This window comes from Sitophilus oryzae, unplaced genomic scaffold (assembly GCF_002938485.1).
Source record: "Sitophilus oryzae breed Bouriz unplaced genomic scaffold, Soryzae_2.0 scaffold_1234_pilon_pilon, whole genome shotgun sequence".
NCBI classification, from domain to species: Eukaryota; Metazoa; Arthropoda; class Insecta; order Coleoptera; family Curculionidae; genus Sitophilus; species Sitophilus oryzae.
In genome coordinates, this window is record NW_022145876.1 from 214,034 (window position 1) to 453,742 (window position 239,709).

General features: G+C 32.6%; 2 protein-coding genes and 1 long non-coding RNA gene across 3 annotated transcripts; 2 read left to right on the forward strand and 1 right to left on the reverse strand.

Moving 5' to 3' along the window:
- Positions 1-18,138: 18,138 nt before the first annotated feature.
- On the reverse strand, positions 18,139-64,363 carry LOC115874169 (lysosomal alpha-mannosidase-like). The gene is given in 18 exon segments (XM_030889273.1): positions 18,139-18,430; positions 19,106-19,255; positions 21,546-21,667; positions 23,603-23,738; positions 28,009-28,282; positions 32,429-32,611; positions 33,429-33,583; positions 33,912-34,206; positions 35,144-35,343; positions 39,334-39,565; positions 39,622-39,758; positions 42,625-42,761; positions 54,150-54,355; positions 60,456-60,531; positions 60,534-60,640; positions 63,600-63,681; positions 63,740-63,842; positions 63,901-64,363. Coding segments are annotated over 18 exon segments (2,922 nt in total). The 5' UTR covers positions 64,012-64,363; the 3' UTR covers positions 18,139-18,214.
- Positions 64,189-72,789, forward strand: LOC115874173 (probable RNA-binding protein 19). Its single transcript, XM_030889277.1, has 13 exons — positions 64,189-64,606; positions 64,660-64,864; positions 64,916-65,064; positions 65,115-65,447; positions 65,500-65,668; positions 65,724-65,924; positions 65,981-66,172; positions 66,226-66,488; positions 68,811-68,946; positions 69,004-69,302; positions 71,951-72,153; positions 72,213-72,441; positions 72,497-72,789. The coding sequence occupies exons 1-13, from the start codon at positions 64,571-64,573 to the stop codon at positions 72,662-72,664; spliced, it is 2,583 nt and encodes an 860-aa protein (XP_030745137.1). The 5' UTR covers positions 64,189-64,570; the 3' UTR covers positions 72,665-72,789.
- Positions 72,790-84,093: 11,304 nt separating this feature from the next.
- LOC115874174 lies at positions 84,094-210,989 on the forward strand. Its single transcript, XR_004048784.1, has 3 exons — positions 84,094-84,506; positions 85,350-85,454; positions 210,857-210,989. It is a non-coding gene; the product is annotated as an uncharacterized LOC115874174 (long non-coding RNA).
- Positions 210,990-239,709: the final 28,720 nt, after the last annotated feature.

The following is a 239,709-nucleotide window of genomic DNA, read 5'->3' on the forward strand; positions in this document are numbered from 1 at the left end:
TACATTCTAACTTAACTAACATTTTTTTTTATAACTATTGCAGATTTAAAAATGTATCAAATGCGGAAATTATTTTTCTTTTAATGGTCGCCTTGATGGTACATACCCAATGGGTCTGCGCGAGGGCGCCTGTAAATTAACATTCTCTTCTTCGGAGTTTTCATAGTTACCTACATTTTCAGAGTTTTGGCTAATATTACGATTATAATGAGCAACATATCTATCACTATTTCTAGAAGATGGTTCCACAGACTGATTAACTCTAATGCATAAGTTTGGAATAATTCCGCAACAGGCTGTCTTGTTAGTACATTTTGTATACAATTTATAAATAATAAAAATAATAGCAAGAAGAGCTAAGATATAGGCAATTACAGATGCTGGAAATGTATAATTGTTTACAAGTTTCCTTTTTAGAATTTCATCACCTAACTTTTCAATATCTTCTAGCTTATGGCTCGCTACATTAAGTTCGGGGATGTGCTTTGTTAATTTCCTATAATGTTCGTTGAGAAATATTTCACTAATGTTTATTTTTTCTTCCTTTATCCTTTCGCAACAATTATCACTAATGTCGAATGGTGGAATAAAATCACTTGAAATATTGGACTGGACTGTATTTCCATGAGGGATTAGCATTGATGATGCGCTATAAGCTTTACATTGTTTACCTATAGTGACACTACCGCAATTTTTTAGTATTACATCTACGTGATTTTTTTTATTATTACATGATATCGTAAGAGTTTCTGGATGAGGAACTGCAAATAACCAAGTGTTACTGGTATTATTATAAATAAATTAACCCTAAAACAAAATATATATACTAATAATAAGCTAATTAAAATTTATTAATTCTAGTTTTATAATCTATATATACTGATTATGTTTAGTTTAATAATAATATTTTTAATCTATTTGCATGAATAGTTTGTTTATTTTTCCTTTTGAATTATAATTTACATCTGATTTTTTTTATAATGGTATATGGACCAATCCATAAGGCGGAAAGTTTTTTACTTCTGCCACGTCGAACTGATTCGTCGTAAAGTAACACTTTGTCACCAATTTCGAATATTCTGGTATAACTGTTTTTATCGTAATTATTTTTTGATATGTTTTTACATTTTAATAAGTTTTCTTTAGCTAATTGATTAGAATGTTGCATTTTTTGTTTAAGATTGTTTATGAAATCATCATAAGTATAATTGACTTTAGGTGGTTGTTTAACTGATGTTGGTAATGTAGGAATATGTCCGAATAAAAGTTCAAATGGAGAAAATTGTGTAGCAGTGTGAGGTGTAGTATTATATGTAAATGTTGCATAGGGAATCCAATTATCCCAGTCTGTTTGAGATGTCTTAATGAAGTGTCTTAAATATTCTTCTAGAACTTTATGAGAGCGTTCTAGTGCTCCGTTTGACTCTGGGTGATAACTTGTTGTTTGGATCTTTTTTATCTTTAAAAACTTGCAAGTACTTTTAAAAATATCACTTAAAAAATTTGACCCCTGATCTGTGACTAGCATGTCAGGTATTCCGTAAATGCATATAATATTCGTTACAAAATGATGCGCTACAGTTACAGCTTCTTGATTTCTCATAGGTATATTAATTATATATTTTGTTAAATCATCCTGAAAGGTTAATATGTATTTGTGACCATTTTCGGTTTCTGGTAGTGGTCCAACTATATCTAAAAAACATTTTTCGAACGGTTTTGATGCCGTGGTCGTAATTACCATAGGCATTTTTGTTTTTCGAGACTGTTTATTTTTTTGACAAAGTTCACATTTTTTTATAAACTCTTTTATGTCTTTTTTCATACCTTTCCATGTATATAATTGAGATAATTTTTTATATGTGCGGGATGACCCTTGATGACCTCCTAATGGACAATTGTGATTTTCATTTAATAATACAACTTTTTCAGCATCTGAGGGGTTGATAAGACTGTTGTTAAATATTGTAATTTCTGAATAGAGGTCTTTAAAAATATATCTTATCATAGGAAGAACGATTTCCCATTTGACTAATGAGTTGTAATGATATTTTATAAATGATAGTTCGGTTTTTTCGTTGGATATAATATTTCGTAAAGTTAGTAAGCAAGACCAAATATTTTCATAATTAATATCACTGAATGTATTTTCGTTGTCTGTTAATAGAAATATATTACAATTATTTTGTTGATACTGAAAAACTGACGGCATGTCTAAAGGATTTGTGTTATCGTAATGTTCTAAAAATGTATTAATTTGTTTATTTTTTTCTAGAATTTTAAAGTCGTTTTTGTTGAATAATTTTGGCAAAAATAAAACTATAGGTATAAGTTGTGGTGTTTCAAACAGATTTGTGTTTTTTTCTTTGACTTTGGAATTAATAATTATATGGCTTTCGAGATGTGTTTTAAAATTATCATAATTGGTAATAATAGAATTGACATTTGTTGTGCTAACTATTCTACTCAATGCATCAGCATTTGTATTAATCTTTCCAGCTTTATAAATTATTTCATAGTCATATTCTTCAAGTTTTATTCTAAAACGCGTCAAACGAGAACCAGGGTCTTTGATATTAAATATATAGAGTAGGGGTTTGTGATCTGTAACAATTTTAAATCTTGTGCCAAAAATATATGGACGGAAATGTTTTACTGCCCAGACGATTGCAGTTAGCTCTTTTTCTGAAGTTGAATAATTTTGTTCTGCTTTATTTAGAGTTCTACTAGCAAACGCTATTGGACGATCATGATTAACCTTACCCTGCGATAAAATTGCTCCTACTGCGAAATTACTCGCATCTGTTGTTATAATAAATTCTTTGGTAAAATCTGGGTATTGGAGAACAGGTGGAAAAGTTATACTATCTTTAAGAATTTGGAAAGAATTTTCGCATTTTATACCCCAATTAAAAACAGAATCTTTTTTTAATAATTCGGTTAAAGGTTTAGCAATTTTAGCGAAATTTTTGATAAATTTCCTATAATATCCTACAAGCCCTAAAAAAGATTTTATATCTTTAGGATTTTTAGGTTGCGGAAAGTTTGTTACACATTGAATTTTTGATGGATCTGGTTTAATGCCGTTTTCTGTAATAATGTGACCTAAGTATAAACATTCTTTTCGTAAAAACTGACACTTCGAAGGTTGAAGTTTTAAATTATGTTGTCTAAATCTTTGAAAAACTTCAATTAATCTATCGTTATGTTCATTTAAGTTGTTTGCATAAATTACTATATCATCTAAATAAATAAAGCATTTCATACCATTAAGACCGCTTAAAACTGTGTTCATGAGTCTTTGAAATGTGGCGGGAGCTCCTTTTAAACCGAAAGGCATTCTGTTATAAACGTAATGTCCTGTATTAGTGCTAAAAGCGGTTTTATTTTTATCTTTTTCGTCCATTTCTACCTGATGAAATCCACTAGTAAGATCTAAGGTAGTAAAATAATGAGATTTTCCTAACTGGTCTAAAATTTCTGCTATATTAGGTAGAGGATATGCGTTTCCAATGGTAATTTCATTTAACTTTCGAAAATCAACGCATACTCTAAATTTAGGTGATAATGGGTCGCTTTTCTTAGGAACAACTAGTAAAGGACTATTCCAAGGACTGTCCGAAGCGGAAATTACCCCGTCTTTTAACATTTGCTCAGTTTGTTCATTAATTATTTCTTTATGTTTGAAAGGCAATCTATAAGGTTTTACGTTAATAGGACCTTTATTACTTTCTGTCGGTATAGTGTGTTTTATTGTGTTGGTGCTTGTTAGTTTATCGCCTTCTAAGTAAAAAATATCGTTAAAATCTCTACAAATATCTAATACTGAATTAGTTTCTTCTTCATTTAATTGGTCTAGATTAATTTCTTTTCTTATTTTAGCAAAACGATCGATAATGTCATAATTATATGTTTCTATAAATTCGTACTCATTAAAAGAAATAGGTTCGACATTCACTCTAGGTGTATGGATAGTTTGAGCTTCATTAGAAATATTTAATATGCTAACTAAACATTTATAGTTCTGGACTTTTGTTAGGCTTGACCCTAGATATAAATGTTCGGATAATTGTTTTGAAACTACTATGCCTTCGGACGAAGATAAATTAGCTAGAGCAGGTACAATAATTTGACATCTCGCGGGAATTATTGTAGTTGCTTCTGACGGCAAAATTTTAAAAAAATTGTCTTCAAAATTAATGACTCCGTCTTCGTAATTTATTTTGGCTTTATACTTTTGCAAAAAATCGCGTCCTAATAGTCCATCACTTTTAATCGGTATACTATCTGGCACAATGTGAAAAGGATGAGTTATTGCTTTGTTATTGTTTAATTTAATTGGGATGTTACAAACACCTTTAGTAAATACAGGTTCTTTACTTATACCTTTTAATTCTATAATGCAAGTTTTATTTAATTTTAGATTATTTTGTAATAAGATACATTCTTTCAATAAAGATATATCTGCCCCTGTATCTAATAAAAGATGTAATTCTTTATCTTTTATATCTAAAGAAGGGATTTTAATTATCTCTAATTGTTGGTAACTATCGGAAAATAATACTGATTTATGCGGTATGTCAATTAAGTTTTGCTCAATTTTAATTTTATTTTTATGCTCAGGTAGTGTGTAATTCATAGAACAGCTATTATCTAATTTTAAGAAGCGCTTAATCGGCTGCTCGCGACCAAGGCTTCGCTCTCGTTTCCCGAAAAATTTTGAGATGTGCTCGGTTCTGAAAAATAATTATCTGCTGAATTGATTAACGACTGAGAATTTATAGTTTGAATTTGTTGTGGTGATCTATTATTTGAACTATTAAAATTGGTAGTACTGGATTCATTATTGTAATTAGAAAAATTTTGAGATTGTTGAGGTATCGAAACATTTTGCTGCCGTTGAGGAACTTGTGAGTTATTAAAATTTCTTGGATTCTGAGAATATCTATTATTGTAATTTGAACGAGGATTATTACTGTTATAATTGTTACCATAATTACGATTATAATTACGCACGTCGTTGTTCTGATTAAAATTTTGATTGTTGTAGTTTCGATTAGTGAAACGTCCTTGATTATATTGTACTGTATTTACGTCTTGTCTATTTGAAAAATTATTATTGCTATTAAAATTTTGCGGTGGGCGTGTCTGATTATTGCTAGGTACATTTCTATTATATGAGTTACTATTTTGTTCGTATTGCCTAAGCTGTCTACACTGTGATGTTAAATGATTATTTTTAAAACAAAATAAACAGGAATTATTAGAAGAATGATTATTTAATTGTCTATTTCCACGCTCTACAAAACCTATATTTTTAAAATGCGAGTTTTTAAACCTGTCATTATTCTCAAGTTCCATTTCAATTGCTAATGATAAAGCTTTATCTAAATATGTAGTATTTTCGGCAATAATACGCATTTGAATTTTTTCATCGTTGAGTCCTTTTCTAAAAGTATTGACTAAAATGGAGTTTAAATTTTCTATTAAAACAGTAGCTTCGTTATTTGCATAATTTAAGTGACACGTTTCTTTATATTTATTAAAGAGAATTTGTAATCTATCGCCATATTCTTTTACAGTTTCCTAAAATGTTGCTTTATATTATAAGTATTTGTGTTAGAAAATGCGATGGTGGTGTTTTTATCGGTAAAAAGTGCTTTCTAATAAGAAATCTTTTAGTTCTTCCCAATTTTGAAAACTGTTTATATTGTTTACCTCTTGTGCCTTCCCTTTTAATTTAGTACCAAAAATTAAATCTTTAGTAATTCTTTTGATCCACTTTGACAATTTTTAATATTGAATCACAATTTTTAAGAAAATTGGGTGAATTGCGTCACCCTGACCATCAAATGAATTTATTAAATTCAGAACATCAGTTGCGTCTTTACCTCCTGCCATTTATTATATTTTATTAATGATTTATTACTTTAGTTTAAATTATTATTTATTTTTATAGATGTATTTTTAGTTTGAAGAGAAAAAATATTTACGAATTTTAAGCAATATTTTTTTTTTTTTTTTTATTATTTGCAGCCCAGAATTATTATTGTCTTAACTTAAATCTAACTAACTAAAATCAGAAGAAAGTAGCGTCACAATACAGTAAACAAATGAAAGACTTACCCCGTCATCATCTGGTGAAAACAAAAGCTTCCCTGGAGACTTGCTGCTGCGTCTGGCGCTCCTTCAGTGTCCCCAATGTCTACGTCGTGTCGGGCTTCTTGCTGCTTGGGTGCACCTTCAAGAACTGCCCGTTGCCTCTATCTTCTTCCAAAAACTGGTAGGTTTTCTGCTGCGTCTATGGCGCACCTTCAGGAAAACCTTAGTGGTTTTACCGCTGCCACCAATGTCGTGATCCTGGATTGGACCGCAATCGTCACCAATCTTGTAGTCGCTGCCACCAAATATTTGTAGTTCTCCTATTTGACTCACGTATCACCACTTGTTGGAATGTTATTCTTTATTTTTTTTATAATTAAATTCTTACTAAGTTGTTATTAATTTTTATTTTAAACTTTTAATACAAAATATAAATTTAGCAGTATTACGTCTATGAAAAATTTTTATGAATGTCCCCGGTCCCTTCTGTGACATGCTTTTATGAGAATACTCTCCGAAAATCCACAGGCGTACCTACTATTTCTTAATAATATTTTCAGGTAGGTTTGCCAAAGGGACAAACATGACCCTGCTTAAGTAAATAGAAACCAGACATCGCGTCTGAGAAATGAAAACGAATTACAAGGAAAACTAAAAATGATGCAACTATTTATGACTATTTCTTCCAAATTTCATCTTAAGGTAATGGTTCTGTTTATTTGCATCACCCATCTTTCTGAGAAGAATAATAATGTTGATGGTATTTTTCGTACCTTAAATTCTTTAGGCATAGCCGTAGAATAAGAGGTAAAAATAATATTTTTATACAATTTGTCGAATATACATATACATATAACCATAGCCAATGTATATTTCACAACAATAGGTATGTATATAAAACTAGTAGCCTAAAATTATTTGCAGTTCGTCAATTCTAAAAAAGGTAAACACACCATTACAAATAACTCTAGGAAGAGGTATTTGTATTGTACAGTGGTAAAAACTTGTCTAAACAAGACCGAAAGGGGCAGATATAAAGATATAATAAAGCAATAAAATGAAAAAAGGACGGATAAACACCTTTGTTTATTTGTTGAGCAAAATCCTTTAGAATATCGTATATAATGATAGCCAAAATATGACGCAATTTAAAAAAAAAAATGTCACTTTCTGGATATAATAAAGTTTCAAATATATGCAACGTTTATATTCAAATTTGTTATGATCTACAATAGTTAGGTAATGTGAGACGAATTATAATTCAATTACCACGGCTACTACGTTCTTGTTTTAATAGATCAAAATTCAACAAATATAATTAGAAATTATTTTTAATTGTGAGGGCTTTCCTTGTGGGACGCCTATGTACGATTACGGCGGAAACAATACCTACCTCTGAAAGAAAAGACAAGATTAATTTGAGTTTATTTTCCACACATTTGACACTGTCCTACCATATTGAAAATTCGCAGATTCAAAAGTATGTTAAACAAAATCAAAAAACTACTGAAAAGTTCACTTCCGGACTTGGTTCCGACTTCAAACACACCGTAAGCTTTAAACGTAGTACGCTATAACGGACCAAGGGCCGTCGCGAGGGGTGGGACGGACAGCTCATTTCATTCTGGAAGAGTAGCAGCGACGTTGCCAATAGTTCTGAACGTTTCAGCACATTAAACGATAAACGTCTTTATGGTAACGCATACTCTCTCTGGTTAATAACATATTATTACGCATGCTTCTTTAAAAATCAACTATTAATTTTATTAAGAAATTGAAGATTTATTATTGATATCCGGTGAAGGTTTTAAAGTCACCCTTTCTGCAAATCAAACTAAGTAGGTAGGCGCAAATTTGAGATGTGGCAATGTCGCCTTCTCTATCGCAGTTGGTTTTTACAGTACGTAGTCAACCTCCAAATGTTTGATCGGGTTAAAATGCACAATGTGATATCTGTTCTTACTAATTCTATGGATTTAAGTCTTTATTCCGAAATAGAAAAAGATTTAAGTCATTAAAAAAGGCTTAAATCTTTTTTTAATGACTTAACTCATTTTACAAAAGACTTAAATCTTTTAAAAGATTTAAGTCTTTTATGAGGTTTTTGGTCTTTTTGGAAAAGATTAAGCGCTTTTTTTTCATATATTTTTATCGTAAATAAACGAGAAACCCTGTAAAACTCACAAAAATGGGACAACCTGTACAAAGTATCACAAAATTTAACTTTATTTAAGTTGTTGATGTTTTTATATCCTTGATGCGTTTATTTTTTATTATTTATTATAGTTGTTTATACAGGGCGAATCTTAAATAAGTGCAAATATTTTCAAGGCTGGTAGATCTCGATAAAAGAAACATATTTTCTCTTTGCCATTTTTCAGATAAGTGCAAAATAACCGAGTTCTTTAACTTTGAAAACTTAAAAAAAATGATTTTTTGGAAAAAAATTTGAGAGCCACCGGATTTTTTTCTGTATTTGCATCCCTTTTAGTGCCGTAACCACAGAGTAAAGCCGTAACTATGGTAATATCATAGATTAAGAAATTAGACTGTGGGAAAAAATTTTTGGGAAAAAAAAGTTTTCGAAAAATATACAGGGAAATTTAGAAGAAAATGCACGAATGCTCGTAATATACCACCCCTGAAAATATTTGCACTTATTGAAGACACACCGTGTATAAGGCATAGCTTCAGGAATAAAATTTACCACACAGAGAGAAATAAATTATTCTCGCGTATTAAATCAGTTTATTTAATTTTCTTAAAAATAATTTAATTCAAAACAGAAAATATGAATTCGAATAAGAAAAGCATATTTGCTATAAAATTAATTAATTTTTCTACTTAATTAATGCAACTAAAATATTTGGTAATATATTGTAACAACAATAAAATTATTGTTTATTCAACTAAAACTTTGCGTTTATAAAAACCCAAAAAATTAAACATTTTACCATAATTTTATTCCGCCAATTATATTACATTTTTTTCATAATAATGAAAAAAAATATTAATAATTATAATTTTATTGGAAGAATAAAATTAATTATAATTCTAGAAATTAAAGTTTACTTGTGGCAATTAAATCATGCCTTCTAAATTAAAATATTACTGGCATTCGTCTATTTCTTGGTAGTCTGTGAATTGTAGCCAGAACGAATTGGCCATTTAAGGGAAACAGGAGTACTTCCAAAATGGAATCAGAGCCGAAACGATGCGATGACGAATTTAGTACTTACAGGGAAGGTTAGAACTATTCATAATAAAGAAACTATCACACGTTATATATTCATGTTTTTTTAGATCAAATATCTGAAGTAGCTCTAGAATTCAAAGATTGCAGAAACTCACTTACCCATCGATTTCCGCACCGTTTTGAGGACGTTTCAAGCATTGGATCGAAACCAATAGTTTCAGACGTACTCAGTTGACCACTTCGACCTTTCAGACGGTATCCTGTATTTTAAACAGGCTGACCTATTTTTGAAGTATCATTTTTGGATATATCCTAGTAAGGCCCTTTTGTTATTGTTATTATTATTATATACTTTATTACCATTGTGATTTTCTTTCTAATACCAAACGCCTTAATTTTTCAGATTGAAAAAGATTTTGAGATAGAATATTCAGAAAAAAGTAAATTTTTTACGAAATTCTCTGCTCTGTTTGACACAGCATTAGACTGAAGAAAAATACTTGTGTCAACACGGACAATGAGGTCTTAGTTAACCTGTACAAAGGCGAATTATCACAAAGGTATATTAAATTTCAAAGCATATAAATATGCGCTAACCCAGATGAACATAATCTTTTCCAAATTTCAGATTCACGAACCCTTATTCAGACTTATCTATTATGTTTTCATATGTAATAAGTCATGAAGTTAAAAAGTGGAAACCCAGTGTTGCTGAATCAAGAGAATCGATTATAACTTCAAAGTCAAGGAAATTGCCCCTACACCTAGCATATTCCAACAAAATTTTTACAGAATTAAATCAATTCTGCATATAAAAAAATATTGTATTTAGGCAAATAAATAAATAATTTTAAGTTACAAAACTGGTATGCTTCTCGTAATTAAAGTTTACTGTTACGGATAAAATATATATATGTTTTAAAATCTTATTAAAATTAGAATAATATATACCTTTCTATTCTAAATTATAATTTATTTATCTACAATTAAATCAAGATATTCATGATATAATTCTGAAACAAATAAACTATTATTAAAGAGAATTATATCATGTTTTTTTTCTGTATTGTAAATATTACTTATAGCAAATATGATTTTCTTTTAACCAATTAAATTTACCAATTAAATAATTGAATTCCTTCAATTACATATTTAATTGCCCGATACGAATTAAATTATTTAATTATCAGAAATATCTCCCACTTATATAAATTAAATCTTTCTCTCTGTGCACACAGTCACAGTTTAAATATATAACTATTTTTGGTAAATACCCTTATTTATTAAAAAAATAAAAAAGGCATTTTGATCTTGTTTATGAAAATAAATTTTCAGAAAGTCCATGACAAGGCAAATAAAATAAAAATTATATACAGGGTGTAAAAAAAATTGAGTCATATTTTGTAACAGCTCCCAGTGAAAAATTAGTTGCGTAACTGGACCTACTCAAAATAGGGACTCAGTTTTCATCTTTTCGATAAGTTATAAGATACCACGGATACAAAATACAAAGATACAAAGGGAGCGAAAATGCAAAATTTTTAAGTTCGCCCTGTATTTTTAGAAACTAAGGGGGTTATAATAGGACAAATCTGTGTATAGCATCTAGCATCTTTAATTTCGTATAAAAGTGATGTGAAAACCGCTTCTTTTTATCTCTACACAAAAACGAGAAACCCCATAAAACACACAAAAATGGGACACCCTGTACATGTTAACTTTTACTAGTAGATAATATATAAAAAGAGAGTTCTGCAACAAAATGCTATGTTTTTTTTATAGAGGTCCAAGAACCGCATTTTTGTACACTTCCAGGTCACAGTCGTTTGGAACTTTCACAAGTAGATATGCAAAGAGAGTTCTGCCGCAAAATCGCTTGCTTTTTCTTATGGAGGCCCCAAAACTGTATTTTTGTACATCTCAAGGTCACGTGCCTTTGAAACTTACTTTGACTAGCAGATATGCAAAAGAGCTCTATGACAAAATCCTGTACTTTTTTCTTATGGAGGTCAGAAATCGTATTTTTGTATAGTACTTGAAGAGCACGCAGCTTTGGAACGGTTAAGGCTGCTTCTAAATCTGTAACGATTAATAACAGTAGAAATACTATATCCACAAAACTCTCGCGTAAAGTATATCAATTTGAGTTGTTTTGTCAGCTAATAGACCTATTTTAGCTGTTCCGTATTAAGTACGTGAAATAAAATTTCGATTTAGACAATATAATTTAAGTGAGTTTCAAAACTATGTCAGGCACGCAGCTTTGGATCTGCTGAGAACTCCTTCTAAATCTGTAACTATTTAAGAATAATTTATTATTATATTTAATAGCATACATATAATAGGTTCTGTTATAATAAAATTAGAAATAAAATTTTTCAATTTCATAACGATCTTTATATTAGTTATTAATGGGGACCCAAAATGAAGTGTATAAAACTTGGACATCAACGCTAGATCGTTGCCTAAACATGAAGAACTAATTTCAGATATTATACGCGACAACAATTTCTGATATTTTTCTGTATTTCCGAAACATATTTAAACAAAACCATTAAATCTGAGGCCTCCTAAATATAAAGAAGAAATTGAAAGGGTATGAAATTCACAGATCAGATCGCGATGGTTCACAAAGACGATCAGGTGGGGTAGCAATCATAGTGAAAAAGGTTATACAACATGAGGTGATAGCAACCCGTAGTGACGAATTCTCTGAGCAATTATGGTTGAAAATTTCGAACGATGAAGATAATTCGTCTATAATAATTGGGGTCGCTTATCGTACGCCAAGGTACAATACCAATGATGAGGTTCAATCATTTTTAAAATCCATTAATACAATTCTAGTAATAGACGAGTTAAAATATGCAAAGATATTGCTTACGGGTGATATAAATATCGATTATAGTATAAATAGAAATGAAACGAGATTCAAAATGTTAGATAGTTTACTCTCGTCAGAGCCATATAACATGAAACAAATAATTAATGAATCGACAAAAAACGATTCGAAAAATGGGAAAAAGGGGAATAATGCTATAATTGATCATATACATGTGAATTTTCCAACAGAACCACCTCGAGTTTTAGACGCAAAAGATGTTGCAGATCATAAACTGCTCTCCGTCGAATTTGCTTGGCCAAAATAAAATTATTTAATAAAGTTTTATTTTTGATTTTACTGAATATTTTTCCGCAGTTGAAACATTTCAATAAAATCAAAAATAGAAGAAATATTTCATACTCCTAGGGTTCTGTAACATCGACTTATTTTTTTGTGTCTAAAAATGATTTTACGTCAGATATCTCTTGGTATAATATCTGAAATTAGTTCTTCATGTTTAGGCAACGATGTAGCGTTGATGTGTGTCCAAGTTTTATACACTTCATTTTGGGTCCCTCTTATTAATATCTATAAAGATCGTTCCGAATTTGAAATTTTATTTCTAATTTTTGTTATAACAGAACCTACTATATGTATGATACTAAATATAAAAATAAATTATTCTAAATAGTTACAGATTTAGAAGTAAGTTCTAACTGTAGTACTGAGAAGTAGATATGCAAAGAGAGTTCTGCCGCAAAATCGCTTGCTTTTCCTTATGGAGGCCCCAAAACTGTATTTTTGTACATCTCAAGGTCACGTGCCTTTGAAACTTACTTTGACTAGCAGATATGCAAAAAGAGCTCTGATGCAAAATCCTGTACTTTTTCTTATGGAGGTCCAGAAATCGTATTTTTGTATAGTACTTGAAGGGCACGCAGCTTTGGAACGGTTAGAACTCACTTCTAAATCTGTAACGATTAATAACATTAGAAATACTATATCACAAAACTCTCGCGTAAAGTATATCAATTTGAGCTGTTTTGTCAGCTAATAGACCTATTTTAGCTGTTCTGTATTAAATTGCATTGAAATAAAATTTCGATTTAGACAATATAATTTAAGTAGGTTTTAAAACCTATGTCAAGAGCACGCAGCTTTGGATCTGCTAGAACTCACTTCTAAATCTGTAACTATTTAGAATAATTTATTATTATATTTAATAGCATACATATAATAGGTTCTGTTATAATAAAAATTAGAAATAAAATTTCAATTTCGTAACGATCTTTATATTAGTTATTAATAAGAGGGACCCAAAATGAAGTGTATAAAACTTGGACACATCAACGCTAGATCGTTGCCTAAACATGAAGAACTAATTTCAGATATTATACGCGACAACAATTTCGATATTTTCTGTATTTCCGAAACATATTTAAACAAAACCATTAAATCTGAAGACCTCCTAAATATAAAAAAGAAATTGAAAGGGTATGAAATTCACAGATCAGATCGCGATGGTTCAAAAAGACGATCAGGTGGGGTAGCAATCATAGTGAAAAAGGTTATACAACATGAGGTGATAGCAACCCGTAGTGACGAATTCTCTGAGCAATTATGGTTGAAAATTTGGAACGATGAAGATAATTCGTTTATAATAATTGGGGTCGCTTATCGTACGCCAAGGCACAATACCAATGATGAGGTTCAATCATTTTTAAAATCCATTAATACAATTCTAGTAATAAACAAGTTAAAATATGCAAAGATATTGCTTACGGGTGATATAAATATCGATTATAGTATAAATAGAAATGAAACGAGATTCAAAATGTTAGATAGTTTACTCTCGTCAGAGCCATATAAAATGAAACAAATAATTAATGAATCGACAAAAAACGATTCGAAAAATGGGAAAAGGGGGAATAATGCTATAATTGATCATATACATGTGAATTTTCCAACAGAACCACCTCGAGTTTTAGACGCAAAAGATGTTGCAGATCATAAACTGCTCTCCGTCGAATTTGCTTGGCCAAAATAAAATTATTTAATAAAGTTTTATTTTTGATTTTACTGAATATTTTTCCGCAGTTGAAACATTTCAATAAAATCAAAAATAGAAGAAATATTTCATACTCCTAGGGTTCTGTAACATCGACTTATTTTTTGTGTCTAAAAATGATTTTTACGTCAGATATCTCTTGGTATAATATCTGAAATTAGTTCTTCATGTTTAGGCAACGATGTAGCGTTGATGTGTGTCCAAGTTTTATACACTTCATTTTGGGTCCCTCTTATTAATATCTATAAAGATCGTTCCGAATTTGAAATTTTATTTCTAATTTTTGTTATAACAGAACCTACTATATGTATGATACTAAATATAAAAATAAATTATTCTAAATAGTTACAGATTTAGAAGTGAGTTGCTATACGTATGATCTAGAAGGTCTGATTTAGAAGTGAGTTGATCTACTATATGTATGACACTAAATATAAAAATAAATTATTCTAAATAGTTACAGATTTAGAAGTGAGTTCTAACCGGTCCAAAGCTGCGTTCTCTTCAAGTACTATACAAAAATACGATTTTTGCACCTCCAGAAGGAAAAGTAAAGGATTTTGCTTCAGAGCTCTTTTTGCATATCTTCTAGTCAAAGTAAGTTTCAAAGGCACGTGCCCTTGAGATGTACAAAAATACCGTTTTTGGGCCTCCATAACAGAAAGCAAGCGATTTTGCGGCAGAACTCTCTTTGCTTATCTACTTGTAAAAGCTCCAAACGACCTTGAAGTGTAGAAAAATGCGGTTCTTGGACCTTCATAAGAAAAAGCATGACATTTTGCGGAAAAACTCTCTTTGCAATCTACTAGTAAAAGTTAACATGTACAGGGTGTCACATTTTTATCGGTTAGCTGATAATAAACTGCTCTCCGTCGAAGTTGCTTGGCCAAAATAAAATTATTTAATAAAGTTTTATTTTTGATTTTACTGAATATTTTTCCGCAGATGAAACGTTTCAATAAAATCAAAAATAGAAAAAAATATTTCATACTCCTAGGGTTCTGTAACATCGACTTATTTTTCTGTGTCTAAAAATGATTTTATGTCAGAATCTCTTGGTTCTTCGAAATAGATGTACATGAAACGCCAATTATTATAAACGGACTATTACTGTCTTCTCCATTCTAAATTTACAACGAACGTACTATATGTATGATACTAAATATAAAAATAAATTATTCTAATTAGTTACAGATTTAGAAGTGAGTTGCTATACGTATGATCTAGAAGGTCTGATTTAGAAGTGAGTTGATCTACTATATGTATGACACTAAATATAAAAATAAATTATTCTAAATAGTTACAGATTTAGAAGTGAGTTCTAACCGGTCCAAAGCTGCGTTCTCTTTCAAAGTACTATACAAAAATACGATTTTTGCACCTCCAGAAGGAAAAGTAAAGGATTTTGCTTCAGAGCTCTTTTGCATATCTTCTAGTCAAAGTAAGTTTCAAAGGCACGTGCCCTTGAGATGTACAAAAATACCGTTTTTGGGCCTCCATAACAGAAAGCAAGCGATTTTTGCGGCAGAACTCTCTTTGCTTATCTACTTGTAAAAGCTCAAACGACCTTGAAGTGTAGAAAAATGCGGTTCTTGGACCTTCATAAGAAAAAGCATGACATTTTGCGGAAAAACTCTCTTTGCAATCTACTAGTAAAAGTTAACATGTACAGGGTGTCACATTTTTATCGGTTAGCTGATAATAAACTGCTCTCCGTCGAAGTTGCTTGGCCAAAATAAAATTATTTAATAAAGTTTTATTTTTGATTTTACTGAATATTTTCCCGCAGATGAAACGTTTCAATAAAATCAAAAATAGAAAAAAATATTTCATACTCCTAGGGTTCTGTAACATCGACTTATTTTTCTGTGTCTAAAAATGATTTTATGTCAGAATCTCTTGGTTCTTCGAAATAGATGTACATGAAACGCCAATTATTATAAACGGACTATTACTGTCTTTCTCCATTCTAAATTTACAACAGACGTAATTATATGTATGATACTAAATATAAAAATAAATTATTCTAAATAGTTACAGATTTAGAAGTGAGTTGCTATACGTATGATCTAGAAGGTCTGATTTAGAAGTGAGTTGATCTACTATATGTATGACACTAAATATAAAAATAAATTATTCTAAATAGTTACAGATTTAGAAGTGAGTTCTAACCGGTCCAAAGCTGCGTTCTCTTCAAGTACTATACAAAAATACGATTTTTGCACCTCCAGAAGGAAAAGTAAAGGATTTTGCTTCAGAGCTCTTTTTGCATATCTTCTAGTCAAAGTAAGTTTCAAAGGCACGTGCCCTTGAGATGTACAAAAATACCGTTTTTGGGCCTCCATAACAGAAAGCAAGCGATTTTGCGGCAGAACTCTCTTTGCTTATCTACTTGTAAAAGCTCCAAACGACCTTGAAATGTACAAAAATGCGTTTCTTGGACCTTCATAAGAAGCATGGTATTTTGCGGCAGAACTCTCTTTGCAATCTACTAGTAAAAGTTAACATGTACAGAGTGTCACATTTTTATCGGTTAGCTGATAAACTCCGTCGAATTTGATTGGCCAAAAGCTGAGTCTCCGAAACCTTATTAGAAGTATAACATATTTTTTTGTATTTAGAAAGATATTTTTTATTTTTAAGGAGAATGTGACACCTCTTTAGCTCATTTGAAATCTACCGAGGGCAATTCATAATAAAAAATGTTATATTATTTGATTCTAAAATTAAAATTTGTATATGCATTTTGATTTGTTGTTCGGCTTAGTAAAAAATATCATTTTTTACCTAGCTAAAAATGATTACTTACTCAGCCTAAAAATGATTACTTGGTATTTGTGATTGATGATGGGGTATCTAAAACTAGCGTTGCCAACTTTCAAAATAAAAACTAGAGGACGAGAGGGTAAAAAGAGGCACAGGTGAAACATTTTTTGAAACATCGCCCAAATGTGTAGAATTTATCAAAAAGTTATGTCAATGGTTTACGATTGATGGTCTTTCTTACTTTCTTAACAATATATTTATACTCAAAACTTGTTAAAATAAAACAAACCATTTTCAACAAAACTTTTGTTTCAAAACATCAGCCAACAATAAGTAAACATAAAATAGTTAAACATGTTTAGCGCTTGCACAAGTAGTTCTTACTCATACAACATAGTTCTTTTACATAAATATTTCTTCGACTTCTTTTCTGTACAAACGAGTGGGAGTAGCGGAAGACACAGATTAACATTTTTTTGAAGCATTGTGGCGATACACGAACATTTTTTAGATTTTGAGTTTGGTATGAAAAAAAGAGGACTTCTTCAATACGCGAGAGGAAAGAGGACAGTGAGATCAAAAAGAGGACTGTCCTCTGGAATAGGGGACGATTGGCAACCATATCTAAAACCACAGATAACACATAATTATGTGTTATCTGTGCTAAAACCTCAAAACTAGTTGCATTTTAACAGTTAAGAATATTTTTTTTTGTTTGCGAATTTAAGGACTTTTGTAGTTGCTTTATTTACAACGGATTTGGAATGAATTTACCATAGTTTCTTAGTTATCTTATTGATACAAGATACAATTCATCTTTACATTATTACTGGATTAAGTTAAGATTAAGTTGATCATTTTGGCGAGGTCAAACCGTGGACATTATTTAATTGGCCAATACTTTTGTGTCATTAATAGGTAATTCGAGAAAAAAAATATTTTTTTGGAGATAGATTTGTGCGACTGTAAACATTCTATCCTTTTTTTACCTTTTTTTAATCAGTGTTAATTTTTGACTAGTTTTATGTAATTTTTTTTAAATGACCTTCTAGAGATTGACCTCGCCAAAATTATCATCGATCTCCATTCCCCAGCCGTCTTTGACGCCGTTTTTTTTTCGATCATACGATATATGACGGTTGATATTTTCTTTTTTAATAATATTGGATAAAACAAATAATATTACTTCTTAAAGTTGTTTATTTCAATAAAAATAAAAAAGTATATTACATTTTCTTAATAATTAATTCTAATCGACCTAAACTTTTGCTTGAATACTAACTATAAAAGTGCGTATTTGCATTGGGTTCATAGTTACAATTAAGTTATCTAGGTCGTCATCACTAACAGGTTTTTGGCTTGTTTCTGGCTGATCGGTAGAGCTAAATTTCAGCCTGTCGTTTTCACTGAGTAGCTGATTGGCTCCTAGAGTCGTTTCTTCCAGAGATATAATGTCGAACGTTGTAAACAAATCCTGAAAAAATGAGTTTTTTAATGCTGAAACGGTAAGTCTTAAATAAGTGCAAATATTTTCAGGGTTGGTAGATCTCGATAAAAGAAACATATTTTCTCTTTACCGTTTCTCAAATAAGTTCAAAATAACCGAGTTATTCAAGTTTGAAAATTGAAAAAAATGATTTATTTTTAAAAAAATTTGAAAACCACCGAATTTTTTTTTATTTGCATCAATTTTAGTGCTGTAATCATGGTAGTATTAGAGATTATTAATTTATTTTAACAGAACGTCAACGGTTTCTTGTAGACGTATCTGTTTTAAAAAAGTAAAGTGTTCTCGAATAGTTGAATTTAAATATTTTAAATACTTTTTTTCTTATTCTTTGAATTCTTTGTATTTTTTTTGCTTCCAACGATGGAAAGAGATAAATTTTCCGAAACGTTAAGCATTTTTTTCTTTGTTAGGAAAATTTATATAACTGTAAACATAATTTCTCACAAGCAGTGTCCGTTTAGGTTTAACGCAGAAGTGTTTACAAAAAGTAACTATTTTATTTTGTAGATTTTCTTGCAGTGTAGTGGCGAAATATCCATAAAGGATTTTTTTGGAGAGATGAATCCGCCACATAGGTATAGACATTTTTATAGAGATTTAGAAATTATGCATTGGATATTTGAATAGATTAATACAAACCTTTAAACTGACTTCAATTGGTAGCGATAGAGTAGGGTCTTCGTTTTTTTCGAAAGTATGCTCTAATCTGAGTAAATAACTGGATTCTTTCCATGGTTCCAGGGTCATAATATGCACATTATCAGGCAATGAGTTTTGCAAACCTGAGAACTGAAACATAAATTCTTATTTAATCAGGTACTGATTATTTCATTTCACACAAACAAAAGATAAAGAGCGTCTAAAAGTTTAGTTATATTAAGTTATAAAGTGTGTTTTTTGTAAACACCATTGCGTTGAACCCAAACAGAAACCAGCTTGTCAGAGGCTTTGTGCTAGTGAAATAAAGGGCTCAACTTTCGTTTAGTTGTAATCAGTTATGTAAGAAACAGTTGCTTATTTAGTATTTGAAAGTCTTTTCGAAAATTAGGTCACAAAAACGTTTCTGCGGAAATGCACCATTTTCAGTTTTTCAACCTAAGAATTGCTGAAATCAGGGTTACTTTAGTTTAGCTGAATCAGTTATTTAAGAAATATTTGTTTATTTAGTATTTTTCGAAAAGCATTTTCAAAAATTATGCCACAACATTTTTTCTGGGAAAATGCATACTTTGTGAGTTTTTCAACTTGAGAATAGCTGAAATCAGGGCTACTTTCATTGAGCTGAAATCAGTTATGTAAAAAATATTTGTTTATTTAATATTTAGAAGCCTTTTTGAATAGTATGTCACAAATGTTTCTGCGGAAATGTATAATTTTCAATTTTTCAACTTACATGAAAACATGTTTCTGTTTTTCATTCCAAAAATTTTACTTAACATAAACACTCAAAAAACTTCCTGCGGAAGTGTACCATTTTCATTTATTGATGAAATATTATAAAATATAGCAATATTTGAATTTGATTTTTTTGGTTTGGCTGATGGAAGGAGATATTGCTCCTGAAACTTTAAGTATTTATTGTGGATTATTTTTTTTTACTTTTAAATAGCCACTGACAAGCTGGTTTCCGTTTGGAGTCAATGTAGAGGTGTTTACAAAAAAACAACTGTTTTATTTTGTAGATTTCTCTTCCAGGGGCAAAAAAAACTATTTAAAAAATAATATAACACAAAAATCAAGGTAAACGATATGGTGTATAGATATTCTTAGAAATTAATAACACGTCAAAGAACAGAGTTACACTTTAACAAAAAACTGTAAGTATTGGAACTCACACTGGGAATTTAACATTTTTGAGGATATAATATATCACAGTTACTTCGTTATTTTCGTTTTCAGAAGAAGTGCTCTCAGATGGGAATACCTATTAATGACAACCTTCCTCTGTATACTCTCCATTTCGGCGATGACCAGATAGTAATGGCTCAAGACAAAGAAGACCTAGAATACATGACCAGAAAACTGAGAGAAGAGTACGAGAAATGGGGACTGGAGCTAAACAAGAAGAAGACAAGATATACATATGTGTGTTAGTGGCGAGTTGAAGACGTATTAAATAACAATATAAAGATTGAAGCTTGCGAAAAATATATGTATTTAGGGGTAAAATCGCAAGCAAAGGGAGATGCGAAAAGGTAATCGAAGAACGGATTAGTAAAGGCAGAAGGGAGATAGGAGCGCTGAACTCGGTGCTTTGGTCTAGGGATATCTCGGATCACAGAAAAAACTGATTTATAACGCGATTCTGAAAAGCGTAATGTTATATGACTCTGAGGTATGGCAGTTAAGCGAAAAACGTAAAAAGAAGTTGTTGTCGACCGAAATGGACTTCTGGCGAAGATCAGCCCGAATCTCCCGTTTAAACAGAATCAGGAACAAAAGAATACGTGAAAAAATGAAGGTGGAGGGTAACATTGAACAAGATATACAAGAAAAACAACTGCAGTGGTACGGCCGTAGCTCCAGCGTTAGTGTGTCGATCTGCGGAGCGGAAGGTACTGGGTTCCATCCCCAGCCAGTACGGTCGCTTTATTTATTTAAATAAAAATATTTATTTATCTAAATAGAGCGACCAACGTGCCGCCACCTCAAGGAAAGCAACGGCAAACCACCTTGAGGATATTTGCTTTGTACAGCCTCTCAAATATGCCTTTCGGATTCGGTAATAAACTGTAGGTCCCGTGTACTTTTGTGAAACACTGATGACACACATTACAAGTACATGCGAGAGGTAGCCGACGCTCTATATAGAGTATGGCACTGTAAGAAGTGGTACGGCCATGTACAACGAATGGCTGATGATAGAATACCAAAGCAAGTGTTGCAGTGGACACCTACAGACAGACGTAAACGAGGCCGACCTAAACTCTCCTGGAATCAAGGAATCGACAGAGCCATGTCGGAAAGGAACCTACTACTAGGAGACTGGGACAATAGACGGAAGTGGCGCATGGAGACCGGAAGGCGACGAAGGACGCTGTAAAACCGGACATACATACATACTTCGTTATTTACTTACTTCCATGTTGTGTTCTTTTTGGTATTCTTCGAATGACTTCTCTTTAGGTATCGAAATAAATACCCAAGAATCTAGAAGCTTTTCATCGGCAATTTTGTGTTCCAAGGCTGCTATTGTTTCCTCTGAAAATTTTAAAATTTAAGTGATTTAAGTGAAACTTTAAAAACTCGAAGAGTATACAAATTTTAGAAATGTTTCAAGAGCGATTGGGACATTTTTAAGTCATGTAATTCTGGATTAATTAACATATAATAAAAAACTCAAAAAATCTGTACGTATGTGTCAACCTCAATATATGTCAACTGCTATACGAGCCCTAACAACTATATGTTGGGACAAGGTCATATTTTGGAATTATTGCCCTGGTTTTTCAAAATGACTGAAAAATATATGTTTAATTTTTTAAATATAAACATAGCCATATATTCTAAACAACTTAACAATATTTTTATGAATTTGTAAATCAATCCATATTTACAGTAGCGGATTTTGTTCATGAAAGGACAAATTTGCTGACAACTAAATGTTGGGACAAGTATTTTTAAATAATTAATATCATAGGCGGCATTGCTATAAACGTCACAAATGTCGCAAACTGTTTACTTCAGCATTGACAGCTTGTAAGTGACTCGATACTTTGAGTAGTGAGATTTACTATAAGAAATTTTAATTTTTTTAATTTTCAATTTTGTTAATTTAATCCAAAGTAATGGTCCATGGAAAAGCTACAAATCAAAAACTACGCGAAATTATCAATCGTCAATACAGTACGGGAAAAACAATTCGAAAAATTTCTGATGATTTTAGTATTCCAAAAACCACGGTCTTTAATATAATAAAAAAATACGGCGAATCTGCCAATGTAGACGTTAGAGGTAAAAGTTCGGGAAGGCCAAAAGTTGTATCTCAGAGAGATTTACGAAATTTAGTTAAAATTTGCAAGTCTGTGAGAAGAAGTACTCTTCGCGAAGTAACAATTAAATTGAATACTGTAACTGGTTTAAATATATCAAGAGAATGTTGCTGAAAATGTATCCGTAAATGCGGTCTAAGGTTTTACAAGGTAAACTTTATTTTGTGTGGATAATCAATTATCTGAAGATTATTGATACAAATTCTTATTTAGGCCAAAGAAAAACCGACAGAAAACAACAAACCGAAAAAAAAACAGAAATTCAAAAGAAAAATCGGTACAATTGGGCAAAATCTAAATTATCGTGGACACACAATGATTGGAATAAGGTCATATTTAGCGATGAGTCTAAATTTGATGTTTGCGTTGGAGATCATCGAAAACGAATAATACGAAATAAAGCAGAAGCTTTTCATAAAGATTGCTTAAAGATTGTTGTTAAATTTCCTAAGGGGATTATGGTTTGGGATTGCATGTCAGCAAGAGGTTTGGGCACAAAAAAAATTATAGATGGCACTGTTAACGCCCAAAAATATCAACATATACTTGAGACCTCAGTTTTGCCTAGTGCTCAAGAATTGTTTCCAAACGAAGACTATATTTTCCAACAAGATGGAGCATCGTGCCATTCAGCAAAATCAACTAAAAATTGGTGCGGTAATAATAATATAAAAGTTCTGCCCCATCCTGCAAGTAGTCCGGACCTCAATGTTATAGAAACTGTGTGGCATAAAATTATCAATATTTAAGAAACCACACTCAACGAACAATTTTTGATTTGCGGACAAAACTGCAGGAAATTTGGGATAATTTTTCTCCTCAAATGTGCCAATCTTTGGTAAATACAATGCCATTAGGAATTCAGGCAGTTGTTAAGGCGAAAGGTGATGTAACTCCGTATTAAACAAATTTCTTGTTGTGCTGTCCCAATATATAGTTATTATCAAAAGTGATTTGTTTGCAAAGTTATAAAAATATAGTAAAATTGTCTAGATAATATTGTAATGTTTGAATTTAGAATAATAAACAAAATAAATTGAGTCGTTTTAACAAATTACTAATTTTATTGCAAAAAAGATCTTGTCCCAACATATAGTTGTTAGGGCTCGTATATGCGGTTTTTAGACAGTTTGAAGATACTTACCTGATTCAGAAGTGCCAGTAATTTTACCAGCAACGACATAATGCGATCCTCTAACCACAATCGGTCTGCTGTAGGCCAACTCGATTAAGGCTTCACCTACACCCAGACGGTCATCAGCTAGAGTATTTCTATGTACCTAAAAATAATAATAAATAATGAAATGTGAAATAAGGCAATTCGGAATCACCCATTTGTCTTTAAACATTTTATAGTATAGAATTCTTGTAACTTTGCCATAGATAAGTTTTGTTATGGTAATTCCGTAACGTTTAATATTGATATTAAATAGATCTTATGCTTGAAAAGAAAACGCCATCAAATTGTCTTGGAATTCACGATCGCACCATATGCGTATATATGCTATTCACCATACAATTTTACAGACAATTTTTACAAATATTTTCAGAGCTGGTAGGTCTCGATAAAGGAAACGATTTTATATGTATATTCAGTAGGTCTGAGAATAGGTTTATTTTTATTTTTTTATGATGTGGCATTAAAAAATACATATAACACTAAATTTTCACCCTTCTACCATCAACCCCTATTTTTTAATAGCAATATTAGTAATTCAATAATTTTAATTTAACAACAAATTATTTTTAAAAATTGCTAGAAAACCTTAAATTAAAAACGTGGGTATTATTGGGTATATACAGGGTATAATGTTATTTACCCAAATTCAATATACCATTTATTGACCATTTGGGTATATACCGGGTGCAAAAACTTGAGTATTTACCGAAAAAAAAAATTAGCCAAAATTATTGCATATATCGTTTAAAAATATACGGAAAGGAATTTAAAGAATTTTTTTATACATAGCTTAGATAAATAATCTGTAATAAACATTTTTTTGTTAAAATGGATATTGTAAACAACGTAAGCCAAAATAAGCCGTAATAACCAAAGCGATGTTTCGCGAATATTAAAAAAATTCAGGGAGACAAACGAGGTTATAGACCGGCCTGGAAGAGGTGGAAAGAGAGTTACTACTGCTGTGCAACACCGTCAAATATCCCTAATTGCACCACACAATCCCCGGCTTTCCAGTACTGCTATCAAAAATGAGTTAGCTCGCCTTGAAGGAGTAAATGTTTCAAGAAAGACCATAGCAAAAAGACTCCATGACAGAGGATTACATTTAAGGAGACCTCTATGTGTTACGAAGCTTAATTTACAGCATAAAATTACGCGACTACAATGGGCTGAGGAGATGAGAGCAAATGGACCTAACTGGAATTTCGTCATGTTTAGTGATGAAACAAGAATAGGCCTAGTGTCAGACTTGCGACGAACTTTGATCTGGAGAGCATCTGGAAGACGAGCACGCTTGAATGCAGCTCAACCCCGTGTTCCGTTTCAAGGGGGAAGCATTATGATATGGGCAGGTATAATGCACGGAGCTCGAACTCCTCTTGTTTTTATTGATAGCGTAATGACAGGTGCCTCATATCGTTTTAGAGCCTATTGTGCGTCCATTTCGAGGGACAGTGGGGGATGAATTTGTTTACATGGAGGATAATGCTCCTCCCCATCACACTTTAGCGGTCCGAGAATGTTGTGAGGATAAGGTATAAGGGGAAAACTGTGGTGGCAACCGATGTCTCCAGATATGAATGTGATCAAGCATGCTTGGGACATGCTAAAACGCCATAGTGCCAAAAGGAATGATCCCCCCCTTAAATGAATTGAAAATTGCTGCGCGCGAAACATGGGAAGCCATTCCTCAACATCTTCTGGACAACTTAATTGCGAGCATGCCACGTTGGCGTCGTCTCGCAGCTTGCACTGAGGCTCAAGGAGGCAATACAGACTATAAGTTGCGAGAAATAATTAAAATTAACGAAACATGGGAAGCGATTCCTCAACATCTTCTGGACAACTTAATTGCGAGCATGCCACGTTGGCGTCGTCTCGCAGCTTGCACTGACCCATATAGCACGTCCAAATGAAATTACGTTTCTACAAGGGAGACACATGAGAAACAACATATGTTAAAGTGAACCTAAGTGTTCATCTAGTTCTAACATATACATATGAGATACACGCAGGTTTATATTGATAGAATTGTGTGATACAGTGTTTACTAGTTGTATACCGTATGCACTCAAGATTCTAAAGAGTTTTTTGTAACGTAACAAATAATTATTAAAAGGATGAAATCTGACGTCGGTATATGAGACATACAATGTATAAGTCATATGTATGTGTGATACTTCGTGTCATAGTTGTGCCTATAGTACACACCTTGTAAAAATGTGACGTATACACATAATATAAATATCTATATAGACACTTTGTAATAGTGTACTCTTGTGTCTACATTCTAGCATGAAATGAAGGTGTGCGCATGCGCGGATAGCCTCAGCGTAGATACACCGACCAAGTGTATCTTATGTGTCCTCTTTCCTTTCTCCTTTCTAGGAGTGGTATGTGTTAGTAGCCATTATTGTTTTATTATTCGGAAGCTCTATATAAATGTTCTGTCTGTGTGTGGTTTAAAAGAGATTTTAATGTAAGTACAAGTTTTTAATTACCTTGTTACACCTTCCTAAGAGTATTATTAATATTATAGCAGCGACTCTTCCCTTACTCGATACCCAATTTACCAAATTTTGACTCCAATGAATGAAACCTCGATATATTCTCATATAATGATAAAGAGGTTACCTGAGTTAGTTCTGCAATATATTTTTTTTTAATTTGAAAATAATAAAAATCTAAATGGATCAGAGAAAGAAAGATTTAAACACTTCAAAGAACTTCTTACACTGATATTCGGTAAGTTATTGATGGATCAATATACAGATATGTTTAATATTCAATAATCAGTTTCATATAAAATTTAAGGGTTAGATTGTTAATCTGGAAATAAGATACAACAAAGTCCAACGAGTGCTCGATGAATGAGTATGCTAATAATTATTAGCATACTCATTCATCTATGCTAATAATTATTAGCATACTCATTCATCGAGCACTCGTTGGACTTTGTTGTATCTTATTTCCAGATTAACAATCTAACCCTTAAATTTTATATGAAACTGATTATTGAATATTAAACATATCTGTATATTGATCCATCAATAACTTACCGAATATCAGTGTAAGAAGTTCTTTGAAGTGTTTAAATCTTTCTTTCTCTGATCCATTTAGATTTTTATTATTTTCAAATTAAAAAAAAATATATTGCATAGCAGTTGCAAAGCAGTTGCAAAGCAGTTGGTTATAACCAACTGCTTGGAGGGAAAAGAGGAGAAAAAAATGACTAAACGAGGTCCACCAAATCGTGGCGATATACCAGTGTTTACTATTTTAGTATGTTGTTATACTAGGTACTTATATTTTTAATACATTTTGATACAAATTCTGTTCTTTTACAGTGTTTTCTTACTTCTGGTTTCTGCAGTGTAAATAATTATTATTATTGTGTTATTTGCGCTATTGCGTTCCATGATATAAAGAAATATAAGAATTTTATTTTTTAACCACTTAATCCATTTTATGGAAGAAAAATGGTACATTTAATACAAAACAAAAATAGAACAATTTTAAGGTTACTTCTCTTGAACTTACGATCGAGATACTTTTGGAAAATACAAAGTTTTGCATTCCTAATTTTCGTTCTAAAATGATATAATTGGTATCATTGAATAAATATTTCTTAAAAAGAACGAAAAGTTAGGCATCAAAACTTGTATTATTTCCTAAATTCGTTCATAAGAAGTAGTTTTATCTAGCACAAGATGTATATACGAAGCAAAATACATACGTACACGCGGTAGTCACAACTGCAATGTGTAAACAGATTTTAAACGTAATACACAAGAACTGTGTATCCTACGGCACACTGTGTATCCCTTACTTTGTGTATACGTAAATGCTATACTGTGGCTACATTGTGAGGCGGACGTTTAACTTTTGTGCATACGAGTTGAACTACAATGTGTAAACGTAGCATATTTACATCGGGGGAATTGTGTCACCCTGTGTCTACATCTAATAATGTAAACACATCGTAAATGTGATTTGATGCGCTGTATGGGGAGGCTCAAGGAGGCAATACAGACTATAAGTTGCGAGAAATAATTAAAATTGTTTTCAATGTTTTCTGTTTAAAATGAAATTTGTTTTTATTGATTTTCACTAATTACATATATGAAATAAAATTATAATCCAAACCAAACAGCCTAGTTGCACTTAGATTTGTAATTTTATATTAGTTAGTCGTGTAGTAAGCCAATATGTGCAAAAATATAAAAAAAAATCATATTAGGTCCAAAATAAAATAAAAATATCATTATATGCAATAATTTTGGCTATGTGTGTATGTTTAAAGACTAAAATATAGTTTTCTGTTTTTATATACGTAGCCAATTTTTTTGAAGAGGCTCTATATTTACCATCAGTTCGATGTCTCCATCTTTCAAGCTTGATCCTCCTTCAGCCCTGTCAGTTAAAACCGTAAAACCAACATTTCTTTTCTCATCTCGAATAGATATTTTCGATGTTATGGGGTAATAGTTTGATGATTCTTTCTCCGTAACATTTATATTCCACGTGGGTCTAAAGTTGCGTATTCTCTTTAAGTATTCGCGTCCATTAGAGTCTGTATAAAAAGTTTTTTCAGATTCAAGGTCGGTCGAATATCTGGTGATGATTTCTTTTCCATGTATACTGTGAAAAAATAAATAAAACGAATTAGAGAAAAAGGTTTATATGAAGTTTCCGGTTTTCACGAAAGGTTTTCACGAAAACGTAGAGTTGCTGTACGATCACAAAATTTATATATTTTTTTTGTAATTTACTATTTTTTGTAAATTTACACTTTTTCTGTCATTTTTGTCCGAATTTAAAGGTTTACACAATTTTGCCAACAAAAAAAAGCCAGTGGCGCACATATTTTTTTTAGAATAATATTCCTGTGATAACCTATATGCTATACATATTATACCCACACATGCTATACCCATATAATATATATGTTTTTTGAAACACCCTGTATTGTTGAAAAAGAGAAAAACGATTGAGAAACCTGCCATTTCTGGATGTTTTTGTAAGTAGAAAACGGTGGATCCATTAGAAGTGTTACCACTAAGGTAGAAGTTAACAAAAAAGTGTAAATTTTATTGGATATAATTTGACAATGTTGCATGGCCGCGCTACGATTTGAGAGGTTTGAGATTTTCATTCAAATCTTTTTATAAAATATATGGGCATTGGTCAAGGACTGTATATATTCTAAAGTACTGTTCGATCGCGTCAAATAGTCGCCGTGGATGCTTACGTCACGCAGGGACCAGCGCTCCACAGTGCGGATGGTTATTCTAGCGGGATAAAATCTAAGAACGTAGCATATGGTCTAAAGCCGCGTCCAAGCTAGCCGAACAAAATGTTCGCGAACATATATAATTAAACAGATACTAAGTGAAAATTGTGAGATAGGTAGATTTATAAATAATAAAGCCAACAAGTACAGCTAGCCTAGGCCTATTAAGGAGCGCGGAGCGCCGAACGGCTAGCTTGTACGCCAGAGCGTGCGTCTGCCTATGCTAGAGCGCGCGCGTTCTTTTCCCGACGGGTGTCGGTAAATCAAAAGGAGCGAACGGCGTGCATTTTGGCGGACATTGTACCGGACACTTGGAAGTGTCTCATTTAATTTCGGGCATCCATCTGTGATTTTTATTTTTACCGAGTATTCGACAATGGGAGACGCAGTTATTGACTGGGATCGTGAAAAACATTTACAACTAATTTGTTTACGCAAAGAAAAGATTTTATAATTTTAATTTTATTGTGGGTTGAGTGTGAATAGCTATGTAGCTAGACTTCGTCCATATAATTTCATTTTTGTTAATAAAGACCTTTATGATTATTTTTATTAAAAACCGGAATTATTATGGGAGTCTGAAATTAAAAATTACTACTTAATAAAGTTTGACACCGGAAATGAAATTTTACCATTATCTATCTTTTTAGAAATAAATATACCGGGTGTTTCTGAAAAAGTGGTTCACTTCTATAACTTTTTTAATTTGTTAGATAAAAAACGAGATTTGGTATGTTAGTATAGGACATATAAATCAGGATTGATCGACGTTTTCATTTATTTTAACAACTTTTGATTTAAATGGTACCCTCCGTATTTTTTTACCGTATATGATGAAAATTACATTCTAAATAGAATGATATATTATATGTCAACTTTTGACATTTTCAATTTAAAAATGGCTATAAATAAACGTAATGACAATTTTACTCCATATACCAAGTATGTGGTACCAAATTATTCGTAAAAAATGCTTTTTCCAAATATGCTGAGCCAGCCTCGTACCATTTGAAAAAATTGAGTTATCATTAAAAATACGATTTGGGCATCTTTTAAGCGGCCATGAAAGGATATACGAAAAAAAATTACACGGTCAAATATATGTTTCGAAAGTTCGTTGATTACAAATTAATAGTGTTAACTCAGTCTTGGCACTCTATATTTAAATTTAAAATGCTATTTTTATTTAATTGGAATTGTCTAAAATTGACGTATGGTATGTCATTCTATTCAGAATGTCGAATCTATCAAATAAAGTAAAAAAGTACTTAGGATACAATCTAAAAATACAAAGTTGTAGTCATTTCCGGTGAAACAGGAAGCGACCGAAGGTAATTGAATACGTCAATCAATCCCGATTTATGCCTTATACTAACAAACCAAATTTCGTTGTATTATTTGAAAAAATAAAAAAATAAAAAAGGGAGCCCCTTTTGAGAAACACCTGGTAGAATCGACTGAAAATGAATACATGTCTTAAAAATACACTATAACGAATAATCTACCAAAAGACCCCTGTGACCCTCCGCCTGCTAAATATTGATTCTTCAACGACAAAAGTTTTTAAACTGTTTACCGGTTAATTTATTTAATAAAATGCTTGCACTCGGAATCCGGGCACTCGAAAAAACAGCGACTACCTAAACGCATCCTAGATCTAGAGAGCAAACTGGTTGTCGCATTCTTCCCCGCACCTCAGTCCTCGGGACCGATGCGATGGGCTGTGCCGTCGTTTACGACCTGCTGCTACGAGTATATAGTGTGAATTATATATGTTCGCGAACATTTTGTTCGAGTAGCTTGGACGCAGCTTAATATACAGAGTCCGGCAATAGTGCGTCGGGCATCTGTAGCTCCTAGAATACAAGACTTGGGAATTTTGTTCAAGTGCAGACCTAAACTATGAACTAGGATGTATTTCAGGAAAATATTTTAATTTCTATAGGGTGGCTCAAAAAAGTGTGAGTGGATCGGGACGATTTTTTTTATATGGAACAGCCTGTATATTATATATATATATATATATATATATATATATTATATATATATATATATATATATATATATATATATATATATATATATATATATATATATATATATATATATATATATATATATATATATATATATATATATATATATATATATATATATATATATATATATATATATTATTATATATATAAAAAAAACATTTTTTGTATTTAGAGTATTTCAAAACTTTTAATGGTTTCGCAGATACAAGCAGTATTATTTAATATAGCTCTCTCAACGGTAAAATACGAGAGAAAAATCATTGGGTGGCTTTGATAAAAATTTACTATGGAAAATGCCATATGAAATATAAAACCGCGAATATGTGAAAAACCGTTAAAAATTTTGAAATACTCTAAATACATAAAATGTACATTTTTGAATTCTCCATCTATTAAAAAAATAATATACAGGGTGTTCTATTTAAAAAAAGGAAGTAAAATTATTTTATATTTTTCAAGGTTTGGCGTAATATTTTAAACATCCTGTATGATATACGATTACCATATTTATAGCAAAGTAAGTACAGACCATCTAAAGTAAATATCTAATATACTTTTGATTTCAGGACAGTTCTTGTATTTTTAATAGTTTTTTTTAGGAAAGGCTAAATAATATATATTATTTATTTATTTATTAATATCTCTGAAACTATCGAAATATATTTACTAATATCTTAGGATTATGTAAAGTGATCTGAAAAGAAGCCAAAAATGCAATAATATACAGGGTGTTCCATTTAAAAAAAAATCATCCCGATCCACTCACACTTTTTTGAGCCACCCTATAGAAGTTAAAATATTTTCCTGTAATACACCCTAAAACATACTTTAGATCTGCACTTAAACAAAATTTCTAAAGTTTTTTATTCTAGAAGCTACAGACGCCCGACGCACTATTGCCGGACCCTGTATAGCAACCATATGGTTAAATTTATTTATTTATTAACAACTTAATTTATTAATAAATAAATAAATACAAGATAATAAAATTATATCATTCATTACACAACACACAAAAACCATGTACTGTGAACTATTGCCAAATAAATAAAATTATGGTATCTGGTGAAATACTTACAAAAAAACCCTTTAGCAGTTATTTTTTAATTACTTTGTAATCTTGTGACACCCTGTATATTTTATTTTATTTTATTTTTAAAATAAATAAGATAGATATTTTAATTTTAACTTTAACACTCGGTAATTGTAAATTCATATATAGTAAGTATCTACGACAATTGCTTAAACTTTTATTAAAACTAGTAATAATCATTTAGTTTTATTATAAATTATCAGAAAGTAAAAAAAGGTCATTGCCGTCCATATTTAATTGTAAATAAAAAATTTTTCTTCTTTTCGATAAAAGTAAAAAATAAACGATTTTGCCTGGGACAAAAATGTTTTTGACTAAAAGCTCTTTCTGTGTTTGTTCAGCCTTAGACAGTATCATCTTACCCTTTCATTTCCACTGGTCCAATAACCCAATCGAATTCCAAGTAATTTTCTTCTTCGTATATTCTGATTACTTGACTGACGCACTCGTTGAACCTCTGATGAACTTCGGTGGCTACTTTTCCTCTGTAGATTTCAAACGTTGCCGTATCCGACACTTTGTTGATTGTATAATTAACCTCAGGTCTAAAATCAGATATTTTATAGTAGTAAGGCATGCGTATATAATAAAACAATGAGAAAATGTTCTTTGTTTAAGGAGTTATATATTTTTGGTATTTACTATTTAATTAAGTGCTGCACAAAATACAAATATTTGGGTATGCAAATCACAACTGTTGGATACAGCAATTAAAGAACGAAACCAACTTGGAAGAAATGCTATCACGGTATTGAATGGGATACTGTGGGACAGAAGCATAAACAACAAGAACAAAACTCTAATATATAATACCATCATCAAGAGTATAACCACGTACGGCTGTGAAGTGTGGCCCATTAAGGAAACAACAAAACGAATGCTGGAAGCTACAGAGATGGATTTTTGGAGAAGATCAGCAGGCAAATCAAGATTCGAGCGAATAACTAATGAACGCATAAGAGAGATTATGGAAGTTAAACATACGATAGTGGACGACATAAAGAACAGTCAACTCATATGGTACGGGCATGTCCAAAGAATGGCAGAAATAAGAATCCCAAAGCAAATTATAAACTGGAAACCTGCAGGAAGAAGAAACCGGGTAGACCCAGAAGAAGTTGACAGGAAGGGATTGACACGTTTATGGAGGAAAGATCTCTCGGAGACGGTGCATGGAGAGACAGACAGGCATGGAGAGATGGCATCGGAAGACGTACAACGTTTTAAACCGATTAATATATATATGGTATTTACAAGAGACATTTTTTTAGAAAACTGATTGTTGAAAAAACCTAATATAAAAATAACGGAAAAACGATTTGACTCCAAAACATATTGATCATATTTTATGTTATCACGCACCTGAAAATATATGCTCCGGAAGGTCGTACATTGTAAGTGCTCAAAGTGTTAGTACCATTATAAAACCAGAAGGATTGGTTTAAATTTAACTTGACTCCGTTAATTTCGCAATTTTCTATCAGTCCTGTAGATGGGTCAATATCAAATCTAACACCCTAAAAATAAAACAAATATTATTATAAAACAATAAATTTATATCGAATACTTAATATTATTTCATATACAGGGTGAGTTTCCTACGATGATCTCTATGGGAAACTACTGGAGATAGAGAGTCGGTTAAATGGGAAAAGAATTGCAGTTTTGTGGGTCATAAATATGCGCCTTTGAGATTTTTGAAAAAGTTCATGGCTTACTAGATATTTCGAAAATAATAAATTTTGACTATTTTAAAAATTGTCCCAAATTCCATTATAATCTATTTTAGAAAAAAGTTTTGAGATAAAAGTTGTAGATAATCACATCCCTAATCCCTTCGCTTACTCCAAGGATACTGATCTTCATTCTCTCCATTTCTTGAATTAGATTTTGTAGTTTGCCAGCGGCAAACAAAGTTCTTACATTCCATGTTGCGATTTTGATTTCCCTATCAAGTTGGAACCGGGAGATTCTTCGCACCCCTTGACCATTAAAGGTCTGCCCGGGACTAGGGGCCATTTGTAATAGTTCTTCCATCATGATAGGATATGCTGGGAAAAATAATGCGGTGGTTTCCCTCTTGCCTTCCGCATCGCAGTTCCACAACCCGTACACTGCTCCAGTTTTGGCCTGTGGAAATCTAATAATGAGCCGGTCAAAAGTAATTCTTTGTACGCCTCATCTTGGTACTGAGGATCGCTGCTGCCCTTCCTCAGATGCTGTTAATCACCATATCTGGCTACCCTCACTTGGTTTAGCCTGTGGGTCAACACAGTTACCAGGGTGTGGCGCTTGGAGCCATCAAGTGAGAGTTGGGTGTCTCGTGAGGACCAGTTGAGCTAAACCTCCGCCCGTCTATGACGCTTGGATTGACCGTTTAGAACAAAAGGTACTACCTCTCCGACACATCCCTACACCTTAATTTTATTAGATAGAGAGTTAAAACATGAAAATTTTTGTAGTAAAAGTACTTCAAAATTTTTAATGGTTTCGCAGATACATGCAGTATATTCTTTCATATGACTCTTTCAAAATAAAACCGGGAATATCTGTGAAACCGTTAAAAATTTTGAAATACTGTAAGTACAAAAATTGTTAATTTTTTAATTCTCCATCTATTGAAAAAATGATATACAGGGTGTTCTGAAAAAAAAACATCCTAGAAATACATCCTAGTACATACTTTAGGTTTGCACTTAAACAAAATTCTCAAGTTTTGTATTTTAGGAGCTACAGATGCCCAACGCACTATTGCCACACCCTGTAAGTTAACTATTATTCATAAATTGAGTGTTTATAATATTATATTGTTCCCAAGTGTGAAAAATAACTTAACACAGGATGATGTAGTATAGGGTGACCCACTAAAATTTAATTTATACTAATATCTGTTTATTTTAAATAAAAAACTTAATTCCTAAGAAAGGAAACACCCCTTGAGTAATTTCGCAATTTGTTTATAGCCTGTATATGAAATAGGTTTTTTATTATTTGCTTGTAAATTGTGAAGACGTAGTTACTTCAGAACAATCTCTAGTTTACCGTAATAGACGTTTATAAAAATGCTACACTCTTACTGTATAGCTTTGTTGGTGATTTCACCACAATCTTCAAACGCATTGTACAAGATCCTGGAATAATCGTATGCGACATTTTCCTTCTCGGTACCAGTGACTGCGTCATGGTGTTGCATAACTCCCATAGCTTCTCTAAGACTGTCCAATTTCGGTTCTTCAACGCTGGATATATTTGCCAAAGCATATAACTGCTTACATATCTGTAAGTAAGATATAATACATATAATGTAAATAACGAAAGCAATCAGTGTAATGTTAATTCACGATCATAATCAATTAACCTATTATACAGTAAATTTATATATTTTAGCCACCTAACGATTTTTAATAATGATATGTCAAAAAGGGAAATGTTTTATGTTAATATAGAATACTCCAAATATTCAAACCAAATTCAAACAGTTAAAAACAGCAACAAGCCTTAAATACAAAAAATGTTCATTTTTAAATCTGCATCTAATTACAATAGACATTAGTGATGATGCTTTGGAATAGGATCTGTTATTTTCGAAACAGGTTTGTTTTGGAACTGGTTTGGAACAGGTTCATGTACTATCCTGTACCAGTTCCAGTTCCGACTGTTCCCGCTGTTTCAAAACATTGCGACACATATAAGCATAGAAGAATAAATATACCTAAAGGCGAGTGTAACTGGAACTTGGAACTGTTTTATTCGTGTGGAACAGTTTGGGGCTTGGAACAGTTTAGGACTTAGGTCGTATCTAGCTAGCTATTATCTGTTATTGGGATAGAGAAGAGAGACCGAAAAAGCAAGTGTGACGGTGTAGTATCCTGCTATTTAATATATTTAATTAAAATTCAACTGAATTTTTATTATAAATTTTAAATAGGAAGAGTTTTTTTAATGTAAACAGAATAGGTGAAGAATTTTTTCCGTAATAAAAAAAGTGCTAGCGATCTTGCCAAATGCAATAGTTTTTTTGAATAATACAGTATAGAACAGTTGGTTATTGTATTTTATAATAAATATAATAGATATAATTTCCAACAAACACTTCCAAGAATGCATTTTTAAGTATATAACAGAATTTATAAATCTATATTTATTCATATACAGGGTGAGTCTCAAATAAGTGCACATATTTTTTAGAGGTGGTATATTTCGATTCTCATGAGTTTATTCGCGAAAAAATGTTTTTGAAAAGTTTATATTTTTCGAAAATTTGTTAGGATGTTTTTTTTTAATTTTTAGTTAAAAAACATTATATTTGGTAATATAGCAACATGGATAGTAGATTAAATTTACGAAAAAAATAACGAAAACAAAGAAAACATCCAATATCTAGTTCTCATTATTTAAGAAAAAAATGTTTTTTTTTTTATATATACATTTAAACAGAAAAATAACTCGGCTATTTTGAATTTATTTGAAAAACGGTAAAGAGAAAATATTGTTTCTTTTATCGAGGTCTACCAGCCCTGAAAATATGTGCACTTATTTAAAACTCTACTGCTACTGAAACTGAAACAGGGAGAACCGAAACAGAATGATACCAGTACGGTATTAATTTACGTTTTGGAACAGTTTGGAACTGGAACAGGTTTCTTGGAACAGGTTGTACCTGTTATTAAAAAAACGCTGTTCCGGCCATGAGTAATAGACATTCGCCAAGTCGGTAGGCAATTGACAATGATATGGCCGAGGATCTCGGTTCGGATTTCGCGTAAACAAAGTAAATCCCCATCAGATTAGTATTAGTAGCAAAAAAGAGATGTCAACTTAAAAAATAAATACATTTCTAAAATACGGTAAAACGGCTGGCATATACAGGGTGAATCGAAAAACTACCTTGAATTTTTCTCAGTTATTTGAAATAAAATACTGCTTTTCATATCATAAACGAACACAATTTTTGCTTACTTGTAAGAAGTTGTTACCCATCCGCTCTAAATATATAGTAGATATAATTTCCAACCAAACACTTCCAAGAATGCATTTTTAAGTATATAACAGAATTTTATAAATCTATATTTATTCATATACAGGGTGAGTCTCAAATAAGTGCGCATATTTTTAGGGGTGGTATATTTCGATTCTCATGAGTTTATTCGCGAAAAAATGTTTTTGAAAAGTTTATATTTTTCGAAAATTTGTTAGGATGTTTTTTTTAATTATTAGTTAAAAACATTATATTTGGTATAGTCTGTGAAACGAATAACATTGAATTTGACAGTTCCCGCGGGCTTTTCTAGTGTTAATTTTATTAGGTTAGCAACTTGCGGCCATGCTGACGCAATGCCGTCTCTAATAGAACAGCATCGGTGCGAGATTTATGACGTCACGCCAGTTACATACTACAGATTAATATATTGTAGAATACATGGAAAACATAATTATTCCTCGTATTTTTGGTTTGTATTTTAAAAATGATATAGCTTACATGAAATATACATAATATACAGTTAATATAAATAAGTTAATATAAAAATATATATATACAGTTAATAAATAAAAACGCTGATTAAGTTTTCATTTGGTTTTTCATTATTTTTTTTTGGTTAAAAAAAAACGTTTCGGCTAACATTATAGCCTTAAACAGTACTGTGTCTATATGATTTTTTTTTTATTTTAAACCAACAAAAATAATGTAAAACCAAATGAAAACTTAATCAGCGTTTTTCCCGAACCTAAATCCCAAGAAAATCAAAAATTTTAGAATAATTTTACATATAAAATGACAGCGATCTTTATTTCATAGCCATCGCTGACGCCTTTTTTTCTATGATATTGTATTATTTGCAAATATATTTTTTCAAACATTGCTACTTGCAAAATATACATATAAATTTTGTGAATGCAAATAATAATAATTAGTAGATATTGAATGTTTTTTTGTTAAATTAAATCGATTTTCAAATCAAAATTTAAAATATATATTACATTTTACCCAATATCTTATGTACCTATTCATTATTTGTGTATTGTAAAACATTTGCTGCATTTGTATGGTTCATAGTTTATTTGCCAAAGTATTTATTACTATAAATAGGTATATAATATACTGTATTTATTAACTGTATGTTATGTATATTTCATGTAAACTATATCATTTTTAAAATACAAACCAAAAACACGAGGAATAATTATGTTTTCCATGTATTCTACAACACATTTATTAATCCGTAGTATCTAACTAGCGTGACGTCATAAATCTCGCTCCGAGGCTATTCTATTAGAGACGGCATTGGTCTGATATTTAGAAATGTCAGAAGCTGATGACATTTGACATTTGACAATTATGCCATTTCGTGTTGATTTTTGCAAGAAGAGGCAGAATTGTAACTTGTTTTATAATTTTCCTTTTCTATTTCACGAAAGTAAAAAGAGTTACCTATCTGATTCGTTCAGTCACTCAATTTAAAGAATATCGGTAACTTTATTGACAGAGTTATTTTATATTTGCCATGTTGGTAAAAAATAACGGTCAAAATTCAAAGTTATTTATTTTGTGGACTATAATATAGCAACATAGATAGTAGATTAAATTTACGAAAAAATAACAAAGAAAAAATCCAATATCTAGTTCTCATTATTTAAGAAATAATGTTTTTTTATATACATTTAAAAAGAAAAATAACTCGGCTATTTTGAATTTATTTGAAAAACGGTAAAGAGAAAATATTGTTTCTTTTATCGAGGTCTACCAGCCCTGAAAATATGTGCACTTATCTAAAACTCACCACGTGTAATATAGAGGATGCCGTAACGGCAACGCGTGCAAACGTAGCGCATCGGCAACAATTCGGAGAACACTCTACTGCTACTGAAACTGAAACAGGGAGAACCGAAACAGAATGATACCAGTACGGTATTAATTTACGTTTTGGAACAGTTTGGAACTGGAACATGTTTCTTGGAACAGGTTGTACCTGTTATTAAAAAAACGCTGTTCCGGCCATGAGTAATAGACATTCGCCAAGTCGGTAGGCAATTGACAATGATATGGCCGAGGATCTCGGTTCGGATTTCGCGTAAACAAAGTAAACCCCGTCCAGATTAGTATTAGCAGCAAAAAAGAGACGTCAACTTAAAAAATAAATACATTTCTAAAATACGGTAAAACGGCTGGCATATACAGGGTGAATCGAAAAACTACCTTGAATTTTTCTCAGTTATTTGAAATAAAATACTGCTTTTCATATCATAAACGAACACAATTTTTGCTTACTTGTAAGAAGTTGTTACCCATCCGCTCAAAGCGCTTTAAAGTCGGCCTTGAGGTGTAGTATCCAGTCCAGTATCCACTAATTTCAGAAGCATATGGAAAGAAGTCGTCTGTTTTGAGTTTTGAAGTTAAAACTCCTTGAGTTTCTTGGTGTACCGCGGCAGCATAGCATGAAGGAGTTGAGTACATTATATTATATTTCGTACCATTAATTTCTTCTTTGTTATTGATATACCTGTACAGAATAAAATTAGATTATATCTCTTTAAATATTACCGTGTAAATGTATACTTAATTAATTTGTCCATGCTGTTGTACCATATTTCTGCGTTTTGGTATGCAAAATCTCGCCCCATAGGAATGAGCACATTGCTCGACTGGAAGCTTTTCAGCATAGGTTTGATGTGTCTTTGTATGAACTCCCAGGACTTAAAAGAAATATTAAGATTAACAGAATTTTTTTTCTTAACTAAAATCATTAATCTAGTTTTCTTTTTTTTTTCATTATACATATTTCAAGAGAAAAAAATATAAACTTTCTGCAGTAGTGAATATCGTTAAAGTTCTTGATAATAGAGGTGGGTAAAGATTGAACGAGATGTTCATTTGAACGAGATTTAAAAATAAATCGTGAGATTCGATTCACCGTTTAGTATACGGTTCGTTCAATTGAATCGTAGCCAGAGCACAGATCCATAAAATTTGAACGAACGAGTCATAAAAAAGAGTCGTAAAAATTGAATCGGATCACAATGCGACTCGTTCGTTCCTACGGATCGTTCGTTCAAAGAATCGCGAGAACTGATTTACTGCCTATAATACGATTCGTTTAAGTGAATCATGTCCAGTACAGATCTATAAAATATGAACAATCGAGTCGTAAAAAAGAGTCGTAAGAATTGAATCGGATCAAAATGCAATTCGTTCGTTCCTACGACTCGTTCGTTCTACGAATCGTGAGAATTTATTCAGTACTTATAATACGGTGCGTTCAATTGAATCATGTCCAATTGAATCGGATCCATAAAATATGAACGAACAAGTCGTAAGAATTAAATCGGATCATAATGCGATTCTTCGTTCCTACGGATCGTTCGTTCATAGATCGTTGCTTACAATTCGGTTTGACCGTTCGTTCAGTTGAATCATGTCCAGCACGAATCCATAAAATATGAACGAACGAGTGGTAAAAAAGAGTCGCAAGAATTGAATCGGATCACAATGCGACTCTTTCTTTTCTATGGCCGTTCGTTCAAAGAATAGTGAAAATTGATTTACTGCGTACAATACGGTGCATTCAATTGAATCATGTCCAGCACGGATCCATAAAATATGAACGAACAAGTCGTAAAAAAGAGTCGTAGGAATTCGTTGCTACGGCTTGTTCGTTCTAAGAATCGTGAGAATTTATTCATTACTTACAATACGGTGCGTTCAATTGAATCGGTTTGGCTCGGATCCATAAATTATGAACGAACAAGTCGTAAAAAAGAGTCGTAGGAATTGAATCGGATCACAATGCGACTCGTTCGTTCCTACGGCTCGTACGTTCAAGGAATCGTGACAGTTGATTCTTTGCTTACAACACGGTTTGTTTAAAAAGTAATTTTGAGTTTTTGTACCCAAAAATTATAATATAGCAATGATATAAATATAGATAAGTAATTATGAAAAATGCATGTAGTAGCGCATCAATAGACTAGAACAAAAACCCTAACAAATATTATGAATATATAACGTAAACGATGTGAGAGTTATTTACAAAAAAATATCTATTTATACTCTGATGCGCAAAATGTGTTGTATAGTTTGTTCAAATGAACTAATCGTAAGAGTCGATTCAATATGAGAAAAGGAATCGCGTGATTCCAATCACTAAAAAGAATCGTAATACATATCACTACTTGATAGTGATATGGCACTGATAGTCAACTGTGTTATCCACTTCGTTTTTATTTTTCTCGACGTAATAACTCGCACATTGTCCAGCTTTATCTATTAGACGAAGAAGCTCAGACTCAATTTTATCATTTCTATGCTTATTGTGACGTTGTTTTTATTCCGATAGATATAAAATCTATAATATTAGTAACCATTTATAATGAATATCTAAAATTTCAGCCTTATCTTATCATAACAATGCGTTTTATATACATGGTGGTCCGGCCTGATAAAAATTAGTTAAAAAGTTCGTATAAATGTATGTCTAAAATGCTTAGTTTATGAGATATTAGAGTGTAGAAATTTTATTTTTATTTCAATTTTTCCCAAATAATTTCTGAATTAACTGATAATTGGATGAAAATTGGTGTCTGGAAGTTTTTTCAGATGAGAAATTTGATTTTGATGTCAATATGCCTCCTACTTGTAGATTGTAGAGGGCGCCACCTACAAATTTTTTAACCTGTTTGAAGAGTAATAACTTTTCGTCAAAACTTATATAAAACTACTGAGTAAAAATATATGCATTTGCGACGTTGTTTGCGTATAAAAGGTCTCTTGGTAAAAATCGCTAGGAGTAATGGTTCTCGAGATATTTGGAACCGAAATTATCAATACCTGTATATAGTCATTAACATAAATTAAACATGTTGAATAAATAGTTATTAGACTGAAATCATAAATTTGAAATGTTTTTGTGCCAAAAGTTCAAACAGAAACTGTTTTATCATCGTTTTTCGAAGAAAAATTTATATGATTAATTAAAAAAAGTTTTTTTTTTATTGTCCATAATGACATGTATTGACTATTTCCATTCAAAATGTCTTGAGAACGTTGCTCGTAGCGATTTTTACCAAGAAACAGTTTTTTACGTAAAAAATTACGGAAATTTATATTTCATAACATTTTATTATACATTTTTTTACTCATTAGTTTTATACACGTACGGACGAAAAGTTGTTTACGGAAACGGAAAAAAATCGAAATAAAAATGAAACTTCTACACCCTGTATCTCCGAAACTAAGCATTTTAGGACATATAATAATAGGAACTTTTTTACTTATTTTTATCTGCAGAATTTTCTACCGAAGTTTTCAGCATACAATTCGGACCACCCTGTATATTCCAATCAAAGTTTTTCTCCAAGTGTTACAGCTGCACCAAAATGCAGTCTTAATCCCTTCGAAGTTTGAATGCGCGGTATTTTAATAAAGGTCGTATTATCTTTGAGGATACAAACTAAAATATTTTTTATCAATTTCTTCGTTAATAAAGTCTAACTATAATATATTATCTCTATTAGATATTCCAAATAGTTAATCATGATTACCTGAACAATAAAAAATTCTTACCCTAGATTCGATATTGTATTCAGGACTGCTGATGTCGTCAACCAGAGGATAATCTCCACACAATAAGTCGAAACAAAAGCCAGTTGGAGCATCGTAGTGATTATACAATACGCTGGTAAAAATGTCAGTTGGACTGCCTAAAAATATTTGAGAACAGATAATGATAATGATATTTTATTACGCTAGCAAAATATTCAAGAATAAATCGAAATTGAGTTCACACTGTTTGAATAATGCGAAAATGAAAAAAAAACATTTTGATGCTACATTGTGCTGAGATATTTGGTCACAACATAGAATAAGTTTATGTTAAGATTCTTAAAACATATTGGATTTGATAAAAGTTTCTGCCTTTTAGTTACCAGCTAATATACATATGGTAGTCGAAAGAACTATGTTGTTTGATATACAAGAAAGCTTCAGTAAATGCAAAATTGACTCAGCCAATCGGTTAAATATTATTTTTATGTTCATACATTAAACGCTTTAGTACAGAGAACATATAATCTGTAAGTTATGTTATCTGTGGCTGTAGTTGTTTTATATCTTAGAAACCTATAACTCAGTATTCTTATTTTTATTTTTCGATAAGATAATAAATAAGATATAGAGATATGCATAATTTTACCAATATATTTTTTTTCGTCAATACAATATTGATAAAATTATATGTGTACAGTATGTATAGTGGACAACTTAAGAGTTCATTTCACTAGTCCGAAAAAGTAGCATAATAAGCGTTCGGCATTTAACGTTTTATGTAAAACTGGCTAGGTATTTTTACACAAAGGAAGAAGGAAATTAAAGATAAAGGATTATACTAAATCCGTTTTGTAACACATTTTTAGACAACTTCTTTATTTTTATGATTTTGTAGGTCAAACATCAACAAAATATTCCTTATGTTTGGACTAAATTTTCTCGAAAATAAAGACATAATTTTAAATTCCGTTACAAAATACGGAAATAGATTGAAGTTTTATGATTACAGTGATATATAATTTATATGGTTTTGTAACAAATTGCTCGCTATTTTATGGCAAATGATGAAGCTCTGCAAACCTTAATAAAGCCTTAATCAAAGCACGTGTGTTTGGAATTTTGGGTGTGGCTTAACACGACAGGATCGGGCTAAGCCTTAGGCAGATTTCTAAACACACCTTCGGCCACACACCAGCTTTACCCGACCCCTGAGAGCGACCCGAACAGTACAGCGTAATAGATTCTTAACAACGTCTCAATAATATTGTAAAAAACCTTGTGAAAATAATGGCTCAAAATCATAAAATATCGTAATTTTCGTAAAGTTCATCAAGTGTTCTTTGGAAAAACACTGAAATTACACACACACAATAATTATTAATTATTAAGTATCGCTAATTACAATAATTAGGAATCACCCTGATTCAATATAGTCATTTATTTTTAACTACGACTGTGTTTTTTTGGATCTTGCCTGGCGGGCAATACTTTTAGTTTTTTAAATAGTTTTGGTTTTAGTGTAATTTGCTTTCCTTCAGTAAAATACAAACGAACCCATGCACGACTGCTCTATTGATGAAAAGCTGCCGTACGTAAGGGACAATATAGCTTTTGAGATAATAATTTTTCTTAAGGGCTCGAACACACTGACGACCAGGTCACACCGGCCAGCTACCTCTAAAACCGGCTCATCCCCATAATTTTTTTTATATTTTCAAATAAAAAAACAAGATTTAGTATATAATATAGTAATATAGTAGTACATGACATAAATTAGGATTGATTGACGCATTCAATTGTTTTTGGTCACTTCCTGTTTCACCGGAAATGACTATAACTTTTAATTTTTAAACGGCACCCTTGGTATATTTCTACTTTATTCGATAGAAAATGGCACTCTGAATAGAATGACACATCATATGTCAACTTTTGACACTTTCGCATATGGTTTAATTGTAATTGTAACACGTGGTTCATAACGACAATTTGACTCGAAATACCAAGTGTGTGGTATCAATATATTCATAAAAAAATGCTTTTTCCAAATATGCTAACGAGTCACCCTTGTTCCATTTGAAAAAATTGACATATGTATGATTAAAAATATGATTTGTACATCTTTTAATCGGCCTAGACAAGACACGAAACCCATTAGACGATCAAAACTATTTTTCCAAGGCTCCTTGATTAAAACTTAGTGTTTTTAACAACACCATGGCACCCTGGATTGAAATTTATAATACGATTTGTTTTTAAGCGACAATGTCAAAAGTTGACATATGATATGTCATTCTATTCAGAATTCTATTATCATTTTCTATCGAATAAAGTAGAAATATACCGAGGGTGCCTTTAAAAATCAAAAGATGTAATCATTTCGGTGAAACAGAAAGAGACCAAAAACAATTGAATACGTCAATAAATCCTAATTTATGTCATATACCTACTAACATACAAATCTGTTTTTTTATCTGAAAAAATAAAAAAGTTATAGCGGTGAACCACTTTTGAGACGACCCGGTATATTAAAAAATATTGTTTCATAATGTAATATCATTTTAAAATTCTTGTATGTTATTTTAGATTCTGAAGATAATTTTAGAATAAACCGGAATATATTTTTAATAAAAACATTTATAATTATTGACAGGGTTATAATTATGATTTTGTTACAATGTAAGTAAGTAAATAATGCAATGTGAGAGAAAAAATTCAGATTTTACATTTTACTAAAATATTATCTAAATAAGCGCCTTTCTACAACAACGCCACTGACTCCCAATGGGTAAATTTAGAGTTGCCTACCGGTCAAAAGTCGTTTCAAGACTTAAATGGATTATTTAAGTCAAATTTCTTGCAAATTTAGCACTGGCGAACCATATTTTATAGTTCTTGAACAGAAAAAGTCAATAAAATAAACACTTAAGCATTACAAGCTAAGAAAATGCGTTAATACAGCCGGGGAGATAGCGGCAACAAAGCTTTACCGCACACGTGCGACACGTACTACAAGGTAATAAATGAATGAATAGGCTCCCTCGCCTCTAATCGGTGTTGTCATATTGTAAAGAACTTATTCTCTTTAAACAGTATCCGACTTATAATTTAGTAGTATAAGGACTATTTAATACATCTTTGGAATATTAAAACCTACTTTATTAAACTGTAGTATTAATATCTCAATATATGTGTCTAACAAGAAAAAAATATTGATAATATTAAAGACGTGACAACATAGGCTGGATGAGGAAGGCTCGGTCGACTGTACCCAGAAGTAAACATGTGTACAAAAAATATTGTCTGTCCGCGTTGAGATGTAAATAGTGTAGTCTATATTTTATTTTAAGTCTATGCAACCTCCTATGTTATCCACATTCTACATAGTTCTACATTTATAAATTCATAGATAAATTTCTACTCAAAATTTAGGAATGTTAAATTTAATCTTTTATCAGTGCTCATTATTAATAATTATTATAAAAAAAAACACATTAATTATTTTTAGTACTTACCCTTTCAATGAAAACTTAACAAAAACCACCGAAAATTAACTAAAACATTACGTTTATGATGTTTACGAAAATGATTCATCATATTATTCACAACCAGGTCACAAAAAAGAAATTCCTAAAATGTTTATCGTAATTTAGAATTCAATATATCGAAAACAGCTCAAGGAATAATCGATTAATATCTGTTTTGTATATTTCGACAGCCCAACCATCGCGCGTCGGCCAAGAGTGCCACGTGTGAACTGGTCCTTTGCAGTGTTGCCGCACCCTATTTTTATCGCGTACCACATTCTAAACTAAAAATGTACCACTTTGGTACAATTTTTTAAAGCACAACAAAATGCATCTGCAAATGACTTTAAGCGGTTTGGCCGTTGTGAATTTCTTCATAAATTCCTACATAAAAAAAACTTCATGGAGAAAGACACAAATCGAGACGAAAAACATGAAATAGAAATTCAGAAAACCCAATTTTAAGTATAGGTTGAAGAAATCTAAGTAATTCTAATACAACACACGATATTTGGAAAACTTAAATTTTATTAAAAAAACGCAAATATAGAAGCATGTTAGAAACAGCAAATTTTCAAGTTTTTTTCGGGTTATTTAATATAGGCAACCCTATAGACTTACAACGTTTATACGTCGTTAATTAATGCGGATTGTCTCCGAATGGTATCGGTAAGCGCGTTTAATGCAATTTCAACGACAATAATTATTAAATATCTATTCATTTTCGGTGCGCGTGGGAAATAATTATTGTACCAAGACATCCTGGATTTGAAAATGTAGTACCACTCTATCAAATAGAATTAAAAGTATCAAATTTGGTACAAATGTACCACTGCGGCAACACTGGTCTTTGAGCCGCGCCGTCGCGGCGGGCTTGCGTCAGCCGACCATGTTAAGCAACGTTGCCGTAGTTACAACAATTTCAAACTCAAGACATTCGAAGCAATCAAATTCGTATTAAATTTTAAAAATAAAACAGAGAAACATAAAAGGAAACAAACAAAACAAAAATGAATTGATTATTCGTCGGGCTGTTTTCGATATATTGAATTCTGAATTACGATAAACATTTTACAAATTTCTTTTTTGTGACCTTATCAATAATCAATTCATTTGTGTTTTGTTTGTTTCCTTTCATATTTTTCTGTTTTATTTTTAAAATTTAATAAGAATTTGATTGCTTCGAGTGTCTTGAATTTGAAATTGTTGAAACTACGGCAACCTCGCATGACGCGAGCTTGACAAGCCGGCGCAACAAAGGAGCAGTGAGCAGTTACCAACCAGTGATGCGCGGCTGTCTTGGCCGACGGTTGGGCTGTCGACGGACTTGTCGAAATACATCGAAAAAATAGCGAAAAAACAAAATACGTATTTAAAGTTGTTGAGTAAAACATGTATTTTCTTAGATTGAAAGTAGTTCGTAAAGTGGCGGTAAGAGACAATAATTCTCAACATTTAGAAAGGTATTCAAAGTAATGTGTAATGTGTGCTTTTCAAGGTGTTTTGTAAATCAGTGGTTCAAATTGTGATGAAGCCTATATGAAAATAATGTGCTAAGTTAAAAATGGGAACTGTTATTTTAGCAGTTTTTATAATAGAATGTACAAGTAAAGCAGTACAATGAAGTGTATTTTAGTTAAGTGTGTATCGAAAAAGAGAACTGTCGCAGTTACATCGATCTGTCATAAGTATCTTTTTTAATGTTGGGTAAGTTTTTTAATTTAACTTTTAAACATTTAACTTTTAATTTATTTTATGTAATAATATCACAATCTTAAAAATGTAATGCATCTCTGCAACTTTTTGACTTACTTTTAAACATATACTTTCTTGTCCATATGGCAACACCGTGCGTCGAATTAACTGAAATCCGGGCTTGATCCGGGTAATTGGATGTAGTTGGCAATATCTGCCGGCGGTTCTCAAAACGTTGCGATTATTTTTTTTAATTTTCAAAGTTAAATAACTCGGTTATTTTCAATTTATTTTAAAAATGGTAAAGAGAAAATATGTTTATTTTGACCAGATCTACCACCCCTTAAAATATTTGCACTCATTTCTGGGACACCCGTATATGGTAGTCGAAAGAACTATGTTGTTTGATATACAAGAAAGCCTCAATAAATGCAAAATTGACTCAGCCCATCGGTTAAATATTATTTTTATGTTCATACATTAAACGCTTTAGTACAGAGAACATATAATCTGTAAGTTATGTTATCTGTGGCTGTAGTTGTTTTATATCTTAGATACCTATAACTCAGTATTCTTATTTTTATTTTTCGATAAGATAATAAATAAGATATAAAGATATGCATAATTTTACCAATTTTTCGTCAATACAATATTGATAAAATTATATGTGTACAGTATGTATAGTGGACAACTTAAGAGTTCATTTCACTAGTCCGAAAAAGTAGCATAATAAGAGTTCGGCATTTAACGTTTTATGTAAAACTGGCTAGGTATTTTTACACAAAGGAAGAAGGAAATTAAATATAAAGGATTATACTAAATCCGTTTTGTAACACATTTTTAGACAACTTCCCTATTTTTAAGATTTTGTAGGTCAAACATCAACAAAATATTCCTTATGTTTGGACTAAATTTTCTCGAAAATAAAGACATGATTTTAAATTCCGTTACAAAATACGGAAATAAATTGAAGTTTTATGATTACAGTGATATATAATTTATATGGTTTTGTAACAAATTGCTCGCTATTTTATGGCAAATGATGAAGCTCTGCAAACCTTAATAAAGCCTTAATCAAAGCACGTGTGTTTGGAATTTTGGACGTGGCTTAACACGACAGGATCGGGCTAAGCCTTAGGCAGATTTCTAAAATATAATATATATTTCCTTCGGCCACACACCCGCTTTACCCGACCCCTGAGAGCGACCCGAACAGTACAGCGTAATAGACTCTTAACAACGTCTCAATAATATTGTTAAAACCTTGTGAAAATAATGGCTCAAAATCATAAAATATCCTATTTTTCGTAAAGTTGATCAAGTGTTCTTTGGTAAAACACTGAAATTACACACACACACACACACAATAATTATTAATTATTAAGTATCGCTAATTACAATAAATAGGAATCACACTCATTCAATATAGTCATTTATTTTTAACTACGACTGTTTTTTTTTGGATCTTGCCTGGCGCGCAATACTTTTAGTTTTTTAAATAGTTTTGGTTTTAGTGTAATTTGCTTTCCTTCAGTAAAATACAAACGAACCCATGCATGACTGCTCTATTGATGAAAAGCTGCCGTGCGTAAGGGACAATATAGCTTTTGAGATAATAATTTTTCTTAAGGGCTCGAACACACTGACGACCAGGTCACACCGGCCAGCTACCTCTAAAACCATTAAATCAAATGATATAGCAGACACTAACGTCCTGGCCGTCCGTTGATCGTTGCGACCAGAAGACTGCACGGAAATATTATTATTTTCTGCCGCTTGTTGCCGGTTTTCTTCCAAATTAATAATTTTTCAGATGAAATCCCTCAAATTCAAGGCACAATATTTTATTTTCTATAAGATACAGTGTTTTAGTGTAGTTTTTGCACACGTGCAGAAAATCCAAAGAAATAGTATACAGACTGGATCAAAGGTAAACTTAAATCTAATCCCTTTTTTTATCAAGGGTCGATTCTAGTAAAAACTCAAAACATTTTTATATGACATACCTACTCTATTTATGGTTGGTGTGATACCTGTTATTATACGTTTGAATTTCGATATTAAAAAATAATATTTAAGTTTTTCTACAACCACTTGTTTTTTTTATTAAATTAGTTTTTTTAGTTGTATTGTAGTCATGTACAAGGAGGACAACTGTATTTTAAATATTATATTTGATTTAACGTTTTTCAAACAGGGTTCATTAGACTATATTTCTACTAGGTAAATTATTTTGAAAAAAAAATTAAGAAAGTAACTTAAACATTCATAAAAATAGTGTAATTACGGTTGTAGATTCTTCGTTATATTGTAAACATTGAAATAACTGGAAGCTAAACTTTCTACCTGCTTATATTTAGAGCCAGTGTCTGAGGGTGCAGCCACACTATCCTAAAAACGGCGTATCGGCGTAACGGCGTAATGACCTTGAATAGATTTCCAGTAATTCTATTGGCTGAAACATTCATCTGTCAGAAATTTTATCTGTCAAATTCATCTGTCAAAAATTTCAGCCAATAGAATTACTGGAAATCGATTCAAGGTCGTTACGCCGTTACGCCGATACGCCGTTTTTAGGATAGTGTGGCTGCACCCTGACTATCTTTTTTTACGATGGCCCTAATATGTTTACTTCTGAAGTCGATAAGGGCGCCATATCAGTAGAAAAAAGAAACAGAATATCTCCCTTTTTGTCGGTCGCGCGTACACAATGCTTTTTGTTTGTTGTCTTCAACTTCGTTTTTTAGTTAACTCGGATATTTTAACATTTCTGAAACAATATTTTCTAATTGGTAAAACGTAAAAACTCTGTTAGAACTGGTCGTTCATCTGGCCGCAGCTAAAAACGCAATACATCCGGCCAGCCGACGGCCAGGTCGTTGCGACCTGGTCGTTAGTGAGTTCGAGCCCTAATAACTGAATCTGCTACACGTTCAATAACTTTCAAACGAGTCAGTTAAATGAAAAATCATATCAGATATTTTTTGAAGATCGTTCAATTTCCTAAAAGAATATGTATCGATGTTTACAACAATCTAGAAAGACATTATGTCAAAACTTGAATTATAGTGAGATTGTTGTGCATCTTAACAAAGGTATATTCAAGTATACTTATTACAGGTTCTTGTACAATATGAGAGATCTTTCCTAGGTAGGGTTTCCATAAAGGCTTTTGGAAATTCCGTGCAAATGAACTTAGAAATCCGGACAAAATCCGGACGTCCGTCGCAAAAATGAAACTATAAATTTATTTATGAACTTTTATAGGAGCCCTGGGATCAACAAAATATAAACCAAAAAAACATTCACTTTCCAGGAGTGCACCAAAAGCAAAAAATTTGAGCGCCAAATTATAGAAATAGGTACTTTCGAACTGACTGGAACGGTGAAACATAATCAACCGAGAGTAATAAAGGATAAAAATGGTACTTTAATCATTGATATTAAACAACACCTGCTTCGTTGGTCTGAATATATAAAAGACCTTTTTTACGATAATCGTCCGGACATGGTGCCCAGTTTCTCAGAAGCCACAGGTCCTACCACTTTGCGAGAAGAAGTATTACACGCAATTAAACAGATCAAGAGTGGTAAAGCGAATGGTCCTGATGAACTTTCAATCGAGCTTCTCAAACTTGTAGATGATGAAGCCATTGAAATTTGTTATATACACTACGGACATTATACCAAAGGATTGGTTAATGTCTAGTTTTGTACCGTTGCCCAAGAAACCCAATGCCAAAGAATGTTCCGACCATCGAACAATTGCCCTGATGCGTCACACACTGAAAGTGTTTTTGAGAATAATTTATAATAGAATTTTTGCTAAGGTAGACTCAGAAATCAGTGATAACCAAGTAGGGTTTAGAAGAGACATGGGTACGAGAGAGGCTCTGTTTAGCATAAATGTGTTAGCACAGGTGTATTGATATGAATCAGGACCTGTATGTCTGTTTTATAGATTTTGAGAAGGCTTTCGATAAAGTTCAACATCATAGACTAATTGAAATACTTAAAGGCATGAATATCGATAGCCGATATATCAGGATAATAGCAAATCTTTATTGGGGGCAAACAGCGAAGGTTATAGTGGACGACCAACTTTCTGATAAAGTAAAGATTCTGAACGGCGTTCGTCAAGGATGTATACTTTCTCCGCTATTGTTTAATATATATAGCGAATCAATTTTTCGGGAGGCCTTGACTAGTAGAAAGGAGGGCATCACTATTAATGGGCAGGTCTTAAATAATATGCGGTTCGCGGACGATACCGTCCTTATAGCAGACAACGTGGAGGGTCTGCAAACACTACTACAAAGACTAAACAACATGTGTAGAGTCTATGGCCTGAAAATGAACCCTAAGAAAACAAAATTTATGATCATCACTAAGAGAGAAGATGTCCAAGCCAATGTTTTAATAGATGATACACCTATGGAGAGAGTACAAAAATATAAATATCTAGGCAGTTGGTTGACCGAAAACTTAGATCAATCAGCAGAAATAAAAGCTCGAATAGAAATAGCTATAGCAGATTTTGTAAAACTCAAAAAATGTCTCTGCAGTGGAGACATCAACTTAAAGCTTAGATTAAGAATGCTAAAGGGTTACATATTTGCAACTCTACTCTATGGTTCAGAGGCTTGGACACTTAAAAAGGCTGAAATGGAGAAGCTTGAGGCATTCGAAAGATGGTGTTATCGGCGTATGCTGAGGATTGCATGGACTGACAAGGTTACAAATGTAGAACTGCGACGCAGAATTCAGAAGGATGAAGAGGTGATTAACACTCTTAAAAAAAAGAAAACTTGAGTACTTTGGACACTTAATGAGAGGACCTAAATATGCCCTACTGCAGAACATAATAGAAGGAAAGATAAAGGGCAGAAGGAGCCAAGGAAGAAGAAGAACATCTTGGCTCAAGAATTTGAGAGAATGGTTTGGAATGACTTCAAACCAGTTAATCAGAGCAGCCGTTAACAAAGTTAGAATTGCCATGATGATTTCCAACCTCCATTAGGAGATGGAACCCGAAGAAGAAGACTTTCGAACATGCGTTGGTTAAGTAGAGCTGTAGCATCGTAGAAACTAAAATATTCATCAAAGTAACTGAGAAATGAATTCAACTGTAACTGTAAAATATTTTGCAGTTTTGTTAAGTTAAATTGTTTTTGCGGTCAGGTATCCCGGACGCTTTTCCAAATCCCGGCCGGACAGTCCCGGACACTTTAAAAATCCGTACATGTCCGGGTAAATCCGGACGTATGGAAACCTAGGCTAACATTTGTCGTAACGTTCTACGATTTAAAACCAAATAATTAAATAATTTTTATCACTGTAAAGTAACATCTCTCAATATTTTTCGTATTATTTATTTCATGAAATATGTGTGATTTGAAGTGTTTAATGTTTTCTAAATTAAGTACGTACCTAGAATAAGTATTTATTAAAGCATATAACATACTCGATGTACCTGAATTATTTTTTAAATTTTTTATGAGTTTTTTTCCTCTCAATTCAAGCAACTTAAGTGTGAACCATTTTTATCAGTTTAAAAACAAAACACTTAAATAATTTTTTTATATTTTAAAATTCGAAATAAATATTTTTTCTGCGTATTCATTGTACTTAAATTTGATGATAATATTTGTCCATCTTTTTTTATTTCTTCTTTATCCAACGAGTACTAAAGTCAAGTTTATAACAAACCCAGCTGCTAAATGCGAATTGGGAATTTAAGTTTTAAACGTCATTTGATTCTCCAATAACAACTGTGAAATATTTGATTAATGTTGAATTCTATAATGCTTCATTCATAAACTCGCAATTAGTGGAATAAATTAATTTAATTACACTTTATACTTTCTAGTTTATGATCATTCACAACGTTTAAAAAGCACAATTAAAATTAATCGAATATCCTAGCAACAGTTTGCGTTAGTCAGCTGTATCCATAGAGAAAGCCAAATATTCAGCTTATAAAACAATCAACTTTGATTTCTAACAACAATTTCTCTTGACGGAAGATAATGAAAGGCCAAAATTACATTTCTCGCAAATTTTGAAGTATAATGAGTGGAAAAGTTTGATAATTTTTTCTACTAATTGAAAATTTCTACCACGAAATTTGACGTTCTGAATGCTTACATTGAAATTAAAGGAACAAACTTCTACGCTAATTAAAACCACTAATTTATTCCACTAATTGCGAAGTTCCGAATGAAGAAGCTTCATTCAGATCCTTCAAATCGCTAACAATTCCATTAAGTGCGAGGTTCTGAATGAAGCATAAAGCAGTTAAAATGTTTAAATATATTTATTTACCCAATGAATTGCTTCCTCTCCATACCATCTCCATGGATTTATTTGCCAGTCTTATTTTTTGGTCCTCGAAATCTATTCTACCCAGAATGACGCCATCATAGCCAAGTTGAGCGAAAATGGAAGCCATTTCGCTACTGTGACCGAAGGGATCAATTTGCCAGCCAATTTTTGGACGACCACATTCGCCAAAACAGTCATTCAATTTCCTATAATGATCAAATTTATTGCAATATATTAGGAATATTAAAATTTACTAGCTCTAGCTAATAGACATAATAACTACAGCGTGTCCAGCAAAAGAATATATCACGGAGACAGTTGATTTATGTCATTAATAATGACACATACCAACTGTTATTATGACTCATTATAATTTAACTGTCATCTGTCGAATATATTCTTTTAGTGGACATATTATACGTAGGTACCTAATAATATGGAATAAATTAAATGTAATATTCAATATTCACTCTACGAGAGTGTTGTTTGTTATTTAGATTCTCCTTATGATAAAACAAAAACAAAAAAATCCTTTTTCTGTACTTGTATACAAGGTCCGGCAATAGTGCGTCGCGTCGGGCATTTCTATAGCTTCTAGAATAAAAAAATTGAGAATTTTGTTTAAGTGCAAACCTAAAGTATGTACGAGGATGTATTTCAGGAAAATATTTTAACTTCTATAGGGTGACTCGGTGAAAAGTGTGAGTGGATCGGGATGACTTTTTTAATTGGAACACCCTGTATATTATTGCATTTTTGGCTTCACTTCAGATCACTTTACATAATCCTGAGATAAGTGAGTAAATATATTTCGATAATTTCAGAGTTATTATTAAATAAATAAAAAATATATATTTTTAACCTTCTTTAAAAAAATTATTACAAATACAAGAACCTGTCCTGAAATCAAAATATATTAGGTATTTACTTTAGTTGGTCTATACTTACTTTGATATTAATTACTTTGATCGTAATCGTAAATCATACAGGGTGTTCAAAATTCTACGCCAAGCTTTCTAAAATATAAAATATATTTTCTCTATTTTTTTGAATTGGACAAACTGTATATTATTTTTTTATTAGATGGAGAGTTAAAAAATAAACATTTTTTGTATTTCAAAGTTTTTAACGGTTTCGCAGATACACGCAGTATTATTTCATATGGCTCTTTCCACGGTAAAATACGAGAGAAAAATCATTAGGTGGTTTTGATAAAAATTTACTGTAGAAAATGCCATATAAAATATAAAACCGCTAATATTTGCGAAACCATTAAAATTTTTGTATATCTTAGGATTATGTAAAGTGATTTTGAAAGGAAGCCAAAAACACAATAACATACAGGATGTTCGATTAAAAAAATCATCCAGATCCACTCACGCATATTTTTGAGCGATCCTATAGAAATTAAAATATTTTTCTGAAATACATCCTCGTATATACTTTGGATTTGCACTTAAACAAAATGTTCAAGTTAGGTTAGGTTAGGTTATTATACCAGGAGCTGCAGACGCCCGACTCACTTTTGCCGGATCTTGTATAGATGTCTTTAATGTGTAATTTAAAAAAAATGTAATTAAGTAATTTTTCTATCGATAATATTATATTATTTATTATTTTTTAGACACTGAGATTAACTACTTTGTCTATATTTATAATAAAGACTAATAAGAGGTTTAGTTTTCAGCCAAGCACATCTGCACGCGATTTGTAGGTAGTACTTATAATATTTCCTGTATCTATATATCAAAACAGTTTTATATCTAACCAAATTAATGTTAAATGTATTATAATATGTAATAAATATGTGTAATAAATGTATAATATATTTAAATATCCTTAAAATGATTTTTTTTTAAATTGGTTATTCTTTATTCTACTATGTTTTACATAGAAAAATTAAATTGTTACTATCTCTGAAACTTGTTTATTTTTAATTCAGGTAATGATGTAAACTTAAAAAATATATTCAAAATTTAATATTTTACATATTTTTTTTAGTTGTTTCGCTTGTAATAAACTTGTTATTGATTTGTATAATTTTAACTTTCAAGTAGTATAAACTTGATGAGAACTTTGGGTTGATATATAAATCTTTCAAGAGATATATGTATGTATAATCTTAAGTACCATTTAAATCTATCTATAAATAGCAGTGAAAAGCTTAAATATGTATTATATTCTCTTGGAATTATAGAAAAGTTGATTTATTATTCGTTAAATATTTAGTAAACCATTTTTTTATATAAAAGTTTAATATTTATTTTATCTTAAAACAAAATATAAGATTATATTGTTTTAGCTGTAATAAATAATTTAATTTCAATGATTTTTTGTATTCAACCTTGCAAATATACATAGTTAAATGTAACTGTTAATATGAATATGTAAATGTACCTATAAAAATAGAATCATGAACTTTGAGACTCAATTTAACTATTACTCTGTGAAATGGAAAACTGATTACAGATTACAGACACACTGGAATTTTAAATCTCCTGAAAAGCATTGAAAAATAATTGCTATTTAAATATCTAATAAAAGTAATTTAGACTACAGAGAAGTGTGATTAAAAGTTGCAGTTGTTACTGTATAGATACACATAATATTTAAAATTGTACTTTTTAAAAATTAGTGATTTATGGTCTACAGTTTGTTCAAGGAGAGGATATGGAGAAGATTTAAAAATGACAGTTGTCTGACACTTTATTAATTCAAAATTTGATTATTTTTTAGCCGTAATTTTGGTTATTTATTGGGTAAAACTATAATATGTGCAAAATTTAGGAGGTAATTTCTTTTTTAAAAATATGGGAAATTTTATAAGGGCATTTTCAATTTTTCGATTTAGCGGCAAGGTTAATGAATCTCCAAACGTCATTTCGCTAAAGGTGCGTCCAGACCTGACGAGACGAGAGCGAGACGAGAGCGAGGCAAGAGCGAGACAAGAGCAAGACTAGAGAGGGACGAGAGCGAGACATCTTCTATCCATTTTTTGAGGCAAGCCTGCCACGAGACAAGCGAGTTGGATCATAGGGTGAGGAACCCAAACACATATTAAATTGTAATTAAATATAACAAACGATGGTCAAATAATAGCGCATACAGTAATAAATTTTTATATTTTTAACATGGTATTTGGTACGTCCTATTTTATTCATCGTCGGTTTTTTCCCTTTTGGTTGTTTTCCCCTTTAACCCTTCATTTGTTTCTAGACAAAACTTTTTTGTCTTTTACAAAATACGTTTTTAGAACAAAATGTTAAATTGAAAAGTTATAGGGAAGATTAAGAAACATTTTTAAAATTACTGTAGAGCATACAGGGTACTTCAAAAAAGTGTAGCGGATATAACATATATTTTTTAATGAGAATACCCTATTTTTTATTTTATAATTAGATTCTAAGTATGTACAGTTCGGTAACTTTTTTTGCATGTAATATTATACAGGGTGAGTTTCCTACGATGTTCTCTATGGGTTTCTCGGAAACTACTGGAGATAGAGAGTCGGTTAAATGGGGAAAGAATTGCAGTTTTATGGGGCCATAAATATGCGCCTTTCAGATTTTTGAAAAAGTTCATGGTTTACTAGATATTTCGAAAAAAAAAATTTCGACTATTTTAAAAATTGTCCGTAATTCCATTATAAGCTATTTTAAACAAAAAGTTTTCAGATAAAAGTTGTAGATAATCACATCCTTAACGAGACTGTGTCCTCCGTTTTTTTTTCTAAAGCCTGTCATTTTTGACATATGACACAAACATAGGTTTTTTTAAATGGAAACCATAGTTGGCCATGACTTCATAAAAAGCGCCATTTTTTAAGCTTTTTAGTGATGTAAGCTATAATATCTTTTCTTCGAAAAATTACTGAGTTATAGCCAATCATTTTTAAACAATTTCACTTAGTTAGCCATGAAACAAGTTCAATCGCCGTTGCTCTCAGAAATGTGAAGCTGTCACATCCAAACTTTGTAAAATTAAAATAAACAAAAATTGTAAATATGAATTTTTCAAATGAAGAAAAGCGTGTAGATACTCGCGTATCAATAGAGTGGTTCCAACATGACTTTCATTATGACACACCACCTCCCACCCCCCATAATGAAAAAATGTTAAAATTATTTATATCATAATTATACAAACGCAGGGATAGGAAGAGGTGGACTAATTGTATGGGCCTCCCAGATGACCTGACCTATCCATTTTAGATTTTTTTATGCGGTATAGTTAACAATAATGTTTACAAAAGAACTTATGAATTAAGAGAGGCCCTCGAAGTGGTGGTATGAGAAAAGTTTAATTAAATGGACCGGTCCTTCTGTGAGAATAGGTAGTAATTCAGTTTTAAAAAGATGCAACTCAAAATAATGGCGGATTTTTTGAACATTTTCTAAAATAACTTAAAGTGTATGTGTTATATTATTTTTTTAAGTTTTAGTTTGTGTAATGTAAATTGTAAAGAACCGTTTAGTAATATATTCTCACTTTTTATAAGTTATAAATTATAACAGAATAAGAATAAAATGCAATCTAAGTGAAATTAGTCAAGAAAGATAAAAATTGGCTATAACTAAATTTAACTTTTCTAACATGTCTTAAAAACCGTTCTCTAAAAAACGTAACATTCACCGGTCAACGTATCTTCGAAAATAAATGTATGGTCAAGAAAAGTTGAAGCAATAATCGTACACGCTTTTCTTCATTTGAAAAATTCATATTTACAATTTTTGTTTATTTTAATTTACAAAGTTTGGATGTGACAGCTTCACATTTATGAGAGCAAAGACGATTAAACTTGTTTCCATGGCTAACTAAGTGAAATTGTTTAAAATGATGAGAATTGGCTATAACTCAGTAATTTTTCGAAGAAAACATATATTATATCTTATATCGCTGAAAAGCTTAAAAATGGCGCTTTTTATGAAGTCATGACCAACTATGGTTTCCATTTAAAAAAAACATATGTTTTGTCATATGTCAAAAATGACAGGCTTTAGAAAAAAACGGAGGACACAGTCTCATTAATCTGATTAATCTAATTTTATCTGAAAACTTTTTGTCTAAAATAGCTTATAATGGAATTAGGGACAATTTTTAAAATAGCCGAAATTTGTTTTTTTCGAAATATCTAGTAAGCCATGAACTTTTTTAAAAATGAGAAAGGCGCATATTTATGACCCCACAAAACTGCAATTCTTTCCCCATTTAACCGACTCTCTGTCTCCAGTAGTTTCCGAGATACCCATAGAGAACATCGTAGGAAACTCACCCTGTATATCTAAAATTAATAGATTTTGTAATAATTCAATTTGTTTAAAGAAATGTTAGATTTCGATAGGTACGGTAAAATTACCGAATATTTAATTAAATAATATAATTAATCTTAGTAGATACTATCAGTGACGCAAAATTTGTAAATTCTATCAGAAAAAAATGATAATAGATACGGTGTACCATTTACCATTTAAAAAATTTGAGATTATTTAACTTTAAATAGTCGAAATTTATAAATCAGAGCTAATATCTCGCAGCCGAGCGAGCCTACCAAAAACGGACTGTGCCGCGAGAATTCTTTGATCGGCCGTCGCAAAACCGACAGTGGACGGATAGCAATGAGGCTCCGTAGCCGTGGGTTGTCTCGCGAGGCTCTTGCGAGACCCGTCCACACTTAGCGAATTTGGAATGTATCGCGCTCGTCTCGTCAGATCTGGACGCACCTTAAGAGATAGGAGGCAATGAAAAAGCAACGATCTAGCTAAAAAGGAGCGAACACTCCACTAACTGACCAGAACCGTTCTGCTTCCCAGATGGAAACCTACTTAAAGCAGAACTCAAGAACCTGGAAGACTCAATTCATAACCTGGAATGGAAATTCTTCAAAGGTCTAAGACACTCGAAGACTTACGACCGAGAAAAATCAAAGATTATCCTTGATTGAAGTAAGCACAATCTTCGGATTATCACGGAGTTTTTAACAAGACACTGTCTCCTCTGTGAACACTTCAGTAGATTGAAGCTAAGAAACAACGGCGTATGAAGATTCTGTATGGAAAATAAAGAAACAGCAGAACTCCTCATCACTGAGTGTACCGAACAACAACCATTCGTATCATAAACTTTGGTACGAATGATATCGGAGATGGAGAACTAACCCCTGTAAAACGTTTCAGATACTGGCTTTTGTCAAAGCCCTGAGACTGTATAATGAGTTATAGCTCAAGAAATGGGGACAACGGACAACAATAGATCTATAAGATCGCGGTACGTAACTTACCCCCTCCCATACAATCTACAATTATTTACCTTAGTCCCCATGTCATCTGATCCACTATAGATTGGTAATTGGTTACCGCCTCGTCGTTCATAGACCAACCACCCCTATGAATTCTATCTGTCCATTATTAACCAACTCCTTCAGTATATTTCTCTCTCGTTCTTCTTGTTCTTGCCACCATTTCCAGAAAAAGGCGGTTTCAACATAAATGAATCTAGAAATATTACTTGCTTAAATTTTGAAAAAACTTCAGTAATTTTTATACAGGATGTCCAGAAGTAAGTGCAAGTATTTTAAAGGGTGGTAGATCTCGATAAAAGAAACATATTTTCTCTTCATCGTTTTTCAAATAAGTCCAAAATAACGGAGTTATTTTACTTTGAAAATTTCAAAAAAAATGATATTTTGCTAAAATGTTGAGAACCACTGGATCTTTACTGGATTTTCTTTCTTGTAAATTTAATCTAATACCTATGTTGTCATATTATCAAGAAATTATGGTTTTTAACTAAAAACTAAAAAATTTCCAAAACATTTTTCAAAAAATCTCGAATTTTCAAAAGTTTTTTTTTCGCAAAAAAACCTCATAAGAGTTTTTCTGGGGTTGAACTATACTACCAGTTAAAATACTTGCACTAATTTCAGGAACACCCTGTATAGCAACTAACACATTAAAACTACTTATTTGATCTTTCACCTGCCTATTTAAAAAATTGATAAGTAAATATAGTATGATAATTATTTTTATTCAAACACACAATTCTTTTGTGTCGTTTATCGAATTTATAGTTGGTCTACTGAATAAACCTGTATGTCCCCGGATTGTCTTTTATAAGAGCTCGAACACACTGACGACCAGGTCGCACCGGCCAGGCCGCAGCTACCTCTAAAACCATTAAATCAAATGAAATAGCGCACTAACGTCCTGGCTGTCCGTTTGTCGTTGCGACCAGAAGACTGCACGGAAATATTATTATTTTCTGCTGCTTGTTGCCGGTTTTTCTTCCAAATTAATATTTTTTCAGATGAAATCCCTCAAATTCAACGCACAATATTTTATTTTCTATAAGATATAGTGTTTTAGTGTAGTTTTTGCACACGTGCAGAAAATCCAAAGAAATAGTATACAGACTGGATCAAAGGTAAACTTAAATCTAATCCCTTTTTTTTATCAAGGGTCGATTCTAGTAAAGACTCAAAACATTTTTATATGACATACCTACTCTATTTATGGTTGGTATGATACCTGTTATTATACCTTTGAGTTTCGATGTTAAAAAATAAAAAAATAATATTTAAAGTTTTTCTACAACCACTTGTTTTTTTATTAAATTAGTTTTTAGTTGTATTGTAGTCATGTACAAGAAGGACAACTGTATTTTAAATATTATATTTAATTTAACGTTTTTCAAACAGGGTTCATTAGACTATATTTCTACTAGGTACATTATTTTGAAAAAAAATTAAGAAAGTAACTTAAACATTCATAAAAATAGAAGTAATTACTGTTGTAGATTCTTCGTTATATTGTAAACATTGAAATAACTGGAAGCTAAACTTTCTACCTGCTTATATTTAGAGCTAGTGTCTGACGATCTTTTTTTACGATGGCCCTAATATGTTTACTTCCAAAGTCGCGCCATATCAGTAGAAAAAAGAAACAGAATATCTCCCTTTTTGCCGGTCGCGCGTACACAATGCTGTTTGTTTGTTGTGATTAGCAACTTCGCTTTTTAGTTAACTCAGATATTTTAACATTTCTGAAACAATATTTTCTAATTGGTATAATGTAAAAAATCGTTAGATTTGACAACTCTGTTGAAACTGGCCATTCATCTGGCCGCAGCTAAAAACGCAATACATCCGGCCAGCCGACGGCCAGGTCGTTGCGACCTGGTCGTCAGTGAGTTCGAGCCCTAAGAGGAAAAGCCTTTTTTAGTATTGGCATTTTGAGAAAAATGCTTTCTTCATAAAAATATTTTGCTTGTTCTAAAATGGTTATCACGTTTATACTTTTTTAGAAAAAAGTATAAAGAAAGTTAGAGAATTTTTTTTAGAAAAAATTAAGAAAAACATATGGTGAAATTTTTATTATTTAGAAACGCCTTTTAATTCTTAGGACTTCCCGGTGGAAAAAATTCCACCATATTTTCATGTTTTTATTAATTTTCTCTAAAACGGTCTGGAAATTTGGAAAAGTATAAACGGGATTAACCATTTTAAAACACGCAAAAATGTTTATGAAGAATGTCTTTTTCTCAAAATGTCAACAATAAAAAAGGTTTTCCTCTAGTAAAGACAATTCGGGAGCATACTGTATATAAATTACCGTATGATCGAAAAAATTGCGTTAAGTCACTTTAGAAATGGGGATCGATGACATCAAGTTAAACTGACAACACTTTCTTTTCGATAATTTGGTATATTATTTGTTTGTGATATATATATTTTAACAGAATTTTTTAGCAAAGCAATAAATTTTGTCTATTGCCTTTTTATATTGTATTTTACTTTTGAAAGAACAATTTAATATAATACCACAGATAACACATGTGTTATCTGATAATACCCTGAATATCTGCGAAACCTTAAAAATTTGAAAAAAATTACAGTGTTTTTAAATTCTACATCTAAAGAAATTGTTATTTTTGGAGTGTTCCATTTAAAAAGTCAACAAAATTAATTTTATATTTTAATAATTTTGGCATTAAATTTTTCACTCCCTGTACAATTTACGATTACCAAATTAATAATAAAGTAAGTACAGTCATTAGTGTAGTAAATATCTATTATGATATGGTTTTGGTTTCGGGTATTAATTTGTAATTTTTTTTCAGTGATAACCCATATGCACGTCCCTGGTGTGTACATATTATTATGTCGACACTTTTTTTAGCTTTAAAATATGTCGCTTTTATACCTAGTAATTTTTACCCCCAAAATTTCATTCGAAACGCTAAAAGGACTTGGTTGAACTTGGAAGAAAATTATAATAAATCGAAAAAATATTAAGATTTTAACACCCTGTAGCTACGAAAGAAATTAGAATCGGACATATGCTGATATGAAAAATAAATCTTATTTTTACGTGAGGAATATCTCCACGAGAGATGGCACATGTTTTATGAAACACCCTGTATATGTATAGTTATAATATTTAAAAAATATATTACTTTCTATCTGGCCTTTTCTGGACAGACTTCAGCACACTATCGTAAATAAACTGAACTCCTGCTGTGTAGACATCAGATTTAGCTGAAAAATAGCGTTTCTAATATTTACATTCAAAAATATTGTAGTCCTAATATCTTACTTCCGTAATAAAACTGGTCTACTGTTTTGACCCATCCTACGTCATCGTGACTATGAGGCACCAAATGAACATTCACATATCCCTCCTTAATTGGAACACATGACTGAATCCCAACAAAAATTGACTTAATTTTTTAAATTTATTTCTAAATCGTTACTTACACTGTAGCCGCATTTTTTCTCGTTTTTTACACTGTCACTATGATTTATTGGATTGCACTTCGCACAGTTAAATGTCAAAAATAAAGAAACAAAAGCAATCACCTTCCACATATTTCTAAAAATGTTATTAAACGAACTAATGTTTTGAGAAATACTGTTTTCTAAATCGAAGCAAAAGCGTTATTGATCGTCATACAATTAAGATTATATCGGCACTCTTAAATATAGTTAAACAGCTAATCTAGAGCACTTCTCTTGTCGATTTTTATTAAATACTTTTCCAATCGCACTGAACTAATATCATTTCAATTGGTTGTATCTTCAGTATTATTTGACTATAAGAGAAATAAAACATTTATGGTACGTTTTATTTCCTTCTGAATTCTGAGAGAACTGTGTAAAACACTTAATAACAAATTACAGTATCGCTGACCGTCTACTTACTAAAAATATTCAAATTTGCTTCAGTTTAAAAAAATAGAATTTTGCGCTCTTTCACACTGCTGCCCTCTGTATCGAAAATATTCAACTAAATTCAATGTCACACGCAGCGCTGCCATCAGAAGCGCAGGTCCACGCTAAACAGTTGGCAACACAGATCACACGTGCGCTTTCATCTGACAGTTCGACATAACCAAACTTTTTAAGTGCTACAGAAAAATATGTAAACATGTCTCGTTTAATAATTAAAAACTTACCAAAATCCGTGCGTATTATTATTAAAATCTATTTGTTTGTTTACTATAAACTCGGTTTTAGATATCTGAAGATAAGATTCGAGAATTGTTTACAGAATATGGAACAATCACAGATATTCAACTCAAATACACCCCGGAAGGTAAATTTCGAAAATTCGCATTTATTGGGTTTCAAAATGAGAATCAAGCTGCAGAGGCCATTGAACATCTTCATCATACTTTTATAGCAACTAGTAAAATATCTGTTGAGCAATGTGCTTTATTAGGTAAGGTAATTATCTTTTCAAGTTCAAAATTTCATGTATTCTCTGTTATAGGAGATTCGAATAAACCTAAAGCTTGGAGCAAATATGCCCCAGATAGTACAGCATACAAGAAGACTCATAAAGCAGAAATCAAAGATGAAGAGGTTAAAGAAAAAACAGTTAAGCCAAAAAAGGATATTGAAGCTGAGCTTTTAGAAAAAGTACGTTTAACATTTTTGTTATACAGTAGAATAAAAAATAATATTTTTAGTATAAAGATGATCCTATGTTTGAAGAGTTTTTACAAATTCATGGTGACCAGGACAAGTTGACTAAGCTAAAACAAAAACCATTAAAAGTGGACAGTGATGATTCAGGAGCACATTCAGATGTTGATCAATCTGATGAAAATGACAGAGGTTCAGATTTGGAAGAAGCGCCTAAAGAAAAATTAGCCGAAAAACCAATTTCTGATATGGAATACATGAAATCTTTAATGAAGGGTTCAAAGGTTGAAGATAGTTCAGACGAAACTGTGGAAAAGAAACCCAGGCAAAAAATGGAGAAAAAGATCAAGGAAAAAGTTACATTATTTACATTAAAGGTATGTTTAGTAAATATTTTATGCTGTCTCTATATATTTGTATTGTTTATAGTTGAAAGATCTACCCTACAAAATTAAGAAGAAAGATATCAGAGAATTTTTTAGACCAAATGTCCCGTTTAGTATAAGAATCCCTAGACAAATACACGGTATAGCGTTTGTAGGTTTCAAAACAGAGAAAGCATTTAAAAAGGCTTTATTAAAGGATAAAAGTTTTATCAGTAAGCTTAAATTCTTACTATCTTTGAATTTTGAGAATTAAAATTTACTTTGCAGAAGGTAAGCAAATACTAGTTACAAAGTATGAAGTTAAAAATTCAAATGATTTGAACATGGATCCTAAAAAGAGTAAATGGAAAAATCAAGAGGAGGCTTTGAAAAATGAGGAAGATATTGCTGAGTCTGGAAAGATTTTTATACGAAATTTGGCATATACAACAACTGAAAAGGAGATTGAAGATCTATTTTCTAAATACGGTATGTTTTGTATATTTTAAATGTTTACATTATTAGTATTGCTTTTTGTTATGTAGGCCCACTCACAGAAATTAATCTACCAGTTGACAATACAACAAGAAAAATGAAAGGTTTTGGAGTGGTAACTTTTATGATGCCTGAACATGCAGTAAAGGCATATTCAGAATTGGATGGTTCAATATTGCAAGGTAGAATGGTGCATTTACTTCCAGGCAAAGCTAAAGACAAAACCGATGATAATTTGGATGGTAAATACTGCAAAACCATATTGTTCCATCTAGTTATTATTTGTTTTCATTAGATGCATCGAATTTTAAAAAGAAAAAACAAGCCAAGCAGAAATCTCAAGCTGGCTCATCACATAATTGGAATTCATTGTTTTTGGGCCAGGATGCTGTTGCAGAGGTGATAGCTGATACTTACGGCACTTCAAAAGAAGCCATTGTAGGGCCTGATAGTAAAGGAAGTGCTGCAGTTAGATTAGCTCTTGGAGAAACACAGATCGTGGCACAAACCAGAAAGTATCTTGAACAGCAAGGAGTATTACTAGATGTGTTTAATTCAGTAAGTTTATTATATTTAAATCTTAATCTTAAGCGCAAACCAAATGTGGGTACTAGGATATATTTCAGGAAAATATTTAACTTCTACAGGGTGGCTCAAAAAGTGTGAGTGAATCAGAATGATTTTTTTAATGTAACACCTTGTATATTATTGCATTTTTGGCTTACTTTCTGATCACTTTACATAATCTTAACATAGATATAAACTAGATCTTACTTTACATATATATAAATACATAAAAAATATGTTTTTCAGCCTGTTTTAAAAAAAATAATAAAAATGTTCTGAAATCAAAACTGTACTACGTATGTATTTGCTATAGTTCGTTATATTTACTTTGCTATAAATATTGTAAACTTAAATCATACAGGGTGCTGTTCAGAATTTGACGCTAAACTTTCTAAAATATAAAATACATTTTCTTCGTTTTTTCTTATTAAAATGGAACACCATGTATATTATGTTTTTTGTTAGTTGGAGAAATTTTTTAACGGTTTCGCAAATGTTCTCGGTATTATATTGCATATGGCCTTTTCAACAGTATTTTTAGCAAAGCTACCTAGTGATTTTTGTCTGGTATTTTACTGTTGAAAGAGCCAAATGTAACATTACCGCGATTATCTGTAAAACTATTAAAAATTGTAAAATACTTTAAATATAAAAAAAATCATTCTCCATCTAACAAAAAATAATATACAAAAACAAAGAAACATAATTTTATATCTTAGAAAGTTTGAACATGGGATTTTGAACATTCTGTATGATTTAAGATTACAATATTTATAATAAAGTAAGTACAGACCAAGTATAATAAGTAACTAGTATAGTTTTGATTTCAGCATATCTACATCTTATATTTTTAATATTTTTTTTTTAAATAAAACTATATTTTTTTCATTGATTTATTTATATCTCCGAACACAAGTTCAGTAATATCTTAGGACTATGTAAAGTGATGAAGAAAAAAACCAATAATACAATAATATACAGGGTGTTCCATTTAAAAAAATTCCTGATCCACTCTTATATTTTTAATATTTTTTTTTAAAAAAGGAAACTATATTTTTTCATTTATTGATTTTTATATCTACAAACACAATTTTATTAATATACAAGGATAATATCACAGATTATACAGATTATAAACTTTGTTTCTTGTTTATTGTTTTTCGTGGTTCCAATTTTCAGAATCGGGCACTAGTTAGGTTACTAGTTTGCGCACATAGCACGCCCACTTATGGCCTCTAAAATTGTGCACAGCGCCTGACCGGCACAGTTATTAGAGAGATATCGGAAAACCGAATAGCGTCATGCATTATTTACGCTACGATATGCGCGAATCAATTTTTAACGGAACACCCGCTAATAACATTACCGCCTGACGTAATTTGCGGATCAATTACACCAAGCGCTATTTCTAAATAACGTTTAAAAATTGCTTAAATGGGCATGTGCGGGTATTTGACAACCGGGGCCGGCCGGCGAGATCTTTTATTTTAGGTTATGTTTGAATTGTTTTGAATTTACGCAATTACTTTAGTTTTATTAGGTAATTTGATATTTAAGTAGCTGGGATTAGTTTTAATTAAATAAATATGGCCCAAAATATGGATTCCACCTCTTCCAATTTTATTGTTTTTTTATTAAAGAATCTATAAAGAGGCTTAGGTTTACAGCAGATGGCGACTTAAGAAAGCCCTTCTAAGAGAATTTGTTGCTTGTTGCGCTAAACCCACTGGCAGACGTTGAACAATAAAGCACTGGAAATAAGCACTTTAGCCCTTTAGTTTTAAAATACCTAGTAAACAAAACAATTCCAAAGTTTTAAATTCAAAGTTAAGTTAAGTTTAAATAGCGGACGCGACGCGAATAGAATTCTTTCCGATCCGATAACATAAATGAAGAGAGTTAATACCACCTCACGTAAAGGAAATAACACCTGGCCTTATTAACGTCCACGCTATTCGGTTTAGCGATATCTCTCTATTACGCTGTTCATTGTTATTTTACGCGAGTTTATTTTTGCGCACAGGAAATTTTACTCGTTTGCACATCGTCATAAAAAACCATTTTCGTACAACGAATTACGGATAAGATTTTTATCTGTATACATATAGTATACCTAATCTGTGATAATATCTTAGGACTATGTAAAGTGATGTAAAAAAACAAAAATACAATAATATACAGGGTGTTCAATTAAAAAAAAAATCCTGATCCACTCACTTTAGTACGTATTTTGGGTATGCACTGACTAAAACAAAATTCAAGACCATGTACTTATGAACTTGTGTATCTATTATAGTATTGTGATAATTACAGGAACCCAAATCTAGATCAAAGACTTTAATTTTAGTAAAAAATTTACCGTCAAAAACTGAAGCAAGAGAAATAAGAGACATATTTCAGAAACATGGGGAAATTGATAGGGTCATTTTACCACCAAGTGGAATCACAGGTAATTTGTTCTTTTAATTTCCCTTCCAGCTTTTTGATAAACTTCTTTTTTTTATAGCAATAGTTGAATTTCTGGAACCGTCAGAGGCTAGAAAAGCTTACACAAGGTTGGCTTATTCTAAATTTAAAAACGTTCCATTATATTTAGAATGGGCACCTGAAAATACACTTTCAGCAAATAAATCTGGTACTGTTGAAAATGATGTACGTGCTACAAAGGATCATGAAGTAACAGAGTTAAAAGAAAATGAAGCAGTAATGGAAGAAACAGAAGAAGTTGATGAAGAGCCAGAGCCGGAAGCAACAATTTTTGTAAAGAATTTAAATTTTAAAACTACAGATGAGAATCTTAAAAAAGTATGTTTTCAAATTATCAGTTATTAGCTTTATATTAATAATCCAGTAATATTAAGATTTAAACCCGACAAAATTCAGAAAGTTTTGAAAATTGGTAGGTATTTTGGGGATAACATGAGGATTACTAAACCGAAAAGTTCCCACCCCTAAATAGTGTGCGTCATCCCCCAGGACATTGTTTTTACCCCCATTTTGAGTTTTTTAGACAATCTCGGCAACGGTGCAATTCTCGACAAAAATACCTATATAGAAAATTGTTCTTCGTAAAATTCTCTATCAAAAAGATAATTACACTTTTTTTCTAAAGTTAATAATAAAGTGGGCGCAAATATAAGGGTTGGTTATGACTAGCACTATCTGCAGTTCAATCTAATAATAAAAGTTTAAATGTTTAACGCTAACAAAAAGCAGTAACCACTAAATTATACTTAGAATTTTAATATACGTTCTTCTCTCACACTCCTCTACCCCTATAAAAAGGGTGATTTGTACTTATTTCCACATCACCTTAGAGGTAAAGTATTTGATGCGTTTTTTTTTAAATGGTATCCCCTGTAGGCCTAATTCACTAATTATCAAATGTTAACTAGTAATCTTCGTCATCTTCCACAGGTTCAACATTCAAGCATGACTGTCCATGGCAATGATAACACATTGTAGAGCAACGCAAGCCTGCTCTTCTGCAGCTACATCTGTATTCGCACCCTAATTTGCATAAACATGAAATAAGCTTTAAAACAGATGCGGGGGCTGGCTCTTTATTTGTCATTGTTGGGGTTAATATACCGCCAACTTTTTTCCACTCCCAGTCGGTAGGATCGAGCATAACTCCTCTCCATGTTTGAATTTGGTGAAAAACCCGATACGAGTGTTGCCGAGCTGCAGCAGAAGTTGGTAGTTTTGACAAAATGAGAATGTTGTTGGCTTTACCAACAAGTTTGTTGAAGTACATAAATCGGTATTTATCTAGACTGCTTTCTGCTGAGGTAGAGTTGTATAAAGCTAAAATAAATTGCTCTCCTGCGTTTGCAATTTCTTCATGAGTAGATTTCTCATTATTGAAAGTTTGTACAATATGTTGTAAATCACTTCTTTTAGCGAATACATTGATTGCATTAAACTTTCCTTTGGAAAAAAAGCCGAGGTTGTATCACAACCGCTAATAGCGTGTACAAATAATATAGTGTTTTTACAATTTTTTAAAACAGTTGCGGATTGTAAATCTTGAGAACTGTAAATCTTTTTGCAAGTATTACCCTGTTTTCCTTTTAAAAATTTGATATCTTTGTTAGAGGGAGAAAGTGCAATAAGAAGAACTAGCAGGTCAATATCTTGCCCTACTGTAACAGGTGTATCGCAATTATTAGATTTTTCTATAGCAGATTTGATTAATAATAATAAATCGGCGTCATCCGCAGCTACAAATACTTCTATACCTTCTTTCCTAAATTTGTTTACTAGTTCTGTGATTAAACGTTCTTTGTTAAACAAATTACTTAGGAAGTTCTGCTGAGTTTCAGAGACAACAGTATTCTCGTCAAACATAATTTGAGGATAGCTTCTTTGAAGTAGCCGCCTCTGACCTTCTAGGCTCTACTTGCTGTTTGCATTTTCCATACAACCATCGAACACCACAGTTACTCTATTTCCATAATGTTTTTTAATGTAACTAACGTAAGCGTTGTAAACAATGTTAAATGTCCCTTTTTTTGGCCATATTACGCGGCGAAGCAAATATCCTCCATCAATAACATACTCGCTGTTTTTAAAAATATGGTCTCGTTCTGGAACTTTATTGACAATCTGGTATAAAGCTGCTTTATTAGTTTTCCTCATTAGGCCTTTCGCATCAAAAAGAGCAAGAGGTACTGATTATTGAGCTAATTCGAAACTAAAGCACTTTTTTAACTCCAGGCTAGAATGAACGGTGCAAATAATTCTTTGAAATAGTAATGTTGAGTCAAGTTGAACATCATTGCCATTAATTTTCATTGTATTGCTCAAACTAGATATCGGCTTTACACGATTTGCACGACGCACTTTTAAACTTTTAAATAAAATCCCATCTTTAACATTTGATAATTAGTGGATTAGGCCTACATGGGATACCTTTTAAAAAAACGCATCAAATACTTTACCTCTAGGGTGATGTGGAAATAAGTACAACTCACCCTTTTTATAGGGGTAGAGGAGTGTGAGAGAAGAACGTATATTAAAATTCTAATTGTAATTTAGTGGTTACTGTTTTTTGTTAGCGTTAAACATTAAACTTTAAATTAGTTTGAACTGCAGATAGTGCTAGTCATAACCAACCCTTATATTTGCGCCCTATTTGCCACTTTATTATTAACTTTAGAAAAAAAAGTGTCATTATCTTTTTGATAGAGAATATTATGGAGAACAATAATTTTTTATATAGGTATTTTTGTCGAGAATTGCACCGTTGCCGAGATTATCTAAAAAACTCAAAATGGAGGTAAAAACGATGTCCTGGGGGATGACGCACACTATTTAGGGGTGGGAACTTTTCAGTTTATTAATACATATGGTGTCCTGATTATTTCCACCAATTTTGAAAACTTTATGAATTTTGTCGGATATATCGCAATTTGGGCCATAATATTACTGAACTATAAGTTTTTTTGTAGCATTTTGATGGTTGTGGTAAAATTAAATATGCCACGGTGGCGACAAAGAAAGATAAAAATAATCCTGGATCATTACTGTCAATGGGATATGGATTTGTACAATTCTACCTAAAGAAAAGTGCAGATAAAGCTTTAAAAACATTACAACAGAGTGTTTTAGATGGCAAATCATTAGAACTAAAAAGATCAGAAAGAACTTTACAGTAAGTAAATAGTGAAATTAGGTAATTTAAAATATCATTAAACGATGAATTTTCTTCAGAAACGAAGTGACAACAACAAAGAAGGTGTCGAAAAAGTCTACTAAACAAACAGGTTCGAAAATTCTAGTTAAAAATGTACCTTTCCAAGCAAACCGCAAAGAAATCTGGGAACTGTTTAGTACTTTTGGTGAGATAAAAGACTTGAGATTGCCAAAGAAAATGTCTGCTGGGGCCGATTCTCATAGAGGATTTGCTTTTGTCGATTATGTAATACCTACAAATGCAAAGGTACAATTTATTTAGAGAATATTATCGAGATATACTTTTAAATGATTGGTTTTAGGAAGCTTTTGAAGCGCTCAGTCAAAGTACTCATTTGTATGGGAGAAGATTAGTTCTAGAATGGGCTAAATCGGAGGAAGGTGTTGAAGAACTTAGGAAAAGGACCGCAGATCATTTCGGTTCAAATGAAGTTGTTAAGTCTAAAAAAAGTGTTTTTAATATTGATTAGTTTATTGAAGTTGTACATAAATGTGTTTTTATTATACTACCTTTAGTTTTTAATTATTAATCATTATTTAGATAAACTGGCAATTCTTTATATCAGTTAAGCAGCATTGAAAGGTAAAAAATCGACTATTTTTTTCACTTTGTACCCTGAAAGAAAGGTTGGTAGATTTTTCTCTCCAAGCATGAGCTCTAATTTTAATAGGAAGGTCCTCCGCCTTGAAGAAAAATTCATATCTCGGTATCTACTATTTGGAAAAAATATCTTTCATAAATTTGTAGAAAATTGAATTCTCTACAAAAAAGGTCTCTTACAATTTTTTTGTAAACCTCACGGTTCGTAAGTTATTAAAGGTTTTGAAGTTTGATTATTTCAACGCAGATTTCTATTTTATGAATTTTATAACTCGTTGACAAAAGATCATTATGATTCACTCTCTGGATTCACTCAATTGATTTGTAGGAAATTCACTGATCTACAAAAATGGTTTCTTATGATTCGTCGATTAAATTAACCGTTTAAAAGATATTAATCGTCAAACTTCAATGCGCAATAATTTTAACCGGTTTTGATTAATTATTTGAACAATTCCAATTTATTTTATGAGTTTCGGAATTTTTTTTTTAAAATTTAAGTTTCTGTCGTAAAAGTAACTACTATGGAAGTTCTCTGTGCGAAAATTTATTTGGAATTTATTATTCTTACAATATTGTTACGGATTTCGCGGGTCCACTAATTTAACCTCACGAAAAATACTTAATGAATGTATTAAATAACAATAAAAATATAAGTAAAAGGATGTATCACGACAGAAACTTAAATTTGTAAAAATTTCCCCAACTCATAAAATAAATTGGAACTGTTCGAATTATTAATCAAAAACTGTTAAAATTATTGTGCATTGAAGTTTAATAACGATGAATATCTTTTAAACGGTTAATTTAACCGACTAATCATAAGGAACCATTTTTGTAGAGCAGTGAATTTCTTACAAACCGTGATTTGCGCGTATCATAATGATTTTTTGTTAACGAGTTATAAAATTCATAAGGATAAGAAAACTGCCTTAAAATAATAAAACTTCAATCTTTAATAACTTTTGAACTGAGGTTTACAAAAAAATTGTAAGAGACCTTTTTTGTAGAGAATTTATTTTCCTACAAATATATGAGAGCTATTTTTTCCAAATATTAGATACCGAGATATGAATTTTTCTTTCTAGTAATAATAAGGAAAAAATAGAAAACTGAAAGGCAGAGGACCTTCCTATTAAAATTAAGAAGTCATCATAGTATCTACTATATAATATACTCTAATCTACACATAACATTTGCCTTGTTATAACATCTCTTTCTGTATATATAAATGTCTCAACGGAGCATTAAATAAAACCATATTTTATATCAAAATATTTAATGAACAACTTTGTACTTTGAGAAAGTACCAAACATATCAACAACTATAAAACCTAATTTGACTACTACGCATACACTTTATTTCTTTAGCAAAGATTCGTCCTGCATAGATAACTGGCCTAATTTTTTACCAATACGTTCGTGAATGTCTAAAAATTTCGCCACACATCTATCTATACACACGGCTTCACCTTTGGCTATTTCTGAATCACCGTAGATTGGAGGTATGCATTTCTTATGGCAGGCTGCTGTCATTCGATTATACATATCTGCCATCATTTCTATTTCTAATTCCTGGATAAGTTGGAGATTTTGCTGTTCTTTTTGAGACATATTTTACACAAAACTGATAGTTTACTTTAATAAAAATCTTAGATAGTACTTGACTTGTATCTTTTGGGGCTTTCGTATTCTCCTTCGTTGGCTGCTTTCATGCGTTGTCGAATTTTCATATTCTCATAGCGCTTTTTCTCAACACTAGTTTTCGATAGATAGAACAGAGATAGACCGCCAATTGTACAAATCGTCCTAGAAAATGCTGATTTTTAACAGCGGTTGAGGTTATAAACAATTTTTTTTTTTTAATAAAAACTATACTAACCAGCCAATCCCAATTTTTATGTCTCGGCTTAAACGCATCCTTTGTACATTAAATATGTTTATTTATGATATTTCTTTACAAGAAAATTATTAAATTTACACCACGAGAAAATTAAAACCCCTTTGACAGTCGACAGCCACTGACACTAATGATAAAACAGATTTCTGTAATTTTCAATAATTTTGATGAAATACTAGAGATGGGTCTTAAGATTTAGATTGATTTTGAATATTTATTAGGAATGAGAAATATCAAATTTATATTCAGAATGAAATATAAATCTAGACTATAGTTATTAAAAGTACACCTCAGGTACACCTCATCACTGAGTGCGCCGAGACGACAACCATTCGTGCCATGAATTTTGGTACGACTGATATTGGAGATGGAGAACTACCCTCTATAAAACCGTCCCAGATACTGGCTTTTGTCAAAGCCCTGGGACTGTATGATGAGTTATGATTCAAGAAAGGGGGACACAATGGATCTGTAAGGTCGAAGTGATTAACCCCCCTCCCACTCATTCTAAATTCTAAAAAAAAATTTTAGTTATTAAAAAATTACCATGGAGAAAAAGGTGCTTTTGATTCAGACGGAACTCAGATTAAACTTTGAATTTAAAGTGGAATATTGCTTATGTTTCTGTTTTCTGTGATAATAAACCTAGTGGTGTGACCCTAGTGTAAAACCACAAAAGATATTAGTTTTTGTAGGTCATAAAAATGACGTAGCTAAGAACTATAGTATTGTAATTTTTGAAAAATTTTAGTAATGAAAATATCTGTTGACTTTCTCTATATATAGATATTATTATATGAAATAAAACGTACTATTTAATAAGATTTAGTTAATATATTTATTACGCGTTTGCATAAATAATTTTCTGTATAGTCTCGATTTTTCTGATTTTAGTAAACTTTTGAAGAATTAACATTTATTTTGTAAAATAATAATAGTCATTCACCATTTTGTCAAGTACAAGTACAATGGTATAGAAGAATTTTATATATCAACTAGCGTGTACCAGCGTGAATTAATCATTTGTAATGGTGATGATAAAGCAAAGCAAGAATTACCATTAACATACAAACTGGATAAAATTTTCTCACATTTATGTCAGCATGAGAAAAAACAATATGGCCATTATTATATAACTTGGTAATATTTGAGGGGTAGTTTCATCTCATTGGAATTTGACTTTCGAAAAATCCGTTTGCCAAAAATAAGCTTTTTACGTCAAGCAGTTTAAGCAGCATCGTGGTTAAGAAATTACCCAACTTTGTGGAACACCCTGTATGATTTTTTAAAAAAATTTAAAATATGTAAAAAAACCAAATAAATTATGCTTGTCCAAGCGTTTTCCCGAAAGACTAACTTTTTTTTAAATAACAAATATTGTAATAATTGAGGGGCGTTTTCACCCTCTAGAAATTTGAGATTCGAGAAACCCCTCCTTATCGAACTTCTACACCCTACAGTCAATCCGTTTGCCAAAAATCAGCTTTAAACGTCAAACAGTTTAAGCAGAATCGTGATTACTCAATTATTTATATATATGAAATATATATTAGAGTTATATTTTATGAAACACCCTGTATAAATTTATAAAAAATCTTAAAATATGTAAAACAACAAAATAAAATATACGCGTTTAAGAGTTTTTCCGAAAAACTCATCGGTTTTTAAATAAAAAATATTTTAATATTTGAGGGATAGTTTCACCCCCTTAGAATTCGAGTTTCGAAAAATCCCTTCTTATCGAACCTCTACACCCTAAAGTCAATCTGTTTTCCAAAAATCAGCTTTTTACGTCAAGCGCTTTAAGCAGGATCGTGATTAATCAATGACCAGATTTTTTGAAACACCCTGTATACATTTTTAAAAAATCTTAAAATATGTGAAAAACAAAATAAAATATACTTGTTTAAGCGTTTTTTCGGAAACTTGGCCGTTTTTTAAATAAAAAATATTGTAATATTTGAGGGGTGGTTTTACCCACTTGGAACTGGAATTTCGAAAAATCCCTTCTTATCGAACCTCTACACCCTAGAATCAACCAAAATTAAGCTTTTTACGTTGAGTGGTTTGAGCAGGATCGTGATTAATCAGTATGTCAGGCACTTAAGGATTTTATATATTAGAAGGATATTAGTATATAGATATGTCATCACAATAAAATGGTAGTCTGAATTTTAACAGTGATGTAGAAAATAAATTAGTAAATGGAAAATCAAATACACAACTCAAAACAATTATCGCATATTTTCTAAAAAGAAATATTAATTTGAAAAACAAGACACTTTGAATTCCCTGACTTACAATTTTAAATAGTATTGTCAAGAAAAATGGCCTATCCGCCAGAAATTAAAAATGTATTACTGGTTGCCTGCACAACCGCAACGTATCCGCCAGAAATTAAAAGACTTTTTCAGGCGCCATCTTTTAGTCAAGTCGAGAAGTAAGGGAATCAGACAATAGAATTGTCTGGTATGAAGAAGTACGCTTTCCGAGAATTGGAGAAATTTCGAGAAGCAGTCAATAGAGTATATAAACCGGAGCCATCGACAACTGAGACAGTTTTTGAAATTTGAATATACCGCGTGGAAATTGAAAATCGGACAATTTGGTGAAGGAATGTTATAAATAGTTAGTTTGTTGTGTGTTATAAGTTAGTAATTGTGTATAAAGTGAGAAAATAAATTCGTTAAGTATTTTATCGTGAGTTTAAATTAGTGGACCCACGGAATCCGTAACAATTGGTGTCGGAAGTGCGATTCAAGAGGATTTTAAGCAGAAATTAAGTGGATTGGAAGATTTTTAGACCGAATTAGAGTATTTTTATGGTTGGTACAAGGGAACAAGCGAAGAAAATGGAGGAAGTAAGCAAATTATTGGGCGATTTTATGGAGAATATGAGAAGAGAGAAGGCAGAAGAACAAGAAAGACTCCGTAAAGAACGAGAAGAAGAGCGAGCCCGACTAGAAAGAGAGAAGGCAGAAGAACAAGAAAGACTCCGTAAAGAACGAGAAGAAGAGCGAGCCCGGCTAGAAAAAGAGAAAGCAAAAGATAAAGAAGAGGAAAATTACAACGACAAAAGAAAAACAAAGAAGAACAGGACCGGCTTGAGAAGATTTTCGGAGATTTGAAATTCCAACAACAACAAGATAAACAGGAAGAACAGGACCGGCTTGAAAAATTTTCCAAGATTTGAAAATTCAACGACAACAAGACAAAGAAGAAGAACAGGACCGGCTTGAGAAAATTTTAGGCAATTTAGAAATTGTCAGAAGAATGAATGGAGGGAAATTTTAGAAGATATAGAAACGCGCCGCCAGAAAGAAAGACAAGAAGATCAGGACCGTCTTAAGAAAACTTTAGAAAATCAAGAAATTCGACTTCAGAAAAGCTTGGGGGGAACAGCAACAAGCAATGTTGGAAGTACGTTGCCAGGAACAGCAGAACCACTTCCAAGAAGCCGTAGAAGATCTGGAGGAGCGCCTTCAGCAGTAGATAGAAAGGTTGGAGATGGACCTACAGAAGACCAAGGTACAAGTAAGGACACCTGGCGTTCCGGGAACTGCGAACCTTAAGGCCCCGACCTACGATGGACAAACGACATGGACGATGTACCACGAGAAAGCAGCAGCACTTGTCATCGCGCTGCGTGGCCCTGCCCTGGAATTGCTACAAACTATTCCTGCAGCCCAACAGCAGGAGTACGAAACCTTGGTTACTGCATTGGACCGAAGATATGGCGACCAACATCGACGTCAACTTTACCAGGCCCAGATCAAGACACGCATGCAGAGGTCCAGAGAGAGTCTGCAGGAATTTGAAGCAGACTTACGTCGGCTGGTACACCTAGCGTATCCTGAAGCACCGGAAGGATTTAGGGAGGAACTCGCTGCTCAGTGCTTTATCAGGCGCAGAGGGCGCTGCAAATATCCTGATTTTCTACCAGCAGCGAAGCACTGGTCAGGGCGCTGGAAATCGAAGCTGCTTTTAGCGCCATCCCTAGACCGAAGATAAGATCGGTAACGGTAGAGGAACAGCCCGAGAGTACCCACAGAAGTTTGGAGGAGATGTGTAGAAAATTCGACAAACTATGTGAGCTACTAATAAACAAGTAAGTCAACAACACCCAGACAGAGAACCAAAGAAGATTCCAGGACATGAGGTGCTATGGATGCGGCAGGAATGGCCACATCAAACGGTATTGTCGCATCCAAATGCGATTCCATTCACCATCCAGAGAACATCGGCACATCGGAAGATCCCAGGACATAAGTTGCTATAGATGTGGCAGGAATGGCCACATCAAACGGGATTGCCGCGTCCAAATGCGATTCCGTTTACCATCGAGAGAACATAGGCACCCGGAAATCAACACTAATGAGCGAGTATTGGCTGAAGAAAACAGAGCCCCTAGGATGTTTTCCGTTAGGAGTCTAGGAAAAACCGCTGACAGTTTGGTGATCAACGGGAAGGTCAATGGTAGAAGAAATCGAATGACTGTGGACACAGGCGCTATGGTATCGTTGGTGCAGACTAACTCAGTGCGAGGATTGAAGATGATGCCTCTTAGAAGAAGAGTGTATTTACGTACAGTTACGGGGGAAATGGCCGTTGTACGGGGAGAGGCTTTCATGGAATTGGAGTTAGGGAATTTGAAGTTTCGGCATAGCGTTTTAGTGGCGGACATTGAAGATGATTTTATCATGGGTATGGATGTGATCAGTCAACATGGTTTTTCGTTTGATCACCATAGAAACATCCTGAAAATCGGAAATGAGGAATTTTCTGTATCTAAAGAGAAGAGACCAGGAAATATGGAAGAAATATTATCGAAAATTGTGATGATACCTGGTGATACCAAGAAGACTGTGTTCGGGAAACTAGAGAAAACCGTTGGGTGCCGTGTAGGACGGGTACAAATTATCGACAACGACCTAGATCGACGACGAGCTACCTTGGACAAGAAAATGAAACATCGCGAAAGCACTATCAGAATAAGGAGTTTTAAGCTTGGAGCTGATGAACAGTGGACGACGACACAATTGAGGAAAGATCAAATGGAAGATCCAGACATCGGAGCAATACTACGGCTCAAGGAAGGTAACGGCGAGAGACCACCGTGGCAGGATATTGCGGACAGAGGGCTCGTTTTCAAAGCTCTCTGGGCTCAGTGGAATTCACTGGTTATTGAGAATGGATTGTTAAAGCGCACATGGGAAAGTGCGGATGGCAGCACAGTAACAACTCAGTTACTGGTACCAAGGAAGAAAGTTACCCAGGTATTGGAAGAAATTCACGGTGGTAAAACTGGAGCCCATCTTGGGGTAAACAAGACCTTGAGCAAGCTGAGAGATCGCTTTTACTGGGTGGATTATTGCGAAGATGTCAAGAAATGGTGTCGACAATGTAAAATTTGTGCAGCCAGCCAAGGACCAAGCACTCGATCTAGGGGAAAAATGAAACAATATAACGTTGGACTGCCATTCGAAAGAATCGCTGTTGACATTGCAGGCCCATTCCCTGAAACGCACAAGGGCAACAAGTACGTTTTAGTGGCGATGGATTATTTCAGTAAATGGCCAGAAGTTTTTGCCATTCCAAACCAAGAAGCATCGACTGTAGCTGAAGTATTAGTCATAATGTCTTCAGTAGATTTGGAATTCCCTTAGAGCTTCACACTGACCAAGGAAGGAACTTCGAGTCAAGACTGTTCCAGAAGATGTGTGATCTGCTTGGTATTCACAAGACTAGGACAACAGCTTTACATCCGCAGTCTGATGGGATGGTCGAAAGATTCAATAAGACCATTGAAGAACACCTCTCGAAAATGGTGGCCGAACATCAAAGAGATTGGGATCAACACATACCGCTGTTCCTAATGGCGTATAGAAGTGCAGTTCACAACACCACCGGACTTTCACCATCGAAGATTTTATTTGGTCGAGAATTACGGTTGCCTTGTGACTTGGTGTTCGGATCACCAGACGACGGCACCACAAATGTAGAGGACTACGCGGATGAACTGAAGGAAAGGTTAATGGAAATTCATAAGGCCGTAAGAAGTAAGATTACGCTAGCCAGTGACCGGATGAAAGCTCGTTACGACCTCAGAGCCAATTCTACGGGATTTCAACAGGACGATATGGTATGGTTATATAACCCACAGCGCAAGAAAGGGAGGTCCCCAAAGTTAACTCCAGCATGGGAAGGTCCTTATACAGTCATCAAGAGGATAAATGATGTTGTGTACCGGATTCAACGCAGCCCTAGAAGTAAGATGAAAGTAGTTCATCTGGATCGATTGAAGGATATCAGACAGGAAACCTTGATCGGGACGATCAAATTTGAGAAGGGGGCAATGTCAAGAAAAATGGCCTATCCGCCAGAAATTAAAAATGTATTACTGGTTGCCTGCACAACCGCAACGTATCCGCCAGAAATTAAAAGACTTTTTCAGGCGCCATCTTTTAGTCAAGTCGAGAAGTAAGGGAATCAGACAATAGAATTGTCTGGTATGAAGAAGTACGCTTCGAGAATTGGGGAAATTTCGAGAAGCAGTCAATAGAGTATATAAGCCGGAGCCATCGACAACTGAGACAGTTTTTGAAATTTGAATATACCGCGTGGAAGGATTTTATATATTAGAAGGATATTAGTATATAGATATGTCATCACAATAAAATGGTAGTCTGAATTTTAACAGTGATGTAGAAAATAAATTAGTAAATGGAAAATCAAATACACAACTCAAAACAATTATCGCATATTTTCTAAAAAGAAATATTAATTTGAAAAACAAGACACTTTGAATTCCCTGACTTACAATTTTAAATAGTATGGATATACTGTGAAGTTTGGTTTGGTCGACTATTTAGTTGCGAAAATGAAAACAATACATATGCATGAAGTCAATCGGCCGACTATTTGATTGCATATGAGCGCGGCTCCATAAGGATATATTGGTTACAAATATGCAACTAAATAGTCGGCCGATTAAAAATTGCCTGTCAGCGCATAACCAAAGACTACGCAATGTAATCAAATATTGTGCCGATGGGCTCCTTAAGAATGTATTGTTTTCACTTATGCAACTAAATAGTCGGCCGACTAAAAATGACATGTTAGTGCGTACCCGAATTATTCTAAAAAAACTCATAAGAGAAAGGCAGAAAAATGCATGCTTCATTTAGAAATATGTAATAATTATTTTTATTCAAATATGCGATAATTGTTCTGAGTAGTGCATAATAAAAAGAGATAAATGTTTGGGTTGATACGACATATATCTTCTATGGATTTTGCATCAAAATTTCAAACCGCACAAGTAGGCGTTTATGAAAAATGTTTTCTAGGATTGGAACTTTATTTTTTACAATTAGTTACTCATTTTACTACAGCTGTAATAGATTATATTTAGCTTAGATATGTTATTTTCATTTCAGTATAGTTTATTTGTTTCTACACACATCTTCCTACACACGTAAAGCCCGGCATCACTGTATGCTGCTTTTTATTTTATCTCTCAGACGAATATTATAAATTATATTAAGAATATTTAGACGCGTTTGTACTTGACAAAATGGCGAATGAAATATAATAATATATGTATGTTTATATTAATATTTTTACTCAGAGAAATGAGTAAACGAATAGCGACAAAGGTGATGACTGATTGTTCTTATTACTTTTCCTTTATACTTTTTGTACATTTGGCATCTTTTATGATAATGCCATGACTCAAACTAAAAAAACCTAGACCCAGTGTTCTGAGGTAATGCTAAATTTTTAAATTTTTTTTAAAAATATATTTTATTTAATTTTCAAACTTTAATAACTCGGTTGGGCTTATTTGAAACACGGTAAAGAGAATATATTATGTTTCTTTTATTGAGATCTACCAGTCGTGAAAATATTTGCACTTATAAGTCACCTTGTATAAAAAAAATTTCAAACCGAACAAACAACAGATGTTTATTAAAATTATAAGTGTTTCAGAGAAAGACATCTTACAATAGTTAATTTACAAACTGGTGTTTATGTTTAAAAGCAACTGACGATTATACTGATGATGCCAATTGATTAGTTAGTTATGGAGTCTAAGAATCTTACGTCACTTTAGTTAGAAGATTAACCATTTAAATTTTGTCAGTCCAATCTATTTTTAAGCTCTGATCGGGACTGGCCGGCCCACCGGTCCGGCCCATCTTTCCACCGGCCCACCGTGAATTTTTCCGTTTTCCCATATGGCCCATCCATCCCTGTATATACTTTATTTTAAGTCTATGACGCGCCTTTATTCATATCTTTCGTTGGTAAGCGGTCTATGAATTAAGAAATTGATGCTCCATATACTCCATATGACAAACATCATGTTTTTTTTATAAACTCCTTTGAATAAGAAGACTAAGAAAGGAGCATATCAAAAATCTTAGGTACACCGCGATGGGCCTCAAATATGGCCGACTTAAATTCGGGTTTATCAGTGTCGTTCTAATTTTGTTTAAAAAATGTAAAACTATGATGTAGGGTAGACGTGGGGTAGACTCAATAATTTGTGGTTTTATTTTACGTTGTGAATAAATGTTGGTAGTTATTAAAATTGTTATAAAAATATATAATTCTAATAAAAATAGATAAGTTATAATAAGTATTTATTAACACAAACATCCGATACGCTACTTATTAACACAAACATCCGATACGCTACTGAAGCAGGTAAGTCAAATTAACGTATCTAAATTCTTTGACATCTAATCTTTGACAAGTAATAACAAAAGCTAAAAATGCAAGAAAAATATATAATTTATTAATTTAAGTGAATTTCCTAAATAATCGGTTTACTACACGTATGTATATTATATAGTCACTTACTAGCGAAAAGTTGTTTCACTCAATTTTTGCCGAGATCTACCGCACGCTAAACAACCAACTATTTTAGAGTCTTTTTCGATAAATCGCGATAGTGTCACTGTTAATTTATGTTCTGCCACAATTTCCATCTAGATTTACTACCTTTATACAACTATCAGTAGTAGAATAAATAATAAATAACATAAAATAAGCTCCGTAAAGACTGACAAATCCACAAAATTTCAAATCAAATTCAAATGTGTCAAATGAATCGTCAAACAGAACTGTCAAGGATCCCCACCCTAGAGAGCTTTTATGGTGGCTTTTCCGCCCACCATGCATGAATACACGGATAGCATTATGCTCCTTCGTTAGTCTTCTTATTCAAAGATAAACTCCAATCATGATAAAATAACAGCACCTACCACGATCATCATCGCCGAAAAAACAAGAAATCTACCCTTGCGCGTTCAGCTTTCCGCCCATGGGCGAAGAGCGGCAAAATCGCAGGAGCCGACGCTCGGCACCAGTCGCGCGTCGAATTCCGACGACAATCGCAGCAGCCTTTGGCAGCGTCGATTGCCAACCCGCGAGCCGCCTCTCGGAAACTTTACCAAGTTTTTACCGACGCGAAATATTTTGAATTTTCTGCGTAAAGTATTGGACGTTTGTGCGTTTGCTTTCACGTGGATTTGACATTAAAATACGAAGAAAAAGACAATTATAAAAACTATTTATTAGTTGTTTTGTTTATAAGGACCGAGAAACTTGACAGTGCGTTTGTGTTTTTTTGATTGTTTATCGAAAGTGACACATATGTGACATAGTTTTCGGTGGTTTGGTGATAGTGATAATACATATTTTTGGTAGTTTTTGAACGAGATACTTGAAAGAAAATAATCAAAAAACATGATTGGAGCTAGATTATTGTTAGGATTCTTCATTTCGGAGTTTCTTTTAAAAGGTAAGGTGCATTTTTTACATATTTTATTAGACGAAAACGGGTATATAAATTTAAATCAGTTGGAGCCTAAAAGTTCAAAGTATTTATTCCAATTTATTATTAAATATTTACCCAATTCTAAATATTTATATTTATGAAAACTTTTATATTTTGATATTTTATTTTTTGGGTAGCATTTTAAAATTATTTTTGAAATACTTATTCAGGTTGTTCGAAAAATCCCCCCAAAAAAATTTCTAAACACTGTGTAAAATATTAATTTAAAATTAGTCGTTAGGATTAAAATCAAGGTAAATTTTATTAATGTTTATTTTATCGATATTTCTCTATTTTTGAAATATGTACTTTCAATTTTCTAGAAGTAGAATACAGTACGTACTATATTAATGTTAGTACTATTTCAATGTTATAGTATACCAGTATGTCCCCGGATTGTTTTTGCAAAAGGAAAAGCTTTTATTAGCAACATTTTGAGAAAATTGCAATTTTTATAAAAAAATTATGCTTGTTTTAAATTTGGTTCTTAATTTCGTTTTTATATTTTCAAATTTCCATACTGTTTTAGGGTGGCTGCAACGACGTCCCGCAATCCTGCTGTTAAAATATTACAATTGGTTTTTATATACAAAAACCAATTGTAATGTTCTAACAGCAGGATTACGAGGCGTCGCACAGTGTAGCGCTCTATGGACAAAAACCAGTTAAAGCCTGTTTTGCATTTATACAAATATTATTATTTATCGCCTTAGGAAGGCCTATAATCACCAAAAAATATATGAAAAAAAATGATACATGAGCAGCAATGCAAATACCAAAAATTGAATATCAGTATTTTTATTATAGTGGAATTGTGTTTAAGTGACCGCATTTTTCAATTAAATTGGGGTGAATATTGTGTAGATGAAAAGAATATTTCCTAGCTGCACAAAATGGAGAAAAACACTTATAGTAAGTACATTCTTTTTCCATATTAGTTGTTGTTAAATTCGATCATTGTTTTTATATACATGGCCATTACAAAAAGTCAAATCGAGTCTGAATGAAAATTAGTAGTGTAATTTTATTTAAGGTTTTAAAAAAATGGTATAAAATGGTAGACGAGATTTTTCGTGTAATATTGTCCCAAGTATTGTACCATTATTTCAGTTTCTGCGGAAAACTGCGATATTTTAAGTTTTCGATTTTTTTTAGAAGAAGAAAGTCGTTTCCAGGTGAGAAAGTTCTTGAAGTTTTTTCGTTTTTTCGTTTCTTGTTGAACTTAAATTATTGCCCTTTATGATTTTAATTTAATTGTTTTAATTTTCAAACTGAGATTGCCATAATATTATCTGTGACTGAATAATTGTGACAGAAATAACTTTTTAACCTTTTTTGAAAAAAAAATTAATCTTTTAATTTGTTTTGTGATTGTATTTTATATTTTTTGACATATGTATGACTATTGGAATTTGTTTATTATTCTGCCTGTATATTTTAGCTTTCTTGGGCCTGAAGATGGGAATTGTTAGTACCGAAACATGTCGCCCCCTTCTCTTTATGAAGCAAATTAAATCTAAATAAACATCTTAAAAGATTGTGAGTATTTTGTCCCCTGCCCCTCGTCAGAGGTTTTACTTTGATATGTACTCACACTGGGTTGGAGAACGTTTTGTTTTTAATTTGTTATTTACTAATAATGAGAAATAATTACCCTTTGGGCTGCAAAAGATTTTTTCCATAAAAATTATAATTAATTTTTTTTTTGCAAAAAATATTTTTAGTTTATTTTTATATCATAAAAATTAGTTTAAAATATAAAATATTATGTTATCTTTTATTAGTAATGTAAGTAAATACATTTTCTGGCGGTGAAAATCGAGTTTTCCCTTTTTGTCCGCTTTCCCATATACTTCAAAACACTGTGACGTCGGCGTCGTTGCAGCCACCCTTAATTCCATAACAGTAGTGGTTAAAAAAAAAAAAAAAACAACAACTTTATTGTACAAAAAGCCAAAACAGCTTCATCGAAAAAGCAAAACAAAAAAAGCACAAAAACAAATATATAAATAATACAAAAAATGTCATACAATACAAATCAATTCAAAAAAAAAATTACGTCATAAAATTACAAATAAAACATATATGGACATTGCAGAACACAGGCGTATCTAGAAAATTTTACAAAAGGGAAACTGTAAATGGATAAAATCATGTTATAATAACATAAAATCAAGAGTTATAAAATATTAAATACTAGACCTTTAACCAGTGTGTGAGATGATCAAAATATTAAAATTAAAGTTCTAAATTGTTCATGATTAAACATCAACAAAAAAGTCGTTTACCGCATATAGGTTCTCTCCAGTAAATGGTTATTAAATCGTGTACTTGTAAAACACTGATGACACACATCACAAGTACATGCGAGAGGTAGCAGACGCTCTATATAGAGTATGGCACTGTAAGAAGAAGTGGTTAAATCGACTGCAGGATGCAGTTGATGGGACTACAAATCTAGTTTAAGAATGTGGTCGAGATGTAGTCGAATGAACTGCAAAAGTTGATTCAACTTGATAGCAAATTGTGGTTGATTAAACAGTAAATATGTGGTCCATGTACGTGGGCCCTTAGGATTTTTAGGGCTTTAACCGTGCATGCTTCAACCAGTGAACAGCCAAGGGAAACATTTGAATCGTATTTTCATATTTATTTACTCTTCTCTAAGATGGCATAGAAATTTGGAAAAATATAAACGGGATTAGTTATTACCATAACGTAATCATTGCAGAATAAGTAAATTCTTTTTATAAAGAATACATTTTTTTTAAATGTTAATAATAAAATAGTTCTCCTTCTTGAAAAGGCAACCTGGAAATGTTTTTGGATTTGTTCTGCTGCCTTTTTAAAGCAGTATTTCTTAGAATTTTATTGATTCTTTTAAACGTTATAACGTTTAAACTAGGGAATGCAATCCCGCACCAAAATCTCAATCCCGCAAACCCGCGGGATTAAAGCAATCAATCCCGCGGATTCGCAAAAATTGCGGGATTGTAAACAATAAATGCTCTCCTTTTCTCTCTCCGATTTTAGGATGCGGTTTGGACCAGGTTTTAGACGCATTTGGTCAAGAATTTTTTTTACCGAAAATTTACAGTTTTTGAAAAATCGAAATTTTAACTATGTACGACTAACCTGTATTGAAATTAGAAAAAAACAATTTGGTGTTTTTTTTAAATTTTTTGTTTTAAGGAAATTACGATTTTTTTTTGAAAAATATGCATTTATAGTCATACATTTGGTCCTAAATGGTATAAAAGGAATTGTACATTTTGCATAGGCCCACAATATATTGATATAGCGTGTATCTTAAACTATCTGTACAGAAATTTGGACCGATGTATAGAGGGTGTTTAAAAAATATATTTAATATTAAATAAACTTAAATTTTAGTATAATTTATCTACTTATTTTATAAATAAAAATATTATTCTGATGTTGAAGTTTTTTTTAACTTGTGTTAGTTATCTGCTTTCAGATACACTCTACATATATCAATAATTTTTTGGCATATGCAGAATGTACAAACCTTTTTGTACCATTTAGGACCATCGTATAAAAAACGTCGTATTTTCCTTAAAACAAAAAAAATATTAAACCGATGATTTTTTTCTAATTTTAATACAGATTAATCGTACTTGGTAAAAATTTCGATTTTTTAAAAATTAAATTTGCGGTAAAAAAGATTCTTGGTCAAATTTTCACTCGTATAAAACACCCTGTATACGAGAATTCGCTAAATATATTTTCATACTTTCGAAAACCATATAGTATTTTAATCATAATAGATGCATCTAAAACTTGGTCCAAACCGCATCCCAAAATCTTTTTTAGTTCAAGAGATATTCAACTTTAAATTTACCCTAAAATTTTGCTTGTCCCGATAATTATGTCCGGCAGTTTATTTGACGTAATTGTTACTAGTTAAACGCTTTTCTTCACTTAGGCACGCCAGAAAGAAATCTAACAATTAACCTGTTTGTTTCACTTATTTTTAATGGCCAAGCCGTAAGGGGAATACCCTGGTGTCGATCCCGCAGATCCCGCACGGTAAATTCCGCATTGATTCACGCACGGTGATTCCAGCATTTGCGGGATTGCATTCCCTAGTTTAAACGTTCGACGATGTATCGTCGACTTAAAAAAAACATTTATTGAGTCATTTCCAGTCATTTATTAATATGACAGAAAAACAAAAAAATAATATATACAGGGTGTCTCAGAAATAAGTACAAGTATTTTAAGGGGTGGTAGATTTCGATAAAAGAAACATATTTCCTCTTTATCATTTTTCAAATAAGTCTAAAATAACGGAGTTATTTTGCTTCGAAAATTTCCAAAAAATCGTTTTTTGCTAAAATTTTGAGAACCACTCGATCTTTTCTAGATTTTCTTTATTGTAAATTTAATCTACTACCTATGTTGCCATATTATCAAGAAATTATGTTTTTTGACTAAAAACTAAAAAAATTCTAAAACTTTTTAAAAAATTCCAAATTTTAAAAATTTTCTTTTGCGAAAAAACCCTCATAGTTGTGTTTCTGGGGTTGAACTATACTACCAGTTAAAATATTTGCATTTATTTCTGGGACACCCTGTATAAGTAAAAGGTTACCAAACATAAAATCATTCTCATCCAGAATCTTATATTACAATAATTCAACAGAATTCAGGACAAAGTTAAAATTAAATTAAATATTATTTTCAACATCTGAACATCTGAAATAAACGGAATCCTTATTCATTCCTATTTCATCGATATTCGGTTTTCCAAAAAATAAGTTCTATTATTGACATTGATTATTCAGATTTTATCTGTTGAAATATTCATTGACTACCCTAGCAATTATTTGTAATATTATTGTCCTATCGATCTATAAACTAAAAAGGTACTCATTATATTTTCTATGAATTATTAAATACCTATGATCGATATTTAAATTATTTATTAATCCAAACTTCAGAGTTCAAAAATCTTATAAAACTTATAACCGAGTTTGTTATTATTTGTATTACGTTTTTATGCAAACAATTGCCAAGTTTCACGTAAGTTAAGAGACGTTAGACGATACGAGCGGATGGACGGGTGACCGTCTGGAAACTCTATCGTACTGTTATTCCATGGCAAGAATGTAATTTATTGACACACACTGCTCATTGGCGCCGGTTTGAGACCGGATGAGATTGGATATCTCGTGAGCAGTCAGTGGCGCATCTAGAGATTGAGTCTGGGAGGGGTAGTGTGAATATTCAAGAAAGTACTGAATTTGAATTAAATTTTTGCTGGAAAGTATTGTAACGGTAGAAAAAAGCTACTTGGATTGGTTTGGATATTCTGTTTTAATTTGTATTATTAACTTTTTTGTAACAATTTTATTTCATACCAAATTTTATCTTATTAATTAATTTCTTTCTGGGAGGAGTAATTGTATAGGGCTGGTTTCTCTCTACAATTTCCTGTTTCACAATGTACTGTTTGTGTCCGGGAAGGGTTCATAGTTTCATAGTTGTCGATTTTCGAAAGAAATCCGTACATGTATATTATTTCATATATTTTTCATTTTATTGATTTTATGGAAAGCACTGTTCATTAAAATGTTGTATCCTATGTTATAGGGCTCATTTCTCTCTACAATTTCCTGTCTCACAACGTACCGTTTGTGTCCGGGAAGGGATCATAATTTCATCGTTGTCGATTTTCGAAAGAAATCAGAACATGTATATTATTTCGTATATTTTTGATTTTATTGATTTTATGGAAACAACTGTTTATTAAAATGTTGTATCCTATGTTATAGGGATTGTTTCTCTCTACAATTTCCTGTTTCACAATGTACCGTTTGTGTCGGGGAAGGGATCATAGTTTCATTGTTGTCGATTTTCGAAAGAAATCAGTACATGTATATTATTTCGTATATTTTTCATTTTATTGATTTTATGGAAAGAACTGTTCATTAAAATGTTGTATCCTACGTTATAGGGCTTGCTTCTCTCTACAATTTCCTGTCTCACAATGTACCGTTTGTGTCCGGGAAGGGTTCATAGTTTCATCGTTGTCGATTTTCGAAAGAAATCAGTACATGAATATTATTTCGTATATTTTCATTTTATTGATTTTATGGAAAACACTGTTCATTAAAATGTTGTATCCTACGTTATAGGGCTTGTTTCTCTCTACAATTTCCTGTCTCACAATGTACCGTTTGTGTCCGGGAAGGGTTCATAGTTTCATTGTTGTCGATTTTCGAAAGAAATCAGTACATGAATATTATTTCGTATATTTTCATTTTATTGATTTTATGGAAAGCACTGTTCATTAAAATGTTGTATCCTATGTTATAGGGCTCGTTTCTCTCTACAATTTCCTGTTTCACAATGTCCGGGAAGAGTTCATAGTTTCATAGTTGTCGATTTTCGAAAGTAATAATTAAAATAAATTAATTTCTTTCTGGGAGGGGTAATTACCCCCATTATCCCTCCCGTATATGCGCCTCTGTGAGCAGTAATGGGCAAACACCCGGTATATTAAAATTTGGGTAAATAGCCAAGGTCTTGTACCCGGTATATCCCCAGTGAGTAAATACGGGGTATATTTTATGTGTGTAAATACTTTTATACCCCGTACATGCTCAAGTATATTTACTTTGTTAATTTAAGGTACAATAACAAATTTTAACAACAATTTATTGTTAAGAGTCTATTACGCTGTACTGTTTGGGTTGCTCTCAGGGGTCGAGTAAAGCGAGTGTGTGGCCGAAGGAAATATATATTATATTTCAGAAATCTGTCTAAGGCTTAGCCCGATCCTGTCGTGTTAAGCCACACCCAAAATTCCAAATACACGTGTTTTGTTTAAGGCTTGATTAAAGTTTGCAGAGCTTCAGTATTTGCCATAAAATAGCGAGCAATTTGTTACAAAATCATATAAATTATATATCACTGTAATCACAAAACGGAAGTTTAAATTATGTCTTTATTTTCGAGAAAATTGCGTCTAAACATAAGGAATATTTTGTTGATGTTTGACCATTAAAATATTAAAAATAAAGAAGTTGTCTAAAAATGTGCTACAATACGGGTATAGTATAATTCTTTATCTTTAATTTCCTTCTTCATTTGTGTAAAAATACCTAGACAGTTTTACATAAAACGTTAAATGCCTACTTTTTCGAACTAGTGAAATGGACTCTTTTTTTCCATAACAAGGGGCCGTCCTCTGCCGGAAACACTGCGACCTGTGAGGCCTATTATTGTGTTTATCACCTTCTATACCTGCACCCATTCTCCTATCCCTGTGCCCTGCACTAGCTTATACAGGTCCTTGATAGGATGGGAGTATAGTTTCTCCGGTTCTAGCCTAGCTTTCTCAAATAAAAAGTGTCGCTTGCGATCCAGAGCCTCGCAATGTCATATTATGTGCTCCGCTGTTTCAGGATCTTTATCGCAGAGTCTGCAGCAAAGACTTCCTTGATACAGGTTGAGCTTGTTCAGGTAACACTTGACAGCCATGTGTCCTGTCAAGAGGCCTATTGTAATCCGCACTTTATTCCTGCTAAGCATGAGCAGTTCTTTTGCTGTTTTAGAGCCACATCCTTGGATAAAAGCCTTGCTGTGCCTGTGCTCCTGTCTCTTTCTCCAATGGACATTGTGCTTTTCCCTGATCCAGAGTTTTAGTGCACTACGTGCCATACATTTGGGTATTCCCAGTACTGGCTCTGGACCAAGATAGGATGCCGATGATCCCTGCCTAGCTAGCTCATCGGCTTTTTCGTTGCTTTGGATGCCGCTGTGGCTCGGCACGCAGAATAATTTAATTCTGTTCCTTCGTGCCAGAGCTTCCAGTTCACCCAGGCAGTCCCAGACGAGTCTCGACGATACATTTGGGTTCATAAGCGCCCCAAGTGCCGCACGACTGTCTGAGCATATATTGATGAGCTTACCTGAATAAGCTATTTTATTGTTTTCTCTCGCACTAGAATGGCGAAGATTTCTGTCTGGAATACGGTTGAGTGTTTACCCAAGGAAAAGGATAAGCTTGCCCTTGGTCTTTCCCCAAATACTCCAGCTCCTGTTCATTCAGCGGTCTTTGACCCGTCTGTATACTAGGTTAGTCCATCCTGAAGGAATGTTATGTCTGTCCACATTCCTCGATCCATTTTGTTCACCTCGAATGGTTTGTGGTAGTGATAAAGAGGGGTCATTTGGTCCGATCTCATTTGGAGTAGAGATCCTCCGATAGAATCTCCCATCTTTAAGTGTCCTGTTTCTGTCCTATTTCCCAGAGACAGGACACTTTGTTGTCGATAGGGTCCCATTCTTGCCTCCGCCTGGATCACTCTGTGAAGAGGCGGAAGGTCCAGAAGCGCCTCCATTGATGCAGTGGGCGTTGATATCATTGCCCCTGTTATGCTCAGACAAGCAAGTCTTTGCACCTTACTAAGGCTGAGCATTGTTGTTTGTTGCATTACCTTAGGCCACCATACCAAGGATGCATATGTTACTGAAGGCCTCACCACTCCAGTGTACAGCCAGTGCACCATCTGTGGTCTGAAGCTCAGATTTTTCCATGAAGTCGTCCATGACTACCTACCTACCTACGTATCCATGACTACCGCTAGTGTAGTCACCGCCCTCCTTGTGACATTTTCCAAATGTCGGTTCCAGGTCAGTTTGGTATCCAGCATGATTCCTAGATACTTGACCTCCCCCGAGAGAGGAATCTCATCACCGCAGAGTCTTAGAGGTCCTAGTCCCTCCAAAATTCTTCGTTTGGTGAAGGGGATTATTACGGTCTTTGTAGGACTAATATTCAGTCCCTCCCGTGCCACCCATGATTCCACAATCTTCAGGGCATTGGACTCTTAAATTCAACTTTAAAGCAACATCTAGGAAGAAATAGCCACAAAACCACCAATTAGTCAAAGAATGCACAGAAAAGTACGCAATAGTCAATAAATTCTATCAATAACACGACAGCACAACAATTTAGGTAAATACCCTAATTTTATAAGGGGATTCCCCGACCACCGCACAGTAAATACCCGGTATAATACCAGTGTATATCAGAAATATATCTACAATATTTCTCAATGGGTATATAACATAGACCTTCTGGGTATATACCAGATATATTCCCAAATTTTACTTATTAGTCCAAGAAAATAGGCCTTCAAATACGAAGTTTTGGTAAAAACTTGAATTTTTGATATGAGTTACTTTGAAAGATCGAAAAACGAGCTGTGAAAGATTTTTTAAATTCACCCCCGAGAAAGGGTAAAGGAGTTTGAAAAAAATGCTTCAATAAAAGCTGTGCTTTAGTTTCTAGCCACCCTATCTCGGTTAATTTTGATTTGAGTAAAAAAAGTATAGAGATAATTTATAAATTACAATGTTGGAATCAACATTCGGCACAGTTTTCGACAATGTTACACAATACACATAATTGGCAAGTGTGTCTACAACATGATGTGGTAAATATATTATGTGTGTCCAACGTTAGAAGGTGTTTGCCACATCGTGTGGGACCGGCTTTAAAATACCTAACTTATACTTTTTTGGAAAAAAAACTAATTATTATTTTTTCTTAAATTTTTAACGTTAAGGTTAACTCATTTAATATATTTAAATAGTGTTTTAATAATTTTCTTTCTTTAATATCGTACATAAAGCATTTGGAAATTCGTTCTGCCCTTATTATTATTCTTTTGATAAGTCATAATAAGGTTCTGATCGATATTTAAATAATATAATAATCTTAATCTTACTTTTTCCTAAAAAAAAACTCATAATAATTTTATACAAATTACCTATAATCAACCCTATAATGCTTAACCACTAAGTAGGTATTCAACTATCTGTAGTTCTTAAGGTACTTATAAATCATTAAATAAGTTCGACATTTTCGACATATTTGATCGATAAAAAATAAAAGTTTAGTGATGCAAATAACTGTTTCAATGTTTTATGAACAATAAATCTTAAGTTTAACTTCATTAATTTTTATTGATTATGATATTAAATATTTAGTTAAAATAATTGAAATGTTATGTTTTAAGTTAGAATAACATTAAATTAATGTTTTATATTTGGAATTAATAAATTTAGGTATATTAAAACAACATTTTAACTGTTTCAGTTCATAATATTTATAATAGTCATATTAAAAAAATATACATTTTAAGTTAACTAAAACAGAGAGATGGGACCTTCAAATGTTTTATTTATGTACACTAGATGCATATGAATCTACTTAAATTGTTATGACGTAATTGGTGGAAAAAACATTATTGTGCGTTAAAAATATGTAAGTTTAATTTCCTCATTTAAGTTGTCACTCATAGGTTTGTTCCAACCCGCCGCAGAACCGTACCCGAACGATCATGCTCGTGCGCAGTAATTCAAATGTGTTCCAACCAAGATTTGACGGTTATCGGACGATCCTATTTCCGTACCAACCTACCTTGGGATCATTTAATTATGATTTCAGAACGGTAATTTCGGTACATGGTTTCAAATTGAGAACTGTTTGGGTTGACTTGCGCATTAAAGCATATTAGCACGGATTATCGATTTTTAACAGCTGATTCTGGTCCGGCGTCCGGCTGATTTTGGTTGTTTTTTACGAATTCGAATACGTGTGCGTTATACTTTTGCTTGTGAGTTTGTGTGGAGTAAATCGTTCGGAAATTTTAAACTGTAACTTTCATAATTATCTATAGATAATAATTAAGGATGAGTGACGATGGTATGACTAATTTCTTTACCTCCACTTCAGATAGTGACAATTTGGAGTTGCTGCCTAGTGAAAGGGTGAAAAATGAACAATATTTAGGTAAGCGTTTTGAAACAACACTTACCAACAATTACTAGATTCTGATTCTCGATCTCAAGAATAATAACTAATATTATTGCAAATTGCAAACAAAAATAATAGGGTTATGTTATGAAATTCTTGAAACAAAAACAAAAACCGATCGATACACGCACGCTTGACACTTTTGACAGTCCCGAAAACAATCCACAAAGCGTTCCAACGTTGATACTTTTTGCACCGTCACGAAACTATTCGTCCGCGCATGCTAACAAAGTGCAAGAAAACCGATTCGAGTACGATTTCGAAACGATCCCGAAATGCTGGTTGGAACAAACCTAATATAAAGTGACTGTTTTAAAGATTTAGGGAAAATATAAGTAATAAGAAGATAAGAACAAAATGTCATTTTAATATACGTTATTTTGTGTCAATTGATATAGCGGTAAATGAAAAAAAATCTCCTTTTAGTGCCTCAAGATCGAGAAAAAAACGGCGTCACGTTGACTTTGAAATGACAATAAATGACGTTCACCGTATAATTTTACACATAAAATGACAATGATCTTCATTTTCAAGCTGGATTACTTTTACACACTGGACGCGCGTTTCGCTACTGGCTACTGGCTAAACTTTTTCAAAAGTTGTGTGGCGAAGTACCCAAAATCCTTTATTCTAAAAAATTAACCCGCTACAAAAAGTTATAGATATTATTTTTCTTTATTATTATTAAAATTTATAGAAATCAAAAATGATATTTTTTACTTGTAAAAGAAAGATTACAGACAAAAATAGATCAGACATCGACCCAGGACAGTAACCAAAATACATAAAATGAAATAAATTCTTATAGATCATCTCGGTCTAAGTCTGGATATCCGTTTGACAATGCAAAAGGGACAAAAATAAGGGTAGTACACTGATAAGGGGATTTACCCCGCTTTTCAGTCTTTGAGCAGAGATCTAAAGAACGAACGATATACATTATTATTCCTTTTACCATATTTTCTTCTATTTTTTGATAAATCGAATACCTTTTTATACGATATTTATTAGATACTTACAAATTTAGGTTTTAGCGTGTAAGTTTTTAATGAACGATGCAATTATAGTTATTTATGTAGGTATTAAGGAAAATTATAACGGTATTAATTACTGAGGGCCAAGTTTCTGTCCCGAGGGCCTATGGCCCGAGGGACAATAATTGCTCGTGGTTATTAACACTTTATAACTCCCATGGTACATATAGATATTCTTATTGAATTTCGTATATTTTGTTCCATTATAAAAAAAATAACTATATAAAAAATAAATAGTGCCCGGTAGCGTAGAGGTACAGGCTCTCGTCTACCAATCTCAAGGTGTGGGTTCGATTCCCACACCCGGCATTTCATCAGCCGACTATTTTTATTAAAATAAAAATAGTTTGAGTACCTAGGTCGACTAAGCCTTAAATGAGTACTTGGGATTCACAATCCTGAGGTAATAATAGGCGGTTGAAGCGTAGTGCTAGCCACATTACCTTCCTTGTATACCGAACGGCTCTAGTATAGCAAGCTGTGCCTTGCTACTCCCAAGGCGTTAAACGCTATATACGGGAGCTATTATTATTATTATATAAAAAAAATAAAACAGTGACTAACTAGCGGTTACCGTCGTTTATCGGTTTATGATCCATGGTATTTATCCACATGGTCAAAATATACGCAAAGTTATTTAAAAAATCGTCTAATTATTCCTTATTTCTGGTTATGGTAAAGTAACATTTATACAGGGTGGGTCAAATTCGACACTTTTAAATGGAAACACCATTTTCTATATCGTTCACACCATTCACACCATTTTCTATATATGCAACACCTTGTACTGTAATCTGTAGCAAAGTTAAGTTTACGAATCTGGTTTTGTTTTCCTAGTTTTAATTGTCCAAATCCCTGCATAATAAATACTAGTTGAATGGATTTATATCAAACCATGTTGGGTGCTAATGAAACTATCGTTTACAGATTTCTCTTAAGAACAATAAAGGAACATTGCTTTTAAAAAATGTCTGGCGACCATACTTTTGTTGACATCGGGTCAATTAATAATTTTCCCAGTCAGCTCGATATATTGATAATGTTACCAGTATTACTCATCAAGCAATACTACTCTTAAATTAATCAATTAACCGTAAACCAACATATCACGTACAATTTTATATACTAATTCATTATAATAAAATTAAATCATAAAAATATTGTAATTATATTCCTGCATTTTAAGTCAAAAAAGTTTTCTTCTTAAATATCTACATACTATACATATTATAAACGCGTCAACGCGTGTTCAAATATTAATTTTGTGGAATATATATGGAATATATAACGAGATGTAATTAATTAACGAAATATCATCGTAACAACAGATATTTTAGAAACGTTTAAGTTTACTTATTTCACTGAGATTTATGAAAAAAAAGTCCTTTGCCTTGGGTACAGATACCGCCACGTTTTGGAAATAGCTCAAAACGAAACAAAATTGAACGAGGCAACAAGAAGCGCAAAAAAAACACGCCCTCTTCACGAGTAGTTTTCAGGCGCTTTTAAGAATCGAAAGTAGGTCGAGGAAAACCGAAGTGGGTCAAAACAACTGGAAATAAACCGAAATGCGATAAAATTAGGCGAAGAGACGCGACCTTGACCTGATTCGAAGAGTTTTCCGCATACTGTAGAGGCTGTTTAAAACGACAGAAATGTTGAATTTATTAATCTTACATTAAAATGGAGGAAATATTAAAAATAAGCTGAAGAAGCATGACAAGCGTTTCAATAGTTCATTCAACAAATAAAAGAGAATCCATTTACCAAAAGGAATATAAATAATGCCTTCAGTGGCTGAGACAGAAACATATTTTAGCAGGGGATGTCGATGTGTATGTGTGACCATATTTGTGACACCTTGTGTGTGCAGTAGTAGTATTTGTGACATACGTCTCAATTATGGTATACATACACGCGTATACCACAATTTTCTGATAGCAAATTCGATATCCTCGGGTCAAAATTAGTCTGGTCGGCTAGATCCGAAAAATTACGTGTGTAAGTTTCCACAAATCATAATATTTATTGGTATCACACACTTTCAGAATTGTGGTAACCTAAAGTTCGCTGTATCGCAGCGCCATCTACATTTTTATACACACTCATATTTGTGGTAAATCCGGCGTTTAGATGCGTATATTCCCGAAACGTACCGATTCAGAATACACACCATATTTAATTTCTATTCTTTTATGTTTTCTGTTGCGTTCCAAATTTTTAAGAAATATTTGGGAATGTACAGGGTGGCGCCTCTCATACGCCGCGGAGGCTCTAAGGAGAACGACAGTTTGTATTGAAATGAAATTTTGTGAGCATATGTAGTTTAATTCAGAGCACTTTTTAAAAATATAGAGGGTATAATACACTTCTACAGGGTGTCCCCAAAAAAAGTTACATATCAAAGTTGTATTTTTTGTAATGTATTATATATGTATGTACCCTATATATTAATCGATTTTCGGATTCTGGGAGAAAAATAAAGGTGAGTTTTATAAGAAAAGTATATGACTAAAATGTAAGGTTTTTGACATATTTAACATTTTCTAGAAATAAAGAACAATTTTAAATTACAATAAAAGCTACCTAAATTAGAATTTACCTGGTATAGCCTAATATATAGTTAAATTAACTATTGTACTTTAAATCAAATTAAAACTTGATCCAAAAAGTTATACAAGGTGAGACAAAATTAATATTGAACACTGGTCACCTTTAAAAGAATGTTACTCTTCTATTTTAAATGGAACACCCAATGTATTATTCAGATATTCAATGGAGAATTCATGTCTCTTCAAAATACTATTAAGGTTGCCTACCCCTCAAACAAAGATTTTCCTAGATATTTTCATTTACATGATTTGATCTAAGAAGATCTTTATTATTTAGGTGTAAAATAGCCACCTAGATAAAATCTAGGTGGCTCTGATATGTCTGACGTTACTTCAACATAGCTGTCTAATTAATCAAACTTTAACAACTAGTTATCATTTTGTGTCAGTTAAAACAAAAAAATTTCTCAGAAATTTGCCGAAAATGCAAACTTATCCTACATCAGAGAGAATTGATATAATTCTATTAGTTGGTGTTGTTAAGTTAGGTTGTATTTGCAGTGTGCATTCACCAATTAATATAATACTTAAATGTTTCTGATTTTATCAAGTCTGGTTTTTTTATGGGGATATGTTAAAGACAGTGTTTACAAAACTCGACCAACTATTTTCGACAACATGAGAGAAATCATTGTAGCTGCTCTTCTAGGCAGAACTCCACATATGCCTTTTTAAATGAAAAGATCCTTTTGAAAAGACAATTATTTTATGCAGTTAGTAGCATGCAAACAGGAAAGGAACCATTTTGAGCATTTGATTTCATTTTTGTCACATAATTATAGGTTTATGTCTAGTTTTAATTCTGTCATAATTAAAATATGTTTTAAACGTGTATCTTTTTATTACCGTTGAATATTTTACTCTACAATCTTTAATTTTGTTAAATTAACAAAAGGTAGTATCACACAGCCACCCTAGATTTCTTCAAATAATAAAGATTTACTGACGTAAAATCATAAAAAATAAACTTTCTAAGAAAATCTTTGTCTAAGGGGTTGGCAACCTTAATAATATTTTGAAGATATACAAATTCCCAACTGAACACCGGGAAAATATGCTGGATGTTCCTTTTAAAATAAAGGAGTAACTTGCTTTTAAAAGTGGCTAATGTTCCATATTAATTTGGTTTCACTGTATAACTTTTTCGAGTCAAATTTCAATTTGGTTTAACATACAATAGTTACTGTAAAAAATATCAGGCTATACAAGATCAACTAAAATTTTATGTAGCTGTTATCGAAATTTAAAATTCTTCGTTTTCAAAAAATGTGAAATATGTCAAAATCCTTAGATTCTTTAATAAAACTCACATTTATTTTTTATTTGCTAGAATCCAAAAATCAATTAATATATAGGGTGTTCCGTTAGAAAAAACATAACTTTGATGCCAAAATCTCATTTCGATATAAACTACCGTTCTCCTTGGAGCTTCCGCGGCGTATGAGAGGAGCCATCCTGTATAAGGCAGATTTTCAATCATTTAGCTGCGCATGGACAAACACAAATGCATTTTTAAATGGACCACCCCGTATTTTGATATATTATGATTTTAATTAAAAATAAGTATTATTCATTTAACTTAATATTATGAATAATTGTACTGTTTTTAATTAGTTACATTTGAAAATTGACATTTTCAGATTTTGAAAAGCAGTTCATGTGACTTATGAAAGACTTTTAAATAATGATATAAGAACATAGACACAACCTGGTTTGGCTGTTAATATTTAATGGTATAGACAAATCTAAAAAATACTAAAAAAATATAATTTTCAAACATAAATAATTCAAAAGTAATTGAATCAGTGTATGGTACGTTAAATGAAAAATTACAAAAAAATTTGATTAGAATCAAATCAAAAATTTTTTTAGAATCAATATCTGCTATGAGTTTCTCCATTTAAAACAATTCAATTTTGATCGGTTTTATCTTGTCTTTCAGGTACTCCTTTGTATAAATATAAATGCGCCAAAAAAACTACATAATAAATCCTAGAATATTTAATAAAAATATATATAGGGTGTTTCTTAATGATATAATTGGGTTCACGAGGAAAATTATTGGTTAATTTTAAGAAAAAAACTTCACAGGAAACTAGTTCCTAAACCTATCAACTTGATAACTGAGATACAGAGTGGACAAGGTTACAGTAGGTCCCCGGATTGTCTTTACAAGAGGAGAAACTTTTTTATTATTGATATTTTGAGAAAAACGCATTCGTCATCAAAATTTTTGCTTGTTTTAAAATGGTTAATCCCGTTTATACTTTTCCAAATTTCCATACCGTTTTAGAGAAAATTAAAAAAAAAATGAAAATATGGTTGAATTTTTTGAAAGTCTTAAAAATCAAAACGCGTTTCTATGGTTTTCGTTCTTTGTTGTTATTGATAGAATTTTAATTAACGTCATATTTTTTGCGTTTTAAAATGATAAAGAAACACAAAATTTATTTAGTTGAATGCTACGGAAAGGATGATAATGGTTATCGGAAAATGTGATACCTTAACAATAGCAAAACATATGTCATTAACCAAAATTAATAATACCCATCTATCAAAGAATGAAATCTAAATTATATTACCATAAAAACTCGGTTTCATTTTTAGGGCTTAGAAAAAATCAACGATATTTTCATGTTTATCATTTTCAAACGGGATTAACCATTTTAGAACAAGCAAAAATTTTTATTAAGAATGCATTTTTCTCAAAATATTAATAATAAATATGTTTTTCCTCTTGTAAAGACAATCCGGAGACATACTGTATATTAGTTATATATTATTACCATAACATATTAAAATGTACCGAGAGGAAAATCCCGAACATATTCTAAATGATATGATAGTCGGTCGCTTAGGGTTACCAAACCGGGTGCCCGGTGCATATTTATCCCCGAAATACCGATATTAAATCCCAGGATTCCGAAAATGTCGAAAAATTTTAATGCCCAATCTAAAATGATTCGAGTTAGTCTTTCAAATATCATATTTTATTTATACTAACAGCGCTTTTAGATGGAGCGGAGCGTCCGCGCGTACCGTCCGCGTGTTCCACTAGTTCAAATGAACAGTTTTACATGGGTCGCGCGTATGCTCCGTCCGGATGAGATCGTCGACGGCTATCTTATCTTGAAAAAATATCCGTGCGGACGCTCCGCGCGTACGGTCGCGCTGAGTCCTGAAAGCGCTGTTACAGCGTTTTCAGATAGAGCGAAGCGTCCGCGCGTACCGTCCGCGAGTTCCATTACAGGGCTTTCAGATGGAGCGGAGCGTCCGCGCGGACCGTCCACCAGTTCCATGAATTTAAATGAACATAATTTCACATGGATCGCATATGTTCCATCGGGATGAGCTATCTTGAAAAAACATACGCGCGGACGGTCCGCTCCATCTGAAAGCGTTGTAAGTCGAACGTCAATATCTAAGTGTTATATTTCCGTGTTTGCTATATTATTTTTGCAACAAGAATTTTATTTTTTTTACTAACTACATATGGAAAATTACTTTGTTTATTCTATTTAAATGAAGCTCTTTCCTCATTTTCTTTTTGATATATTATGTAGCTGCATTTTTATTAAATATTTCTTTAGATTAAATTTCTCATTCTGATCCCCGCGATTCCAAGATTATAGGTTCTTATTCCGGGATTTTAAATAATTGGAAACCCTACTTACACTGAGTGAAAGTTTTTTTTATATCGTTAGTTGTATTGGCTAAATATTTGTGAACAATGGGTTAGAAATACCGTTTGATCGAAAAAGAAACGGCGTCATAGACGCCTGGGGAATGATAATAGTTGCTAGTTTCGGCGAGGTCAATCTCTAGACGCCAGTTTCTAAAAATTGACATAAAACTTATCAAAAATTCTCGAAAAAGTTCCTTAGAACTTATGACCGAGAAAAATCAAAGGTTTTTCTTGATTTAAGTAAAAACAATCTTCGGATTGTCACGGGGTTTCTAACAGGACACTGTCTCCTCAACGAACACCTCAGTAGGCTGAAACTGAGAAACAACGGCGAATGCAGATTTTGTGGGGAAAATGGGGAAACACCAGAACACCTTATCACTGAGTGCGCCGAGACGACGACCATTCGTGCCATGAACCTTGGCACGTCTGATGTCGAGGATGGAGAGCTGGCTCTGTGGAGCCAAGTCTCAGATACTGGCTTTTCTTAAAGCCCTGAGACTGTATGATGAGTTATAACTCGTTATAACTCAAGAAAGGGGAACACACAATAGATCTATAAGGTCGCGGTGATTAACTCCCTTTCTAAACATTCTACATTCTATCAAAATTAATACTAATTTTCTAACATCTAAAAAATGATTGAATGTTTCCAGACTCACAAATCTACTTCCAAAAGTATTTTTTTCTCGAATTTAAATTACATTATTAAAAAATAATTTTTACTAATATAGAAATAAATTACAACCTTCTTAAAGTCAATTGGCAGTAAGCGCCATGAAAAAATAAAGAATAGTACGGGCCAAGTAAATGGAGATCTAGGGCTTAACCTCGCTCATAATAATAATTATTGATTGTCATTCCCCAGCCGTCTTTGACACCGTTTTTTTTTCGATCGTATGGTACGTTACGATTTTTTTCGGTAAATATGCGATAATATAATATAGCTGCTTGAACGAAAACAATGATTCCAAATAGCAATATGTAGCATCCACAAACACTAATTCTGAATCAGCGTACCTACACGGAAATTACAAAAAATTTTATATTAAAAGGTTAATTCATAATTACTCACATTCGACAATAGTTGTGGAGTCCTTTTTACAGGAAGTTGAAATTTGTATATTTGTGGTATCTATATTACACACTTTTATGGTGCAAGGTATTTGTGGTAGCACAAATACACATTCTAAAATTATAATATTTGTGGAACAGGTTTCCACAATTAATAAATGCCAATAACTTTCTTACGGTGGAGTGTATAGACATATAAATTATATTTTTAGGTCGTGGACAGCGAGTTCGTATCATTTCGTACAAAAATAGAGATGCTACCACAAATGTCTTTACTGCACGGTTGTCACAAATATGGTCATACGTGTATAGGTGAACCTGTGTGTGTGTGTGTTCTCTTGTAAATTTCTTATATTATGTGACATTAATGATGTAAATAAATTATTATTAGAGTAATTATATGAGTGTTCATTATATTATTACTTAAAATCTGTGTTGTATTTCATGTTTGTTACCTATAAAAGGTAGAGGAAATTATGGCATGTTAATTCCCTTTAATAATATCCTAAGGGATTTATAACTCCCTTTATGGTTAGCGTAACTAAGACGATATAAGCTAATATTAACTCAGTAAGAAATAATAGATATTTACGATACAAGTGAGTTAACAGCATCATTAAGATACGTGTGTGAAAGTTGCACAACAAGTGCGTAGCACGAGTTCTGTAACCACACAAGTAAATTAATGGAGTTAACTCGCGTGTATTGTACAATATTTTATCTATGTCTAACTATAAAAACACACAATGAATTTTAAAAATTATTGTACTTAACTATATATCTATCCTAAAATTCAATTACCTTCATACCTTTGTTCAAATAACACCATGCATGGCAATGTCAATAAGCAGTCCCTCTGACATTGAAGAAGAGGCATTCATAGCCATTTCTGGATTGCTTCCAGCAAGATCGAAACATAAGTATGAATATACATACTCTAAGTATGAAAAATGGTACCACCGAAAAAAAAAGTACACAACTATGGAAATGGAAAGGTACTCATAACATATTTTTCCAATTTAGTGCAAAATAAATGTTTTACAAAATATTTTTTCTCTTTGGTAGTCATCAAGGTGTGCGGTAATGAAAATGCGTGAGTTAAGAAGCTCTTAACTCACTCAAAATGCGTGAGTTAAGAGCTTCTTAACTCACGCATGACGTAGATAAAATATTTAAGATACTTTTTTAAAAAAATTTTTGAAGGAGACTTTTTCGCTGACAGTGTATAAGCTTTTTCTGCAAAAAAACCTAAAGAATTATCTATCTTGTCGGAAAATACCCGAATGGAAATAATATAAAAACGAATTTAGGTGCAGAGTGAAACAATGCGGGGTGTGGAAGAAAGAATAGGATGCATGGTACACTTGGTTTTACGCTTGGCGTGCCCGATCATCATAGGCGGAGACTGGGGACTTATTGTCTCTCTTTATATGCCCGTTAAAATTAATGTAGTTACTTTAATGGTAGGAACTCATTCGTGGCAGCAAAGGAATTAATATGTTCGTCTGAAGGCTTTAGGTTTGTTTGATAAATTAAATATATTATATTATTTCTTCTTATGAAATTTATGGTTTGTTTCAAATTTTAAGTCATTTTATATTGTCACTAACAATATTTGTCAATTTTTTTAACTATATCCTCGACTATATCTAAGATATTTGTTTTTTTTTATTATCCTGATTTGTATTTTGACTGTTTTTTTTGTTATTAAAATGATAATTTTAAGGCCTGATGATGAGACGTAGTTTAGAGGCGAAACTGTCTCTAAACTAGTCAAGTATAAGATTTTATTAAGATTGTGTATTATAGTACAGTACCTTTTATTCTCTCATTTGAGGATAATTAATTACTTAAAATGGACTCACACTGGTTCAAAGCAAGCGCGGTTTTAGAGGAGGGGTAATGGGGGTAATTACCCCCTCCACGATCGATCAAACTTCAAAAAAAAAATTTTTAACACGTAATAAATGTTTGTTTTTTTATGTGTAACAAATAGTTTTACACGCAAACATATGGTTTTTACCCGCAAAAAAACTATTTTTTACGTGTAAAAAACTATTTTTTAATTTATTACTTTTTCAACATTTTAAACTACACTTTTTTCCGACAAATCCTTCAATTTAATAGTTGTTAGTAAGAAGTTTCACTTCAAATATACAGGGTGGCCCATCGAAAACGTTCCGCAAGGCATAACGGCCAGGGTATTCTTTTTTTCAAAAAATCCAAAAACATGTCAATTTTGTTTGTGAAGGGGACAACTTTTGCCCCAAAAACGATTGCAAAATCTTCAACCCTCTAAGCGGGGGTGTCATCCCCCAACTTTTTTCAAATGGGAAGGGGGGTCAAGTGTCGCCGCAATGAAAAGAGCTTTCTATTCGCTATACTTTCCCGCTTTGTTCTTGAAAATCGTTCGAGTCATTGAGATAATATGAAGGATTGAAATTTGAAAAGTTTATTTAAACATTTATCAGCGTAAATGATAAGGATAAATTCCTTCGACCAATTTTCTGTTTTTTCTTATTATTTCTAGATGTTTTCGCATTTTTTCACTTGCCACAAGGTTGAATGATCAGGTGCGGTACTTGCGAGATAGCTGTTCTGTGACTTTTGCGTTGAAGTTCTTCTCAATATCGTTAAACTTTTTAACAATTATTATGGAACAATTATTATTATCGAACTTTATTTTAAAAATAATGAATGTGGCAATCGGGTTGCGCAGATATTCAATGAACGCCATCCTGACAAACACCTTTATGGCAAAATTGTTCGCGAGTTAGTAGCAAAATTTCGCGAAACTGGTTCCGTTATGAATAAAAAGAGGCAGAGGGAAAATCCTGTAGTAAATGAATCTATGGAGATATTCGTATTGGGCCAAGTTGCCATGGATAGTACGCTGAGTACAAGAAAATTAGCCAATGAGACCGGCGAGAATCGTACAAGTGTCCAAAGGATATTAAAAAAACGCAAGTTCCACCCGTACAAAATTCAGTTGGTACAAGAACTCAACGAAGACAATTTTGATCGTCGCTTGCAATTTTGTGAAATTATGAGTGAACGAGTGGCGAATGATAATAATTTCCTATTTAATGTGTGTTTTTCGGACGAGTGTACTTTCTTTTTGAACGATGTAGTTAATCGGCACAACTGTCGGTACTGGGCTGAGGACAACCCCAGGGTTTTTCACGAGGTGCACACATAAAACCCTCAGAAATTGAACGTGTGGACTGGTATTTTTGGAAATTCTATTGTGGGTCCGTTTAACGATATTGAGAAGAACTTCAACGCACAGTTCTCACAGTTCAGTCACAGAACAGCTATCTAGCAACTACCGCACCTGATCATTCAACCTTGTGGCAAGTGAAAAAACGCGTAAACATCTAGAAATAAGAAAACAACTTAAATTGGTCGAAGAAATTTATCCTTACCTTTAACTCTTATAAATGTTCAAATAAACTTTTCAAATTTCAATCCTTCATATTTTCTGTATGACTCGACCGATTTTCAAAAACGAGGCGGGGAAATATAGAGAATAGAAAGCTCTTTTTATTGCGGCACCACTTGACCCCCCTTCCCGTTTGAAAAAAGTTGGGGGATGACACCCCCGCTCAGAGGGTTAAAGATTTTGCAATCGTTTTTGGGGCAAAAGTTGTCCTCCTCACAAACAAAATTGACGTGTTTTTGGATTTTTTTGAAAAAAATAATACCCTTAGCCGTAGTACACACACAATTTTTTATTTAAAATTAACCTCCTAGAATTTTTTTTAAAACCGCCCTTGGGTCAAAGAGCGTTTGTTGACTTTTTTACATTGTATGTCACATTATATGACTATGAATTTTCTGAAAACTGTATGTATCAAAATGGTACGAACAAATATGTCAAACTTTAATGGTGCTGACCACCGGTGCTAGTAATATTGTTGTCTGTTATTGTATATTACCTAATATTGTATATTATTATGTCCACTTAGGGTGTTACTGACTGGCTAGTAACGTAAAAATCCAAAGCAATCGGAAAATATTGATGAGCTGCAGAAAAATTACCGATATAACGACTTTGCCCGGGCGTTGACGTTAATGTCTGTTTTAGTGCGGGCAATTTTAACAAAAGATTAGAAATAAAGAAATGTTTTTGTTTATTTTATGCTTACCTGGTATTTCAAGCGTCTAGCCGCTACCGGTAAGGGAATCTCGGGTCGATACGAAGTTGTGACATGAGTTTTGATTGCTTTGGTTTCAACCTATTTTTCGTGATTCTCTGCCTTTTCTTTTAATTTCATTCGAATATGAATTGCTACTTTGAATGTCTTGAAATCGGTCTTGATTTTAAATTTAAATGTCAAAGTCTGGGTTCCATGGAAAAAATTTACAGTGATATGGAGGAAATATTATAGTGTTGTTGTTGATGATAGGTGTTGTATTTCAATAGTTTCCAATATTAATAACTTTATTACGGAAACGTTATTTATGCTTTCTTCCATTATGCTTTTGACAGTCTTTGTCAGGGCAACATTCTCAACATTGACATTAATTCATGGCCATTTTCTAAAATATGCAGCCTATGACGGATATCATCCGATCAAATTTTGAACTTACCTTATTGGCGGGATATTATCGTAAATCCCTTGTATTATGTCGGCATTATCATGTAACTTGGCATTTTGCAAAAAGACTAGGCATATAGCCTAGCTACGCCAGCGCTTTTAACAATAGAAGGATATTTTGCAGAGAGAGAGCCTATCTCTTTTCAGTCACTTTGCAAAATGCCTGAAGGTTGATTCTCACTATACCTCCCATATCAGCTCCCTTCCGTTTCCCTTCCGTTCACATAAAATATTATATCATGTAAATGAATAGGACAATGCACACTATCCGTTCCGTTTCCCTTTCGTTCCATATTCTTTCCTTCCATACATTTTTTTGACGGACGGACTGAAGCGTATCGGAAACAATAAACAATACTGTCAAATTATTACATTTGTACCAGCTCTGTTAACATTTTGCTGATATTTATTTATACTTTCAACTCTTAAATAAATCTATTACCTTTTTCAAAAGATACAAATTTTTATAGTAAAACTTTCGTAATGATGTAAATTGTATAATAAAAAGTATGAAACTGATACGGAACGGAAGCTTACCTATAGCGTCAATACAATAAAAAATACGGAACGGATATGGAATGGATATGGAATGGAAACGAAAGGTATAGTGAGAATCAACCTTAATAAGGATTAGTAAAACTTACCTAAATTTATCCAACGACATTTCTTGAACTTTTCTTTCAAAATTAGAAAATAATGGCACAAAAAGACAAAAAGTGCTAATTCTGTTAAATGGAGTATAGTTAAGGACGATTATTATAAAGATCTAAATTAATTTTATTCTAAAAGTATAAAAGTTCCAAAAAAAGAAAGCAAAGTTCCACAAAGAGGCTCCCCTGTACACAGAATCAAATTACAGAGTATAATAATTAAACAAGATATTATAATATTAAGGTTTTAATATATTTTGCATTTAAATTATGTTACTTATAATAATTATAATTTATGAAATAGGGTTCAAGTTGCGTTCGTCTAAACAAAACAAAATTTTGACACAAATTATTGTTTTTGTATAGGGAAATATGGGGTATTTTTATTAAAGCGTAAATTATTCAATATGCTTATGCTCATAGCTGAGTAAATTTTAATAATGTTTTAATCTGCCTAGTTTCGATTTGGCATTTTGTAAAACGACTGAAAACAGGCAGTCTTTTTGCTGAAGTGTACAGAAAATATCGTCATTGTTTAATATGCCTAATTCTGAGTAGGCTTTTTGCAAAGTGAATGAAAATAGATAGGCCTTTTGTAAAATTCCCTTCTTTTGTTTAAGAAGCCGGCATTGGTTAGGTTAGGTTTGACATATACATCATTGTACGTAACGTATATAATAATCGCATACCTAATACCTTTGTTTATTAAAAATTCATATACAAGGCTAATACCTATAATAACGGTTTCAAGCATTATTGAAATGGTTTTTTCTCCAAAAAACGTCAATCGTTTATAGTAGACGTATCTGCTAAAAACTATTATAAAGTGTTCTTCTTCAAATTTGTTTTATTATTAAAATACCACTAACCAATCATTGTTCCATTTTGTAGATTTCCTTTTAGTGGCAAAAGCCCAGAAGGCATTTCAAGAGTTTTTTCTCTGTTCTTTTACTTTTGCTCCTGATGACTGGAAGTTAAACCGAACTGAAACGTTAAACGTTCTTTGTTTGTTAACTACAACAAAATAACTTTTTTATTATTAAGATTTCAATTTCAGTGGCGAAATACCTAAGCTTTTATTGGAAAACAAAGTATAATATTTTTATTTAGACATGGCCATTTTCTTTAAATATAAATATATGAAAGTTCTTAAAAAATTTCTAGACTCTATTTAAAAGAAATGTTGACGATCAATATGAATAAAATTGTATTTCTTAGTAAAACAGCATTAATCCTTGTCATTTGATTCTTTTAAAACGTTATTTAAAATCGAAAATAGTTGGTAATTTATGTGGTATACCTACAGCGTAATTGTCGAACTGATGATAAAAGTAACGTTTTGTATTACTTTTTAATGTTGAAAATTTGATAAATCAATACAAAATATAAGTTGTTTCACTTTAGTACAAAGAGAGAAATACCATTAAATCTTTATAGTAATATGAATTCCGGAAATTATTATTCTTTATTGAATTCTATTTATACTATTTTTGAAACACAAAAATAGAAAAAAGTTAAAAGTATTTTACTGTTACGTCTTTATCATTTTCTTGATATTCTTTAACAATTTTAATCATTAAAATCAGCATGATATTAAATAAATTTTGGGAAATTAATATAATCTTTACCATACGATCTAAAAACGATATTACAGTGGCTTTAGAAATGAAAATCAGTAATACATTCTTTCTGATACACCTGCAAATACATGTGACGAATAGGTAAAGGCAAGAATTGAAATGGCACGTAGAACATTAAAAAAATGGAATACCACGCTCACTAATAGAAACCTATCACTGCAAAACCGATTACAAACACTACGTTGTTACATATGATCCACTTACGGACGCTAAAAGTCGAGAATATAAATAAAATAGAAGCCTTTGAAATGTGATGCTAGCGGAGAATCCTTAAGATTTCTTTGACCGAACATACAAGCAACGAAGAAGTTCTTGGACAGCTAAATAAAGATTGGGAACTCTTAACCACCATCAAAGCCAGAAAGGTTAGTTACTTTGGACACTTAATGCGTGGCACCAAATATTATATTCCTCGTTTAATCGTTCAAGGAAAAGTCGAAGGTAGAAGATGGGTAGGTCGAAAGAAACTCATGGCTGAGAAATATACGGAACAGGACCGGTCTGGTGGTGGAGAGGCTGTTTCGTGCAGCAGAAGATAGAGAACTCTTCAACGAAATAGTCATGGAGATCGCCAACGCCTGAAGACAGGCACGGCACCACAAGAAGAAGAAATTTGTAATGAATTGCACCTAAGAAATGTACGTGTAAGTGAACAGACTGTAAGAAGAAAATTAAACAAAGCAAATCTTATGTCAAGAAGATCTGCTTCGGAACCACAAGTTACTAGGTCTGTTGACTAGGATCAAAAGAAAAGTCATAAGGTTTTAATGTAAAAATTACGAAAAAATGTTAGTGTCTTCTTCAAAAGTAAATATATTCAACAAAAATAAAGCTATTGAGATGAACCAAAAAACAAACTATCCAGAAAGAATGTAACTAGATGATAAAATAATTTTTAAATTCCTTGCTGTCTTAACATATTCCACAGGGTGTTTCAAACTTTCACCAAAATATCAACATTTTGTTTTCCCTCGTATAATTGACAGATGGGAACTTTCATTTTTAATTTAGAAAGGTATACTAAAAAGTCAACTAATTCAGTTACATATTGCTTAAAAAATCATCAAAATCGGCCCACTAGAACAAAATATAGGGTGGTCCGAACTGTATTCCCGAAACTTCGGCAGCATATTCCGCAGATAAAAATAAGTAAAAAAGTTCGTATGTCCTAAAATGCTAAGTTTCAAAGATACAGGGTGTAGAAGTTTCATTTTTACTTCGATTTTTTCCAAATAATTTCTAAAGTAACGTCAATATTTGGATGAATTGTGTCTGGGAGTTTTTTGACATGAGAAATTTGATTTTGATGTCAATATGACTCCTACTTGTAGGGGGCCCACCTACATGTGTTGGGTTGTTTTGAAGAGTAATAACTTTTCGTCCGTACCTATAAAAAACTACTGAGTAAAAATATACATTTACGATGTTTTTTTAGTAAAAAATGTCTCTTGGTGAAATCGCTACGAGTAATGGTTCTCGAGATATTTGGAATCAAAATTATCAATAACTGTCATCATTGACATAAATTAAACATGTTGACTAAATAGTTATTAGACTGAAATCATAAATTTGAAATGTTTTGTGCCAAGAGTTCAACAGAAACTGTTTTATCATCATTTCTTCGCAGAAAAAGTTGATTAATTTAAAAAAATAAAAATTTCCCAAATTTATTATTTCAGTCAAAGAAAAGTTATGACTCTTCAAACCAGTTAATAATATCTAGGTGGCGCCCAAGGACTGTATATATTCTAAAGGACTGTTCGATCGCGTCAAATCGCCGCTGTCGTAGTCGCCGTGGAATGCTACATCACGCGCTGACCAGCGCTCCACAGTGCGGCGGATGGTTATTCTAGCGGGACAAAATCTCAAGAGCAATGTTTGGGACTTAAAATCTAAGAACGTAGCAAATGGTCTAATATCTATCAACTATATGGTTAAATTTATTTATTTATTAACAACTTAATTTATTAATAATTTTTTTTTAAAATACATAAAATTGTGATATCAAAAAACTCGTTAACAGTTTTTTTTTAATTAATTTGTAATCTTGTGACACCCTCTATAATTTATTTTAAAAAAATATATTTTATTTTGAAAACAATAAATAAGATAGATATTTTAATTTTAATTTGAACACTCGGTAATTGTAAATTCATATATAGTAAGTATCTAAGACAATTTTTTAAACTCAGTGCCTTTTGATGGAGTTGTTTTGTTTTTATACTATCCGATTGAAACGAATCTTTTTGGGCATTCACCTGTTAAGTTACCTACCTTAAACTACCTGTGTTGGTAACTATTGGTACCTAACTCAAAAGATCTACATCATTCAATATATCGATATTTGAAAAAAAAGTGAAAGTTTGATATCTGCAGAACAAAGGCACGAAGGACTTTAACAAATAATATACGTACAGTAGAAAAGTACATACCTTTGGCAATCCTCAACATAATTTGGCTTTCAAATAAAATGTATAAGAACTTGTAAATATTTTGTTTTCGTATGATCTCTGCCTTGCTGAGCAGAAAACAACCAAATTTGGTTGATAAAAATGTATCGAAATACAAAGAATATTCATGCATTTTTGTATCAATTGGAATGTCTACTATTTATTCTTATCAGTACACATTTTTTGGCTTATTTCTAACCAAACGCTTTTGTCCCGCTAAATTTATCTTCCAACGCACTGTCTAAAATCTTTAGCGCCAACTTCAACTCGGTCAGTAGATGACGTAAAAAAAACTGACAATGCAGGAAGATAGGAATCGAACTATCCTTATCTCTATAGTATCCTTGGGTGGCGCCCTCTACAAATCGGAGTCATATTGATATAAAAATCAAATTTCTCATGTCAAAAAACTCTCAGACACCAAGTTCCATCCAAATCTTGACGTTACTTCAGAAATTATTTGAAAAAAATCGAAACTAAGCAATTTAGGACATACATTTATACGAACTTTTATACTTATTTTTATCTGCAGATTATCTGCCGAAGTTTCGGGAATACAGTTCGGACCACCCTATATATTAAAGTTTAAAATACTTCAATATTTTAAGATGCCCGTTTTTTTGTGTCGGTGAGTGTAATTATAAAAGAAAATTCTCACTTATAATATCACAAGAGCTTAAATTATTTTCGGAAATTTTTTTGAGGGCACGAATATTTTGAAAATTATCCCGAGTCGAAGACGAGGGATAATTTTCCTAAAATATTCGTGCCCGAAAGAAAATTTCCAGGAATAATTTAAGCTTGCGTGGTATTCGGTAAGAAAATTTCACACCTAAATTTGAAAAAAAATATTAATCCAACATGACATTTTAAAATAATTTCAATTTGTTAAGTTGGCCAAGGTATTGATGTTTTTGACATATTATGTGTTTTGTCATTTTTGTTTGCGATTCTGTCATTAAGCTATTACTAGTTTTAAAACGTCTGTACGTAGAGTAAGAAGTGTATAGCGAAATGTCGCGATTTGGAAAAGTAAACCAACAAGTCATTAAAGAAGAAATTGAAAATATAAAACCAGATAACACCCGAAAATCAAAATCAAGTGTATATCCATCATATTTCGTTAAATAGAAAAATACCAGCTTTAGTTAAATAAAGGCGGCAGAACTATATTTTTTAGAACATGGCAATTTCGAAGAAATTCATATGTAGGTATATCTAACATATTTCCTTAAATAAAAAATATTACCAACCTTAGTTACATCAAATGCGAAAACTCAAATGGGTAATATTTCAATATATAGACATTATAGTTCATTCACATTATGATTGTAGATCTTATGTTTACCTTTTCAACTGTCAAAAAATTTCCACTAAAGTTTCGTGGCGCCTCGAAAAAATTTTCGGAAATTTTTTCAGTTGCCATGGTAACTAGTCAACATTAAAGCATGTTATTGGTTGAAAAGTAGAGGTGTGAAATTTTCAAAAGAAAACCCTTTAGCATTTTATTGCAATTACTAATGCTTTAAAACATATTTTAATGCTTCTGTATAAGCTCAAGTATTACTTATTATGTTTCTTTTTATCAAGATGCGGACGTTATTCTGTGCTACTGAATGTACAAACACATACAAAACCAAGGAAGGTCATTAGAGGCCCTCAACCCGACTAAAAATAACTCCATCAAGCAAATCTCTTTCTCCAGACGTCTCTGGATGATCGTGAACTTGTGCATCCTCGCGTCTCGCGTTGTGCTCTTGAGAGATCCGATTTTATTTTTACCGCTACAGACTGTTTTTCTAATTTAGGACTACGCCGGGGATGGTCTATCGAACGTACAGGATAGAGTAATAAAGTTAAGAAGACAAGCGCGAGTTGTTTACTATTAGGTACGAAAAATACTGTAAAATAAATTAATGCACAGGGTGTCCCACTAAGAATAGCTCTCGGCTGTATCTCGGAAAGTATTAGCCGTAGGATTAGCCTAGGATCGAAAAAAAAAATTGTAACTTAACAGGCTATGAGAAATTGTTGGAAATTATTTTTAACTGCTATAAAAAATAAGAAAATTGAATTTTTGCAAAATTTTGCCTAGATAAGGGATACTATAATAAATATAAGCTTCATAATCTTCAGTAAATTTTGAATATTTTTGTTGTGATAATATAAACAATATAATAAGCTTTTGAATTTAGACGCTAGATTTAACAAACATATAATACATAATTACATAAATAGGTAATTTTAACTGATACTAATATATATAGTAATGAAAGCTTAAAAAGTCGGCGAAAACCGCATTTTCATATTTTTTTTTCAAACCAAAGTTATTAGCAAAATTATAATAAATACGAAAAAATAAGCCCTTAATTACCTAATTTTTCTAACACGGTATTGCTAGCCCCCTTGATTACCACCAGTCTAATAGAAAATAAGATAAAAAAGATTATTTTATTCAAAAAATCGATAATGTACTAGAATACTATAATACTAGGTGCCCGACTACGTGTATTAATATTTAATAATTAAGATATCAATGACAGTGAACGACGCCTCAGTGAATTCATGGTAGGCTTTGGAAAAAAGTTGCTTTTAAAGGGATAGTTTAAACATCAACATATTATTATATCGAATACGACGTTTCTTTGCCCAAAGCATTAACTATCTTTTCATAAGCTTTAAAAAATCACTTTAGAGAGTAGAAGAATCTGTCTGTCCAAAGTATTTCACTCTTGCCCAAAATTAATATGCAAAGAAGTTCTTGCTACAAGAACAATAGTCTCTTTGATTCATGCAAAAATTCTTGATTGAAACCTTGATCACTTTTCTTAAACCAATAGCGAATACCATTGACTCAACTAAAATTTATTTTGATCTAAGAGAAGTCTATACGTCATATACAGGCATATTACGAGGAATATTATTTTCTGATAGATTTAGGTTTTACTGGCCTGTAGTATGTAAAGTGATATTATTTTCCTCGATGGTAGTTATTTCTGCTTCTTCACTCCTTGGTGTTTTCTGGGGTGGTTCATCACTCTACAAGTTACAAAAAAATGTTACATCACGATTAATCAAAGTAAAGCAAAGAAATTATTAAAATTATAAGCTTTGGTCACATTTTGAATTTTTTAAAACGACGACTTTTGGTAATTATTTGCATAAAAAAATCGATACCTATATTCTTATTCTATCTATAGTCACGCATGTATTATCTAAACAGGTACATTAGGTAAATGTCTCTTACCTTCAAATATAGCAAATAAATGCTCTAATTTCCATTTTTTCAGAAACTCCTTTAAAGAATCCATATATCCTAAAATTTGTCCATAAAAAATGACAAATGCATGTTAATAACGATTACTAATTTGTTATACGATATGCGTTTAAAAAGCAAATTATGCAAAATTCCAAGTGGAAAATAATTCCAAGCAACAAAACCCGTGCGTACTATGATGTGCGACCTATGAAATGCGACGTGCGACTGATCGGACTGCCGACTGATTGTATATACCGTCCTTCGTCATCGTCTTTGCGTGTCGTTGTTATTTTTCATCAAAAGAGTATTCAGCTATTAGAAAAATGGCCATGTTTCTTGAATGAAGTACTTCCTAGCGTATTTTTGTTATTATCTTAAAACAAAATAACTTGCACTTGATTGAATGAAAATAGATTCAAGAGAAATTTTCGAATTTTTCAAGAGAACAAGTTTTCTTGAGTTAAGAGAGTTTTTTTTCAGGCAAAATATTTTCTTTTACGCTAAAATAAATTCTCTTCCCACTAAATATTTTTTTATATTAAAAACAGGAACTGACCAAAACAATTGAATACGTCAATCAATCCTAATTTATGTCATATACTAACATACCAAATCTCGTTTTTTTATCTAAAAAAAAAGTTATAGGGACGAGCCACTTTTGAGACGCACCCGGTATAGTTCATTAGTCACGTGGTTAAGCTTGACCGGCACAGTGTTGCCCATTTTTACATATTTTCTTTTAATCAAAATATTTTAGGAAACAAAAATAAATTAATTATAAGGATATAAAGAGTTATTATTTATATCAACAGAACTCGCATAATCAAGGGTGCGATTTTTAAATACATTGTTGCCAAACATGGACATATTCGGCACCGTACTGAGTAACTGGAATTTAAACTTCCCGCTAGTTGTAGCTTTGCTGTAAAAAAATTCATGTTGCCACATTTATTTATTTACCTCCTGACTTTGTCATTTTGGCTTTAATTTTGTATTACGAGATGTTGGTTTAAACGAATTGTGTTGTGATACTTTAAGGCCTAAAATTTATTTACTAGCAGACCTTACAGTCGAACATTGCTCTTTTTAGAACATTTTTTAGTGCGAAATGTACAAGATAAAAGCTTAATAGCCGTTGCAAAAAACGTATCGATACCTTATTAGAATATTTTGAACGGTAGTAATGGCCCATTATGTCTCTTAAGTTCTGGTAAGGTGAGTTTTATTGATGTAAAGAATAACTTTTAATATATTTATAATTAATTTTTGTTTCTTAAAATATTGTGACTAAGTGACTAAAAGTTTATTTGGTATCATCTAGATCGTTGTTGTGTAAATCAGAAAACAAAGACAATGGACATTTTTTTCATACTACCTTCAAAAATTTATCTTATAATGCTTTATGTAAATAAGTTATTGTGCCAGAATAAGGGTATTGTGACACTCTGTATAGCTCTTTTCATTCAAGGATTGCAGAAATATACGTGATTTTCGGAGTCTCTGTTTTTATCACTCTAAATTTAAGATAGATAGACAGAAGACAGAAGGCTTTGAACTTGCATACCGTCTCAATTGAAAAATGACTCCTGTTCCTTTAAGTAAAAGATTGTTTAACGAGAATAATGAAAATGCCGAGAAGAAAAAAACATGGAAGCCTCCAAATCGACCGCTAATTGATGTTTATTTTTCCGAAAGTGAAAAGAACGCCGAATTTGTTTAGGGGAGAATTTTTCCTTTTTGACTAAAATCAATAGTTGAGGTAAAAATATCCCGTTTAAGTTTTCTTTCAAGTTTATTTTTATAGGCGTATCGAATTTCGTTAGGGTAGAAGTTGTATAGTTAGTTGCACTTATTGATAAACAAATGCAAGACTAAGACTCGTATGGTCCTGGTCTTGCTGGCCTTTGTTAATATGCAAGACATGCAATCTTGGAATAGAAATACTCAATACAGGTCATTATTGAAAAAAAAATAAACAAGTTCAGTAGATAGTTATTTGAATTCTTCTAGAAAAAAATACGATAAAACAGTTTCTGTTGAATCTGTGACCCAAAAACACTTATGCTCACTTGCACCGTTTGTATAAACTTTGTTCAAAGGCTAAACAGTGATTAACTATAATAAGATATTATATAGTTAATCACTGTTTAGCCTTTAAACAAAGTTTATACAAACGGTGTAAGTAGGCATTAAAATTTATTATTTAAGACTAGTAAGTGTCGGTATTTGAGTAACGCTATTTTGGAGCGATATTTTTTTGTAACGTCGTGTTGCGCTCTACAACGAATCAGGAACCTGTTACTGAAGAACGACTATCCTAATAACGACGAAATTATAAATTATTTATAATTTGCGAATAAATTATTTTTAATCGCTCTTGAAGTTAACGGCTCGAACCGCAGTAACCGCATAGCGACGTGTTTCGCTTCCAGCCGTCGCGCTCCTAGGGTAGTGATTTTGTCGGTTGCGAACAGTAGTAACTGGAACTGGAAACTATGTAGTGTCGCGCGATCTCGACAGCGACGTTACGCATAGACGCACGACCTTAGCCGCGACGTATCTCGTTCCAGCAGTCGCGCGACTGATTCAAAAGCTAGGTATGTAAATATTATTATATTATCTAGGTGTATCTTTTCACGATAGTTTGTTTTTTGATTCATCTCAATCGTTGTATTGACATGAATCAAAAATGAGGTGAAAATTTTATTTTTATCATAACTCCCCGAGTTTTTGAGCTACGAACTTGAAAAGACCTTTTAAAAAACCATTTAAAAGATCTTTTCAAGCGTTTTAAAAACGGTCATATTCATTTTCTTCGAAAAATGTGTTCTTTCGCCATTAATTTACGGGAAAGGATTGTTTTACGGTAAAAGAAAAAGAAAAAATCCCCGTTACAAAGTGATAACACGGCTATTATTACACCTACGGTAATCAGCAAAAAATGAATCGATTCGTTATTCCGAAAGCTTCATTTTTGCTGATTGATTGAGTTTTGCAATAAACCGTAAGGTTTTCGAGTTATTTATAAAAATGGCAGGAAAATATGCAGTTTTTAGATGAAAAATCAACATTTTCAATTCTAAATAACTCCGAAAATATTAATTTTCTAAAAAAATATTATAGGACCTTTTTTGCTTAGAATTCATCCTTTTATTGATTTTGGCAATTAAAATGGGTGATTTATTTTTTACCCCCGAGAAGGGCTGGCACTTACCCCCAGGGTGAAAGCACACATCGCTACTAAGTAACTTTTGTTTCTTACATATATCTCTATTCAATGTTAAAATTTCACGTCGATCGGTGTGGGTGTCAATAATTCGGAGGTAATACCCTATTTTTTCCTCGCTTACTGGCCTAGTTGTGCCGTTACCATACCGTTACTCTAGCAGATACGCTTTTAAGCCGAAAAGTTGATCTCTACTATGATCAAAATATCAAAATCGATAGTTTACTTTGGTTAGGTACTTAAAACAATTTCTACTAGAGTAAATAAACAATAATAATATGACTTTTCGATGACAGTGACATTACAAAAACAGTAAACACTATTTTATAAGCGTGTTGATAATGACCCAAAATCAATGCTAAAATTGCTGTATATCGTGACTGTCTTATTTAAAAGCGAATATCTCCAATAAAAATGAAGATATTGGGATGAATCAAAAACCAAACTATCGAGACAAGTTAAACCTAGATGATAAAATGACTTTTAAATTCCTTGCGTTGCTAACATATTTCACAGGTTGTTTTAAACTTTTACCAAAATATCAAAATTTTGTTTTTTCTCGTATAATCGACAGAAAGAAACTTTCATTTTTAACTTAGGAAGAGACACTAAAAAGCCAAATAATTTAGCTACAAATTGCATAAAAAAATATTAAAATCGGCCCACTAGAACAAAATATATTAAGCTTTAAAATTATATATGTAGATATGCAAAATGTGTTTGTAATTTGTTCAAATGAACGAATCGTAAAAGTCGATTCATTATGATAAATTCACTAAAAAGAATAGTAATGCCCATCACTAGTATATACAAGTCAGATCTTGTAAACATGAAAACTTGGAAATCATTTAACAGAAAAGTTGTTTGACACCTAGCGAGAGTTTAAAAACATATTTTGTCACCGATTTTTCATGGGAAATATGATTGACCGTGGCGCGTGCCCGACAAGCGAAAAAGACCTCGCCATTGTTTTGCCATTATTAAACGCATTCCCACGCGTGTAACTAACGAATGTGTGCGCTACTGCTACCGACAAAAGTCTCTTTTTTACCATTAAAGGTTTTTAACCTGTGCCGTCAACCGTGCGCGCCGAATGCAAAATAGCTACCTGGAACGAGGTACGTAGTAAACGCGGGGGAGATCAGGGTAATGGGGTCATTTTGGGTATTTTTCAGGAAGATCTCCGATTTATGCTAATGGCCTCATTGGATTCAATAGAGCGGAACTAGTCGCCTTTAGCAGATTGTTTTGAACGTTATGTAAGGGTGGAAGGAGTTTTAACATTTTTATATAGTCTGTCCAACGACAAAATCCTTGACAGTGATAGATGTGTCATTTTAATTTCAAAGTTGTTTATTTTATTTTACAAAGAAATAATACGAAAAAAAAAACGGATTACCCTAAATTCCAGAAATTATGCACTTTATATTATGTTCCATTGCAAAGAATTTTTTTTTCATCTATATATATAAATCTCTAAGTCCTGACTGATCGATCACTGACTCATCAACGCCCAGACCAAACCCTTGACCCGAGAAAGCTGAAATTTTGCACAGGGGTTCCTTTTATGATGTTTACGTGAGATAAGAAAGGATTTTTTAAAATTCATCCCCTAAGGGGGTAAAAAGGGGGGTGAAATATTACAATATTTTTTATTTAAAAAACGGTCAAATTTCCGAAAAACCGCTTAAACACATATATTTTATTTTCTTTTTTTACATATTTTACAAAATTTTAAAAAACGTATACAGGGTGTTTTGAAAGATCTGGTCATTGATTAATCACGATCTTGCTTAAAGCGCTTGACGTAAAAAGCTGATTTTTGGAAAACGGATGACTTTAGGGTGTAGTGGTTCGATAAGAAGGGATTTTTCGAAACTCGAATTCTAAAAGGGTGAAACCACCCCTCAAATACTAGAATATTTTTTATTAAAAAACCGGTGAGTTTTTCTGAAAAACTCTTAAACACATATTTTATTTTGTTGTTTTACATATTTTAAGATTTTTTAAAATTTTATACAGGGTCTTATATAAAATATGACCATTGAGTATTCGATTAACGATTCTGCTTAATCTGCTTGACGTTTAAAGCTGATTTTGGCTAACGGATTGACTGTGGGGTGTAGAGGTTCGATAAGGAGGGGTTTCTCGAATCCCAAATTCCAAGAGGGTGAATACGTCCCTATCAAATATTACAATATTTGTTATTTAAAAAACGGTTAGTCTTTCGGGAAAACGCTTGGACATGTATAATTTATTTTGTTTTTTTACATATTTTGAAATTTTTTAAAAAGTCATACAGGGTGTTCCAAAAAGTTGGGTAATTGATTAACCACGATTCTGCTCCAGTTTGTATGTTAATGGAATTTCTTGCTTTGCTTTATCATATCACCATTACGAATGATTAATTCGACGCAAACGAAGTCGCGGGTACATGCTAGTACTATAATAAAAAGATAGACCTACAACCACCCTCTTTCCTGAGATGGGTAGCGTACTGGTGCATTTTTTTTGCGCCCATAGAAAATTTTAACCATGGCTTGTTTTATTGCCATATACGTTTCTGATTAGATACTAGTATGCTTCTACTTATGAGAGCATTTTAAATTATACAGGGTCCTGTAATAGCGCATCGTTCGGACATCTATTAAGGTCCTATAAGAAAGAATTTATGAATTTCGTTTAAGTGTAGACCGTAACTGTTCACTTGGATGTATTTTCTTAAAATATAGTCATTAACACAGGGTGTCTCAGGAAAGACCCAGCCACATTGTGAAGCATTTTTTCAAGGAACATCCAATATTATATTTGTATTCTCTTGCCAATTCTATGTCTCTAATCGTATTTGTATTTTTTTTTCGGCTTAGCTTTTCAAAAGTTATCGGATGACACCAAATACCAATTTAATTCTAGGCTTAGAACTTCCTCGATAAAATCATGTCATCGTGTCATTCGACAGCTTATAGAAAAGTAAGATGTAAGCAACATGTAAGCTGTTTCAGTGTGTATTATCATTTGGATTCTGTAGCCTGCCAAAGACGGCAAATTGTAATTTTTCAAAGACCAATATTTCAGAATTGGCTACAGATAGACAGTCTAACATCCCCAGGATAATTATTTAAGGTCGGAATATATACATTTTTAAGACACCCTGTATATGTGTTCATATACAGGGTAAATCTTAATTAAGTGCAAATATTTGTAGAGGTAGTATATTTCGGTCCCAGAAACACGTCTATGAGTTTTTTTGGCAAAAAAATTGAGAATATGGAATTTTTTGAAAAAAAAATTGGATTTTTTTTTAATTTTTAGTAAAAAAACATAATATCTTCATAATATGGCAAAACAGGTAGTAGATTAAATTTACAAGAAAGAAAACTCAGAAAAGATCCAACGGTTCTCAAAATTTAAGGGAAATATATATTTTTTTAAATTTTCAAAGTAAAATATCTCGGTTATTTTGGTTTGGTTTGGGCTTATTTGAAAAACGGTAAAGAGAAAATATGTTTCTTTTAACAATCTCTCCCAAGCACCAATTTTCTTCCAAATATTGACGTTATTTCAGAAATTATTCGGAAAAAATCGAAATTAAAATGAAACTTCTACACCCTGTATCTTTAAAACTTAAGCATATATGTCCTAAGATATATTTATACGAACTCTTTACTTATTTTATGAAGAGAGAATATGCTGGCGAATTTTTACCGGAATATAGTTCGGACCACCCTGTATATTATAATAATGCCAGACAATTTGATCTGACGCCCTTCGAGCTCTGCCGTTTTTCCTTGCACAGACTTTTCACCAAAATAAAACATATCAGATATATGAGAACGTAGAAACGTAAAGAATGCAAAAACTTTAAGGCTCTAATTTATAAATAAACACCTGTGGTGTTATGAAATTGAATTTTGGAAGGCGAAAACTGAGATATATGATTTTCAATTGTTATGTTATGTTATTCATCATCATCATAATTATCAGCTTATTCAACCATTTCCAATTATCGTGTAGCCTCTCCCACATATTTTGATACTCTCTTCGTAGTTGGGCCCAGGGTTGTATTATTTATTATAATGTCTTTTCTCTCTACTAGTTCATATTGTTTATCATGTTAAATTATTGATACAGAAACTAAAATCCATTATAAATCAATAGATCAAAATCTATAAATTTATAAATAAAAAATCTGTGGCAAGAAATATTAATTATTTAATGAAACATTATAATTATATTGAATTTTCGTACTTTTTTAATAGGTGGCTGTGACTACCACAAAATAATATTTAATGATGATAGTTAGTAGCAGGTATTGATATATTGATCTCTTGTTTTTATGTTCATTATAGTCTCTCTGGAGAGAGACATCTTAAAAATGACATTCAAAACTTAATAATAATAATAATAGCTCTATAGCGTATACAGCGTTCAACGCCTTGGGACAAGGTACAGCTTGCCATGCTAGACCTGTTCGTTATACAAGGAAGGTAATGTGGCTAGCACTACGCTTCAACCGCCTATTATTACTTCAGAATTGTGAATCCCAAGTACTAATTTAAGGCTGAGCGGACCTAGGTACCTAAACTATTTTTATTTTTATTAAAAATAGTTGGCTGGCGAACTGCCGGCTGTAGGATTCGAACCCACAATCTTTAGATTGGTAGACGAGAGCTGTACCTTTACGCCACCGGGCACAATGGGCTCTTTCACTATATTTTGGAATTAGCATAATTGAATAAAGCAATTAATTCTAGAATTTTCTGCTATCTCACTTTCGAAAAATTTGAAGTCGTTCTTAAGAAAATAAATAAAAACAAAAAAGCCCAGAATAAAAATCCGCACTTTATTTTTAATACGTCACACCTGGCATGTTGAAAGGCGCCAACACGGCCGCGGCCGGGCCACCATGCTGACTCACCACCACCTCCACACAAGGCCATTCAACCTTTTCCAATATGGCGGAGATAGAAGTGCTTTATTTGGCGCGTATTTTAAAACCTGTTTTATTTCCAAATATACATTTTTCACACAAATGTCGGGTTAGATTACGTAATATTTCACTAATTTTTTAATATACAGTCTAAGGTTCTCCACATAAATATGGAATTTTTTGTATTATTACTTTTATGAAAACATCAGTTAGTTACTTTTTATAAAAAGGTCTGCTTTCTCAGAAAATAGGTAGTGTTAAAATATTCAAACATGAAGTAGCATATATAGGGTGTTTAAAATCATCGGAAAAAGAAATAACCAGAAATATATGACAGAAAATAGCAATATAAACTAAATATTCAATTGCAAACACTTACCTACCATAGTTTAGAATTTACTGAACGTTTGATAAATATATACTATTATGGACAGTATAGGAAGTTACTTGTCTTAGTAAAAGCCTTGGTAAATGCTCTTGGAATTATATATTACACTGACTTGGGTCAAAAAATATGGAATATGTTTTTTATGTTTTGCAGCATTACACAAATGGGAATAAATTTAAACTATAATAGGTGAGGATAAATAAAAAATATAATATGTTTTTCAAGATTTTATATAGAAAAAAAAACTAAATACCTTTTTGGGGGTTCGTAAGTAAAACTTACGCTTAGCTTAGTTTTCTTTACTCTTTCTTTTTACATAGGGCATTGTCTTTGTGGTAAAGGCGTCATTCCTTTTTTTGCATAGTTCTTCAATAAAATATTGGATATTCTGAACAAGATGGATTTAATAATAAATTCTGACCTATGTGAGCAATTGTGACCTAAAAAAGACTTACATCCACGCCATTTATATTTTCAAATGTCAATGTTGTCAATATCTTTCTGTGATCTTTTTGATGTAAAAAGCTTGATTCTTCTTCTAATATTTTACTTATAGTGAGGTAAGTGTAAGCAGTAGCCATAACTACATCCTCACTAGGGTAATAGAGGCTTTGGCCTTTGGCCTTTTTGAGGCATATTTAATGCACTTCTTACCCGAGAACTACTAGTAGGAGTGAAATTATCTCTTTTAATAGCTGTCAACCATTTTTTACGAAGCTCGTCATTTTTGGGGAATATAAAAGCAGAAACCTTGGGACCCCCTCTATTCCCGTGACAATTTGGAACAGAGCATGTAAAAGGCATGCTACAATAAAATGTTAATACCTACCCTTTAATACCTATCTTTTGATTATTGTCAGTCAAACAATAATCAAAAGATAGGTATTAAAGGGTAGGTATCGCCGCCAATCTGCATCATAGCAGACTGGCGGCGAAGGCTTTTTACTCATTTAGGTGTAATATCTTGATAAATACTTCTAGTTCTTACCTTAAAATAATTAATAATAGAGGAGTACGATAAGCACAAAAGTTTGAAGTTCCCTATGTGGAATGTCTGGTTAGGATTTTTATTACACTGTTATTTTATCACAATTTTCTGATCACACCAAGCACTGAACACTAAGAACTAAACAAACGTGTTGCAGAAGGACAACAAACTAGAGATAATTAATTATTTCTGGTATGCAATCGGAACGAGAAACCACTACCGGCTTTTCAGGTTAAAAGTAAACAATTTAATAATGCGCTGCCTTCGCCGCCATATTTGCCTTGCCCATATCTTGTTGATTGGCCTTGAGTTGAGGTGGTGCTGGTCAAATTAAATCGCAATGTTGCCAGTTGTTGGCTGGCGCACGAGCATGGTTCTGCAATGTGATTGGACGTATTTTTCATACGTCATCAATTGGCACTTTTAAAATTATTTCAAATTAAAGCAATTTTGAGGGCCTATAAAAAAATTATTCAATGTCATGGAACTATTTTTTTTGGATAAATATACTGAAAATAGTCTTCTATTTCAGATTTTGTCCTTGAATTGGGTATTTTATTTTTTGTGAACGAGCCCATTTAAAAGTTCTGTATTAAAATAACAGAAAGCCCCCCAAATCACTCTTTTCACACTGTCTTTCACTAAACAGAACATAGTTTTAATTAGTTAAATCTACTTCATCCGCTATTTTTAATAATAACCTACCAAGAAAATAAACGTCTTACATCTCGGTGTCTCTTTCACTCGCCATTCCCCTACAACATACTCGAGTATTCAATCCCGTGCTTACCTGGCAATTAGGCTAACTGAAGCATTGCGGACTTGATGTGTATTGTTGGACTTTTTCTTCCTGACCCACATATTCATTTGTTTATAACGCTGCCGAGTAGATTTGTGAAAAAGCCACGCTTTTTTTGCTTTAAAGGGAAATTGTAAGGAAAAACTGATTGGATAGGGGAATTGAAAGACATTTTTTTGTTCTGTCCCACGGATTTCTGGTTGACAGGCAATACAATTTCGTTTTTTTATGCTGGGTTTACAAAATTTGTTGTAATTGCCGAATAATGTAGAGAATACTATACTATGCCAGGTTTCCCTTAGAAACTGCTTATATTGCATTTATATAACCTATGTAAAATTCTTACGAGAAAAAAAAAACGAGATTTGGTATGTTGGTATATGACATAAATTAGAATTGTTTGACGTATTCAATTGTTTTGGATTAGTTCCTGTTTTACCGGAAATGACTACAACTTCTGATTTTTAAATGACACCCTCGGTATTTTTTTTACTTTATTCGATAGAAAATGACACTCTGACTAGAATGACATATGACATGCCAACTTTTGACATTTTCGCATACCTATGGTTTATTTAAAATTGTAACATGTGGTTGATAATGACATATTGACTGGAAATATCAAGTGTGTGGTATAAAATTATTCGTAAAAAAATGCTTTTTCCAAATATGCTAATGAGTCACATGTTTGAAAAAATTGAGGTATAGTATATAAAATGAATAACTTTGAATTTTGACTGTTATTTTTTACCAACATGGCAAATATAAAATCCCTCTATCCAAAAAGTTACTGATATTCTTTAAAATGAGTGCCTGAACGCATCAGATAGGTAACTCTTTTTAATTTCGTGAAATAGAAAAGGAAACTAATAAAACAAGTGACAGTTCTTCCTCTTCTTGCAAAAATCGACGCGAAATGTCATAATTGACAAAAGTAAAATGTCATCAGCTTTTGACATTTCTAAATATCAGACCAATGCAGTCTCTAATAGAACAGCCTCGGAGCGAGATTTATGACGTCACGCTAGTTAGATACTACGGATTAATAAATATGTTGTAGAATACATGGAAAACATAATTATTCCTCGTATTTTTGGTTTGTATTTTAAAAATGATATAGTTTACATGAAATATACCTAATATACAGTTAATAAATACAATATATATACCTATTTATAGTAATAAATACTTTGGCAAATAAACTATGAACCATACAAATGCAGCAAATGTTTTACAATATACAAATAATGAATAGGTACATAAGATAATGGGTAAAATGTAAAATATATTTTAAATTTTGGGATTTGAAAATCGATCTAATTTAACAAAAAACATTCAATATCTACTAATAGTGATGTATTATTATTTGCATTCACAAACTTTATATGTATATTTTGAAAGCATCAATGTTATCGAAAAATTATATTTGCAAATAATACAATATCATAGAAAAAAAGGCGTCAGCGATGGCTATGAAATAAAGATCGCTGTCATTTTATATGTAAAATTTTTCTAAAATTTTTGATTTTCTTTGAATTTAGGTTCGGGAAAAACGCTAATTAAGTTTTCATTATTTTTTTTGGTTTAAAAAAAAACGTTATAGCTAACGTTTATAGCCTTCATCAGTGTTGTGTCATATGAAAAAAATAGTGTCGAATATAATCCAAAAAATTACATATACGAGGAATAATTATGTTTTCCATGTATTCTACAACATATTTATTAATCCCTAGTATCTAACTAGCGTGACGTCATAAATCTCGCTCCGTGGCTGTTCTATTAGAGACGGCATTGCATCAGCATGGCCGCAAGTTGCCAACTTAATAAAATTAACAATAGGAAAGCCCGCGGTAACTGTCAAATTCAAAGTTATTCGTTTCACAGACTATATCATTGAAAATACGATTTGGGCATCTTTTAACTGGCCAGGACAAGACACGAAAAACATTAGACGATCAAATCTATTTTTCCACTGCTCCTTTATTAAAAAATAATGATTTAATACAGCCTGTACACTCTAGATTGAAATTTAAAATACTCTCTTTTTAGGCGAGCATGTCAAAAGTTGAGATATGATATGTCATTCTATTAAGGATGACATTTTCTATCGAATAAAGTAAAAAAATATCGAGGGTGCCATTTAAAAATCAAAAGTTGTAGTCATTTCCGGTCAAACAGGAAGTGAACGAAAATAATTGAATAGGTTAGTCAATCCTAATTTATGTTATGTACCAACATACCAAATCTCGTTTTTTACCTACAAAACTAACCTAAACTAAAAACTTAAACTACAAAAATCAATAACCTACAAAAATCAATAACCAACCTTTTTACTCATTTTTCTGTTTGTTCTCACCAATCGATTCCGAAAGAACAATAAATGAAACTAAAAACCAAACTTCAAATTGAAACAAAATAGAAAGGGGAATAAAAACAAAGCCATTATTAAGTTTCTATGAATTTTTTTACCGAAATTCGCCTCGTCAGCATATTTTCTGACGCCAACGGTTGAATGCAGATAGTTTTCCATCTTTTTTATCTCTTTTATATTTTATTTTCAAACAAGATCGACTAGATAAACTTTCCTCTCGAAAAGTTTTTATTCGATTTTTGGCTCTCCGGAATATATAAATACTGGAGCGACAGCTGGGAGCACGAGAGGAAAAAAGTTTATCTGGAAAGGTATCAAGCGAGCTGAATGAGATGCTGGTTTAAATTCAGCTTTTTATTCTTAGCCTTTACATGACCTAAAACTCCATAAAGATATTCATACTTTATATTCGGAATAGTACATTAAAAGGAAAGTTTTCCTTTTTGAAGACTTTGGTATTTAAAGTAATAGAAACTTTTTAGGAGGCATTCAGTTTATAAAAAGTCAAATTTAAAATTGTATAAGAATTCATTCAACCTTTAAATAAATTCAAAACTTTATTATAGTTGAGTAATTTCTTATGAATAAAGATACATTTTAGGACTCATTGTATAAACAATGAGTCCTAATAAAGAGAGAGTGTTAAAATACTTATTTTAAAAGTTACTGAGAATAAAATTGATGGCTGTACATATTTATGACCTGTGGTAATGATGGTTTTGATCTCTATATAGAAAACTAGATATTTCCATTCCCTCTTTTAAAGCGTCTTTCCAAAACCTATTCTTCGAAGGGTTAAGGGTTAGAACTCTAAGTAATCGCCAATGCGTATACCAACGTGGTAAGTCCACGGATGCTGTGTTGGATGACTTAAACAGGGTTATTTCAAAGTCGTTAAAGGATAAAGAAATAACAATCGCCGCTTTTTTTAGATATTAAGGAAGCATTCAATAATGTTACTACCGACTCATTAGTAAATGCAATGAGTAGAAGAGGTACAGTGGTATGTAGATGGATAAGGGGAGCCTTAAAGAACAGGATAGTGACTTCCACTCTGGGGCAAGCTGCCATAAACGCAGTAGCGGGTGTGTTATCTTCCCTACTTTGGACAACCTTGGTAGACGACCTCCTCAACGAACTGTCCACACAAGGTTTTTATTGTCTAGGATATGCAGACGACATTGTAATTGTGGTCAGGGGGGCACGTTTGCGGGTATGATATAAGAAAGAATGCAGACAGCCCCAGAGTAGACAAGGGGTGTAAACAAGAGAGACTGACAGTCAATGCTCAGAAACCACACATTGTCAATTTTACAAAGAAGTAGTGATGGGAATACCGGTTCCACATGAGTCGCGTTACAATAGCGACCGTTCCAGAAAAATTTGTAATCGAGGTTCCAACTTCCTAAGTGTCGCGGTCCTCGCTTATGTAGTATTTCTGGCATTGGTACCTACTTTTATTTTATACTACCTACCTAGTCCCACAAACCACTGTCAAAAAAAATTCTTTATTGGTGACCGGTTTCGGCAATTCCAGCCATCATCAGACCTTAAAAATAGATATAAACAATAAAACTTATATAAATGTATAAAAGCAAATAAAATTTTCATTTTATTTTATTTGCTTTTACGTTTTATCTTTCAAACAACGCTATTTTATACTATGCTTAGTACATACCAAAAATCGCTATTTCAAAAGTAACGTAGCGACGGGAGCACCAATGCCAATAGTAACCGACCCAATCGCTACAGGCGATAACGAAACCCTAAGGTGGGTACTCACTGAGCGAACGAACAACGAACTACGAATGATTCGTCAAGTGTGTACGTAAATGCGAAGGCGAATCGAATGGCATTTTTAAGTTCGGTTCGCCGTCGCCTGCGTTCGGTTGGAGAGCGGTACATCAAAGAGATTCGCAGTTCGGTGTTGACGAGATTCGCGGGTTTTTAATTTTTTGGGGGAACTCCGAATCCGAATTTATATTATTTACATTTGGACGCTGTGTTTTTAAGTTTAAAAGATTCAAGATGTCTGGTAAACTTCAATGGACAGACGAACTTACAATTGATTTAATTGAAGCATATAGAAAGGAGGAATTGTTATGGAATCCTTCCAATAATTTGTACCATAACAAAAGTAAAAAAAAGATGCATGGAAGCAGTCTAGTCCCCTATATTTATCCCGACTTTGATAAACCTTTGACATCCAATGTTTTCTTTTCCTTTTTTGTTTTTTTACTTTTAGTGATCCCGCAATAATTATAAAAGCTGATGCCGCTATAATTTTGTCACACATTTTTTCTGCTAAACAAACTCACAAACCGACGAAGCCAACCAAACAGCGAACTTTCTGCATTCGTTTCGGATTCGCTCATTGGTAGGGTACCTGAATTACGGCCGAACGAACCCAGAACCTTCGTTGTTCGGACTTCGTTGTTCGTTCGGAATTCGTTCGCTCAGTGAGTACCCACCTCTAGAAGCGCTCCAGCGACTGCTGGAACGAAATAAGCCGCCTCCGGGGTCGAGCGTCGATAGCCAATTACAGCAGTTACTTCTGTTCGCGACAGGGAACTAAAACTCTAGGTTGCTCTAGGGGCGCGACGGCTGGAGCGAAGTAGACAGCCGCGCCTCGCCGCCGAGGTCGACCGTCGATGCCCAGTTACAGCAGTTACGCAACAGGGAACTACAACTCTAGGAGCGCGACGGCTGGAGCGAACACGTCGCCGTCGCCATCGAGATCGCCCGACGCTACGTACAGTTCCAGTAACTATTGTAGGCGACCGACGAAATCGCGACGGCTGGAGCTAAACACGTCGCTATGCGGTTACGACGGTTCAAGCTAACTTCAAGAGCGATTATAAATAATTTATTTGCAAATTATAAATAATTTATAATTTTGTCGTCATTATGATCGTCGTTCTTTAGTAACAGGTTCCCCATTTGTTGTGGAGCGCGACATGGTGTTACAAAAAATGTCGCTCCAAAATCGCGTTACTCAAATACCGACACATCACTACAAAGAAGTACCAAAAGGCTTAAAACCACCGGTGCTAGGAGAAACAGATATTTTATTTGCCAAAGAAATAAAGCATCCTTGGGTATTTTTTGATCAAAGGTTCACATAGGAATACTTACATAGCAAAGACAACACAGAAGGCTGCCATCTCTTTAGGTAGGTGCAGAAGGCCATCTGGAAAAAACTAGGGACTTAACATTTAAATGACTCTATGTTTATACACAAGGGTTACAAGACCCATGATAATCTGCGGGTCGGTGGCGTGGTGGACAAAAAACATTATTATATTTTATTTGTTATACTTAACAGCTTTTTCGCAAGTGGGTGCAATAAGGCTGTTAAGTCCCACACAAAGGCTTGTGTCAATTTAAAGTACCAAATAGGTGAAACAAAAAAACTACCAAATAGGTTAAACTACCGCTGGTGAAAGAACGGTACCTCATTTATCAAAGGAGAAAAGATTATGGTTAGGTTAGGTTGTGATTGGATACCAATGGTGAGCTAAGACTTTCATCGAAGACATTAGAAAATGATGCGAAAGAAAATGGGGTGATATGAATTTTTATACATCACAGGCTATGACTGGTCATGGGGTCTTTGGTTCATATCTGCAAAGAATAAAGTAATTAGCAGGATGCATGTTGTTGGTTTTGTGCAGAAGAGGTCCAGGAAGAGGACACATTGTTTGTATGTCCAAAGTTTGAAGCTTACAGGGTACAAATAGGTACAACGAGATTGGGCATAAAATTACGAGAGACAACGTAGCAGAAGTCCTCCTACGAGGCGAGAACGAGTGGAAAAATATCAGCAGGCTAATGACGAATATAATGAAGGAAAGGATAGAAAAGGAAAAGTATAGACATTGTCGATAGAGTCAATAGAGGATACTTTGTGAGGTTCTACTAATGCTTAGAGCAGTTCCAACCCCACTTGAGAGAGAAAACAGGTGAAAGGGTTTTAGTCGGTCGCTACAAGCACACCCGACACAACCTCCGCCGCTAGACCAACAGGCGGGAACAGTCTGCCAGCAGATTTCATAAACCCCTTAAAAGGGCCCATTTTACTAGTCCGAAAAAGTAGCAAAATAAGCATTCGGCATTTAACGTTTTATTTAAAACTCACTAGGTATTTTTACACAAATGAAGAAGGAAATTAAAGGTAAATGATGGTAAAGGTATTGTAGCACATTTTTAGACAACTTCTATAGTTTTAAAATTTTGATGGCCAAACATCAACAAAATATTCCTTATGTTTGGACTAAATTTTCTCGAAAATAAAGGCATAATTTAAAATTCCGTTTGAATAAGAAAATAGATTGAAGTTTTGTGGTTACAGTGATATATAATTTATATGATTTTGTAACAAATTGCTCGCTATTTTATGGCAAATGTTGAAACTCTGCAAACTTTAATCAAGCCTTAATCAAAGCAAGTGTATTTGGAATTTTGGGTGTGGCTTAACACGATAGGATCGGGTTAAGCCTTGTAGCGTTTTTTTATAAACATTACCACTGCGAACGGTAGCTTTTCGTTGGTAGAGCAGTCGTGGATAAGGTATTTCACTGGAAAGAACTAATTAACAATAATAACTCGAAATTATAAATATTAAGAAGAAAACACAGTTGTTTATTACTTAAAACTAGTGACTATATTCATTAATGATGTTCTTTGCTGGTACATGACATTGTAAAGTTCTAGTAAATATATAGTGGTTATATGTCAAAGAAAGTGGTGTTAAGAGTTGTACTAAATATCTATGAAAACAACTATGATAAAATACAAGACATGTAAAGTTTAAGAGAATGTTTGAAATGTAGCATTACTTTAATTAATTTGATATATTTTCTATGATGTTAAATCGAAGATGTTGCAACCCGTAGATTCTAGAATCTATGTTTGGTTTTTCATCTGTTAAAATAGTGCAATAATAATATCTATAAAAGTAATACCATTACAAGACGTAATGCAATGAAACCTAAGATCTAAATTATATTTTAAATATTAAATCGACATGAATGTTCTTAACAATCTAACCACTAAACATAGTCTGTACGATATTACTTAAGATGTACGTTATTGTTTAAGACTGAAAATGTGTTAAAAGTTAAATGTAAGCTAAAACTTAAATCTAAACTTAGCTGTTCTTTATGTAATCTTGCTTCAAACAGTAACAGCGTGAGGTGGGCTCGCATCTCTGTACTCGGCCATCCAATACAACAAAAGGGGCCAGAATGAGGACACCATGAATTGGAACAGCCGTAACTACTAACTAGCTTATGGATGGGAACGAAGCAGCATGGGGCTCAAGCTACATCCACGCTGGGGCACTTGATATGCAAGAAAAATCATTCCTACTGGGGACACTCGTCCACAGGACATCCGTACATAGGATAATGGTACAAGGGAATACTACCCGTACCTTGGACCATAACCTAGGACTATAACCTTGGAAATCCGTACCTTGGATCCTAAAAATATGAAACTCTTGTTTAAAACCAAACAAGGTCTAATAAACAAAATAAACCTACCTCGAATTACTTCCGAGGGCTCAATAAAAAACAAAGAAACTGTCCTTTCTTCCATGTAACATTCTGGAGGACAAAAGAAAAGGGACGCCAACGTGCCAGCAAAATACAAATACAAGTTAAGTTGGGACATCCAAAACTCTACCCTAAAATATGCAATAGTATTATCGAATCTAAAAGGATGATATTTCATCTTTACCTGTTGCTTCGAAATAGCAGCTGATTCAAATTATACAGCAAGATTTTTATAATTGCAGTTTCTCGAAGCAAGGATTTTTTGACGGTGAAAAAAAAAGAGCTTAACTTCACTTGGTTAAAGCCAAGTGAAGTTAAGCTTGAAGCTTAACTTGGCGCCTTGAAGCGATGTTGACAGCGCGCGCCTCCACAGAACAGTGAAACGATAGAAGGGTTGGCGACTAGGAAACGTAAAAATTACGCCAAGCGTGCCAAATAAATTATCAGGCCTGAACGATACGGAATCCGGTGATGATAGGCCAGACATCATATATTATATATAAAAAAGACATGTAACGAACTAAAAACGTTACAGCCTTAAGGCAGATTTCTGAAATATAATATATATTTCCTTCTGTCACACTCCCGTTTTACCCGACCCCTGAGAGCGACCCGAACAGTACAGCGTAATAGAATCTTAAAAAAATTGTCAAAGATCTTTTATAAAAGGTATTTGATGAAAAATTTGACATTCTTAATATACAATATTTTATAAAATCACACATATTACACTGTCAAATTCTTTGATAAAGAAATTTGATAGTGTAATACTGGCCTAAGAAATAAAAGTCATTTCTAGTCGCCGAATGTCGTTTTCATCCAAACACACTGTATAACTTCTATCTCACGAACATTAATACACATCTTTAATTATCTTCTAAAGCATTCCTATATCCCATCCAGTTTATGCACCGCGCTCTAGCATTTTTCCGACCACCTGTTGCGCGCCATCTCCACAAGCAAACGCGCCTCTATATCAAATTTCTTCCCCGAGTCGACTACTGACGACGTCGGGGGAAAAAATTAACTTCCGGTCCCGGATCGCGTCGCTTTGTGGGAACGGATGACGGCGGGCTGCCGCAAACGAGGCCCCTTTTTTCACTTGTTAAACGGTGGCACTCGAGGCACTAAAGGGGCGTGGGCGGTCTTGTTTTAAGCCCAGACGTACTAGTAGATTGAGTGGTTGTTGGAGTTTAATACGCTTGTTTAGATCGTTGATGGTGATCGAATAGACGGAGAGATTGAGCGTCTACCTCATTGTCTTTATAATGCAAGCCTGTATGTAACGGGGACCATAAAAACTATTTCAACCAATACGATGGAAGTTTTACTGACCTTACGTTATTTTTAAGGTCCGACCGAACCTGTATTTTTAGTCTCGGCCGAGATCGAGACCGAGAGAAAAAGAAATTCTCGGTCGAGAATGAGACCGAGGCCGAGACACGATGCAATATTTATTCAATTATTATATGAAAAAAATCTGATAGTAATGTAATAAAAACGTAATTTTCATGCAAAACGGTTTTATTGAGATTTAATACTATAAAATTTCTAGTACTAATAAAATTACTTTTTTTTAGAATGATTGTAACCGGTCCCGGTCGGACCTTAGTTATTTTCATACAAGACAAAGCCAGATCTGTTATGCTTACTTACTTACTTACTTACAGCCATTACTGGCTGACGAGTATTTGATACGCATCAGAAGATGGTTACGCAAGGCTTTTTTCATGAGCTTTTCTGTGACTGAAAAGCCCGATACGTGATATTATCTTTCTTCCGCACTCCGGACATTCAAAAATCTCATTACTTTGTTGCCTCTTTGCTTTTTGCAATCTCTTGTCGTTTACAATTCTCTCCCCCAATCCGTTCTATTGTGTGCTGCTTCCTCCCACTGATGCTGCATACTTATCCCCTTTAAATTTTCATGGAAAATATCCTTGTATCTTTTGAGTTATCCACCAGGTTTCCTCTTATCGTCTACAAGCTCACTGTATAGAAGAGATTTCGGTAGGCGGTTTTCTTGCATCCTGCATACGTGATGGCCAGCCCATCTTAAGCGGTATTTAGTAATCATGACTTCAGTGCTCTCGCAGATTGCTTTTTCAAGGATTGATACGTTTGAGACATGATGGTGCTATTTGATTCTTAACAGTTGTCTAAGGTGTCTCTGTTGCAACTTGTTTAATGCATTCGTGTGCCGGCGGTTTTTTCCCAAATTTCGCTTCCATATAGCATGGTGGGGATTATTATTGCTCTGTACTCTGCAAGTTTCGTTTTTGTGCTCAAGTCATAATTGTAGAAACTCCTGTCTTTTAATTTCCAGAATGCTCTTGATGCGCTGCTAATTCTGTGCTGAATTTCAGAGTCGATATTTGCCTTTTCCGAAATCAAACTGCCGAGGTAATTGAATTCCGCTGCATATTCCAGTAGTTCTTCTCCGATTTTTATAGCACTATTTATAGCCGTGTTTTATTCTTTGCAGGTATGAGTCAAAGACCCCATGACCAGTCATAGCCTGTGATGTATAAAAGTTCATATCACCCCATTTTCATTCGCACCATTTTCTAATGTTTCTGATGAAAATCTTATCCCCATCCTTGGTATTCATTCCATCTTGTTTGCCACTGTGCGTCAGTCATCTGTTTAGCCTTCATAGCATAATCTTTTTCCATTTGATAAATGAGGCCCCGTTTTTTTCACCAGCTGTTCTATTTGACAAATAAATTTGATAGTGTAATATACTGGCCTTACACTATAAAATTTCTTTGTCAAATATTTTATTCAAAATCTATTTTATGACGAATTTGACAGAGTAATATGTGTAATTTTATAAAATATTCTATATTAACTCTGTCAAACTTTTCTTAAAATGTCTTTTATAAAAGAGTGACAAAGAAATTTTATAGTCTAATAACGGCCTTACTGAATTAATATAAGCTTATATCGTCTTGGTTATGCTTACCATAAATAGAGTCATAACTCCCTTCGGACACTATTAAGGTTGATTCTCACTATACCTTCCATATAAGCTTCCGTTTCCCTTCCGTTCACATAAAATATTATATCATGTAAATGAATAGGACAATGCACACTATCCCTTCCGTTCCATTTCCTTTCCTTCCATTTCCATACATATTTTTGGCGGACGGACTGAAGCGTATCGGAAACAGCGTTGTCAAGTTACATTTTTTCCTCTGTTAAAATTTTGCTAATAGTTATTTATTCTTTCACCTCTTAATTAAATCTATTACCTTTTTCAAAAGATACAAATTTTTAAAATAAAACTTTCGTAATGATATACATTGTACAGGGTGAGTCAACAATAGAGTAAAGTCCATTATCTCATTTGTTTCGAGGTTTACAAAAAAATGTTAAATACAAAAGTTATAGGGAAGATTAAGATACACATTTTAAAATTATTATAGAGTATACAGGGTGCTTCAAAAAAGTGTGGCGGATATAACATATGTTCTTTTAAAGGCAACACCCTATTTTTTATTTAATTTTTAGATTCTGCGTAAAATTCTATAACTTTTTTATATATAATGTTATATACCTAAAATTAATATTTTTGGTAATATTTAAATTTGTTTAAACAAATGTTAAATTGCAGTGTGGTAAAAAATTGTCAGTGGTACCATTGTTTCTGAAGTTGGAATACCAAAATTTGGTATGAGAGTTCTATAGAGATTAAAAAGAAGATATATGTTCAGATATTTTAGTTGCTACAGGGTGTTCAAAATATATTTATAAATTTCAACTACTTAAAATTTAAAAATCTAAAATGTTTTAAATGGTATACCCTATATATTTTGATTTTTTCTGATAGATTTTGCAAAGCTCTTTAACTTTTATTAAGTATGTCATATACCTATTTTTAATAATTTGCGATTTATTCCAATTTTTTTTATTTTTATCCATATCTTAAAACCTTCTTTTCTCCAAAATCATGTTTGGTGAGCATATAGTCCGTTTTCTGGTCTAGCAGATGTGGACTCGTGTTCACCATGATTTTTCCTATTACTGGCAATATCCTCGAGTGACCGTAGTTGGTCTGGTTCCACAGATATTATATCATATATATATATATATATATATATATAATATCTAATATATAGATATTATAAACCAGAATTACTACAAGTAAAAAAACTTTACTGTATGTCGAAGAAAATTTCAATATCAGTAGTCGTCAACAATTAGGTAATCTAGTTAGTATTACCCTAATCTCTGGCTATTCGCCGCGACGGAAAATCCAAATGTCATCTTTCGTAATATAGAAATACACCAAGAAATCCACGACCACGATTTTAGTTGATTTGAGTAAAGTTAGTTAATTTTAACTAATAATAACAATTGTAACTAATTATTAAACTACTTGTTAAAAATGAGTAATAAATATGTTTGTTTTGTCACGGTAACTATGATGTTATAGCGTAATTGTTTTAAAAATTAGGGTAAAAATAGAAAAAATTGGAATAAATCGCAAACTATTAAAAATAGGTATATGACATACTTAATGAGAATCTTTGCAAAATCTATTAGAAAAAATGAAAATATATAGGGTGTACCATTTAAAAAAATTGAGATTTTTTAATTTTAAGCAGTTTAAATTCATAAATATATTTTGAACACCCTGTAGCATTTAACAAAAATATCTTAACATATATCTTCTTTTTAATCTCTATAGAACTCTCATACCAAATTTTGGTATTCCAACTTCAGAAACAATGGTCCCACTGACAATTTTTTACCACACTGCAATTTAACATTTGTATTAACAAATTTAAATATTTCGAAAACTATTAATTTTAGGTATATAACATACGCAGAATCTAGAAATAAAATAAAAAATAGGGTGTTGCATTTAAAAAAAAAACATATGTTATATCCGCCACACATTTTTGAAGCACCCTGTATACTCTATAATAATTTTAAAATGTGTATCTTAACCTTCCCTATAACTTTTGTATTTAACATTTTTTGTAAACCTCGAAACAAATGAGATAATGGACTTTACTCTATCGTTGACTCACCCTGTACAATTAAAAGTATGGAACTGATACGGAACGGAAGCTTACGTACAGCGTCAATACAATAACAATACGGAACGGATATGGAATGTATATGGAATGGAAACGGAAGGTATAGTAAGAATCAACCTTAAAGGGGAATTAAGATGCCATAGATCCACATTTTGTACATTTTATTGGTAACAACCATGAAATACAATAGAGATTTTAAGTAATAATAGGAAATGAAAATGCACCCATCTAACTACTGTAATAATTAATAATTTATTTATATCATTAATGTCACATACCATGTGTTGCATCGCTGACCTGGACATAGGAAATCCCATGTAAATTTTAAAAATAATAAGTTTTCCGCATTTTATTTTACAGAAAAATGTATTTAAATTTTTTTAAAGAACTCCTTAAAATGAAGCAAATTGTTTATTTTGAATGGTTTATACGAATTTGTTCTTGAGTTATGAGAGATACAGATCCTTCACGAGCCAGTCGATTGATTGCAAGTCCAGAATTGCTTCTAGCGCAGCTTGCGCTGTGTTGTTCCGTGCTCCAGTTGTACCTAGAGCTGCTAATCGCTCACAAAAGTACAGCGATTAGCAGCTCTAGGTACAACTGGAGCAAGGAACAACACAGCGCAAGCTACGCTAGAAGCAATTCTGGACTTGCAATCAATCGACTGGCTCGTGAAGGATCTAGCCGCTAAGGGTGCCCTAAGATTAAGGGAATCCAATCTGTGGAACCAGACCAACTACGGTCACTCGAGGATATTGCCAGTGATAGGAAAAATCATGGTGAACACGAGTCCACATCTGCTAGACCAGAAAACGGACTATATGCTCACCAAACATGATTTTGGAGAAAAGAAGGATTCGCATCCCGACAAGAGAAGAATGGGAAAGCAACCGAGTAATGAACACTCAAGAGATAGCAGTCTACACAGATGCTTTCGCAAATTCAGGAGGCACAGGTGTAGGCATCTTCTCAGAGAAACTAGACATCCGACGATCTTTGAGGCTATCGGATGGCTGTAATGTTCTACAAGCAGAGGTTTACGCCATAAAGGAAGCGGCTAGATGTATACGAGAGAAAATTGCTGATAGACCAGTAGGGGATATAGTGATATACTCTGACAGCTTGGCCGCTTTAAGAAGCATCACCATGCAATCAGTGAGATCGAAAACTGTGATGGAATGCCGAGAAGCACTGTCCTGGTTGCGTCGGGGCGGGGCTACTCCGTGCTGGGTGCCAGGCCACAGCAATGTGGTGGGCAATCAGGAAGCAGACAGACTCGCCAAAGACTGGGCCAAGGGAGAGGCCGTGACAAATGACCCACCACTTGTGACGATCAACACACTGAAGGAGGCTACCATCAAAGCCAAGCAGCAAGAGATGTGGCAACACTGTGAGGACTGCGCTACAGCTCGAAGACTATGACCAGTGGTGGATAGCAAAAAGACAAAACAACTACTAGAGCACAAAAAGGACCTAGTACGCATAATTGTAGGTGTCGTCACTGGAAACTGTCCCACGGGGGTAAATTTCCTAAGATGGAAAGTTTCCGACGACGACTACTGCAGAGAATGCGGTGAGGAACGAGAAACCATAGAGCACCTGCTGTGCCACTGTCCGGCACTGGAATACCGACGCTTTAAAACTTTAGGGCAAGGATTTTTGGAGGGACTAGAGGAAGCAGCAGAAGCCAATATCAGCGACATCGGGAACTTTGCAAAGAGCTGGAAGTGCTTTAGCGCAAAGAAGGAATGAGAGGAAAGTTTGGTAAAACAATACAGGTGTATCGCAATGGGCCCAAGGCCTCCGAGTGTGGGATCAAATACGATCCCAAACCCCAGCAACCTAACCTAACCTAACCTATGAGAGATACAAAAAATACTAAATTAATTCAAAAGAAAATTTATTTATTAAACATTAAACAATTCACAAAATTAAATACTTGTTAATAATTAAAAAATGGGTAAAATTTGCCCTACGTTCTTCACCCCGTCCAATAGTTATTGATGTTCGGAATATTTAAATGACTTAAAATTATGCTTCTTCAAGTTTGCTAAGCAGTGGTACGATGTTTTCCGACTATTTCTCAAAGTATTCTGGTACTTATTTGCTTTTCCTATTTTACTTGTAAAAGAATATTTAATTCATTTTCACTTATTTTTTCTCTATGGACCTCATCAATATTAATCTTATTTTATATTGTCAGTCTTTAATAAATATGTTCCTGTTGGAATTCTTCTCTTACATTTTATAGTCTTCAATAACTGGTTTGATATATTTGGAAAATAAACCTTTTACAGCCTGGAGACTTTTTCCTCCATAATACCACTGATTTTTTTCTTTAGTTGTGTTTACAAATTATACTTCGTACGTATAAAATTAATATGACATTAAAAATCTTTTAAATTATTTTTGGCAACAGATTGAATTTAAAACTCGCATGTTTGTTATTCTGATTTTAATACGGTTACCATGACCGTATTTTTTTTATTAATTTAATATTTTTGTATCTGTCATAACTCAAGAAAGAATTCGAATAGATCATTCAAAATGAAAAATTTGCTTCATTTTAAGGAGTTCTTTAAAAAGTTTCTAATACATTTTTCTGTAAAATTCTGTAAAATAAAATGGGGAAACTTATTCATCATTTTTAAAATTTACATGAGATTTCCTATGTCCAGGTCGGCGATGCAACAGACTGTATAATACATTTTTAAGGGAACAGTTTCATTGACATTCTCTGCTACAATATTTTCATATATTAATATTTCCCAGCTACTAAAGGAGGAACTATTTTTTATAATACCTTTTGGTAAATTGGTTCACCTTTAGGTGGAAGTATCGCTTGTCGTGCCACTTGCGCTTATTTAAGACACACCCTAGTCATATTAAAACTTTTTTATTGCATATATCTCATTTTGTCTCATAAGATACGATCTGATACCATTAAAGCTACTATTAATAGCAATATTAATAACCAATTCTTTCGCTACCTCTTATTAGCTAGTTAGACCCTCTTCGTTTAAATTAGGTCCCTTGCGATCAGAGAAGAGGGGTTGTGCAAAGCTCAACCCCACTTAAGCCCCTTAGGAACCCTAATTATCGCCTTGTGCCGAACAACACCTTTCTGCGAAAACCTGCGTCATCGATTAGGCGTAGTTCAAATAAGGATCTTTCTTATTATTGAAATTACTGTATTTAAAATATTTCACTAGCAGACCTTGCAGTCGAACATTTCTTCGTTCTTTTTAAAATCTCTGTTAAACCGCTTAATAGGCGCTGCAAAAAACTCATCACAACCTTATTAGAATATTTTGAACGGGAATGCGGTAGTAATGGCTCTTTGTGTCCCTTTAAGTGCTGTTAAGGAGGAGAGCTTTGTCGATGTTTATAACTGTTTATATATTTATAACTAATTTATTTTTGTTTCCTAAAATATTATGATTAAAAGAAAATATATAAAAGTGAGCAACGTTGTGCCGGTCAAGCTTAATCACGTGACTAAAAGTTTAATTGGTATAAACTATAATTTTTGTTGATGCTATTTTTTGTATCATTATCTAGCATAAAATATGTATTTTTATGTAAACTAACACAATCAGTTTTTATTTTATAATCTAGAGTATCTTAAAATTAATTTCTAATTTGATAAATTATATAAGCTTATGCTAAAACCTAATTAATTTTGTAGCAAATCTAAATTGTTTAATGTTTTCAATCGGAATGCCACCATTTCGCAGTCTTTGCTTAATAGAAATGTGAAAATTAGAATTCCACGTGGACTTCTCTGACATTTAAATTATACATAACTCCAAACGAAATTTAGTTTTAGTGAGTCGTTGTATTTTATATAATCCTTATTAAGTTTTTTCCTAGATTACATTTTCCAGTCTTCTTTTCATAAAGTTTAATAACTTAGAGACTGAAACTTCTATCTATACATTTATATTTTGCGAATGACTTATCATCGCCTTGTACAGGGTGTCCCACTAAGAATAGCTCTCGGCTGTATATCTCGGAAAGTGTTAGCAGTAGCGCCTGCGGCAAAAAGTATTTATAAGTAAAAAGCCATGAGAAATTGCTGGAAATTATTTTCAAGTTGTAGAACGGCCGCTAGAGGGCACAACTGCTGTGGAAACTAAGAAACTGCAGTTTTTGTGAAATTTTGACTAGATAAGTTGTACTATAAATAACAGTTTCACAATTTTCAGTGTAAAATCGCTATTTTTGGGGCTTACTCAACCGGGTCTCACAATGCAAATTCACCTCAAATATCCATTTAGTTGGTCATTGGCAAGCACTCTCTCATTGTACATGAAAATAACAAAACAAACATTTACTGATCTGGATAAAATTGATAGTTAAATGTAAGACTCACCCGGGGGTACTCCGCCCCCTAGCCACTGACATCACTGATATTCTTTTCAATATATCCCATTCCATATCTTCCATCTAATTCAAATATTATTCGAATCTATTGGTTAATAATCTTCAACAACTAGCTAGTGTCACCTGAAATAGTATAGGGGCTTCCCCCGGACGCAATTCTGCCGCTAAACAGATTCGCATCCCAATCGAATAAGCTAATTGGGTAGCTTACTATCCCAACGCCGCATCGTCAATCGAGAAGACATTATGGAGACCTCAAACTCTCAAGACCAACTCGAAGGCAGGACGTCACAAGAGGTTTTCTTCCTTGTTCAAACGACCCCGTTGGCTTACAGTCAAACGACTTGCCATTATGTTAGTCAAAAGACTAGCAACCCCCATTTGTCAGCTCTGTGACGAAACACAACACTACACAGCCGGCCGGCCTATCAACTACTGACTGACCTGCCGCGCGCCGGCAAGCTAAGCCTCCTCTTACATCACAATTTTACCTGATCACAAATATTTACATCGCTTGCCAATGAATCATACTATTTTCTCTAATCGACTTTCAAATAGAGTGTTTTAGCATTATTAGATAAATAAATAGAGAGTTTCCGAAGGAATGCATATTGTTTATTAGAATAGTGAATAAATAAAAGCATTATTATGACGAACTAATTTTCCAAGTTTTACATCATTCAATTTTGGATCTTTTTTGTAAGAAACTTTCTTAATTGAATACCGCCGACTTTAATCTAACGCTCCCACTACTTTGCATAGGAACTTTAATAGAAGAAAAGCAAATAATTTATATAGTCAACTGCAACCTAACTTAACCTAACTTAGGGATCAAACTGCACATATGCCTAAACATGTATCCTGTTTTACATTCAGTTCGACTTCTATGTCATCGATAAACAGGACAATGAGTACTTTCCGTAGTACGAAGTACGTTATTTTTTCGTATTTAGTATAATTTTACTATGTCAAGATGCTGTTTTCGCTGACTTTTTAAGCGTCTATTACTCTTTACTATCAGCTAAAATTACATATATACTATCGCAATTATTTGTTTTGAAAAAACGCGAAATGCTTGTTAAATTGTAACACGGCATTAAAGACCCTAGCGTCTACATTCAAAGCTTATTATTATTGTTTATATGGTTTAATAGGTTTAGAGTAAGAAACGCTATTTTAAACGAGCCCCCGTTTGTTGGATTCCGTTCATCCAGTCCGGAGTTATTAATATTTAAATAAAAACAGATCTAACCTTCCCCCACCACTTTATTTTGGCAGATAAGGGAAAATGGTTCTAACAAGAAATATTCGGAATTTACTGAAGATTATGATGCTATTATTTATAGTACCCTTTATCTAGGCAAAATTGTGTAAAAACTACATTTTTTATAGCACTCGTATAATAACGGTCGTCCTACAAACTTTAAAATAATTTCCGGCAATTTTTCATACTTTCAATAGATACAGCATACTCAATACTTTCCTAGATACAGCCAAGAGCTATTCTTAGTGGGACACCCTGTACAAAGAACCGCACATATTTGTCCACCGATCGGAGTGATATAGAATATACTTTGTTGTTTCTTCTTCTTTTTGACAGAGTCTTCACATGATTCGTCTGTTATTCATAAATTAAGGTATAATTAAAATATTCTAATAGATACTATGTATAGTCTGTGAAACGAATAACATTGAATTTGACAGTTCCCGCGGGCTTTTTTAGTGTTAATTTTTTAGGTTAGCAACTTGCGGCCGTGCTGACGCAATGCCGTCTCTAATAGAACAGCCTCGTATCGAGATTTATGACGTCACGCTAACATAATTATTCCTTATATTTGACTATGGCTGAAATCGTCCTCCATAGTCAATGTAGATAGTTTTAGTGTTAAGAATAATAATTTTAAAAAATATGTGGTCATTTTTTCACAAGTTTATATTAGTTTATTAGTTGCAGTAAACATTATGTGGTGTGTGGTGTGAATATTTTATATGTACTTTTTTGGATTATATTCTACACTATTTTTTTATATGACACAACACAGATGAAGGCTATAATGTTAGCGGAAACGTTTTTTTTAACCAAAAAAATAATGAAAACCCAAATGAAAACTTAATCAGCGTTTTTTCCGAACCTAAATACCAAGAAAATCAAAAATTTTAGAATAATTTTACATGTAAAATGAGAGCGATCTTTGTTTCATAGCCATCGCTGACGCCTTTTTTTCTATGATATTGTATTATATGTAAATATAATTTTTCGAACATTGATACTTGCAAAATATACATAATAAAGCAAATAATAATACATCACTATTAGTAGATATTGAATGTTTTTGGTTAAATTAGATCGATTTTCAAACCTTAAAATTTAAAATATATTTTACATTTTACCCATTATCTTATGTATTCATTATTTGTTGGTTCATAGTTTATTTGCCAAAGTATTTATTACTATAAATAGGTATATATGTATATTGTATTTATTAACAATTATACAAAGATATACAATATAGCCTTGAAAAAGGAAATAAAATTTCCGAAAGCTTGGCGTATGTAAAAAATTGTTTAATTTTTGCCTTCACACTGCTAACCCCAAGAATTTTCTTCTAAGTTTTTGTTTTTATTAACTGTATATTATGTATATTTCATGTAAACTATATCATTTTTAAAATACAAACCAAATATACGAGGTATAATTATGTTTTCCATGTATTCTACAACATATTTATTAATCCGTAGTATCTAACTAGCGTGACGTCATAAATCTCGCTCGGAGGCTGTTCTATTTGAGACGGCATTGGTCTGATATTTAGAAATGTCGAAAGCTGATGACATTTTACTTTTCACAATTATAACATTTCGTGTTGATTTTTGCAAGAAGTGGAAGAACTGTCACTTGTATTATTATTTTCCTTTTCTATTTCACGAAAGTAAAAAGAGTTACCTATCTGATTCGTTCAGGCCAAGTTCAGGCACTCAATTTAAAGAATATCAGTAACTTTTCTGATAGAGGGATTTTATATTTGCCATGTTGGTAAAAAATAACGGTCAAAATTCAAAGTTATTCATTTTATAGACTATAGTAAACAAGTACCCATAGCTACTCATAAAATCCCGGAAAAATAGCACACTCGACGATTTTAGCGGTTAATCACAGCCCAACTGTATCATTTAATTTCTGCGGAATACAAAATTAATTTTGAGGTAAAATGCGCGGAAAATTATAGTTCGAGAATATTAACCTACAATCTCTACTTACCATCTCCCTCGTAATACCTGAGCTTCACGCAAATCCCAAAGCTTTCATTAAAAGGAAAATAGCTCTTAACCCGCAGATATATTAAAGTTTCCGCCATTTTCCGATGTAGAGGAAAGGCAGTCTCAATATTATTAACTGTTGTAAAGATAGCGGCTTACCGTATCTAAGTTCGGTTGATGATTCTACAGATCAAAATAAAACAAAAAGTTTCTATGAACATATGCGCTAAAATGCTTCCCGAAGAAATTACAGCCCTCGAAATATTAAATAAAAATAATATATTTTGATTTTATTTAAAAACATTGGTAAACTGTAGAAATTTGGTACTCTTTTTTAATGCCAATTTTAATCCCAAAGCGAATCGTGATCATGTAAAATTCCGTAAAATCCCTGAAAGAGTACTTTCCATTAGTTACTTTCCACTACTGTTGAAACTGATTCCCTTTTTCCATAAAGGTAAAATTAATTAGCGTATACCATAATAGAACTGGTCAGAGTTGAACACAAAATATATTTTAGTTGAATTTTATTGTTTTTATTTTCATTTTGACGATCTTTTAATAACTGAATAATAACCTCGCTTTTTAATCTAACGATTTGAAATTCCGAATTTTTGTCTCTGTCTGTTGCATAGACTTTTCATGACGTCACTGGATACTAATAGCATCTATTATATGTCATTATTATTAAACAAATGTCTATGTCAACTTTGATTTTAGAATCCACCGACGCGACGTCATCAAATAATGACAGGAAAACGACGCGTTTGCAGTAAAAACATGAATTTTTTAATCGATTATATTTCCGATATATATTTCTTCTTGTCTGTGGGGCTTTTATAATTAATTATTTGTAAGCTTCATTCAGAACCTCGCAATTAGTGGAATAAATTAGTAGTTTCAATTAATGTAGAAGTTTCTTGAATGTAAGCATTCAGAACGTCAAAATTAGTGGTAGACATTTTCAATTAGTAGGAAAAGTTATCAAACTTTTAACTTTTCCACTAATTATACTTCAAAATTTGCGAGAAATGTCATTTTGGTCTTTCATTATCTTCCGTCAAGAGAAATTGTTGTTAGAAATCAAAAGTTGATTGTTTTATAAGCTAAATATTAGGCTTTCTCTATGGATACAACTGACTAACGCAAGCTGTTGCTAGGATATTCTATTTATTTTAATTATGTTTTTAAACATTGTGGATGATCGTAAACTAAAAAGTATAAAGTGTAATTGAAACCACTAATTTATTCCCCTAATTGCGAGGTTCTGAATGAAGCTGTAAGTGTTTTAATTCAAATTTATTTGTTATGCACTGAGCTTATTGTGTGATTTTAATCAAAATGAGGTCAATATTCGTGATTTGATGCGTATTTTTTCGACTTATCTCATCCTAGATCTCCTCCATACCTCCTGGAATTCCATCATAAATCCTGGGAAATTCTGTATACTTCCTGGGAAATCCTGTATACCTCCTGGGAAATCCACATACTTTTTAGGAAATCCTATATACTTCCTGGTACTTCCTAGGAATTCCCACGTACTTCCTTTACGCCTAGCTTCTGCAGCTGTTCACCCCTCGCTTTGGCATTAAAAAGTATGTAAGAGTACCAAATTTCAGGAAAAACGGTTTACCAATGTTCTTAAAAATACACAAAATTTATTATTTTTATTTAACCTTTCCACGGCCGTAATTTATTCGGGAAGCATTTTAGGGCATATGTTCATAGGAACTTTTTGTCTTATTATTATCTGTAGAATCACCCGCCTAAGTTAGATACACTATTTTTTTGACACCCTGTATATTGTAAAATTGTTCTTCTTTTTTATAAATACATTATTTAAACTATGTTTAAAATAGTTTCAAAAAGAAAGAGGAACACAGTAGATATACAAGATCGAGGTGACTAACATCCCCACTTCCATACAATCTAACCCGGTATACTATTTCTAGAGAGATACAGGGTGTTTTCTACGATGTTCTCTATGGGTATCTCGGAAACTACTGAAGATAGAAAGTCGGTTAAATGGGAAAAGAATTGCAGTTTTGTCGGGTCATCAATATGCGCCTTTCAGATTTTTGAAAAAGTTCATGGCTTACTAGATATTCAGAAAAAAAAAACAATTTCGGCTATTTTAAAAATTGTCCCTAACTCCATTATAATTTATTTTAGCCAAAAAGTTTTCAGATAAAAGTTGTAGATAATCGCATCCTTAATGAGATTGTGTCCTCATTTTTTTTTTCTAAAGTCTGTCATTTTTACATATGACACAAACATATTTTTTTTAAATGGAAACCATATTTGGCCATGATTTCATAAAAAACGCCATTTTTTAAGCTTTTCAGCGATATAAGCTATAATATGTTTTTTTTCGAAAAATTACTGCGTTATAGCCAAATTTTATCATTTTTAAACAATTTCACTTAGTTAGCCATGGAAACAAGTTCAATCCTAGTTAGTAGCTCTCAGAAATGTGAAACTGTCACATCCAAACTTAGTAAATTAAAATAAACAAAAATTGTAAATATGAATTTTTCAAATGAAAAAAAGCGTGTAGAGTTATTGGTTCAACTTTTCTTGGCGATACAGTTTCGAAGATACGTTGACCGGTGAACGTTACTTACGTTTTATAGAGAACGGTTTTCAAGACATGTTAGAAAAGTTAAATTTAGATATTCGCTCATCAACAGAGTGGTTCCAACACGACCGTCATTACCATACCCCCCCCCCATAATGAATGAAGTGTTAAAAATATTATTTATATCATAATTATAAAAACTCAGGGATAGGAAGAGGTGGACCAATTACATGGTCCTCCTTGATCACCTAACCTATCTATTTTAAATTGTTTTTATGGGGTATGATTAACAACAAGATTTACAAAAGAACTTTGAACTTGAATTAAGAGAAGCACACGAAGAGGCGGTACGGGAGAAGTTTAATTAAGTCGACCGGTCGTTTTGTGAGAATAGCTACCCATACAGCACGTCCAAATGAAATTACGTTTCTACAAGGGAAACACATGAGAAACAAAATATGTTAAAGTGAACCTAAGTGTTCATATAGTTCTGACATATACATATGAGATACACGCAGGTTTATATTGATAGAATTGTGTGATACAGTGTTTACTAGTTGTATACCGTATGCACTCAAGATTCTAAAGAGTTTTTTGTAACGTAACAAATAATTATTAAAATGATGAAATCTGACGTCGGTATATGAGACATACAATGTATAAGTCATATGTATGTGTGATACTTCGTATCATAGTTGTGCCTATAGTACACACCTTGTAAAAATGTGACATATACACATAATATAAATATCTATATAGACACTTTGTAATAGTGTACTGTTGTGTCTTCATTCTAGCATGAAATGAAGGTGTGCGCACGCGCGGATAGCCTCAGCGTAGAGACACCGACCAAGTGTATCTTATGTGTCCTCATGGTGTCCTCTCTCCTTTGTCCTTTCTAGGAGTGGTATGTGTTAGCAGCCATTATTGTTTTATCATTCGGAAGCTCTATATAAATGTTCTGTTTGTGTGTAGTTTAAAAGAGATTTTAAGGTAAGCACAAGATTTTAATTACCTTGTTACACCTTCCTAAGTGTATTATTAATATTATAGCAGCGACTCTTCCCTTACTCGATACCCAATTTACCAAATTTTGACTCCAATGAATGAAAACTCCAAATATTCTCGTATAATGATAAAGAGAGGTTAGCTTTGCAATATATTTTTCTTAATTTGGAAATAATAAAAATCTAAATGGACCAGAGATAGAAAGATTTAAACACTTCACAGAACTTCTTACACTGATATTCGTTAAGTTATTGATCGATCAATATACAGATATGTTTAATATTCAATAAACAGTTTCATATAAAATTTAAAGGTGAGATTGTTAATCTGGAAATAAAATACAACAAAATCCAACAAAGTGCTCGATGAATGAGTATGCTAACAAACCAACTGCTTGGAGGGAAAAGAGGAGAAAAGAATGACTAAACGAGGTCCACCAAATCGTGGCGATATACCAGTGTTTACCATTTTAGTATGTTGTTGTACTAGGTACTTATATTTTAATACATTTTGATACAAATTCTGTTCTTTTACAGTGTTTTCTTACTTCTGGTTTCTGCAGTGTAAATAATTATTATTATTGTGTTATTTGCGCTATTGCGTTCCATGATATATAATATATCATCAATAGAAATATAATAATTTTATTTTTTAACCACTTAATCCATATTGATAGAATTGTGTCACCCTGTGTCTACATCTAATAATGTAAACACATCGTAAATGTGATTTGATGTGCTGTATGGGTAGTAATTCAATTTTATAAAGATGCATTTAAGTACTCAAAACAATGACGGATTCTTGAATATTTTCTAAAATAACTTAAAGTGTATGTAGTGATATATAGTTTTTTAAGTTTTAATTTGTTTGATGTAAATTGTAAAGATTTAATAAAATATTCTGTCTTTAAGTTTTAAATCATACTAGAATAAGAATACCAAGCCAACTAAGTGAAATTAGTCAGAAAAGATAAGAATTGGCTATAACTCAGTAATTTTCCAAAAAAAAGATATCATAGCTTATATCGCTGAAAAGCTTAAAAAACTATGGTTTCCATTTAAAAAAATATATATTTCAGTCACATGTCAAAAATGACAGGCTTTAGAAATAATTGGAAACACAGTCTCATTAGGGATGTGATTATCTACAACTTTTATCTGAAAACTTTTTGTCTAAAATAGATTATAATTAGCGATGGGAACTATCGAATGAATTAGACTATCGAATGGTTACTGAATGAATGATTTGAACTATCGAGTGGTTTTATTCGAATAAAACCATTCATTCATTTGTATACTAAAGCATATGTGACAACCTCGCCGTGCGACTAAATGGTTATCGTTGAGGCACGACTATCGAATGTTTTTGATAAATGAAATATTTAGTATTCGTTTGATTTTTGTGTGCGTCAGTGCATTATTAGTTCTTCCAAATTTTTATAACTTCGCCTTATGTGCTATTTTTGCGTTTATTAAAATATTTAAAATACTAAAATAGTAGTTTTTTTAATTGACGATTGTGTGCGTGTGCAGGTGGTCAAAAATTTTCCGAAAGTTTGTGTGATTTTCCGTAGCCCGATCTTTCAATTATTTAATTTTATATGGTATATGGTCTATTTTTTAATGGGAAATTTTGAGAAGTAACAATTTTTAAGAGAGATGAGATGAACTTACAATTAATTTTAAAAATACATATTTGTATTTTAGATGTTTTAATAATATGAATTAGTTGAACTTAATAATTATATTAATTAATGTGGTTAAGTAAATGGTTATTGGTTATCGAACTCAAACTATGGGGCGAAAAAATTAAATTAAAAGTTTTACACGTGCCAATTAAAAAAAAAGTTAACGATGTTTGTATTTTGTTTATGCTAATTCTATTACATGTAGTTTTTTGCGAAGAAATATTTCATTTATTTTTTAAAGTAAACCCCAGTAAAAGTAAATATTATTTTTAAATAGTAATATTAAGTACCGAATATAAATAATTTTGATTTCTAATTTTTTATTTATATTTTCCTTCCATTACACTGCACGCTTAGAAAATTAATAACTGTTTATATTTCATGATTTTAAAATTTGTTGTTAATATATCAATTTAGTTCTGTAATTATTATTATTTAATAAACCAACGTTGCCAAAAAAATTAGGGACTATATTATTTTTAAATTGGATCTAATATAAATAATTTTGACATCTAATTTGTTGTTTATATTTTGCTACTACTTAAAAAATATGTTTATATTAAATGATTTCAAATTTTGTTGTTAATAGGTATAACAAATTATTACTATTATTATTATTTATTAAACCAGTCTTTGCTTAAACACATTAAAAATAATTTTCCTACATCCAAAATAACAAGTATTATTGCATTGTAACAACAGAATATTAATAAAAAAATGCAAAATATATAGACATACTGTCCCTAACTAACTAAAGCCAAACAATAATATTCTTTGCTAATATCAATTAATACCGAGACTAATACCAATATATGGCAACACCGCCCTTCATAATGTATTTTCTGTGTAAATACTAGCACCTCAATAAAAAAAATTGTCCTTATCATAGGTCCTTATCTTTATCTGACTCCACAAAAAATCAAAGATGCCGGCTTCTTTCATAGCATTGCCACCGACCGGGTTTCTCAGAAAGAAATCTAAAATCCAGTTAATATTTTATTATAATCGATCCTGACGAATAAATGAATTTTCTAAATGAATGAATTTTATAAATGAATGGTTTTTGCTGCCGAATTACTAGAATACAATATTAAGGCAGATGACGCATCTATTCGATAATTTTTATTCGAATAGTTTTCAACGAATGTTTTCTTACTAGCTATCGAATTATTCGAATGAATTGCAACTATCGAATGTTTCGATAGTATTCATTCGATAGTTCCCACTACTAATTATAATAGAATTAAAGACAATTTTTAAAATAGGCGATTTTTTTTTCGTAATATTTAGTACTAAGCCATAAACTTTTTCACAAATCCGAAAGGCGCATATTTATGACCCCACAAAACTGCAATTCTTTCCCCATTTAACCGACTCTCTATCTCCAGTAGTTTCCGAGATACCCATAGAGAACATCGTAGAAAACTCACCCTGTATGTTAACACTTTCTTATTTTATTACTATATCCCGATACTTCTCAGGTAACACCCTTTTTTTGAAAGCTTCCACATTTCCAAATTTTATTTTAAGCCCGTTTCACCATTTAATATTCATTATGCGTGAAAGCTTTGGCGGAGGCGTGAACAGAAAACCTTTCCTCACTTAACTCTTGGAAGGATTTCTTTTGATCGCCTCAAAAGACAGAGCTCTATGTGTATCCAACGTACTATATACTACCCCACTGGCCCTTTTAATTTATTCTGGCGGCGTAGGGCCGGCGGAAAAAGGGCCCAAATCAGATCACGCCCACCTATTTAATCAAAACTTTAGCAGGATTTGGGCGCATTTGAAAAGCGGTGGTAGGCGTGCGAAGTTAGGTTAAGTTAAACGGTTTCGACACGCCATTTGTGTTAGGGGAATAATAAGCAAAGAAAAAAGTCGTTAATTGTACAATGAAACTCTGATTTAAATTGGTATTTAGGGTATTTTAACTAACATTTTTTCTTACTCTAACAAGTTATAGTTTCGTTCTTTGAAAGGAGTCTAATTTAAAAAAAGAAACGGCGTCATAGACGGCTACGGAATGACAATCGATGATAATTTTGGCGTGGTCAAGCTTTAGACGTCAGTTACTTGGCCCGTACTCTTCTTTATTTTTTAATGGCGCTTACTGCCAGTTGGCCTTAAGGTTGTAATTTATTTTCATAATGATTAAAAATTCGAGAAAAAATTAGTGTCTAGAAGCGTTCTATCCTTTTTTAATGTTTCTATAGGGTGTTTCAAAAAACATGTGCCATCTCTCGTGTGGAGATTCTTCACGTAAAAATATGATTTATTTTTCATGTCAGCATAGGTCCGATTCTGCTTTGTTTCGTGCCTACAGGGTGTAAAAGTCTTAATATTTTTTCGATATATTATAATTTTCTTCCAAGTACTTTTAACGTTTTGAGTGAAATATTGAGGGTAAAAGTTACTAAAAATGCGACATATTTTAAAGCTAAATAAGTGTCGACATATTCACCAGGGACGTGCACATGGGTTATCACAGGAATATTTTTCTAAAAAAAGCATGTTCGGCACTGACTTTTTTTCTCTTGTTAGCGAAATAGTGAAAGCAGTTAATAAGCCTATTAAAAGGTGTCTCTTAATATTTCGTAGATCTTGGCCTCTTTGATAAGATAAACGCAATTTTACTACTTTGCCTTGATCCAAGTCTAATAGCAACCTTTAAAAAATTGTAATATCATTAACTTGCGAGAGTTTTAAATAAGTACTCATTGATTCATATTGATTGACGGAAATGCATAGTTTTAGAGTTACAGAATGTTAAAACTTATTAAAATTAGGTTGTAATTATCTTAAATACCATTATTTTTTTTTATTTTAAATTCTGTAGGTTGGACTAATAGTAATAATAACTAATAATAATAATATTTAATAATAAATTAGGTAAAATATAATTTATTAATTTCATTTAAATTTTATTAATTATTGTGATTAATAAAATTGCGTTTATTTCATGAAGGAGGCCTGATTTGACAAAATGTCAAGAGATAACTTTTAATTGACCTTAAACGGCCTACACAATTTTGAAATCGAAAAAACTCTGTGGCGCACATGTTTTTTGTTTTTTAAATATTCCAGTAATAACCCATATGCACGTCCCTGATGAATTTATCGACACTTTTTTAGCATTAAAATATGTAGCACTTACCCTCTTATTGACCCTCGAAATCTACGCTATCGAGAGATGCGTACAACTTATCTTAGATAGGAACTATCGGAAACAAGAAATAGCCATCTTATCTGATAGTCAAGCAGCATTAAAGGCGATCAACTCAGTATCAATCAATTCGAAATTGGTCAGAGAATGCATAGAGAAGCTGAATAAATTAGCCAAAGAAAACAAAGTCCTCCTACACTGGGTGCCTGCTCACCAAGGGATAGAAGGCAATGAAAAAGCAAATAATCTAGCTAGGAAAGGAGCGAACACTCCACTAACTGGACCAGAACCATTCTGCTTTCCAAGTGGTAACCAACTCAAGGCGGAACTCAAGAACTTGGAAGATTCCATCCGCAACTTGGAATGGAAATCTTGCAATGGTCTAGGACACTCGAAGAAGTTTCTGAGGGCTTATGATCAAGAAAAATCACAGATCTTCCTGGGTCTGAGTAAGAACAATCTTCGGATTGTCACGGGGTTTTTAACAGGACACTGTCTCCTCAATGAACACCTCAGTAGATTGAAACTAAGAAGAAACGGCGAATGCAGATTCTGTGGGGAAGATGGTGAAACACCAGTACACCTCATCACTGAGTGCGCCGAGACGACAACCATTCGTGCCATGAATTTTGGTACGACTGATATTGGAGATGGAGTACTACCCTCTATAAAACCGTCCCAGATACTGGCTTTTGTCAAAGCCCTGGGACTGTATGATGAGTTATGATTCAAGAAAGGGGGACACAATGGATCTGTAAGGTCGAAGTGATTAACCCCCCTCCCACTCATTCTAATTCTAAAATTCTACCCTCTTATTATTTTTTTTTATCTTATACATAGTAACTTTTACCGTCAAAATTTCATTCGAATCACTAAAAGTACCTACTTGGAAGAAAATTGAAATGGATTTCTTAAACATAGATCAACTATTTCTAATTTAAGCGTTTTTACAAATTCAGCATTCCTTGCGAGTGATAATAATCAGCAATTAGATGTCATCTATACCGATACTGAAAAAGCATTCGACAAAGTGAGCCACAAACTAATACTTAACAAATTTATCAATTTTGGACTTTCCAAAAAAGCTTTCGAGCTGCTCAAAAGATATCTGACAGATCGAACTTGTACTGTTAGAATAGGCAACAAAACATCTGACGCATTTACTGTCACTTCAGGAGTCCCACGAGGGAGCAACATTTTGCCATTGCTGTTTATTCTTTTTGTGAATGATCTTCCGGACTGCATAATGCACTCTGAGTGTCTTTTGTTTGCTGACGATGTCAAGATTTACAAAAGTGTTGCCTCCGAGAGTCACTGTATTTCTTCAGAGTGATTTGACAAATGTTACGACTTGGTTTACAACCAATAAAATGTTTCTTAACATCGAAAAACGTTCATTTGTTAGTTTTACACGTAAATCAACCATGATAAATTTCGAATATCGTATGAATAGTGAAGCTCTGACTGAAAGTAGGGCTATCAAAGATTTGGGTATAACGTTTGTTATAACTTAAGGTTTAATCTACACTATCAAAACATTGTCAATAAAGCATATCAAATGCTGGGTTTTCTCATTAGAAACTCTAAGCATTTCAAACAAATTAGTACGTTGTCCAAACTGTACAATTGCTTCTAGTTAGGCCTCACTTAGTGTATGCATCAATTATATGGACTCCTACAGGGAAATGCAATCGCAATTTGATTGAGAAAGTCCAAAAAAATTCTTCTTCCTCTGCTCGGAAGATTATAACTTTAACACCTTGTAGCTACGAAACAAAGCAGAATCGGTCCTATGTTGATTTGAAAAATAAATCTTATTTTTACGTTAGGAATCCGCCCACGAGAGATGGCACATATTTTTTTAAACACCCTGTAGAAGAAATTCAACCCTAATTTCATATTTTTTATATTTCTCTAACACGATATAGAAAATGTAACATCTGACGCATTTACTGTCACTTCAGGAGTCCCACGAGGGAGCAACATTTTGCCATTGCTGTTTATTCTTTTTGTGAATGATCTTCCGGACTGCATAATGCACTCTGAGTGTCTTTTGTTTGCTGACGATGTCAAGATTTACAAACGTATTCTCCTCAAAATATTGATAATAAAAAGTTGTTCCTCTTATAAAGACAATCCGGAGACATACTGTAAAACACAAAAAAATATTAAAATTAAATTGCCCCTTATCTTCCTCTACTTGACTAGTTAATAATACATATCACAACCCTCACCCCATAGGCCGTTTATCAGTACAACAATCGCCACCTAATTCGGCCGTATCCTAACTCGTCCGCGCGTTGCACCCTTATTATACGTATAAGGGCACGACCTAATCATGGCGATTGTTAAGGGCGGTCGTTTACGTCGTTACGGAAGCACGTAGGCTCGGCCCTTACGAGAGATTAGGGCGTCGAGGACGGCTACAAATATTCAGTGGGACGCTGATGGTAGGGCTACAGTCTTAATCCTAATCGGCACTGAAATACACGGCTATGGGATTAAAGGGTCGAAATAGAGCAGAAAAGAGAAGGAAATGGGCGGTGGAAATGATACGGTAAACGATCTGCTGCAATTCAGTGGGTGTTTTTAAAAAGTCTGACTTTTATGAAAAAAATCTTGATAATTTAATAAATTTTGGGTGTTGCTATTAATATTAAAATATCGTTAAATGGAACCGAACCCTGGAAAACCCTAGCAAACATATACACCAGCTGTGTAAGGAAAAAACATATACCGCAAGACTGGAATAGCGCCAACATATTTCTAATTCATAAGAAAGGCAGCAAAGAAAACATCAGAAACTATAGACCAATAATCCTACTATCAGTAACACACAAGATATTTACAAAAATAATAAACCGCAGAATACGAAACAAGCTCGGCGCCGCACAACCATGAGAACAAGCAGGCTTTAGAAGCGGCTTCAGCATGATTGATCACATACATACACTAAGAGAAACTATCCGACAAACAAAAGAATACGAACTTCCACTAGCCATGGCCTTTATAGACTTTGAGAAGGCTTTTGACTCGATATATCCTAAAGCTATAATAGAAGCCCTAACGAAACAAGGTATTGACGGGTCTTATATAGAAACTCTTGCCAATATATACAAAGAAGCCAAAGCAAGAGTAATGATATATGAAACAACCCCAGAGTTCCTAACTGGCAAAGAAGTACGACAGGGTGACGCGATATCTCCAAACCTGTTTAGAGCAACACTAGAAGAAATCTTCCGTGAACTGGACTAGACCAAGAAAGGATTAAAAATAGATGGAGAATATCTTAACCAACTAAGATTCGCTGATGACATAGTCCTAATTGCCAATAGTTCTGAAGAACTTCAAGCACAAATTAACGCCAAAAAATAAAATACAGCCAACAACAAAGTGGATCTCAAAATGAATTTAGCAAAAACTAAAATAATGTACAACGAACGAGTGGAAAGAAAATACATTTATTACACAATACATAATAAATAGCACAACACTGGAAATAGTAGAAGAATATATATATATATATATATATATATATATATATATATATATATATATATATATATATATATATATATATATATATATATATATATATATATATAATATATATATATATTATTAGCATGGATACTTATAGTAAAAACTCAATCATATTCAAATATAGAATGCTACATTATCTAAAGAAGAAAACATTCGACCAATGTGTACCGACCAATGTCATGACCTATGCGTGCAAAACCTGGACACTTAAAACGGACATCATAAAAAAAACTGCAGGTCGCACAACGCTCAGTGGAACGAAATATCCTGGGAATAACCAAGAGAGACCATAAAAGAATAAAGTGGACACGACAAAAGACCCAGGTAATAGATATCATCAACAGAATCAAATCCCTCAAGTGGCAATTGGCAGGACATCTGGTAAGAAAGACGGATAACAGATCGACCATAAAAATAACAGCATGGTACCCACTAGGATTTAAGAAACATACAAGAAGACTAAACCTAAGATGCGACCATGATATTAGAAAATTAGCAGGGATAACTTGCACCCGCTTACTCAACTATAGATAGCAATGTAAATGGAGGCTACACCCTAATTGCAAATAGTTGAATAAGCTGAAAATGATAATAGTTTTTCTATTTTATTTTACGTAGATAAGATATCGATTCATTTTTAGAAAATGTCTAGAAAATTTATGATAAATGTTTGATAATTTTCAGATCAAAAATTTCAGATCATCTGGCGCCATGACGTTTTCAAATTCAACATTTCAGTGACATAGGTTACTATCTAATGAATATATGTTTATATAATTTTTATCATTGGTGTGATGTAATCATATCAAATTCAAATATTCAAGAAACCTTTTTTTACGAAAAAATAACGGAAATATGTAATTTTCCTCAGTTCTGTAACACAAGTACAATTTGTATGATTTTGTCTCTTCCTTTTGCATCTTCCAATATTAAGAGAAAACTTTTCATGAGTATGTGCAAAACAGAGTATGTGCGGTGGCGTTTTTTACAAGAGGCAACGAAAAAAAATCTGTCGTCGTTGCGTTGGAAAATCTCTCTCTCTTCAGTCCTGACCCCCATTAGGGAGTGTAGTGGTCAGCGTAACATCATGGATGATTTTTCTCCATGCGCCTCTGTCTTTTGTCATCTCGATGACATCGTTCATTGGCTTGCTACAGCTAGTCGTGATCTGGTCTATCCATCGAGTTGGAGAGCGGCCACGTGGTCTACGTCCCTCCACCTTGCCTTGAATTATGAGTCTTTCCATATTGTCCGGACTTTTCCTCATTATATGTCCAAATTTTTTAGTTGTTTTAGTCGGATTTTACAGGAAAGCCTGTTAGTAATATTAAGTTCATTTATAATGGAAACGTTTGTACGGCGTTCAGTCCACGGGATACGGAGCATACGTCTATAACAATACATCTCGGTAGCATCGATCTTCTTACGTTCCGCCTGCCTGAGAGTCCACGATTCGCAGCCATACGTCAATATTGGGAGTACCAAACAGTTGACTAGCCGGTTTTTGGTGGCTCCTGAAATCTGGCGGTCTTTCCAGATCTTGGTCAGTCTCCCAACAGCTATGCTTTGCCATGTTGCATCTACGCTTCACCTCTTCTTCCGATGTGCCTGTATTTGTCAATAGTGATCCTAGGTATATGTATGACTTAACGACTTCAAAACGGTCGATATGACTTATATTTGGATGGTTGTTATGTTGCCTATCAACTATCATAATTTTGTTTTTTTGCGTATTTAGTTCCAGACCGAGCCGATTGCTTTCGTTTTCTACTCTATTTACTAAATTGATTAACTCTTTATGACTGTTAGCGAGTAGTGCTGTATCATCTGCAAAGCGTAGATTTTTTATTTTTTGGCCATTTATTGAAATGCCTCCTACCCATGTTTCTAGCGACCTTCTCATTATGTATTCTCCGTATATGTTAAATAGTTGAGGAGACAATATACACCCCTGTCTGACTCCTTGTTCGAGGGAAAATTCCTTTGAAGCTGAATCCAGTATTCTAACTGATCCTGTAATGTGCTGATACAACTGAATGATAAGTGAAATAAGGTGTTGCGGTACCCCCACTTCCTTTAAGATTTTCCACAGGTGATGCCATCTGACTTTATCGAAAGCTGTTTTATAGTCTACGATACAAATATAAAGAGGGATGTTGAATTCCCTTGCTTTCTCTATGATTCGGCGCATATTCAGAAGATGTTCCCGAGTGCCTCTGCCCTTGGTGAAACCTGCTTGTTCTGCTGGAATTTCTCTTTCTAGAAAAGCTTTCAGTCTTTCATTTATAATTTGCAACATTACTTTACTGGCATGTGAGATGGGGGAAATTGTACGATAGTTGCTACACTTATGTATGCTCCCTTTCTTGTGGAGAGTGACAATGGTGGAGTGTGTCCAGTCGTCGGGCCATTCTCCTGTGTGCCATATTTTATTACAGATCAGATGAAGCATTTCTAATCCAGGTTCTTTAACGGCTTTTATTATTTCTGCTGTCATTAGGTCTGAACCTGGTGCTCTATGGTATTTTAATTTGTTTATGGCCAATTCAACTTCACTTTTAAGGATGTCCGGTTCTTTCTCTGAATTTTCGTGGTGGTCGACATAGTTATATTCTTCACTGTCTTTGTATAAATCTTCGCAATATGATCTCCACACCTCAATAATGTCTTCTTTTTTGGTTCTTAAAGTTCCATTTTGATCTTCGATTGCCCAATTTCTGGCTTTAAAGTCCCTGGTAATATATTTTATTTTTTTGGTTATTTAGACTGTGTCCCTCGATTTCTTTGCATATATCAGAGTAAAATTGTTGTTTGTCTCTTCTTGCTCCTTGCTTTATTGCCTTATTCAGGTATTTTAGTTCTTCTTTCTCTTCTTCTGTATGTATGATTTTCCGGTGGAGAAGTCTTCGATGATCTGAATGTCTCGTTCGATAACCAGTGTTTTCGTTTTATCGGTTGATCTTCTTTTTCTGACCCTGTTGCAGTTGTTGTGCATTTTTTGAAAGCTTCCCATATTTCTTGGGCTGTTGTATTTTCTGTTGAGGTAATCAGGAAAGCCTGGGTTCCTTGGAGAATTTCTTCGCTGTTTCTTTTTTATTAATTTTGTTGGTGTTATGTGGTTGAAGGGTGTTTTGAGTTTGAGTTTTATTTTGGCAAATAGGAGCTGATGGTCTGATCCACATATTGCCCCTGGTAATGTACGTGCTGTTTGAATGGAGGATTTCCAGCGGGTGTTGGTCAATATGTAGTCTATTTGATTCCGTGTTCTGTCTCCAGGGCTTCTCCAAGTATAGAGTCTGCGAATGTGGTGTTTAAATCTAGTGTTCATTATAGAATAGCTGTTATTGATGGCAAATTCGATTAAACGGTCTCCTCTTTCATTCCTCTCTCCCAAGCTGTATTTTCCAAGGATATTTTTTAGATCATCATTCATTTTGTTGTTCCCAACTTTTGCGTTAAAGTCGCCGCAAATTAATGTCAGTTCTTTGTTTGGTATATTCCTGATGGTAAGTTCTAATTCTAATGCGTTGGAAAATATTTAGTAGAATTTACGTAGGGGTGGGGGTAGTTTTCACCCTCCCCGTATATTTTCTTGATTTTTGTGAATGTTAAAGCAGTACGAATGTTAATGTGCAAGCATGCTTTTTGCACATGTTGCGATGCTGCACACAACATTTCTTCTACGATCGAATTCTTATTTAAACGTTTATTAAAAAGTTTTTACAGTAATTCACAGAATAATATAACCAGTAACAATGACGCTTTAAGCAAATATTATTTTTTTTTAATAGGTAACTTTTTTTGAGTTAATTTTAATATTAATGTCGCAGTTTGAACAATTTACTAAGGCAATTGATAGACAAACTTCATTTCCAGTAGTCTTTTGAATTTGATTTTCATTTCTGTGTATGTGTCTCGTGGAAGTCTCGGGTTCTGGTTCTTCACTTAAAACTTTTTTCGGAATATTGCTGCGAGGTGTCCAGTACTGGTACTTGGTTTAACAAATTCAAGGTACAAATTTATTCACTTTAATTAAACTCGTCATTAATAATGGGAAGGTGTCTTCTGCACTAGTGGAAAAATAAGTTATTTTTGACTTTTAATACAGTAGATAGTGTAAAAAATAGATATACTTTTTGCACGATCGTAGAAAAAAATATTTTCGGGTATTATAAAAACCAAATCTATACAAAAATAATAGATATTAATATCAAAAAACAAAACTTAAAATTGGAACTTTAAAGAAACGGAAACTAAAACATTGCCATTATCAAATTTCCATAGGATTTATCTCTCGGATCCGTCTTGTCAGCATATTTTACCTCATCTGAGGGCGGAATCCCGCAGACAGTTTTCCATCTTTTTATCTTTCTCCTTATTTTCAAACACGATCAACTAGATAAACCACCTCTCTGAAAAGTTTTTATCGAGCTGCGCGGCTCTACGGACTATTATAATTCCTGGAGCGACGGCGGCAGGGCGTTAGGAAGAAAAGTTTTTCGGGAAAGGTATCAAACGGCTAGGATGAGATATGCTTAAAATTCAGTTTTACTTTGCTTGCTTTTTTGAATAAAATCTACGAGGATATTTGGTTTATTTTTGGAAACATATGTTAATAATCTTATAGAAGTTTTATAAAATCTCCATATTTTCATATACAGGGTGCTGTATCGTCGTTGTGAACATAGGAAATCCCAAGCAAATTTTGAACTGTCCAAATATTGGCTCTATTCTGTTGATTTTACAGCCAACTCCTCAGAAATAGGTTTTTAAAGGTATAGTTCATATCAAATAAACTTTTAGTCACGTGATTAAGCTTGACCGGCACAACGTTGCCCACTTTTCCATATTTTCTTTTAATCAAAATATTTTAGGAAACAAAAATAACTATTATTCAGACTTTTATTACAAAATTTTGAAGTAATCACTTGTCATTCAAATTTCAAATATATTAGAGAACTTCGCTCGTTTTTTTAGAATCGATTCGGAACCGTTCTAGAACGGTGATGCGCATGCGCAGTACGATCTCTTGCTAAGATAACTAAATCATCTGCATTGGTGTCTTTTTCCATCTTGTGGATTTTTGATGCCCTCAAAATTGTAGTCAGCCAAAAATGACCATCTGGTCACGAAAAATATACAGTGTGTCCCAATATTTTGCTAAGTGCTCTAACATTTGGCTTTCAAAAAAATCAAGAAAAAGTGCGGGAAGGATGAAAACTACCCCCACCCCTACATAAATCTTAGTAGGTATAAATATTTTCCAACTGTACCTACGGCCGATTTTCTTTTCGTAAAATGGTCCCTCTAGTATTTACTACATTTTTTGTCTCTTGTAAAAAACGCCACCGTGAATACTTTTTGAGGAAAAATGTTTTTTACAAAGCTGATTCCAAAGAAATGTTTTTTGTCACATCAAGCTCTATGGAGGCGCATAAAATTTTTTTTGCTCTAATAATCTAGTTGGCGGAAATATGGAATTTTATGGTAGTATGACAATAAGCTTCATAAAAAAGGAAATAAATCAATTTAAATTAATTAAAGTTCGGGTTTATTTTTGATTGATGCCCTCTAACGGACAAACGAAGCACTTTTGTATAAAGGTAAATTATGCGCAACCAAACCAAACCAAACTCAATTATGTCAAATCATTCCAGATTGTAGAATAGACTAGTAATTCCTAAACCATCTTTGAAAAACAATAAAAATAATCTTTGAAATACTTTTTGACTTAAAAGAGTCATTTCCGTTACAAGTTTTTTCTTTTTTTTTAGAATTAAAATTTTTGGAAAATGCCCACTACACAGAACACCAGTCCTACAAGTTCGAAGACTTTTTGTGCTCTAACCTAAAAAAAATGTGTTTTAGCGTGGTTTTAGGTTTACACTCCAATAAAGGCTCCATCTAAATATTTATGCGATGTCAAAATTTGTCATAGAAAAGGTTAGCTTTCGGGTTTCTAGTTCGATATCTAGTTCGAAGTCCTAAAAAAGTCTGAGAACGGTTCTTGAATTTAACCACTGCGCATGTAGTTCTGCGCATTCTCAGAACGATTCTAGGACAGTTTTCAAAAACGAACCCGAATAAAGCTATTAATTTCCTGTTATGTCTTCCAATTGTATCAATTTATTTTTTCTGTAAAATAAAATAAACTAGTTTGAAATTAAGATGACAGAAACATCTATCAGTGTGAAGGATTTTGTTGTTGGACAGACTATAGCTGGCAGATGTATTATTATTTCTCTTGTTTTTATTAAGACACTTCTTAGAGTCGTTCCGGATTTGAAGATAGTTTTGATGTTATATTGTTTGGCTATTCGCTTGATTTTCCTCATGAGTACATATGATATAAATATGATATAAAAAAATGTGTACTACCATTCATAACCTATGCATGCGAAACTGGACACTTAAAGGTTGATTCTCATTATACTTTCCATATCAGCTCCCTTCCGTTTCCCTTCCGTTTCCATAAAATATTATTTCATGTAAATAAATAGGACAATGCACACTATACGTTCCGTTTCCCTTTCGTTCCATATCCTTTCCTTCAATACTTTTTTTTGGCCGACGGACTGACTGAAGCGTATCGGAAAAAGCGATCTTACATTTGTACCAGCTCTGTTAAAATTTAGGTGATATTTATTTATTTTTTCACCTCTTAATTAAATCTATTGCCTTTTTCAAAAGATACAAATTTTTTAAATAAAACTTTCTTAATGATATAAATTGTACAATAAAAAGTATGGAACTGATACGGAACGGAATCTTACGTATCGCGTCTCAATACAATAAAAAGTACGACGGATATGGAATGGAAACGAAAGGTATTGTTAGAATTAACCTTCAAACGGACATTTTAAGGAAACTGCAGGTCGCACAACGCTCAATGGAACGTAATATGCTGGAAATAACCAAGAAGTGGTGGAAGTGAAAGAATAGAGTGAATACGACAAAAGATCCAGATAATAGATGTCATCCACAGACCAGGCAAAAAGGACGGACACCAGATGAACTACAAAAACTAGAGCTAATGGGTACTCGTGGGTACCATCACGAGGAATTAAGAGACCTAGAGGAAGACCAAACCTAAAATGGGACTATGATATTAGGAAATTAGCAGGTCTGACTACAAATAGAGTATCTAAATATGTGAGGGAGGCTACACCATAATTGGAAATGATTGAATAAGCTGAGAGTGATGATGATGATGGCATAAAAAATACAAGAATACCAATCCTCCGCATTAATGTGTAAACACGTTATAGAGGCACGGTTCGAACGTGTTTTTATTTCGCGTCAGTTTTTCGGGGCAGACAACTGGAAAAAGAAATCACCCGCCTGGATATTTCCAGACCGTTTTCGCTTCGCTCCACGAACCCCTTCTGCCAGAAACCCATTCGGGCACGTAACGCGTTTATTTTCGACTCCCCGCCGAGCATCCTAAAATAAAGTAGCGTCCGCTCTCTTTGTAATAGAAATCGGCCGGTTTTAAAGACGTAACAGACCTTAATCCCCGCTTTCGATTGATTTATTTTTATAGTTTTTATCAGGAAACGGGGCAGTTGGGTGCTTGTACTTGACTACTGAAAGAGAGGTAGAACATAAACCGTAAGGCCTAGTCGTTTCAAGGATTTCGAGATAAAAGAAGCATATAATTAAAATTTTCGAGATCGGCCATCCTTTGAATAAAAAGATTAAGAAAGGAGTATATAGTGCTATCCATGTATTCATGCATTAGAGACGGAATTGTGTAATATTTTCCGTTGAAGCGGATTTTTAGTGCTTTTCTGAGCATATTTTATATTATTTATTATTTGTTCTAAAATTGGTTTTTGTTTAGAGGTAGTTAATCAAGAAGGGTATTATGTCAGAACTTAGATTAACAGCAGCTGCGGCTAAGATATGCAAAGTGCTACGTATGGTCCGTCCTGCTCTATGGGGTGGAAGCGTGGACCATGAAAACTAATACTATAAATAAATTAGAAGCCTTTGAGATGTGGACATACAGGCGTCTCTTGAAAATATCGTGGACCGATAGGATAACTAATGAAGAAGTACTCAATATGATGCAGAAGGAGAGAGAACTATTAAATATAATTAAAAACGGAAGACCTCCTACTTAGGACACATAGTTCGAAATGAAAAATACAACATTCTGCAGCTCATACTTGAAGGAAAAATAGAAGGTAAGAGGGGAATAGGTAGAAAACAGCTGTCATGGGCGAGAAACATCAGACAGTGGACCGGTCTGAAGACTATAGGAGAGCTCATAAACACCGCAAGAGATAGAGACAGGTTTCAACATGTGGTCGCTAACATCCAGTGAGTGGATAGGCATCTGAAGAAAATCGGACACGTTTGCGCGTTACGGCCGTCTCACATGCGCCTCGCGGCCGTTTGTCACATAACTGATTTCGTGTTAACATTGAAAATGTTTCTGTTATCCTATATTATAAGGGAGCCCAAATCGAATTAAAATGCTACATTTGCCACACCATGACGTCATATATACAAGGGTATAGGAAATCTCGGCGCAGCGGCGGCAGTCGGCCAGCGCGCGCAAAAACCATTACATCGCTAATTTATCTTTATTAGTTTAAAAGCAAAAAATATGGGGTTTGCTTTGATACCTTGTCAAGACATAAGCGAAACTTTCAAATTGTTTCTTTTTTTCATTTAGGCCTTAGTTTTTCGTTAAATGAAAGTTATATTAAAAAAAGTCTATTTTTAAACCAAATTTTCGCATGATTAAAATGAGTTATTCGTATTTAAAGTTTTTTTTGGTCATAAGCGCTAATGGAAATGTTTTTTTTGTAAATAATTATAAAACATTACTCCCTACGAAGGCTTTATTGTGTACTGGATCAAAAAATAAGTATTTGTTTTCTCTATACGGTGGTATTAATATATCGATTTTTGATGATAGTGCCCTTTTACCCGGTCTAATTTTGTACTACTTTCGGAATAAGGGTCCCCATATCATGTACTGTACTTCCATCCCTGAAAAATTCAGCTTGTGACACCGAAGTGAGACGTAAAGTCAAAATAAGCTTTAATCTACCTACATCATAGGTAGGTGTAGGTACTCTAGGTATATACTACCTAGACAGTAGCTGAGAGTAGTAATTAATTTGTTATCCGATAAGTAGTTGTCATTATATAAGTTTAATCATCTTATACCTCCTATAACGGTAGGTTTTGGATTTTCTCCTGATTGGTTTGTTAAACAAAAATATACTGGGCATATAAATGTCTAACACAATACATGTATTGAATGTACTTATTTTAACCAATGCATTGTTTTGTTTTTTTAAACTCACAAATAAGAAATGTTTTATAGTTTTTATTATAAAAAACAGTGATTATACAATTTATTTGCACCCCTTACACTGTTTTCTGTAAGGGGTGTAACCAGGAGTATATTTCGTAACCTCTTACGATATAAGAGGGCACAAAGTGTTTTATTACTTAATGCTTGGATTAAAATTTAATAATACATTTGTACATAAAATAAAATAGACTAGAAAGTCAATTAATTAATATTGACGTAATTACTAAATAATTACAAAAAAAATTTTCTAATTCTTTTAGTGTATTTTTAGTCACCTAATTATAAAGGAGAGATATCCAACCATTGCATTATTTTACTCAGAAATAAATGTTTTATGGTTTTTATTATAAAACAAGGATTAATTTATTATACAACCCTTAACCCAAACACTCCAAGGAGGATATTTTGTGACCCCTTATTTAAAGTGGACAAGCTTTATTAGTCAATGTTTTAATTACCCAGCGTCTTTAATAAAAATCTAATGTAATTTTTCATAGAAATGATTTGACATAAAAAGCAAATTTTATCTAAAAACTTTTTGATTATCTACAAGGAGTAAACCGCTGACAAATGTCTGTATATTAGTGCCAAAGTAATGCCAAAAATACAAATTAAATACGAAAATTTCTCATATAATGCCCCGCTAATGCCAAGCTGATTCCAATATAATACCACTAATACCACGAATAATATGTAACACATTTGTTTAACGAATTAACCTGTAACAATTGTGGTAGATGCGTGCACAGATTTTTTCCTAGGTAACTCAAAAGTCGTTAAAAAGTCTAATTATATTTAAAGAAGATATAATTCCAACTAATTGCATTATAAGGCCAATAATGCACAAGTAATACCATTAAAATTTTAGCGTTTTTAATTTGTGTAACATATTTCTTTAAAAAATTAACCTGTAACAATAGTGGTAAGTACGCACACAGATTTTTTCGCTAGGTAACTTATTAAGTCGTTAAACAGGCCTATAAAAGCTATAACAACATAGGTAACTAATATTTATAATTTCATTCGAGTTTTAATCTCATATAATAAATGTTTTTACTGGTGTATTTCTGAAGTGTTCATTATTAAAAGTAGATATTCTTCAAGTTATGTGAAGTAATAAGTAATGTTTCCGGTGAGACCGCGTATATGTCACCGGATTCTGGTTAGTATAAAGACTTTTTTCTATAGAAAGAGATTTTTCTATATTTTTCTATCAAAATAAGACTAATTTCTTCTTATTCTTTTAAATATTACAGTGTTTCTTTTTCCTAAAATGTTATACTTAATTTTCGCTTAAAATTAAAAAATCACCAAATGGAGGAAAATATACTTTATTGAATAAAGTTTATACAAATCACTTTACCATAACAAAAAAGTAAAAACATGTCATGGCGGAAGATATTCAGGTGGCATTTCACATATTTATCTATTAAAATCGAGATTAAAATAATAAACTTGCGTAACATGTTATACAGGAGATAGAAAGTTTCAGAATCGATTAATACGCAATACGCTACGCAGTCAACTTGTTCCTATGCGCGGATGAGCGTCTTCAAGACTCTTCCATCGGCCAGAGAGAAGTGTCTAGCCCTAGCAGTCAACTATTAAGCTTGACCAATCAGGTTGGTTAGCGTGGTTATTTGAAGGGTGTTAATTCATTTGTGTTTGTTAACAACTCTAATGTGTTTGGTCGGGCTTAATAGTTGCCTGCTAGGGCTAGACACAAGTGGCCAGGGTCACGACACCGCGCGCCGCCGAAGAGGAATCGGCCTACCGCTTCACCGGAACCGCTTCACCAATCTTGATGTTTCTTTTTTTAAATGTGTAGATTTGTTATGAAGTATTTTTATAGTGCTTAATGGCTATTTCTTTGTGTAAAACGACTAAATACTAAAACATACCTGAAAAACACCTACACACAATACCTCCAGAAATAAATTATTTGTCATTGTCAGTGGTGTGTCAGTTAGATTATATATTAAGTTTTTAGATATTTTAGGAGTGAGTTCATACCGCCAGCTATAGATACATAAATATTAGCACAAAGGTTCGTATAAACGACATTAGTGAATTAGCTACACAAAGCGATTTTAGGAAATTCATCCTCTTAGAGAGTAAAATTATGTCGGAACAGTTTGTTGTATGAAAATTCCTTACTATTTGGTCTAGAAGAATGAAATCCTACAAAAAGAATTAGAAGAAATTTTTGAAATTCATCAACCAAATGGGTAAAGTTAGTAAAAATTTATATAAAACTTGGTGACCTCTGGATTATACACATAAAAATTGGCACAAATATAAAGCGAATTTATGAAATTTATACACTTAGGGAGTAGAAGGTTACAGTTGAGGGTTGGAACCTTTGGTGTTAAACAGCAAAATAAAAACACTAAATCACCACAATACACCAAAACACTTTTACTTTTACACTGGACGCGCGTTTCGCTAACCATGTTAGCATCATCAGCAGATGATTATAAACTAAAACTCAAATAATTATATCATATTATATTATAATCATCTGCTGATGATGCTAACATGGTTTGGTTTGGTATTGTGGTGATTTAGTGTTTTTATTTTGCAGTAGAAGGTTTTCTGTACGAAAATGCAATACTATAACATTATAAACCAGACAGTATAAAATTTTATACAAGGGTTTTTTTAGTGACATCATAACGATATATATCTTCCTCAATTATCCTTCAAAGAATAAAAAATAACCTATAAAGATAGTATTAGTGCTCTTAATAAATAAAAAGAAGATGAAAAATAATAAACATCTATGCTCACTACTAGCTCTCTATAAATTAGTAAAAAATCATTTAAATCAATGCATGAACGATTCGAGGTGGAACGCGAACGTAGTCGCGGGAAAAAGCTAGTAATTTATTAAATTATTTTATTTAACTGATTAATTTTCATTGAAAAGGAATTTTTGTAATTCGCCTCTATATTAGTTAAAAACTAAGAAACTCATATCAAATTTAAGTTTTGCGATTTTGACTTATACTTTTTACAAAATCTGAACACATTTTAAAAGAAAAAAAGCTTCTGATAATATTTGTGTAGATTGACTACAAGTTGTATAACATAAATTGCTACGACCGGTCTACCTAGTGGTCTGCAGCATCGCCTTGTGGTGCAAACGTGGGCCTGTTAATCTGTGACGTGACGCACAACAGCCAAGAAAAACAGAAGCGTGGCTAAGAATTTAGTAATTTAAAAAAAAATGTCTTTTAGATACAGTAGTAGGTATTAAAAAGTTTTGTGTTTAAATGGGGTTTGCCTTTAACAGTTAAAAAATTATATCGTAAAGTGTAACTTTCCGTAAGAATTCTCTATCTGTCATCGATCATGATCTGTCATCATGTTAACCTGATGTTTTGTATGTTATTTTGTTTTTTGCTTGTTTGTTTTACGGATAGGTGCGATTGCATAATTATTATTGATAATGTTTTATTTAATGTTAACATTACTACTTTTTCAGTAAATCTTTAAATCTGTTGTTTTTGTTAAGTTCGTTATTTAAACATATGTATGTACACTCATATTAACACTAATCATATTTTACGTTTTTATTCATCATTTTCAATGCCCCCCCCGGTTGCATCTTTGTAAAGGACTGTGCATTTTTTTATACATAACTGATTTCAGCTAAATCAAAGTTGGGCCTAAATATTTTTGAACAAACTATCAATTAACTGATGGTTACTGGACTGTTTATTTTAGGTTAAAAGAAGTTATTATTATTTTACATCGACAATTATCCTAAAAAATAACCAAGCTGACATTACTGATTTGACCTTCTAGGCTTAGGTACTCTCAGTTTTTTCACGGAAAATCAGGCAGAAAGTGAGCGATTTCTCCGGAGACTCTGGCATACGTGCCCCCGACAGCGACCTCTACAATTAATTCCGAGAGAAAGAGATAGAGGGAAGAAAGCGATAAATTAGCCGAAACGTGCCCGCCAACGCCCTCTTACGTAAAACTGTCGCAGCTCGTCAGGCATACCAACTAACCGGCGCCGAAATAATAGCCGGAACTGTGCCGACTGATCCGGGGGGTCTTTGTGGCTTGTCGTCGACTTCTCGTTCGTTATAATATTACGGTTAGAACCTAAGATTCAGCTTTAGAGAAACTTAGAGCGTAACGAAAAGGAACTTATACAGATATTTGAAACGATTAGTTAATATTCCTTGCGAATTAAAAATTTAAGTCATGACGAATCTAAAGACTAAATGATTAAGTAATTTCTTTGTTAAAATAATTTACATATTTTCTTGATTATTTAGGATACGATTGTGAGATTTGAGTACTCCTTACACCTGGATAGTATCTGGGCGGAAAACTAGGTACTCCGAACTAGTGATGGGAACACCGGTTTCCCATTAGTCGAAGTGTGCGGCGTACAGGCGCCGAGGCAACAGGGGCGCCGGCGCGGCGCCGCGCCGGATGAAATATCAGCGCCAATTATTGTTGAAACTGTTTTTGTTACACAAATCCAAAACTAACTGCCAAAATCCAAAGCGAAATAAATTATATATAGGGTCAATCGACCAGTGAATGAACAGTTAACCGAAGTATTAACTTTAAATAAATCACGATTTTTTATTTCATATAATATGGGGTAAAACCGGTACAAAGGCAACTATCTATAATTGAAAAATTAAAAAAATATTACCTGGACACAAAAATAAAATAATACGGTTTCACAAATTTCTATTTTCGGCGAATAAGCGAAATATCTAGTAAATGAACGATAGAAGTTAGTGAATAAACACATAAAGACCAGTTAATCAACGTTGCATTTATTAAATTAAGCTTTACAAAAATTCAAGTTTAAATAAACATAAGCTAGTTACAGGTAAGAGTATAATATAAAAAAACATTATGCTGCATTTACATATTAATAACAAAAGTTCCTTCAGCGCTATTGGAGCAGCAATTTTTTTCACAATTTTATCCGAGTAATACCAAATTTGATCAGGTGGTGACGGCCACTTCCAAGTGTTCTTTTTTGTACTATGGAGAGCACTTACTTTATATTCATTATTTTTAGCAGCCTTTATTAGGCCAGGATAATATGAACCCTCATAGTTTACCAGAACATAATCACCTTTAACAAAAGGAACACTTAAGTCAAAATTTGATGTTGATTTTTCTAAAGTTATTGATGACAATTGAGGGGAAATTTTATTCTTAGTTCCTTCTTCGTCCGATTCTTCAATTTTTTGAGCATTATTACGCTTCGTCATTTCTGACCTTTTTTCTTGTTTTTCGTATGTTGTCTTTTTTTGTCCTTGTAGTTTCAATTCAAATAGTGACAGATTTTCATCCGTACTTGAGGAATCGTCTCTGTTAAACCGTTTTGTATACTGTTGCTCGATTTTCTGATCTTTATCACGCTTCCGCTTTTCTGACTTTTTCTCTTGTTTTTTGCATGTTTTTCTTTCTTGTCCTTGTTTTAGCTTCAATTCAAAAAGTGACAGGTTGTCACTCGAGTCTCTGTTAGGTCTCTTTATTTCGTACTATCGCCTGATCTTATTTTTTCGTTCTTGTTGTTCCATTCGCTTTCTCTCTCTCTATCGAATTTTGTTTTTTTAATGTCTTCCTCTTTTTGACGCTTTATTTTATCTTGTTCTTGATGAAATTCTACCCATTTTGTTGAAGTTATTGCCTAGCGGCATCACTTAAGTTCATCCTGCCTGATTCTACTGCTCTGATACCCAGTGACAACTGCCTTCTTCCCCTTTTCTTGCATTATAAATCATTTACCTAACATTTTCTTCTGTTTATAAGTAGTTATTTTAACATTAAATCCTCAGACAGCATCAAAGTAGTGGCGTCCGTTTTGATACACTCGACACACAGAACACCATGAACGAGCATCTAATGTAACCACTAAAATAAAATAGTCGTGCGAGTAAATTCCGTCAGAGCTCGCACGCTTAAAAAACGCACGGACCCGCGTCCAATGTAACCGCGGGCCAAGGCTTACAAGAAAATTAAATATAACACTAGTGGACATTCTTATTTAAAATTTAAATAAAACTTTAATAACTTCATCGATATTTTCGATTATTTTCAAGAAGAACTAAAAAAACTACAATTAATTACTCTAAATGTCGTCATATCTCTACCTATACAGGGTGTTCCAGAAATAAGTGCAAATATTTTAACTGGTAGTATAGTTCAACCCCAGAAACACGCCTATGAAATTTTTTTCGCGAAAAAAAAAATTGAAAATCCGGAATTTTTTGAAAATTTTTTTGGAATTTTTTTTAGTTTTTATTTAAAAATAATAATTTCTTGATAATATGGCAACATAGGTAGTAGATTAAATTTACAAGAAAGAAAATTCAGAAAAGATCCCGTGGTTCTCAAAATTTGAGCAAAAATTTTTTTTTTCAAATGTTCAAAATAAAATAACTCCGTTATTTTGGACTTATTTGAAAAACGATAAAGAGAAAATATGTTTCTTTTATCGAGATCTACCACCTCTTAAAATACTTGCACTTATTTCTGCGACACCTTGTATATCGTCACCAACTTGTCCCGATTTTTGTCATATATTTATATGTGTTATTTCACACAAAAACCATTGTTTTTTACAAAAGTTTATTTAGGAATTGCGACACATTGCAAAAAATAAAACATAAACAATTAAATAATTAAAAAAATAAGTATACAAAATAAAATCTTAATTAAGAATATCTTCGATATCAACTCAAAAATAATGCACATATAAGCATTATTAGTGAATACAAAGTATTAAACATGCGACGGGACGAGTCGGCAGCATAGCTTAGTTCTCATTTGGAATGTAGGCAGTGTTGCCATTCTGTTCCCCAATAAGTAACCGTCCAGTTAACAATCTGTATAAGAACTGTGTGGTTTCTCGTCAATGTATTACTTCGAATTAAAATAGTCGTTATTCTACTTAAATGAAGTGCGCAATTTAAAAACATATTTATTGCAGCGTTTTCAGATATATAAAACAACAATTTAAAATTATTTATTATGGAATCTTTTTTCTGAGTTTCTTAATTTTTTTAAAAATATCGAAATATGACGATAATTGGGCTTTTACCATAAATGGTGATCAGAATTGCGCGTCTGTTTTTATGAATACGGATTACGTTCTATTTCTAAGCATGTATTGAACTTGGTAAAAATAGGACGTGATCATGTATCCTTTTCTATGTTGAAGACTATGGTTGTATTGAAAAATAGTATTTTTTACATTGAAAAATATATCGATTTTCAAATACCAAAGACAAATTTTCAAGAAGATAAACAAATATTTCATTTAAAGGTCATAGAAAACATACTTATTGTATTGGAAGCGAACTTTATTGAGAATACTAAAATATTTAAAGATTAACTTTGAAGTTTAATTTAGTATTACAATTAATTACAGTTAAAGGTCAGGGAAAACCGTCTAAAGTTATAATTTCAACATTTCTATTAAACTGGAAAATATTAAACTCGACTTTTTGAAGACTAAATTTCAGGTTTCAGTTTGTGTGACGTCGCATATACGTGCTTTTAATGGTTTCCGTTGCCTAGGACCGTGTTAATTAATAAATAATTAATTTTGCAACGCTTTGTATGTAGAACAAAGTCTTTTGTTGGCAATATTCCCATTAATAGGGCCAATTTAAAAAAAAAAAAAAAACGTTTTAACTCTCTTGAGTATGTTGTTATATAGTCTAATGTTTTTTTGGTTGGATTGATTAGTATTAAAAGAAAACTATTATTCAGAGTTTTATTTTTACATAATAGGCTTGTTCCATCATATCCTATTTATATGTTTTTTAAACGTTTTTGGATACTACTTATTATAATAAGTGCACCATTAAAATTTCAGAATGAAATCTTTTGCCGTTTTCGAGATATGAGAGCTTAGAGTTTGTAACGGCGAGACGAGGCTACGCCCCCTCGTGACGTAGTTCCACTACACCCGACTTGCCGTCAATCAGTTCGGAACGGAAAAACTCGTTTGAATTAATGTGATTTGTCATTTTATCGTTATTTAGACTATTTTGTTGGTTTTTTTTCACAAGATGCATTCGGTAGGAGAAGGGTTCAATAAAGCTGATTCGGGCAATCTCCCAGAAGTGGACATTTTTATGATAATGGATTATTTTAATAAAAATAAGGACTTTATTAGTTCAGAAATGAAGGAAATAAAGTTACAAAGGTACCTAAGTAAACCATTTATTTTCTATTATATTTTCCTTCTAAGATATTTTCTATTGCTTAAATACCTATCTGTATCGGAAAGCAGTGGCGGCTCGCCAGTGTAAAAAAAGGGTTATTTACCCTATATGAAAGAAGGCTACCTATGCATTTTCTTAACTAACCTATGCAATATTCTTCTATTTGTAACATTAATACAATTAATTAGCATTTTGAGGCTTTTCGGCTAATTATTGAATTAACAATTGTTTATTGTTTATATTAATAATATAAATAAGTTAGAATATGAATATAATTAATATTGAATTAATACATAATAATTGTACAAGTAAATAAGAGACTTTCCTCAAATATATATTTTTTTGTTTCCTTAAATGACTAATGTAAATTTTAAAGCACTAGTACCTTAAAGTAATATTATTCTATATCGGAGTGTGGCGAAAAATATTTTAACACGCTTGTAGAAAACTATTTTTAATTATTTTTGATATTTTATAAATATTAAAAATTTTAATTAAAAAAAAACAAAAATAAATTAATTATTGATCAATTATTAATAAATATTCTCGCGAAAAATTCACGAACCAGAAAAAATCAGTGGTTTCATATACAGCTGACAAATACTGAATTGATTTTAAGATATGTGATTGACTAGGACTAGTTCGAGGTTGGTCCGCGAAAAGACGTACCTAATACAATAAATATATAGAAAAATATTTCTACTTTAAGGTAAAAACTGATACGTAAGCTATGTACTTTTTTCTTACAGATCCGGCGGACAAAATTATGGTAATAATGCCATTGGATAATATGTGCAGTTAAAACAACAGCAATCACTATGACAAGTAGTGACAAAAATTACACCGGTTAAATTTAAAACACACTTTCTGTAATCGGGCAAAGCAGACCTGTGCATTGTATCGAGCGCGGTCGCCAGCCGACCTGTGGTGCTATGACGTAGCGGCTGACCACGCCCCTTTCTCGCGCAATAGATGTTTGTACGTGTTTTTGAGGTACTAAACGTACGAATAAAATTCTAATTTTTGGTAGATCTGTTATTTTTTAGTTGTACTTTCGATTGATAAAATAAAAAAAAATTGTGAAACAAGCCCATTGATTTAAAGAGAAAAAAGTATCATTAATTATATTATTTTGCGGATAATTAAAAACTTTATTATAAGTGATACCAATTAAACTTTTAAATTCATTGATGCCAACCATGGACATATTCGGCGCCGGGCTAACTCACTGGAATATACATTTCCCGCTGGGGATTCAGGTGGTAGCTCTGCTGTAAAAATGTCAAATTGCCACATATATTTATTTATTTCCTGAGATTGTTATTTGCTTTGACACTTTAGTTTTGTATTACGAGTTTTTGGTTGTTAAATGAATTGTGTATTGTGATACTTTAAGATTAAAAATGTTTACTAGCAGATCTTGCAGTCGAATATTGTTCTTTTTAGAATCTCTTTTAGTGCGAAGTGGTACAAGATAGCTTAATAGCCGTTGCAAAAAATTCATCACAATCTTACTAGAATATTTTGAACGAGAAAGCGGTAGTAGAAAATGGCCCTTTATGTTAGAGGTCGGAATTCTAGTTCCTTGGGAGGAACTAGTTCCTTAGTTCCAGTTCCTCCAGAGGAATAGTTCCTTGAACTAGGTCTTTAGTTCACAATAGTTCCCGACTAACATTGACATCCCCCTTGCTTGCTAATGCGTTTTGTTGTCGTTGTGTTGAGATATAACGAGGCGTGTAATTGTGTATGTTAAAAACATATAGGTAAGTTTTATTGCAGATAAAGAAAATTAAAAAAACTCAAATCAGAATTTAAAAAACTATATCACTAATCAATTAGAGCAAATAGTACAAAAATTTTACGAAAAATTTCATTTTTTCTCACTTCAAGCTTTTTGTTTTTGTCTAAAAATTCAGAATATCTACTTTTTTTACGCGTTTTATAAGATATATCTTAATTTTAGGGACCTAAAGTGAAACATTCCCATAAAATATTTAAAAAACAAACTAAAAATCAAAAACAGTATCCACAACAATTTTCTGTGGTAATTACGCCCGCGCCATGCCGGCTGTGGCAATAGACAAGGCCGAATCCATCGTCGTCGTCTTGTATTATATCTCGGATCTGCCGACTGAATAGATTCCCGTGAACTAGTCTTTTAATAGTTCCTCTGTGTCCGGATCCGATAACATACGGATGGCACTCCCCACGCCTGCCTAGCATCAATCGTGCTGGCTGATCCATACGTAAACTAGTCTTTTATTTAGTTCCTCTAGTTCCTGTAGGTCCGGATCCGATAACATACGGCATACGGCTGGCACTCCCCACTCCCGCCTAGCATCGATTGCGCTAGCCCGATCCGTTCGTAAGTAAACTAGTGTTTTATTTAGTTTAGTTCTGTGGTTTAGTTCCTCTAGGTCCGGATCCGATAACGTACGGCTGGCACTCCCCACTCCTGCCTACCATCGGGCTACGCGCGCTAGCCGATCCGTCGCCGTCGCATATTATTCTATATCGGTCACAGTCTCGATCCCGGAACAGGTCCTGAGGAACTAGTTCTTTGAGAAACCAGGAACTAGTTCCTTTCATTCCGGGGTCGGAATAGTTCATTGGAACTAGTTCGTTTACGAACTACACACCTCTACTTTATGTCCCTTAAGCGCTGTTAACCCTCAACTGGCGTGATGGGGTCTAGCGGACCCCAAGCACCATTTAAACCTCTGTAAAATGTTTACGTTTAAGAATTAGGCCTCGCCGCGTTTACCTTTAAGTTAGGGTACCAATATGCAACTGTTAAAGGCGCACTTGATTTTATCAAGTATTGTTCCTACCAGAGCAGCGGGAGCTACAGTTTCATTGGGTCTGTGTGGCACCACCACGCCAAGAATGTTTCATTATTAGGATGGTGGGTAGTCTAAAAGTGTGCCTTACTGGGACGCTAATTTTGAGGAAGCATTAATTGAGTGGTTTGATGAACTTAAAGAAGGTTAAGTGAGATGAAAATCATAGAGACCTTGATATTCTCCGAAGAGTAACCATAACCTCCGATTCAGAATCTCTTACTTATAGAAGAGAAAAAATTGAATAATCAATACCAGAAAAGAAAGATATGTGGTATATGTCAACGAAGAAATGACAAAAAACAAAACGCTCATGAATCAAATGTGCACGATCCATGTGCGGTAAATGCAGATCCTATATTAGCATGAACTGTATTTGTATTTGAAAAAGTTATGTAGGTACATTCAAGGTTTGCAGTTTTGTAGAAAATAATTTATGTTTATTACTTTAGCTTCACATTTCAGTTGTTTGTACTTTTAATATTACGGTAAACTGATAAAATATACATTTTTTTTACTTCTATGGGTTTCTTAGCCAAGTTATATTTCTGTTGTCAAAAATTCCTAAATATGCGTTTTACTTTATTTTTGTGTTCGTTCTTTTGAGGAAGCATTAATTGAGTGACAAAGTCGTTTTCCGACAAGCTTTTTATAAAATCTTTCCATCAATGGGGTCCGTCGGATGCCAGCACGTCATAGGCGGTACAAAAGGTCATAGGCGGTTAAGAAGGTGAGTTTTGTTGATGTAAATATAAATTGTTTATATATTTATAATTAATTTATTTCTATTTCCTAAAATATTTTGATTAAAAGAAAATATGTAAAAGTGGGCAACGCTGTGCCGGTCAAGCTTAATCACGTGACTTTAAATGAAAAGTTTATTTGGTATGAACTGTAGATATAAAATAGAAATGCGCCAAGAATTTTTTATTAATGTTCCTTTATTTAAAATCTCGCCAGTTCTTGCAATACAGCCTGTTGTACAAATAATTTCCAAGTACATATTTGACTAAACGCTGGAGCCAGCATTTTGTCGTAAACTGTAATATTATTATCCGAGACAATCTCGCGACTAAACTAATTGGAACAAACTTTGCAAGAACGATGTTATTGAACATCGTAACGCGGTTTAAACATTTCTGCGGATTAGCTAAATATCGTCGGCGTTGCTTTTGGCAATTTGCATGCTCATGGCAATTATAAATCTATGCTCTTTCGTCGGTTACTTCGTTTGTATGAAGTAGCCGGACTTTTGAGCGAAGAAAATGGAGAAAGTTTAATGCGTTCGCGCTGCAAAGTCGTTTTAAATTTTAATTGAGGTTCGCGTGAAGTTTCTAGTTTGGAATAATGGAGTATAAAAATAATTTACATAATACGTTTTTGGTTTGCTTGAGTAAAATATATTAGGTCTGAGGTGGTATTTTGACTGAAATTATTCAGCATGATTTGAAAAGCGATGAGAAATAAGCTGCGATGAGTTTTTTACGGCTATTAAGTGATCTTGTACAGGGTGGTCGAAATTGGTCTGTTTTAACAGAGAAAACCTATTTCCTGACTAGACAGAGTAAAACCGATATAGATGTCATGAGCTCGATTTCTGAGACACGTTTAATGACGTAAACCGCCTGTTGATATTTTCACTGCAAACTGAGATACAGGGTCGTTTTGAATTTTTTACCATTTGAAAAATTGCCCATAACTTTTGTATTTTGCGGAATAATAAAATTCCGTAAAAACGTTCTTAAGGCACTTTTTAAGCACAATCCCGTGGCGTAGTCAGTTTTTTCTATACTTTTTTCTTTCTTTTTGTCAGAAATAATAAAAAATATATTTTTTTAAATGGAAATCATAGTTGGCTATGAATTTAAAAAATGCTGGCGTTTAACCCTTTCCAACGATATAAAGTTATGTGTCTTTATTTCTAAAAATGAGAGAAATATTAGGTTTTATATTTTTGTATCGAAGCAGGTCTTGATTTTGTGTTGACCTAGTTCCCTAATTATTTTTTATAACAATTTAATATTCTATATTATTATTGATCTGCATAAATAAAGACTTTTGAAAAGGTAAATCAACATTCTATATTAGTATTACCAGTTACAATTAAAATGCCAGGGTTACAACTGAATTATTGAATGGAGAATTTAGAGAGATTTGGATTGGAACAAGGGGCCCCATATCTTAGCCTGCTAGGTTCTGTGATTTAACCCCTCTCGACTTTTTATGGGGGAAATTAAAAGATCTTATATATAAGGGAAGAAACATTGGAAGGAGAGAAGAATTGCATAAGGCTACTAGGCAAGCTTTTGGACTTATATCACCAGCTCACCTAATAAATCCTTGTAACTCAATGTGCGTAAAAAGATGTTTATTGTGTATTCAGCGGAGAGGTACTTAGTTTGAACATCTTTGATGATTTTTTTAGAAAACTATATTCGTCACTGAAAAAAACGTTTTTTTTTCTTTATACAGATCAATAATAATATAGAATATTAAATTGTAATATAAAATAATTAGGCAAATAGGTCAACGCAAAATCAATGCCCGCTTCGATATAAAGATAAAAAACCTTCTCTCATTTCTCTCATTCTTAGAAATAGTACTAACTCTTAGAAATAGTAATAACTATCCATAACTTTATATCGTTGGAAAGGGTTAAACGCCAGCATTTTTTTCAGTTCATAGCTAACTATGATTTCCATTTAAATAATTATATTTTTTATTATTTCTGACAAAAAGAGCAAGCATAGAAAAAAACTGACTACGCCACTGGATTGTGCTTAAAGAAGTGCCTTAAGAACGTTTTTACAGAATTTTATTATTCCGCGAAATAAAAAAGTTATGGGCAATTTTCAAAATGGTAAAAAATTCAAAAAGACCCCGTATCTCTGTTGGCCATAACTTTATATCGTTGGAAAGGGTTAAACGCCAGCATTTTTTTCAGTTCATAGCCAACTATGATTTCCATTTAAATAATTATATTTTTTATTATTTCTGACAAAAAGAGCAAGCATAGAAAAAAACTGACTACGCCACTGGATTGTGCTTAAAGAAGTGCCTTAAGAACGTTTTTACAGAATTTTATTATTCCGCGAAATAAAAAAGTTATGGGCAATTTTCAAAATGGTAAAAAATTCAAAAAGACCCCGTATCTCTGTTGGCAGTGAAAATATCAAAAGGCGGTTTACGTCATTAAACGTGTCTCAGAAATCGAACCCATGACATCTATGTCGGTTTTACTCTATCTAGTCAGGAAATAGGGTTTCTCTGTTAAAACAGACCAATTTCGACCATCCTGTACAGGGTGGGTCAAATTCGACGCTTTTAAATGGAAACACCCTTTTCTATAGGAGATAGACAAAAACTAATATCGCTGTCTGAGCTCAATTTTTGTCAGAAACATGATGGTGAAAAGCGCATATCGATATCTGTTACCGTTTTGGAGTTACGGGGTGTTTTTCAAAAATATGCATTATTAACAAATCGCTGTAACTTCTTTGCTATGGAAAATAATGTATTTTTATGAAAACATTTCCAAAGCACCTTTTTACGTAGAATTTAATAGTATAAGTATAATTTTTTTTAAATTAATAATTTAAGAATTATCAACAGAAAATTTGATTTTTTATATGGGATACCCTGTATATTTTTACTTTATTGAAAAGAATTTAAAATTATCTTTCCAAAAATATAACACACTTGATATTGTGCTCGATTCCTCTTCGAGATATAGAGTATATAAAAATTCGCCCGTTTTAAATAAGTAGGCTTTGAACGGCACCGGCTGTAATGCAAAAAAAATCTAGCTATGAGCATCAATTAAAACGAAAATAATATTTGCTATGAGAGATGCAGAATTTTGTAACAATTTAAAATATATTTAACCAACATCAACACATTTAAACTATATCTAATAACAATAAAAATAAATAGCAAACCAAGACATGATATTTGGCTACAGGTGTTCGACATATCGACCGTTTTCTGTTATGGATAGACGTGGCAGTTTTTGAACAATTCTCGCGGAATTCATTAACTCAGTGGGGGTGAAAGATACCCTCTCATAACTGCTAAGTATTTCCAATTCTTGTTTATATTATATGGAAGAATAAGGAACCTTTATTCTTCCGCAAATATATCCATAGGATTAGATTCATGGGCAATAAGTCATGCGGCCTCGACGGCCAACGGCTGGGATCTTGGTTAGCTATTCAATTATTCTTGAAATTGGCTTCAAAAATTTGCTGATAACTTCAACGTTTAGAGGCGGTGCGTCATCTTGCTGGAAAAATATGTTTTCGAGTTCCATTAAGGACATATCATCAATAAGGAGTCCAAAGCCTACTAGTTAAAAGTGACAAACTTTTAAAAAATCTGTATTTCGAAGGGGATTATAAGAAAATATCAAGTGTGCTATATTTTTGGAAAGGTAATTTTAAATTCTTTTCAGTTAATTAAAAATATAGAGGGTGTCCCAAATAAAAAATCAATTATTCTGTTGATAACTCTTAAATTATTAATTTAAAAAAAAATATACTTAAACCATTAAATTCTACGTAAAAAGTTGCTTTGGAAATGTTTTCATAAAAATACAAAATTTTCCATAGCAAAAAAGTTACAGCGATTTGTTAAAAATGCATATTTTTGAAAAACACCCCGTAACTCCGAAACGGTTACAGATATCGATATGCGGTTTTCACCATCATATTTTTGATAAAAATTGAGCTCCAGACACCGATATTAGTTTTTGTCTAGGTATCTCCTATAGAAAAGGGTGTCTCCATTTAAAAGCGTCGAATTTGACCCACCCTGTACACTAAAAAATGTTCTAAAAATGTTCACTATTTATTTAAAACAAAAACTCGTAATACAAAACTAAGGTGTCAAAATGAATGTCAATATCAGAAAATAAATAAATAATTGCGGCAATTTGACATTTTTTACAGGAGATCTACCACCTGAATCCCCAGCGCTAGATTTAAATTCCAGTTAGTCAGCCCGGTGCCGAATATATCCATGGTTGGCAACTAGGAGGCAATGCCGGCCCTAGTATTTATCAATGTTTCTTTAATTAACGTCATTAAAATTAGTACTCTCCAGACTTGATTTTATTGTTTTTACAAAACATTTATTTCTTAACTTTGAGGCTTAAATAATTTAGTGCTGCATTTTCGACATTTCTTTCTCCGCTCAAAAAGAAAATGAATGAAAAGATTTTGTTTATTTTTCCTTAATAACACTTAGAGAAAAATGCAGAGCGAAAGCAACTGAAGGTCTTTTGTACTTAAAAACATTTCAACTTTATAATCTTTCGCCAAGGAGGCGCGACAATCGCTGGAGCGACTTCAAAGACGGAAAAAACAAACGTCGAGACAAAAGACGGAATCAAGAGAGCGACACTTAATAACACGAAAATAATTGAAAGCCTGACGTCAGTGGTGTATCAGGAACTATTTAAATAGAAGATTAAAATATCGTATGGTCGAAAAAAAACGGCGTCAAAGATGGCTGGCGAGTGATTATCGATGATAATTTTGGCGAGGTAAATCTCTGGACGTGATTTACTAAAAAGTGCTATAAAACTTGTCAAAAATTAACAGTAATTATAGGAAAATGAAAAGGATAACAAACGTTTCCAGATACACAAGTCTATTTTCAAAAAATATTTTTACATGTTCTAAGCTTTTCAGCGATATTATCTATATGCTTGGGGCATGTCAACAAATTCCGACCGCAGCGCTTCAATGGCAGAAATCAGAAATTATCAGTATGTATTTCACGCCGCTAACCCGGTTACAGTTCACGTTGATCGCATTAAAATAATATTGAAATCGCGGCTTTGTCATATTATTTAAGTATTTTAGTTTTTTGCTCGTGCAGTTATTTAGACTATAAATAACACTCAGGCATGAAGTTTGTGTAATGTGTTTCGGGTAGTAAAAAATAAGTGAAAAAGAATTCGAACTAGGCGTGTTCTGAATTTCAAATGTAAATAAAATTGCCAAAAAAATGTTAACGCGTAAAAGGGAACATAATTAGGGCGTTGTTGGGTGCAATAACATTCAATAATTATTCAATTTTCCCGGATATTCAACTCTCCCGAAAGCATATTTTCTAGCTTCATAATTTCTCACACCGATTTGATTAAAAGCAAAAATGGATTCGAACAGTTCGACGAAACAAGTGAGTAAACAAAGTGTTGGTTACATAATAGAAAAATTAAATAGACCTACTTATGAGGGGATAAAATATAATTTGCAATATTAATGGTATACTTTTTTTAATCGACTAGTGATTAAATGTTTCTAAAAAATACTGAGTAATAGCTAATTCTTATATTTTTTAAACAATTTCACTTAGTTAGCCATGGAAACTAGCTCAAGTTCCTCTCAGAGATGTCCAACTGTCACGTCCAAACAAAAATATTTTATCGAGACGCAACTAAATTGTAAATATGAATTTTTCAAATAAAGGAAAGCACGTGGGATTATTGGTTCAACTCTTTTTGGACCATACATTTTCTAGGTTAGGTGGAACGGTGAACATTGCTTACGCTTTTTGAAGAACGGTTTGTAAAATCGGTATTTTTGAGGCTTACTCAACCGGGTCTCACAATGCAAATTCACCTCAAATATCCATTTAGTTGGTCATTGGCAAGCACTCTCTCATTGTACATGAAAATAAAAAAACAAACATTTACTGATCTGGATAAAATTGATAGTTAAATAGTAAGACTCACCCGGGGGTACTCCGCCCCCTAGCCACTGACATCACTGATATTCTATTCAATATATCACATTCCATATCTTCCATCTAATTCAAATATTATTCGGATCTATTGGTTAATAATCTTCAACAACTAGCTAGTGTCACCTGAAATAGTATAGGGGATTCCCCCGGACGCAATTCTGCCGCTAAACAGATTCGCATCCCAATCGAATAGGCTATTGGGTAGCTCACTATCCCAACGCCGCATCGTCAATCGAGAAGACATTATGGAGACCTCAAACTCTCAAGACCAATTCGAAGGCAGGACGTCCCAAGAGGTTTTCTTACCGTGGTCAAACGACCCCGTTGGCTTACAGTCAAACAACTTGCAAGTATATTAGTCAAAAGACTCACAACCTCCATTTGTCAACTCTGTGACAAAACACAACACTACACAGTCGGCCGGCCTATCAACGACTGACTGACTTGCCGCGCCCGTGCAAGCTAAGCCTCCTCTTACATCACAATTTTACCTGATCACAAATATTTACATCGCTTGCCAATCAATCATACTATTTTCTCTAATCGACTTTCATATAGAGTGTTTTAGCATTACTAGATAAATAAATAGAGAGTTTCTGAAGGAAAGCATATTTTTTTATTAGAATAGTGAATAAATAAAAGCATTATTATAACAAACTTATTTTCCAAGTTTTACAGGTTTCAAAGGCTTGTTAAAAATTGTGCGGTAGATTCGCATTTTCTGGCAAGAATTATTTTTTTGAGAATTTTTTTAGTTTCTTCAAAATATACTTCTGGGTATTTCGTCACTAGAAGAAAATCTACAAAATAAAATAGTTATTTTTTGTAAACACTGCTGCCTAGACCCATTTAACCCACACTAAACCAATGACACTGACATATGATACATTTCATATTGGTGAGCAGTGAGTAACTACCGGTGTTCAAATGTGTACGACGGAACACGGGCCCGGGTCCGTAGGGGGCCCGCGAGGGGCCTGATGCATGCCTTACAAATTCATATTGAACAATTTGTGTACTAACAAAAAATACAAACTACAGCCAAAGAATAGAAATTTGCTACAATTGCACATATGCTTATTTTCTTATTATTCTCATTGATGAACTATACTAACTTTAAGTATTCCCCATTTCCCCATGGATTATGAAACTTTATTTTTGTTTATTTCCTTACTTCTTACCACATAAAAAAATCGTGCTGCTAAGAATCTCAATTTGGTCTCAAATGGCAGTGCACGAAGTGTCTCTGAAATAAGCAACTGTTTTGATTTAGTGGAACAAATTTATGTTAATTTTTCTCAGAGTACGAGTACATGGAAGTTACTTGAAAAGAGACGTTCAAAACCTAGATCTAGATAAAGAATATTAAAAAGATTAAACCGTACGCATTGGTTATATAGACAAGTTGCTCTGTTAGCTTTAAAAACTAGGTACAACTTAACAAGTATACGAGGCTGGGCTGAAAAATAATCGGCCTAGGTAAGAAAACACAACTTTTTTCGACAACACTCAATTTATTTTTCAACGTAGTCCCCGTTAAGCTCTATACATTTACAATTTTTCGATGCCCTTATGAACCAAATCTGGGGAATATGGTGGATAAGGAACCAATTCGTAATGCAATTCATACAGTTTTGCCATTGCGGCTGCACATTTATGCGCCGCCGCGCGCCTGTGCATTGTCCTGGTGGAAGAGCACTTTCTTCTTCGCTAAATGCGGTCGTTTTTGCTTCAAATCAGCGTCGAATCGGTCCAACAGCTTTGAGTAATATTCGCCGGTGATCGTTTTGCCCTTTTCAAGGTAATAGATTATAAATAATACCGTGCGCATCCCAAAAAACTCTGGCCATGACCTTGTTGGCAGACAGGCCCACCTTGGCTTTCTTTGGCTTTGATTCGCCCTGAGAAACCCACTGCTTTCACTGTTCCTTCGTCTCTGGCGTATTGTGATGGATCCAAGTTTCATCCACGGTTACAAAACGGCGCAAAAAGTCCTTCTTTGTGGTTAAACATTGTCAAACACTCCTTTGAAGTTGTCACACGGTTTTGCTTGTTGTCGGCATTGAGCAAATGCGGCACCCATCTGGCAGAGAGCTTTCTCATTCCCAAATATTCGTGCAATATATTCTCCACTCGTTCACGTGAGATGCCCACAGCCTCAGCAATCTCGCACACTCTTACCCGTCGATCGTCAATTACCATACCATGGATTTGATCGACCACTTCTGGTGTGGTGACCTCTCTTGGACGTCCTGGAAGCTCATCATCAAAAATTATCGTACGACCGCGTTTAAATTCGGTAGTCCAATATTTTATTGTTGATATCAAGGTGCAGAGACCCCATACACATCATCCAGTTCGATTTTGATCTCATAGTTCGTTTTTTTTTAAAAACAAGAGTCTAATCACTGCGCGATATTCGATTTTATTCATTTTTGTAAAAATGCAAAATCTGTTCGCCTTCAATCACTGTCAAGTACAAACTAAGTGACGCAGCTCACTGAAAATTTGACAGAAGTTACTTGAAAGATAGTTTTTACTAAAAACAATTGCATTTGTTCCTAGCGCCGCCAGCTCTTGCCGAGGCCGATTATTTCTCAGCCCAGCCTCGTAGCTAGAGACGTGAGAAATATAAAATAACACGCGTCCGGTGCTATCCCCAAGTCTCTTCCTATATTTGTACTACTGTACGTCGATGTATAGAAAGTGTTGAACATCATATTAACATTCAATTAGAAAACAGAAAAATTTATTAAAACAACATTAGAAATGTACAAAATAATATTTTTTAATATTTTTATAAAGTACTATTTTAAATCTCTCCCAAAGGTCTGAAAACTACTTGAACACGTCACGAACCTTAGAAGTCAATTCTTTCGATTGAAAAATAAAGCTGATAATCCTGCAACTTAGTGAAACATTACAGCAAGATTTAGTAGTAAAAGATAGATAAAACGATGAGAACTCTATTTTGATAAAAAAATAATCAAAATGTTCTCGAAACAAACGAAGATTTTTTCGAATTAATGTATTTTACAAAAATTTGGATATAAGTTATTTCAACAGATTTTCTGGTTTATAGGAAGTCGAAAGTAAAATTAAAATTTTAGAGGATTCTCTTTGTACTTTAAAACTATTTTGATGCAGAATTGCAATAGGAAGCAAAGATGCTTTAGAACCTCCGTAGTCAGAACAAATATTTAGAAGAAATATCAGAAAAATTTCCAAAATAATGTTTGTATTAAATGATGATTTTTTTACCTATTTTATGTTTTATGTTAGAAATATGGCAATTGCTTTCCTTTTAGAAAAATATATATTAATAATATAAAATGGTTCTCTTTTCATATGCCATGAGAGAGATTTTTTCAAAAACAACGTAGAAGACTCACCCAGCCCAATTATAGTTATTTGTTCTATCTTTGACTGTATTTCGAAGGTGCCGACACAATACCGCAATTAATGAAGTTATGCCGAGCGATGCCGTGCGTGATTATCGATGCCTATCCGACGCCAGAGACGTCTGACGGTAGCTCTGTCAAGCTGGTAATTGTCACTAGATGGGCGCGGAGGGAGAGGGGTGAAGGTAATACGTGTGTGGTATTATGTCAAACATCATTCGGTGGTTAGCCGATGTAGTTAAGGGTGTGAGGTGATGGGAATGATTTACGGACGATGATAGGGTGGGTGAAGGGAAGAGAGGAGAGATGCAAATCGATGTAGGGCTGTAATATTATACAGAGGGGAGATATAATTTTGGTAATGTAAACTAATAGATGTAGAAGAATGTAGCATGTATGGGAAGGGGGTAAATCACCGCGAGCTTACAGATCTATTGTGTGTTTCCCTTTCTTGAGCTTGAACGTGTTATAACTCATCATATGTTTGGCCTCAGGACTTCGAACTGATGGTTACTGAGTTAATCGCTTGAGTACTAGTGCTAGCGTAGATTTCTGCTGAAGAATGTTGGAGTAGTTGCCCATTGTTTCGGAGTATTTAGTTTATGGCCTAAAACTTCTATCCCTGTCCCTGCTTTGGGTTTGGAATCATCAGTATACCACGTTATGGTATGGTCTTTTACCTTTTTGAGCAAACGTTTCTCTCTTCCAATTCTTTTTATTGCTCAATACTACAGTGAGGTGTTCCCCAAAGTTGTACATTTTTGGTATGTCATGCACTAGGAGTTGGAATTTTCTTTTTGAGGGGTGTACCAAGCCCGTAAGCTGACAATTCTCCCAGTACTGTTTCCGTCAATGACTATTCTAATCATTGTCGCATTGGCATATCTACCGACGACAATGTGCAGTGGTGTTAGCCAAAATAAATGGCAACAAAAGGATTAAAGCCAATTGGATACAACTACGTACAATTGGTGTCGATCAAGACAGAAAGGAATTGTAACGTAATTATTGACATTAACGAAATCCTATGTCATGCAGTGTATCCATGTGACTGAATAATGATAATGATGATTGATAACAATACAAAATGAAAAAAAAAATACATTACTGATTTCACTGGCACCAAATTAGAACATTGTATTAAAAAATTAAACTTATTGATGGGTTTAATCATCATCACTTTCAGCTTATTCAACCATTTCCAATTATGGTGTAGCATCCATCATATACTCTCTTTGTAGTTGGGTCCATTGTTGTCTATTGTTGACTATGCGGGCCCATATTATCTCTGCTAATTTCCTAATATCATAGTCCCATCCCAGGTTCGGTTTTCTTCGAGGTATCTTAATTCATAGTGGGTCCCATGCTGTAATTTCCATCTGTTGTCCGTTCTTCTTGCTAGGTGTCGCCCATTGCCATTTGAGGGATTTGACTCTGTGGATGAGATATATTATCTGGGTCTTTGTCGTATCCACTCTATTCTTTTACATTACAGTACTTTAGTTTTTGCTAAATTCATTTTGAGACCCACTTTATTGCTGGCTGTATTTAGTTCATTAATTTGTGCTTGTAGTTCTTCAGGACTATTTGCAATTAGGACTATGTCATCAGCGAATCTTCGATGGTTAGGATATTCTCCGTGTATTTTAATTCCTTTGTTGGTCCAGTCCAGTTGACGGAAGATTTTTTTTAATGTTGTTGTAAACTTTGCTTTTGGGATATCGCATCTCCCTGTCGTACTCTTTTGCCAGTTGGGAACTCAGGGGTTATTTTATATATGTTATTACCGTTGCTTTGGCTTCTTTGTATATATTGGCGAGAGTTCCTTTAACTTACATAGAGACAAAAAATAACAAATATGGTATAGTATTTTCGAACTCTATTGGAAGTACTGGGACCTTTAATTCCTTTGTTCAAGTGATGCCGATGAAATGTATAGTTACAACCTATTGCAATTGGCTTCGAAAAAAACTAAACCAGTATAAGTAAATAAGTAATAATTAACGTACTTTTGAAATAAAAAATAATAACAGCGACATAAAGTCATCCTAAACATTAAAACACATCTAAAACCTACTGAACGTATGTTATTAAAACAGACGCATTTGCTTTACACATTTCAAGTACAAACACCGAGCATTCGCCGGCAATCTCATTTGCTCTATTTTCTCTGGGATTGTGCCGACTCGTTCGTGACAACAAAAGCCTCTATCGTCTTACGTATGAAGTATTAAAGCGACCATTTTTGTCGTCGTCTTGTCCGCTAGAACGGACGAAATTTACTGCGTCCCGCCCCCCGCTTCTTTTTGTCCTCGGTGTCTCTTTTGTGCAGTCGTCGTAAATTGGAGAACGCGCCTCTTCTACGATAAACGTTCTCGCTTCGTGTACGATTTTCTTCGGGAAATGCACTCGTTCGATCTGTTGGTGATCTAAAGAAAACGAAATATGGATAAAGAGTGCTGTGATGGTTTTGAAAACATCTATAAACTAAAAATAATGGAAATACTTTAATGTAGTTATTTTGTTTAATCCATTTTTCTGTATGGTATTAGCTTTATTAGCTTTTATTAGCAATAATCATAACTATCGATCTCAAATAAGAATGTCCTTCTCTAATAACATATTACATATTATGTCAAAACTGACACTTACTTGACTTAAGGTAGTATCAGACATAGCTACTTTTGTTGCGCAGCACATTAAAAAACTGCGCAACTTGATCTTGGCAACCTGCAACGTTGCGACCGCAGCTTGGTTGCGTAGGCTACTTTTTTGTTGCGCGCAGTTTAAGAAATAGCCGTGTGTTGCCAGTGCAGCAAGATATTACTAATCAGTTGAAACTTTTATGTATATTATATTTATTATTTTTTTTATTATATGTATGTATTTAGTAAAGAATTAACCGACAAATTGCGATGCCGTCTAAGTCGAAACAAGCGATTTGGAACAGAGAACAAGTAAAATGTTTAATAGAAGCGGTAGAAGCAAGGGAGTGTTTATGGAACGTAAAAAGTCCATTCTATCAGAACCAAACGAAAACACGAGCCGCTATTTCGGAAATTTCTTCTGAATTACATATGTCCGATGAAGACATAAAAAAGAAAATTCACACGTTGCGTGCACAATATTCGAAAGAACGATCAAAAATGAAAAGTTTCAAATCTGGTTGCGGAGCAGACGAAACAGGAGACGAAACCTACAAAACAAAATGGGAATTTTACGACATGTTGCAATTCATGTTTTATCACAATGACAAAAACACAACTACAGATTCAATGGTAAGTAAATGTTTATTAAGTATATTTACTTAAGGTTTACATTTCCATTTAAAAAAAAACGCAACCGTCTCCCAAAAGGTACACACACGATACCTTTAGCTGTGGGTGGTGTACTGTTGAATGTTGCTCCTCCAAGACTGCGGCTACCAAAATATAGGGAAATATGGAACAATTTCCTTTGCACGTCATCCATAACACCATGCGTCGTCTTATGGAGTTTGCTGGTGGTCGTATTATGATGTACAACGCAAGTTATTTTAATTTCCCTATATGTTGCAAAAGTAGCGCTTTGGTGTGAACATATGAAAAGCATGTAGTGTCGACCTGCAACATTTTTAGGCAGCTGCTACATAAAAACTGCGCGTTTTGGGTTACTTTCTGCTGGTGTATGAACACTGTATGCAACTTTTGCAGCGGCTGCAAAAAATTGCGCAACAAAAGTAGCTGTGTCTGATACTACCTTTAGTCTCCTAAGGGAGTGATGCAGCTATTGACGTATTTTTTGCATAACTCTTACATTCAATTTAAAGATAAGATAACAGCTGTGTGTTGTAACTGGTGTGTCTCACTTGGGTAAAAAATGTATATGTACTGCCAAAATACCATTTTACCATCAAGCGACTGCTAATGACTGCAAAGAACACTGCCTTTGACATCCATGTTATTATTATAAGCGACTGCCGTAAGACTGCCAATGACTGGCAGCGACTGCCAATAAAATATATGTAATTCCAATAGTGAGACACCCTACGCCTGACTCTCTAGTCTTTTACAAATGTAACAAACTTTTTTTATGCTTTTGGAAAAAAGTAGACCGACACGAAAAAGAAACAAAAAAGAAAATAAAGGAATGGAACAGTCTACAGGTTACAAGCAGTAGGTCACTGTACCGTTTCGTTATCCGGCCTATTGATCTTTTTACGATATTAATGGCTTCCGTAAAATGGCCGACTGCCGGTTGAACTTCGCGGCTCGTAATCGTATATTTGGGAGCTTTAAAAAGCATTAGGAAAAGTAACAAGGCCGACGGGATGGCATTTGTTTCGGGGCCAACGAGATTTTCTCGCCCCCGGCGATATTTATCGGTTGCCGAGGTGGGATTTTCCTTTTTTCTACCTGGAATTGGTCTCGGAATGAGGGATGGAAGCAGAGAGGAAAATATAGCGATACAAACAGGATCACTTCGATCGAGGTTTGTAAAAAATCGGAATTTAAATTTTGAGGGCCTAAAGCTTCATTCAGACCTTCGCAATTAGTGGTTCCACTAATAAATTAGTGGTTTCAATTAGCGTAGAAATTTGTTCCTCTTATTTCAAAACGTCAGGATTAGTGGTAGTCATTTTCAATTAGTAGAAAAAGTTAACAAACTTTTGACTTTTCCACTAAATTATACTTCAAAAGAATGTAATTTGGGTCTTTGATTATCATCAGTCAAGAGAAATTTTGGTTAGAGCTCAAAAGTTGATTGTTTTATAAGCTAAATATTAGGCTTTCTCTATGGATACAACTGACTACCGCAAGCTGTTATATAAGCAAGCTAGGATATTCTATTAATTTTAATTGTGTTTTTTAGACATTGTGAATGATTGTAAACTAAAAAGTATAAAGTGTAATTGAAACTGGCAAATTTGTTTTACGAGGATAAAGCTACCGTCAAGTTAGTATGTAGAAAATGAAAAGGAAGGGGAGTTAATCACCTTACAGGTCTATTGTGTTCCAATTTTTTTTAGTTATAACTCATCATACAGTCCCAGGGCTTTGACAAAAACCAGTATCTGAGGTTAGTTCTCCATCTCCGATATCAGTCGTACCAAATTTTTCCACATTTTCCCCACAGAATCTACATTCGCCGTTGTTTCTTAGCTTCAATGGACTGAGGTGTTCATTGAGGAGATCCAGTCGAGGAGATCCAGTCGAGGAGAGTGTTCTGTTAAAAATCCCGTGATAATCCGAAGATTATTCCTACTTAAATCAAGGAAAATCTTTGATTTTGTCGGCTCTATTGACATATTCTCTGCATAACTCTCTAAGTTAAAGATAACAGCTGTGCGTTGGTATATATTTGACTCCGAGGAGTGTTTCACTTGGGTAAAAGATGTACATGTACTGCCAAAATATCACTTTACCGCCAAGCGACTGCTAGTGACTGACTGCCTATGAGTGAAAACTGCCTATGACTGTCATGTAATTATTATAGGCGACTGCCGTAAGATTGTCACTGACTGACAGCGACTGGCAATAAAATAACATGTAATTCTAATAGTGGGACCCCACGCCTGACTCTTTTTTTACTGATAATGTAAGAAACTTTTTTTCATGCTTTTGGAAAAAAGTAATCCGACTTAAGAGGCGTTAAAGTTGTACCGTTGCACAGTGGAGTATTAGCATGAAAAAGGTGATCGAAATTCAAAAAAAGCAAATGTGTTTAAGATTTCCCAAAAAAAGGTAAATGATAAGTTAAATCATGTCTGCCATGAATGGCGTTGCTATGGGTGTGTTTAGTTGCATTCATTTGTTTCAATGAAACGTCAAAGTTGTTACTTCTCACAAATAAAAGGTAAATGGCCAAATTTTATGTTTAAAATTATAAATTGTTGTTGTTCTTGTGCTCCTTTTACGTTTATATTATTGTTTTGATTGAAAATGGCTCAGCAAGCTGCAGGTATGTATTCTACAAAAACATATTATTTATTTTGATATTCTCTATGCTAAGGATAAGCAAATAATCTAGCTAGGAAAGGAGCGAACACTCCACTAACTGGACCAGAACCGTTCTGCTTTCCAAGTGGTAACCAACTCAAGGCGGAACTCAAGAACTTGGAAGATTCCATCCGCAACCTGGAATGGAAATCTTGCAATGGTCTAAGACACTCAAAGAAGTTTCTGAGGGCTTATGATCAAGAAAAATCACAGATCTTCCTGGGTCTGAGTAAGAACAATCTTCGGATTGTCACGGGGTTTTTAACAGGACACTGTCTCCTCAATGAACACCTCAGTAGATTGAAACTAAGAAGAAACGGCGAATGCAGATTCTGTGGGGAAGATGGTGAAACACCAGTACACCTCATCACTGAGTGCGCCGAGACGACAACCATTCGTGCCATGAACTTTGGTACGACTGATATTGGAAATGGAGAACTACCCTCTATAAAACCGTCCCAGATACTGGCTTTTGTCAAAACCCTGGGACTGTATGATGAGTTATGATTCAAGAAAGGGGGACACAATGGATCTGTAAGGTCGAAGTGATTAACCCCCCTCCCACTCATTCTAAATTCTAATTCTAATGCTAAGGATTTTTTTGCAACTAAAAGTTAGGCGTTCATAAAATTTGATTAATTTTGTGACATTTTTATTATACTTAGAGATTTAGTTGCGCATTTCGAAGAATTCAGCATATTGTCTATATACGTTTTACTTAGTAAACATTGGGCTTTCATACAGTAAAATAAAATACTGCGATTTTTTGCGACTTTGCTGATAAAATGAGAAAAACATTCTTGGTTTCCTCTATTTGCTAATACTAATGCGAGGTGTAAACCGCGATGGCGCCAAACCAAACCAAACTAAAAGTTAGGCGTTCATAAAATTTGATTAAACTTGTGACATTTTTATTATACTTACAGATTTAGTTGCGCATTTCGAAGAATTCAGCATATTGTCTATATACGTTTTACTTAGTAAACATTGGGCTTTCATACAGTAAAATAAAATACTGCGACTTTGGTGATAAAATGAGAAAAATATTCTTGGTTTCCTCTATTTGCTAATACTAATGCGAGGTGTAAACCGCGATGGCATTGTTGTGTACAAAGCGACCGCATAGTGCCATTAGCAGTATAGCACAATTTAGCATAGTAGCGGCTTTAGTGGTATGGACATTGGTCGCGGATCATTCGTAGCATTAGTAGTATTAGTTGCGATATTACTACTGGCATTAGTGGCATTGGAAACACCGGAACAGTGATTTTTCTTTCTTTTTTTTTAGAATCGACTAATTATCCTTTATTTTGTTCATATTATTTCCTGTTTAATTGAAAATAGCAATAATTTATATAAGGTCTACATAAAAAAAATCGATCAACTATCGGTGTCAAATACCCCACTGTGCGTCGTCTAGAATTTCGTTCTATTTGGAATAGGCATATAAAAGTTATTTGCAAAAATCTACCTCGAAATTAATAAAATTTATAAAACGGACCAGAGAAAGATACAATTAAAATACCAGCAAAAATGTGATTTTGTTATTGTCAAATTCGATGTCACTTTTTCTGTTTACAAGAATTTCTGTGGTTTGAAAAAGGTGGTTAATTTTTTCCAATTTAGATTTCTGAATTGGAATAATCATCTACAAATGAATTAGTTGAACTGAGAATAGTATTCGAGATGTATGACTTGTTTGCTGTTCATAACTCGATCACTCGCAGGCCTCGCTCATACCACATACATCCACAACAATTCAATGGGTAATCGAAATATTTGTAACACAAGGAACTTTATTAAACTATACTAATTAATAAAATGTTAGTATGGTTTATTTTTATTTTTAGAACTGTTATGATAGTCTAAAACTGAAAAATATTTTTAATACTAAAAATTATTTGCTGATAAAATTGTGTTAAATATTTCGTCGATTTGCATGGAGACGTTGAAGTTTTTTTTTGGTACAAACAGCAAATGGTTTTTTGTAGGATCGACGGGTAAAAACGTTTTTTTTACTGTAAGGAATCTTGATGGGAGGTAGGACGATGGTAACCGAACGTGTTTCGTGGTTTCCGACGGGAAAGATTATTTAAGCGACGAGAGCGCGAAAACGGGGCGCTTCCTGTTGAGACTAAGTACCGCAGAACTTTTCTAAGTAAACCTCGTGAGTCGTTTGTAAAACGCTGCTGTAAAAACCGAATTCTTGAGTTTTAAAGTAAAAGTACCGTGTCTCCGTTTTTGATTTTAAATAAGTATAAATCGTGGTCGCAGAGATTTGATTTAAAATAAGTCTAAACCGTATTTCTGATTTATGAGTATAGATAGTTAAAAACCGAGCGTTTAAGTTTTTTTATACCTGACCGTGAATAGACAACCAGACCGTTTCGTTTTGATCCGACGCCGATTTTCTTAAGTTTTCTTTATACCTGACCGTGAATAATTAGTGTGCCTGGATTCCGGGCTGCTGTAGGCGATTCAGAAAACCAGAGCGTTTCGTTTTGATCCGACGCCGATTTACTTAAAAAAAAGAGGTAATCACATTCTTTCTTTTTTTTTTGTAACCGCCAGATACGCCATCAGAGTTCTAGTAATCACAAATTTTAGTTTCAGCACAGTAGAGTTTTTTTATTTTATTTTTATGGTATAAAATTCCTTTACGGAGGAGGAGTTAATTAAGGTTCCTCTTTTATTTTACCATAATAATAATATTTCCTATATATCTGATTTATTTAAAGATGCATGTGAATATGTATTGCTAGTATTTTTCTATTTTATTTATTTGAAGATATTGAATTTAAATCATATGAACTTAATTATTTGCTATTGTAATTAACTGATTTAATTTCTCTGTGTTAGATTTTGATATTTCATGTTTTAGTATTTTCTTCATATTTTATTTATTTGAAGAGATTGGATTCATAATTAATTTAATTTATTAATTAATTACTTAATTATTTGCTATTGTAATTAACTGATTTAATTTCTCTCTGTTAGATTTTGCGATATTTCATTTAGTATTTTCTTCATATTTTATTTATTTGAAGAGATTGGATTCATAATTAATTTATTTAAATAAACCTCGTTATGGAATATATTCGACTTTAACTGGCTTTTACCCCATTTCCCTGGATTCTCCACTGTAGAAAAGCTACCCGTATTGGCTGAGGTGGTCTCTCAAACACTTTAAACTTTGGGGGTGGCGCCCGAGAACAAAAAGACCGACTGTTAGGCGTTAGTAGTAGCTCTCTAGAAAAAAAAGACTGTTACAAGCATTCCACAGAGGTGTCGTTTTCAGTCCATCTAAATTTCTGTATTTAATATGCCTATAAAGATGGTTTTTGAGTGTGCTCCACAGGAAGAAGTTGTTCGGCGAAAGATCCTGTGTTTTTTTCCTACTGTATCCCCAATAAACGGGATGTTTTTTCTTTTCTTCAACATGAAGAATATTCAAGTCAGTGATATTTTTTTCCTGTTCGATTATTTTTATCTTCACACTTTCATGTGCTTAATACCTGAGTGCCTTTAGTTTCAAATCTCCGGTTTATACTTTAAATGTTGACTTATTCGTTATAGCCCTCTCTAGCAAAATGTCGTTTAATGATCGTAACTTTTTGAGGAGTTGCGAAATTTATAATTATTTTATACAAAATTACTCTGTTTCTTATCTTCAAATTTTTGTAAACAAGATGTGACATCGAATTTGACAATGACACAATCAAATTTTTGCTGGTATTTTAATTGTAGTTTTCGCTGGGCCGTATTACAAATATTACTAATTTGAAGGTAGATTTTTGCTAATAACTTTTAAATAAGTATTCCTAATTCGAAAAAACGAAATTCTACACCTTTAACGCCTCTTTAAAAAAGTCTAATACAAGTTTTGTTTTTATTGTCGATTTATGTTCTATATTCTATTATTTTAGTAGACGGTTTTTTTAAATTTAATTGTGCAGTTTTTGTTTGTCCTACGAAAAAAAAAATCCTTTTCGGAATTTCACCGTCAGAATCATCAGTAGCGTATCACGTGCTCCCAGACCGCACAGTTCTCTCCCAGATCCACATCGTGGCTACAATTGCGGTCACGACGGCACCCCCCACCACCCCAGTTTCCTCCAGGGGCCGGGTGGAAAACGAGACAGGACCTAATTACGTGGGATCGGTCATCGTCTCGTCCAGCAGCCGCTATCGCCCTTCGGCAGCCGCAAACTTTCGAGTTACTTAGTTTCAATTATGGGCCAGTTATGGGCGACTGACGACGTGCAATGTAACGCTGTAGGGTTGTCCTAGGTGGGGGAGAAGACGAGTTTCGGTTGCCCGGTATCTTGTTTATGGCCACGTTCGTTAGCGACTGGGCCGATGCGATTTTAGATTAGTTGACGGAAGTCTGGGGCCAATGAGGTATTTGTTGTGATTCGTGTCAATTTTACAAGGATATAATTTGCTTTTATTAATATGGAGACAATCAAATTTTGTATCGTGTAAATCTTTAAGGTCGCAGTGATTAACAGTGACGTAGCGAGGAACTCGCGAGCCCGTGTTCAAATTTTTTTTGGGTCCCTTACCTCCGCAATAATTTTTTTTTAATATTCTAATAAAAATAGAAACATTTTATATTATTGTAATATTTATTTTTTCTAAAAGAAAAGCAATTGCTATATTTTTAACATAAAATAGGTGAAACAAATATTATTAAATACAAACATTATTTTGGAAATTTTTCTGATATATCTTCAAGATATTTGTTCTTAATGCGGAGGATCTGAAGCATATTTGCTTTCTATTGCAATTCTGCATCGAAATAGTTGGAAAGTACAGATTTCTCTAAAGTTTTAAAGTAACTTTCCACTTCCTATAAACCAGAAAATCTGTTGAATTATATCCAAATTTTTGTAAAATACATTAATTCGAAAAAATGTTGATCGTTTTATCTCTTTTTTACTACTAAATCGTGCTGTAATGTTTCATTCTGTTGCAAGGTTATCAACTTTATTTTTCAATTGATCGAATTGATTTCTAAGGTTCGTGACGCTTTCAAGTAGTTTTTTAGACTGAATTCCTAATCTACTAGTACGAGTGTGTAGTATAGTGAGAAGATAGCATATTCAAGTCTATTGCAAGAGAAAATACTTGAAACGAAATGTTAACAAAATTATATAGAACAAATGACAACAATTTTCAAATCGATTGGTCTCCATCATTCCAGATCATTCAGCGACACCCGTACAAGATCAAAAAGATCTAAAAATTCTCACTTCAGTTCACTGTTAAAAGGGTACGAGTTTCGCTGGGTCCGTTAGTAATATTAAAACAAAAGGTTATTTAAAAAATGTCTATACCTATGTGGCGGATTCATCTATCCAAAAAAATCCTTTATGTGTATTTCACCACTGCACTGCAAGACAAATCTACAAAATAAAATAGTTATTTTTTGTAAACACTTCTGCGTTAAACCTAAACGGACGCTGCTTGTCAGAAGTTGTGTTTACAGTAATAAAAATTTGCCTAACAAAGAAAAAAATGCTTAACGTTTCGGAAAGTTTTCTCTTTTCGTCGTCGAAAGCAAAAAAAAATATAAAGGATCAAGAAAAAAACAATTTAAAATATTTAAATTGAACTTCGTTTAACGTTCTTAAATTAACGTTCTTTCTCGTATGTGGTGAACAACCCTGTGGATTAGCAATTCAGCGGAAAAAAGAAAAATAAAAGAGGCTTTTTTAATTCAATCTAATAAAAATAAATAGATTGCTCATGCATCTGTAGATGTTAGTAATGTATGGCAATCGCTTCTTTGATTTTAAAGAACATAACATAAATAAACATAACGTACGTAAAATTTAAAAATAATCATACAGAAAGTTTGGGCTTTTTGGTTTTACCTTATTAAGTAATTGTTATCAGGTAGTAATTGTTAATTTTGAAGTTTAACATATAATGTCATTTTAACAGAACGTCAACGATTTCTTGTAGACGTATCTGTTTTAAAAAGTAAAGTGTTCTCGAATAGTTCAATTTAAATATTTTAAATTGTTTTTTTGTTGATTCTTTATATTTTTTTTTGCTTCCGACGACGGAAAGAGAAAACTTTCCGAAACGTTAAGCATTTTTTTCTTTGTTAAGCAAATTTTTATTACTGTAAACACAACTTCTGACAAGCAGCGTCCGTTTAGGTTTAACGCCAGAAGTGTTTACAAAAAAATAACTATTTTATTTTGTAAGATATATATATATATATATATATATATATATATATATATATATATATATATATATATATATATATAAATAACTGTACTGTATATATATATATATATATATATATATATATATATATATATATATATATATATATATATATAAATAACTGTACTGTAAAAAAATTTAGATTTTTCTTGCAGTGCAGTGGCGAAATACCCATAAAGGATTTTTTTAGATAAAAGGTTATTTAATAATAATAGTACATTTAATATTGGTAAATTTATTTCATTTTGGATTTTTGGTTGCATTGTCCGATTTTTGGAAGGTACCTATATAAATTTATTTAAGAAGTTCTAATTCATTAGTACAAAACCTGTCGTAGATATTATTTTAAAGTTCACAAAAGTATGACACCTCGGTAATATATATTGTTATTCCTGGAAAACAAACAAGTTTAAGGAAAATAATATTTTATCAGATAAGGATCTTCATTGGAAACTTTCGTAAGGGTCATGTTACCCAAACTGCGGAGAAAGCTTTTTCGGGTGTTTGTTGTAATTTAATTAAAATTTTTAGCCCCATCGGAAGCTCGGTTTTGTTGAATCAACGATTCCCTCGAGGAAAATGTAAATTTTAAGATTCTGTTCTTATATCGTACCGAATATACCGAAATTTACTTCAATTTGAGTATAAAATTTGGCTATTAAAAATATACTGGATAAATAAGTATTCTTTTTTGGTTTAGTTTCTTTGGCCATATATTTTTTCTTTTTGTTCTTGGCTTTAGGTCTTTGAGGTCTCAAAGATGTTACTAGATTTTGTTAATAATTTTATTTTCATTGACAATGTTTCGACAGTCATATATTATATTTTTCAAGCCTTTTTAATTACATAAAAGAACAGTCAGTTAATAAAATCAAAGAGATAAAATGTCGAACATCATAATGAAACGCGTGTAAAGTTAAGCTAAGAGGCATTAGCCGAGTGGCTTAGTTACACAAGTTTCATTAAAAAGTTCGTATCGAACGTGTATCATTCAAAATTTAATCTACGACGCGACACGAGGGACGATCCAAAGAGATTTGATTTAATTTAAAATATTAGAGATATCCTCATAAAAATTAAAATTCAAAATTATTAGGTGCCCATGTTAGTCGACGCCGTGGTAATCGTGCTTGTTGATTGTTTCCATTTTGACTTTGACAACTCAATTATTGATGTTCAATTTTGTGTTAAAGTTCAGTTTTAGCAAAAAGCAAAAGGTAATACTAATATGGGTGATTCTAATTCTGAAAGTGTCCCTTCGGATATTGAAGGCATTGCGCAAAACGTTGTCGATTCCCTACTTCCCGAAAATTCAAGACAAACTTACGAGCAAGCCTATGTAAAACTTGAAGATTGGTGTAAAGGGAAAGGAATCAAGAATAGCAGTAACGAAAAGGTTCTCCTGGCATATTTTGAACATCTTTCAAAACATAGGAAGACTTCATCACTTTGGGTATATTATTCCATGCTACGTTCAGTTATATCAGTGAAGAAAAATACAGATATTAGTAAGTGCGTCCATTTAATTGCATTTCTAAAAAGAAAATTGGAAGGATTTCGGTCAAAAAAATTGAGAATTTTAAGAAAAGAACACATAACTCGTTTTTTGTTGGAAGCTGATGATAAAACTTATTTCCTGACAATAGTTTCATTGATGGTGGGACTTGCGGGAGCCTGCCGGCGTATCGAGTTGACAAATCTGCAGCTGCAAAATATTAAAGATGAAGGACAATGCATTCATGTCATTATTCCATTTACGAAAACAAAGATATCACGAGATTTTTTTATAACGAAAGGGAATGTTGAAGGAATAAATATGGTGGAAATGGTACGAAGATATATAGCTATGCGGCCAAGCAACACAGAGCATACTCGATTTTTTGTGGGGTACAGAAATGGAAAATGTATTAAGTAACCCGTTGTCATTAATACTTTAGGGAAAATGCCGTATAAAATAGCATTGTTCCTAAGTCTTCCAAATCCACAACAATACACTGGACATTGTTTCCGTAGATCGTCTGCCTCGTTTCTTTCAGATTCAGGAGTGGATTTATTAACTGTTAAAAGACATGGTGGTTGGCGCTCTAACACAGTGGCAGAAACCTATATAGAAAATTCCAAAGAAAATAAGAAAAAAGTGTCATGTAATATTTTGGGTAACATTTCTGGCAATGAGGGGTTTTCAACAAGTTCAAGCACTCAGGAAATAAATTTACTTTCTAAAAATTCAACTCACCTGTCATCGTCTGGAATTAATTTAACCAATTGTACTGATATTATAATTAATGTTTACAATAAATAAACGTATTTAGGTACCTTTTTTTGCTTGTTTCTTATTTTAAAATTTGCGTGTTATTATGAATTCATAATAGCACTCATTCATAATAGCACAATTTGCGTGCTATTATGAAAGCCATAATGACATCCAAATGACAATGTTAAATGTGTCATAATGACATTGTCGTAGATTAAAACTTTATATTATTTTATTTGTTTGAACCTTTGAATAAGAAGACTAAGGAAGGAGCATATCAAAAATCTTAGGTACACCGCGATGGGCCTCAAATATGGCCGACTTAAATTCCGGTTTATCAGTGCCGTTCTAATTTTATTTAAAAAGTGTAAAACTATGATGTAGGGTAGACGTGTGGTAGACTCAATAATTTGTTATTTTATTTTACGTTGTGAATAAATGTTGGTAGTTATTAAAATTGTTATAAAAATATATAATTCTAATAAAAATAGATAAGTTATAATAAGTATTTATTAACACAAACATCCGATACGCTACTGAAGCAGGTAAGTCAAATTAACGTATCAAAATTCTTTGACATCTGATCTTTGACAAGTAGTAAATAAAAGCTAAAATGCAAGAAAAATATATAATTTAGTTAATTTAAGTGAATTTCATAAATGATCGGTTTACTACATGTATGTATATTATATAGTCACTTACTAGCGAAAAGTTGTTCCATTATTTCACTCAATTTTTGCCGAGATCTACCGCACGCTACACAACCAACTATTTTAGAGTCTTTTTCGATAAATCGCGATAGTGTCACTGTTAATTTAAGTTCTGCCACAATTTCCATCTAGATTTACTACCTTTATACAACTATCAGTAGTAGAATAAATAATAAATAACATAAAATAAGCTCCGTAAAGACTGACAAATCCACAAAATTTGGAATCAAATTCAAATGTGTCAAATGAATCGTCAAACAGAACTGTCAAGGATCCCCACCCTAGAGTGCTTTTTCCGCTCACCATGTATGAATCTTTGAATAAGAAGACTAAGGAAGGAGCATAATGCTATCCACGTATTCTTATTCAAAGGTTTGAACACATCACATTCTAGTATGCGATATTTTCCATTGATTTTTTATTGTTTGACGTTAATTTTCTAAGTGACAAGTTGTTTTCCTACTGAACTGATCAAAATAACAAGTTGCTTTTGTAATATTTCGATTTCTTTAAAACTGAAACTGGTAAACGGAATTTTAAATGTACTAAACTTGTAATAATATTTTTTAATTATTTCGGATTATTGCATTTTATACTTTTAATGATCTATTTTCAAAAGTTAATTTGCAGCAGAGTTATTTTATAAATATTATTTATTTGACATAAATATAAATTAGTTATTTTTTATACAAGACGATAAAATGGTATTGTTACGTTTTTTGTCGGTTCCGTGTGGATAGAAAGTCACAATTTATTTAAACACAATTTATTTAACACTAATTAACAAAAACAATAACGATAAAAGACTTAAAGAACAATGTACAAACGATTTATAACTATTTATCTAGAAAGAATTTATTTTGAATTTAGTGCGTCAACTGTACTCGTCTATTTATTTCTGTCCTCTTCAGGCCACAGCCGCCGGCTTTTATACCCACAGCTAAAGATTTCTCCAATAATCCATAGATCATTAGGTGCATAAAGAAGGTTTCGAATGTTCTCGTATGTACTACTCCATTCCAGTGGAACTCGATTCTTCTCGAACGTTCGAATGAATCATTACGGTGTCTATTCTTTAATGCGATATTAAGTAAGGTTATCGGGATATACCGGGTGCGTCTCAAAAGTGACTCACCCCTATAACTTTTTTATTTTTTCAGATAAAACAACGAGATTTGGTATGTTAGTATATGACATAAATTAGGATTGATTGACATATTCAATTGTTTTCGGTCACTTCCGGTTTTACCGGAAATGACCACAACTTTTGGTTTCTAAATGGCACCCTCGGTATTTTTTTACTTTATTCGATAGAAAATGACACTCTAAATAGAATGACCTTTGACGTTTTCGCATAAGGTTTATTTGAAATTGTAACATGCGGTTCATAATGACAATTCGACTCGAAATACCAAGTGTGTGGTATCAAATTATTCGCAAAAAAATGCTTTTTCCAAATGTGTTAATGAGCCACCCTCGTTCTATTTGAAAAAATTGAGATATGATTAGAAACACGATTTGGGCATCTTTTAACCGGCCAGGACAAGACACTAAAACATTAGACAATCAAATCTATTTTTCCAAGGCTCCTTGCTAAAAAATTAGTGTTTTTAACACAGTCATGGCACTCTAGATTAAAATTTAAAATACAACTTGTTTTTGAGCGAATATGTCAAAAGTTGACATGTGCTATGTGATTCGGTTCAGAGTGTCATTTTCTATCGAATAAAGTGAAAAAATACCGAGGGTGCCATTTAAAAATCAAAAGTTGTAGTTATTACCGGTGAAATAGAAAGTAACCAAAAACAGTTGAATACGTCAATCAATCCGAATTTATGTCATATACTAACATACCAAATCTCGTTTTGTTAGCTGAAAAAATAAAAAAGTTATAGAGGTGCGCCACTTTTGAGACGCATCCGGTATAGTTAGGTTAGGTCGAGTCCACACGGGTCCGCAACAGTATTTCGCGAGTGAATTAATTTTGGGAGACGACAATGCAATTTTATCGTCGTGTATAAAACAATATTTATTTCCATAGCGAGTTACGTTTTAAAAAGCATTCAGAAATTATTATTTAAAGGAATTTATTACGAGTACAAAAAATATTGTGCTGGGTTGTCGTTGGTTTCTATGTAATTTGACAAATAAATAAAACTGCCTCTTTAGTTGTCAGTTTTGAGTCAATATTTTTTAATTTTCTTTCGTGTCGATTGCTGGTTGAATTGGAGCCAGAAATAGCTCAAAACGAAATAAGTAAATTACCAACAGATATTCAGGCTGAGGCGACAAACGCCATATCCAAACTACTTCCATTTAAATCCCGAATAACTTATGAAAAGGAATATAAACATTTTCAAAAATTGAAGCAATTAAAAAACGTGCGAGAAGAAATAAAGGTTTTAACCTATCCTCGCTCTTAAAGTATTATCATTTAATCTACCCTTGCGGTTAAAGTACTATTTTATCTACTATTTTTGATAGATATAAGGTAATTTTGACAGTTGCTATGGAAAAAATAATCTTTATGAAATAAAATAGTTCTTTTTGGTATTAAAAAAACAATGTTGTGAAGAATTTATTTAAAACATGTCCAATATGCAACGAAAGAATGGAAGAAAGTATCGTATGATCGAAAAAAAACGGCGTCAAAGACGACTGGGGAATGACAATCTATGATAACTTTGGCGAGGTTAATCTTTAGACGTCATTTATTAAAAGTGACATAAAACTTGTCAAAAATTAACATTAATTATAGAAAGATGAAAAAACGGTAGAACGTTATAAAGAATTTTGTTTGAAGCTTATTATACATATATTTACAACCTGGGTGCCGTACCTTCGACACATGAACGCATTAAACAAGTTGCAACAGAGATACCTTAGACAACTCTTAAGAGTCCGGTAGTTCCATCATATCTCAAACGTATCGGTCCTTGACAAAGCTAACTGCGAGAGTATTGAAGTCATGGTCACAAAATCCCGCTTAAGATGGGCTGGTCACGTATGCAGAATGCAAGAAAACCGCATGCCAAAATCTCTGCTTTACGGTGAGCTTGTAGACGGTAAGATGAGGCCAGGTGGACAACTGAAAAGGTACAAGGACATTTTCCACGAAAATTTAAAGGGAATTAACATGCAGAATGAGTGGGAAAAAGGAGCTCATAATAGAACTCAATGGAGAAGGGTTGTAAACTCAGTTAACAGCGGCAACCAAAAAGTAAAGAGGCAACAAAGCAATGAGATTTTTGAATGTCCGGAGTGCGGTAGGCAGATAACATCACGTATCGGGCTTTTCAGTCACAGAAAAGCTCATGAAAGAAAACGCCTTGCGTGACCATCTTCTTTATGTGTGTCGAATACTCGTCAGCGAGTAACGGCTGTATGTATGTCTGTATATATTTCCATACTCTTGGAATTCAAGAGAATATTTCTATTTTCAATCCGTCCGTAATTTTATACTTGCATATTTTCTTTTTATTTTATAGTAGAAATATCATTTTCTTTGTATTATCTCTTTTGTCAACACGAAACAGTCTAGATACAATTATACACTAACTAAAGCTTTACGCTCGAACAACAGGGATAACAATCTGAGGCGAAGGTCCTTAATTTTCAACATCCAAGTCTTTTCTTAGCTTTGCGAACAAATTTCCAAATTACGAATTCCTTTAAGGGCTTTGCCTCGAAAAACTTTGCGATTTGTCGAATCGAATCGAAAAATAAACGGATTTTCCCTGTCGAGGTTTCCTCTTTTGGTCGCTTATTTAAATTTTCCTTTAAAAATACACCAGATACTTTGGGAAGTCGAAGGAGAAACTTCAAATTTTTGGTTTCTTGTGATCTTAACCAACAGCTTTGATTTGAGTGAAAGGCAGAGTAATTTTTTGTAATTTTTTATAGCAAAATAGAACACTAATTTACCGCAATACACCAAAACACTTTTATTTTTACACTGCACGTACGTTTCTCTTACCATATTAGCATCATCAGTAGATGACTAAAACTAAACTAATATCTTCAAAATGAGCGTTTATATACTCGCCCAGTTGGCACCGAACTACCCAAGTCAGTTAAAACCAAAAAGAGTAGTAGGAACAGAGAACTGGAAAGAATTGGACCATTGTCTATGTTCACACTATCTTAATTAATTTTAATTAAAAAAATTAATTTTGACGCTCTCATATGCATATAATTGCTTGTAATTAGAGACCTCTTTAATTCTTTTTAAATTATTACCTAATATCTATACAATGTGTTCTTTTTCAACAATATGCTCAGTAACGCAATATTTATCTGGTCTAACCCCATATCTGAGCTATATGTTCTTTATATCTACTTAATATTGATCTTCCAGTTTGTCCACCATATTCTGATTACAATCTTTACATTAAATTTCATAAATACCCGACCTTTTCAGTGGTGGTGTTTTATCTTTAGGATTACCTAATAATTATTGTTGTAATTTATTATTAGCACTATAGACAAGTTTATGTCAATTATAAACTTATTAAATATAATTCAATATTCTTAAAAATTATTTTTATACCAAGAGAATACTCTATCAAACGGTATTGAAACATATTTTGACGTATTTTTTCCACTTGAAAAGTCGAATTTGCAGAAATCGCAAACTTATAACTAGGTAGTTCTAATTATTTTATCACCTAATGAAGGAGAATATCCATTACACCCAGGATCATTCCTAATTTATTTTTTCTATTTCAATTTGTTGATGTTACTTTGAATGTGGTAGACAGTGATTTAGTACTGAAACTAAAATAATTTCGGTCTTCCATTGTCTTTATTTATTTTGCTTACACTTAATTACAACACTTATTTATTTTTACTTATTTTTTGCTTACAGTGTAAGCAAAATAAATAAAAATAATGGAAGTCCGAAGTTCTTTTAGTTTTAATAGTTTTTTGATGATCGGCATGATACAAATGCGTGAATTAACATTTTGGAATAAATTGTGATATTGAAAATAGGTTTCTGTGAAATTAATGCAGCATACTTAATAATAATTTATTCAAAAAATTTAAAAAATGCCCTTTAAACTTGTAAATTGTTGTGTCAGTTGGTTGTGTGGTTAAAGTGGTGATGAATACGAACGCTTGTCGAACTCTTGATAACACTCACCCTCAGACCCGATCCCTAGGGATGGTACAGTTGGATTGTTAAGTGTTAATTACGTTATATATATATATATATATATATATATATATATAGAGTTATATATATATATATATATATATATATCTTCCCGGTAATATTTTCTGAGGAAATTATTCCGGGTCTCATATTATCGTAACTTTGATGCAATTATCTCTTCTGACATTTTTCCCAAATTTTATAATTTAAAAATTTATTTTTTATGATTTACCCTTGTTAAAAATCGAAATGAACTGAAAAAAATTCATTATACATTATTCTACAAATAACGAATTTTTTTTTCTTGCCTTAAAATTCATACTTATAATTTTTTTTGAAGATTTAATGTTATAGTCTTGCATTTTTATATGGGTATTAAAAAGTTTTTTCAAATTTTATGAATATTATTAAAAAATTGTGTTTTGGATGGGATTTGAGTAAAATCCGTTGTTAGTGAGCATCTATGTCGAGTCAGGCGTAATTATAGTAAATTTGATCCCTCTCTGACGTATAGTTTTTGAGACATTTTGATAATTTTTTAAGTCTAAAAAACAAGAAAAGACATAATTTTTCCTCCTTATAGTTTCCTCCTTCTTTATTACTGATTTTTTACTAACCTATATTTTTCTTTTATTTCAGGTAAGGCAGCAAACAGTATACTTTTAGGTAAGGGAGGAAATATTATAAACCAATATAATCAACTGGAAGTGTTTGGATTAAAATAGGGATACCAAAATTTGAAGAAATGGTTGTATTTATATCAAAAATATGATCAAGAAGTTCTACTATCAATTGTTCTTTGATTTTGGTAGTTAAATATGTACATTTTAATTTTAATTAAATTTTCTCTATGAATTGGTTTCGTGCTATGCGTACGCTTCATTTTTAAAGAATTTTGAGGTGTTTATTTTATTAATTTTATCGCAGATATATTCATAATCTGAAAATCTTCATTTGCTAAATTTAGTTGAATGGAATAATAACGATGGTCATCCATAAAATACAGTCGAAACGTAATGTGTGGCAATGAAGGGTATTAAAATTGAAAAAAGAAATAGTTGAGAGTCTATTTAAATAAAATCACTTAAACGTTGGGTAAATCCAAAACATTAATTATTATTACCGTTTTCTAATAAACAAATGTGAATCAGGTTTACTGATATTATGAATAAAAAAAACAAAATAATTAATATAAAAAAATCTGTTTCCTTTTCGGTTCCTCAATATTTGAGACATGAGTAATAGTTACTGATTTTGTCATATCGTTTTTTTTTCACGTTGAAAATGAAATTATAAAGATAGAAATTTGAGAAAGCAATTCATAGGTTCAATATTGGAAATCTATTCTAACTAAATTTCTTTCTTTTTCAATACTTGTACACGATTTATGTGCACTGATTCATTCTTTCTCGTGCGAGAAAGGACGATTGCCAAAACTTAATTACTGGCCCTACGTTCGAAAAATTAATCTTTGTTATGAGAATACGCCTGCTCCACGAAGTTCTAACTTTGTTGTAGCCCTTACCGCTGTTGCTTCTTTTGTTTCGGCTGCTATACCATTAGGACCTTGTTTTTTCTTTGGAGAAAAATAAATTAAAACCCTCCTTACTATTTCCATTTCATGACATTCTTTTTTACACAGTTTTTACAGTTTTGAGAGTTTTATTTATAATATATGTGGACACAATTCATTTTTTTTTCTTGGTAAAACATTTCTCCGGTTACGAATAACTTATTTTAATTAAATATATAGTCTCCAACTAAAATTTATGTCGACTGTAATATTTTTACTGTCGCATGTTAAGCATTGCTTACATTTTGATGAATGACCAACTATTGTTATTATTTGTAAAGAAGAATTCTTTGAAATATGTAAGTAATATTAATCCAAAAATTTGCTTATTATAGTATAAAAATATCCTGAAACCATTTTCTAAGCAATAATTATGTAACAAATGCTAAACCTATGTAAGCTTCTTAACACAGAGAAAATAAGAAAGCGAATACGAGAATGTATATAAATTATAATCTAGAATCCCCTGCAAAGGAAATCCTTCCTCAAACATGAGTCGCTGTTCGGTATATCTGGAAAAAAGACCGCCACCAATTTGCCGAGGAACATGGTCGTAATAAGGGCGCGAACAGAACTCTTTGCGACATAAAGGAGCGTTCGTGCAAGCATATTCCGCTTTATTCCCCGAAACCGAATATAAATTCAAGGTTTCTTTGCCCCATCTCGCTGTTCTCTTCTTTCCATTTCGTTCTCTCAGTTTCTTGAAGCAACTGGTGCGAATTTATAAAAGGGCTTAAAGGAGCGTAGACAGGACTCAGTTGTTTTCGGAAAAATGTGTTTCGATTTTATGCGAATAAGGCTTTTTAAAATAGCGTTTACATCGTTTCAAAAAATATCATAATTTATGTTTGATATTTTTGAAAATATTATGTGTAAATATGCTAAGTAAATAGTAAAGAAAAAAGGCCGATTTGTATCAAAATGTGGGAAATTGTCTTTTCGTTTACTATATTTGTCGGTATTTGTCTAATAAATGTTGTGTGTTGATATATTGCAATTGTATAAATAGTACTGCTAAACGATTTTAAATAGCTATGATTTTTTATTCATAATGTCTGTGGATTCGATTGACCTTTTTTGATTATAAGACTCTTATAGTATATAATAATAGTTCTTCCTACGTTAGGCTATTTTAATTAAATGAGTAATCTCTTAACTAAAATTTATTTAAACTGAGATGTGTAACGAAACGTGTAATGAAGATTAAATTTTCGGACGCAGGACTCGTAATCTAGAAAAATTCTGTGCAGGTTGTAGAAAAAACGAGCAGTGTAGATATGGCTTTAGATTTGTGTTTTTATGTATTGTTTTTTACGATTTTAATCCTTTGCTTATTTTATTTTGAGAGAATAGAAAAACGATATGAAATATTTAGTAACTAAAATTTGCTGGGCTTAATTTCCAGCAATTGAAAGGATGATTAATATTATTTTTTGTTTTATACCATGCATGTTTTTTTACGTTAAACCAAACATAGCCACTTTTTAAAGTGACGTTGAATACGAGTAATCATTCATACATTTCGTATCCTATTATGTATAGCTGGTAAGCCTAAGCTTTTTTTAAAACTTTGATTCTTTATTTGTAATGTGTGTGGATTTATTTCAAAATTTTCTTTTTTGAAAACATTAATAATGTTCTAGTCATGTCTAAGTAGTTTTAATTAAATAGTTAATGTCGCAACTAAAATTTATTTTAAATTTAATATTTCTCAGTGACTCAAATTTTTCAACAAAACCAAGAAAAACAGCAGCCATTCTCATACTATGCCATTAATTATCTGCGCAAAAATTAAAATGAAGAACATCGCGAAATGAAATAAAAATAGTAAAGAGATATTTTGTTTCTCCGGCACAAAAAAATGAGGACGTCACGGGACAGCAGCAGAAACGATGGCAGCAGCAGCGACGGTTACGACAAAGTTTGGTTTGGTGGCGTGCTCGTAAAGAAGATTAATTTTTCGGATGCAGGACCTGTAAATTTTGGCAAGCGTCCTGTCTAGAATGGTACTAATGCATCGATGATCTAGATGAATGGTGAGCGGGTTGTAGAAAAAGCGAAATATAGCTAACTTTATTTATTAATTTACGGATGGCTGTGTGGGATTTTAATCTTTCGGTTATTTGATTTCAAGAGAGGTAATAGCGATATGGTGGGAGAACAGTAACAATTTTTTTATTCAATTAACATAATTTATTAATAATATTAAAGCAAAAATTACTTCATTATAGTACGCAAATATCTTGAAATATTTGCCAAGTAATAATTATGTCATTTAAATGCTAAACCTAAGTAAGCTTTCTAATACAGAGAAAGAAAGGAAACGAATACGAAAATGTAAATTATAATCTAGAATCCCCTGCAAAGGAAATCCTTCCGCAAACCTGAGTCTCTGTTCGGAATATCGGGAAAAAAAAGACCGCCACCAATTTGCCGAGAAACATGGTCGTAATAAGGGCACGAACAGAACTCTTTGCGACATAACAGAGCGTTCGTGCAAGCATATTCCGCTTTATTCTCCAAAACCGAATATAAATTCGCGGTTTCTATACCCCATCCCGCTCTTCTCTTCTTTCCTTTTCCTTTTCCCAGTCTCTTGAAGCAACTGGTGCGTATTTATAAAAGGGCTTACAAGGAGCGTAGGCAGGAATCAGTTGCTTTCGGACAAATGTGTTTCGATTTATGCGAATAAGGCTTTTTAAAATAGAGTTTACATCATTTCAAAAAATATCATAATTTATGTGTGATATTTTTGGAAATATCGTGTGTAAATATACTAAGTAAATAATAAAGAAAAAAGGCAGATTTGTATCAAAATGTGGGAAATTGTCTTCTTTGTTTACTAAATTTGTTGATATTTGTGTAATAAATGTAGTGTGTTGATATATTGCAATTGTATAAATAGTACTGCTAAACGATTTTAAATTCATAATGTCTGATTTTTTATTCATGTCTCTGGACTCGATTGACCTTTTTTGAATATGAGACACTTATTATAGTATATAATAATAGTTTTTCCTACGTTAAGTTATTTTAATTAAATGAGTAATCTCTTATCTAAAATTTCTTTCAACGGAGATGTGCAACGAACTGTGTAATGAAGATTAAATATTCGGACGCAGGACCGGTAATCTAGAGAAATTCTGTGCAGGTTGGAGAAAAAATTAGCAGTGTAGATATGGCTTTAGATTTATGTTCGTATGTATTGTTTTTTAGGATTTGTTCCTATTGCTTTTTATTTTGAGAAAATAGAGAAACGATATGAAATATTTAGTAACTACAACTAACTGTGCTTAATTTTGAGCGATTGAAAAGGAAGATTAATTTTATTTTTTCCTTTATCCTATGCATGTTTTTTTATGTTAAACCAAATATAGCTACTTTAAAGTGACACTGAATATGAATAATCATTCATAAATTTCATATCCTATTAATTATCTATGGCTGGTAAGCCGAAGCTTTTTTAAAAAACTATGATTTTTATTTGTAATATATGAGGATTTGGTTCAATTTTCTTTTATGAAAAACATTAATAACTTTCCAATCATGTTCAAATTGTTTTTATTAAATAGTTAATCTCTCAACTAAAATTTATTTTAAACTTAATATTTTCCACTGTCGTATATTAGGCCCGCTTGCATTTTGATGAATGACCATCGTCCTATATTTTTCAACAAAATCCAGAAAAGAGCAGCCATTCTCATACTATGCCATTAATTATCTGCGCAAAAATTAAAATGAAGAACATCGCGAGATGAAATAAAAATAGTAAAGAGGTATTTCTTTTTCTCTGGCACAAAAAATGAGGACGTCACGGTACAGCAGCAAAAACCGTTGCAGCAGCAGCGACGGTTACGGCAAAGTTAGCGCTTCTACGCTAGCGGCGTGCTCATAAAGAAGATTAATTTTTCGGATGCAGGACCTGTAATTAAATGTTGGCAAGCGTCCTGTCTAGAATGGGAACTAATGAATCGATGATCTAGATGAATGGTGAGCAGGTCTTAGAAAAAGCGAGATATAGCTAGCTTTAGATTTATTAATTTACGGTCAGCTGTTTGAGATTTTATTCTTTCGGTTATTCTTTTTCGAGAGGGAAAAGAGCGATATAGAAGGGTAGTAAAGGGTAGTAACAGCTAGACAGTATTTCATTTTAAGTAATTTATCAGTAATATTAAAGCAAATATTAACTCATTATAGTGCGAAGATGCCATAAAACCATTTCCCAAGTATTTATTATGTAACAAATGCTAACTAAGCTTCCTAACACAGAGAAAATAAGAAATCAAACAAGGCAATGTAAATTATAACCTAGAATCCCTGGAAATGGAAATCCGTTCGCAAACATGAGCTGCTGTTCGGAATATCTGGAAAAAAGACCGCTACCAATTTGCCGAGGAACATGGTCGTAATAAAGGCGCGAACAGAACTCTTTGCGACATAAAGGAGCGTTTGTGCAAGCATATTCCGCTTTATTCCCCGAAACCGAATATAAATTCGAGGTTTCTGTGCCCCATCTCGCTCTTTTCTTCTTTCCTTTTCTTTCTCTCAGTCTCTCGAAGCAACTGGTGCGTATTTATAAAAGGGTTTACAAGGAGCGTAGGTAGGACTACATCGTTTTAAAAAATATCATAATTTATGTTTGATATTTTTGAAAATATTATGTGTAAATATACTAAGTAAATAATAAAGAAAAAAGGCATATTTGTATCAAAATGTGGGAAATTATCTTTTTCGTTTACTAAATTTGTTGGTATTTGTGTTATAAATATGGTGTGATGAAATACTGGAATTATATAAATAGTACGGCTAAACGATTTTAAATAGCTGTGATTTTTTAATTTATAATTTCTCTGGATTTGAATGACTTTTTTTGACTATAAGACGTTTATTATAGTATATAATAATAGTTTTTCCTGTTCATGTTAAGTTATTTTAATTAAATGAGTAATCTCTTTACTAAAATTTAACGAAAGAAGATTAAATATTCGGATGTAGGAACCGTAATCTAAATAAATTCTGTGGCAGGTTGTAGAAAAAACGAGCAGTATAGATATGGCTTTAGATTTATGCTCTTATGTATTGTTTTTTAGGATTTCAATCCTTCGCTTATTTTATTTTGAGAGAATAGAAAAACGATATGAAATATTTAGTATAGTATGTCCAACGACAAAATCCTTGATAGTGATAGATGTGTCTGTCATTTTAATTTCAAAGTAGTTTATTTTATTTTACAAAGAAATAAGTTGATACAATTGGAACGCATAATTAATATATTTAAATTTTGAGTGACAAGTGATTACTTTAAAATATTGTGAAAAAAAACTGTATAAAACTGAAAAAATCTTATCTTGGTTAATTAACTTTAATCTAAATTTTTTTCTGCAGTACTAAAATTTAGTATTTACCTATCGTGTGATGTTATTTTACAGATACTCCAGTTTTTGGTACCATATAGGAGATGGTATACATCTTTATTTGTGGCTAATACAACTTTCTGGCCATAGTTTCTGGCAAACTGTGTCTCTGGTGGTCTCTGTGCACCGAATATTAACTGTAAACTATGGTCTGGGTCAACACTTAATTTTTCCTCGAGTTTTCCTCCACTTAATTTTTAAAAACATTAAACACAAGCAATGACACAGTCCAAAATGCAAAATGCAAAATATTTATCATTTCTCTTTGACATAATTTGACACAAAATTATAACCTATACTTTGGCACGAGCTTGACAATTCTCAAAAACCTTAAGTCGAGTTCATAAGCATATGCGTCCGTTTGTCGTTAATCGTTGCGTCAAACCAATAATATTGAAATATGATCTGTCATTTTTGAAATAAACCAATAAAATTGGTTAAAAACAACAAGAGACGACGCATGACGTATTTATTTATAAACCCATCCATAGTTAACTTAAAAAATATTAGAAATTTTTTTAGTGAAATAAATGGATTGGTATGAAAGTCATCTGCTTTTTTTCTGTCATCGTCTGTCGAAATCTTACCTGAGAAAAAAATAGAGTATAACTAAAATTTGCTGGGCTTAATTTTGAGCAATTGAAAAGGAAGATTAATATTATTTTTTGTTTTATACCTTGCATGTTTTTTTATGTTAAACCAAATATAGGCACTTTAAAGTGACATTGAATATGAGTAATCATTCATACATTTCATATCCTATTATGTATAGCTGTTAAGCCGAAGCTTTTTAAAAAAAGATGATTTTTAATTTGTAATGGATTTGGTCCTATTTTGTTTTTTGATAACATTAATAATTTTCCAGTCATGTCCAAGTGGTTTTAATTAAATAGTTAATCTCTCAACTAAAATTTATTTTAAACTTAATATTTCTTACTGTCGTATATTAGCCTCGCTTACATTTGTGATGAATGACCATCGTCTCATATTTTCTAACAAAATCCAGAAAAAGAGCCGCGATTCTGATACTATGCCATTAATTATCTGCACAAAAATTAAAATGAAGAACATCGCGAGATGAAATAAAAATAGTAAAGAGTTATTCTTTTTCTTCGACACAAAAAATGAGGGCGTCACGATACAGCAGCAGTAGCGACGGTTACGACAAAGTTAGAGCTTCTACGCTAGGCGGCGTGCTCGTAAAGAAGATTAATTTTTCGGATGCAGGACCTGTAATTAAATTTTGGCAAACGTTCTGTCTAGAATGGGAACTAATGAATCGATGATCTAGATGAATGGTGGGCAGGTCGTAGAAAAAGCGAGATTTAGATTTATTAATTTACGGATGACTGTCTGGTATTTTAATCTTTCGGTTATTCGACTTCGAGAGAGTAATGAGCAATGAGGAAAAGAGCAGTAAAATTAGTCATGACTTCAACTTACCTAATTGAAAGTTGAAATATATTTTTGTTCAAAGCTACTGAAGCTAATCACATTAATCCAAACATAATTAATATAAAATAAGATTTCGAATAATTATTAACATAAACAATTTATACAGGGTGCTACAAATTCGAGGTACGAGCATTGGTATCTCGGAAACCGTAAGAGATACGAAGATGGTTAAATTGGGGCTAAGTTGCGCTTTAGGATGTTCACCCAGACACCATCAAAAAAGTTTTAAAAATTTCAAGGATTGCTAATTTTTTTGGAAAAAAACGGATTTTTTTGAAAATCAATTTTATTTTTTCCTGGCGTTACTTTTTAGAAAATCAAAAAACTAATCACATTCTCATAGCTACTTTATTAGGGCTACCTCATAGTATTTTTAGATTTTCAAATTTGCTGATAATTTGTGAGATAAAGAGGTCAACTTAATTTTTTTAAATACGGACCTGTCTTTTTTATTTGAAGTTTTGAAAGAATATTTTTTGTTTCTGACATTTGAACACAATTTAATTAAACTAATTTCAAGTCCGGCTTTGTTTTTTTTTAATATTTAATATTCATCTTTACAATATTGGTAAGCTTTCAAACTTAACATTGACGTGGAGTAAAACATTAAATATGGATAATCAAATGCAATTAAATAATATAAAATTATTGGGCATTACTTGATATCATTTTTAAAAGTGACAATACATTTCAACATTACAATAAAGAGTACAGAATGCATTCGGAAGTATAAGAAGAAGATGTTCAAAGAGCTATAAATAAGATTGAACGAAAAATACATTAATTTGTGCATTAGGGACGGTGGTAACCTTTCGAACATGTAGAGCATTACTAGTTTTAGAAACTAGTTTGAAGAAGTTGACTTATTTATAATAACTACGATTAATATTATGCATATTATTAGATCGTATACCGAGATTTCAAAATCACAATAAAAAAAGTTATAAATTATATTTTTAAATTGCTGACCTGGGTATTATTTGTTTGAATTTTTCAATTGGCTCGATTCAATGTTAATTAGCGCTGATCCATATTGGTGCGATGAATATATTCAGATTAGGACTTGAAATTATTTTAAATAATAATTAAATAGTTTTGTTATTGTTAAGGTACCTAAAACAAAATAAAGCATCAAGTGTGGCATACCATTGTACTCAAGAGATCGAGTTCTTTCAAAGCTTCAAATAAAAAATGCAGGTCCGTATTTAAAAAAATTAAGTTGGCCTCTGTATCTCACAAATTATCAGCTAATTTGAAAATCTAAAAACACTATCAGATAGCCCTAATAAAGTAGCCATGAGAATGTTCAAATAGTTTTTTGATTTTCTAAAAAGTAACGCCAGGAAAAAATAAAATTGATTTTCAAAAAAATTCGTTTTTTCCAAAAAACTCAGCAATCCTTGAAATTTTTAAAACTTTTTTGATGGAATCTTGGTGAACCTCCTAAAGCGCAACTTTGCCCCAATTTAACCATCTTCGTATCTCTTACGGTTTCCGAGATACCAATGCTCGTACCTCGAATTTGTAGCACCCTGTATAGTAGTAGTCAACATTATTCATATAGTGGTTTTTATATTTAAATTGGACAATTTATAACATAACTAATCTAAATTCGTTCATAATATCTGGGGACATGATACACATTTTTTCTGTTTCAAGAGATTATAATTAAATAGATAGTTGAGAGATGGAGTAAAAATTATAGCAGCATTAATATCTTTCGCTCTCTTACACTCCAGTGTCACTTACATTTTGATGGATGGCCATATTTTTCTAATAATTTCAGCAAGAGAGCAGTTATCCACTTTATTATTAATTATCTGCACTAAAATTAAAAAATGATATCGTATAGAGTAACACAACTCTTTAACTTACTCTTTTTTTTCTGGTAAAAAATGAGATTAATTAATAGTAATTTATTATTTTGTTTGATTATTCTGAAAGTATGAGATATACTTTTTTAAAATCTGTGCTGTTTTTTGGCCGATAGAGAAAATTGTGTTTTTCATAATAATAAATTGTGGCCGAAAAATTAGCCTCCGTGAATTTTAGCCAAGTAGTGTTTTTCTATATGATACGACTTTGTCAGTAATTGTGCCTGATTTTTTTTTATAGTAAGGCAATATCAAATTACATTAAGTATATTTGAATTTAGTTTAACCTGTTAAATATTGCCTGTTGAAATTGAAGATAAAATGTGTAAAAAAAGTCTCGTGTACTTTTGAAAAACTGATGACACACATCACAAACCTTAACTATACAGGGTGTTTCTTAATGACATGCTAATATTTAAGCAGGTGATTGTTGGACCTATTCTAAGAATAAACTTCATATTAATGAAAATTTTCAATTTTTTTTTAAATATCTTTTATGCTATATTTGATACACGTCTTCCATGCATCAAAATGTTTATTTTAACATAAAATAAAAAATGGTTTTATTTCTTAATTTCCTTTCAGCCGATGCATTTATTTCTACACAACAGTCACAGCATCCAATTTTCAGCGATTTGACCCTGCAGTAAACTGACTATAAATAGAGACAAGAAGGGATTTTTCGAAACTCGAATTCTAAGCGGGTGAAACTACCCCTCAAATATTAAAATATTTTTTATTTCAAAACCGGTGAGTTTTTCGGAAAGACTCTTAAATACGTACATTTTATTTTGTTGTTTTACATATTTTAAGATTTTTTATAAATTTATACAGGGTGTTCCATAAAATATGACCATTGAGTAATCACGATTCTGCTTAAACTGCTTGACGTTTAAAGCTGATTTTTGGTAAACGGATTGACTGTGGGGTGTAGACGTTCGATAAGGAGGGGTTTTTCGAATCTCAAATTCCAAGAGGGTGAAAAAATCAATCCCTCAATATCTCTCAAATATTTCAATATTTGTTATTTAAAAAACGGTTAGTCTTTCGGGAAAACGCTTGGACAAGTATAATTTATTTGTTTTTTTTACATATTTTGAAATTTTTTAAAAAATCATACAGGGTGTTCCAAAATGTTGGGTAATTTTTTAACCACGATTCTGCTTAAACTGCTTGACGTAAGAGATAAAAAATGTTTGGAAATGAATGGAGATTTTGAAAATAATTCTTATTTTAAGAGAAGTCATAGGTGTGCCATTTTTTTGTCCAAAAATATTCAATGTAAAACCCGTATGGACGGCACTGATAGAAATAAATAAGAATCTTTGTACACCAAAAAAGGTATTTTGATGCATAGAAGACGTGTATAAAGTTTCATAAAGATATCTATAATAAAATCAGGGTTATTATAGAAAAAAAGTGATTTCTTTTAGAAAATTTTACCATCCTGTATCTCAGAAATTTAGATATTTAGGACATACATTCATAAGTTTTTCTCATACAATAGGTCCAAGAATCACCCACTTAAATATTAGCAAGTCATTAAGGAACACCATGTATATCGAATTTTCTTAAAGAAATCTTAAAAGAAAGTCTTAAAGAAATGTTTAGTTTGATTGTATATATCACATATTCATATTCCTATATGTGACAAATTTTTTAGACATTTAGACAAATCACAATTTAAATCGTTCAAGATCTTAACATTTTGACGGATGAACATTGTACTATTTTTCTATGTCACGACTCCTATATAACATCATTAATTATTCAGGCTTAAGTCAAAACGGAGAGGAATTCAAAAAACAAATAGTAGAGCTTATTTTTGTTGGATCTCCTGCAAAACAAAAAATTGAGGCATAGAGAAATAGCAGAAATACCAGCAAGGGTCACATTATGTATTATGACCCTCAAAACCCTTCAAAAGGATTATACATTTTTTATACGTAGGACCGGTAATTAAATTTTGACAAAAACCTGGTCTAGTATGATTTAATGATAGAAGTTCTAACAAACAACAAAACAGAAGGAATATCACTAAATTGACGTGGGTTTGTTTTTATCGTTGGCTGTTTATATCCAGGTATCCAAGGTACTGCTTTTTGAGTTGTTGAATATTTTAGTTATTAAATTGGATTAGTAATATAAAATACTTTATTTACTTTTCAAATAAATCTGTACAATTGTTCAAGTCGCTATTACAATATTTTTAGATTTTCACCTATTGATTATATATACCGGGTTAGTTAGATGTCTGGATTCATCTAGTATTATTTTGGATTCGTACTTTAGGTTTGCATTTAAACAAAATTCCTAAGTTTTTTATTTTAGGAGCTACATATTATGTAGTTCAAAAAGAATCTTTTTTGGGTTCCACAAGGGGTTTTCCACCAAAATATTTTTTTTAAACTTTATTGTTTGTACGTAGAATTTAACACACAAATAAAAACATAACCTTTCATAAGGTATTATTTTGGTACACTAACGTGCTGTAGCGCTAGTTCACCGCTATAGTGTCGGGATTATACAGGGTGTTTCAAAAAAAATGTGCCATCTCTCGTGGGGAAATTCCTCACGCGAAAATAAGATTTATTTTTTATATTAGCATAGGTCTGATTCTGCTTTGTTTCGTAGCTACAGGGGGTTAAGTCTTATTTTTTGTATTGATTATAATTTTTGAGGGTAAACGTTGCTATAAATGCGACATCGAAAAAAAATGAAGACTTTAATCTCCTGTAGCTATGAAACAAAGCAGAATCGGACCCATGTTGACATGAAAAATAAATATTATTTTTACGTGAGGAATCTCCCCACGTGAGAGGGCACATGTTTATTTTGTTAAAAACACTCTGTATAAATAATAAAGATCTATTTGATATTATACAAAATTGGGTGTCTCAAAATTCCGTGGACATGTAGTACATTTCTTTAAAAAGTTCCTCAATATGGCCGACCTAGTTACGAAAATTGCTAATTTTTTTTTAATGAAAAATAAGTTGGCGTTAGCGAATTCAGAAATTGATTTACTCTTTGTTGACGTTAAAGTTAGGTTATTAGGTGGTTGTCGTAAATAAAAATTAATAAAAACATAGATTATTGAAATTATTTAATAAGAATAAAGGTATTTTACCCCAGATCCGAAGAGATTTTACTTAAAAGTATTTTATAGACTTTTTCAGTGAGAATATTAACTCCCCTGTTTCTTATATTTCAGTTAAAGGGACGTAAGAACTATAGGAAGTGATCTGAGAGTTCCTGGAATTATCAGGATTATTGAATATTGTATATTGTATATATATATATATATATATATATATATATATATATATATATATATATATATATATATATATATATATATATATATATATATAAATATATATATAAAATTAAATTATATTTGTTTAATAAGTTAATAATTAAATAAGAAATTAATAGAAGACTTGGACATAGGTTGATGCGTTTCATGTTATAGTTGTTAATTTGTTTTTATTTCAGTACAGTTAATCACAAATTGTATTGATGTGTGCAAAAACAGCTATATATTTTCAGACATCTTATTTAGATAGTTCTTTTATATACTGTTAAAGTGTATCAACTACAAAGTCTTTAGCAAAAAGTTATAAGGTAATCAATTTTGTAGATATAATTTATGAAAATTTATATATAAAGATTAGAACACAATCCTCTGAGGGAAAAAGAAATACTGAAAAACTCATTAAATATACTTTAATAAAATATATATAAATAAAAGCAACAACATACAAAAACATCCATGCAAACTGTAATAATCAGAACATTATCCACATTATACCTTTATTAAATTTGTGTTCACACTTCGGTCAGGAAAACCATACATGTTTGTTTAAATATTAACTTATTTTAAATTGCCAGAAACACATCAGAATATGTCACAACCACAACTATAGGTTTGGAATCAGTAGTAAATTTTATACCTAGTAAGTGATGCGTCAACTAACAGGTATAAAATGACTTTCCTTTCGAATGTGATGAATACCAGTAAAATAAAACATAATTTTTGGTTTGGTTTGGTGTTTGATATTCTAACTACATCTATTACAAACCTTAAGTGCTTTTAGTGAGTAACTGTATTTTTTTATTATTCTTTGTGTATCCTGTAAAGTAAAAAAAATATATATTTCAAGAAATATAAAGACAATGCAATAGATATCAAACAGATTCATAAAAACTACTTACAATTATTGTACATATTATATATTTCAAGTGTTATTTGATCATTGGTCCCATTACCAACATTACCTTATTTAGGTCTTCTCTACTAACTGAACTTTTAAGCCTGTTTTAAACCTTCTTTATATTTTAAAACTGATTTACAATAATCTGTAATGCCCGCGCTGTTTCCTGAAATATAAATTTTAATCTATTTATTATCATATACATATTACAAACCTGAAAATTACTGATACGAGGAAACTTCTCAAAATAATTAGAGACCTTTTTACAAACATCTGGACTAATTTATTTTCACGAATTTGTGGACGAGTCAATGTTTTCTAATACGTTTTTACGCGTTTTACACATTTTGAATATCTTCCAGCCTATTCCTCAGTTCTTGATGGGTGAAAAGATTATTTATAACTATATAATTAGTACTGCAGGCTGCAGGTTAAATAAAAGAACAAAATCAAGTAGAATTTGTGAATAAAAACTCAAAAATAATGAAAATATTTAGAAAAAGGAACCGTAAACGTCAAGGTCAGCCAAGTGTTAGAGTTCAATTGGATTTACCACAGATTATCAATTTGAACGATTGGAACTACAGTCGATTCCAGTCTAGAGATTTTCGTTTTTTAAGCCTCCCATACTGAAGTCCGCCATTTTGGGAAGTTTTAAATGAATACAAGGTTAGAACTACTACGTATTTTTGGAATCAAAATAAGTTCATTGGACACAATTTACCTCTATACAAAAGTGCTTCGTTTGTCCGTTAGAGGGCATCAAACACATTTTTTCAGTCATATTTTAAGAACCGTTGCGTGGTTCCGATTTGAATGGTATTTTGGGTGTCTATATGTGTTTGATGCCCTGTAGCGGAGAAACGAAGTACTTTTGTATAGAGGAAATTGTCTCCAATTAACTTATTTTGATTCTAAAAATACGTAGTAGTTCTATGTCCACAGAATATTGGGACACCCTGTATACTGATACTTATACATGTCCACTGGTACACTTGAAAATTTCGTTATGCCCAAATATCATTTTATTATCAATTAATTTAATCTGTTTCCTTTTTGCCCAGTCCATTAAAGTTAATTCCATTAAAGTCTCAAAAACTTTCTGTGCCAATGAGCCAGATTTGACTCTCCCGTCCTTGGCTCGAGCCTAAAGGAAATTCAATGTTAATTAGGCATACAGCCGCGAGGGGTCGCTTTCGGAAGATTTTAAATGTTTACAGATCGAGCCCTCCACTTGACATTTGCTCAGCTAATTACAGAGATACACATCTAAATTGAAAGTCGTCTAAGTTTTATGAAAATATTTTCCAAGTTATTTACTTGATACGCCAATTTTCCACTCTTTAATTATCCAGGGAGGGCGTTTTTTTGCTATACGTTAGGTATTATGCCTTAAGACTACCGATAATGTATAATAACTAAATTTGACATTTATGAAAAATTGTGTTTTTTAGGATATAACTTTCTCGGGAAGAATCTTAAGGCATACATCCATAGGAATGCTTTATGAAGTTTTTACTTATTATTACTTAGTCCTAGCTTCTTATGCCATTTGTATTAAATTACTGTGCAACGTGTCCCGTTAAGAATAACTAGCAAACTGTTGATCTAGTAACACTTTGACGTTTAAACTATTTCTTCAAAAGCAGTTTTTTCTAAAGCCTACTATGATTTTATTGTGGCGTCGTTTCTGGTTTACTGCCATAGGCATCATAATTATTAAATATTAATACATTTGGTATTAAGGTATTCTGATATATTATCGATATTAGAATAAATTAATCGTTTCTATTTTATTTTTCATTAAAATGGTTATAATCAAGAGGAGTACCTACTGATACAGTCCCATAAAAATAATTTTCGTATTTATTATATTTTTGGTAATATTTTTTGGGTTTGAAATCTTTTTAAGCTTCTATTCCCCTTTAAAAAAAGGATCAGCTAAAATTATACATACCATTGCATTTAAATTTTTGGAAAAAACGCGCAATGTTTCTTAAATTGTAACACAGTTGCATGCCTATTATTATAGTTTATATGGTATAACATAGAGCAGGGGTGGATGGGGAAGTGAAAACCGGCCCGGGAAAAACAGGCAACCGGCCCAAATCCACAAAAACAAAATGACCATTACGAATAAACATATTTTATTTATTAATATATAAGTAAGGGTGTTTTTCGCTCGTGCGAAAAAGCTCTTTTGCCTCCGGTTTAAAAAAAATTAAATTGTCTTTATCAAAATTTTCGTAAAGACCAATATTGAGTGGGACATCTAAATTTTACTACAAAATGGCTCAGTTTTACAGGGTTCTACTGCCTTATTTCCATTTCGATAACGGTAATTTGATCTTGAATAGGCTACGATTTTGAGTCACGATTTTGAGAAATGTTAAGACTTCCGGATTCATTTATTTCAGCTGACCCAATCCTCTGTGAAATACATTACTTTTAGCTTTTCGCTTTAGCTTATTATATACAGGGTTGTTGACCACATACGACACGGACTATTGTAGCTAAACGATTAGATTTTTACAAATTGTAAGTTTTGGGTCTGTTGAAGGACTATTAGACTTACAATTTAAAAAATATTTTTTACAAGATACAGAGTGTCCCAAATAAATATAAAATATTAAAGTTGTATTTTTTAAATGGAACACCCTGTATATTATTACATTTTTAGTTCCTACGATTAAAATAAAGGTAAATTTGATTAAGGCTTATTACACTTAAACCTTACTGTTTTTGAAATATTTTCAATTTTGTGAAATTGCAGTAAAAATTTTAAGGCTTCATTTCTCCAAAGGTATAAAAGTTTTTAATACTAAATATTTACTGAAGTTTATTTATTTATCATTTATTGTGCTGCAATAATAAAAATAATATTACCTCATACAGAGGGTCTAAAAATTCATTTTAAATAATTTCTAGCTTTAAACGGCAATAACTTGTTTAATTTAAATGGAACACCCTGTATATTTTAGGAGAATCAGATGCACAATTTAATTGTCTATTAAATTGTATTATACCACTTTTTACCTATCCCTTCAAGTTTTCGTAGAAAATGCATTTTCTTATAATTTAGACCTCATTTATCAATATACCCATGGAATATTGACATTTTAGATTGTTTATTATTGATGATTGTTATTTACATTTTAGATTAAAGAATAACCTAACAATCATATTCTGATGATCTTTTGTTGCGAGACCGGAAAAGCACTTTTGGAATATACGTGCTAAAATAATTTTGATAACAAAATTTGAAAAAAGGCATATATGTAAAACCTGCTAATCAGTGATGGAACCAGGGGATTTAATGCTAAATTATTTCAAAAATGTATGAAAGTCAACAAAACAATAATAATGTTCAATATAAGTAAATAATATTTTTATGTGAAGGATATTTTTAGTGAACCGATTGCTTGACCCCACACCTGAATGTAAAATCGCTTATTTCTGGGGCTTACTCAACCGGGTCTCACAATGCAAATTCACCTCAAATATCCATTTAGTTGGTCATTGGCAAGCACTCTCTCATTGTACATGAAAATAACAAAACAAACATTTACTGATCTGGATAAAATTAATAGTTAAATAGTAAAACTCACCCGGGGGTACTCCGCCCCCTAGCCATTGTCATCACTGACACTCTATTCAATATATCACATTTTATATCTTCCATCTAATTCAAATATTATACTGATTTATTGGTTAATAATCTTCAACAACTAGCTAGTGTCACCTGAAATAGTAAAGGGGCTTCCCCCGGACGCAATTCTGCCGCTAAACAGATTAGCATCCCAATCGAATAAGCTAATCGGGGTAGCTCACTACCCCAACGCCGCATCGTGTCAATCGAGAAGACAAGGGAGACCTCAAACTCTCAAGACCAACCTCGAAGGCAAGACGTCACACCACAAGAGGTTTTCTTCCAGTCAAACGACCCGTTGCCTTGCAGTACTTGGTAACGTTTATAGTCAAAAGACTTTCAACCCCAAATATCAGCTCTATAACAACATTGAACACAACAGCCTGCAGGCCTATCAACTACTGACCTGCTGCAGGCAAGCTAAGCTCCTCTTACATCACAATTTTACCTGATCGCAAATATTTACATTACTTGCCAATGAATCATACTATTTTCTAATCGACTTTAAAATAGAGTGTTTTAGCATTACTAGATAAGTAAATAGAGAGTTTCCGGAATGCATATTGTTTATTAGAATAGTGAATAAATAAAAGCATTATTATGACGAACTTATTTTCCAAGTTTTACATAATGCCGAGCATAATGCTATTCATTCTTTTTTTTTGCTGCCAGTGCCATATTATTAGTTATTAATAAAAGAATAGTGGGTAAACTATACAGGGTGAGTCTTAAATAAGTGCAAATATTTTCAGGGGTGGTATATTTCGACCCCAGGAACACGTCTAGGACGGTTTTTTGCACAAAAAGATGGTAAAAATCGAGCATTTTAAACAAATATAACAAAAATTTTCAAACCGAACAAACAACAGACGATTATTAAAATTATAAGTGTCCCAGAGAAAGACATTTTACAATAGTTATTTTACAAATTGGTGTTTATGTTTAAAAGCAACTGATTATACTGATGCAAATTGATTAGTTATGGATCAGTAAGGATCTTACGTCACTTTAGTTAGAAGGTTAACCATTTAATTTTTGCTAATCCAATCTTTTTTTGAGCTCTGATCGGGACCGGCCCACCGGGAATTTTCCCGTTTTTCCATATGGCCCATCCACCCCTGACATAGAGTAAAGAACTACCAGTTTATTTTAGTATATGCCGCAAAATAGTTTAAACAAAAAATCCGATATTAGCTAGAAATTAGGACTCCATTATTCATTGTACCCCTTGTTTGAATTTTGTAAAAATTCCATTTTCTTAGTTGCCATAGCAGTTGCGCCCCCTAGTGGCCATTCTACAAACTTGAAAATAATTACCAGTAATTTCTCATGGCCTCTTTAGGTATAAATATTTATTTACGCAGGTTCTACGGCTAATACTTTCCAAGATACAGCTGAGAGCTATTCTTAGTGGTACACCTTTTACTTATTAATATAAAAAAGACTCTCCTATTGAACATATTCATGGCGCTCTCTATTATAGTGGACACCAAACTACAGGAAAGAGGAATGGGCATAGGATACATATACCACGGCCTGGGCATACGAGGTTTTGGGCCTTAAGTTGAACATCGATAAAACTAAAATCATGTGCACTCCTCTGGAAGATCATAACAAGGCTATAAAAGTCGGAGAAGAACTATTGGAATATGTAGTGGAATTCAATTATTACATCGGCAGTTTTATTTCAGAGAAGGCCAATATCGACTTTGAAATACAGAACAGGATTAGAAGCGTTTGAAGAGCATTCTGGAAATTCAAAGACAGAGTTTTCTACAATCATGACTTGAGTACAAAAACGAAACTTGTAGTGTTCCGGCAATACTGATCCTCATCATGTTATATGGAAAGAAAACCTGGGTGCCGTATCGCCCGCACACAAATGCATTAAACATGTTGCAATAGAGACATCTTAGACAACTGTTAATATTAAAATGGTACTACCATGTCTCAAATGTATCGGTCCTTAAAAAAACTAGCTGCGAGAGCGCTGAAGTCATGATTACTAAATCCCGCTTCAGGTGGGCTGGTCATGTATGCAGGATGCAAGAAAACCGTATATCAAAATCTGTTCTTTACGGTGAGCTTGCAGACGGTAAGAGGAAACCAGGCGGACAACTCAAAAGGTACAAGGATATTTTCCACGAAAACTTAAAAGGGATAATATAATAGAACCCAATGTTGTAAACTCAGTTAACAACGACAACCAACAAGTAAATAGGCAACAAAATGAGATTTTTGAATGTCTAGAGTGCCGAAGAGGGATAACATCACGTATCGGGCTTTTCAGTCACAGAAAAGCTCCTGAAAGATCCTTGAATGAAAAGCTCATGAAAGATTATTCACGCCTTCTGATGCGTGTCAAATACTCGTCAGCGAGTAATGGCCAGTAAGTAAGTATTAGTATAAAATAAGTAAAAAAACACATAACATAAATTATAATGTACACAGTACGTAGAGTATCATGGTCTTCAATCCTATCGTTTCTCACCATCTAGTGGAGCCCCACAGGGTAGCAATTTGGCACCGTTATTGTTATCGTTATACATAAATGATATTATAAAGGAAATATCTTGTCCAGCTCTATTGTTTGCGGATGACTTAAAGATATTTCATACTGTCAATAGTGTTGAGGATTGTCTTTTAATCCAACAATCTTTGGATAAAATATCTTCTTGGAGCAAACGAAATAATTTACCTTTAAACATCAAAAAATGTAATAAGCTCACTGTCACCCTAAACAGCAACGTAACAGGTCACATATACCATATAGACAATACCCCTCTTGAATCTTGTGAAGTTGTAAAGGATCTTGTTGTGTACATTGATAATCGTTTAAATTTCCAGTCTCGTATTAATGAAGTATGTAAATCAGCAACCAAAACTTTAGGATTTATCTGTCGTACTACTAAAAACTTTCAAAATATATCTTGCCTAACTACTCTGTATAACTCCCTGGTACGATCGCGATTAGATTACGCATCAGTAGTATGGTCACCGATATACCAAATACATATTCAACGTCTGGAACAGGTTCAACGTAGATTTCTCAAGTTGCTATCCTTTAGAGCTGATGCCGTCTATCCAGAGCGGGGTATAGATCAGCAGTTGCTGCTTGACAGGTTGAGTTTTTCTTCGCTCAGAGAGCTGCGACTTCGCTCATCATTAATATTTCTGTTTAAAATTTCCAACAATATGATGGACTGTGCATTTCTCTTGAGCGAATTAAACTGGCACGTTCCACTGGTCACAACTAGATATCAGTACATTTTCCGCCTCCAAACACTTCGTACCTGCAATGCCAACAAAGCTCCGCTCTATAGATGTTGTCACAACCTTAATAATATTGCTCTCCACTACAGACTGGATCTGTTTCAGCACTCACTAGCATCCTTCAAGAGGGTACTGCATGAGATACTAAAGGACATTCACAGAAGAACGGTACTCATAGTAACGTGACGAAGAATTTAAATATATTTCATATCATTATTTTTTTTTATATATTATGTTATTATTATTTGTATCTTAACATTTCTATTATTAATTGTCTTTTGTTTGGGTGTATACCTGTTGGACAATAAATGTATTATTTATTTATTTATAATTAAAATATATTTAATAAACAGGGTGTCAAAAAATAGTTTACCAAACTTCAGTGTGCGAATTCTAGAGTTAAAAATAAAACAAAAAGTTCCTATAAACATATGTCTTGTCAACAAAATGACAAATAAAATTAATATATTTTATTTATATAGCATACTAGCCCATCTGCTTAGCAAGTTCTTCTTTATTTTTTATAATTGATCTAAGAGTGAAAGTTGTCCATTTTGCTAAAAGTTTGTAGTAGGTATTATTACAATAAAATTAATAATATTCTGGTCTGATAAATATAATACATACATATTATAGGCACTGTTCCTGTTTTTATAAATTTACTCTATAAATAACTATTTCCATTAGCACTAAACTCGATATAAATTAATACGGATGTGCAGCGAACTCGATCAAATAATGTCGAATTGATATCTGTATTAACGTTAACGCGTGTACTTTGTGCTATTTGTTTTGTTTGTTTATTCCAAATACGCTAATAAATAATAGGCTTACTGTGACGCAAATTTATTTATTTGTTTATTATCGATTCTGTAGAATATGTAGTTTCGAAAGATCATTATTGGCTGATTAAGAGGATATATTATGGCAGTTTTGATGTTTTTTAGTACAAATATCTTATTATTTTATTTTTTCTTAAAGTATTTATTTTATCTCGCAATAAACAAAGTGGCGCTTTTCAAATTCAAAGGGCAGAGGCTCCAAGAAGAACGACAGGAGAATCAAAAAAATGTACACATTAATGTTGAGGTTTTTGTGATGGTTTTGGAGGATGACCCTATATATTATTTGGTTTTTGGATTCTACGAAAAAAATAAAGGTGAGTTTAATTAAAGATTTATATATCTAATGTAAATTTTTTAGCATATATAAAATTTTCTAAAAATGAAGAACAAATTTTAATATTCAATAAAGCCACCCAAATTGTAATTTACCCTGTATATTCCGATATGCAGTTAAATAACCATTGTAATTATAACCAAACCAAACCAATATTAGCGATCAACGAATTGTTATTACCGATTCTGAACCGTCCTAGAACTGTGATGCGTATGCGCAGAAGGAAATATGAAGACATTATTTCATTTGCGCATGCGCTGCAGCTGCAGAGCTCTAGGACGGTTCAGAATCGGTAATAACAAGAACCCGATTTAAGCTATTGGCGTAACTACAGGTACACAGTAGGTGACCCCAGGTACTGCTGGGCACCAAGTCTATCAAATTTATTGATAGAGAAACTCATGTAAACGTTTTATTCAAAAAAATGTATATATTTCTTAACTTTGGTACAATTTTTAGGGTTTTTCGTTGATATAGTTCCTGTTATATAAAATATTTAAACCTAACCAGTGTTATGTAATCTTTTTATTACAACACAAAAATTAGCCAAAATATGGAATCAAAATTCTAAGAAGTACTTAAGTTATTGCACTCATACTCCACAGTAACCCCGTGTGTCGGGGTAACATTGGGACAGATAAATTTTACATGTAAATAGCCGCAAAGAAGCATTTTGTATTAAAAGACACACAGCTAAATACAAGATAAGTCATAAATAAGTGCAAATCTTTTTAGTGGTAGCATATTCCGGTCCTAGAAACACGATTATGAGCTTTTTTTCGCAAAAAAAATTTGAAAATTCGGAATTTTATGAATTTTTTTTAGTTTTTAGTTAAAAAACACAGTTTCTTGATAATATGGTAACATATAGGTTAAATAACGTTAAAAAAAGTAAAAAATAAGGTTAAACATATAGTAGGTTAAAAATATTTGCACTTATTTAAGACTCACCCTATAAAAATGAAGCTAAAAAAGTTTGAGAAAATATATTTTCGTAATACTAGGGCAGTAGATGTATGTTTCTTTTAAAAAATTGAATATGAAGACAAGTTTACTTAGTTGTACTCGTAATCTCAAATCGGATTCCAATTGTAATCTGCTCCTGTATTTGTTTTTGATGTATACAAGAGTAGAAAATGTTTTAGAGGTATGTGGATGAGGAAAAGCAGTAAATGTTTCAGTGCTTCTTCTGATATTTATTTATAAACTTGTTTTAAATTCACCCAAAAATTTGATAGAGAAGTTTATTTGAAATTATGTTGTAAAGCTGAATCACATAATATTTCTATTAATTGATTTTTTTGTACCATTGTCAAGACGTTGAAATCTGAAACATCTGCGTGTAAAACTTGGAAAATAAGTTTGTTATAATAATGCTTTTATTTATTCACTATTCTAATAAAAAATATGCTTTCCTTCAGAAACTCTCTATTTATTTATCCAGTAATGCTAAAACACTCTATATGAAAGTCGATTAGAGAGATAAAATATGATTCATTGGCTTGATGTAAATGTTGTGATCAGGTAAAGGTAATGATGTAAGGGGAGGCTTAGCTCGGCAGGTGGCAGGTCAGTCAGTCGTTGATAGGCCGGCCGGCTGTGTAGTGTTGTGTTTTGTCTCACAGAGCTGACAAATGGAGGTTGCGAGTCTTTTTGACTAATATAGTTGCAAGTCGTTTGACTGTAAGTCAACAGGGTCGTTTGACCACGGTAAGAAAACCTCTTGTGACATCTTGCCTTCGAGTTGGTCTTGAGAGTTTGAGGTCTCCGTAATGTCTTCTCGATTGACGATGCGGCGTTGGGATAGAGAGACTAGTGAGGTAACCCAATTAGCTTATTCGAGTGGGATGCGAATCTGTTTAGCAGCAGAATTGCGTCCGGGGAAGCTCTATACTTTTTCAGGTGACACTAGCTAGTCGTTGAAGATTATTAACCAATAGATCCGAATAATATTTGAATTAGATGGAAGATATGGAATGTGATATATTGAATAGAATATCAGTGATGTCAGTGGCTAGGGCGGAGTACCCCCGGGTGGGTCTTACTATTTAACTATAAATTTTATAAAAAAAAAAAAAAAAAAATGTTTTGTTTTTGTTATTTTTCTAATGTACAATGAGAGAGTGCTTGCCAATGACCAACTAAATGGATATTTGAGGTGAATTTGCATTGTGAGACCCGGTTGAGTAAGCCCCAAAAATACCGATTTTACATGCGTTTATAGAATATTGCAGCAGATATATTGCTCTAGAATATTGTAGCAAAAAAATGTATGTGCAACCTAATTTGGGGATCCAATGACCCTATCAAGAATATTCTTGTTTCCTCTTTTAATCTCTTTTAATTACGTGATCTGGGTAAACACCGTAAAATATTTACGAGACATATTTGTTTTCTTAAAAACATCCTGTTACTGATATTAGATGTACTTTTGCTTATTTCCAGCCTTAATAATTAAAATTCACACATACAATAGGCCTTAATGAACTTTAACTTGGAAAACTTTCAATTACCATGAACTTTAGTAAAAAATTATATATTCAGGCTGGATACCCATACTAAACAATTTAGATAACTTTGAGACAGTGAACCTGAGTTCTGAAAATTGGCCACAGTGATAAAAGTGATTCTGACCTCTAGAAGCAAATATAATTTTCTCAGTAACATTTAAAAAATAAAATTTTGGCAAAAATTTTTTTTTTATTTTTAATGCTTTAATTTTGATGTCGCTCCAAAATACTATTAGGGTTGCCTACCCTTCAACGCTAAAATTTCATTTCGTTATTTATATTTCTTTAGAACCTCCATCATATGAGGGCGCCACCCTGCCATAATTTATTTTTTATACTCGACCATTAAAGATTAATTCACGGCGAGCGATGAAGGTGCCGAGTGAATTAAATTCGGAAGACGATATTGCAATTTTATCGTTGTTGTATAAAAAAAATTATTTAAAAAAGAGTTTATTTTATCAACTTTATTTTTTTTCATAGCGAGTTACGTTTTTAAAAAATATTCAGAAATTTTTTTTTTAATTCAAAGAATTTATTACGAGTAGAAAAAATATTGTGCTGGGTTGGCATTGGTTCTATGTAATTTGACAAATAAATAAAGCTGTCTCTTTTGTTGTCGGTTTTGAGTCAATATTGTTCTCTTTAAAATGCTCGATTACTTTCCAGTTGAATTGGAGATGGGCTCATAAAGCCAAAAGGGCCGACAAATCCAGCATGCAGGTGGGACCGCGTTCGTAAGCGCAACTCAAGGCCAACAATTTTGAAACTAATTAGCAGGATCATGGCAGGACGTACGCCTTTATTGCTATCTTTCTTTTATTATGTGTGCTTTATATGAAAGAGAAAGAGATAGGTATAAACGTATCGTAAGACATTATCGCACATTCTGGCTGGCAGAAAATTTAAATTAGCCATTATTAGTAGTATTCTTTCATTCTGAAACTGAAAATTTCACTTAAACTGATGATTATTCCCTATATACCTACGCATAAAGGGAACGTGGAGGAATAAATCAGTTTAAGTGAAATTACAATTTCTTTCAGAGGCTGAAAGTGCACTACTGAACTTGGAGTGTTTCGAAACGATCGGCCAAGCAATTTTTTTAAAGAGATTAAAATCTCATTTTTGAAAAAACTGCCCAATTGCAATAACAAAGTGAATATACAAGCAAAGAAGACTTTAAGAGAATCATGATCCTGAACCATTTTTCGCATGTTCAGTTTTAATCTAAAACAAAAGTAAAATAGTTATATTAATAAAGTTTCTGGTTACTATAAACCAGCTATAAACTACCCTGCAAAAAATGAAAAAAAATTAAATTGTATTAATTTGTTATGTTAAGAGTGGTTCGAAATATTTTTGAGACTACTACTTCTACTTTTTCTTAATAAGATAGTAAAAGCATATAACTACCTACTTTTATTTTGCAAAGATTGTCTTTAGCATATCTATCAGAGAAAGGGGGCTCCAATACATATAGAAAATATGATAGATGACACTGGCTCCTGCAGCAAATAAAATAACAAATAGTATAACTTAAAATTATAAGTAACAAAATATAAACACCTATATGGAACAAAAGATTTTGTTCCCTATCCATTTTCATAAGTCAATAAAATGTAGAGTTTAGAAAAAAAGGTAAATCAGCAAAGAAAAATTAACAAACATGACGAATTGTCATGATGTTGTCATCTTAGTTGTCATGATGATGAAAACGAAAGGCGATTGTTCTAATTTCTATTTAGAAATTACGTTTTTTAAATGCTTCTTCTCTCTTGTTATACTAGAATGAGATAGTGGGCCCAATAGACGCAATGCGCAGATCAACATAAATGGAACGAAATTTTGCGTTCTGAGTTGCGCTACGGGGACGTTGTCCCTCTCTTTGTCATTTAATTTGCCAGTCTCTTTTATTTGTTTTGTCTATGAATTAGAGCTTAGAAATGGCATAAAACGAAATAAGTAAATTACCAACAGGTATGTTCAGGCTGAGAAATGGAAGTAGTTTGGCTTCGGTTCATTAAAATCTCGAATAACTTTATGAAAAGGAATACAAAAATTTTCAAAAATGGAAGCAATTAAAAACGTGCGAGAAGAAATAAAGTTTTTAACCTATCCTCGCTGTTAAAGTCATCATTTAATCTACCCTTGTGGTTAAAGTACTATTTTTATCTACTATTTTTATTTTTAATAAATTGCTGTAGCTTTTTTGCTATGTAAAAATATATAAATCAGTGATTATATTTTTTAATAATATTTTAGTATTATAAACATTTTTTTGATAATTTTGAATATATTTTTATTACCAATATTTTTGCCTTATTTTCCTTATAACGCTATACCTATATTATTTCTGTATTTCATTTGTTTAGTTATTGAATTTAAAATGCATTGAGTTACAATACTCATCTATAATTTAATAACCTAATTTCCTGACAAATACACCCTACAAAAGAATCTTTGCTGCCGTTACACAATTTTATAAATCTATAAAATTCTATTCCAACACCCAAAGAAGCAATGTCAATATTTTACTAAAAATTTATAGAAGCTTAGCTTAGTGCAGCTCTTTAAATATTTACTTTTTATTTTTATAAGTTATAATAAAATAGAAAGTTTAATTAAATTTTACGAACACAACACAATTTTCTAATCCTTAAAGTTTGGTTGCATTAATAACTTTGTAGCTTAGAAAGATAACCGTTAGACGCATTAATACACAGAGCTACTCTTAAAGTCTATATAATATTGGAAATTTTTTGAATACCATTGAATTAAAAGGGAAGAATCAGATAGAGCATTGATGGATTTCCTAAAGAAGACTTATAATTTACTTTACTTTACAGAGATTGCTACAAATTCGACATACGAGCATTGAGTATCTCGGTAACCGTAATAGATACGAAGATGATTAGAAGTGGGGCAAAAGTTGCGCTTTGGGATGTTCACCAAGATGCCATCAAATTTTTTTTTTTTAAAAATTTTTACTGCAGGATTGCTGAGGCTTTTCGAAAAAACGGATATTTTTTGAAAATAATTTTATTTTTTCCTGTCGTTACCCAAGAAATTAAAAAACTAATAATTGCACATTTATAACCACTTTATAAAGGGCTGTCAGATAGTATTTTTAGATTTTTCAAATTAGCTGGTAATTTGTGGCAGCGAGATACAGAGGTAACCAACAATTTTTAAATAAAAAAAAAAACATTTTTTTTCAGATTTTGAAGAACTCAGTCTCCTGGGCCTGGTAACAATAGGCCACACACTTAATATTTTTTTGTTTCTGGATATTTGAACACAATTTATTTAAACTTATTTCAAGACCGGCTCTGTTTTTTTAAACATTTTAATCTATTCATCGTTAAGAATGTGATAAGCTTTCAAATAACAAATGCCAAGTGGAAATAATAAAAAATAACTTTTTATACAAAAAATACATTCATCATCATCATTTAGCTTATACCGTCAACTGCTGAACAAAAGCCTCCCTTAATACAATGTTTCCTTCTATTTTGTGCCACTTGAATCTAGTTTCCAGCCACTCTCTTAATGTCATCTGTCCATCGATCGACTTGCATGTCTTCCTCTGCTTCTATAGGCCTCGTGTCTCAGTCTCCATTCCACAAGTCTCCTTGTCCACCGTCCATCTGTCATCCTAGCCATATGTCCTGTCCAATTCCATTTAAGATGTAAGACAGATATTACAGCATCTCTTACTCCTGTTCGATTTCGTATTGTATGATTGGTATTTTATCTCTAAGTGTAATTCCCAACATAGACCTTTCATTTTCCGTTGCATGACCTGTATTCTATGTATGTTATTTTTTGTCAAAGTAAGCGTTTCAGCTCCATACGTGAGGACAGGCAACAGGCAAGACACACTGGTTAAAGATCTTTCTTCTTAAACATATAGGAATATCAGATCTCAGTATATGCCTTAGTTTGCCAAATGCCGCCCACGACAAATCTATTCTTCGTAGAATTTTGTAGGTCTGATTATCCCTTCTAATACCGATCTCATGCCCTAAGTATTTATATCTGAAATGAAATGAACAAAATTCTTACAGCTTTAGCGTATATTAATAAATAATATTTTCTTGCCTTTAGCTGTGTATTTTTTCTAATTTCGAAAAATCGAAAGTAGAGAAAAAATTAAAAAAAAATAAAAAGTAAAAAGAAAATTGTTTTGCTTGTCGTAAAGGGGGGAACCAAGCTCCACTCCCACAACACATTTTTTTTGGGCCTACCCTTCATCAGGTTCACCGGTTGTGGGAGTGGAGCTTGGTTCCCCCCTTTACGACGAACAAAACAATTTTCTTTTTACTTTTTTATTTTTTTTTTAAGT

Coding starts and splice junctions, on each gene's coding strand:
- LOC115874173 (XM_030889277.1), top strand. CDS start 64,571: ATGTCTCGTTTAATAATTAAAAACTTACCAAAATCC. Junction 64,607..64,659: donor TTAAAAACTTACCAAAATCC/GTGCGTATTATT, acceptor ACTCGGTTTTAG/ATATCTGAAGATAAGATTCG. Junction 68,947..69,003: donor ACCACCAAGTGGAATCACAG/GTAATTTGTTCT, acceptor TTTTTTTTATAG/CAATAGTTGAATTTCTGGAA.